Source organism: Grus americana, chromosome 1 (assembly GCF_028858705.1).
Source record: "Grus americana isolate bGruAme1 chromosome 1, bGruAme1.mat, whole genome shotgun sequence".
Lineage (NCBI taxonomy): Eukaryota > Metazoa > Chordata > Aves > Gruiformes > Gruidae > Grus > Grus americana.
The window spans coordinates 109,183,129-109,471,486 of NC_072852.1; the positions used below are offsets into that span (position 1 = coordinate 109,183,129).

The window sequence follows — 288,358 nt, forward strand, 5'->3', positions numbered from 1 at the left end:
TAAGTCATAGAACAGAGATATGAAAAACAGCTACAAGACATCTAAAGCAAAACTTGCCAAGAAGTGGACAAGATTCAAGAATAGACAAGTCAAGGAGATGTACGATATAAAAAGGATTTCAGCCAAATATGGGTAGCTCATGAGGAGCCAGAAAGCATGACAGAGATTTTTAAGAACAGATTTGACAAGGATCTTCAGTGCACACCGCCTTTGTCAGTAGCTGGTAAGAGTCCTGTCAAAGCCAAGTAGTGACAGACTTTCGTCACCCCGCAACCCAGAAGCACCTCGCTCCCAGTATCAGTAGGCTGAGACAAAAGTGCCTGTAGGGCTTATCAGGTAAATCAACCAGTTCCAAAATGAGTCAGGTTTGAAGGAAAATCAGCGGGAGAAGATGGTGTTACTAAAATTTTTCTAAAGCAACCAGACTAGGAAAAGAAGAGAGGAAAGGAAAACATTGGTTTAATGATACAAGCATTTTGCAGGGTTTTAGACTTAAGAGACTTTCCCTGCATTAGAGTAATCAATTAACAACAGAAGGTAAAAAGAATTAGTTGGGATTAGTAGTTGCACTCACCAGTCAGTTTGGAGTTGTGCCTGAAAGCAACGACCAAGATGCAGTTTAAAAATTGTACACAAGATGGCATGAGGATGCTCCACCAGAATTAGCTTAGTATTTGGTGCACCAACCCCAATGCCCTTACATGACTCTTCTGTTGGAAACACATGAGGACAGGAGCTTAAAAAATAAGCTGTTTACTCAGAGCTGTACCATGGTTAACAAACATACATACAGTAACATCCTGAAACTACCTTGACCTTTAACCAAGATGCTCTGTTGTGTTTGAGAGATCCAAGCTCATCTTTTGCAAGCACAGCTAACCCCAACTTGTGTTTAGTCCATAGATTTTAAGAATGCCCTGCTGAAAGCAGAACCATGGGATATGTTAGGCAAAGTCGTGGATGTGAAAAGCCTTAATTTGTGGATTGCACAATTATTAATGGTCTCATGAAATCATTTTGAGAATCAAGTAGAGCAAAGAGAACATGAAAATAATTTACTCCTACACTAGGATTAAACTTGGAAAATAAAACAATGAGCATCTGGAAACACAAGCAAATTTGCTGGAACAAAAAAAATTACAAGAGTCAGCTTTGACCACAGATAGAGCTTCCAGACAAAGCCTATTGTAGTGCTTCTGCTAAGCTCATGCAAGAACCACAGAATCACATAGAGCAGCTGTGACAGGAAGGCACCTCAGGACACCATCTAGTCCAACCCCCACTCACAGCAGGGTGACCTATAGCAAGTTGCTCAGGGCCATGTCCTGTCAGGTTTTGAAGATCTCCATAGCCTCTCTGGGAAGCCTCTTCCAATGTTTGACCACCCTCACAGAGTGGAGTAATAGTTTTCTCAAGTTAAATGGAATATCTTTTATTTCACTTTGTGCCCATTGCCTCTCATCCTATCATGGGACACCACTGAGTAGAGTCTGGCTCCCTCTTCTCCACTCCCCCTGCCTTTGTCAGGTATTTATACACATTGATCAGACCCTCTTGAGCAGTAGGAAGCATCTCTGAGCCTTCTCTGCTCCAGGCTAAACAGTCCCAGTTCTCTCAGACCCTCCTCATATGACAGATACTCCACTGGACTTGCTCGAATGTGTCTGTCTCTCTTGCACTGGAGAGCCCAGCACTGGACCCAGCATTCCAGATGCATCTCACCAGGACTAAGCAGAGGGAAAAAGATCACCTCACTTTACCTGCTGGCAATGCTGGTCCTAATGCAATCCAGGAAGCTGTTGGCTGCCTTTGCTGAAAGGATATATTGCTGGCTCATGATCAGCTTGCTGTCCAGCAAGGCCCAGGGTCTTTTTCAGCAGAGCTGCTTTCCGTCTGGTTGGCCTTCAGCCTGTACAGGTGCCTGAGGTTGTTCCTCCCCAGGTGCAGGACTTTGTTGAATTCATGAGATTCCTGTTGGCCTGTTTCTCTAGTCTGTTGAGGTCCCTCTGGATGGCAGCAAAATCTCCTGGTCTATGAACAGTTTCTCACAGTTTTGTATCACCTAGAAACTTGCTGAGGGTGTACTCTGCCCCATGAATCCAGGCCTTTACTGAAGGTGTTAAACAGTACTGGACCCAGGACTGACCCCTGGAGTGCACAACTAAGGACTGGCCTCCAAATGGACTTTACACCATTGATTACATGAAAGAAGAATGCACCAGTGAACGAGGGTAGGTATGTCAGTCAGTTTTGGAAAGTTGCTGATACTTAAGAAGCATTTCTGAAAGACACTTGGTCTTTCCGATCATTGTTTCAGGGAAGAAGACTGAAAAAGACCTGAATGTAATGCCCTCAAATATCACTTATGTCAGATCAGATGTGATAAAGGTAAATGACAATGTCAGGATTTGTGTAAAAAAATAAATTAAAAAAAAAGACACAAATGAATTGTGCCAAATATACTGAGTACAAGCATGTGGGGACTGTCTTCTATCTCAGAAAATGCTACACTTTCAACAGAAACAAGTGTGTCCTCTATAGTTTTAAGCAGTAATAAATTTGTTGGTTATTCACCAGATAGTCGTTTTCTCCAAAACCGATTATCACTATAGTCAGATTAAATGACAAGACTTGGAGACCTCAGGAAACATATGGATTTTATAATAAGAGCAAAAACATCAAGTGACTTATTCACATTTAATTCCCAGTAAGGGTTATAAATTTAATGGAAAAAATAAGGTTATTAACTACAGCAACATAATTTTCCATGTGCATCACTGAACTGTGTAAAACATCTGAAGGGAAACTTGGTACAGAGAAGATTGCAGGCTAGATACATTGAGAAGTTTTGTACTGTCCTTGCCTACCTATCTTTTAATCAGCTCTGCTCCACATCACTGAAACATAAAATAGAAGTGTTGTTATTTAATCAGTTTGGAAATATTTGTAATTGGAGATGAAGGAAAGGAAAATTTGTAGGAAGATCAGTATACCAGAAAAGTCAAGAAAAGAAGGATGAAAATGAAACCTTAAGGCAAAAGCACCTTAACCTACACTATTATGTTTCACTGCCCTTAACAACGTAAGTTAAGACCATCTGAACACCCTGCACTTGCAAGTGTGGTTTTGTGCAATTTGGACATCCATGACATTTGGACAGCAGTGACAAAGCCAGGTTATGGAACTCCCACCCACTCCACCACCTCTGTTCTCATCCCCATACTCATACCTACTCCTTGGGTACCTAAGAGGTGCTGATACATGGGCATGTTTCAAACACCTTTCTAACCCAGAACCAAACAGAGTCATTTCACTTGGTTCTGAGGATCTGCAGCATCAGTCCCAGCTGTATTGAGGGTTCAGTGCTACGGCAGAGCTAGGGAAAGGCAGGGACTTCTTGAGCTAAGACTACGTTTGTGAAGCTACACCTTAAGCATCCACAGCTTGATGTTGGTCACCAAAGTCTGGTCAACCAAGGACTTCAGATAACAGGTGTCAGCTCAGCTTTAAGGGGCAGCTAAAATAAGACCCAACCTAAAACCTGAACCTTGCAGATACTGGCAGTAGGCCCTTGGACTCTATACTTGGAAGTGGGGCACTCTGAGGCAGGAAACATGTCTGAAAACGTGCAGGGACTTAGGCATTCTGCCCTATTGCCTTTCAGGGAGCGCTCCACAGCCCTACTTGTGCTGACAGGAAGAGTGGGTGTTAGTCTCTATTTCTCTTCCCCTCTGTTAGCTTGACTGGAATACATCTCTGGGATATAGGAAACCCCTGTTTAAATCTCGCCTCTGGCTGGAGTAGGGATTGTAACCTCGATGATCTCCCTGAAGATGACATCATCACTGACCTTCACTTATTTTTAGACAGATTGTTGTCAGTCTCACTCGTCTGTTTTGTACAGAATACTCAAATATTTCCTGAGCCAAGGACAGGGTTAGGTTAACACAGTCACTGGGCAGTTCTGAATACCAATCTCTGCCCAGCGTTTGCCTCAGACAGGAAAGCCCCTCTGTAAGTCAAGCCTGACATGGCATAGGCTATTGCCTGCTTCTGTAGCTTGAAGCACGTGTATTGCTACCACCCACACTCCTGTTCCTTCAAGATTTCCTGGATTGGGAGTACCATCGAAGAATCTGTTAATCTTTACTTTGATTTCATACTTAGCTGAAGATTAGACATTGCTCAATGATTAGATTGAGAAAGGCAGCAATACAAAATTCAGAGAAATTTCTGTATCATACCTTTACCAATCAAAACAGAACGACAAGCCAGAACTGGAACAAACTTTTCTTCAATCACACATTAAATTTGAATAAAGCTGTACTTTAGTGGGATACTTAAACACCTTGTCATACTTACCATTATTATTATTGTTACTCATGAATAAAAGCCTGCATCAAAGTGATGTAAACAAGCAGAACCTACTCCTATTTCTGTTGAGGGGTAAAAAAATTATCAATTGGAGTCAATAGCAGCACGAGAATACCTGACTTGGGTCAGAGTTACCTACTCTTACATCTAGGCATGTATGGTTGCTTTTGAATTTGCTGTCTCTCCAGAGACCATCACCAGGAAGGAATGGGCAGGGGTCTGACTAATATATTTGAACCAGGACAAAGTAAAATGTAACTCACTAAAGATACCGGTAAGCAGCACCACAGAAACAAGAGGGGGGAAAAAAGAAGCATAGAAAGAGTCATACTTTAGAGTCAGCTCCCAGAAACTACTACTCTCGAAGGCTGCTCCTGAGGAAGGGTGATTTATGCATCTGGGGGTTCAGGACAGAGGTATTATTGTAGGCTGTTGTTCCTTCTGTAACCCTTCAGGCAACCTGCTTCAGTTTCCATCTAGTTATCCCAATAATTCCCAAACTTTCAGCTGAACTTGATTCAGTTAGTCCTCCAGCTCTAGCATGAAGATGCCCTGTCTTCTCACACCCTTTCCAGTCACTGAAGTACAAACTCAGTGTCTCCCACTCCTCCCTAACAAAGTACATTGCGTGTATTGGACATTTGCAATCTCAGTCCCAGCTCTTCCTTTCCAGCACCTACCAACACTTCTCAAGTCTATATAGTCTGGTCTTCTGTTAACACCCAGAAATAAGTAGGAAACAGCAGTTCAGAGGAAATTCCTACATACTCCTCTTTATGGCTCCTCTGCCCTGGGAACTAAGTAAAATAGGAGCATCCTGATTTGTCTCCCCAGTGCTCTTTCCTAAACATCTGCCTTCTCTCCTACTGTCTCCTACTGGCTCTTAAGAACCAAAGCTGCTTCTTAAGTCCTCCTTTATTTTGCTGTCCTTCTCTGGAGAGTCTTTGAAGGTCTCTCTCTCTTACTCATTTTTGCTTCTGACTCTTTCTCCCTTTCTCTTTGGAAAGAGATAGTACAATTCTCCTTTCTGGAACTATGTTTCACCCATGACAGACTTCCCCTTGGAGTCATGCCAGTGTCAGATCTTCCACCCGCTGAGCATTAGAGCCATACAACTCAATTCCCAGTGACTGCTAGTCATCTTTTCAGTGCTTTCCTTTAAAAAGGCCACAAGACAGACTTTCTGCCCTAGACCCTAGAGGGTCTAAAGAAAATCCTGTTAAGGGACATGATTGGCAACTTAGGCAGAGGCTACTCATTTAAATTAGTCACCTGGACCCAGTTAAAATTAATGGAGCGGAAAAAAGCAGTTCAGCAGCAATTCATCTCATCCAGAAATAGATATCTAAATATGATTAGGTGATTTGCACCCTAAAAGCTCTTATTTACCACTCAAAAAAGGCACTGTACAGTGACTAGCTTAGATGAATACCTCAATAGCGCAGACATCTAAAGAGGTATGAAATGAATGGTAGCCAAAGTAACCCTAAGAGGACCTCTACCTCCATCGTCAGCATTTTCTCTTTTAGATGACTGATGATCTTATTTCATAGTCTTTCTTCATTCAGCTTTGCATATACTTGCGGAGATAGCAGAAACATTTAAAATATCTTAATTGTTCAAGGAGAATAGGGACACATTTTTCATAATTGTTTTTGGCCTTCAACTAGCTCTGTATACTACCGTATATGCAACACTGTTTGAGAACGTGTTAACACATTCACTGCTTTATTTTATGTCTTTATAACAATCTTTATTCACCAGCAGATGTTATGTCATGTGAGTATACTACATACCCATCTGTCCCACGTATGTTTCTAAAACACAAAAGTCAAAGGCTGAATATTCCCACCAGTGTGGGTACACAAGGTTATTGCTAAGATGTACTATTGCTATTTTTTAAGCAAACACATTTAGACGTAAAAGCCAGTTACAAGGCACTTAAGTAAAAATGGCTAAATTGTCTAGATGCTTTGCAAATCCAAGTTTTTTACAGTGCAGATATAACTCAGTTCCCAAAGTCAGTGGGAGTTTCACCAAACACTTCTTGAATGATCAGAAGCCTGAAAAACATGACCCTTGAGAGAGTATAGAAAGAACTGGGCTTGTTCAGTCTAGAGAATCGAAGACTAAGAGGTGATATGATAACAGCTTTCAAATATGGAAAAGATTGCTACGAAAAAGGAAGGAAATAAACTGCTCTTCTTATCCATTGTGGAGAGGACAAAAAATAATGGGCTTAAATTGCACCAAGGAAATTTCAGTTTGACACTAGGAAAAGCTTTTCTAAGTGTAAAGACCGATTGCCTGGGCTGGCCATGGAGTCCTCATGCTGGCAGTTTTTAAGAACAGGCCTGACAAACATCTGTCAGGGTGGTTTAGGTAGGACTGATCCAGTGTCAGGGCAGGGGGAATGACCCTTCAAGATTCTTTCCAGCTCTGTTTTCTATCAATTTATAAGTCACTGAGAAGCAGCATTAAGCAAAATCTGATTATCTTCTTGGAAAATCTTACTATGCTTTTTATTCATGTATCAACATTCTCATATTTCATTAATTAGCATATTTCGTCAGACAAATACAAGCCTTGCTGTAATACAAAATAAAAGCAGCTGCCACAGAGGAGCCACCTGTTTGATGAACGTGGAGCAACCCATGTCCGTGGAGCTCAGCAGCTCTCAGCCCACTTGCCTCCCTCCTGGGGATGCTCAGGCAGCTCAACTAGGTTCTCGGATAAGAGCTGCTGTCCCTGAGAAGGTATATGATTCACAGGTATTATTACGAGATCCCCATCTATAAAATCCATGTGATGCTCCTTCTGCATCTTTCTGTTCTTTAAACATCGCTGGTAATTTCCATAGCAAATTTCCCTAAAATTGAAGGCAAATACATAGTACAAAACAGACTATTGACACTCACATGAATATCAGTTTGCAGCTTTCTTTGTTTTGTAGGCATCTCTGGTTTTGTAATTATGGATTTGAAAGACAAAATAAAATCTCTTTATGCAAGGCACAGCAAAGTACTCTGAATTTAGAGTGAAAGTATTCTACTGTGTCTTTTCTTAAAAAATGGATCACATGCAATTCAGTGATAGAAATACTGTCTCTTAACCTAATTTTATAATGCAGTCAGACTGACCTCTCTTACACACAGTAATTGGGAAAAAAAAAAAAAAAAAAAAAGAAGAGCCTCCAACAGACTAAACAGAAGCTACCCTAGTTTTTAATCAATAGTCCTATTCCCACTGGCTATGTATTTCAGTTCAGAACATTGTAATTAAATATAGTGATGAGCTGCATTTCTTTATGAATGAAATCTCTTGCTCTCATATATATATTTTAAAAAATACACTATAAAGTGTTTGCTGCTAAAATCCAATCATGATGAGTCTAAACAAAATAAAAATGTAAGGAGTCTTCAAATCTGAAGGAGAAAATCCCTTTAATTCTGCCAATGAAATACTTTATTGTCATGGGTTTTGGGGGGTTTTCAGAATACTGGAAGGATATTAGTAGTATTGTTCAGGCAAAATGTTACATATTATAAAAATGTATTATAAAATGTCACTTAAAATGAAATTCCAGAGCCTACAGATAATTCATGTCATATTCAACCAAGCGGTCCCATTGATTTCCTGTAGGTCTACATACAAGATTAAGGTGAAAGCAGCTTCAGTCCTACAAAGATATTTTGAACTTATTTTCCTTTGAAATACATAGGTTTAAAATAATTCATAAGAATGTTCAAACCCAAATAGTAATACTGGAAAGTTCACATACAGCCTACCATTTTGCCCATAGGCAGCTTATGAAATTGTAATTAGAACTACTATTGCTTAGCAATCACACGCACAGAAGTACTAAAAGATTTAGAAAACATAATTGCATTTCTAATAAAGTTTTGCCACTTTGTGTTAATAGATGAAACTTAATATCTTCTTAGAAGTAAGAGAAAAAAATCCTTGTAATTTTGCTGTTTAAAAAAAAGGCTAAAAAGCCGTATGAAGGTGCTATGAGGACAGGAATATCTTCATTCTAATCCTCAGTGATTAGTAGCATATCTACAGTGATTCTGCTTTGCATAAGAATATCCTTTTGTCCTTGACTTTATGGCAGGCTAAAGTTAATGGGCCAAATGCATCCGTTGACTAAAATGGTCTTACTCCAAGGATAAGTTTGGCTTACCATACAGAAACACGGTTGAGAGCAGCCTAGAGGATTGTAATCATAAGAAATAAACCTACATCCTGGCACCACCTCTTAAGAATGTTTCTTGCCTTAGATACGTATTCAAGGTCAAACGTGCAAATTAGAACGAACAAATGTTTTCAAACTATTACTTCTTGGTTTAGTGAACAACATATTGATTTACGTAATATTTCAGCTCTAAGGCTCTCAGAGCCAAATGTTTCTTGCTAAGAGATCAATTCTTTAAGTATTACATGCACAGAAGTATCCTGTACATACACATGCACAGACAGATTGCATAAAGGAAATTAAATGGATGGCTTTTCCCCAAATTAGACACATCATAGGCTGACTTCTGCCATGTCTAGTATCACTTTAATACTACTGCAAATTAAATAGCAGCTTCTACCAGATGTGTGTCCCATGAGAGAATTTATTCAGCCAAATCTGCCTCTGTGTCCACAGGTACCTCCACTGAAAAATCTTCAGTAGTCTGTCACAACAGAAAGTTCAAAACACTGAAAGTGATGCCAGCAAAAGCTGCTTGTACTTCAGAAAAGAAAATGGAAGTGTACAGAATTTTTTTCCCCACTCTACTCATAACAAAGAAACCAATGCATATCAGACTACTTATTAAAGAATAATGCGGCATTTAAGTGGATATCAAACTTAGGACACTGAAGCCTCTATTTGTTACTTGTGAGTCAGCCTAAGATTTTGTATGAAAGACGGGAAGTTCAGAAGGGGGTGTTTGCTTCTTCTAAAGGAAGAGAAGAAGCTTCTGGAAAGAATTTGCAAAAGAATGCATTACAGGATAAAAGCATCATCATGCAAAACTTTGAGTTACATGGGTAACTTGCTCAAAATCCAAGGCCTTGAGCGTTCAGTTGTAACACAAAATATGCTACCTAACTCAGAGGGCAAGCTGATACAGAGGATCACCTTATGGAAGAATCAGCTTAGCTGAATGTACAAGCAGCAGACTCTTCTAGGTCTCTCTGAGATCTGGAAAATCAAACCACCAGAGGCTGTGCTATGCCATATAAATGCAAATTACATCCATAACTCTTTTTGCAAAAACAAGTTTATATCAAAAAAAGTAAGATACCAAAGCTCTTAGCAAAAGAACAAGTGACCTACCACAATATTATTTTTTTTATATAAATATATATGTATAGTTTATAAACTAAATATAGTTTTTACTATGAAAAAAAAGTTTGTTGAGCATATTCAGCTACGCTAAAACATAAAAATGCTTAAAACTCCCAGGTATTATTAAAATATTAAAACCAGAACAATTAACTTTTTAGACAAAGAAAACTCTCAGCCACTGAGAAAGGTATTAGAAGGGTTTACCAAGTGCTCCCTCGTCTGCCCATGCTTCCTTGCAGGCAGGTCCTGCTTTCAGTCTTGGTTTCAGTTAGTCAGTGATTTTCTGAGTGGCGCAAACCCTGTGCAGCCCTGCCGTTGCATGGGAAAATGTTTCTATTCCTCTGGAGAGAGCTCAATGGACGCTCCCTCTTCAGCCAACCTCCCCGGGACTGTCCACCCCTAAGCAGGTTCAGCTGCTCATACCACCAAGAGCAAACATTTTTTTTTTTTCCCCAGGGTTTCAGTCCAGACAATTAAAGGAGCATAATTCACCTTTGAACAATGTAAAATACACATATATATATGTATATGCTCAGGCACACATATGTATATGGATATTAGACTACTTGTATAGTTCATACACTACTATATACATGTGTGTGAGTGTGTGTGTATACATATATACATGCAAGCGCACACACCTTTGATCGCCAAGAGATAAGCCAGATGAAACACGTCATTCAGGTCAGGCCAAATGGTCTAAGGGCTTCTTCTGGCTTCTGTTGTTGAAGATTATTGTAATTTGCCTCCCTATACCTCAAAACTTTGTGGAAATTGTTGCAGCTGGAATGAGGAAAGAGAAGCTTTTTTTCTAACAAAAAGGTTGTTGTGGTTTTTTTTTTTTTTAAAAAAAGCCACGTCTGCAAACTTATTTTGTTTAAACCAAGGACTCCAATTGTTATTGCATATTGTTACGTGAGACTGCTGTGGCAGATCTGCCAGCATTTGAGTAGGTAAATCTGAATAATTCCCATGTCATCAGACATTGCTTAAGGCACGAGCAGGCTTCACCATGCCTTCTTATCATACATTTTAAATCCAGAAATAAACACAGTTAGTCTCTAGTTCATAAGTACCAGCTACGGGAGGAAGAGGAGGAAGTAGATCATCTGAACACTGCTGCTTATGAAGTGAATTAAAAAGACCCCTCTGGTAGCAAGCAGCAGTAGTATGAAGTCATTCCTCAATGGAACAACCACTAAATAAAAATGCCATGGACACTTAGCAGGACTATTATCATAATAGTATATCTAAACTAGTATACAACTATCCGCTCTGGAACCCTGGACTATTTTTTTCCCTTGTCTGATCAGAGTGCCGCCTCTTCTGCTTACTTCCCCAACGGAAGATGGCATTTCCACTGAACCATGAATCCACTTTGGCATAACAAATGTTCCTGGATGTTTCTCAAAATGTGTCACAAAGTGAACATCCTTTGTCTACTCCAATTATATCAGCATTGTTTCCTTCTTCTAGTTGTCATTTGAATATCTTCACTTTTCAGCCTTTCTTCTAAGCATTAAGGCCTTTCTTCCTGAATCATTACATTTGTGTCTGATCATAGAAAAGAGTCACCATGCTGCATGATGAAGAAAGGGGAGGTTGCCATTTCCTTACTTTTTGTTATGTCTTTTACCTGGAGAGAGAGAGGATCTGATCCTGCATTACTAATGGATCAAAGGTCTTCAGTCAAAATTTTAAAGTCTAAGAATGAATGCAGGCTGAGACCATAAAGCTGCCTATTCATTTTGAATCAGCCAAGCAGAGTTCAATATTCAAGATACTTGCTGGAAGAGTACTTTCCCCTAGTACTAATAAGGGGGGACTTGGAATGGTGCAACATTTCTGTATAACAGCGGAGTCTTATTTACACACCCATATAAGTCTCATTTACGCTAAATTAATTCAGTTAACACTGTTACCAGAATAACTTTTTTAATTCAAAGGGCAGGCTTAGCTGCCACAGTACTGTTCAGGAGAAAATGCTTTGCAACTGCAATGCCATGTATATTTTATATTACTGGGGACTCTGCTGACACAGAGCTGGGGAGATCTGGACACCACAGCAATCATTTTACTATACAGGAGATACGCAGGCTAATTGCAACTTCTTTTCTCCCCCTCTACACACATGCATTTGAACAACAGCTCTGAGACAACCCCAGAGTACTATTGTATTTTTTCACCGTAATGGTTAGTTAGCACACACCGCTTCAGTGTACTAACATGAGCCCCTGAAATCCCCCGCTGTGGGGATAATGGCAGTCCTCCTGGCAGAAGGACTGCTGGAGCTTGCAGGCTCGCAGAGCTCTGCAGAGCTATGCGACAAGGAAGGAGAAGAGAGGAGCAGGAATAACTCTTCTGTACATTCTCATAATCCACATCCCTAATATGAAGAAGGCTGAACAGCACGCCGCATTTTCAACTCTTTCCCCACAGCTGAGTCCAGCAGCCAGAATGGACCATCTCTGCTGTGTGGAAATCTCTTTTTCCCTGATCCTGCGATTTTAAAGTGAGACGGGATCCTTGTTTTTACGCAGGGCACGAGCACCACATTGGGACGCCTCACCATCCCCATGGGCTGAGAAATGGCCCGTGTACCCCCCTACACTGCAGAGAAAGAGCTTCTCCTGCACCCGCCAAGGGGAACGCCTCACAACCCAACCTGTGGCAACACAAGCTTCAGAGGACGTGCACGGACCTCCCAGGGTCCCTCGGCGCACACAGCACAGGCACTGCCACCCCTCCTCTGCACCTCTGGTGCCCGGAGCCCCTCAGGCCGCAGGCTCGGGCCCACAGTTTCATCCTGGTGCACCTCGATGCAAGACAGACCTGCAGCAAAACAATGGGGAGGTTTATTTAACCTGGTTTGAAGCCAAGGTTCAGAGGTATGCATGCAAGGGTTGGAAACAAAAAGGCTACAGGAAAAACAAAATACAGTCTTGCTTGCAATACTTCCTACTCATTAAGGATATTCACCCAAAATGTAGTCCTTGGGCTGCTGATCACTAGTTTCCATATGCTTCCCCCATTCTCATCTCCTAGTCTAGATGATTTCCTTCTGTGCCTTTTTTGACGGCTTTTCCTGGAGACTTACACTTCAGAGACCCCTTCACATTCTTTCCCTTTTTGCTTTATTTCAGCCTAAGTGCCCTCCTGCAGGCTCACACGACTAATACACATCCAGAAGAACCTTTGAGCTCAAAAGCATCTCATATATCACGTACTATGAACTGTATGTATCGTCCCTGTATTTCGTCAAACAATTCCAGACATAAGAATGAGAGTCTTGATGAGACATATCTCAAAGCAGACGGCTCCCTACGGCTCTAATTTCCTGTTAGTTTTTGGAGATTTCTAGAGAAACTGAGTAATAGTAGGTATTGCATAAATTCAGTTATTTCTGTTTGAAATAAAACTACTTGCTTTAGACAGCACATATTTAATAATACTTGAAGCTTTAAATTGTTTCAATTGTTGATTTATCTAATTTTAATTCCTATATTCAGACAGCTTCCCTGTGCAGCTATGAGTTTATTTCCTTGGTTTTTAGAACACCTGAAGCATCTGTTATATTTAATTAAAATAAAAGGTATATGTTAACAGCTCCTCCATGTGACATATTTCTCTAACATCCTGCTTTAAAACTAAAGAGTAATGGCACATACTCAATAAAAGACCTTTTATTACTGCAGGTTTGCATTGTAAACTCTGTAAGACATTTTTAAAGGAAAGTAGGAGAAAGTGAGATCTCCAGAATGTGAAAGGTTTCAGGCTTTCTAGAAAACAAGTTATTTGCTGAAGCTGTAGGCTTAGAAAAAGGCCCTTTTCACCAGAAGATTTAGACGTCAGTACAGCCAACCCTGCGTCACATTTCCTGTGCTGCAAAGGTTATGATACGGCAGCTAGAATCAACATAGAGTCAAACTGCAAATTAGATTACAGAGCTGAAAATAATTAAGCAATAACGATAGAGGAACAGGGTATTTCCTGGGGCTTAATGACCTGCTGGGAGGAGCTGAGGTCTTTAATGTTACTTTCAGCTAAACATCAGGAAGAAAAGTGCTACAGTATATTTTTTTCCTGGCCCTTGCATGTACAAAGGGCAATGCCGCTCTGTTGCTACTCCCAAAGAATTAATGTTCGCAGCGCGAGTCAATCAGATTTATTTATTTGCCACCAGACACAGTCTGGGGCACTGCAGGTCCCTGTCTATGGCAAAGTAATTGGAGACGAGACAACAGAAAGACGACTGTCTTGGCCAGTTTCTCTTGTGTAGGGGCAGAGGGATTAAATCAGTCGTCCACCAAAAGCTTTCCTGCCACGCGGCACGGGTGACTCCAGTCATCTCTTCTCCTCTCTGTACCAAACAAGTCCCACCGTCTCTTCCCCGGGCACCTCGGCTGACCTTTCTCTCAATCCCACGCTCTCCAGACAGCCTCTAATTCCTCGTATTTGGCTTCCCAGCCAGCTCCATCCCTCTCCCCCGCGCCTTTCTCGCACCCTCCCACACTGGGGCAGGCAGGTCCCTGCTCGGTGTCCCACCGGTGCAAGGCAGGGAGGGCTTTCCAGCCCCCCTCGCCTCTCCCGGCAGGCGCAGGGTGCCAGCACCCGCACTTGGCTCTCTCTTCACACCCCCTCTGCAGGGTGCTCAGGTGAGCGTATCCCCGCTCATTCCCAATCCGTGCCCGGTGCTCCCAGCTCAGAGAGGAAGCAGTAAGCCAAAGGGACCCAATTCCTTTCTTGTGTTTGCAGCAGAACTGCATCCGTGCTTTCAGCAAAGCATAAGATTGCAGAGGAAGACGTGGCTAAGATATGACATTTATTTTCTCTTCTGATTTTGTTGTCATTTACAGTCTTATGGTTATTTCTTTACAATGGCTAGAAAGCAGATAAAATGTATACTTTTTCTTCTTTTTTTTTTTTTAAGTAAATAATGTCTATTCCAACTCCAGTTAATGTCAATGAAAAAAACCACCCAGCATGCCAGCAAGAATAAGATTTTACCCAAATACATTTTTTTTTATCCCTATTCAAAATAGAGTTATTCAGCAGACTTAATGAGCTACAGTCATCTCTTGTGCAACTGTGCTGGAGTCAAGGGAGTCACACTGGGAACGGATTTGGCCCATTCTGTGGAAAACAGAATTCAAAGGGCAGAGTGACCTGATTTGCAGCAAGAATGTAAATACAAGTGATAGAGTATTTTTTTATTTTAATCGCTGAGCTGCAGAATAATAATCTAATTTCTAGACCTGAGGTTTTGTTCAATGAGGCCAAGATTTTCTGCATATTGTATAACAAATCAGTAGTCAACTGCACATCAAAACATGGATCATAATATCCTTTTTACCAAATTATTATTACTGTAAGATCAATATTATTAAGTACTTTTTACACACCTGGATCTATAAGTGCTTCACAAACTGGTTGAACAAACTGTAGAGCAGAAATCTCATTGCCTATTCCTAAAACGCAGCCGCTTCGGTAACGAAAACCAGCAGCTGTTAACACTACACAGCTGTACCAGACAAAAGCTTGGGGCATAACACGAAGAAGATGACTCTACTTATCCAAAATTGCAAGTGAAGTGTAAGTAGGTAGAAAGCATGGTAATAATCCAAATACAGAGAGTAATACACTGCAGCTCTCTTGCCAGAAGCGGGAGATTGTACTTACAAGGACATCAGTCTTATCTAAAACCCCGGCAGATCTTTGCCCACTAATGTCAAAGGCAGTCTTCAGCTCTGCGCTGCTGTAAAGAGAAGGTCACGGTATCTAACCTGCCAACTGCATCTTCTCTTTAGAGCGCCTCAAACTTTTCCCAAGAGGACCTCCTAAAACTGGTCCCCTTAATCCGCAAGTTCTGACAATTCAGTGCTGCAGCAGATCACAAAAATTCAGCTTCTCATGAACAAAATGTGTTTCCCATCCCCCGCTTAACGCCAGTCTCTTCCTTTCTTGGTTAATATGGATGCTTAACGAAGATGGGACTGATGGAGACTCCTTTTCATATTCCCCAAGCCCTCTCCCTCCAAAGGAAAATTAATTGCTCAGTGACAGCATAAAGGACAGAATCTGCCGTCTTTCATCCTCATGAAATCAGTTACCTGAAAGTAATATAGCTAGAGAGTGCATTAGATTTTGGCATGCATATTAGCGTGTACGTACTCTAAATGCCCAATAAATACACAGTGCTTCATCTTCCAGCCAGGACTGCAGGCCCTACTTCTGATATCGCTAGCGTCACATCAGAAAAGAGGATTCTCCAGTAATTTCAACACTCCTAGATTAATTTTTTTTTAAACTGAAAAAGTATTTTTCAGCCTCAGTTGTAGTAGCTGCCTGCTCTATGATTGACTAAAGTTTGCATTAGCATGTGCCATCTCCAGATGCAAATTCCATAACGCAGTATTTCTCCTGGCTCTCTTCAGATCACAGTTGTCGTGAAAAACTTTCAATAGGCCCACAAGAGGAGAAAATACAAAAGCCCAGTAATGTTTTCATCGTCTGAGGCGCAAGCTCCCTAGATGTTCCTGCAATGTACAATATTCCTTAAAGTTCCCTCTTCACCCTGCCCCCAGCAGCCCCCAAAGCCCCCGGAGAGACCCCATCCTCTCTCCATCTCGCTGACGGACATCCCTGCAGCGGAGGGTACCTAGCCATTAAGCAGCCTATTAAAAAAATCTGCCTGCCATGATAACAAGAAGAAGAAAGGGAAAAATTGCCTAAGATCCATGCGATAGATGAAAATGTCCTTGGGTCTGTCAGGTTGCAGTGAAGAAAATGCCTTACAGCCAAAAAAAAGAAAAGGGGGGAGCAAGGATGCCACGCCAGCAGGTGCGAGCAAAGGATTTTACTTCGTGTCTCCCAGGGACAGGATGGAAAGATATACATTTCTCTACGGGTTTCCTTCCCCCCTCCCTTGTTTATGCACCTCCAGCTGACCTGATTATGTCAATGCCTCCTGAAACTCGTTATAACAACTTCTCCCCGTCGCAGTGACACTTCTGATGAAAGCAACAATGAGCTGAACCAGGGAGCGGCGGCACATTCCTGGAACCGGCTGCGGCTCCTGTGCCACCGTGAACTTTACAGATTGGGATTTGCTACCCTAAAAGGAGAAAATGGCAGCACGCTCGGGGAGAGCGCAGCGCTGTGCCCATCGCCACCGGGGAGAAAAGGCAGGCTCGGCGTCGTCCTAACGAAGTTTTCATGCAGTGCTTGCTGCGTTCTCACTTTCCCCCTTTCTGCCTCGGGGAGGACTGTTTACATTAGGTATATCAGTGTTAGAAACAAAACGTGAAGTTTCTTATGACATGAAAATTACCCTTCTTCAGGGAACAGGGTACTTGTAAACAAGAACATCTTGAGGCACGACACAAATGCATTTTGTTAAATGTAGTGTGTATCAGCTAATAAAGCAAGCATGTCACATTTACAGCTGTGACTAGCAAAGACAAGGGGATTTTTTTTTGCTTAGGTGGTAATGTGCTTTAAAAGGAGAGTGAATCCGCATTTCTTGGGGGGGGAGGGGGGAAGCTGGGGTACAGCCAGAAGTCAAGCCAGATGATGATTCCTGATGTTCTTTCACTGGGTCAGACTCTTAGCTCCACTTTTTGATTTTGTCGAAATGTTTACTACAATTTACTTTGATTTCCTTAAATACTGAGAAGTAGGAAACTCACCAGTCCTTTTATTTGCTTCTTGTCTGACTTCCTCTTGGACAATATGTGATGGTGGACAAACATTAATTAATTTTACTTATATATTTCTAGAATATAATAAGGGTCCTTTATAAGAGGAAGTAAAGCACAAATTTCTGAGCTACTAGCAGCAATTTTTCAGTAGTATGGAATAGGTATAATTTTTTCTGTACTACTTGTGACCACTGATTTTATGGTATCTTCTCCATGGTCACAGACCACTGTTTCATGCTTTGATTTGATTTTTGTGACATATGAAAAAACGAAGCCTTGTGGATGAGTAACATTCAAATCCCTACACATACAAACAAGTACTCCTTGAGTACAGTATCCAGCAGTTCTGATGGTCCTGTGGCCAGTAAGGTAGCATTTGAGGTTGAGCTCTTTGATCAACACGAGTTTCTGAACTGCTTCCAAAATATCATCCTGTACTCCTAATACCAAACAAAACCCTTAAAAATATCAGCTATGTATTAACATTAATTTTTATATATTATTTTTAGTTCCTTATTCTAATACTTGAGACCAGGAATAGTGTCCTATTCATGCAATATTGTATAAGACACACTGAATAGGTTTTAAGGCAGGGTGGGGGAGAGAATCAGAAGAGTAAAGGTGAGAAAACTCGTGGGTTGAGATAAAGACAGTTTAACAGGTAAAGCAAAAGCTGCACACACAAGCAAAGCAGAACAAGGGATTCATTCCCCACTTCCCATGGGCAGGCAGGGGTTCAGCCATCCCCAGGAACGCAGGGCTCCATCACGCGTGTAACGGTTACTGGGACAGACAAACACCATCACACCAAATGTCACCACCCCCCTTCCTTCTTCTTCCCCCAGCTTTATATTGCTGAGCATGACGTCATATGGTATGGAACATCCCTTTGGTCAGTTGGGGTCAGCTGTCCCAGCTGTGTCCCCTCCCAGCTCCTTGTGCACCCCCGGCCTACTCGCTGGTGGGGTGGTGTGAGGAGCAGCAAAGGCCTTGGCTCTGTGTGAGCGCTGCTCAGCAGTAACCAAACCATCCCTGTGTTAGCAATGCTGGTTCCAGCACAAACCCAAAACACAGCCCCATACTAGCTACTGTGAAGAAAATTAACTCTATCCCAGTCAAAACTAGCACAGTTGGGCACGAGGCGTGAGACAAGAACACACTTTGATTTTTATTCTGTGAAACAAGTCCCACTGCTGAGAATAAAAAATTAAGCATCTAATAAGCAATTTGGACATGAAGATGAGAAAGACTTAATATGTCCCTCCTTTTGTCTAGCTGTATAATTTATCCAGTGGAGAGTAACATGCTCTCCCTTCCTTACAAGAAAATACCATCCATGGGAGGAAGATTTCTCTGCCAGTAGCCAGCTTAGACAACAAAGTCTGAAATGTAATTGTTAACCTGATTGGGATGCCCTTCTGTTAAACTTTTGGAGGTACAACCAGGGCACAAAAAAAAAAGCAAACAGGAGAGAAGTTGTCTACCATGGTGCTGGCTTATGAAAAGTTCAGCTTTATAGGATTAGCTTTGATCTTAAATTTAAACTTTGATTTGCTTACCACTATCTGCTTGACCACTTCACAAACTTCAGACACGTTGTTCTTAACATCTGTAGTGATGGATCAGCCCCACACACTTACTTACAAAAAAAAAAACCCAACAAAAACCTTTTTCCAACTCACCATAAAGAAAGAAGGCTTTGATGAGCATGCAGTCTGTTTTGCTAATAAAACTCCTGCCCAGCCTATATCTGTTCAGCATTTTGTCTTGACATCCTTCACTATCAAGTCTCATATTTGATTGCAGGCACTTTTCAGCAGGGATCATGTCGTCTTCATCCCTGTGGACACTCACATGTCTTCTCTGCAGAGTCATAAAGTAATAATGAAAAAGAGACACACACATCCATCAACCAACCTGGCATAAGCGGTAGTCACTACATATTAATCTTTGCATGTTATTAGACTTATGTATAATCTAAGAGAGGAACAGCTGAGGACCAAAAATAAGCCCAAGGTGACATTTTTCAAGCTTGCCTTTGAGAAACACAGTGAGGGCATGAACGTACACCTTCAGAGGAGCCTGATTTCAGGCTGTCAAGGAATCGCTTTCTGGATGCCCAGTATGGCCCCTTTTTGTTGGCAGAGCTTTCTCCTTGCACTCCTTTCATCTTCACCCCTTCTGTCTGGCACTTTAAATCAGCGTTTTCCTCACTTGATGTGAGGGCTGAAGCAGGTGAAATGGCCCATCAGCAAAAAAATACCACAGGGAAAAGTTTTAATATGATCCAGCTTCCCCTGCAGATGTGGTGTTTGGCGTTCAACTCGTCGGTTGGACACTCGCAGCCGTGCTTGGACCTGCCAAGGGCAGCTGCAGGCAGGGCAGAACCGCGCAACGAAAGGATGGATGTGTTCACCGCCAGTTTTTACCACTATTACCCTGACTAACTGCACATGTTTAGAGCTAGGTTTGGCCTTTCCATTCATATCTGTTAAGCAGGGTGCTATCCCCCCTAAATGCCCAAGCAGGGTGTGTAATTCAGTTATAGCTCCTTTCTGTCCCTCACCTTGACCAGAATTTAAGCTGTAAGTATTCCTTTGTAAGGTGCAGCAAGTTTTTAATTCCTCTTCCTTCCTTCCATGCAATACATTTCAGCCTTGATCATTTGGCTTTGAAGGACTCACGGGCAGAGCGTGTGGGATGTGACAATTACCACGATTCCTCTTGTATTCTCGTTTCAATGTGCAGGGCCAGGTAAGAATTTTGCTTTCCAATTTTTATAAACTCTGTCCATTACATGCCCACGCATTCAGCATGAGAGAAAGGTAATGACATCTGGGCTGGATGCAGGACTGAGAACAAGGCTTTGATTTTCTAAACCTTATCCTGACATGGTTTCAACCATTTAACTTCTACTCTCCATCTATATACAGATGATAATAATTATTTGGTTTATATTTTCTCTATTTTTATAATACCTGTATGCTCCATCCAGGAACAAATACAGTGCAATTTTGTCCCAACAATATTTTCCTATATCATATAGTTACTGTGAGGATTAACTGAACTTCCCGAAGAGCCCTATATAAGTGCTAAGTATTTCTATTGCTAGTTTTTTCCTGCTTGCATCTCTGTCTCCAATACAAGCTGAACATATTCTCCATGCTCAGGAGGCAAGTCTGCAAAACCAGATGAGACTGCTCTTTGCTCTGAGGGACAGCAAATGTAGATTAGCCGAGGGTCTTGCCACAGAGAACAGCCGCCAATGCTGAAATCTAAGGGAAAGCAGAAGTTCAGTGCTTCCACAGGCACAGTGGTGCACAAGGACACATGAGTTTGCAAAGGTCTGACAGAAGAAGGCACCCCCAGTGTCTAAGTATGTGTCTAATTGCCTTCCTTAATCCATGCCTAGGGACAGGCTCCGGTACTTACTTTCTCACACGAATAGCTCGGCAGTACACAAACTCACGTGCGCATTGACACCGTCCATCCGTCCACATGCTCACGTGCATACACACTCACGCTGACTTTACACATTCTGTCTCTGTGTATGAACTGTGAGATTGCAGGAGGGGCTGGCAGCAAGGTTTCCCGACGCTTGTTACGATGAACACCCTGCTATCAATCCCCTGTAACTTTGCCAAACTTCTCCTGTCGAGCTCCAGCTGAAATTTTCTGTGCCAACTATATACCAGAAGCTGAATGCTTTTTGGAAAACCTCTGCGCTAAAACAGCTCAGACAGTTGAGTGATCTGGATCAGGGGAAATGCACTGTTGTGCCTATGCTGAAAAAAAAAGAAATTCTGAGTATCCTGCTAGTAAAGACGCTCTTATTAATCGCATACTTTGCAGCAGGAATTTAAGCTTGTCTGGGCCTTTATTCCAAGAGTGCTTTTTGCCATCCACATGAAAAATTGCCCACTTTGGCCTAGTGACAAGACTTTGAAGCCTTCTACCTTGCAGTTGAAAATCTGGAAAATCTTCAGAGCTAAAAGTTGCAAAGGGAGCCCAACCTCCAGATTGCTCGGGGTGCTGGTGGTGTGGCAGAGGAGGAACCAGCTCAGCCTGAGCACGAGACTTTGCCGTGGTTTTCATACTCCCCTCCAAGGCCGGGGCACGATGAAAGGATTCACCCTGCTCCAACGGCGGAGCAGAAGGAAGCTGGCTTTCACAAGCATATCCTTCCTCCTCTTTCGCTTTGCCCTGAAAAGGAGTCCATGTCCCCATCCAGGAGGAAGGCACCTGGCTGGCCAGGGCTCAGCAAGACCCAGTGCTCAGTTGAAGGCCTCCCATAAGAAAATTCATGTTTAAATTTATGTTTAAGAAAAAGAAGTTTTACTAATTTTCTTACATGTAACAACTCAAGCGTTCTTCACTCCACTATGGTTTTTGATTAGTAGCAGTGTCTGCTCATAATTTCACTTTTCCAGCATATAAACAGTAGCCTTAGTGCTTTCCTGAGTCAGTTCATGGACACAGGGCAACACTTCTTTCATATTCAATACAGCGTATTTAATTCAGACTTGCTGTGATAGTCCTACCCCAAGCTGGAATATCGGACACCTCTGTGGCGGCTTAACAGCAAGTGCCTCTGGCCACTGGGCCCACGCGGTTGGTCGCTCAGCATCCCTCTACCGACAGTTCTGGTCCCCACATATCCCGGTGTGGGTCGCTGTGAAAACTACCAAGGGGCACAGTTGATGTACCCAGCTGGTGGTAGTGAAAGAGTAATACTAAATGGCCTTTTATTACTCTGTTTGCACATCGACCCTTACAGACAGCCCTGTGGAAGGAGGGCTATGGGGTGGCTCCTTCCCAGCCAACGGATCCTACTGTGGGTTTCCCAAGGACACCCACTCCTCCGACCCCAGCACAGGCACAGCCCAGTACACGCATGACCACATCAACACAGCTGCAGGGCTGAGCCTGTGCCTGCGTCACCAATTACCAACCACGAGGGTGCTTTCAGCGTCGCATGTGCACAGAGGCCGACTTCCTGCTCCCTGTTTCAATGGCACCAGGTGCATCCACATAGGTGTTTCAGTCCAGAACAAGAGGGCGCTTTGGAAGCACGTCCCTTCATCACCTCCACTTCTTGCCTTCTGGTTCGCACTGTCGGGCGGTCACAGAACACACAAAAATAGATTCTTCCAGGTTAAAAACAGACCAGAAAATAAACCTCAGGAGTGCTCATGATGTGCTCCTGCCGCTATGGGTGTTTGGCTCATGGGATCGGACCAAGCTAGTCTGAAATATATGCTCCACATGCATACAGTGTGAATATCAGGTCCTGCTGCACTAACTGCTTCACGCTACAGATCTATTTGAATTGCATCGCACTATATAGTAATGTAGACAATATTTTTAAGCAGTAGAAAAACAATGAAGATCAATAGAAAACCAGGCTAATCTCGTGCCTTTCCAATCAAAGGTGCATTTTTGCCAAAATTTTCCAAGACTTGTGTCTTTCAGAGTTCTTTTCACCAGGACATATAGGATGATCCCCTAAATAACTATTTGATTTGTGTGTTTGTTTTAAGAGGGATTTGGGTTTTTTTCACTGTTCAGCTGGTTTTAATCAAGAGGTTTGAAAAATCTTGCAAATTCAAAACTTTCAAGATGCATGCATCCATACTTTACCATAACATGTAGCCAGCCTCAAAATTTTTCTGCTAATCTTCTAATAATCCTAACGCAGCAATTTCATGCTCTAGTACATCTGCTTCCAAAAGACATTTTGCAGTTTTTTCTGATTGTGTTTCTGCATCTAAAGAAAACCAAAATGAATGTTACAATTTACATTGAACACCGTTGAGTTCCTAGTGGAGAAGACAAACAATTGCTATGATTGGGAACACCGTGATATGCAATAAACATTTAGGGAACCATAAAACATAAACTCATTTGTGTTCTTCCTTTTCTTATGGTGAAAAAGTTGAGAGGATACCAGTTATTGACATTTTGCCACAGAAGCTTACAGCTTTCTGTTACGGGAAATATTTTCATTCAACATTCTTTGTATTTTTTTTTTTCTGTTAAGTACTTTTATATCTGACTACATGGATTCAAGATAATTCTATCTCACACCCCAATAACGCTACTTCTAGAAGGTTTAAATGAAGCTTTTACTGCTTCCCACATTGTTCCCCAGACTAGTTCATAGTAAATGGTATTCCTGACAAACAACTGACCACAGAAAATCTTCATCTTGCTGAGACAAAAAACAAAGATTTTTTTTTTCATTTATGTTATAGCCATGAGAAAGCACAATTTATGTGCTCAAATACAGAATTCACGATGCTACTGGTTTGAGTATTTCCTAGTCAATAAATCCATAATCTCCTGGGCTGGTGAGTATCACTATGTTTAATGCTTCAGGAAGTAAAGCCCACTTGAAGAAAGAGATAAAATACCTCCACTCTGTAAGGAGAATTTTGCTAAGGGGCAACACTAAAATACTGGTGTATGTCCTAAAGGTAAAACCCAACGTAGTCTGAATTACAAACCCTGCTGCAACGTCTGACAGATTCATGGCTGCTTCTCCCCTTTGCTTGCCTACTGTACTTGCCAGTTCCTGGAAAATAGTTGTCTCTGTCACTTTTTGTATCCAAATAATATCCCCCTTGAGTTTTAACTGCTACACAAATAGAAATATGACATAAAGGACAAAGGATAATTTTGGCCTGCTGACATTTTTTGCGTCCGTGGGTTAAAGAAAGTTAATAAGAGAGTTTACTGTGTGTACCACTTGCACACTAAAAACGTTCCTCAAGAGGTTAAAAGTTCAAAGTTGAGTCAAAGTCTGCACTGCCTCCGCTCTTCCCTTTTAATTATCTGAGGTCAGGAAGTTAATAATACCAGAAATCCCCAGCAGAGACCTCTTGCTCAGTGTATGAACTTTAAACTTGTTCAGTTTTTTTCAAAGGGTAAAAAGTTCAGTGAAAACACAGTGGATTTTCCCTCTGGTCTCCACCAATTCAACCTCAAGGGTTAAAAGTTTAACTGTAAAAGAGAAACCTTTGTTCTCCGAGCTACATTTACAGAGTTCACTTATTAAAAGGTAAAGATTTCAAGCAGCAGCTAAAGTCCAAAGTGATTCTTTGCCATAATGATGAAAATATCGCAATAAAAGAAAGTCCTTTGATCTGTTATCACTTCCCTCAGAAGTGACTGTCAAATCTTATTTTTCTCTTTATTTTGAACTTTGGACGAGTAATGGAGCCACATGGGTCCCTAAGGCCACGTATATCTGTTAAACAGCAACATGCTGCATTTGTGAATTTGCCCTACATTTTTCAGCCAGACAATATCTTTTCCCTGCTGAAACATTTACGGCAGATGTTTCTCCACCAGGACTTTTTTGCACAGTTTATTTCACACAAGCTCAGGTTCACCAGTTCTGTCAATGGTGAACGTGTCACATCTAGGTGTTTTCATTATCTTCATTCTCTAAAGAATAAGATCCTCATGCTGACATTTTAGCAACTACGCTGCTGGAAAACATACAAAACAGTCAATCTAAAATATATCTGGTTTTATATAACACATTTGTGCTATGGGAGTTCCCTGAGGGGTATTCAATAGGTGCAAAAAGACTGATACTAATTGGTGTGGGTCAAAAGGTTTCCAAAAAGAGGAAAAGCCAACAAAAATGTTACTTTTGTTTTTAGTATTTGTCCCGTGTCTAATGGCCAGGATAAGCTTTTATGAAATGAAATAGGAAATGCCCTTGGCTTGGAAGATAATAGATCGCTATGCATGAATTTGGGATAACTGCAGTCTTAAGAAACAACCGATTCTAATTTGGACTGTCCTTAGGGAATTTCTCAAAATGTGAGATTTGGATTCCCATGGTGTGAGGGGTATTTTTATTAAAGATCATCTTATTAAAGTTCAAATATTCCCAGAACAGTTCAGTCCTGCTTCATTTATAAAGTTGAAGCTCAGCGTTTCAGTCTTGCTGTATCCACAAGCAAAAATCTCTCGCAGTGTGCCTGAAAGTGTTGCTCTGACCGATACTTGTGACTCTGTTCTTTGATACAAACCTCAGCAAAATCAATACAAGCTCGCACTTCAGTATGCTTTAGATCTGACCATCTCACTCTCAGAACATAACTGAAGATTTTTTTTCCTCATCCTGCTCCACCTGACACATGCTTTGGAGGATGATTCAGTTTCGAGAAATGAAGTTTTAAATCTAACTCACCTCTACAATTGCTGTCACTGGGATACAATCCACACTTTGCATTTCCAGGCCTTTCTCATAGAATAATGGTCACTACTGTGTCTATAAAATAATGTGCAGTTCACAACGGACCTGCAAATCTTCACTATTAGGAACCTTGTCCTAAATTACCCTTTTGATTTTTAGTTCTCCTACAGACTTTGCATGACCTGTTATTCCATTTAACCTACCATTCAGAAAGTATTTCTACAAGCATTTCTCCTTTATCATTTCGGTCACTTGTTTACACTGTCCGATGAAGACTAGAGTAAAGATAAGTTTTCCTTGACTATTCTGAGAAACATTTTCTCTCTCCTTTATGTGATCAGCAATTGTCTCCAACATATGAGCTGTTTCAAGTTCTGTTCAGTAGGAAAGATTTACTATTTTGGCAGAACTAGTTTACTCGGCCCAGTGGTCCCAAAGTTCAGCTAACGATGGTGACCTTACTAGAGGGTTTAGTAGGCCCAGCCCAGCCGTATTTACATCAGTCTCTCCGAAGAGGGTGCTTGGCACTAACTCTGCATGACCTTCTCAGCAAGCTCAGTTCAAACCCCAAACTTGCAAATTAACAACAGGTCCTGTAGGTTACAGGCCATCCAGACAGAGGAAAGGATGACTCAGTTTGATTATGAAGCCATTTACAGGGCTTGCAGTAGGTAGCATAGCATAATTTTTACTGGAAGAGGTCTTTGGACATAATTGTCATTTTATTCAACTAATTATAATTATGCTTAATACAAAAAAAAAGCAGACTGTTCAATACAGCTGACACTGACAATATTTGTGTGAAGCATGACTGTTTCACAAATATAGTCTGAGTTCAAGTGATTCCAGGATCAAACTGAATACCTGGCGATCAAACCTCCATAAATTCTCATTTTAAACAGAATGTACTTTTTCAGCTTCAGTGAAACACGAACTATTCTACTTCACTTTTGCTTCTCTATCAGTCTCCACATATGCCCTTTTGCCTTTAACTACAGCTGTTCCATGTCTCAGCTCTGCCTTTCTACAGGCTAACTCAAACAGTCTTTTGCTGTGTCTTAACCTGCAGGCTAAAAAATTGTTATTTTTCTTTGCAATACAATAAATTTTATGGCCAAAATTGTTAACATGTACTGTACTCTCTTGAAGCTGGGTTGTTGGTGGGTTTTGATAGTGCAATTGTAGCCACAGAGTTCAAAACCAGTACTTCAGAGAGTTTCTTTACTCATCTCTGCCATCATCTCACCCTCTTCACATGCACGCATCTACACAAAAGCACTTGTGAGTGCAGCATTCAGCCTCTGACCACCAGGACAGGAGAAGTGCTTTCTACAACAAGAGCTCTGACCCACAAGCACCATCAAGTTGCACTGGGAAGAGTGGAGGGTCACGCTTCCCACCTGCCCTCCTGCCTGCTGAAAGAGTCAAGTGTTTCTACCTTCCCGTTGCCTCATTCTACCGCTCTGCGTCTTAATGTACTATGAAGCAGTTTAAATTAAAACAAATCAGCCGCGAGCTGTGGTAGCTTACATGCAATCACACATTCAGAACTGTTGCCTCTGCATCAAGGGCAATGACCTCCCATTGAGGAATGGGGAAGGGTGCTAACCTTTGAAATTTCACCAAAATGAGTCACCGGCACTTGTGGGAAGAGCCCTGAATGACACACCATACTTGGGGGGGGCTATTGGCTGTTTTCATCATCTCTGCACTTTGTCCCAACTCTACCGTTTGTTTCATCTGCAACTCCTCCTTTTAATTCTCTGCTAAGTCATTCTGCACCACTTGTGCCCTTTTACTGTAAACCTAAGTGACAAAGCTTTGTCCCTTGCCCTGCAGGAACATACTGCCATGATACATACTAGGAAAAATCAAAGTAATTTGAATGTCTTTCCTACAGAGAAAGCTCTTCTGGAGGAACCGCTCCTCATGACATATTCTGTATGAGAAGAGAAGGAGAGAAGATAGATTCAATCACCATATGCTACAAAAAGCCACCCACACACAGCACACAATCTGATGCTATTGCCCCTAAGTTTAGACCTAATGGGTCCCTTCGAACAAATGGATCTTTCCTCCTAATGTTGCCCCTGCTCATCTAAAATGGAAACAGCCAAGAAAAATAGCTGGATGCCAGTTGCCCACAGTACATTGCACATGAAACTTGTAAAAAATCAGTTACAAGGCAGTGAATAGCAGACTGCTATCTACAGACAGCTCTAACAAGCACTTTGGGTTCTTATTATTCTTTTATTGTAGCATTTTCATGGCTATTATTTTACTAGACTGGACCCACTTAATAAAAGGATAATGTATCTTGTGAGTGAATGATCAGATTATCTACCTGACAGCTGCGGACAAAGGTGATGTGAAAAGGGAAAGAGCCTCCTCTACACCTGAATCCTTCTACAGGTGATTCGTTTGCAATCTCTGTAGCCACATACAACAGATCTTACGGGAAGGGTAGGATTAGGTTAACTGTAATGTTAATTTAATTATTTACTAATTCAGAAGAGAGAAAAATCTCTTCTTCCCTTATGAATACGAACTCTCTTCTAAGCTCCGCGTCTGGTGTGCTGACCACCATTAGGTCCATGGTTACACTTGCCAAAATTATGTCCCATGCAACCAAGAGAAACGAAAAGTCATAAAATCAGTTTTCAAATAATCCCTCAAGACCCAGAGCCCTGAAGTACTGAGCCTTTTGTCCTTTCAAGAACAGCAACAAACAGAAATTCTTCAGGGTGTGAAAAAAGTCTGAGGCAAGCTTTGCAAACGAAAACACATGGCACGTCTCTTTTCCCCATGCAGGGAACAACTTGGTCCAGTTTGGAATGTACTGGCCATCGAAACACAGTTTCTTCTAAAGACACAGCTAAGTTAAAAGAGTAGACCTCAATTAAAGCAGAAGGATGAGCACAGAACAATACTAAAATGGCTACATGCTCTCATCAGAACCAACTGTGAGATGAGCAGTCCTTAAAACAATGGAGTCTTTAAAAAAAAGGCCCCACAAATTAACTTTAACACACAGCTTTTGCAACGAACTTGAGTGTTAGCCCTCTTATTCCTTTTACAGACAAAGAACATTGAAGGTCATTACTGCAAAGAGCTCCAGGCAAATTTCTCAAATAAGTTCACAACCCCTCATGAAGACAATCCACTTCCATAAATTATTGGGTGATAAGTAGTATGAACATTGAAAAGATTTGGGCAGTACCCAGTGGAAAAAAAAAAATCTGCTTTGAACTATTGAAAAATATGAGCAAGCCATGTAGAAATAATTAATCATATACAACCCATTACAATTAAAAGTGTATTCTTAAATAGCTTCTTGATTGAGAACAAATGCCTCATTAATCTGGAACATATCGACTTAGGAACACAAGAAATGTCAAGCAGAGAATGATGACCGACATGACATGGGACTCCACATGCTGCATGTGCTCCGTCTCAAAGTCTCACAGAGAACAGTCAATGCAAAGGTCAGTGGATGTGGTGAGTTGGAAAAAAATCCACTGACATTTGATTTTTTTAAAGTCAAATTATTTCATTGTAGACTACTAAACATTATAGGAGTTCTAAAGTGGTCGCATTATCATGCCATCTGCTATTGTTTTCAGACATGCCTTTTACCCCAGTATTTCCCTGGGAATGTTTCCACTGCTATTATGTTTTTGAAAAAATTGTATTGTTGCAGCTGCATCTCACTGTACGTCCACATCAGACTTTCTAGGCAAATGTGAGCTTGCTCTATCCATGATGTAAGTGAATTAAGAGGGGTGCAACCACACTGGAACAACTCCAAACCTGATCCAATACATCTTACCTTTCAGCAGGGTTTACCATCCTGGGCTTAGTATCATGTTATGCAGTTGGCAAGTATGTTGTTCAACACAAGGCAAGCTCTTGGAAACCTCCTTTCTAGATTGAAACATATGCTTTAAAAATGCTTCACCATTCAGTTTTATAAAACTTCATTGCTGATTTCTCAAAGGTCATAGTCTAACATAAAAATCTTTTATGGTTACAACACTGTAGTTCACAGAGGAAATTTTCATTTCAATAATATTTTTGCAATAGAATCTCTGGTGCAAAAAGCATAAGAGTGTTTTTCCTTAAAGATTTAATTTTGTTGGTCGATTTCACCCAGGGAGTCAGAACTGGCTATGGTGGCAAAACCAGACTTTTCAGGTCTTAATGACACTGCCACCAGCAGGTCTTGGTAGCAGAGCAGCAACAGCGGACCTCTCTCAGCTGTGAATTTGGCCCTAGACAATTAGGCCACTTGGTCCCAACACCAGTTTGAAATGAAGAGGGTTTATGTAGCTGCTTTGCAGCTTTGAAAGCTCAGCTAGTGCCTCTTCTTTCCTGTAGCCTGCATAAGGAAGGCCCGAAAGCATCCATTTGTGGCTTGCCGTGCCACCATATATATGCTCCCATTTTCCTTCCATGGCAAGATGTCACCTTTGATAAAAATTCAGATTCATGTCATGGTTTCAGTTTTTCAAAAGAAAGGGAACTTTCTGTAAAACCCAAAAACATATATGGGAAAAATTTGGATTTTGCTGAAAAGTTGTTTCCTGGTTCAGCAATAACTCCACGGTACTAATGTTGATCCTCTGGCTGAGCTGCAGCAATAGAGCATGGGGTATCTAGTGAGCTGTCTGTGGGAGCTGATGATGGTCTGTCTCATATCTTTATTCTCCTCTACGTCCCAGATTGTATTTCCTATTATACAGAGGGAAGTTCAGGAGATTTGTTGGACCGGGGTTAAACCTGCTACCTTTTCAAAATGTTTTAAAATTTATTCCAATTAAATTTCTCTACAGATACTTATGCAATTCTATTTAAATTGCCTGAAAAGGAGGAGGTTTATAGAAAAAAAAAATAAAATTTTACAAGCATGGGTGAGTGTCTTGCCTGCACCAGCTGTCCGATCAGAGGATAAAGCAATATAGCATAATTTACCTTTCACACGTAAACAACAGGACTTCAGAAACAAGTACTAAAATCAAAATCTCACAGAAAGCTTGATATAAATAAGAAACGCTGAAGTAATGCTTTGTCAAATAATTCTGAACAACAAATGCATTAAAAGACATTGCAGACTTCACAGAGCTATTCCATGAACAGACAACAGCTACATTCATCAAGTAAAGTAATAATTGCATGTAACTCATTCTAACCTCTCTGGATATTGCAGCAGGAAGATTTTTCTTATCACTTTCATTTTTCAGTGGCATAGTTAAAAATGTTTAAAAACATATTCTGAAAACAGCACTATAATTGGATCACGCTGTTTGTTTCACTGTAGCTAGCCTAGTAGTCCCTTATGCTTTTCCAGTCTGGCAGTTCCCTCTGGGGGGACCCGTAGCTCCCATCGCTCGCCATCAGAGAGGTTGCTGTGTTTTCACTGGTGATCAGAGAAATGGGGAAAAATTGCCAAGAATACTGTATTCTGATAATGCTGGGTGTAGATGAAAAGGTTCTCAGAAACAGCAGTGCAGTTCAATACTGTCAGGTGAAATGTGGGACCACGACAGGGGATAGACAGTTATTAGGTTATTGATCATATATCTACGCTCCAAGCTTGCGGGGGGTTGCAGGCAAAAAGTGGACGGTTGGGTCAGCTGTCCAGCTGGACCTCGGCTCAGGGACATCCCTGCCTCAACTTATATATTTTTCCTTTTTAACAGCAGATTACATATATCATGCCCACATGGCTACACAACAAAGAATACACCGTTGCAATAAATAGAGGCTAGGGTCACCGTGACCCGATGATTGTCAGCAGTGGCAGGATGTTCACTTCATGGACTGGGACGAGCTAGCGCATGCCAAGCCATGTCCTTGACTCCTCGCCAACCTTCCGAGCCCTCCGCTTGCACTGGGTGCCATTCTAGAGGATATGTATTACTAAACTGAGTTCAAGTTTTCAGATGCAGGGTAGGAAAAGTGAGTGAAATTCTGTGACCTGTTCCCTATACCTTCATCTGGAACGATCCCCGCAGTGTATAGGATCAATCTGTCTTGTGTCCTTGCACTTCCCTCTTTCCAAACAACCTCCAAACACTGTCTTTCCTCTTACAGCACCATATGATGCCTGGTGTATACGTCTGGTTTGGCTCCATCAGTTCATCACCATGAACTGATCAATTATCTGCCACGTGACTCCACCAAAATCTATTAACATTTGTCAGTAATTTAAATATGCACGCATATTTTAAAAACACACTTCACTTTCACACATCAGACTTTACTAGGTTATAGTAAGTCATAGTTTAAAATAAATCCTCAGATAATCTATTACTTCAATTAAATTTAATCCTTTAAATAAACTGCAGAAAATCAGAGACAAAGGTGAGAAGGCTACTGAGGTAAAAAAAGTCTACAGAGAGATGATATGCAAAGAAACCAGTAAGAAAAACTTTCTCATTACTACCCACATGTGCCATCTGCAATGCTGTTGAATCAGGGTTTGGGGTGTTTTCTTCTGTTATTTGAGTTTTCAGGAAACCATATATGGCAGACTTTAGAAATGCTTTCTGCTCCATACATGCCGATGCTGCCGATGGTCCTTGGGTGGATCCAAATTTGGTCGTGCTGAATACAGTGTACAGCATACACATCTGTCAAACCACGCAGAGTGCCCCTCGAGCAGCAGAAACGTATGCCCGCCTCACCAGAAAGGATCAGGCGGCAGCATATTTAAGAGAACAGTCTGGGCTTTTCAATTTTCATCAGATCCTTATCATTTTGCTAACGTGATTTTTAAGGGGTGACAGTGATTTTTTTCACATTGAACACCATCTTTTTGCACTGAACTGTCTTCTTTTGCTTGACACTGTCTAATAATTGGTCTAATCTTTATTAATACCTTTGGTGCTCATCATGGCAACATTAATCATGAAGGCCTCATTTGGTATTAATCTAGATGTCATATACACATTTGTAGGAATGCCATTGTAATCCAGCATTAATTAGTTTACTCTTCCTGCCAATTCTGATTGAAAATTCAAGCACTGCAGCACAAAAATTATTCTGAGAACTGTTGAAGTCTTTGGTACACTCCGCATACTTGGTAAGAAGTTTAATGACTATTGTTATTGCTTTTATTAAATTATTTGCTTAAAATATATTTCAGCTGTCTCATAAACCAACGTTAAAATGTTTAGCATTACTTGCTTCATAGTAACATAAGTACAATAGCTGTCAATTATCTAATGTTTAAACAGCTTTGAGCAGTAGTTTAAGCTAATCCAACTTACTCTGTACTGAGGTGATTTAGAAGAATTCATACCCCTTCCGAGGTACCTCTGCTCTTCTGACTCAGCTTGGGGGGTGGCCATGCGGTGGGCAGTAACATCTTAAGCATGCACGGTTGTGTTTGCAGTCACTGGCTGACCATGGCCTTAGGCTCCAAAGCACTCAATTTAATTTTAAAACTGAGACTTCAAGTAACATTCCAGATGTCTTTCAGCAAATCAGCGACTTAAGTACTGCCTGGTTGAAAATGGTATTTATCCTTTCTTACCTTTTTTCCTGTGTATAGCTTGTCCCTGAACCACAATTAACACTCTGCTTTAGCTGTCTCTGATCTATAGTTTGCTGTCAGCTTCTTATTCCTTGCATTACACAGTTGTTCATTTGATGTTCCAAATCTACTAATACCATTTCTCAACAAATCCAGGAATAAAATGTATTTTAAAAAACTTATGGTATTGGTGTTGTGGTGTCTTTCCCTACCTTTCATATGAATTTCTAACAGGGATAAAGGAGAAGATTTCAGTTTTCTGATTAGGTTTCTTTCATAATGCCATCGTACTGGTAACAAAGCCTAGATGGCACATTATGAGACCATGACAGTGGAGTAAGGGAAGACATATCCACGGAGTAGGAGTCAGGAAAAACAGATCTGAGTTACAGACTTCTCATACACTATGATTCATTCACCCCACAGCCCTTTCCCATGTCACAGATTTTGCCATCTAAAATGAAGAAGAAATTATGTTGAACTCGTGGATTTTCCATACATCTGTCAGAGTAGATGATCAAGCTTCTGCACCTTGCAGAGTCTATGAAACTCAACTGCAAGCTCATGTGGCACCGTGAAAGAAGTGTTTTCTGTCTATGTTTTAATGATGCCTCTAAGAAGTCACACAAGCTTAAATAAGCCATGGTATTTCACATATAGTCCCACTCAGGATAATAAAACTCAGCACAGCATAGAGACCACAGTCCGTCTTCCACCTTACAACTTCACAACTTAACTCTGGTGTCCTGAATTGTGCCATGTTCTAGTCTAGAGACACTGACAAACAGACCAGACCTCCCTTTTTGACCTTCTGCTACCTGATGCCCTTACAAATTACACATCTAACCCACTACAGGCTCAAACTTCAGAGTAAAACTCAGGTAAAAGCTTTACGTATCAGAAAATACATGTAAACCGAGCCGTGCCTAGTAATCTCTCCAGCTCTGTGAATAAATGCCACTGAATTTTCAGTTATTTATAGCTATGTAATAGGGCAGCAATAATTGTCTCTTGGCTAGACAGATTCTTGGTAGCAACAAACTGAAATCACAAGAAGAAAGAATTCTACACTCTTGACCTCCCTTACATTACTACTTGTGATAAATTATTTCTGCTACCTCCAAGCACACTTACACTTTTTAAACACAGAAACTTGTACACCCAGGTTAAAAAAAATCACAACTCTGCAATAGAAAGAAAAGTCATTTCTTTTCATATGTGAAAATATGCATGATGTTGCATCGACAAAAGTGTTTCTAAATCAGACTCAAAAAGAATAATGAGACTATGAGGAAGACTTACAGTTGACTTAGGTACTCACTAGAAAATATTTAGCTACACAATCAACCTCAACTGGACAGCAAACTTTTAGATAGCCAAATAAAAAGAAAATTAATTCCACCTTAAGTGTCTTCTATATAATTCCAGATTGTATCCATTTCAAGTGCCTGCCAAGAAAAGCGTGCTGAAAGAGAAACCTATTTTCCTTCCTTCAGTTCAGCATTGGTTGAAAGTCCCCAGCCAGAAAGACAGGTACATCAGAAAAATCATGCTGTCTCGTAAAAAAAAAGAAAAATCATAACAGGGAAAAGGCTAATGAATGCTTCAATGGCACAGCAATAAGATTTTTAGGAAGTATTGCATGAAACCATACATTAAAAAGAACAGCGTTATCACAGTAATAATGTATAATTATCCCTTCAGACTTATCTCACCTCAAATAGGCTTACTAAAGAAGGCAAGAACTAATTAATACCCTAATTTTACAACTAGCATACCACAGAGCAAAATATCACTCTCAAAGTTCTGTAGTGGAGCACATAATGCGCTCAGGCAGCCCGCACAACTTTGGCTTCACTGTGTCACTCCATTTCAGTAAAAAAAGACAACATACGAAACTATGTGCAGAAGAAAATAGTGGTTTACGTATCTCTGACTGCAATATGTGTCAAAGCCTTACTACAGAATTCTGCAACCTAGAGTACCTATTTGCCAGTCTTCAGAGTCCAGGGAAAAGAAACGGTTTAAAAATGGCAAGAGATGAGAAGAAACATTTCATCCACTTTCTAAAGTTTTTTCAATACTAAAAATTTTATAAAACAGCACCTATGTACCCCAGTACTTGCAAATAAACTTAGACTTTATGTAACAACGGAGCTATTGAGGGACTCCATTCTTAGTGTATATTACGATATTCAGATATATCAGCCTGCTTGCTTTATTTCCAAAAATGTAGTGTAAAGATTTACACTTACCATATTGACTGAAAACAGTGAAAATCCCAGCTAGATAAATATGAACACATACATACCTAAAACATTACACAAGTAAATAAGAGCCTAATAACCAGCCACTTTCTAAGACAGTAGGATTGCAAAATGCAACCTGTTTTGCATAGGACTTTGCAATTTTGGGGGTCGCAGTGTTCCACCAGGGCACAGTGTTGTTGTTGCAACGTCTTAACCAAGGGACATGGTAAAGTGCCATCGCTGGGAGCTAAAGGTACACCAGAAGGCACGTGCTTCACCAGCAACCTGGAGACTCATTAGAAGGCCAAGTCCGGAGTCAGGTCATACTAGACAATGGACATCAGGGTTATAGGCCGGGGGAGGGATTTGGGCAACATCACAACCTGTAAGGAAGGGCTTGAATGACTTACAACCAGCATGAAAACTCTAAGACTGAAATACATTTTAAGCATGTAATCTCCCATCAGGTGGTATTATTCAGGAAGCTGCTTGAGCTTGGAGGTGACAGGGCTTATTCTCTTAGTCAGAGCTGGTGCGTTAGCAGGAGATTATTGCCGTGCATGTAACTGAAAAGGAAAAGGATTGCAGCGCTTGTGACGTAGGAGAGAAAGGAGGTTACGCAGCATGAGCCAGAGAAGGGAAAAGATCTACAGGCACAATGGAAGGAGCACATGAGGATCCCCGTGACAAAAAATGAAAGGGCCAGCAGCCTCCCTGACAATAAAGATCAGCTGTTTAAAGTTGAAATCGCAGTAATTGAATCTCAAAGCAAAAAGTCACTGAACTTTCATCCTGACAGGAAAAAAAAAAAGTGTTAATTGTGAAATGTATATTAGATTAGTAGCTTTGAGAGTAAGCTAAGCATTCCTGTTCAGTCCTGTACACTTTGCTGTACAGGAATGATTCATTGGGATATGCAAAACCTGCTATGTTCACTTGATAGATGGCTGAAGTCCTCAAAAGCAAGCTGGATAAGCTGACTCCATTGCTTTCACCAGGGCTGGACCTGTGCCATCGTTTTTCAGAATCGATACCTAAAGATGCTTCCAAGGCATCACAATAAAACTTTGGCATCGTTACAAAGGAGAAAGCACCCTCTTCAGATCTGCATCTGTGTGCTGCCTTTCAGGTAGATTTGAGCTTCGAAATCTTTCATCCCTCTTACAGCAACAAGAAAGAACCACTGTGCACTTAAGGCAACCAATGGGGATAGGGAAGGTATTTAATAAGGTTCACTGCAGTTTCAATATCCAATTTATACTTTTTCAAATGAGATAAAAAGTAATAAGGTTGCAAATCCCTCTAGTTAAGACTATCACATCTCTGTATGCATATAAGAATAAGCAGATGGTAATTCAAGTTACTGATTTACATTTACCAGACATATGAAAGGCTAGAATTTATTTCTAAAAAATCAATATATGAATTAGTAAGGGTTTAGGGCATATAGGCTCTTGTCATAGTCATTCCAAGTGCTCTTTTGTCATCTTGTCACGTGGAATTCAACTGAAAAATGGTTATTATTCTTTTTTATTGGAAAAGGCAGCAACAGTAGCAGTATGCCTATTTCTTCTCTGGGGATTTTCCCACATATGTTCTATCCTTGATTTTCAGTCTTTGGCTTTTGCACTTATCTTCCCTTGTAATTCTGCTGCATTCTCTGTTTTATGTTCTTCTGGGCTCAGTAAGTGTTATGACACTCAGCCTATCTTTTTTTAAGGACCTGCAGAGTTTTTAATACTATAGCTGGGTTCCAAAACTTCATTATTGATTCTTGACTGCACTACACTTAAAAACCCAGACCATAAGCTACATCTAAATCTGTTACCAAAAACTGTTTGACCTTTTGCCCTATATACTTCCATGCTCTGCTGCTTCTCTCTTGCAGAGATGCATTAACCCTACCGTGCTCTGAGACTGCTCTTGGTAGTTTCTCTGCACACCTCAGCTGTCACTGTCCTAGAGCTGAAATACTACCATAATGCCTCTTACTGCCTGAATCCTGGCCAGTTGGTTCTTCTTGGATGCCATGTCTAACCAGCCAACTCTGGTGTTATTTTGGAGGCTGGGAAGAAAAAGGTAGAGGGGCAGGGTAGCAGGGCAGCATAAACAGTTACACAGGAGAAAGCATGGAAGAGATCTAACAGAGGAACTTCAGCTACTATAATTACCAGAGCCTCAGTTTAACTGTGCTACACTGATATTTTGCAAAACGAGCTTCTTATCTACTAAAGATGAAGCTGAGAGCTTCAGTTTGTTGGCCTAGTTCCTTGCTAAGGCTATCTCCAGAGACGCAGCATTCCTGGTGACTTTAACAGCATCATTCCATCAGAGTTTCTTTAAACCTTGGATATTTCACTTCGTATTACCTCCACTATCAAGTTGCTTTGTTCAGCAGCTTTGAAATATTATATAACACCAATCTCTTGTCCCCTTGAATACAAATTTTACTATTAATCCTTTTACAACTGTGAAACTAGGTTATATGATTTCTTCTGTAGACTTTTTCTCAAGTTGATAGGAAACGCAGCAAAGGTCTTTTCCAGATTTAAATTTTAGAACTTGTTCCAAATGTAAAACTACTCTATAGGCCTGTAGGCAGTATATCAACTGAGGCAGACATATTTAAGCAGAACATTGGATGCACTGAAACTGATAAGGTGCTGATCAGTCTTCTGGGCATTTTCAAATCTGTAGACTGAAATCATTATAGAATTTAGACATGCATCAAAAATATAAGGCTGAACTTCTTTGTGATGAGAAGCTTGGGGGTTTTATGTCATGGTATTTTACAGATTCTAACTTTGGTGTAGTATCTCTTCTCACAAATTACTCAGAACTTACTCCGGTAGGAAAAATATACATTCAACCTAGTTGTCTCTAACACATGAAATACATTCTAAGTTTTTGTGAAATATTGTGAGAAAGTTTGTAATTACATTCTCTACATTCACATTAAGAAGTATCATAATCTAAGCAATTAAACCAGTGATGATAAAATAAATTATATTCTTATTAAAGCTATGCATCTAAAAGCTGCTAAATGAAAAGTCACTTTGACTCTGTATGCAAAGCTGCTAGAAGAATTTCAAGTTCTGTGGATAAAAAAAATTGAAATCTTATCTTTCTCTGTGCATTGAGTTTAATTCAGATCCCTGTTCAGGTCTGAATAAACTCAGTGAGCATTCTCCATTTATCTTCACTGAGCTACAGATCAAGCCCAGGAATCATGTTACTGCCAAAGAAGAGGTGCTGATGTAACAGGGTCCTGCAACTGAATAAGCTTCTTTTCTGAAATTTCATGGACTGAGAGACAGATCAACTGCAATACTTCTAATTTAAGAATTGAGAAAAATGAAAATCAGAAAAGTCCGTTCTAGAAATGGAAACCAAAGTGCTCCAAATTTTCTTTTCTTTTTTTTTTTTTTTTTAATTTTAAGGGACCTTCCTAAAGTGTGAAAACAAACCCAAACTTCTGAAGCTTAACAATACAAGGGCTGTAAGCGTTAAGAAGGCTTACATTAATTTTGGTTTTGTTTCTGTCATGGAGCTTAACCAATATTTTATTAGTTGTCCAACAGAACTGACAATCACTGTTTGCCAGTCAGCTCTAGCTGTTTCCACTTCCACCATCATAATGTCAAAACAAGCCCGTCTGGGATGAACAGGTACGGTTACAGGTCAAATATGTACATTTTAGATGACTAGAACATTATTATGGTTTCTCTTTGATTAGCCTTTCTTCTCTTCTGGCCAACGGCTTCGCTGGGTGCTTCATCACAGAGACTGAGGCTCCATTCAAAAGATTTGACTGAGAAATCTGAATTCGAAGCCTTTTCCTGACACTCAGTAGTATTAATCTTACCAATTTGGCTGAAGATTTTCAGAGTGGCCTTAAAAGATTCAAGTATCATCCTCAAGGTGATCCTCTTTCTACTAGCAAGCTGTGGAAAAAGACAAGTTTGAGGATGCTGCAAGCCCAGAAGGGATCTTGCCATGGCAGTTTTGATACATGCAATGTTGCTGCAAGTTAGAAGCTCAGTGTTTGGCACAAAGCTATGCTAGTGGACATCCTAATTTTGGCATTAGCAGCATTGATGGAGTTTTTTGACTGCTGGATGTTTACTGGACACCATCCCAGAGCAGCACCTGTGGAAAAGAGCAGAAAGTAAACATCAGAGCCCAGGCAAAGCATTGGATACATCCTTCATTCCAAATATGATTTTGTTGATGATCAAAACAAGCTCTCTTCCCAAAAGCAAAGAGATGTTGCATCCTCATATACTGTTGTCCTGGAGAGAGTGCTACTAAGGTAAACATGTCAATCACTTGGAACTTTGTTTCATCAACTGTGACTGTGAAAAAAACTGAATAACTGCCTTGGGTCAGCCTGTACAATGGCCTCCATCTGCTATATACTAATGGTAAGACAAATGTCTCTGGATGACAGCAAGGCAACTGAGGACAGCCTGATGACTTCCAGCAAGCAGGCACGCATTCCTGCAATCATCAATGAATGAAGACTTCTGGATGGTTCCTCCCTGGACTGGGCTCTCAATCAGCCGATTAGTTAAGCTGGTGACCTTCAGTTCTCTAGTGAAGGTGCATTCCTTTGTCATGCTCTGGGAAGCATTGCTAAGGACAGAAAAATGAATAGGCTAGGTGCAAGTACAAAGCCTTGTTTGACTCTACTGGGAGCAAGAAACTATTCTAAAATGGAGAATTATGGGCTTCTATATCATCACAAAAGGAGCAGATGAGGTTATAGAGTCTATCAGAACAGCCTGGATTGCTGAGGACTTGCAGACTGCTGAGTCTTGAACAAGAAAATTGAATAGTTTAGTCCAATTAGTAACACTTAGAGTATGAATTCTGATTCCAAGAAATATTAAGATGCTGAGCGCTATAAACTGAGAGGACATACTGGGAGAACTAGTAATGTATGCTTTCTCTCTTATAGTCACCCTTAAAGATGCACTAATAGCCATTCCAAGCCAAAATACTGGACTAAGATGAATTTTTTATCCTATCTAGTACAGAATTCTTCCTAATCTCTCTGCGTTTCCTAGGTTTGCCTGTCCAAGCATAATTATCTCAGTGTTACAACACACAGTCCAGAAACTGCCTGGTCATTAGGCATTACTATCAGAAGGATGAACTTGTGTGAAGAACAACCTGAACTAATAATTTCCAGAGTATAAATTGGAGGAAGATGCCAGAGCTCTCTCGCGTAATGGACAACACTTCTTTTTTTCCATAGCTATGCAATTAAAGCATCCCTGAAGTCTTCCACCACTTCTCCTTTTCCACATATTTGGTTGAATAGCAAAAGGGCAAACAATAGCCTTCTGCTTCCACGTGTAAGTATGCTAGTAGCTATCCCACCACCTGTGGGGACTTATCTTCTTGTAGCATTATTATATATAAGCTTTCCATTTGATCACATTAATCGTTGCATGAAGGAGATGAGATGCGGCTGACTAAAGACCTTATGCAACTGCCAAGATCAACTTCTTTTTAGAGATAAAAAATGCTACTCCAAGATCTGTCAAAGGAGTTAAAGCTAGTCATGGTAGGACCCCATATAGAGATCTTTGCAGAAACATATTCAGTGTTGCATGTATTAGTACCGAACTGCATGTCCTCAGCCTTGTCTTTCTACTACGCATCATCCATTTCCCAAAGGTGTCATGCTACGCAAGGATTTATAATGTTCCTGCTTCTTGTGAAGTTTAACTGTCTAGCTGTGCTAGACAGAAAGAGTCTGTTTAATCTCTTCATAATTTTAATCGGTCTATCTTGATGTCTGCTTTTAATATGGCCGATTGGTGTTTTGGATAAGGCAAGTGAGGCATCTTTAAGATGTGCTGGCTGTTTTTTCTACACTGCTGCCCTTGCAGCTGTGCTGCTTGAGATGGAATAGAAACTGTGTCCAATGTCAGGCAGGCATGGGGGCTGCCCCCCCAATGGCAAGGAGCCAAGATGACCTGGGCACAGGCATGGCCCTGCGACACAGACTTACACAGAATGGTTGAGGCCGGGAGGGACCTCTGGAGGTCATCTGGTCCAACCCCCCTCTCACATAAGGCCATCTAGAGCTGACTGCCAAGGACTACGTCCAGAAGACTTTTTAGTATCTCCAAGGATGGAGATTCCACAACTTCTATGGGCAACCTGTGCCAGTGCTCTGTCACCCTCACAGAGAAAAAGCTACTCCTTATGTTCAGGTGCTCCTGCATTTCAGTTTGTACCCATTGCCTCTTTTCCTGATATTGGGCACCACTGAAAAGAGCCTGGCTCGGTCTTCTGTACACCCTCTCTTCAGATGATTAAATACTTTGATAAGATTCCCCTGAGCCTTCTCTTCTCTAGGCTGAACAGTCCCAGCCCTCTCAGCCTTTCCTCATAGGAGAGATGTTCCAGTCCCTAAATTCTCTTAGTGGCCCTTTGCTGGAGTCTCTTCAGTATATCCATCTCTCTCTCGTGTACTGGGGAGCCCAGAACTGGACCCAGCAATTCAGCTGTGGCCTTACCAGCGCTGAGCGGAGGGGAAGGATTGCCTCCCTCCACCTGCTGGCAACACTTCCTAATGCCACCCAGGATGCCCCTAGCACCCCCCTTCCAGCCCCTGAACGCAGCGGGCAGAACCAGGGGCAGCAGCAGGACCAACTGGCAACCCCAGAGGTGGCGAGGGGCTGGACTGGGGCCAGGGCCCAGCTGGGGGGTCCTGCCTGGAGCAAAAGGAGACTGGACTGGGGATGTACCCTGAGGTGGAATTGGGCTCCCAGGCCCATGAGGAGGGGGTCCATGTGAGGACGCTTAAAGGCTCTTGGTGCCCTCAGGGTTTCTTCAAGGAAGGCTGGAATAGCAGGTTTGTAGTCATTTTCATGAGTGCGATTACAGCTTTGGATTCCCATACAAATGAGGTAAAATATGCACTGTGTGTAACGGATTTTCCTATTCCCCAACATAGATAGCAGTGAGATCCCTAAAGAAGGCTACTCAGTCATGAAGGGGCTGTACATAGGCCCATCAGCCAGACAAGAAACAACTAAAGTCTTCACTCACCATTGTGCAAATGAGCTGCTACAGCTCCACTGCCTCTTCACCCTAATATGCCATTTAGTACAGGTAACCCTGGGAAAAAGAAACACCCTTACAGGGAAAACTTCATCATTTGCTTTCTCTCTTAGCGTGACTTAGTGTTCAAAGCACAAAAAAAATGAGACAGCATGAGAAAATATCAGCCACAGCCATATCACGTATTCTGCTGAATAGGAAGCCTTAACCTGTAGGCTTAGCGGCACATATCGGTGTGTTGACACTGTACAGCAAATGGAAAATAAGCATTTGCCCCTACCACCTGTACAGCATACCCCACTGCCTGGGAAGCATGAAGGTTCTTCTGGCCTTTTACTGCTGACCTTATTATAATCCTCCATTTTCTAAGATTTCACCTGCAATCCTGACAAATGAGATTTTACTGAGTACCTCCAATGAGTCTAGTAACACCTACGGCTAATAATCAGGGCAACCATAACCTGTAAACACTAAAAATCTCTTCTTTTTTTACAAAAAAAATGAGATTGCACTTTTCCCTGGTATACAGATTACTTGCAGGATATTTTATGCTGCTACCATCAGGCTTACTTGAGGTGTTTTGCTTCTGATGACCTTGCTTCTGATAGAATCTTTCAAACAGTGGCAAAACCTTTTTTTTTTCCTTGTCTAAAGATTTTTTTTTATTTTCACCCATATTGATAATGCCAGTGAACAAACAACAGCCAGCTAGAAAAAGAACAGCAAATGCCAATGCTTCTGGAGATCTAGCAAACATACATTTGTGATATTAAAGTATGAAGCTGGACTTTCCATACCAGGAAGGTGTGACTGGTAGCATCAAGGCAAAGGCAGACGTTCCTCTCCTGAGAATTCAGTGTGAAACATATGGAAAGTGATACACCAGGCTGAATTTTGAAATACCTATACTGAAGACATCTACAGAATAATGTGGGAGCCAACCAGCTGCTGTTTAATTTATATTGTATGATGGATAACCAATATCACCTGGCTACAACAGGGAAATAAAATGTTAATAAAACTCACTAGAGCCAAGTATTACAAGAAGAAAACTTTCCTACACTCCTCTATCAATGTAAACCTTGGTTATTTCAGCTCCTTTGCTTAATTGGAAATTTCACTACTGGTCATAGCAAAATATGTAGATTTGAAGCAGTTCTAGCAATGAAAGACTAACACAACATGAACTAAAATAAACAGCAACGTGGCTCAATAGCAGTTACAGTAACTTGCCCACAATCATAATAAGTTTCAGGACATTATCATGGGTAAAATTAACTTAAACTTAGTAACTATCTCAGTTATGCGAGGACTTCACAATTTTGAGAGAAATGTGTGAACGCATGTTAGAATTCCTCACTCTTAGCTGAATCAGTGAGCTGCAATTAAAAGCATGGACCCTGGAAAATAGGTATAAAACATAGTATGAAATAGTTTTTACATCTATTTGTTGAAAAAGTAATGTTTTTAAGAATTCCCATGGAAAGTAATTTTCTGGCATCCACAACCATCAGACATAATTTCTTTTTGCTTATGAGGGTATTTTCATACTGAGCTTTCACATTTGCTGTGGTTGATTGCGTGCAATCCAGCAATTCCCATTGACTTCTAAGGTCTCTGGAGAAAGTGATCAGTGAACTAATGTTTTCCACCTCTTCGGTTTAAGTTTCTTTGAAGTCAGAAATAGATTTTTCAGTAGAATATAATTTCTCCTTTTACTTTCATTATATTCAAACCACTAATACTTTACATGGAAAACATATACAGCTGTGATACTTTGAGAAGCTGTGACATTCTGTTAACGCAAACTTTCAGTTTCATTAAAGACCTTACTAAAACTTACACTGATTTCTCAATGCTGGATGCTAAGCTGTAGTTACAAGGCAGAGTTCTCAGTTTTAGCCTAGAAAACGTGCTCCTGTAAATACAAGATGACTTGTTATTTTCCAATTATTCTGAAACTTAAAACAGAGCACTACTAATTTCTGCAGACCTTCAACAAACTCAACAAAATAGAGCACTTTTCATTTCTGTGACTAAGGAGCCTATGTGGTCAACAACAGGATAACTCTGAGAAAAAGGTTCAATGATCTCTGGTTTAGATATCTACTGACTGACAACAAAGATCATGGTCTTATACTTACAAACTACTGATAATCTGAACTAAAGCAGACCAGCATTGGATAGCATTTGACCAGTGAATTCCTATGACACATGCCATGATGCCCTCTGCATAAACTGAACTGATATGCTCTGAGGATACAATTACACTTATCATCCTAAAATACATAACCTTGGAGAGAGTTCCTATGAAGGATAACAAGAAAAATGAGTAATCAACAATTCTACTGGGAAAATTATCTCACTTGAGTTTGCAGTCCCCATCAAATATTCCCACAACCAGCTTTCGTGTGCTTCAGAGATTCGTATAAAATTCTAATAAGTACTCTTTTGGGTTTGGGGTTTTTTTTTATTTTTTTAAACAGATCACATATATTTATTTTACCAGGTAATGACAAGCACTAGCACTATGTTGCTTTGCAAAATCAGAATGTATTTATAGAACTGTGAAGCACAAGTCTCTTTCTTTGTTCCCAGGATTTGGGATTCATTTTTAACTGCTTATGGCTCAGCCTCAAGTTTGCATTCAGATATTAGGAACTGGAGAATTCATTTTTGTTCAGTGTCTAATGTGTAAAGGTATACTTTGAACCAGCCACAAGAAAAAAGAACACATAGGTGGCTAAAAGAAGTGGTATTGGGTTTGACCAAGAGTTTCTTTTGCTGGGAACAGGGAAGAAGAGGAGATGGAACTGTTTTATCCCATTCTGCAGCAGGTGCCAAGCAAGTATTTCACAGAATCATCATAAAATGGTTTGGGTTAGAAGGGACCTCAGAGATCATCTAGTTCCAACCCCCCTGCCATGGGCAGGGACACCCTCCACTAGACCAGGTTGCCCAAAGCCCCATCCAACCTGGCCTTGAACACTTCCAGGGAGGGGGCATCCACAGCCTCTCTGGGCAACCTGTTCCAGTGCCTCACCACCCTCACAGTAAAGAATTTCTTCCTTATATCTAATCTAAATCCACCCTCTTTCATTTTAAACTTTAAAAGAGATCTGGCAATAACTCATCCTCTATGGAAAGCCCATGCACAGTGATTTTGGATGAAAACTGCATCAGGACTGAGCAGTGCAGGACTCATCTCCTCCAGACTGACAATTGTAACTCAAAGGCCTTACTCAGCCATTTGCTGTCAGCCATAGTTGACGCCTACGCCCTGAAAAGCTCTTTCTCTCCTGCTGCCCACCCCAGCAAGCAGCTGCCTCTAACTGGGTACTGACACAAGATACATGATACAGCTCACGCATGTCTCAACAGCGGTAATTTTGGGAAAGACGTTAGTATCTCCCTAGCCAATAGAAGCTGCAAATCCGCTGAAGTCAACCCAGGCGTGCCTGCCTAATAACAGCAAGAGTATGTGGCATTTCCGTTGGGGGCTCTCAAATCACTCTACAATCATTAACGAAACTACTTCCCCAACGCACCAGCTATCTATATGCTGAACTCGTACTATATTACACTGAATTTACTGGTTCACACAGAATTGCAATACAGACAACAGTTAATGGAAGATACCACTAAAACCCAGTTTATGCTGCAGTATGTATCAGAGTTTGGAAAGCTTCCATCTCGGTTTCCAGCAAATTTCTCTCTTAACACTTGCACAGCAATATTTTTTTCCATCTATGAACTCTCAGAATTTTTTTGCTTGTTCACTCTTTTCTATTGAGAAGCACATTTAAAATACTCTATATTTGACCCTTGTCAAATTTAAAGCTTAGTTTCCAATGGGTGACAAATTTAAAAATGCCACTTTTTTTTCTCACACTAAGACCAAATAAGTGGATCCTTCAATAAGGCTGTTCAGACCCAAAGTGTTTTTCAAAAACCTGAGGCAGTCTTTAGCAGGATTAAAAAAACTGTAATAGGATAACTCCTCAGAAATCAATAAACAAACATCTATTAATGTAATGCACATCACTCAACTTTTCTATATCAGGTGAAACATTTCTCAGTAATTGAATTTACCTCAGATCCTTTAGGAATGTTGATGATCCACATAGCTTCCTGGAATTAAAAACTGGAATATGATTCTAAGTAATTTTATTTAATACACAATAGAAATTTATCACCAAAAGACTTGTGTCAAGGGTTCTTCAGCATCTTATCTAAAAGGATTGTGATGAATTTTCACTTGATTCAGCAGTTGCTTATGTTTTTATTACTAAAGCCTCCCAAATACCTGGTGAAAGCATCACTGACGTGATGAAGTATCACACAACGAAAGTGGTGCTGCATACTAAAAGAAACCCAGACTGAGGTATGTCCCCAGTGGAAAAATCTCAGGCCAGTTCTCTGCTGACCTACCACTGCTTTCACTGCACTTTAACATGGGACTGCAAAGGAGAACCCTGCTCTTTAATTCCTGGCCTTGCAGCTGGATTGGAGGTGAAAAGAAAGTAAAATGCTGTATTTTCATTTTTGATATTTCAAGGAATATTAATTTTTTTCCTTTGGAGTAACTACTTGGAGACAGGAAACCAAGGAAAGAACCTGGTAGGATTGTACAATGAAGTGCTGTCCATTGAAATAAATGTATGCTTTTGTTTCGTAGAAAATGCAGTTTTACAAAAGCTCTCTTCTCACACAGCGCAGCTTTTGGCTGGCTGCCGTATATGATATATTTTCAGACAAGTCTATTTTAGCAAAAAGGTATATTATTGTAATTACCCTGCTAACTGAAAAGAGAGGCACCGGAGGTATCAATCAGCTGGTGTAAATCAGCAGAGCTGCACCAAAGGACAGATCGCGATGCCGGTCTATTAGCTAAGACTTTTATCCCAGTAAGTATGTTTCATGACTGTGTACACCTTTGGCATACATACAGCAAGCTGTTTAAGGGAGCTGTTCTGTGAAATTTGAAATGATTTTTGCTCGAGGCAGGAGGGATAATAAGCAACCACCCTTTCAGCAGCCAAAAAAGGAAGGGGTGGACACCGCACAGTGAGGAGCAGCAGCAAACCTGTGCAGTGGCTTCCTACTGAAGATACAGTCTCAGGTTCAGCTGCTTACACGGGATGCATGCAACCACTGTATTTCAACATGAGAGCTGAACAAAACTAACAAGGAACAAAACCGAATCTGATGGTTTTAGAAATGAAGTCATGGCCTACTTTTACTTCCTGACCCCAGGCAAATGATTGACATTGGAGCAGACTGTGACCTGTTTAGACTGGTTTAGTGTGTCAACTGCCACCTGGTTTTATGTCATTGAACATGTAACGAGGCTCACTAAATAAGGCAGACCTAACCTAGAAAACTGCATCAGTTTTCACTTATATTTTTAGGTTGATTTCTTTTCAAATAAATTTAAATACCAACCTGAGTCATTCACTGTGAAAGTCTGTACAAGCTTTCCTGTGCTATCAAGAGAGATTAAGGAATCTAGCCAGCTACGTGGTGTCACTTTATTCTGGGTTGGGATTTTTCTTTTTTTTTTTTTTCTGTTTTTTAGGTTTTTTTAAACCAACTCTCTTGTTTTAGACTGAAAACCTGCAGAGAAACAGCATGCCAGAAACAGAAGTTTCTGTGTTTTCAGGAGAGAAGAAATACCAACACAAAAAAGGGAGAAGTCACCTGCCAGCCCCAGTAATTGGCCAATGCTACTGCTCTTCCCCAGTAACAAGTTAACATTAACTCTATTTTTATTACCAGCATTGGACCCATGCGAGGAAATAGCGATCCTGTTGCACGCTTTTCTAATGGCAATCAGTACAGTTGTTCGTGATAGGACTGTCCCTATTTGCCTGCCACATTTCTGAGTGCCCTGCTGGGATCTCTGAGAGGCATTACCTCCTTGGTACAAACCTGCATTGCCCAGGGGAAGCTGAATGCTTGCTACTTTTTCTTCTTCACACTCTTAATACCGAATCAACCTTGTCATGTGCAGGGAGGTTTTCGGTAGCCCTGTCTGTAAGTAGGCTCTGCCCTTGCACGAAGCAGCTTGTGGTGTGCAGGACTGAGCCAGAGGGAAGTACCGTGGCACCATGCAAACCCCAAGGTGGGGCGTAATGGTATGACTCAAAGGCCAAAACCAAGCTTCATGCTTGGCTTGCTCTCATAGAGATGTATTCCTACCGCTGTTCCTAGTAAGCTCATATGAGAAGTAGGGCATGTGTCAGCTGAAGCTTAACCCTTTTAAATTTTTTCCCTGACTGAACATTTCTTAAAAAAGGATGATGATTTAGTCTCATTTTCTATGTTATTGAAGCATTGGAAGGTCTTGGATCAGACTTTTGGATGTTCAGTCAACTTCTGGATCTGCTGCAAAGCAATGGCTTTAGGCAGTGCCTATGTTTTGAAAAATATGCAGATACTTTCTGCGAGTTATTCAAACTGCAGTGCTGGGTCTAAACTCACTGACCTACTTTAACTTGCTTTTTGAGTGGCTGAGTTTCAGACTTATCTTCATTTTATCTGAATGTTAAATATTGCTTGGTTTTCAGAATTATTGTGCATGGCTCCATCTGTAGTCAATCTCTTCTCTTGGTAGGTGGTTTTCTGTCCTAAATTTCCATTACTAATTGTAGTAATTCCTAATGCACACAAAAAGCAACGTCCCAGGCTACAATATCACCAATGCATGCTCTCATTCCCAAGAGGCCTTCAGACATCTGGGGTATTATGCAGTTAAGTACTTCCACATCTGAACATATGAAAACAAGTGCATGCAAAAAAGAATAATTGCAAAATGTTTGTTTGTTTGTTTCCTTAAAATCCAAACAGTTGGCGGGCTATCAGAGCACCCAGTCAGTTTGCAGCAATGGAAACCAAGTGTAAGGGGAAATTTTAGCCACCAGGAGTATTACACATGATCGGGCTGTCAAATTACAGAGGAGAAATGCAAATCTTTGAATGCTCCACATTCAAAGGCAGCTGCCCAAACTCTGTCAGTTCATCTCAGTTGTTGGACAACGTGGCCCTACCGCTTTCATTCCTGGTGGGCAGATGTTAATATTCTCATGCGGTGCTCCCATAAACTTCCTGAGAGCTGTCTGTCGGCATCTCTGGTCTGCGAAGCATGCCAACTGTTATCACAAGTTTTTCTTACGAGGAATCTTCACGCTTTTCTGCAGACGTGGTTGTGCAGACTTGAGTTTCACCAAGGTGAAAAAAGAACAGCAGGTTCAGACACAGAAACTTCCCCTGCCTTCACTGGGTGCATTTCAGTCTCTGTCACTTTCTTGGTTTGTGGAGTGGCTGAGATTCCTCCCCAGCTGGTGACACTGACGACTGGCTCTATTGCTGTTTCTCTACACCCAGCAGATCTTGCTCTTGGAGAGAAAGGTGCTGTGAAACCCTTGGTCAGGAAGCCTGTATCAGCTTGGGCACTGTCTCCTGTATTCTGCTAGTGTGTTGCTCCAAATTTCTCCATGGCAGCTCTAGCAGTCACCACTAGTTTCCTCAGACTACCTCAACTCTGTTAAGTAGCTTGTAGACCTGGGCACAGAGAGGTGCCATGCTAGCCGCAGTATTCGACTTTGTCCTATCAAGACCTAAAGACACAGTGTCAGTTGTGAGATTTTATTGAGTTGTTGGTAGAGCCATCAGTTGTTCTGCCATCAGCAGAACCGCTCTCCTCAAGCACCATCCCCTCCTTTCTGAGCAATCCCCCAAAATGCCCCTGTGAGCTCTGGCCCCCCGAAGCCCTCTCCTATGGGGTGGCACAGTGAACCTCTCTCTTGCTCCCAGGACGTGAGGACTCGGGAGGAAACACTGGCTGCAGCACATTCCCACGCCGGACACCTGTTTGGTTTTTATGTCTGCATCATACCTGACCTGGTCAGAGCAGCAGCATGACCCAGGCAGAGCAGTACATCAGTACATTCGGTGCCAGGATAAGAGGGTGCGAACGGGTTTGGTGTGATCTGGACGAGCCCAAAATAATCCTAGCTCTTAGCAGAGCTGACAGAATTTGTATCAGGAGACTTCAGGCTAGTCAGTACACGTCATAGGACAAAATAGATCGGCTGCATTTTTAAAAAATGCGTTTGAAAGAAAGGTTTGAAAAGTTCCTCTTCTTCACCTTGAGGTTGTTGGGAATTTTACCCCCCCTTTTTGGGATTTACAAAAAAAAGTCAGTGGATGGTGCACATCTTGCAAGCAAATTCCATACATCTTCCAGTGCTCTCAGATACCACTACCAAACACACTGCCTGGGCCCCGGCCCTCTGCTCCTACTGAAGAAGGAAAGGCGCCTCATCGGAGAGCTCAGCAGACGTTCTTCATCCCCACTCCCGCCATGGCACAGGGCTGCTGGGGGCATGGCCAGTGCCACCCACTCCGGCAGGGCATGGCAGGGCCTCACCGGCCAGGCCCATCCCACAGCCTCCACAGGGAGCAGAGGTGGCCTGGAGGCAGCCGCAGCCCCCATGGCCACTGTGAGGGAGACAGGGGCAGCGACAGGCCCGCCATGGTGCCGGCACCTGCAGCCCGGCCCGATGGGGACGGTGTGGCGGGATCAGCAGGGTTCTGCCCTCACGGGTGCTGCGCCTGCCTCCTGGGAAGCGGTCACCTACACCAGAAATGGTTTCTCACCATTATACGTATTTTAAACTAACAACCCCACAGAAGAAAATACTGGAAATTTAATGCCAGCAAGAACTCAACCAGGTGTATAACCTGATGGTCAAGACAAATACTGTACAGTGACAGAGCCAGCTCCTCTGCTTCAAGCTACACCCGCATGCTTGCAGATGTAGGAATTAGTAAGTTTTCTTCACTTAAAATCCCCCTCTTGGTAAAACCCTTGTCAGCTCCAGTGTGTCAGCCACCAAAAGCTCCTTACAGCGTAGCTGTCACATCATGCCAGATGCAAACCCTTCCCGCACAGCAGCCCTGATCTTTTTTTTTTTAAATAGGAGCATAAACAGAAGATTCTTCATCAAACTGCAAAGTTTTAAAAATATGCCCATTATGAATAGTTGCCCACCACTCCCTCAGACAGCTGGTTTCGCAAAAGGGTTGTATGGGGCCGGGTGCTGGCTGGCTGCGGGGCACAGACTCTGGTGCTGTGCCTTCCTCCGGCTCTTTGCCTTCTGCACTGGAACCAATTGCTTGTCTATAAAAACAGATGACAGTCTGATTAAAAAACAGGCGCTGTTCAAATTTGGGGGAAAGATTAGTGTATGTCCCATATGTTAGCATAAGTACCCGTAGAGGGTGAGTTTCTCTCCTGCAGCCGATACCCAAAGGACAGGAGTATTTGTACTGAAATTAACTCACACTGCTGGGTGAAAAAAACCCCCACAAAACACTTCTTTAAAACCTGTGGTAGCATCTCTAAATCACAGTGACAAGAAACGTACAAACATAAAAAGAAATATTACCCCTGCTTCGCAATGCTTGCACGCTCTCTACGTTCCTCAATGCAGATGCTCTAAATATTGCTTTAAAATAATCTTCTCCCAAATGGTATATGACGCAGATCCATTGGAAACGTACTGGATTTAGATATGCAGATTCAAAAGCCCAGTTTCTTTTGCAAGAGACTTCTGCGTCTCCCTGGAATGGAGACGTGGGCTCAGGCAGCTGCCCAGGCAAAGCCACATGCAAGCGCCAGGAGCTACTCACAAGCATGCCTGAGATCTAATTTTCATAGACTTCATACTGGCAGCACGGTTGCATGCCTGACTTCTAAGCTGGTAAGAATCAATCACAATAGAGTTTAAACTGAAAGAGGGTGGATTTAGATTAGATATAAGGAAGAAATTCTTTACTGTGAGGGTGGTGAGGCATTGGAACAGGTTGCCCAGAGAAGCTGTGGATGCCCCATCCCTGGCAGTGTTCAAGGCCAGGTTGGATGGGGCTTTGGGCAACCTGGTCTGGTGGAGGGTGTCCCTGCCTGCAGCAGGGGGATTGGAACTAGATGGTCTTTGGGGTCCCTTCCAACCCAAACCATTCTGTGATTCTATGATTCTGTGATTCTGTGATTGTCAAATAATTTCTTGTTTACAGAGCTGTAATTTACTTAGGTAAATTAATTCTAAGACCGAAAAGCGTTTGCAAGTTATGGCTAAGTGTGCTTTTCTCTGTTTAAGTTGGGGCGCTAACAACTTGCATTGAAATCTGTAGAAGCAATTCAGAGTGACACTGTACCATTTGAAAAAAAAAAAAAAAAACAAAAACAAAACAACAAACCATGGGAATTATAAAAGATGGGGCTGGCACCGGGAGTGGAGATTGAAATTCACAAGCACGGCTGAGTTTGGAGTTGTCATGGTACCAGTGCTACTATACGTGAATCACAGTACCATCAGATCACACTCTGAAAAGCAGCAGTTTTGCTTGCATACAAAGTGAGCAAAACCTTGGAACGAACTGTTCTGTACCTTTAAGGAACTCAACGTTCACTCCGATCTAGCAGCCTGGGTTCAAAGTTTAAAAAGCGGTGAGATTTTGGATAAATTGGTGATTTTCTGCAAGATAGGCCTGGCTCCACACTGCTGTGGTTATGGAGTTGCAACTCTGCAGCCTGTGGATTAAGTCAGAAGCACCAGAAACACCACAGCTCTTCTCACAGTGTTGGCCCACACACAATGTTGAAGAACCATGTGGCTTGTTTAGGCCACTGCACCTTGTCCATGGCAATAATAAAAATCAGCAAAATCCCTGTCTGTAATCAATGCTTTTATTACTATGAACCCTTTTGTGCTCTGCAGAGAACCATGCACATCGTAGCACAGATAATCCATCGCTATCTTGTTAAACTTATTTTGCAAAATTTTCTTGAATATGTAGGCTAAGGTTTGCTCCCTTTATTGCTATGCTCCTAATAGTAGTGTGCAACCAAGTGTAAAAGATCTTCTGTCTTCTCAATTAACAGACTATTAAGCTTTCCCCTAAGAGTAATAAACTCCTGTAATCTGGCAGGGGCAGCAGTCCACAGATGCACTTTTTTTTTTTCCCCCCAAAGTGCAAGTTTGTGTTTCCAGATCTGTGCGGGTTGTTCTAACCAGATTTTGCTGAGGAGACACGCAGAAGGTATATTCACACTAACTAACACGCTAAATAGGTGAAAAGTCATCTGGCATACAATTAAATCTAAATTGTTTCGAAATACTTCATTTCAGCAACTATTCCTCCATCTTTTACTCATGAATAATCTTTAGAGAGTTGTCTCTCAACAGCAGACATTTTTCTACTAGGGCCACAGGGACTCTAAGCATCCCTGGAAAATGTCTAAGAAGCCTATGAAAGACAGCTGGAAAAAGCAAATTTTTTGTCAGGATGGTTGAATTATTGACTTAAAAGTGTCTGCACTGTTATGAAATAAATGCAGGAGCCCATAAATTCCAGAACCCCTGCTCCAAATCGAGGAGTTGAGGAATGCAGAAACTGAAGATAATGGCAAATCCCTCTAAATGCATAGTCAGGTATCTGGGGAACAACATGCAGTTTACTTAAATTTATATCTAAATGCACTGTTGTTTAGTCTAAGTCTCAATGTTTTCCATAAGAATGGTGAGTGAGGTCAGTCTGCAGAGGTGAGGTGTTACCAACACTCATTAAGTTACATCAAGTTGCATCAAAGGAGAGCCAAAGATCACACCCAAAAGAAACAAGCCTGCTTTGTTTTCACAGTGGAAAAGCAAAAGCTAGGCATTCATAGCTTAACAGATCCAAGGCCAGAAGGTGTTCTTGGGTAATTTAAAAGACAGACAAAGAATTCCTTCCTGAAATTTATAATCCGAAGAAGAAAGACCGTCTGCCCCTTCTCTCCACAGTTTGCTGTAGAGAACAACCAGGCTCATCTGCTACCTGTAGCTGCTTGGCTCCACTGTATGTGTGCAGTCCCAATGAGCATGAAGCAGTATTATGGAACAAGAGAAGGGGTGGGTAGATCCTTTTACAATTTACAGAACAGGTCAGGTCATCTACTTCATCAAACTCTGTACAAAACCATGGCTGGTTTGAAACCCTCCCAATAGCTATGCTATATCAGCCCTAGTTTGTTATTTTCTTGTCCCTTGAAACCAGAAATCAGGAAAGTTCCCTAAAATTTACTGCTAGGAAGTCTCATTACATTTTTTTCAGCTTGCAGTGATAAGATGGTATTGTCAGCGCTAACCTTTCCCCAAGCAAAGACTAGCCTTGGGTTGCAGTGCGGGGACCACCCACACACCGTATTATACTTCTGTGCTAGTTAAAAGCGACTAAGTATAAACAAAGGGAGCACCCAGGGACTTGGAGTCAGCTCTCTCCACAGAGCCCTTCCTGTTTTTACCTCACTGCTGCTCATTTCTCGGATTCAGATGACACTTCACTTCTCTGCTAAAATCTCGAGGCCAGTCTCATGCCTGCACAGCCCAGTGCTGCTGTGGCTGGGTGACATACTCACACCAGCTGTAAATGAGTTGGCGTGGGCACCAGCACCATTTCCAAGAACATCAGCGCTTTTAGCCAAACATCTCAATGCATATTTTAGATTTCTTAATGTATTAAACAAGGGTTTTGTCACTGTTTTTCTCTCTGGGCGATTTTATAAGTAACTTCTTTCTCATCCCACTTTTGATCTTCATGTTTTTTTCCTCATACTGATTTCTGGGTTCATAGATTTTTTTTTTTTTAAGGGATCCTTGGGGAAACCCACAGTGACAGGCCCCCTTTTCCGATCGCCTCCATGACACAATCCATAGATAATAATTTGTGTTTCAAGTTAGGAAACAACACACTCCCTCCAGAAATAAGGAATACCAATGCCGAGGTAGTAAATTTATCAATCAAATAACCTACTCTACTCGTGCTTTATTTACCATTTTTCTAAATTTCAGAAGATATTGAATGCTCTGGTTTGACTCAGCTCCTGAAAATCAGCTCAGTACCATCTGTAACCAGCATTTCTTGACCAGCTCCAAATCGCGCTGAGTTGTTATTTTGGAGTTGCATAGATCCAAATTCTTTCCTCTTTCTCTTCCTGCTCTCATCTTCCCCTCATTGCCTTCAAAAGTTGCCTTCAAGTCCCACCGTAAAACCTTTTCCTCCAGTTCAACCTGCTTCCCTTTTCTCCTCCTCTCCCCGATGGCCTCTTCAAATGGGAAGTCATCTTTCCCCAGCGTCAAGGATAAAATCCACCCCACACAGAGGAGCCGGTGCCAGGTCCACTTAAGTCTTCCAAAGAATTTCACCTCAGATGACTTTCCCCTCTCCTCCTCCTCCAGACTTATTCTTTTCACAATACTTTTCAACAATGACCTCAGCCAGATTCCTTCACCACTGCTAACTTGTACCAGCACTTAATGTACTTTATGTGCCTGCAGTGTTTTTTCTGAGTTTGTAATAGGCTGCAAATTCCTTGAAGCATGTCTCATTATATTTTTGTATAGCTCCACTCACTGTGTCTCTACTTAATAAATAATGGCTCCTCTACAAGAATGCTCACTATACACCCCTACTGTTTAAAATATCAGCCCTTGCGTTGTTAGCTTTCTTCGTTTTTCTTTTGTCTGCGTGAGTCATTGTACCCACCTTCTGCATGTGTTTATGTACACATGCTCATTCACATTTCTCTCCACAGAAAGAAACGCTAAAATAATCCCCTGCGCCAAAATTCCTTATTTTGCACATAAATGCAAACATTTTGGATTAGCTGGAGATGCAGTCAGCTTTAAAGATTTTCCACTTCCTTATTCTTCCTAGAAAAGTCCCCCTTCCCTCCCAAAAACCTAATCGGAGAGTGTAAAAGCAGTTTGTGTTCTTCAAGAAAAGCTACTTTAAACATGAGACCCCATGTTTAACTTGCCCTGCTGTTGATGTAAGAAATATACGGCAGATGATAAACAAGCAACGAGCTAAAAATACTCTGAAATCTTCAACACTGGAACTAAGCCTAAGTGAAAGAGCTTTATGTTGAGCAAAACCCAGTGAGGTGTAGCCTGGCTGAGAAAGAAACACTGTCATCAGGCTCCCACAAGTCTAGTTGCAATAAGGGACTTTCAGTGCTGCAAGGTCTTATTTACTTGTCCGAGCCTATTAGGGGTTAGACCTGCTACACAATCGCAAGCCTGGGGTCACCTTTCACAGGTTTCAGGTATAAATCGTAGCCAGTGCCCTACTTCCACTCAGGTTACTCTCTGGCTTCAGAAAAATGTCTTCCGTATTTTCTTCATCCTTATTGGCTTTTAAACTTGCTTATTTCATGCATTGTAATTCAGTTAAATTTCCAAAATATTTCTCGTGTAAGTACATTTTAACCTAGTTTTACTCAAAGGTCCCAGGTGAGGTGACCAAAGCAGGAGCAGGGCTAGAGAGTGAGATTTAAATAACCAGTGCAGATAGGAAGCAAAAGAGACCAGAGTTGTGGAGTTTACCTTCTACTTGTGATCTGTCACTTGCAGAGACATTTCTGACACACGGTTTACCAGATCACAGCAGTTCCTTCATGTCCAGGGATCCTCCCATCTGATGGGAATCTTCACACTTAGGTGCTCTAAACAGGAAGGCCAAACCGCATGCTATACCTTTTAACACACCAAAACTTGATACAGGACAAAAGATACTCTCTTGTCTATCTCGGGTATGTGTAGAGTTGATACTCTGCTAGCATCGAAGTCTCCCTAAAACAAGGAGAGGTCTTTTTTGGTCTATTTAACATGGAAATCCTGACATGCAGTACGGCCATATGCCCCACCTGAAATTTCAGGAATCCCCACAGTCAACCACAATGCAAACCTGGGTTCCACAATCATAATTTGGGGACCATCCCTCTTCTCCTGGTGAGGATGATGGTAGGAAATACAACCAGTCATGACAGGCTGCAGGCACCACCTGATAGTAATATAGATCTTATTATTTTATTTCCCAATACTGTGGCAAGAGCAACCCGTGCTCAGGGCAGGATGACTGCAATGATTGCTGCTGAACTTTAAACAGTGATGTTGCGGCAGCTGTAACTGCTGCTACAGAATAAGAAAACATAGCAAACAGGGGTTTCTGCTTTTACATGAGCCTTATCATTTTGGCTCTGTAACATGGCCTTGTTCACTCAGGTGCTAAAGCAAGGCATCCTGCTACCACAATACTCCTCCTGAGGTCCTTTTCTGCATCTCCCTCTTATCCTGGACTCTTTCAGCAAGCCCAACCCCGTCATCATTCCCTCCAGGCTCAGGATGCTACCATCTGCTCAGCCGGCCACTCTGTATCCCCCACCCCAGTGAAGGGGCAGTAGCAGCTGTGGCCAGCGGGCCCCTTTTTGGTACCTCTTTTAATGTTTGCCAGGTCCCAGGTAACACCAGGAATTTGCATACGAGATAGAAAAGACATAGAGCATTTTCCCAAGCACCCCTTCTTTGACCTATCTACTTCTGTAACTGCTTCTTGGCCTTGATACCTTTCTGGACAGAGGTCTCTGTGCTTCACCTCTTTCTGATCTGGTTCCTCACTCCATGGACTGGATTTAGCCCTGTGAGTGCTGTTCTCATTCATCCAATTCTTCCTCTTCTGGTTCCCAGCCCAGAAAATACATGCAACAGTGCATCAAGCAGAGAAGGAGAGCAAACTCCAAGCATCTAGCATGACTCCTCAAAAAAAAAAGGAGCACTACCCTTCCCTACAGATGTTTCTACAGTTGTCAAGAATTTCATATCATATGCCGAATCCTCTACTTCCCTGCAAAGCACAGGGCTCCATGCCACAGGCAGCCACGTTCCATATCAAAACGGACAGCATCATATCGGCTCCAGTATAATCATGTCTGCTTTGGGCCAACTGGGCACATGCTCAAAGGGTGACACTGGCACAGCTGCACCATTAATGCAGGGTAACTGGAATGTAGTAGATGCCTGGAAACTGGCTGCTACTTCTGCAGTCCATACTCTATGTACTGCCAAAAATTTCCGTATCCCCTTGATCCAAACCGAGAGATACAAAACCTGAACTAGGCAGACATTTATCCGGCGCTCAGTATCTCATATCAGCACCGTTACCACGCACCGCCCCAGGCACCCCAGCAGTGAGGCACAACAGCTAGCCTGGGTCAGAGGAGACTTCTGTTCCATGCAGGAGGTTCCTGGTACTGTCAGGAGACGTTTTGCAGGCAGAACTGTACTGTGTTACAGACATAGTTTGAAATCAAACAAGGGATAGCACACCATATTTTTCTAGGGTAAGCACAACATAAATGTTTATGTAAAAAGAGAGAAAGATGACAGGAAAACTGGAACAGCACCTTTCTTACTAAAGTGAACCAAGTTTTCAAGGGCTAAGCAGATGTGGGAAGACAAGGAGAAAAATCTGTTGAAGCCACTGATATAAAAAAAGTCATCTTTCTATGTAACTAGCTTTGTCTTTAGACCTTCTGTGGAAGTTTTAAAGAGTGGGATGTATTCAATACAATAGCTGCTGTCTGTTTCTAGACAATTATTCCTTCCGTTTCTAAATTAATAACTGCAAATCTATGCCGTGTAAAAATACAGGACGATTCTTTGGGCTGTTAACATTTTTCAGCAGGGGATTTCAGCGCCTTCTCTTCCTCTATCAGCAGCTGCCACTGTTTTGTTCGCAGTGAGAGCAGCCGCCACCAGCTCCCAGCATTCTGCGTCAGATCTCATGCAAATGGCACCATTTGGCCCCCTGGGAGGCAACCACTGCCTGCACCGCCGTTGTGCCTTCCCTCTGGGAAACAGGTGGTGGGACAGAATGAGAGCAGGCAACAGGCTGCCAGCTGGACCACGCTCAGGATGCTTTAAAAAAAATAAAAAAAATCCCCCTCTCTCATTTTCCTTCTCTTACTCTGTCCTTGGACTTGCACCTTCTATTCTGTGTCACTTTAAAAAACTCTTAAACAGCAATTTTTTGGGGGGGGAAGAAGGCTTTGTGACATACACTTTGCTTCCTTCTGCCATAGTAAGCAGCATTCTATAATAAACGAAAGAGATACTGGGGGTAGGTGCTGTTAGAGATGATCACCTCTCTTCTCAGTATGCAGGCACTATGCAATGCCTTGGGTGAATACTTTCAGTAGGAGACCGAGATACAGCATTCAGTACAGTCAACGCATTACATAGTACCTTAAGCAAATACTTATTTCAAAGCAGTTTTTTGTCTAAAAATACGTACTGTTTTTTTGCCTCCTCTGATGACTGGGCTCCCATATAGTTTAAAAATGAGATGAAAGGACTCAATAGGGAAGAGGAAAGGGAAAAAAATGGCATGAAAGTTAGCAGTTGCTTGTGAGAGAGATGGACACATCGCTACACGCAAAGATTAGCTAAACTAATTCCTTTCAGATTTTCAGACAAATTTACAGGCTGACAAACCAGCTATTGGTACTTCTGCATAATGAAATGTAAGGCTTCTTTTGATTTTGGACTAGGAAGTAAGTAAACTTGCATCAGTAATATTCTGAGATTAAAGCAGCGATACTGAACTAATGTTAGTATATTATCTATGACATGAATAGCTGCATGAGGTTTTTGTTTCTAGGATGTATCTGATTCTTGCTGTAGATGCTAATGAAGACTTTCTCCCTCTGACCATGTTGACCAGAGGAAAATGAGGTGGGATTAGAAAGTAAAAGGCACTTGAGAATAACATCTTTGTAGCTTGCTACCCTAAGATTCTCCTTCCCTCTCTTTCCTCCTCCTCCCCTTAAATTAATTGCAGTCTGGAGGTGGGTAACACCTCAAGTCACTGGTTCGCCACAGGGAACGCAAAGGACAGGCGTGCAGATATATACAAGCATGGGGGTAGCGTGTAGCAACTTAAGGAACACCGCCTTCCTGCGTGACCAAAGGCGAATCACACGCTGAACCATTTGTAAGGCCTGTGACAATCACTTAGGTTTCTTTAAAAAAAAACACAAGGGTTTCTTTAAGAGTCAACTGTGAATAACACATTTGAGAAAAATTGCACAATTCTAACAGCTAACATATAGACGGGCTCGTGATTCAGGGGTGGACTTGACCACGGACACTATTACGCAGGTCATCCATGAATGTGAAACATGCTGCAATCAAGCAAGCCAAACAGTTAAAGCCCCTCTGGTATGGAGGACGATGGCTGAAATACAAATATGGGCAGGCCTGGCAAACTGATTACATCACACTTCCACAATCCTGCCAAGGCAAGTGCCATGTGCTCATAATCGTGGAAGCAACCACTGGATGGCTGGAAACATATCCCGTGCCCCATGCCACCGCTCGGAACACTGTCCTGGGCCTTGAAAAACAAGTCCTGTGGTAACATGGCACCTCAGAAAGAATTGAATCAGACAACGGGTCTCATTTAGGAAACAACCTCATAAGACACCTGGGCTAAAGAGCATGGCAGTGAGTGGGTGTATCACATCCCCCATCATGCACCAGCCTCCAGGAAAATTGAATGGTACCATGGACTGTTAAAGACTACACTGAGAGCAATGGGTGCTGGGACCCTCAAATATTGGGATATACATTTAGCAAAGGCCACCTGGTTAGTCAACACTAGGGCATCTACCAATTGAGCTGGCCAATCAAAAGTCCTATGTACTGTAGAAGCGGATAAAGTCCCCGTAGTGCACATGAAGAATGTGTTGGGGAAGACAGTCTGGGTTATTCCTGCCTCAGGCAAAGGCAAACCCATCCATGGGATTGCTTTTGCTCAAGGACCTGGATGCACTTGGTGGGCGATGCAGAAGGACAAAGAAGTCTGATGTGTACCTCAAGGGGATCTGATTTTGGGTGAGAATAGACAATAAATTCAATTGTATGATGTTAATTGCTGCATAATATTGTATATCATCACTAGTATGACTGCAATATGCCGTATCACAGGTATTACAGCAAGAATCACCCAGATTAATGAAGAATGAATGTTGATGAAATTGAGCGAAGTGCAACAATGATACAACCAGATAAACACAGCAGTGATAGAAACAGAACTGGTTTCAGCATGCAACATGCCAACACCACACACCATCTCTCCTGTCCTGAAGGACTGTTACGAGAGATGGAGCCCAAAGTCATGGACTAAATGAACTCAATGAACATTTCAGAGGGATGTCCTGTAGACTAATAGAATGATATCTGTGTGTATATATCAAAATATGTATTGGAAAGTGTGGGACCTGGGTATGACATAGATGGTGTGGAACAAGGGGTGGATACTGTCCTGGTTTTGCCTGGGATAGTCAGTTTTCTTCCTAGTAGCTGGTATAGTGCTGTGTTTTGGATTTAGTATGAGCATAATGTTGATAACACACTGATGTTTTAGTTGTTGTTAAGCAGTGTTTACACTAAGTCAAGGACTTTTCAGCTTCCCAGGCCCTGCCAGCGAGGAGGCTGGGAGAGCATAAGAAGCTGGGAGGGGACACAGCCAGGACAGCTGACCCAAACTGACCAGAGATACTCCATACCATACGATGTCATGCTCCATATATAAACTAGGGGAGTTGGCCAGGGTGGGGGGGAAGGGCTGCTCAGGAACTGGTTTGGCATCAGTTGATGGGTGGTGAGCAATTGCATTGTGCATCACTTGTTTTGTGTATTCTATATTATTATTATTCCTTTCTGTCCTATTAAACTGTCTTTACCTTAACCCACTTTTCTTCCCCCCGATTCTCTCCCCCACCCCAGGGGGGTGAGCAAACGGCTGTGTGATGTTTAGTTGCTTGCCACGTTACACCACAACACAGAGGTATTAGAGAAACTTTCTTCCATCTTTGACAGAACCCCTAGTAAAGCTTTTCCAAAGTTATGGCATAGAAGAGATGGAGTGTCAGGACATGCAAATCCAAAACATGCTTGAATTTCATCTCTTACTCTCTCGGTACCAGTTATAAGATTTGGGCATGGGTTCTAGTCAGGCAGAACTTGGAAAACAATGACATTTTGCTCGACTTACAAAGGTGGACAGGCAAATATTAAGAGAGAACAGCAGCAGATTGGATGTATCTATGTCCTAGTGGCTACCCACAACTCATTTACAGAAGTCACCTTTGAGGTCTGAGCAAAGAGTAGGACTTTAAAAGCCAACACCAGCTTCTGTAAAGACTGAGGCCAGAGAGACCCCACTGACTTACAGAACAGCCCAATTTGCCTCCCATTTAGTGAGAAAGTATCCCCACCTCACCAAACCAGACCGGGCAGAGAGAGTCAAGATCAGCTAATACTGTGAAGGGAGACACAGTTATTTCTCCATCTCCTCCCAACACACCAAGATGCACCGAAGGCACCTGCTGAGTTTAATTGTGGAGGCAGGCATCAAGCTTATCTAACTGGCACAGTCGCTAGTCAATAATGTTCGTTTTGCATTCAGTTAAACTCCGAGTAGTTTAATCAGAAAAGTAATCTGGAAATAGTGACAAATCTCTTTATTCATTAAGAGCAAGCAGTCCTTAAAAAGGCAAATCAAAGTAGGCTGCTGTGAGCTCTGATCAGCATATGCTCTTTCATTAGCAGCACTGGTGTTTACCAGCAGAGAGGATTTTCATGCCCTGAGTTTGTGCCATGCTCCCTTTGACTGACTCTGACAATCAAAAGGAAATAAAAATTTATCAACAGTTATTACCTGCGTGTCCTAGCCCCTGCTCCAGGCTCCTATCAAGTCCCTACAGGCACTCCCATGGGTGCATTACATGTCTAATGCACTGAGCTGGGTCATATGTAAAAATATCGCCATTGTGTTCTTCAGTTTCAAAATTGTGTTTTTCTTGACAACGTTTACAATTAATGAAGAATGATTTGCTTTACTTTTCCTACGTGTAGACATGTTTGTATTACTGCAGCAAGTTTTTCTACTCTGGTAAAGGCTTCTACAACGCACAGGCCTGCAAATGATCGATCAGAATCCACATCTGTCCTCGATGCCCATAACGCTAGAGTTAATTTCATTGAGGAGCGTGAGATGGGGCTGCCGAGTCCTGTGAACACAATTGCTGGTTTTTCCCCGCATTTTGAAATCTCTGAAGCAGAAACTTTCATTTCTTTATCCAGCAGCGGTTTTGTGAAAAATCAACATCACACGCATCTTTCAGTTTGTGAGGAACAAACTGAAGATCAAGAAGATTCTGCATGACCACAGGTCTGTCTGTAAAGAGTTCACTGTCAGTTTGAGGCATTTTTTTCAGCGAGTTTATTATGAATCACTAAGCAAATGTTGTTAATGCTCACTCAGAGTGAAACGTTTCTCAGAATGTTTACACCCGTTCAACATCCTCATCACTCCACAGGCTGTTTAGCATACCATACGCTCAGCTCCGCAGGCCTGTTTGTTCTGGTAGACACAAAGCAAATTTTACTTGGTGTTACAACACAATAAATTGAATAAATATAGTGGAGTTACAAAAGCCTGAACTCCCCCTGAGTAATAAACCAAAAACCAGTGACATTCAGATGCTCCAAGGAACTGTCCTAGGGCATCATCACTTGAGAAATAAAGGCATATTGTTGGTTTTGCTTGGCAGGTAGAATCAAAACCAAAAGGAACCAAGTCAGTGAAGAAGCATGTATTGCAGAAACTATTTCCAAGCTGCACTGCCATTAGAAGACTAGATTGGCTCCTTAGGTATACTGCTTTTTCACATGGCTGTATTTCAGCTTGGCCATTCATCCCTCAAATCAGGGCCAAGCCTACGTAGAGAGAAGAGTCTATGCAGCAGCTGGGTCACAGGTCTTTTCCCTCTGAAGGACAGCTGAGTATCATCGGTGGCATTACACACGTATTTTAAGACGACATATCCAGAGACAGCCAGTATGCTGATTCTATTCCATTTAGGATACCAAACAATCAAAATACTCAGCTATATACTTCATGAAGCCCTAGCTAAGATCTATGGAGTTTAAATTAAATGTTTTTAAATTAATGTTATGAATTATAATTTATGCCTTCCAGAAAGCTTCCAAAGAACTTCAGGCATGCGTATTTATTGCTAAGAGATCTGAAAACATAGGATGATTCATGAAAATAGCTGCTACTGTTACTCAAGACAGTCACGACTCAAGTGCTTGCTTGCAACTCTACAGCTCCAGACATAGTGTGCCTATACACCTTGGAACAAAAATTCTCTGGAGAAACAGCACTTGCACTGATGTTGCAATCCACCATTTCCACTAATGCCATAAGCTAACTTAAAAGCTGCAAAATATGATGCAAGTGCACTGTTAAGTCTTTGTATAGTTTTCACGGGCAAATTGTGTTCACTTTTCTACACGTTTCCTTAAGAACTTAAGTTGAATACAACTAAAAAGTCCTGTCTGCGATATGGACCAAAGTAGATTTTAGTGGGCAAACACCTTTCCTGCCCTGCACAGGGGACCTGAAAAATGTTTCAACATTTGTTTAAACTGATTTTCACATGAAAATTCCCATTTAGAGGTTTCTAGTTTATGGTCACTGATTTCGAGTTAAAAAGCAGCAGGGTATTTGAATAAAACACAGTACAGTGCTTTGTAAAGTAAAGCTGCTAATCTGATTTAGATTGTTTCATTTCCAGCTCCACGACTCTCCATTTCCAGTCAGTAGCCTTGTTGAAGGCTATGTGTCCCTAAGTTCCTTGAGATAGTTTTGTTGTCAGAAATTTATATTAATACCACTGATGCAAAGAGCCCGCTAACACTCCAATAATGGAGAGTACACAGGAAATAAAGCAGATTTAAAAACCATCAAGACAATGCATTTTTCTCATTTATTCAAATCTTCTGCAGGAAGTAAACACTGAAAGATTTAAAAAAACTTCACACTGCAGTATGTACAGTTTTGTGACATCACATGAGGAAATTAATTTCTAATAAAAAATGAGACCAGTTAGATAAATTACTGAAGACACATCACAATAAAATCGGTTGTGGTAAAATCCCGCATTCTTATGTATGGCAATGAAAATCAATATTCCTTTGTTTTACAGGGATGTAATAGTCCTGGTACAATATTTCAATTATGCAAAATGGAGCCCTGAACTTACATGACCGATTATAGACTTATGAGTACTTCATGTTTTAAAAGTAGTTTTGCAATTTGTTTTGTTTTTTTATTTTTTTCCCCCAGACCCTTTTGATTTGAAGCACATTCTTTCACAAAGCTAAAATACCACAGCAGAAGTCATGTCCAGAAGTGGAATACTGTTGTGTTTTGAACTGACCTGACTTGTTAAGACATTTTTTTTTTTTTGCCAACGCACAGATGCACAGGGTCCCCCATGCACTTTTCATGCAGCAGGTAATCACAACTTTAAATAAAAGTATTTTTCTATACATTCTTCCAGACTTGCAACTGTATACATACATGCAAAAGTTTTTAAACCTATGTGATCGTATTTACACTTATACATGGAATATACATAACAAAAAAGATTAAAAGGGTTTTTTTCCTTTGTATTAGAACAATACAAAATATGTATTTTTCATTAAGGAAACCACTATTTACATCACCTTTTAAAAACCAATTTCAACATATTATAATAGGTGTAACAAGTCAATATATTTACATTATATATAAATATATATAATATATACTTACCAGTTTACTCCTCTGTAAGATGTGGCAGAGAACAAACTGGTAATATCATGTCACTGACGTCAATGAGAGCTGTAATACTTTCACCAACATTTAACAGGGAAAATTTAAACCATTCATTTCTTTCTTTTAAAAACATTTGTAAATTAAAAATTTAAAAACATTACTAAGAGTAAATGGCTAAGAAAAGTGAAAGTTATGGCTGAATTCCCTTTTGATCTCGTAACTTTTATAAACTTCTCAAACTGAGCCGCCTGGTTATGCGGTATCAGTAGAGAGAAGCCCTCCAGCAAAACACCTTTGATTCTGTGGTCATGCATTGCCCCCCATCATTTCCTCAAACTTTGGCAGAGGAGACACTAGAAATCTGGTTATCTCAGTCCCGTACGCTTTCTTCTGGAAAGAAAAGGCATATCTGCGTGGCAATTGCAAGTCAATCCCCAAATCTAGCTAGTTTAAGGGCTACACCGCCACACTGGATGAAGCGGCATGAGCCTGTAGATGCCCCCTCGAGCAAGGCATCGGGCACTTAGCAACCCAGCTGCTGCTGCTGCAACCATTCCCAGTTAAGCGAGGTTAAAGTTAATTCAGGTCTAAGTCCCAAGGGGCTGCAATTACAAGCGTGGTATAGATGCATCCATAACTCACTTCGCTGCTCCACGAGGTGGAGGCAGCTTTCCCCCAGCAGTCTCACCCGTGGGACTGGGTGGGAGAGAACTGGGACGTGTTCTCCTCTCCCTCCCTGTTCTTTTGATGGCGAGATTGCACAACAGCACCCATCAATCCTGCACCTCTTTGCCTACACAGCTACTTCTGCCACTATCTGACAAGGCCCTGTTTTTCTTCAAGTCTGTAGTCTACGGCCTAGCTGAAACTTCAGCCTCCTGAGTTTGCAGAGCTATCTTTGACGCTTCCACTTGCAGACTAAAGAAGCATATTAGGGACAGCCAAAATGCATATCCTAGTAGTAAATGTCTACTGTACCAAGGAGACAGGAGTTGCTGAGAATACCAAGCGTTACACTCAACAGATGACCTTGGTCTGTCATTCATCTACAGGGACTGGTGGAGATCAAGGATCTCTGAGGTGCTTGGGAAAAATGTGGCCAGCCCTACTGGTCCTTCTGCTGGTGCAGCAAACCCAGCTCTGATAGAACAACTGAGAGGGAAAAGTCCCCAAGGAGAATAATGGTGACTTCTTTTTATTCACCCATGCTGCAAGATAAATGATGAAAAAGCCTTAGGTCCTCAGGTTTAAAGGCTGTAGATGTGGATGGGGTAGATTTTAAAGACGACCTCTCTTCCCTAGGGACAGGTAACATCAGTGATACTGGAGAATTTCACATAGAAGACTGTTGCCCTCGTAGCAGCTGTCTGAAAAGCATTCAGTTGACATGCCCTAGCCTCTTCTCAAGGGCCTCATCGTTATGTTACGTGCTGCTTGAGATTGCAACATCTATGAGAGGTAAGATTCTTCCATGAACGGCATGTCCTAAACTTAGATTCTTGTCTATTATAGTTTACTGACATCTGTGAGAGTGGCAATACCCTTTCATTACCATCACCTACAAAGAAAACTAAATGATTAACTGGTCAAACTGTTAACATTTTAACTTAAATGTTTTATAAAACTTTAAAAACTAAATATTCAAAAGTATATATTATAGCAATAGACTACCATAGAATAAATACATAGGTAAGCACACTCCTAGACTCCAATGTTACTTTTTGTTAGGGTTAGACTCTCCTCCCTACTTTTCAGCTCAAATTTGTTTTGATGAAGTTTTTCCAACCAGATTATTTCACATCCATTCAAGCTGCATTTTCCTGTGGAGCCCTTCAAGTAGATTATAGCCCTGTATTTACTCTGGGGACCATCTATTATTCTATATTATATATATTTCCTACCTATATACATGTTGTTTCAAGAAAAATAATCAATTAAGACTTTAAGAGACATTTCATGGATGGAACAAATACTATCTTTTTAATATTTCTGCTGGGTTGACTCATATAAAAAGAATTCAGTTCCACTGTCAATCCAAAATATACTTTATCTCATTAATGATTATTCTATGAGACATTTGAATTGTCATTGGGCCACTTATAAATGCAATATTAAAGACAAAAAAAAATTATTTTTATATTATACTTCAGACAATGACATTTAAAATGATATTAGATTTGTGTGAAGGTTTTAAAATATAAATCTTCTTTGTACAGCCCATTAATATATTACGCTTCACCCAAATAACATAAAAATATATCTTTAAATCGCTCTGTTATTTCTCATATAAACCAGGGGGAATGTTTTATATTGGGTACTGCCAAATATTTGTGTTCCCTAAAAGAAGGTATCCCCCAGGGGGTAAAACTGAATAGCGGTGCATTTTCCAGCTGGCAGACAGGAGAATTCCCTTTCAGCAGGGACTGCAGTGGAAAGAAGGGAAACTGATCCCAGGCAAGGCGCAGAGGACGCGAGGGGGACAACAGCTCGCTCTGTCTCTGTAAGCCAGCAGGCCGGGAAAAGGATCTCTGAAACCAAACCAGAAAGAAAAGAGCAAAATGCCTCATCGCTCGTCTCTGCTACGCAAACATGAGATGGACAGAAACAGCAGTTTTGTCATGTCATCGGCTCTCAATAGTGAAAACGGTCAAAATTAAAACAGAGTGTAGTTTTCATTAGCTACGCAAGCCAACTACTTAGCTGTCTGCTGAGAGCATAGGGGACTATCAGTGAAATCAGAAGCTACAGAGAACATTTTTTTCCAGGGGAGTAAAGAGTTCAGCAAAACTTATGGTTGCCAATAATGCATATAATTTAGAGGAACAGGACTTTGTCCTCCTCCTCCCCTCTGAGAAATAAGGGCTGCAAATGGAGTTAACACTGACAGCGTTAACAGGAAAGCCGAGCCGCGTGGCTCTTCCCTAGCCAGCAATTCTTCTAAGGTGTCTCAGCTTTGACTGCAATTTTCAGTTACTCCCATCTCAGGCCGATACTGCCAGATGTTACAAATCACAGCACAGGTGGGGATTGAGGAAAAGGGCAGAGGAAGATTTCTCAGACACGTCCCACTATCCATTACAGAACATGACAAAACCACAATTTCATTCTCAGTGCAAACTGAAAAATTATTCCAAAACCAGGTTTTCTGCAGTGAAAGGGTAGTGCATTAAACCATGCATCAGCTGTTCAGAGAGTAATAAATATTGGCAGAATATGGATTCTTCTCCCTGGTTGTAGGAAGAGGCCAACGCATTTTTCATTAAAATCCTATTCCATCTTTGAGTGGAAGTCTGATGTGCTGCTTTAGCACAGCTGGTAATATTCTGCAGGGGAAGCAGGATGGTGCTAAACAGACAATTCCGCTCATCCGCTTCACAAACTTTCCACCATTTTCCTCACCAAATATATGCGCTAAGCTTTCTTAATCGCACTACTCCAAGAGGCATTTTGACTCTCCCCTTTTAAGCAGGGAAGTGACAGGAATGCGCCGACAAGACGACTCATGCAGTACTTGCATGGCCTATGAAAATCTGCCTTTTGTATAAAAACCTAAAAAACCCCCTTAATTGTAACTAGTAACTCATAACTACGGCTAAGGATTCTGAGGAAGGCAGTTGTCGAGAGCAGGGCAAGGAAGAAAAATATGTTTTACACCACTATTCTGGCAGGACCACAAACAAGATTTAAAAATAACAATAAAAATTTTGGAAGCACTAAAAAATACATTTCAGTGCATTTCAATTATTAACACTGACACAGGTTTTCCAATATGACGAGCTAATACCCTGGACGGACAGCTCTATTTCTTAGAAGTTATTCTTAAAATTTCACAAAACATATTAAACATTCCCAAAAAAAAAAAAAGTACACTGTCTCTATGCTCAGGCTTCCAAAAAATAAGGATTATTTTACAGGGAGGGAAGAAACGCAGCATTACCACCACCTAGGCTGTACGCTTGCACTTTATGCTATACCAAAAACTTGCAGATCCAAATAAGACTCTGATCAAAGAGTACTCATAACTTAATCTGATACATACAGAAATGTCTTGTACAAATTACAACCTTTTTAGTTTCCTTGTGACAATCTATTGTAAAGCAAATTTTATCTACATGTATTTTAAATAACATCACCAGAAAAATAAAAAGTTTATCAAATGAAAACATGTTTCAATTAGACCATGCTTTTCTAAAATCATGCTCGATTTATACAGTAGTCAAGTTCGTACTCATTTTTATTTTTTTTTCTTTTTTTTTTTAAAAACAAAGATTCAAAACCACTGATTGTAAACTCACTGAGGAGGCTGTAGTTTATTCTGGCTCTTTTTTGATTGTTAGCACTTTTTCCAGAAGTCCATGCATTTCTCCATTCACACCATGTTGATGAGAGGTCTTACTCCCCATATGGCTGTTGTAAGGGCTTCTTAAGTTACTAAAAGGAGTTTTCAGCTCTGCATCAGATGTCAACTCCTCTTTGATTGTAACATGAGTTGAACTATTGGTATATGAAGGTTCATTCCAGATTTCTTTGTCAAAGTTACTAAAAGGAGTTTTCAGCTCTGCGTTGGATGTCAGCTCCTCTTTGATTGTAACATGAGTTGAACTATCGGTATATGAAGGTTCATTCCAGATTTCTTTGTCATGTGCTTCTTGGCTACTAACAGAGTTGCCGCCTTTCTGTAACATGTAGTACAATATTGGATTGGTTTTGGTCAGTCTTGGAGAGTCTTTTTCATAATCATTCTTGTCCATACCTGTGATCACCCATCTGATGGGCCCTTTTTCACCGGGCACGGGACACATGCTAAACTGGTCGGACTCGAGCCTAGATACCGTACTCCCCAAATGTTCAGGGAAAGGGGAACTGGCAGGGCTTTTTACTGCTACAGGATACTGAAATGTTCTATGATCTACACAATTGTTCTGTTGCACAGGGCTGGCCATTAATGAACTTACCGACGAAATGCTGAATTCAGGTTTAATAATTGTTGCACTGGTTTTGTTTCCTTTTTTCTTGCCCTCTGTTAGTACATTATTCCTATGTTGTGACAGATCTCTCTCACAGTTTTCTGAGAGAAGCAGCTGTTTCAACACATTAAAGCCTTTACTATCTCTAGACCAACTCCTATTTTCACTTTCATTATTTGAACCATGACTTACAGCATATTTAAATTCAGCATCACTTCTGCTGAATTTCAGTTCTTGCTGGTTAAGCAAAGGCCCGTATAGTGCCTCTGTAGGAGAAGAATGATTGTTTGCAGCATCAGACACATTACTTTTAATCTTTTTTAATGGACTTTCCAAAGGCTCAGTGTGAAGCTTCCTCTTCTTCGGTACTGTGCAAAGACTCTTTGATTCAAGGTGTGTCAGCTCATTGTTTCGGTGACTTCTGTCCAGCTCATCTGCAGGGTAACTGTCTTGATTCTGTCTCAGCAACCTACTTAGCAGGCCATTTTTGGAAAAAGAGAAATCCTGAGGCGAAAGAGGCTCAGATTTCAACTCCTCGGATGCTGGAGAAGCAGCTGTGTTCCTCTGCAGTGAATGAACAAATCCTTGAAATTTGTTACCCTTGCACTCTCTTACTTGTTGTGCATTTGAATTATAAGGAACATTTGATTCTTCAGATGGTTCAGTTTTTATTTTCACCGTCAATATTTGCTCATTCAAAGCCTTATCTGTCTGTTCTTGAGAACTTTCATCTCTTAAAAGCATCCTCTCTTTCTTTTCACTTTTACCTTTATTGGGAGTTCCCAGCAGCAGCTGAAGGACAGTGCGCCTTTCAAGGAGATTTTCTATTTCCGAACCTGGAAGTCCTTGTTCAGTGGGTGCAGGCTGACAACTGAATATTTTGTTATTTTCTTCATGCGTACTCAATTTATTCGTAAGCAGAGGACTGTTCAATCTATCAATCAGGCCTACAGGTTTATCTGCGTTCCCTGCCAGCAGCTGTTTGCTAGCTCTTTGTTCTTCACTTGACATGGAAGTCTGCATGCCGCACTGAGCGAGGTTCTGCAACAGCTTGCTGGCGCTGAAAGCCGAAGAGTTCTGGGGACTATTGTTCCTGCTCAGCTTGGTTCCTTGAATTTCTTTGTTTTTAGAAAGGTCTATCAAATGTTTAGATGCGGGATTCACCAGCCTGTCCGGCTGGATGCTGCAGGCATACGGTGGCGAGCTACGCTTGATGGCTAACGATTGGTGTGAGAGATCGATAGGTGAGTCTGCTTTTGTAGAAGCCAGCAGAGGTGGAGTGCTTAACGGAGTCATTCGATTTGCACTGGGACTGTCAGTAACAGGAGTCCTTTTACCAGTCTGTACAGTGAATTTTGCCACATCAGCCGCACTGTGTGGTCCCTGAGGGTCGTGACTCTTGTCTACCTTTTCTTCACTCTTATGGCCAAGTAACAGCTGAAGCAGTGTTACTTTATGGTGAGGATTCAGCTTAGAAGCTTTTGGAGTGTCTTTGTCTTCCTTGTTCTCTGTACAGGAAACTTTTGGATCCCAGTTATGAAGCAAGGACTGAGTCAGGTTATCCAGTGATGCAGGTGGACCCGCATCTGGCTTATCTGTCCTCTGTTTAAAGGATAGGTCTATAGGAAGACAGCTAGAATGGGATCTTTCATCATCACTGCTGTCGTCTTCCGTAAAACTAGGATTGTTGTCTGAATACTCATCAATAGTTGTTGGTGTGCTGCTGTCTTCAAAAATGCTGACTCTCTCACTCTGTTCATGCCCTTTTACATGTTTGGTGGTATTCTGGCTTTTCAGTAGATGCAAGAGCAAACTGTTGCTGGGAGAGGTTTTCAGGTTACGCCTTTCCAAAGTACCTTTGTATCCCACAGTTTTGGGAGGCGAATGCATGATTCCCACTGAACTCTGAAATGGTGCCATATTGCTTTTGCTAGATGCTGTTTTGGTTGATGATCCTGTCTGACCATTGAGATGGCTTGTAATTCCTTTTGCTAAACCAAATTGGCCAATATCTTTCTGAGCACTTTCTTGTAATCTGGCCATAGCTGCAAGTCTCTCACTTGCTACCTGATTTGCATTTTGTGCTTTTAAAGCATGTTCCCTGGAGTACTGCTGCAAGTGAGCTTCACTTGAAAGGAGTAAAGCTAGCTGGCTGCACGCTACGCTGGGCTTCGGTGAAGCAGCAGGACTAGATCGTTTCTCTACCATGCTTGCAACAGCTTGTAATCTTGCAGCACATGACAGTGGCTCATTGATCACTTTAGGTCCGCTCTGCACCGCATGAGGAGATTCGATAAACCTCTCTTTGGGCAGGTTCTTTGTTATATCAGGCAGGCTGTTATCCAGCTTCTGATCTTTTGCTTTGCTCTTCTTCAGCAGAGTCTTCAGGTGACTGGACGCAACACCATAGCACCTTAAATCCTTCTCCACTTGTAAAGAATCATGGCTAAGGGAATACCCTTGCTCCTTAAGGCTCTGCCTAATCTGCTGTGACAGAGCAACACTCTGCAGCCTAGAGCTGAACGACTGAAGCAAAGAGGCAAGTAATGTGCTATCCTGTTTGCCTTTAGGCACATTTTCTACCATGCCAGCTAACAAAGCTTCCTTTTTTCCATCTAAATCCACAATGGAATCAGACAACCGCCTTCTCTTTGCTGCATTCCAGTCTTCAGAAGACTGCAACAGTCTTGCTTTTTTGAGGTGCAGCATGCCAGATCCCCGATATGTATTTGTGTTAAGAACTGGACCATTACTTTGACAGCTGGGAAATATATTTCCAGAAATCTTAAAGTTTTGATCCTCTCCACTATGCCCAGTAGACTTTTTGTCAACTGTAGTACCTGAGCCTCCTGCTGCTTGATGCATTAGTAATCCCTCTAGGTAAGTTAGAACAACAGAATCCTGGTGCATCTCAGAGCCAAGCTCTTCTCCATGAGTCATGTTCAATAAAAGTTTCTGAAAGGGCTCTGGTTCTATTCACTTCAAAGGCTAGTTTTGCTGTAGCTGAATCGAGATGCAGAGTTAAGAAACAATACGTAGATGTCTATAGTGTTTTCTCACAGACTTTCAGAAACAATACAAAATGTCATATTCCAAGCAGGCTTCTTCCAGTGGATGCTGTTTGATGAGCCAGGTTTCCAATCATATCAATCTGCTGCTATCTAGAAGATTTATGAAAGATGTCTAGGAGGAGCACTCAAAACAGGGTTCCACAGCAATAAAGTTCCATTAAGCATTTGCCGCCTTCTTTCTCCAGGAAGCCAGCTTGTTTTTCATTTTTTTCCATCTCCGCCAAGCACATGAAATTCCTAAATGAAAAAAAACAAAACAAAACAAAAACAGAAAAAAAGAAAGATTTAGGGTAAGATCTAATTGCATAAGACTTTCCTTTTTTTTTTTTTTTAAACACATTGTCTTAGACAAAGATTCAGAATATATATGCAATGACTACATTCCAGAAGAAATTAAAAATCAAGTAATGGACAAAGTACATGGAAACTAATTTAAAGAACTTTCTGAAAACAATTCTGAGAGAGAAAATTTTATAGAAAAATCAAGCTTAGCTATTCATCAAATTTCTCTATCCTACAACTCAAAATAAGGAATAGCACACAAGTAAGGAAAATCTTAAATCACTCTAAATACAGTTTTTTAAAAAATACATTGGGTTTTACTTCACAGTTGCATCAACCTTTCTTCTTATTATGCAAACACACAGGACATGCAGACTATCACTCTAAAAGAGAATTAATGGGAAAAGGTTTGTCAAAAGCCAACATTTAGGTTCATGTTTTCAGATAACAGAATAGGTAGCATCATATATATGAGAACATTTTTGTTTGGCAGGAAGATGATATTGCTAAAAGTAGAAACCAAGTTGTAACTGCTGCCCAGGACTATCTAGTAATGCAAAACCTGGTACGATAGCACAACAGGGAGGAAATCTGTTGTTCTTGCAGCTCCCTATAAGTCATTGGAAGAATCATGTGATACGAGCGGTGAAAAGGGTGCTTCTGATATAACATCAACCCTGATATCAAAATCCTCCCTTCGCTGGAGGATTTTTACCTTTACATTCTTTCCACGTATTAAACACATAATGGTAAAAAACTCCTTCCTTGAAGTCTTGTTGTTTTCAAAGAGTGTAGAACATCTCTACTCGATCCTTTCTTGGATGAGGCAGTACACTATAAAAAGCTGTTTTAAAAGCACAACAATGGTGCTTATGCTAGATGCTTCTCTTCAGTTTTAGTTATATTACTGGTCAATGGCAGTGTGAACAGTTCAGACAGTCACCACAGTTCCACATTGAGATCACTACACCACACATATCTACTCACCCCTTCAGTTCTAACCTGGCATAAATATTCAATATGAGCAAAGATAGGTGTCTTTCCACATATCTAACTCTGCAATTTGCTTTCACAGACTAACAGCCCATTGAAAACTCATATTTACGAGTTTAAAAAGGATGTACACAGATGAAATCCTTGCCTCCTTAAAGTGAATGAATATTTTATGATTGATTGCCCAGAGGCTATTTTTTAATTCAAAAGCTACAGGCAACTAGAAGTCAGAAAAATATCAGATCTGAAAAAAATAAAGAACGAGAAGAACAACTAAATAGCTGTAATGTTAACAGCCCATCTATCCCCCTGTGCAAATACTCCCTTACTAGATTTTATGTCATTTAGAGAAACTCTAAAACCTGAGCTATCTCTAAAAAAAAAAAAAGGATTAAAATGCCAGCAATGCATTGTAGTGTAAATGTGTATACCCATGTATCGAAACATCAAATGAAAAGACCCAGCAATAGCTACCAACTCACTATTTCTCTCACAAATACATGTTTACATTAACCAGCATTTAGATAAGTACCTGTAGAAGACGCATATTTGAATCAACACTGTAACTACAGCTTAAATGTGGATTCATCTAATTAAAAACTAGTGATCATCTTACTGTTCCTTCAAAAACCTGTGCACCTCTGGGTAGACTTTTGCAGTTTCAACCCAAAATAGATTAAAATCAGAAATAACCAATCCTTGAAAAAAATCGAGGTTTCCAATGAATACATCAAGTATCCACCAACTGTAACATCAATACCCCTAGACTTATTTCCTCAAATATTTGGGAATGTACTTTATCTGGAAAATACAATTTTCCAACTTCCAAAAATAAACTGTTTATCTGCAGCCACATTTTCATATTTCAAAAGGAAATTAAGCTGACAGCATGCTGTTCTTAAAAAGGAGTGAGTAGCATTTGATACCTCGTGTTTTCTGTTTCAGAGAACAAAATTGAGATTTTTTTTTTCAAGATTTCTTATTATCTGATAGAAGTAAGCCTTGCAGGTCACGTTTACAATAAAGCCCCAAATAAATGCACCATTAAGCCACTATTCCATAAAACTTTACTCTTTACAGCTCTGGGTAATTAAAAAAAGACAATGCATTTAGGCAAACCTCTCGGGTACTCAAAAAGCCTGTTGCAGGAGATGACAATTGTAGCCCGCACAGTTTACATATAACTACTCCTCTAAGAAGTGTTTTGCCACCTTTTTTTTTTGTTTTCTTAAATTATTCAGTGTGAAGGAAATATTGATAATTTTACCGAAATCGGGTTGAGGCAATGGAGCCTTCATTAAAGAGAACGAAATCTGAAAAGCCCTTAACACATAAGGAATGGGACGTGAGCGATCCTTCTGAAGAGCCTGTTCTGATCTAGTGCTGCAACAGGTATTACAGTGTTATAAAATCTTACGTGACCTAATGTACAATATATAAATGTGATGAAGTCAAGAACTGAAATTACATTAAAAAAAAAGTCTCTAAGTCCACACCTCATTTGTGATGGAAAACCAGGTAGTAAATTTTGTAGTTTGAAGGCAATCTTGTAACTAAGCATTTCCAGTGAGTTTTGAACTGAGTACGCTTTTCTTCCACTATCTGAAGCGTGGTCATGTGGAACCCGAACCAGCTTTGGAAATTTATGTTTAGCTGGACACTAAGGCAACCATTCAGCAACCTTTTAAAAACATACAGACTGTACCAAAGAATTTCCCTGGACCCACCGAAATGTTAGTAAATTTTCTCGCTATTAAATATAATTCCAGAAATTACCAAAACTGAGGAAAGAAAGAAGAAAAAAAAAAAAGAATGTAAAGAAATAAGGCAGAAGGGAGAGAAAGAAGAAGTCATACAGCAATAGATCTTGTATGTCCCAGTAAGGGCTGAAGTAAACTTACTGTAGTTAGCCTCTAACATCAACCTCTAATATCTATAAATCTCTATACCTAAAAATTACATTTAACTATTGTGACAAAATAAATTGATAAAGTTGATGTACTTTCTTGACCACATAACTACAGTATATGCACTCTTTGTTGTTGCTTCAACTATCTTCTCCCAGACTTCTGCTTCCTAACAAATAAAAACCCCACTTGTTTTGCAGAGCCTGTTTTCAGAACCTCCAAGAGCACGCATGGACCACAGCTCATTAAGCCATGTTTACCTAGACAGAACTAAAGCAGCAGCAGGATTCACAGCACAAATGCTGTAAACTGGGGAGACACTCCCCAAGCGGAACATACCATGGGAAATCAGTCCTACAGCCCTCTAAAGCGTGCCGAAGGACACACTGTGGGCAGAATAGGGAAGATAAGAGAATAGTAAAATGTACACTGAACTGCAGATGTCCAGAATATTAATTCTACTTTCGCAGTTGTTGGAGTTTGTTTGCAAACTACAGGTATACTTAGCTGTCACAAAGATTGTAAAGGGATGATAACAATAAATTTTAAGATCCTTTGCTTACCATAAAGTATTACTGCTGCAAAAGGTAATGAGATTTCAGAATACATCTTCTCACAGGTTAAACCACAGCAACATCTGAGCCAATGCCTTTTTACTCTGACCATTTATTTATTTTTAAAGAATTCTTTGAATTAACAAATGCTTCACTGTAAAACCTAATTGGAGACTCTAAACAAACAACAGCCTCCTAGTTAACCCAACAGATATTCAGCTGCTGCCATTTAAAAATTAAGAACAGTTCACAATTTAAGCTAGCAAAATGACATCCGTAAGACATTTTTCCAATATCCCAAACTAGTATTTCTACTTAAATCTCTTTGCTAAATGGAACGGAGCGCCACAGTAAATTAACAACCCTAGTAATATTTGAGTAGGAGGGCTACGCAATCTAATGGACATAACTCATAAAACTTGGTACTATCAAGGTCTCTTCTTTTGTAGTCTTAATTCAAGATCTTATGAAAAAATCTTATAGAAACTACTAAGGTATCCGTTTAGGAAATTGGCAATGGCTAGCAGATTGCCCACATGAACACTTAATAAAAGAGAGATTATCCCAACTCATGCACATTGTTAGAATGATTAATAGAGGTTGAGATGTGTGTATATATATATACACACAGATAAAACATTTTTATTAACTGCATTTCAGAGTTCTTTAATGACTATTAAATTCCTGTAGTAATTTTATGTTCCATTTTTAAGTTGAGGTGTCAAAACATGAATTTGTAGAGCTGAAATCAACCTAGTCTCTGAAATTAAAATCTTTAGTTATTTAATAAATTCAGTGTTCTAATGGTTAGAAACTACTGGAAGAGCCAGAAAAAGTCTCTCCCTAGCTCACTGCCTTCCCATTCTCATATTCTCAAAAGTAAAGGCTACAGCCCACCACATCAACCAATGGCTCAGTCATTTTAATAATTACAGATTTGAGGAATGCAGTACAGTGATTACAGTGGCAGCTTGGGATCCAGGGGTCCAATTACTTGCTGTGCTGCAGACAGGCTGTCTGACTTCTGGTTTTACTTTTCTGTACCCTGTTTTCCCAGATGGAGTAGTAATAGATGAAACTTCAGAAAGATAATTGAGGATAAATATATTAAAGACTGTGTGTTGCTCAACAGCTCCAGGAATAGCACTGAGTAAGAACCTAAAACATAGGATTTTAAATGATTCCCCATCCTTATAGCTGCCTGCAGCGAAATGCTGCAGAGCACAATGGAATTAAGGTCTCCACAAAAATTCCTAGAGGCACTGGAAATTGCAGCAGGATCTTGCAGTGAACTAAAATGAGTGTGGAAAATGAGACTAGCTGTCCCAGAATTATTTTGTTATTAAGCTCAATTTGTACTACTTTGATTTTAACGGGCAGGAAGGATGTATTCAGAGTGATGGTATAAGCACTTCAGTTGACTCTTTTTGCTAAGGTTATAAGCAGCGAAACAGGCCTGATTCAACAACTCAGGGTAGCAAATCCACAGAGCTGCAAAAACCAGTGGGTACTTCAACCGCACTTAAGCATGTGCTTTAAGAGAATCAAGTATTTAAGTGCTCTGCTAAATCCCTGTTTTATGTCAGAAATCTATTGAGATGAATGGAGCAGCTGAGACCTCTTCACAGTTTTGATTCAGGCTGTCAAGACAGTTTGAAGGTTCCCTTTGCAAATGTAATTTAGAAAAAGCAAAAGTGATCAGATGGTGGAGCAAAATTCAGCAATAAATGGGTGAATTCTTCCATGGCTGTACTCAAAAGAACTTGGGAATCAACAAGCCTTTTTAACAGTAAATTTAAAAATAAAAATCAAAATCAAAGTCCTTTCCTACAGTCGTAGGATATTACTTTGAGAAAGCAAAAATAGGCTTCTTCCCAGGAGCTTGGCACGTTATTCACTCCTTCGTTAGGCCTACTGACTGACTCCTAAAGACATTTTAAACATGGAAAGGATAGCCTATCACTTTTAAAGAGCTGGGTCAGGAGAGGGCACGCAGGGAATCGTGTTGCAGCAGCGGCAGGAGCCCCGGCTGCTGCCAGGATTTCTGGAGGTGCTCCTGAGGCCCTGACCCCGCCGGGGAGCCGGCATCCCCCATCCCGGGCAGGGGTGTTCCCTCGGGGCTGGCGCAGTCCTGCTCCCTCCCGCAGCACACGGCAGCGGCACTCGCTCTGTAAAATATCCTCTTTGGGTAACGGCAGGATTAGCGACAGCCACGGCTTCACCGCTAAATCCCACGCAAGGAGACGAAGAGGAAAAGCCTTTTTCCTGATTGTTTTGTGAAGCTGCGTACTGCCAAACGCAGTCCTGACCTCGCTTTTGTATGAAGAGTTTTAGACAACAGAAAGAGCTTGGTTTTTTTCAGTATTGCGGGGGGGAAGAGGGTGCATGGAAGGGAACAAACCCACACCAGTCCAATCAAACCTTCTGGATTTTAACAGCCTAAATGGCAGGTTTTTGAGAAATACTGCAGAAAACCAATTCCGTAACGGTTGATGCAGTAGCTCAAAGAGATGCAAAGTCTACCATTTTACAAAAGCACATAAACAGCAAGGAACTGAGAAGTCCTAAGTCACATAAAATTGATGCAGACACAGAACCAACAGCACAGCAGACACAAGAAATGTTTTTTTCCTGTGAGAGTTAAGATTTGACAGACCACTGGACTGAAACGTTAGTGAACCAACAACTGCAGGGGGAAAAAAAAACACCCAACTGTGCTGGCTGTAGAAACTATTTAGATTTACTTAGGCTTTTAAGAGACTGCTAAAATGTAAATGCTAATTACTGTCGTTGTTAATTGTGGCCCTAGAGGCACCTAAGGAAGGGTAGGCTGTTCCTACGTATTCCCTCTGGGGTGTGGAAAGGGGGATTCAGACACCTCATCTCAGTGTCCCTCTGCTCCTCAGATTTCACATGGGATTCTCCACAGTCCAGGAATCTGTGACTCACCCAGCCCATGCAATACCACCTCACGGCAACGAGAAGCTTTGGGATGATATGTAATATATATCAAGAGGGAATATAATATTTCCACTGTCTGCTTAAATGAGGTGTGGAAATGTCAGAGAGATTTTCATATTTATGCAGATAGCCTTTCGGGAAGGCGGCAAGGCAGGCTGCACGCGTTTGCGCCCATGCAAGGAGAGACGCACAAGTCAGAAAGCCTCAAACTTGGCGGCAAAGCATTTTCACGTGGAAGACCAAGAGTCTGAGCAGCGCTGGCTACATCGCAGCTTTTACCCAACCCTGGGGAAGCACGTTGCAGAGAAACACCCACCTAGCTCTGATGCATGGCTCCCCTCCCCGAGAGGGGACAGCACAAGCGTGAACAACTGCAACCCGAGAGCGACGGTGCTCGGAGGAAAAGGTATGTCTGCACTGCAGACTGGTGCGTACGGGAGAGCGCCAAGACAGCTCGGGTGCTCCAGTAAGCCTAGCCCGGTGGCAAGGGACCCCGCAGAGGTTAGCCTGCCCCGAGAAGCAGGGCATTTCAACACAGCACTGGTCTGCCACGACTTGTCCGATGCTGGCGCTCAACCCATCCCAGCTACCTCTTCCAGAAAGCAGGGCACAGCTTACATGAGGCTGCAGGCAGACATTGCTGCTTAAGTTACATGTGATTCATGTTTTCGAAGCTTAGTTCACAAACCTAACAGGAGGGAGGGGAAAGGGGGAAAAAAAAAAGAAAAACATCCAAACAACAGAAAAATCCCTCAATCCAACAACACCCCAAAAAATAAGCAAACCCCCAAAACAGCTGAAGTAAGTAGATGGGGAGAGGGAAATGGGGGATGGACACAAGTGCCCTGAAAGCTGAGTCTGTGAAAGCCTTAGTAGCAGCTCTCAAGGTTTACAAGTACCTTCAAGCACTGTACACAGCTTAATCCAAATCTGGCCTGCACGTCAAAACCTCCTGCTAAGAAGTTCTGCTAAGTTCCGAGACAAATCACATGTGTGGCCATTTTCCACGCTTTTGGCACTCTTCAAACAATAGCTAATGTCAGCCTACCTTAAATTACTATGTCTTATTCTAACAAGTAAAATAATTGAGCATCACAGAAACAATTACAGATGTGCAAAACTCCACCCTGTTCAAATAACTTACTATTTACCCCGTAACCGAGTAGTTCAAAGAAATTTCACTCAATTCCTTAGCACAGACCCATGCACATATACTTGCTCTTACACAGAACTGCTTCTCCAGCACTATTTGTAGTTCTGTAACAGTACTGTAAAGGGCATCTTAGAGTTCATTTCTTGATCGGGATCTGCTAACACTCAGACATGAACTTAGAAACACACTCTCTGCCAACTCTTTGCCAGGTGCACTATGAAGAGGAACAGACGTTCAATCTACAAGTGCCACCCATGAAGGAAACGAGTATTTGACATCTAAAACTGCCCCACATGAGTCACTGCTCAATGGTCTTCTGCTATTGAAGACAAAAAGGGCAGAAACTAAATAAGGCAGAAGAGTTACACTCCCCAAGTTCCAGTAAGGACAGGAATTCAGAAGTAGCATGTATCACTAAATCTCAACTACCCTGGGTAGTGTGTTGATCAAAGCTCAGAAGTACAGTGAGGCTTTTGGTTGAGTCTTCTTATTCAAGAGACCAAGAGCAAACAGGCACAAAAATACATACCAAGATCCCTTTTCAGGATAGAGGGGTGGATAATATACTGGTAAGTACAACAGAATGGACAGAGGATGCATCTTTTCAATCTTTGTAAACCACTTGCCTAAAAATAAGCAATTAAAAGGAAACTAACAAACAGATTCCCATTCCCTCCAACACCTACAAAAACAAATCACTTATTATGCATTTAACTCTACGTCACCTCCCCAAGAATGAAACTTGATTAATATACAGTGAAGAAATCAATGTCCTCTTCTGGACAATCATGCTTTTGAGTTACGATCAATGCATGCAGATAATGCATTTCCACACAACTCTGCCCTTCTGCTTGTTGGAGGGATCTAAAGATACAGGCATTTATCCACAGCACTACAATAAAACTGTGCACTTCCTGCATTTGTTGGAATAACTGTATTACTTAGGTGATTTGTCATATGATAAGTCACTTCATGTTACTTTAACCAAGAACTGGTTTCACAGAGGCCAAACTGCAACAACGCACTAAAAAGTAATGTGCAGCTTTTATTGACAGTAGTAATTGTGTTCCACTTGGGACCAAGCATCTCATATTTAGTTATGAACCAGAGCCTCTTTGTAGGCTTTTCAACAGAATAGGTTTCAGCTAATTGAACACAAATATACAGTAATTCCATAGCAAGGTGAAGTATAGGATCACAGTTGCACAGTATTTAATTATATGTAAAACCCCACAAATCCATGTTAAAGACCCAGATGAGTTGAGGGTTTTTTTTCCCGTGAGTGGAAGGACAATACAGTTTCTACTGTAATACAAGATTTCAGCTTATTGTAGATGAAGTTTCTAAAGGCTATGGACACAGAAAAGGCTCATATAATTTCAGTTAAAAGTGGGAAAGGAAAAATCTGCATTAAGCAAGAAGGTCTTTACTAGTTCTTTTAAAATAAAAAATAGATTTTTTTTTTCTCTCTCCAAAGTAGCAATAAAACCAAGCTGAATTAAAGATAAAACATAAGAATCAACTTTAACGAAACCTGGGGAGAAGATGCTAACAACATCCTATAAAGAATGTCACAGAAAGTCCTCATCTTACCACTGTACCTGATTTAATCTGAAAACATTCGTAACAAATCCTTAAGTAAAATACAAAATGCCTTTTAAGTCGCACAGATGTACACAGAGATGACTGGTTAGTTAATAATACCCTCAAACATTAGGAATTGGGCTGCAACTCAACCCTTGCCATGAGTCAAATCAGAACAATTAAAATACTGACTTAACTAAAAAACAATGAAAACTATTCACTGCCACAAAGCAATGGTAGGAACAGTGGATGGCTGGCAAGGGTAAGTGTTTAACTGCCCCTCGGTAAAAGGGTGTACGCTTTGAAGCAATTTCTCAAATTTTTTGTTGATAAAAATGACAAGCATTTTAAGAAGAAAGATAATATGCTGTCACAAAGTTGTGGAAAGGAGCTCTTACTAATACGTTTTATATCTGTCTTTCATGAGTGCTGCATGAAGGAAATAATTGCACAGTAGCAAGAAGAGACTATTTATTGTTACTGCTTGTTCCATTAATGTCAAGAAAGTTGAAACAGGTGCTCATACCCATTTAAAAACTGTATAAAACAAAACAATACAGATGTGTGATTGATTTCTGAAGAAAGCGTATGATTTTCTACATATAACAACATTACCCCAAAAATAAAAGACCTATTAAAAATAAATCTATTACTCCATAGTTGCACGTAAGTATTAGCTAATTTGGGACCATCTTTCACAGTGCCTGTCAAACCAACAACCTCACTAAGCCTTTATAAAGCCATATGCCCAAAGTGTCAGTTACACCGAACGATTTCACTGCCATGTTAGCATATGTCTAAAATTAAGCCTGTGCTCAAAAGCCCCGCTGAACACAAGCAGCACCAGCGCATCAGAGTCTAACTGGCTGCTAGTGAGCTCCATCTCCATCTTGAGAAAAAAAGGCCTTCTCAGTCACCATGAAGAACAACGCTAGTAATAAATACAATAAACTAGTTCAGAAGCTGTGCATTTAAATGTATACAAAAACATGGTTCCACAAGAATTTTTGTCTGATTTAAGTGTGAAGCTGCTGCCAAAATGTGTATTGCAGCCTCGCTTTGGTCTATGAATCTGCAGCCGCTTGCTCCTGACGCCTTCCCTGCATTGGCACACGGATTCCTACAGAAAGCTCCAAGGCGAGTCAGACTGAGGACCTCACCACCATCAAAACAAACCCCAAAGGTACTGCCGAGTGGTTGTTTCACAGTTCTGCACGTGGGAACTCTGACTACTAGAGTGGCATGAGGAAGGACAAAGAGCAGGGACTCCTCCTTCCAGCGCTGAACTGCACTTACGCCAAATGAAAGTGAGAGGAGCGTTGCCACCCGTGAGATTCTCCAAGAGGAAACCCCAACTCCAGGCAGGATGCCTGTGCTGAATTCAAAAGAGTTCATGGGTGAGATAAAAATGCCTTTTTAAGAAGCATCTCCTAAACAGAACTTTAAAAAAAAATTGCTAAAAAAAATTGTCAATGTATTCTTTTGAAGTCCTCTGAAATCTGAGAAGACAACTGGAAATAGAATAATTGATTCAAATACTTTAATTTTTATATTTTACTGAGGCATCCTGTGAAGCTGAAGTATAAATCCTATTAAACTGAACTTAGTTTGTCCATCCTTAAAATAGATTTGACATACAAACACAAACACAAGGTCAAGGTCACAGATCAGCAAGAAAGATTACAAAGAGGACTGATGTAAGAGCTGGCATTTGATCAAAGCTCCTGGATATATTTTTTTTAGTACACTTACCAGAAATACCACTACATTTTCTTCTCATTGGTACATTACATGTTTTAAGCATTCCCTACCTTTAAGAGCAGCTACCCTCTGCTTATTTATTTTAACAGGAGATGTTAGGCAGCATATCAAGTAAACTAATGAAGAACTCTTATGTTAAATGAAAAGGAAGTGGAAGACTGCTTTTTGCCAACCTTTTCATTCTATTCAGCTATGAGTATCAGCTATTCAGCTGGTACATATTAAATTACAAATCCAAAAGGAAAACCCACTCACAAATATAGGACATGACAGTGGGACCACTGCTAGAGAATCAGGACCTCTGTTTATAACTTCATGCAGTCCGAGTTACTTATCTTAATATAGCAATTGTGTATTTGGATGTGCGCTTCCAAGCACAACACTCACTTATCTATCCTAATTATCTGTGTGCACAACATATATTTCTCAATTAAAAAAAAAAAAGAACTCTTAACACAAGGTCTGTGCAAAACACAATCAAACCAACCTCTTCTGTAATCAGGACAACATTTACCTCCTAGAAAGCTGCTTTAATGCTGAACGCTGAGTAAGTCGGCAGATTAAATACAGTAGCAACAGTTGAAAGACTCATTAAAACTCAGCTGCTGAAAATAGTTAGCAATGAAAGTAATTTACCCATCCACCCACCCACCCACCAATACATTCTCTAAGCTTAAAATGCATGCTGAAGAGTATTTAGCTTACAGGTCACGTCCACCAGACGTACCTTCTGACACTTAAGCAAGAGGAGGAAGAGGTGTCTTGGGCGACACAACGTCATATGACATTCAAAGGTGTACTGCTGCCACAAAGTTCAGGCGCTCGTTATTATAAGCAGTAATTTAAAGGACAGTGTGGCTTGTACTCTTACTCCTGAAGCCCACTTTCAACATCAGCACAGCTCTGATGTTAGTCTAGACATGACTGGGAGCAGTTTATATTTAGACTGAGAGCTAGGTCTATAAATAGGACCGTTCGTGTTGGTATAAAGCTTTTACTGGAACCCATTTGGGGTGACCTGTGTAGCTCACTTGCATATGGGCATCCCAGACATTGCTAGTAAAACCTTCATGCCATCACACACCCTCCTGCACCTTGTTTTGCCTGTGTTTCACCATTTGTATACTGATTTTTCTCCATTTAATTTTTGTAGAGGTATTACGTTTGCAGCACTCTATGTGTGTGACTGGGTTGGCTCAGCTACTAATGAAGAGGCCTTAAGTGAAAAAGACAAAAAACAGGGCAATTTTAAAAAGATGCCTCCTTCTTGAAAACATCCTTCACAAAAATTAGACTGTCACCCTTTTAAGCTACAGTATTGCCTGAGCTACTACAGCCAGATACAAATCACTCCTGAAGCCTGGGACGTGAGCTTCTCAGCGCAACTGTATAGGTGTCTTTAGCCCAGACAGTGATTCACCAGATCTTAAAACAGTCACTGCTTTACAAATCGAGTTAAAGTTGTAGACCTCGGGGCAATACAATTCTGCTCTTCTTTAGTTCCTCCTTTTCTAAACCCTTTCAGCAAAATGGGAGAAAAGAGGAGGTTTGCGGGGGGCGGGGGGGGAAGTGGAATTTCTATCCTTCCCACTTTGTGAAAAACTGCGAAAGCTTCTCACTGCGCTGAAGTGTTAGGAAGGAAAATACATAAGTCAGGGAATGATTATGGGTCGAGATTAAAAAAAAACAATAGGGGTTCATTCAACAGCTGCAAACAAATCAGCAACTTACCAAACTCACATGAAAATGTGTATATAAGACATTTCACAAACAAAAACATTCTAGGAAACACATTAGTTTATTAGCAGTATAGCTGCCCAACACTTGAAACTCTAAAGCAAGTATATTTCAAGTCATATAGATTATTTAAGTTTACTGACTAATACATGAAAACTTTAATGCATGAAAAAGCTTTTACTTTAATTGAGCTATATTACAGTGAGTAACTGTTGACTCACTATCACATTGGGTCTTCTCTCATGCTTACGCTATAAATAAACCCTAAAACTTTAACCATCATAACCAAACCTTTAATAAAACAAGTCAGCAGCAGGGTTGGTTTTTGGGTTAGCCATTTTTTTTCCCTGTTAAATACAACTTCACACTCTTTACATACATAACCTGCAGGAGCAGGGGGGTTCTGCTACTTTTGAATTTTGGATCCAAGAGGTGGGGATGTGGCAGGCCGCTGTCAGCGGGCAGTGGGAGTTTTGGTCTCTTTCTTACTGTGACACCATGGAGAAAATGTCCAAAACTCAGTTCTATGCCATTCCTCCTTGGGGAGCTCTAACAGGCAGAGCTAAAGCTTTCCACACAGACAGCCTAACGGAAACCATTTCAAGTGTGCTGTCTTTGAAAAGGGGGTAATAGCAAACTGCAATAAATGACTAGCCAATATAGCAACAAAAATGAATATGACAGCTAGCACAAAGAAGAGAGTACTTCTGATCAATTCAGTAGTCAAGTAGTCTACAACAATAGATTATCTTGAAGCACTGGATGGCTGCCAATACCCAATCTGTAAAGGTACTATTTTATTTATTTAAAAAAAAAGAAAAGAAAGACTATTGTCTGTGGTTATATTTACATGTGTGAAATGTCAAATCAATAAGTTTTAAAAAATGTTAAAATATCATTTTGATTAATAGTTTAATAGTAACTTCTTAAACTTTGTATTTTCTTTTTAATTATTTTTACTAACATAAGTAGATCTATGGACTTTGATAGAACAAAATAATGGCAAGATTATGCACACAAACAGATTTGTGTAAGAGAGGCATCTAAATGATGCAACATGTATTGAGGTTGCAGAATTAGGCACATGATAGATGGACATCTACCATACTGAAAAACAGTAATACCGCACCAGTTTAAGCATCGTGACTATTAAAACCAAACTGGTTCGCATGCAAAATTTGAATATTCTTCTATTATTCCAGACACAGCATAGGATTTCCTTTTTCCAAACAAGATGTGCAACATCAGTTATTCCAACTTTCCTATTCCACATGTTGTTCAACAAACACCAACCATACCAGGTGATCTGTTTTCCCACATGATTCATCATCTAACAAAACTGGCTGGTGGTAACAATGAAAGGCTGTGGGAGGTAGGGGGTGAATTTCCCTCTGCAAAGCTTGTCTCGGGGGGGGGGGGGGGGGCGGGACGGGGACGGGACCCACAGAAATATCTCAAAGTTTTAATTACAGTTTTAATCTGTCTACTGATAAAGTATGGAGAGAGAGGGAAATTGTCATAAAACAAAAGACCTAAAAGTCATGAATCTAGCAAAGGAACACATAAAACACCAAAGAAGCTTAAATTATGTATCACATAGTATATAGTCATTATCTAATAGTTATTATCCATTACCACAACTCTATTGACTCAGCTGATCAGGCTAGGCATTATTTCCAGCTTAATCTGCCATGGTAGAGATCTGAGCATGGCTGACAGGTCACAACCCATGTCCTTTGTGTTATATAAAGCCATCTTTCCTTGATGTATCTGGAAGAGTCATTTCCCAGCTCAATATACCATCAATAAGTAACTCCAGCGTTTTCTGCATCAATACATAGTAAGACATTCTCAATGACCTGAAGATGTTTCATTGACTGCCTGTATTCTTACTAAACTGTAGCTTTTTGTTTGTTTCTTCTCTTTTTTAGAGTCTTTATAAGAACCCTGTCATAAAGCTAAAGAAGGTTTACATTCAACTGTTGCTGAATTTCACCAGTGAATGACACCAAAAGAACTTCACTGAGGACTCCGTTAATGTGATTTCATTCGACAGCAGTTCTGGCTCATATGTACCTGCACAATCTTATGAAATGACTCACAAATGCCAAATTAATGCAGAAGTGAATCATACTGGACAGGGAGGTGCAAGCCAAACAGGGCAACAAAGGAAGACCAGAGGAAAAAAAAGAAATAAACCCAAACCCCACTCTTTTCAAAGAGACTTTATGCTCTAAAAGCATACAATTTAAAATCCCTTTGTTGAGAAAAGGACAGAAGTTCTGGTGGGCAGGTGATCATGTCTCCAGCTTCTCAGGAATCTTTTAGCAGATTGTTAGCTTGGCACCCTAGTTAGCAATCTCAGGAGAGAGACATCAAAGACTATCTGGGGATGTGAAATAAAGCAGCCTCTGACTCAGAATTCTTAAGAGAGATAAGGACCAAAGCTAGTGTGAATTAGATAAAGGCCCAGGGTGGGAAAAAAAAAACAGGTTAATAAACTTCTTCCCAAGTTCAGGGGCAGAAACTCATACCTTTCAAGCATCAATGCTGGATCTTTGTGAATCTGCTTTTCACTCCACCCTGCCAAAAATAAATACATTATAATCAGGATGCAGAAACTTATAGTGGAAAACAATTTTATTTGTACTGTAACAGGAAAGTCATTCTGTTAATTCAGTATTAGGTCACGAACAGGAGCTTGTCTCACTTCTTCACAAGGTATCAGCAGACTAAACCAAAGTCTTCCCCTGAAGTTGGCTATACGTGTGGTCAGTTTGTGACAGTATAAGACCTTGACCAGCAACACTGAGCTGAGCAAGCTGGTAAGTGTAACGTGCCAGGAGAGAGTGGACAGGTCTCCTTGCCCTGTTAATACTACCCACTTAGTCAAAAAAAAGTTGTCATCAGGAGATTATCTTTATTCTGACGCTCCCGCTATCCATTTACCCATGATGACTTAACAAAAACACCACCATGCAACACGCCCTTGACACTGCATTGTGCTTTTCTAAAACCTTAGTCGTCTGCTCCCACTATTATCCTTAAGTTACTCTTATTTAGTCTTTTCTCAGCTCCCTACTTCTACAGCCCACACTTCTGTAATGTTACCGGCATCCAACAACCCTTCCACACTGCACGAAACACAGCTGTTAATGTAATCCTTCCCCTCAAGACACTCTGAGCATATAACCCCTTACTTCAAGTTTTCAATTGTTTTTCTCTTGCTCTAGATTAAGTTTAAAATTTCCCATCTGAGTTCCACAGACATTAATAACTCTTTCATTTCTACCCACATAGCCTAACCACTTATTGTGTCCTTCTTCCTTACCCTTCTGTTTCCACAAACACTCGTTTTTACTGTAATACTCAAGCACCTCTCACACAGGAAATTCCATTACATTTCTGCATTGCTCCCCAGGCGAAGATCATCCACACTCTGGAGGCTATTTCTTCCTCTCCTCCAACAGCAAATCACCATAGCAAAAATTAATCCGAATCCACCAAAATACCTCCTGCAAAACCATGGATCAAAATACAAATGATATATGTTGCTTGCCTGTCCTCACAGGTTCATACCATACTGTTTGTTCCCTTTCCGTCATCATCATCTATATGAAGTTTAAAATAAATATATTGGCACCTGTGAGATGCTGAGTACATACATAATATGAGTTCAGCTGGAAAACAATTAAATGAAGCCCTAGAGTAACACTGGCCTCCAGAACAAGTATGTTTTCCCTTCCTCTTACAAAAGAAAAAATGCATTTATTGTTTTTGCAGTACAACACCACATGTTGCTGTTTTCACCTGATACCTTTCTTTTACTATGTATGATTGGAGGGGAAGGAAAGAGTGGCGCACACTAAAAGATCAACAGAACACAAAGGTTAATGGTAAGGACAAAAGGGTACAGAAGGGCTAAAATACAATGCATAAGGGTTAAAACATAACATGAAAGGGCTCCCTTTCTCTTGAGCTGCTGCTATTAAAAAAATCTAGTGAAAGCTCTTTGCCTTCCCTGGCTGGTACAGTGACAATACCCCTACCTCGATGCAATCTGTCTGCACTTCAGAGGGCAAAGACAGAAGAAAGACCGGAGAAGGAAAAGAAATACTGTTCCTAGGAAAACTTACTTTCAAAACAACGACGTTTATTTATTTATTTTTAATCATGACAGCAAATGGTGCCAAAGACGACATGAACAAGGAAATTTTTGAGGAGGAAGGTGAAGGCAGAGAAAGTACCTGTCCCAGAGACTGGTTAAATATAAACCCAGAACCCAGAACAAAGGATGCTTTCTGTTTCTCAGCTGCCTTAATGAAATAGCCTTCTGAGCCTAAACAGCAGACTTAATTCTGCAAGTTCTCCACTTTTTTTGAACATAATTTTTCCTCCTACTCCTCAAATCAGAGAGATTTGATTTACTGCGTCTACCTCTGATTTCAGTTTTATTGCAAATAAAACTTAACTCTTCCTACCAAAGGGACTTTGGTATCTCCCTACTAAATCATGTAAACTAGAGCTTGCTTGTAGCACTTCTGAAGGTGAACAGTTTGGCTTACCAAGAATAACCTACTGGGATGCAAATTCCACTTGCCTTCTTTATATTCTGCCAGGTTTATGAAAGTAAGTTTGTCTGTGCTTGACATTTGCTGGGAATTTGCATGGCATAATTACTATTGTAAAACATTTTATATTCCTGTAAATTCAGACTACAGCCCCAAAGTGCTTACAAACTAAGACAAGATACAGGGATAACTAAGCAGAAAGGAAGGGTTGTAGAGAAAAAGTAGGTAGAAGGAAATAAGTGAGGCTATCCAAGCTGCCTGGGACACTGTCTCGCAACCACAAGGTCTTAAGAGTAAGAAAAAGAGGAGCAGAAACAAGATGATGTAGGATACTGCACACTGTAAAAGGGTACAAGCAACCTGCTTCACTAAAATATAAAGCCAGAGGTAAAATTCTAGGTAGCATGGTTCCTAAAACATCAGCTGTATTTCTCCACCACTGCAGGAAGTATTTCCACTGAAGTGCAATAAATAATGCGTGTGGATGGGAAGTCAAAATCTTCTCAGGTTACCTTATTTTTATTGTGATCTTGACCAATGGAACAAGAGGGAGGACTGGAAGATCTAAACTATCTTGACTCTATAATCTGTTGTTGAGAAAGGGGCAGGAGGGAGGGAAGGAGGAAAAAAAAAATAAAAATCAGTAAGTTACTCCCTATCCATCACTATTCAGACCAAAAGCTCTACTTATACTGGGGAGGGTGAGGGTGATTCCAAAACGAAAATTAATAGACTAAACTGTTCTTGTAATTCACTTCTACGTATGAGAAGCAAAGTGTGCGCTGAATGTAAATTATTTTTGTCAGCTGCCTGATAAGACATGAATGACTCTAAAGAACATGGAACAACAACGGCCTCCTTTTTGCTAATACGTCTGAATACAACATATTACTGAAAGTATCTTTCTCGAGTCTTCCATGAATTCTTGTATTCATCTTTTATTACCTTACTTCAAAGCAAATGGATATTTTCCAAGAGGAAGCATGATCCATGTTCCTCACAGATATCCATCACAAGAAAGGTAATAGTATTTTTGACAGTTTTCCTGATGTACATCCAAAACACCCAGACGATTCAATAGGGATACATAAGCAAAATCTTTGCTGTCCTAGGTACTGCCACTAAAACCTCTCGTTAAACATTTCTCTTTGTTCGATTGGCAAATTTGATTATGAGTTTAATTTTTGCATAGTAAAGCTCATCCAGTCATTTTTCATTTCAAATTGGTTTGCACTCCATCACGACTAGCTGAATGCTACAAAAACCTTTGACATAGTGACCTCATAAATCGTGGAGAACAGAAGAAAAGCTCTTAGGAGCAGGTAACTGTTGGTAAGAGACTTTTTCCTCCATTGACAGTGCTCTGGCAGCTGTAACTATGTGCATGAGTCCACACTTGCAAATTACATAAAACATGCATCTGAACTATCCTTCCATGAAATTATTTTCTTTGTTAAAATGATAGTCACAGGTAGAAGAGCTCAGAAGAAGGTGTCTGAAGTTGACTAAGCATCCTATTTTTCTTTGATGCAACATACAACCCTCATATAAAAACTCCATAATTAAAAAAAAACCTTTATGTACTCCACCACCAAGCAGCAGACAGTAGGCAACATTCCTAAATATAGAAGGGATTTTCATAGACTATCCATCCACTACATGAATCTGGAAAAGAAAATCCCAAACTATTTCGGACTTGAATGAACTACAGAATTCAATTCCGTATTACTTATACATAATGTGAGGTCATAAAAAAACCCACCCACAAACAAACTAATGACAAGTAAGAGGCATTTCAGTTACCAAAGACCTATTTCAATCTGACATCTAAATATCTGATGTTAGATGGCTGCTGCTCTTTACAGACTGATCATAGTAATTTCACTCCTCCGTCGTTCACCAGGTCCTCTCATCATGTGCACTGTGCGGGTCTAAACCACGCTGGAGGCTACTGGGCAGTGTCAAAATTGCAAGAAAAAAAGTTACTCCGTCTTTGAACAAAGCAGCACACTTTACAAACATCAATGAACATATCACAGCAGTCCTTTGGAGTATCCCCACTTTACACATGAGGAACAGCGAGCACTGGGGAACACGAAGCAACTTGCCCACAGTCACATGAAGTCCATATCCATAGCAAAGGAAGGCTGATTTTCTAAATCACAGTTTGGCCCTTTAATTACAAGATATTCAGTCTCTGCAGTCTGTGGGTGGTTTGTGGGGTTGGTTTTTCCTCCCACTGATGAAACAAAACAAAAATTGAGTACAGTAAACTTGAGGACACAATGAGGATGACTAAATGAATAGGACTTGCACACCACAGTAAATCCATTTATCTTCCAAAATAAGAAAAATTACCAGCGCTGCCATCACACTTAGGGGGAGATGTGCGTCAGTACAGTCAATATAGGTTTTCCACTCTACCTGCTGAAACAACGTTCTCTCCAAGAAAAAAAACCTGTGTCAGTACTGAACTGAAAAGATCAATAATGGCATTAGGATCAAAAACATAATTCCACCAACTTTTCCTATTTCTCAGAGATCTGACATGCTGAAACAGTCCAAACGAGCTGGGCAAGCACTATTTAGTTGATTGGAACTGGAAGGACTGCTGCATAGCAGCAGCAGATAGAGTTTTACAGCAGTGGCTCTTCTGATCCACTGCCTATTTTCAATCTCTTTCCTAACCAAGAACAATAAAGTCCTTTTTATCCTGGAGCAACGATCTTTCACAGTGAAGTATGTATCAACGTGTAAACACAAATCTAACCACTTCCTTCCCAAACAGGTCCATTTTTATTTCCTTGTTTTAGAAAGCTGCCAAAACCTGCTTGTTACCAGTCTAATTCAGCTGCAATACGTTTGCAGCATTGGATTGCTTGGATGGACTAGCAAAGAGGGTGTGCGTTCATCCACACATACACCAGCGTATAAGCAAAACTCCAGCAGTCCATGCTAGAAGCAGAGCTGTGAAGCAAAGGTGGTTGAAGCTGCAGTAGCAAGTGAATCAAGACAGGCCGCTTTTTTTGCGTGTGCTGAACTGCTCCGTGGTGCCCAGGCTCTGGAACCCTGATTTACACCAAGCCTCACTGAGCATCCTCTGTAAGTCGCACCAGTAACTAGAACTAAGCCTGCAGAAGCGAATTTGCCTCCCATTTAAACAGAGCCCAAAAGCATAGGAAGAATATTAATCCCTTAATAATCAATGTTAGCATTTTTCATTATGAGTTCTCACAAACTCAAATTCCAGCTTAAGAAGTTTCCAAATTGACCAAACTCACTAAACTTATTCCTATACTTACTCATTTGTAGGACTTGCAGATACCTGCCACACGTACTCTTTGCCAAAGCAAGAGAAAATAGATCAAGTGGCTGCCATTGGCTTTACAAAATATGTACGTTTGGGAGGAAGGGAAGTATCCCAAACCTTCTAACTGCTTAATAGTCAGTGCCACCTATGGTTGATGTTGCAGAAGCAAAGATCCAAAGAAAAATGCTGTTTGGAACTTTTAACAAGCCCCAGGTTTTTCAGATGGCTTCAGGAGAATAGATTAGACAAGGAAGATTAATATTCTTGTCTACTCTAGATCATTTACCATGATTGCAATAGGCAATTGTGCTAGTGCCAAAACCAGGTCCCAATTCTTTCTATGATTTTACAACGAGAACATCTTAAAAGCACATAAAAACCTGTAAGTGCAGCTTTCCACTTTCTTATCTTACCACGTTCACCCCCTCAAGTAAGACGGATCACGTTTTTATTAACAGCTCCATTTCAATCATTCAATCCGATTCTGCTGCTGCAGATGCTTTGTCCAGCAGTCAGGAAAAAGATGCCAGAGCTTCTTTCATCAGGCCTTGTAAAATCCTCCCCCATCACCCCAATGGAGTATCAGCAACATTTTTAATTTTCAGGGAAAGTTAACCAACACAATAGACAAAATAATTCCCTCCAGAGGTTTTGCAGCAGTCTCAGTTCAGTACACAAGGCCATTAATTACACAACTGCCTTGAGCATTAGCAAGAATCTGGTAGCTACAGCACTGGTTGAGTTAAGGCTGCCTTCAGTATCTGCACAGAAAATCTATTTACTTAGAGAAGTTATGCAACACCTCAACTTCCTCTTTACTATGGTAAAGCATGATAACAGATGGACAGGGGGTGGAGATGTGGAACATTTCACAATCTCAAGCAGGGCACCTTTCAAAAACATACCTAAACTGGAATTCGTCTCTAAAATCTGCCCAAATTGGTGATATGCTCAAGCGCCAGCTATTACTTAAAACTTGATTAAATATTTCCAGTGGAGAGGCGGTGGTGTTACACAGTTAACCAATGCTGGAATCAACTGCATGACTCCAATGTAAAGTAAGAAGGGTTTCGCATGTCTGATTAATTTTATTTGGCTGGTTTTATGTTTGGTGCCCCTTGCTTCCCCCCCCTCCCCCAAATATATCAGTGCACTCCAGGCCAAGTTGTATTCCAGATTTCTCATCAAGATTTTAGTGTTATCAGGCATGCTCATTCAGTAAAGCTGGCAGTAAGTTTAAATTCTGCAAACATCCTTCTACTTTCCATTTAAAAAAAAGAAAACCAGGAAAATCACATGCCACCTAAGCTGACATATTCCATGGCACTAGGAAAACTGAGATATCAAAACCACACACTCATCAGTGGTCTTTTAACTGTGATTTAAAGAATCTGCCTCATATCTCTATTGATATGCTAATAATTGACAAAACCAAACCACAACAAAACTCGTACAACTCCCAGAACTGGCTCTACTTAAAAGAGGAATTTTAAGAAGTCTCAGAGCAGTTACAGCAATCTTGACTAGTAAAACGTTTTCAAGGACTTGGATTTAATCACGTCATTTTCTTTTCCTCTAATCATTTATTTAAAGTCATAGGTTGAATTATTTATGAATAAAAGTTAATTGCATTGAAATGCAGTATTGCCCTGTGTTTATCTAACACCTTGAGAACTCAAACACCTGCCACTAACTGGTTAAAATCTACAAAAAGTCAATACAGAATTTAAGATAAGTTTTAACCATTTCTGCAGTCTTACTGCAATTAACTTTCAAAATCTTATTAAGCATGGCCAAGCGCCTTGATCTTGCGATCTGCTGTGTAAATTGTGCAACTGTTTTTACCGACTTTTGTTATCATTACAACATGTGTTTATATTTCAAAAAAAAAAATCCAGGGGGAAGAATAGCTTGCTCACAAAATATTTGCTTTGAATAAGTAAGTTTTGACTAATTAGTTGTAATCAAAGTCATCATTATTTGAGTACAAACAATCACATCACAGAGCCTCCCTATCAAGGGTTCTTCAAAATTTTCTTAGCTGTCAAAGGATCTCGAAGATCAACGACTTGCATGCGTAAGGCTGCATTCACACTCTTTGCAAGGTGTAAAATGTAAGCTCAAGGGTACGCTCATATAAATATACTGCACATCTATAAAGTGTTAATCTTAAGTCGGCAAGGCCATATGACAGAAGTAACTATTATAGTGCCTGACTGCTCCTCAGCATACAGCGTTTTCCAAGTCCCTCATTTCCTTAAAGCAACTCATTTACTTGTCACCTGCCAGGACAAAGAGTAGAGAGGATTTCACAGATACCTCTGTGGCTTGTGCATGGTGATAACACACCAGGAAAGATGGATTTTCATTTTCTCATCAAGTTATTAGATTAGGTTTACATGCAGATTTAAATGCCCAGAAGGAGTCTGCCACCTGTCCTAAACTTAATTAGTCGAGAATGTCTGCATGACAAGAGCAGATACTTCAGATGTTTTGGAGTGACCACAAGCAAACATCCAAATAATCACCAACACAACTTCAGTGATGCCAAGAACGAAGCACTAAGCACAGCTCCCTGTTAAACAGCCTGAATTTTATTAATGGACTGCTTCATACTTCCCATCAAACACACAACTGACATCAGCTAGGTGTCTATAAAACCAGAGAATCAACTGTGTAAAGTCTGCAGCTGAGTTAAGGAAATGAAAAGCACTAGCTTTCTCATGAAAATATGGGTGCATGTTTACATATTGGGGGGAGGGAAGGGACGGAGAGCTGAATGCTCAAATCCTGTAAAGACTTTTCCTCAGCTTTGTTCTTCTTCTGTTTATCACAGCAGCACATCTAAGATTTTCATATTTTTACCCCTTCCCTCACATACCTCCCCCCCTCCCATAGGACCGGTGCAGCAGATTAAAAACTAGGAAAAAACCCCACATTTTCATTTAAAGAGGCAAACACATTCATGTTCAAGTATATTTCACATTTAAAAGCTACACCAAAACCCCTTAAAATGTTAATTAGAATTTTATCTCTGTAGATACGCAGCAACTACTGACACAGATGTGAGTAGCTGAATATAATACAGAGAATTTGGCTATCTATCTCCTTACATTGCCATTGGCACATACAATAAATTTGTCTCATTAGCAGGGGCTACTTAGTTCGTTGTAGTAAACAAAGCTGCCGATAACGACAGCCTCGCATACTTTTCATTCATTCACATATTTTTCTTTAGTTAGACTTCTAGCATGTGGCATAGAAGAGCTGAATGTTAAACATTCCTGGAGTGTCACAATATGTAATACAATAAAACAGATTACAACCATACCTTTCTTTCACAGCAGTGGTGCCAAGCACAGGTACACTGTAGCAATCAATTTGTTCTGCAGACAGTAAGGCTTTCATAGAATACTAATGCAAAATCTCTTTTCTTTCTCCTTTGACTTGACTCCCCAATGCCCGGGTCCCGACCAATACAAGGAGGAGGGCGGAATGTCTTCTGCTGAGATAACCACAACTACTAATCAAGTATACGTGTACAAGGGCACAGGATTAAACCTCCACCAGGCTTGACTCGGGCACCGAGAGCAGCTAAACACATGCACAGCAAGGTCAGAATTAACCACATACACACACGCACGCACGCGCATCTACTTGAGTGAACTAATTTATCACACTTTACCACTGACGGCTTTTTACCTCGGGGGAGTAAAATTACATCCTGGTGAACTGACGAGGTTCAGACACAACAGCTTCCAACAACAAATCAGATCTCTCAGAAACGGGAACCGTGCTCCTAGGTGAACGCTCCTCTCCCAGTTTAACAGGCTGTTTCAGAAACTCGCTGCATGCCGTGCGCGTCTGTACGTGTGTGCATGTGTGCTTGCACACATGTGTGCGTGTGCTTGCATGTGCGCACACGCACGTGTGCGTGACGCACCATTAGGCACTGGCTGAAACAGAACGATAGCGCTGAAGTTCAAAAACAGGCAATAACTCCCTTCGAGAGAGTTTTCTTTTTGATTGTATTTATCTTTACCCTTAACATAATCAATCTATCAAGTCTAATTACTCCAGAAGAAAGCATTTTGTTATTGTCTAACATAGCAAATGTCAAACAAGCTGTTCATTTACCTTGAAGTTTATTAGCATAGAAATGCAACATGAAGATGCTCTCAAAACATTGTCACTTGTATTCACAACACTTTCGAAAACCCACTTAGCAGGTTTTTATTGCCTGGCATAGCTGGATACTGTATTAGTTCTTAAAATAGGCAAGGCATTATCTTAACTATATCGCCCTTGAGCTAATATAAGACTTTTTCTTTAAACATTTGATTTATATTTAACTTTTCTCTTTGGTTCTTTTTATTCAAACACTTCTCCCACCTTCCAGTCAGCTGTACATATGCAGCTACATGTGTTTTCATAAAGGTTCATACACGTGCATTTCAAGTAGGGGTGAAAAGTGAAACGCTGAAATTTAAAAGCAGGGATTTTTCCCACCTCCCTCCTCAAGTTCTGCCCTGTCATGCATCCTTCCTGGCATTTTCCCTACAGTACATGTACATTTTACCAAAACCATCGAGATGAACCCTACAAATCATCATCGGCGGGGTTTTAACACCACTGCTTTTGCGTGTGATCTGTATTGATAAGAAAACACCGTACAAATATTCCCCAAAATAAGCCCGAAAATAACGCCTGGCACTTTACCTAGAGTAAATTAGCAAAATATTTTGACATAGCGGTGGCTTTGCAGAGATACCAGGAAAAAGCAGCATTAATCAATACTGATGAGTTTGTCCTTGACATACTGACCGTGTCATCGGGCTATTGTCATGTGATATCATGTCATTTCCCCACCTGGCTCATGACCTTGTCCTTTAAATGACCCAAAGCTTCCCTCAAGTAGCAGGAGGCCCCTCCCCGCTGTCTCAGCAAGGTCGAACGGGTCAGCGTGTCCTCATCTATAATCCAGCACCATTTGTCAGCAGGGAGGCTGGAGGAGGCAGGCTTGCTACAAGGGGAGAATGCCCAATTAGGCAGCTGTCACACAAAGCATAGGCTGCAAAATTATCCCCTGTCAAAAGAAAGAGCAGCTGCGGGTGCCAATTACAGCAACCTTTCAACCCTTTAGGTACTGGAAACTACACAGAAGTAAATGAAGTACAATTAGTGATAACAAATCGATGAATTAGGACAGTAAATTAGAAATTACTAGCAGGTGAGCTTAGGTCTCCCATAATATTAAGGGCACGGCACACCCCAGGCAAGGGCAGGAACGTACAGATTTCACAGAGCACATCAGTTTTGTCCTATCCATCTTTCTTGCGTGGAGCCCGTTTTCCTCCATCGTTTTCTTCCCACAAGCCTCGTCCGAGCCAGATAGCGCAGGGAAAGGGAAAAAAGCAACCCAAAGAGGAAAGAAGTTGTAGCGCCTGAATCTTCCCTCTTTATCCTGGCAAATGCAGTTTCCTCCTTTCTCACAAGAATGTCCTCAGAGCCGGCACAATCTCTCTCTAGTAAGCACACTCCACGCTCGACATTTGACATGTGCTGCCCCTCATGTTGCAGCTGAACAAGATTTACCCCAGGAAAAAAAACAAACAAAAAACAAAGCAAAAACCAAAACAAGTGATAAACTCTCAGTAAATTTTATGTCATTTACACTTGAAACACTTAAATCTGAGTTAAGTGCTAGACTTTTGACTACAGGGCGAAGACTTATTTCGCCACATTTCAGTTCTCTGATGCATCACGCAGCGGCAGCTCTGAGCATACATATACAGCTGTAAGTTTGCCAGCAAAGTTTCTACTTGATGCTTTTTTTTGCCTTGTTTTCCCTTTGGTGAACAATTTCTAAGTATTTCCACACACATACGCTATTTTCTTCAGCAGCCAGCCCGGAAAGTTCCTGAGTGCTGGTACCAAAAGGCAGGTCCTACAGACCGCAGTTAATGGGCGTGGCGGGCGCTCGGGTCCACCCCTCCAGCAGGGGGCGCCGAGCCCCAGGGGTGAGCACCGCCTGCGGGCGCCTCGGGCTCAGCACCACCAAGGCAACCACAGAGAGGTGGGCATCTGACTAGTCCCAGGCATTCACGGAACAACTCCTCTAGAAAACAGAACAAAAATTAAATAAAGCAGGGGGATGGACAAGATGGAAAGCAGTGATAAATAACATACAACCACCCCAAACCACGGTTAAGACAGCTGTACCAATGTCTTTATATTTAGGCGCTTTGAGTCAAAGAAACAAACAAATCTGAGGAACAAAATTCAAATTCCAAGATGCCTCCTCTAGTTAGTCTTTCCAGCCAGCTCACAGTAATTTCAAACTAAGTGAAGTTGCCATTCATCTTGTCAATTCTCTCCTTTCATTCCCCATTCGCTGATCTCAAATCCACTTTCTTCATATTCTTATGTCTTGCAATCACATTGAGTACTGAGGAGATTTTTCCCAGCAACAGTTCTGAAATAATACCTGTATACTTGCACTAGTATTCATACATGTACTCTCACACACACACGCATATTTATGCTACTACATTCACCAAAATATGAAATGTGGTTGAAATTAAGTCACTGATCTCCAATAAGCAATTTCCTATGGCTATCTCGTGATCTCTAGCTAGCACGGAACATTTCACTGTTTAAAAAAAAATCATAATCTTGCTTTCATAAGTCTGATAAGAGAAAGCGTAATAGAACCCTAACTATAAATAGATGCAAAATGTTCATTTAACAACAGTTGCCGTAATGCTTATCAAGTTTGACATTTTCTTCTGAGTAGCATATGGAAACCGTAGAGTACTGAAAGAGTTAATGTGTTTAGAATTCAGTTTCCATCATACTTGGGTGACTATCTCTTTAAATAATTTAAATCCTCTCCATCAACTACAAAGCTGTTTTGAAGCCATTTAGCTTTGTTCTTTACATGTGTTCTAATTAAGAAATGACCTTGTCATCACACACACCAGAAATCCTGGATTATTTCCTGCAGCAAAAATCTACGAAGCCAAAAAAAAAAAAAAAAGACGACAAAAAGAAAAAAAATAATATATACACTTCTTCCTTTAGTGAGGAACTGAGGAAGTTGTTGGTTGGCTGAATGCTGAAGCAGTTTCACCGCATAATTTTTTTTGTGTGTGTTGTTGAATGTCACAGGGCGGGTTAGTGTGACCTTGAGCTGCATCAGCAGCACAGCAAGGGTCGAGATGCCTGCAGGCGCCCTTGTACTGGATTTGCAAGACAAAAACCTTCAAACTGGCTGAAGGACATCTTAAATCTCTTCAAAGGTTTTCCGAACTAATCTGGGCTGCTCTTAGCCGGATCTGTGCCAGTGTGAGAGGCAAAATTAAAAACAAGGTCTTTGACAGGATGTTGTCTCCTCTTAACCCTTCTCACGCGGGAGGCTGTGCACCACAGGCTGCTGAAGGGACACTTCAGTAAGCCACAGAGAGGAGCACGGTTCAACCAGCAGCATTCTTTCATAACGAAATTACGTAAGCAACCATTTACTAGGAACGGTGCTGTTATTAATACCGAACGTTCAGCCGGCTCTCCACACAGCCATCCCCATCCCTCTCCTCCCCCCCAACTTAAAACTGTCATTTTCCCAACTGGCATTACGCGCTGTGTCAGAGTGCTACGGTGACATCGCCTGCCTCTCCGCAGGCTCCCTCCTCAGACTGCAGGCGGGAGAGAGGGGGGCTCCGCGCCTCACAGCCCCAGCCCCTCTGCAAACGTTGTAGGCGAAGATTATTTTTCCGAGTGAAAAGTGGTAGGACCTATCATGATATGTTGTGCGTTTAGGTGAGGCAGATAGGAGGAGGAGGAGGGGGGCCAGGAACATGCAGAGGGTCACTTTGGCAGGCATCAGACATGTTTTATAAGAAGAAATTAAGAAGTGTCCACTCCTCATCTAAACCTCTTATTTCCTTCTCAGTCATCACGAGCCAAGAAGGAAGTAGAGGAGAGGGTATTAATATGTCACAGGCCTAGCGAGAGTTTGAGAGCATGACTGGACACGCTGGGGAAACAAAAATAAATAAATTAAATCACCCAGCCTGCCTGCTCTCGACTGCTCATCACCTGACAAGTGACACAGAAGCTTTCTAAAAACTTGAGCAAGCGCGCAGAGATAGCCTCTAGGAAAGGCCCTAGGAACAGATGGTTACCCTATGAAACCACAAGTTTACCCAATGGATTTGGCAGCGCTATTCTAATGCAACTATGAACACATCCAAGAGATGGACGCTTTCTTCAGAAAAATATCTTCACACAGAACCTCCAATTCCAACTTCAGCAACAAAGAGTTTGCCAACTAGGAGTAGCCTTTGGTACGCTTAGTCAGAAAGTAACATGGATTCCCACATCTGAAAGCAGAGAAAAACCATCACTACCTTCTCCTCATCTGTTTTAGCGGTGGTGGTAATGGTCAGATTAAACTACCAAATTTCTGCAGGAAAAAGTAAATACTAATGGGTTAAAATAACTTCAGCTTTATCGAGGGGAGCCAGTATCGCACTTCAGAACAGTCTTGCTATTTCTAGGATATCACCCACGGAAGTTCCTTGAGGAGAAGAGGAAGCAGGAGGCACTCATACCAGCAGAGGGTGTTGTGATTCTTCTCTAGTTGAGCACCGAGGGCTTCATTTAATCTGGTTTTGTACAGTCATTTTTTAAGTACTATAGTCTATTAGACAGGAACAAAACACATTTAAGTTTCCTGAAGAAGGACACAGCTTTGGCAGTTATGTCACAACTGTGATAACACCACCTTCCACTTCCCGCTAAAATAGGTTCACTCTGTCACTGCTGAGAACCGTGGCTCTTCTCACAAAATACCCTGCTTGGTAGAAGGCTTTAACAATTTTAAGGGTTAGTTTTCAGTAACACCAGTGACGGTGCCTTCTCTATCAGCAGAGGAGGAACTAGCACCATACGGAGGCTTTTCCACAGACCTACCAAGGTTTCCAAGGCATTTGTTATGCTTGTACAGAGGGCCACGGCGTTCCCACAGTGCCTGGATGTCAGAACAACCCCTGGGATTTACTCGGAGCAGTCTCAAGGTTTGCTCTGCCCTACGGACCTGGCCCGCCTCTGTTCCGCAGGTGTAGGGGAGCGGGGGGCTAGAGATGGCACACAACCACACCTGTCTTCACCACCACCTAGAGGCCTCTGGCAAATAGCGACTGAGCAGATCCACGCATGTGGTTCATTGATCTTTCTGCATAAATGTGTCCTTTCTGTGGCCTGTGAATGACAGTGTCCCTTACAGGCAGCCAACTGTGGTTTAAAAAGAAAAAAAGTTTGGTCACTTAGCCTATTACACAATTATTGCAGTACTAGGTCCTATACCGCATTTCCTAGAAAACTTTCCAGTTTACCCCAGAGTTACCAGGAAAAGGGATTAGGAGAGACCAGTTTAAGTAGTTCACATGTTACATGTTAGCCTAGCAAAAAATACTAAGAAGTATTTTCACGGTATGTGCAGCTGACCACGTAACATCCGCGGCTTCTTAAGGTTCTCCAACATCTAACAAGACAAAAATACATTATGGGTTTTCCAAACATCGAGTGTTGTGAAAACCCCCAAAACAAAAACAAAGAACTCGTGTTGCAATGTTCCAGCTGAGCAGGGTGATTTAAAGACGCAACGAAAGCTTTCAAGCCAGGTAGTTGTTGCTGCCAAGTATGCGACACATTGTGTGGCCCTGCCAAAAGTAGAAGCCAAAACCCAAAAATACAAATTAGCAGCTTTGTTCCAGGGCCACAACAGTCCAGCAAAAACTTTCCAAATCAGGCTGTCCTAAGAACGTCAGAAGCAGCGAGTGTGGTTACACAGCACCTAGCCACAACTCAAAAGCTACAGCGGCAATCTGTGCCCATACACCCAAAACACAGCCATTGTGACACCGTAACATCTGTGAAGTCGGACAGTCATTCATTTCTAACCATCTGATAACAATGGTCTTTGCGCCTACAATTTCTGAAGGATGGCAAGTGCAGAGAGGCAGGTTGCTCTCTACCCGCTTGGCCCTCTACATAAGTGTGCTTGCACGAGCATGTGCAAGCCCTATAGTGGACAGGACGAGCATTTTAGAACTCATCCAAGCACAGGTTGTCCGCGCAACCTTAATTCTGCCATTTTCTAACTGCTGATTTTGACTACGTGATATTAATGTTCTTTAAGCATAAGGCAGTTAGTTATTTTGTACACAGTGTACCTCTGCGCAGCAAAAAATAAAGGGATAAAGATGGCAGAATTTAATATAAGGTATTCTCTTCCCACCTGGACCTCATTATTTAAACGAAACCGTATTTGCTAAAGCAAAGATACTATTGACAAAAACGTTCTCTTGGGAGCAAATGCAGATACTCCCATCGGTACCAGTATTAACAAGGAACAGTTGAAAAATTGTCCCAAGACCATGTCACCCAATGTTGCTGACGTAACTTCCCAGTGGCACCCAAAGCAGCCCTTGGTCTAGCACAGCATGTGAGAATTTTCTAGAGACAAGAGCTGTAAATTCTGATTCTCATTATTATACATTCTGTTACACTGTTTATGAGATAGCTATAGTGCAAAGCAAGGACAATTATTTTTTAAGTGCAAATTAGGTAAAGGGGGCTACTTATTTCATATAACTTGGCTAAATTGAAAATTTGATAAATTGTTCTCCATGGTACTAATATATTGATATATTAGTAGTACTAATATAGTAAAAATAAGTATGCTGTCATGAAATGTATCACCAGACAGAAACTAAGTACTGAAATAACAGATAAAACATTAGCACAGATAAATCTTAGAATGGTTATAAAGTAAAAGAAAAACATAGTTGAAAAATGAAGATGAATACTATTATGAAGTGTTGGGTATGTCTACTTAACTGTCTGTATGAATTCTACCCATCTTAACTAAAGTCACGGAAATTAGATGTACAGAAGCAAAGGTAGAGAAGCCTTATTAGCGCATTAGTTTCAAGTACACTTAATATAGCTAGCATTCTTGTACTGGTATGCAATATACTAGTTATACTAGTACATAAGAAATTAATAACTACTCCTTAAGAGTAACAGTTAAGGGCAAGAAGTACTGAATAATGTAGATTAAAGTGATCAAATACAGTGATTCTTTCCATATCCACGGGGGGGGAAGAAGCTTCAATAGATTACTAGTGTTTATACAGTTACAAAGGAAATAACCTTATTCTACTGAGATCTCAAGTAATATCTTCTGCACCTTGCTAGTAAAACCAGACTTTTAATTTAGGTTTCCCAACAACTCTCAAATACTCACAGCAACAATCTTCTGCAGATGTTTTGCCAAAAGCAGTAACTTCCAAGCCTGGGGACACCTCTCCACAAGGTACACCTCAGAAAAGTGGGGCTGACTACTTGCACAGATACCACTACTCATTTTGGGGGGTTCATTTCCTGCTTCAGACATCTCAGGTACCCATCTAAGGACATTATCGAAATTTCTCATTACATACACTCATGAATGTGGTTTATTCTAGTATTTAACTTGTATCCTGATCAGGAATTATATGAGCATTCACAGAAGAATAAGGACTGTATCCATGTTTGAGATTAAGTGTGTTTTGCTGAATCAGGGCCCTGAACCTTAATGCAGGTTTTCCTCATTGCTGTGCCAGTTTATTTTATTCAGAACAAAGCCACCAACAACCTTTGAGTACTTCTGCTCAAGGTCATTTTTAGCATTCACAAGCACAGCTTTTTGGCTGTCCGCAGAGCAGAGAATTTTTTTAAAGTGCATTTCAGAGCAAAGTGATGTCTGGAAACATCTCTAAATGGTAAAAAGCATCCTTTAAAGTTGCCTTAATCAGTTGTCTGTTAATAATTCTACTTGGCTACCTTTATTACCACAGGTTCTAATTTAGCCTTCCATCTCTGCAGCCACCCACATCTGGAAGGTATAAACATGATGTAAAAATCAGTTTCAACTCCTGCAATCTCAAAGCCTAAGATATACCTCCCACTCTTATCCTTTGAAGGCATCCAGTATAGAATCAGGTCCTTGAGCTCCTTCCCCTGCTCTGCCAGACTCCACCTTTTCTACATTTGCACTTAAAAGTGGAGTGAGGAGCTACCTACATTTAACAATAATTTGCAATATATAATCTAAACAAACTTGGAAGTTTTTTTGTTTGTTTATTTTATAAAGTTGAAGAAGATTCCCTATTCCCCAGTCCTCTTTTTTCATCACTCCAACCAACGTCCTTAGGCTTCTGTATCACTTTTTCATTCTTATAATTAAGGATGTGGGATTGGGGGGGGAAGTAAGCGCTCATATTACACTTTTGATTGTGCTGTATTACCTATTATTAATATTTTGTCAGCACCTGATTGCTAAAGAAGTATCACAAGCCGGGGGGGCGGGGTAGAGGGAGGGTCGGGGGGAAAACCAAATAAAACATTTGTGGTTTCTTTTTTTAAACAAATATATTGGTCTCTATCATCACTGAAACATTATGTTGCCAATAGTCACCTTCAAATACTGTTGTTTATATGTTCTTCTATTGTCTCTGGAAATCTCAGCTACCATTACAAAACAAGAAGCAGCATACTGATTACAGAAAATACAGATAGTTATGAAAAGTGAAAAACTGGAAGTGTCTGGCAGGCAACCATCTTTTGTATACATGCACTTTATTTCCACGTGTGTGCATCTACGTTAGACATGCATACTTTATCCTGGTACCCCAGGCCATTTTGGGAAGAGAGTAAGAAGCTGACAACCAGACGAGCCCAACAGAAGAATTAATTACACTTGTACAGTTCCAACAAGGATCACGCTGTAATACTGTTGCCATGTGTCCAACAAAACAGCTGAAGCCAACAGTAATCAGCAGAGATTTTTGGTTATCAAGTGTATTTGGGTACTCAGTTGCCAAGTGCATTTCCTTCTCCCAAACGTGCTTCGTTTTATCTTCAACAATACTAATTCCTAGGTCATACACCAACTCAAACCTTTTCTCCAGCTAGCAAGAGTGTCAGAAATCCATCTACCACACATACTCTCTTCCTATTTTATTATTTCACTTTACAACATTCTTAATTTAGGATTACAGATGCTTTGCCTTATACTCAAGCCAGGGATTCCCACTTTACTGCACACTTCTGAATTTGCAACAAATTAGGTTCCCCTCAGCCCTTTTTTTTTTTTTTTTCAAACTTAGAAATTCAAATGTTAATGAATCTCTGATACCTTTGTAAATTTTAGACCCCTCAACTATTTCCTACCATATATCTCAGAAGTGGTACTACATCGCACATTAAAGTCAACACAAACTTTAGTAGGAGCAAGTGAGATTTATCCTGTTCCTAGTTAAAGCCAGTGCTGTAAGCTTAGGTATGGACTGAGTTATCAGAACTACTGATGTTTTTAAATTTAAAAATAAATAAATAAATAAATAAAAAGGGAAAGGAAAGAAAGTTCTTAGGCAAGTACCCTGAACTATTCTCTTCCCGAGAAACACCAAACAGACCCTTCTAGAAAGAAAGCCTCTCATTTGTCTTGTAGTAAACATAAACCCTCAAACCAAACACACTGCCTCAATAAAGTGAACACACACCAGCTCCATACTCGTAACAATTTTTTGAACTACAGCAGATCTTGCCAAACTACTGACTTAGGAAAATATGGAACACACTAAAATCGTTCTGCTTTTTCAGAAGACACATTAAGTTTGTATTTAGTATACCCCACACAACATAACTCCAGTTTCTCAAAGTATAAAATGCTCCATTCGAGTTTGTCTGATTCTTAATATTTTGCCAGTAGGACAACCGTCCCCATCACCACCCCCAGGCTGATCGATTTAAAGAATCAGAAATATGAAGCTTTCACAATTTTTTAAATGTACCCAAAGATTTCAAAACATTTACAAGACCTTTGTCACTTTTGCATTATTTTCATTTATGGGTGACTAACAATATGTCTGTATGCCAAACACAGACATACAACACATTCTTCAAGAGGTATGAATCTACATAAAATCACAGATTTGCTAAATTAAAATACTGTGAGAACAATTGTTTTCCTCAAAACCAAAAAGGAACTTAAATTTTTCAGCTTTGCAAACTTTCATTAACATCACAAAAATGGTTTGAGCTATTAGAAACTCACATAATGTCCATAATAATGAAAAAAATCATTATTCCATATTTCATCTTTCCTACTGTACAAGTGAACTACTATTGAGAAATCATGGATAAGCAGAACATGCAAGACTAGGGAAAAGCAAAGTGAGTACTAATTTCAAAAATATAAAGGAGGTGGAATGTTTTGGTTACTGCTCTAAATACAACTTACATCCTTTATAAAACAGTTGTATATGTAAATATCAGATGTCATCCTACAGGTTGTTTCAACTTTCAATGGTTAATGGATCAGCCATACTAGGGAAAAAACCAACACAAAAGCAAAGTATTAACCACTGAAAAAATAAAAGGATCCAATTTATCTGCTCACAACAGCAAAATTAACTTTATGGTACGCCCCAAAAGCATAAGATGACCAACAAATCAACCAACCGTACACAGAGTTCACCTACACAGATGGCTTGACATTGTGGATCCCAACATTACCCAAAGGATCTCCCATGCTCATGAAGCAGCCTTTTCCTCTGATCTGTCACATTCACCATTGGACTATAATGAACAAATGAGAAACGTCTGTGTGAAGAACCTCATGGAAAATTTCCTTCCCTTAATTCTCTTCTTATGTATGAGGTTTTCCACAGTAGGAGCAATTTGGCTCTGGAATATTCATGCTCACTACCACCTGACATCAAGGTTCATTTCTCTGTGAAAGAGTCTCCAAAGGATAATAAAGTAAAAGCCTGAACACTTGCAAGAAGCATGTAATAATGCAGAGAAGCAGTAAAGATTACTCCTGCCCTAAGCAAAGGAAATAAATAGATAATGATGGAAAAGAAACTACCAAGATCTTCCAAAAGCCTTCCACTTAAGAACACAGAAAAAGAACCTGGTCTTTAAACATAACAACCATCAACATCTAATGTACGTGCCTTTCAAAGCAAGCTGGGTCAGAAATTCATACAAAACCTTTTTTTTTTTTTTCTTTTCTTTTGTAATCCAAACCAGAATGCCCCAGCCGCAGCTTGCTGGCCAGATCCGATCCACAGGAACAATTTCTCCGGCCAGCCGCCCACTCCTTGCTGTCCTCTCCAATGGCTAATTAGATATGGGAAGGAAGCAGGCAAGGCCTAGAGGAATTACTCTCACAGCTGATTTCCCACCACTGTGGCTCATAAGAACCCGTAGCCTCCCCTCTATCCAAAACCAGGCGTAGATTATCATGCAGTAACGATGGTGTTCACGTAACTGTCACATGGAGCAAAATTCGCATCCATTAACAGGCATATCTGTTAGCATGACCAGTCCTGTGTAAGCATGACTGTGTATTACCCATACGTTTCTGTTACGACACATACACGCTCCATCCTAAAGCAGTTATCCACACAGACATTGTCATCCGTGGTCCGAATCCTCCGTAACAAATGTTGCTCCCTGGAGAGGTTGGGCACTAGTTCTCCAAATCGACAGGTTCCACACCATTCCAGGGAACAAATGCCTTAACCTGGGGTGAGTTTCTTCCTTTCTAAACAGGTACAGATCACTGAGGAAGGCTCTCCACGTTCGCCGAGTAACATTTAACTGTAAGCTGAGAGTGACTGCTAGCTGCCACCACAACTACATCAGAGCATGCATACTAATGCTCTTGGACTGCTGCCATATTATCCATATATGTTTTATTATAGCTCATCTCCTTAATGTGCAAGACATTTATCTTTGATTCTTTCAAGATGAGAAAGGAAAAAAAAACCCACCCTGATACTGTAGAACTGGTTTTAGCACAGTTCAAACTATATAAACTGGGTCACTGTAAACTCTTCAAGCAGATGTTTCTTTGTCATCAGATACAAGTAACACCACTGAGTTATTTTTTGCCTTATTAACAAGCTTTTCTGAAATGTAAGGCTAGAATTTCTAATAACTATCAGGTAAGTTTCTAGCCACAGTCTCTCCATGTATCAGCAGGAGGTTTCAAAAATAAAAAAAAGAAAAAAATTTTTTCTGTGGAATTTTCCCCTCCATTTTACTGAATGTTACAACAAGCATATGGATTGGTAAGTACAAAGACAAGAGTGACTGAACATGAGCAGAAGAAATGTAACCACGTGAATGAACCTACTGGCTTCAATGTTAGCTAGTTATGAGGGGGTGGATGATGGATGGACAACAGGACAAACAAAGCTTGCAAAATTTAGTTCATAAATTCAAGAGCAGATTAATCATCATGATTAATATGGGAGGGGATGAAGAAGAATCTCAAGCAACCATCAACCATCATTGGAAATATGACGATCTTCCCAGTCCTTAGGTAGACAGTGAAATCAAGGAATGCAAATGAGAAAAAGCATCATTTCAAGAACAATGAAGGCTTGTTGATATGTGCTTTTGGAACAAAGCTACTGGATTGTATTGTTATTTAAAAAAAATAAAACAGCCCCTTCCCAATATGTTTCCTTGAGGATGAACTATATCAGATGTCTTGCAAGAACATAATTCATTCTAGAAACCTGCATATCAGTGGTGTGGAAAAAAAACAACCTCAAAATGTACACTTAACTTGACCAACTACTCATAAAAATTTACCAACCCACATGGAAACAGGATTTGCTAGTCTTTCATAATGGTAAAGAACACATAGAAAATTCTTTACTCCACCCATCATGAAAACAACTTTCTACTTCTCAGTTGTTTGCTTTATTAATTTCCTGTTTCACTTTAAATGTAAGCAGCTTCTAAAGCCATACTTTCTTACAACCACTAACATGACATATATGTGTCACACAATGTCATTCACCAACACAGAAACACTAGTTATGCGTTACATGCATTGTATACACCACACTACCAACGCCCACAAGGAAAACAGCAGCAAAGGGCCAAAACTTCTGGTTTTCTTCTGTACTTACACAGCTGAGCTGCTTCATCAGAGTAGTTAGGGTTTCCATTTCTAAGCAGCAGTCTGTATGGGTTCACTAAAACCACAGTACACACCTGGACATGGATTTGAACTCTAGTTTCTGGGTCTATTATTATATGGCAGAAGTAGGTGAGCTCTTTATCAGCCATGCGTGGCACTTACACTCTCCTACCTTGTTCTCTGTTCCTGTCATCTCCCCAATTTGTTGCCAAAAAAAAAAGCACATAGGACAAAACATTTCCATCTTTTTTTAAAAACAATTAAAAAGTTCTAAGAAGTAAGGCTCATAACCTGCTGAACTTGATAATGTAAAAGGTAAAAGGTTTTTCCCCTTTAGTCAGATCTAACGCACCATAACTCTACTTCTGTGGATGTAAACAAAAACCTTGTATAGGCAGTCTTCTACTGCACACTCTCAAAATAAGACTCATTTCAGAAAAAAAAAAAAGCTCTTGGCAGTGCATAGCTTGATGTATATACGATGGCTGTATGTGAAGAAAGATGCAAGGATGCTCTTCAGCTATAATGGTCCTGTTCTCTCTCCTGTGTCATGTCTGTGACAGAGCCAGGGAGCGTAAGAGGCTGACCACTGCTGTTCCCCGGAAAGGGAAGCTACATGGGATGACGAAGCTGCTTCCCATGGGGACTGGCAGGTAAGAGGTGAGACCTGGACTCTGTTGGTCCAGCCCTCCAAAGCAGCCACGAGCACAGCTGAGCACCTGGGCTACTCTTCTCTTGTAACGGGCAAAGAGAAAAGCAGAAACCAAACTGCAGAGCTATGGTTTTCCATCAAGTTCTGCCTCACTTAACAAAACTTTTGCAACAGGCGTACGCAGTTGCAAATCCTCCAATGAAACTCAGATTTTGCCAGGCCAAATTCAGCATTTCATCACCAAATTTTTCTTTTCTTATAAGTTCCTGGAAAAAATTTACTCTGGGAGAAGATAAGAGAGGGAGTATATGTTAAATAATCCATGCTAAAAATATCTGAAGGATAGAGCTGCTGCAGGCAAACACAAGAAAAATTGCTAGTTCTCTTTTTTTGGTATAAAGAAGAATGCAGATGTCAATGCAAGACCAAAAAAAAAGGTGATACCTGACCTCAGACATTTGTAATGAAGAGGCTGAAGGATCCCAGTTGACTTCTCATCAGGAAAGAGGATATTCTAAGATGAAAGAGGATATTCTAAGGTTTTTAAAGTTACATAAAGCAACTGATTGAAAATACAAGTAAATATATAGGTCCTGCAGAAGTATTTAATGCTAAGGGTAGGGGAATGAACTGCTACAGGTAGTGACTGAAGTAGAAGAAAAAGTTTAAATGAGACCAAAATTTGTTTCCAAGTTAATGATGGAACAGCAGCTTCAAAACCAGTCACTTTGCTTTTTGTTCATGCAAGGTAAGTCTTAATATTACATGCCATCATTTTAGTGCATCTCTTAGGTCTTTAATATTGTACACTATTTGCCTTTTTTAAAACAGTAGGTTGCACATCCATTTTATTAAAACATTACAGTGATAAATCTCAAAAAGGAAAAACTGACACCATACCAAACGTGTGGAACTCCTGCATGGATTAGAGCAGCCTTCCCAAAAATCCCACATTTGATATGGATTCAGGCCACCTCAGGCCTCAGATACGACTGAAAGACATCCTGAAAAGGATGCTCCCTGGTACTACAGCTACCCCAAGCTGAAAGCCGCATACCCAGCCAGGTCTGACGTCTTTCCCACCTCATTTTCCTCCCTTCGGTTACACAAGGGCAATCATTACGCAGTCCAAGGCTGTGCAACTATTTCAGCTTTAATCTGTGCCTGCAAGATGACCTGAATACAGAGCTCCGGGGCTATGCTGAGCTTGGGCCCTGTCAGGAGTTTGTCCTAAGCTCTCTAAACATTTGATGCTGCTCCTCTTATTTTCAAAACCCAACTCACGAGTAGACATGTTTGAATACATCTTAAAAGAGATATAGAGGATATACAGGAAAGTAAACAGTGCTTCGTTACACTGTTGGGCCGAGTAGTATAAATGGAGAGACACACACAAAAAGTGACACAGATATAAAAGAAAGGGCAAGAATTCAGGAAAAAAAGGAAAAAACAAACAGCCAAAAACTACATCATCCCAAACAAACAAAATAAGCAATAACAAAACGAAAAGCAGGGAGATTAAGAACTAAAAAAGTAAATCAGATTTAATCCAAATACTTTGTCAGCCATGCTGCAACACAACTGTTGCATTATTTCCTACATTTCAATCAGCATGCGCTCACCCAAATAGCTGTGTCTTAATCCACATCAGTTTGGTTTTGTTATTCAGCTCTAGATTACATCCTTGTCTTTCCCAGGATTGAGAGACTTTATTAGGTTTGGTCATACAGCCCGGCTTGTTACCCTGTGTAATTTTTGGGTCAACAGAGCCACCTTCGCTCAAACCTCTCCAACCTCCTCAAGTACCATCTTCTTCATACCCTTCCAAGTCAGTGTCTGGGTCACTCTCAGCCAGTGCCTGGGTCACTCTCGGCCCCAGTACAAGAGCAATTCCTTAGAGGTTGAAGGTCAGAATGTATACATGAGGATGGGGAGAAAACATGAGGGGGTGGCAGGAAAAAGTAAAAAAAAGAATTAAGGGAAGAAGAAGGGCGGGAAGTGTTATTTCCAGCTGTGGAGTGCCAATTAGTAAAAGAGAACCATCACTTTAAAATACATTAGGTAAAGAATCAGGCTTACTAGTCTATTAGCTAGCTTTAGTGGGTATGAATCTAGCTGCTAGTATTACTTTGAGCTTTCTCCACCCCCGTCCTTCCCCCAATCACGGTTTCATTGTGAAAGAATTTAATTATTATTTTCATTACCAGATGCATACATTATAAAATAAGCCTGCACAGAGACAATGAGCACTTTAAGAAAATAGGTGTAATAATGAGAATGATCTGTTTATGGGGGTTTTTTTGTAATAAAAACGAAGACACTCTCAACAAGGCTATCTTTTAAAACATACTTTAATAAAATAATTCATAACAGTCGTAACACTAGATGTGACATCCCTCCTTTTCTTAAAATTCAAGGCACTGGACTAATTCTTTTTTAATACAACTTAAAATTGAATCATTTTATTAACTTCTCTATCAAAATTTCCTGGAAAATTTAAGTTGAACACATTTCACAATAACAGAATATTAAAGCTTTTTTGTTTTGTTTTTAAAAAAATCAGTTCCAGGGACATCCATTATACTGCATACCCAGAGAAATAATACTGTAGCCACCATATAATATGCTGATATTCCAAATAAAACACGTGAAAATTTGAGAGGAAAAATTTAAGTGGAGTTTGCAAGTAAAATACAAATATGTGTATTTATTTATGAGTTCTGTATCATAAACAAAAATCTCAAAACCTGAAATAATAGAAGTAGATTTGTATGGATATGATAGAAACAAGAGAATGGTAACATCAGCATAATCCTTAAAGTCCAAACAAAAGATTAAAATTACTGACTTCTACTAATAACAAAACATGAGTTCTTGTGTTGTACGTGGCCCTATTTCATGATACAGCACAACACTCCAATTTTCCCTGGTAACCAGCTTCAATAAATCACTGACTTTCCATGGCCCACCAAATGTGTGCTAGGTGATTTACAGGTAAGCATCAAGCCTGTCACCAGAGCCTACACTCTGCTCCCCAGTAACAGCGTCCCCGTGGAGCTCACCGTCTGACCACTTGCCACATCTAGGCACGCTCGCCTGTAAATCAGTCACTGCTAGAGGGGGGCAATGCAGCAGGCTACTGCTTCCAGCTCTTTGAAGGCGCTTCCTGCTCCAGAGCTGGGCGAACCACACATGGAATCGCTTCTTGCTAGTGATGCTGCAGGACCCAGCCTCAAAGCTCAATCCACTGCTGGTGTCCACGTACACAGAGACAAGAGGAGCAAGGTGTAATACCCATGGTGTATTATATTATGACAGGTTTGCTTCTGCTGCCCCTGAGATACTTCCCTGGGGGGGATGGCGCATGAAGAGATGGCACAGCAGTGATGCCCTTGAGACAATTCTGCACAAATGCTTAGCCCTACCTGGGCAGATCTCTGGAGGCCCTGCAATGCCAACTTCCATTTTGAAAAGGTGTTGAGTCTTTACTCAACCAGGATGGAGGGCATCTGACACTTAACCACAAGCCATAATAACAGAACAGCCTTGAGTTTCCATTCTTAGATGTGGATGCCAAGCCAGAATTCACTTGACCAAATAAAGATGTTTACAGCATAGGTGTCTGTATCTGAACAAGTCATGTTAGTCTCCCTTCACAGCCCATGGGAAGAACTAGGCTCTTCTACTGAACTCATCCTTGAGCACAGGTCTAAAGGAGGTCAAATGAATCACACCCTAAAGTGCCTATTTGTCCCGTCTGGTAAGAGTTCTACTGGGTTCCTGTCTCTGCTGAATATATATAGGGTCTTCCCCCCACCTTCCACTCAGGGGTAGGCATCCATAATACAGGTGAGAAATCCCACACCATGTCCTAGCACCATCTTAATCCCCTCCATTTAAGAATCAATTAACAAAATACTGATCATGTAAGTTCTCAGTTTCCCACTCAATACAGTGGATGCCTGCTAGTGGGTAACACCCATCCTTCACATAACTGCTTTTAGATACATGACACCAATTTGTCTGTTTATTTCATCATATCCAACAGCTTGCACTTACTCCTTCAGTACTTTTCCCTTCAGATGTCACAAGAATTGCCTCACTGGGGGTAGTAACTCTTCTCATTAGCATAGAAATTTCCTCTCTTCCTTACCAGCCTTCAAAAGAGACTTACCAGAAGTTCTTTCCATTTAGGTGTGACCTATATTTTTTTTCCTAGTCTATTGCCTTATTTCCTTTAAGTTTTCCATTTATTAAGTCTTTTTTGTTCTACACTTTTAATTAAAAAAAAGTATTATCCAAACTCTACTGAAACCAGTGAATCTTCACTGGATTTTGAATCATGCCACCTGATCAGTTTTATCATCTGTTACCTCTTATTGTTCCTTATAGAGTCTTCATTTCATTTGGATAGTCAAGAATGAAAATTATGAGTATTTTCAATTCCCTAATTCTACTCTGTTTATATTTCCCAATCTTTCCCACAACCAAGTATCTTATTTCTAATCTCTCATTCCTATCCTTTGTTCTCCTGTCTTCTCGAAGCTCTCCAGAAGCCAGAGTGACTGGAAAAGGGCTAAAAGATGTTCAGGAAAGGGAAGTGGTTTGACTTTTTCTACCCTGTCCAAAGCAGGAATGACAGCTGAATTCTCTCAGCCTGTAGGACCAGGCAGTCTCTCACCTGATCTGAAGTTTAGGGCTTTCGATCAAATTTATCTCCCCTCTTCCTCCATAATGTCCTTCTATAACCACAGTCATCTTGGTCAGCTGTTGGGCATTTGCCAATAAGTGTTCAGACATCTCACAGTAGTTGTAAGAGAGAGAGTTTTTCCAGGCTGAAAGTTATTTGACTTCCCACAGTTTCCCTATATTTATATTCCCACAGTTCACTCCAGCTGTGGTGGGCAGTTGTCATGCAGCACTCCAGACAAAAACCTTCCTTCTCAAAATTACTTTTGCTCCCGAACATTTTCCTTTGCTGAAGGAAATCAGAAATGGCACGACCAGGAAAAAAGCATCAACCACCTTTCTTGTGGGGTAAAGCAGGCCTATTACAGTCTATTTGGCTGTGAGGCTTGGGGAAGGTGTTTTAAGCTTAAAGAAGTTGGTGATAGTTTTAATGGTTTGACAAATCTCCTTTCCCAGCAGGAAGGAAGCTTTCTGTGCCTGGCAGTGAACTGTAGAGTCTTCCACAAAGCTGAAAGAAAACAGCACTTATCTAAATTTAACTTGCCATACTTTCAAACTGGTCTGTGCGAGGAAATGTCTTTTGCTTTCATTTCATGCAAAACGTTCAGTTAAATTCTCTCAGGAAAAAGACCTTTTATGTATGAAGTAAGGCATGCTATTTTTTCTTTAAAATATATTTCACTGGTCTTCCCGCATGGCTCAAGTGGAAAAATCTTAGTGTAGTGATTATAAACCCGCATTAACCTGCCTTTCTTCAGGGCCAAAGGAGAACAGGAGAAGCACCAAACAATTCCTCATCTCCATAGGCAAAGAAATAAGATAGGCCTGGCGCTGAGCCCGCTTTGCAAGCTGACTCCACCAGACCAGGTTGGGAGCGCATTCCACCATCAAAAGTCCTTCTCGAAGAACTTCCTGCCAATGGCTACTTGACATTAAAAACTAGGATGATCTAGGTCAAGTATCCCTGTTGACATTAATTGCTATGTTGGATCAAAAAAAAAAAAAAAAGCAGGCAGCCTCTCAGTCAGAGCTCAAGTCACATTAGGTTTAAAAGCAATCAAGGCCAAAACCTTGAATTGCACCCAGAAGCCAAAAGGAAGCCAACGCAGCTGTTGAAGAACTGCCCGAGCGTGTTCTTGCCACCCGTGCCCTCTCCGCAGGCAGGCAGGCAGCTGCCTACTTCTCAAACTGAAGCTTCGCAGCACTGGCCAAGTGCAGCCTCAAGAACGGGCCAGCCTGGAGTCTCACGGGGAGGTGACACTGTCAGAGATCGCCACCATGACATGGAACCCCCTTCTCTGTCTCCTCATGCAGAAGGCTGGGAGACTGCTGGCTGTAAATACCTCAGAAAAACAGCAAATGACAAAGTGCTTATATAAAAGGACAGATGAAACACTCAAGATTCTAGTAAACTAGTACAACCTGCCTTTAGTGCTTTACCTCTGCTTCCTGCTACTTTTATCTTCAGATACTCTAAAGGCAAAGCATGTGCAATGTCCAATTGGAAAGGAAGGATGACCTGGAAAAGCAAGTCATCTTTTTAGTGATAAGAGCACAAGACCGGGTGACTCAGTTCTCCAGAGAAGTCAACAAGTGCTTCAGAACACCACGCACAGGAGTGTTGGCTGAAAACAGAACAAAAAAAAAACCCACCAAAAAACCCCAAAACCCACCACACTCCCAAAGAAAATGATTGCTTTTTTTTTGTCAGAAACAGAAATGCAATTCTGTTGGACTATTATATGAAATAAAAAACAACTGCAGGGGATTTTTTTTTAAGGCAAAGTAGGTAACTGCTGAGGAAGAATCTGGATAAAGAAAAAAACGGTAGCAGGACTGATCAGCACTGCAAGGAGACTCAAAGAACTATACACTTGCTTTTTTGGGGGGGATGGACAGACACACACCACTAACAAAGTAGTCAAGCTATCATTGTTGATGAGGCGAAGACCAGAATAGAGGATCTAAAAACCTGAAACATTTATCTGATACCAAAGATCTCAGATATTTGGGTTTGGTTTTTTTTTTTTTTTTAAAGGGAAGATGATTGATTAGGAACAGTAGTAATTTTGAGAATGTACCTTACTAATGTGAACAAGAGAAAGAATTCAAATTCACGTTTTCAATCCCAGAGTTACCATCACCACCAATGCCAAGAAGGTCAGATTCCGGAACCACTGCTCATGTTGAAGGGTATGTCCTTCCACATATTCTTCCAATTATTTCCAAAATATTACTTACAGTAGATGAAGAAAATTTTAAGGTACATAATGAGCTCACGTAAAGAAGAGGCAACTCCACGAGCCCTTGCATTTAATATATTTTCCAAAGCTACAGCTGGAACAGAAAACAACCAGGGGCTCACCTTACTTATCTACACAGCTTGAACACCACAGCCTTTTATACAACAGAGATCAAAGGAACAGATTAATTTTTAAAGACTAAAAGATGAAAATACATAGCTGTACTCCATAACTCGTAGCAGGTTTCCAAATTGTAATCAATATTTTCATCTGCATTTAAGCACTGCTGAATCTTGATGCTTTTTAAATGTCGAAGTGCCAAAAAAAAAAAAATTATTATAGATATAAGTTCCCATTTATACTGTCAGAAAACTTCTTTACAGTGCTGTAATACAATAGCTCAAGCGACAGACCCTGAGCTAGTGTTTAGCATACAACCTGATAGCTACATGCAGACGCAAACACAGCTGGAAAACAAAGTCTACAGCTGAAGTCCAACAATGTGTTATTTTATTCAAAAATTTAAGAATACAGGTGTCAAAATATACTTCAAAATATACTTTTTGAAGCAGGAACAATATTTGGAAGAAGTAATTTATCAGTCAAGCAATCTGGCAATTACAACACATACAGTACTGTGGACCATCAATAGTTTGTTTAGTCTAATGACAGCACAGAAAGACTTCCTCCCCCAAATGCAAGCTCTTTAGCCACTAAAGATACCTAACACTTTGTCCAAATTTTCTGAATAACTTATGAACAATTTTTGGCCAAATGCGAAATAGTGTCAAGGATAATTTTCTAAAAATCTAGCCAGTGCCATTTAAAAAAAAAAAACACCCACAAAAAACCACAGCAACAACAAAAAACCTCCTAAACCATAATGCCTTAAAAATATACTTTTTTTTCCCCCCCGTTCTATACAGTGCATGCTGTTCCAGATCCAGGTAAGGCACAAAACGTTCAAATATGGCAACAATGAAAATAAACCCTAAAAGTAGTTGTAATTCTACAAGTACACAGCATTTCTCAATGTAAGCCAACAGGAACCACCACAGTCTGCCTGTATTATTGGGAGAAAGCCTGGTGAATCTCCCAGTGATTACAAACTAGAGCAGATCTTTCCCTTACCCATTTGGACATTAGGAAAAGGTTCTTCACCGAGAGGGCGGTCAGTCACTGGAACAGGCTCCCCAAGGAAGTGGTCACGGCACCAAGCCTGTCAGGGTTCAAGGAGCATCTGGACGATGCTCTTAGTCATAGGGTTTAGTTTTAGGTAGTCCTGCCAGGAGCAGGGAGTTGGACTCAATGAGCCTTATGGGTCCCTTCCAACTCTAGATATTCTAGAATTTCTATACCCATATTTGCAGTCAACAAAATGTTGATAACCTATTACTACTTATCAAGATGCTTTTTTGATTTATAAATACCTAATCATGCCTTTTCTGCTCTGGTATTCATATAAGCATAGGTCTCCTGGAGTCCTCAGAGCTAAGCTCTGGGGCGCTGCATATTGAACAGGTATTACGTATACAAATTCCTAGTGCAGACGACAGCTGCACAGATTAAAGATTGATGACAGGAACCAAGAATACCAACCAGCAAGTCCAACTTCTGTGTTAAAGGAAAAAAAAAAAAAAAACAAACCCAACCCAGAACTGCAGCTCTCGGTGCCCTTTGCTCAATCCCATTATGTGGGGCAGCCAGCTACATCCCAGCAATCTACAGGGGACCAGGCCGAGGTTTAAGTCAGCTTTTGCACAGCCTGGAATCGCCTTTCTGCATCAAGCAGAGAACCCAAACACTAGGACTATCCAGGGCCCTTTAAGATGGCTAAAAAGGGGGAAGGTGGAAAGGGCTTCTTCAACGCAGTGCATTTGCACTGAAGACGCAACGCAATACTGAGACCACAGCATACACAACTCCACATCTCCCTTTGCCACACACCCCTCTGGAAGTGCCCGTTGCTGCTCGTAGATTTACTAGTTTGGCACAATCTAATCCTAGAGCCCCCTACCCCCGTATCTCTCCTACTGCTCTAAGTGATGCTTCTACACCCTATGCACACAAAAACCAGGAGGATAGCATTTAAGGGCTATTTATCTCATTTTGATTCAGGAACAGTGTTACAATGTTATAGGTTTAAACCCCAAAATGCTTGTTTTTTCAGCAGCAGAGAAGCTATAGTCTTCCAAAGCACTTTTCTACGAATGTGCTATCAGCATTTTTAGACAAATTTAACAAGTATAGAATTAACTCTGACATAGAACACTTTATTATTTGAAAAACAGGCACTGCTTGCTTTTGCCATACATCCCTAAGAATAGTTTTTTAGTTAAAATAGTGTATGTTTTCTAAGCTATTAAATAAATTGACACACTTTAATATTAGGAAAAAAGTTACTTTAAAAAAAAAAAAATCGCAAAACTTATGAAGTGGTAAACTAAAGAGCATATTTCCATTTTGTCTCCTCACTGTCAATTCAGTTTGGCTATTAGCTAAGAATGTTGTCATGTTCCTGAGCTTATGAAACTAGATCTGCTTCTTGTGATTGCTGCTTCTTATCCAAGTTATACTAACATTTTCACGTATATCTACTATTTCTGCCCACGGCGTACTTTTGAATTACAGAATGGCTTGTTTGTTGGAATGACAATTTCATAAGTTTGTTCCACTTTTTTTATCCTGTAGGCAAACTTGTAAACAGTTTAAGGCCTGTTATTACAAAACTTACAGGAAATGAGTGGTCTTCATAAATTCAATTTATTTTTGTTTGGTTGGGTTTTGGGGGTTTTTTTTGTTTAAATTAAATTATCCAATGCATTCAGAAGTTACTGTGGTAATACGTGCCTTTTCATATGATACTAGGCTAGAATAGTCACCTATTAACCATAGTATAAAATTGCATTTTACAATGAAAGAATGCAACACATATGAGTCAGACTTCTGATTTAATGAAGTTTCCTTTAGCAAAACTAGAGTAGAATATATCATAAGCCTGACTCAAAAAAATCCTCTACTTAAATACCCGATTATTGTTTTGGCTTTTTTTTTTTTACTTTTGAAAAGTGCTAAAAATAAATAAATAAAATTAGAAAAAGAGGCCAAAAATAAAGAGGAAAAGAAAACCAGAAAACTTCCAACACTGATACAGCCTCTTGGAAGGAAATACTCTTCTTCTTCACAGAATCACCTAACATATGTAACTTGTGTTTTGTTTATCCATCTCCTGCTGCTGTTCTTGATCATCTGCCTGTAGACTCAAGTGAGCCTATGGAGGAAGGGAGGGGGGAAAGCATGCAAGGATAAAACAACAACAAGAAAATCATCACTTCCAGTCCTCCGCTTCTGCTTATGCCCTCATGCAAACCCTTCCCTAGATATCACATCCTCCCCCTAACCCTTCGATCAATAACAGCACTCTCTTTCTGGATCCTGCAGTAAGATGGTTCAGGTAATGAGGACAACAGACGCATTTATATTTTTAATAGGGCAAATACTCGCACCTCCTTAAACTGGTCCCAACCAGGTAATACCACTGTCTATGCCTGTACCAGTAAAATGGCAGGACTGATGGGCCAGGGATAGGACTTACCTGCTCGGTGAAACCAAGCTCCAATATCAGTCTGTGTACTTGGTCTTCATAGGTAAGGAATCACTCTTGGTACTCTGATTTCTGTATCTAATTAAGTGAATATTCCCAAGCTTTCCCTCACATATGCAATGTCACCCTTATGTGCAAGCAAAACTTCACATTATTTGATACTGGTTTAAAACTAAAATTGATTAGCAGAAGTCAGACAACCCCCATTGATAACAACTTTGAATCCCAACTGCATCAGCCACATACACAGGTAGGAGAGCATTTGCCTCTGTATTAAGAGGTCTAAGAGAAGTACTTCAATTCCTTAAACTAAAGCACAGGTCAGGTTCTTGTTGCGTTCTAATCTTTAAGTCTAGCAAGAAGAGAGAAAAAGATAAAAACCAAAATAAGGATATGTATTTGTTTCTGCATGAAGACTAGGTTGTCTTACTTGGTCTTAGTTTTGTCCCCGACTAATCCACAGGCTGGTCTAATACAGTGCACTGCTAGGAAGATGCTGTCATTCTTATTAGTTTATGGCAGCAGGTTTTCTTGTATTCTATTGTTAAATAATGCCTCCATGCAACTAGAACCAGGGGTCTTAGTGCTAGACTCAATATCCATCCAGGAATGCTGGCATATGCCTGTGGGGCTCTGGGATGGGGTATACCCTTGCCACAGACCTCCTTTCTAGATGCTCAGGCCAACTTAAATCTCCATGGTTTAGTCCCACACCTGTAGTATTTTAACAGTCCCATTCTTCCTCTGTTTTAGTGTGTACATGTGGTTTTACACTCCAAAACACAGTGGAGTGCCATTTCCAGCTACAGCTTCTGTGCTCCTGTATTATAGAACAATCATTAGCATATGAAACAAAAAAACACAGACTTAGAGGGGAAAAAAAACCCCACTTTTTCCTTGGATACAATCTATTCCTTCCAGCAAAAGCAAACTACAATAACCACACCACCAACTCACAGGAAACCCTACAGTTTCACCAATTTTCATGCTGAGCTCCCTCTGGAAAAATCACTGCATGGTATGGTTAAGGGACTGACTGTCCTCCTTGGAAAAGGCACATTTACTGCAAAATAGCTATTAAAAGGAACAACTAAAATAAATGTTAGCTGGCATATTAAAAAAAAAAAAAGTGTTAACTGTTTGGTCACAAACTCAGCCTTTACTGCTAAAAAAACAGCTCACTTTCGGCAGGCAGTTGGGCTACTTCCCCTAAATCTGGGTGTGCTCCACTTTAGTCTGATGTTCTCTCGCACTCCATAACGAAGCTTACAAGAATAGCGGGAAGCAGTGAGAGCAAACCAAGACAAGTTTCCCTTGTAACAGGAATAAATATTTTAAAGCATCACAAATGTGCAATTTGCCATGTTGAAAGAGATGCATACAGCTATCCCTTTAAAAGGCCTCTTTTAGGACCTTTTTCTCACAAATACACATTCACATGCTCTGATCTATATTTAGAATGTCCTTCCTAGATTAATTTTTAAACTCAAGTCTGGATACTTTTTACCCTCTCTCTGCCCAGATACCCCTGTTGAACCTGTCTGTTCGACTACTGGGAGCAGCAAGGACACAGGAGTCAGCCTGCCACAGGTTCGCATCCCACCCTTTCCCACCAAAAGCAGAAAATACAGAACAGGGCAAGAGTCACCCTTGCGTGCACCAACAGGGCACAGCATTTGCAAGCCAAGATCCATAACATCCTACAGCATGCATGCTATTATATGTACTTTCTGTCACAGTAGGTGACAAAGCCATCTAATTAAATGCTACAAAGCTTAAAAGAAGAAAAAACCACCACTGTTTCCCAAACTTTACAGAAAATTAAGTATTTAAGCATATCTGCCTTCATTCGACAGGTAGCCAGCCCAGGCTTAGGTTTGACAGTATCTCTGTAACAGAATAAGCCTGCCACAGACCATAGTACAAATATATAACTAAGCCTTCTGAAATTTTTCTCTTTACTAGATATAATTCAACGTCTATAGCCCAGGTATGCCTGATACAGCTCACAAATGCAACAGTTTTTAACCAAAGTCTGTTTATATACTTTTTATTTAGAAGGGCTTATACCTGAAAGCCTGTATACAACACGTCTTTCAAAAAGACAGGCTTCAGACAACCAGTGGTGACAGTGGGAACTATTTTAAGGAAGAAGTAAGTTGCTTTAGACTAAGCCAGCTCTTCCCCTTCTACTTACAAACAGCGGGGGAAAAAAGCAAGCACAAACTGTAATGGTGATTAAAAGGGGGTGGGGGGAGGAATTTAACCAGCTATTTTACATCAGCTAACAAATGAGCAATATCTGCAGACCAAAACACAAGCAGCCACTGATGGATGAATGTTAGAGGCCCTCCCCAGAGCTGGGAGGTAAGGTACGGATTTGTTCCTTCATTTTGCTGCCTAGAGCTGCTACATATTTTTTGTTATGCATCACGTTTTGCTGGTTTTCCACTTGTGAGAGTTCATGCCCTAGACTGGCTACCAGGTTCAGAGCAGTTCCAGCGCATTTATAACATACTTTATAAAAACAACTTTTAAAGCTATTAATGCAATGATCATATTAAAAAGTACAAAAAAGGGTTTGTGTGCCTTGTGTGCGTGCAGAATAAAATCTGTAAGTCCTATGCGATGATGCTAGCACATACAACAAGCTAGAACATCCAATTTTTTTTTTTACCTTTTACCATATATCAGAGTTAAACAACTTTCTCCCAGTGGTGCTCTCCGATCCAGAGAGCAGCACGCTCTCCCACTGGTCTCTAGCAGCATGTAGTCTCCGGAGTCAGAGCAAACCCCACATTCAGAAGGGCACTGACAGGGTTCACAAGCCACCCGGTGCTCCTGCCAGCTCCTCTTCTTCCTCATGAGACAGTCTCTGGGTGGTCCAAAAGCCTCGCATATGGTCCTGTTGCTAAAGCGTGCTTCACACAGCACCTTCCCCTCCCCATCACTGCTCTCCCCTCTAAAGTGTTCGACAAGTTGTGAAATTAAAGGATACTTAAGGTAGCCCAAATGGATTATATACAAAATTTTTACCTTAGAGGCTCTAATACAACAATATTTAAATAAAATATATCCACCTTAAACCGAGGTCCTCAAATAACTCCAAATATGTAATTGAGATTAGTTCAGACTTATATTACTTACGCATGTAGTCCCAAGGAGTGGCAAACAGTACTTGTAAACTGAGAGAAAGCAATGCCTACAAATCACAAAAAGTATCAAAATATTCAGTGCCTGTCAAATTCCATGGGAAACAAGCCTCCTGGTTGTACCATGGTCACTGAACAACTCAACATAAACCACTTATGCATTTCCAGAAAATGTTTTATGCACACATTACACATCAGCAATCTGCAAAACTAAATAGGTAACCAAAAGAGAGCTAATAAAAGTATACAGAAGATATTGTATTTTCTTTCCTCCTCTGTGATCTCATTTTAGTAATTACCAGTTATTTCTACGTATCTTAAGTGACTCACTTGGAAATAACAAATACAAGAATACAGTGCAGGAACACACCATTAGTGCATGTTTGGGGAGTCAGAAATCAGAAAAGACAATTTATGAATGTGTTTATATTTACACATTTATATAATCGAATGATTAAATCAAAAGAGAAAAGTCATAGGGATAATCTCCCCCATCTTAATTAGTAAGGCTATTTATACAGGCTGAAACGTAACCATGTGTTTGTTTCTCCAACTCATTTTTATTTATTACATCTGAAAAGCATTACATTATTCGTATTCTTCAAATCACGAGAAGCTTCCAAACATCTTTTTTTGCAGAAATGGTTTTTAGAAGTGATACATTTATAAATTTCACATTTGATCCACCTGAGTAAAACCTGTTTTACCCAGAAACAGTAAGGCTATTGCTCATCAGAAAGACATGACAGCATACAAAATAATAAATATTTATTCCCGCAGAACTTCTATCACTACTTTTTTTTCCCCCCGCTAAAATTTCTACAAGTAAGGTTCATCACTACAATTTCAAATATGTCAGAAGGTGGCCCTCTGCCCTAATTCTTCCTAAAGAGGAGGTGTGAGGACATTTGATAAGAGGTTATGAAATACGGACTCTAAATTAGGATTAAAAAAAAATCAACAACAAAAAATAAAAAACAAACCCAAAATACACAACACCCATAAAGCTACCCCCAGATTATGTGCTTCATCCCCAGGAAAGCATGACAGGTTTTTAGGAACTAAAAAAATGGACCCCATCCATTACTTCCTTTCCAGTCTTAAGAATATTTGACCTTCCTAGCATCCCCAGCTCTAATACAGCTGTTGTCACATGCACTTCCAATAGTCTTTCTCCTGCCTATGGTTTTGATACTGAAGCACAATAACCACAATACTCAGAAATATTTCACTATTTTACGTTACTTCTCCGAATTATTCAAGCAACCACTGCTATTTCTACAATCCAGGGCATCTTGTCAGAGGTCTCTGAATCCCACGGATGATCACCACCTGACATAGGCAAGTTGTGTTTTGTTTTTTAAATAAAAATAAATAAAATTAAGTTCTCCCCAGAGGTAAGCTGTGCGCTCCACACAGAACAGCTACACTTCCAAGTGACTCTTTGCTCAGCAAGGAAGAGAAGCAGGTGAGGAGACAACACACCCTGACTTCTGCTGTCCCACCACAGGGAAGAGACCTTCTGCAGGAATGGAGCAGGTCGCTAGGGTCAGTAGCACTGCCACGGATAAACCTGACAAAGTTCACCTGCTACAGCACCGAGCAATAAGCTAACAAGAACTAGATCAGATAGCAGATCTACAAGTGTTTATAGCCCATGACTCAACTTTCCCTCCTGTACAATGACCTTTAAGGAGGACGGGAAAAGGAGACGAGCATGCTTGTATGTTAAATTCATACAATCCATTATCCAAAGAGTAACTGATATCTCAGGCTCTAAATCTACTTAAGTAGCAGAACAGCAATGGCCTACAATATCCCCAACAGATGAAATTTGATTGTTTCTGTTCCTCTGGTATCTTGTGAGGCATGCACAATTTTTCTCAGAAAAACCCCAAACAACAGAGTCATAAGGTAGGAGCCACAGAAATAGCATGATCATCAGCACAAAGAGGATATTTTAAGAGCTGCTTTAATGCTTAAGTTCAGTTTTGCCGAGAAAAAATACAGCTGGTATTTGCCTAGACAAGGCTCTGAAGACATCGGAGCTAGAACCACCATACAGCATTGTAACCCAAACTACCCAATATTACCCCCAAATTAGTGTCCAAATACTGTTCATCTCCCCTATTGCACATTATAATATTTTTGAAAACAAAACCAGAGCAGGCCAATGCAAAAGTGAAATTGCCTGGAAAGGCCGAAGAGCACACCAAATGGACCCTTTTTCCATTAAGGGAATTCACAGTAGAAAATAATTAATGATAAAACTTGAAGTCCAGATGATAAAGTTTGGGAAAGTGACCTTTTATGCATTTCAGATCAAAAACCAGTTCAGTCACATGCGTGTTGAGACAGCCTTGGGCATATGACAAACCAGCTTTAAAAAAAAAAAAAAAAATAAAGTTTGTGAGCAAGCACTCAAGACAGCTGTGTTGAAGAGCTCTATGCAAAAGACACTATGAAACTTCAATGTTTGATATTGCAATCCAAAGACAAACAACAAGAGTTCAGTAAACAATAAACGTGAGTCTGCACAACCTTGTTATCTTTTCATCTCAACAGTTAAACCTATGTGAGGGAGTACAAAGAGGTTACAAAATGCTATCAGCACAGTTTAATAAATGCTCCTTTTGCATTTATTTTGTAGCAGGATAAAACTTAAAGTAGCATAGAATTAAACACCAATAAGTTGAGAGGACCAGGACTGATTCTTGAGAAATCACTGTGACCTCCAGCAGCAAGGGGAAATTTTTCTTCAAGAAATTTTGCACTCTTATGTGGCCACTGTTGAGCAGTTCAGAGCAGATTTGCTCTTAGTATGTTAGCTAAGCAAAAGTGCATAGATTCTTCCATTATTTCCCATAAAAAGGACCCATTTCATTCATTATAATCTGGTTTTGAACTTTAGCTTCTTATCCTCCTTCTCACATCTCGCCCAAGAGAGATTTTGCTTATCTGTCTTCTGAAAGCACCCTTAGATCACTTCAAGTTACGATTGTTGTTATGGATTCAAGAAAAATCAAGCTACTGTCCTAGCTGCACATTTAGGAAGCATGGCCGAGAACCCAAAGCCTTCAGCTCTTAGAAAAATGGGAGGGGAAGGATGTTTTTGAGTATGAGTTATAGGGTATCTCCACAAGTTGAAAATAGTCAGATAAGACTATTCATTGAATTAATCGGCCTTTGAAGGATATTGTTATTGTTGTGTAATTAATTTAGCACAGAAAATTCTAGTAAGCAGAAGAAAGTTAGCTTCCTCAACAGCGAGGAGCCCACGTACTACTCTTGCTACACAAGAGAGAAGTGACAAAAGCAAGTATTCTGCAAAATAAGGCCAACATAGCCAGCAGCCCTTGTTGCCCAAACGGTTCCATACAGAGCTGTGCAGAGAGTTGTTCCCAAGTTTCACGTATCTTTGTCCTTCCCCACCAAACACAGCCCAGCAGAGGACTGGCAGAACCCACCTGCTTGGCCACTACCACCACCCACCGGGTTTGTCTGCTTCTCCAGCTGGGAGCTGTGTTTCTAGAAAAATAGCCATGAGCAGGAGATGAAAAAGGTGTAGGCAAAAGGTTTTTCTTTTTTACATGACGCTCCTCATGTACTCACCTTTTTGATAACTACAAAAACTCTGAAGTGGAGAAAAAAAACACTCAGGCAAGCATTTTTTTCCTTAAACAATAAGCAAAACAACTATATTCAAACAAAGTTGAGGACTACAGACAAGAAGAGGCCCTGTTCTTTCTACGGCCTGAGAAATGAAGGCAGAAACCAGTAGCTCGATGTTCTTCCCTGCTGTTTTACTCTGCTTTTTCACCTTATTTTGGCAGCAGTGGGAATAAAGACAAAAGAAGCACCAGACAACAAAGCACGAATCCCGTTCCGGCAAAAGGAGGGAGGGGGAACAAAAGACGTAAGTGGATGGACTACTTACAGCAATTATTATCAAATATTTTTGCACTTCCTTCCTTAATGTAGCTCCTTTCCTACACAAAGGCCTACAAATAGTTCTGAGAGGTTCCCTTTGTAGAATGAGGAGAAAGGAAAACTGTAATAAGACTGCAATGAAGATAAATTTTCCCAATAATGCAAGCTACAGGAAACACATGGAGGTCAGATAAAACTATTATTTGCCTTTTCAAACACTATTTTCTTCAGCTGCTAAATAAAAACATTATGAAGCCATTTTACACAGTAGAATTTAACCTTATATTAACCTTCCATATTAAGTAAACAAACCTTTCTAGCCAATAAGCATCTCTGAACTCTCCAAGATGATAAGCAATACCTTAATTACATTCATTTACATGACTTTGAAATTGTTCCAGACCAAAGTCAACGACTACAAGGTCAAAGAGTATGGAAATCTAAAATAAGGAGAAATCCATAGTCGGCCAGTTCACATGGTGCAGCATCCTTTCTACTCACTTTGTAAAGGATCAGGGATACCAACCAGGTGCTCGCCTCTTCATCAGTTACATGAAAAAAGAAAATCCTCTGAAACAAAGACTGTGAGTGCATCTTTTCTTTTTTTTTTTTTGAAGACTATTCAAAGTTGAAAACAACAGACCCTTCAAAATTGCTTTTAATGCCTAGTGGCCAATCAAATCATATGAATGTCTTATGCAAGTATTTTATAATATTCCAATTGAAAGGCACAATAGAAGAGATATTAAAAAAGATGTAGCAGAATCACTATTACAGAATATTTGGCATAGTGCCCTGTTATATTCAATAATGCTAAACTGAATAGTTTGCTGAGATTTATCCAGTGATGAAAGAGGAACGGTGGAAGAGACATCACCATACTGATTCCATGTTACCACACTTCATGAACTGCGCAGATTCAGAGAGGAGCCCAAGCCCAATAAAAAACACTGCCTAGACTTCCACTGTGATCAAAGCCAGACTATATCCTTAAGATATGGGGAGAAAATATCCTGTGCTTAGCCCTGAATACACTCTTTATGACGCTACCTGAAAACCTTTATTACTCAGTCTGTGCTATGCTTAGAGCAGGAAATGCTAATTACATTCAAGCAGCAATTATAAAGATTTTTAAGACTGTTGCAAGAAACTTGATAAAGTATGTTCTACCCTCAAACAGCAGAAAAGCAGACACAGCGTCCATCCCATTCCCAAGATATTAGATAATGGCTCAGGTATGATCAATAGCAATCAAATTAGCCAACATATAGCACACATGCACACTGCACTAATGGATTGTTTCAGGATTCTAGTTTGTGTATTGTAAACAGATTTTTGTATATGTATATTTGTAATATTTTCATGAAGTACAGCTTTTGGATTTAGGCAATCCCATATCAATGCACTGCACCTGACAACATTTCCTTAGTATTAAATTAGATAAATCTCCCTGCGCCCTCACTTTACTAGCCAAGCACTTTTTACACAACTCTCAAGCCAACAACCTTCTGCAATTTAAGTATGATTTAGTGCAAGAGAAGCAATGAGTATTATAAAATTTATGCTTGTTCACCTTCTCTCCCCACAGAGAAGGGCAAGATGTTTTTTCATGTAAATATGTATTAGATCCAAATCATTTAAATAGATATTATTCCATAGAGAACATGATGCTGCATACGCCCATTTCAGCTCCATGTTACTAAATAAACTGCAAGATAATGATGTTGCCTGGCTCATCCTAAAGGACACTGAAAATATTTCTAGGCATTTCAAACAGAAGTAAGAGACTTTCATAAGAACAAAAGAAAAAACTAAGGTGGCTTTTACAAAGCTAGGTAAGGTAAAGACAAGTTGCTCATAAAACACAAATTACTAAGTCTGTTCAGGAACAGGCTACAGCTGTTACAGCAAAAGTATAGTTCAGGTACATGGAACAGTCTTTATAGTATGAATATCAAGTCATTACTATATTCAATTTTTATTTTTTTGAGACAGAGCAAGGGAAAGATAATGTTGTTTGCAAAGAGAAAAAAAGAAATTTTAGATAGGTGACTAATTTTAAAGTTAATATAGGAATGTTAAATGCAAAGTGCCAAATGTTAATTCCATGCAGTTTTATTTCTCAGTTCTATTTAGCTACAAGTGTCATTGCTGGAATGGAGGGAGAGAACAGGGAAAACTTAAACAGTGTCTTTTAAAAGTGATAGCTTCAAGCATTTGTTTTAAGTAAGCACATATATCTCACTGCTTTTCACAAAATACTAAGTTAATCAGTATGTCGCCACAAAATACATTTATAGTTAACAATTTAATTTAAAATCATGTATTTATTTTAAGTGAAGACTGTCATTGGTGTTGAAGCTATCACATACCGTTTGGGCTGCAGTCAGTTATCTTACAATACAGTCTGACCTCTGCTTGATTTTAAAATAGGAAAATCACCTTCAACTACGTATGAACCTTGAACATTATCAAAACCAGTTTTATTGCATCGACGATTTGATGACGAGAAACACAGTCAAGACTTATTGTGCTACCTATTTTATTTTAGGTTAACAAGGCAACCTCATGATACAATCAGAAAAACTATCCAGAGAGCTACAAAGCGGGGGGGGGGGGGGGGGGGGGGGGGGGTGGAAAACCCACAATAAAATATGCACTTATCCTAGTTAAGCAATGGATAGGATATAGAGAGCACAAGGAAGTTAAGTGGTGAAACCTTTGAAGTACCAAAATTGTCTTCTAGCCGACCACACTCGGAACTGGAAAACTGCTCATCCTGAGGCAGGTAACCCTCTGGACAAGCACTTGAACAGCAGCTGCTACAAAGAAGAGGCTCCTTGCGTAGGAGCGCGTTAAGCTAGATTCCCCTTCCAAGCAAAGCATTGCAAGACGACCAAAGCCTACGGGTCCACGTTCAAAACAAACTTGACGAAGGAGGAAGTGTTCCTCCCAGACCTTTCTGGTTCAAAATACTTGCCGCAGCAGCCCTGCCATGTTCTTCATATTGCACCGTCACTTTTATAGCTGTTAGCCCCATTACAACACAGTCGACAGTTTAAACAAAGAGCAACTAAGAAAGTACAATATTCTATAACTGGCATTTACAGCACCGGCCTTGGACTTCTAATCTTTACCAGACCAGCACACAAATCAATCTATCAGCTCATAAAGGTGTGCTTTTTTAACCTCTAAAACAGATGGGATTGGCCAGAAACGTCTGGCATGTCAAACTGCTAATCACTGCTGCCCTTTGCACAAAATAACCCACTTAAGTTGAGGCATGGTTGCACTGTAACAGACATTAGTCTGTGGGAAACCCATTTAACTGTCACATACTCCCGCCACTCCTGCTCTCCCTTAATTAAGCCTAATGCCTTATGTTTTGACCTTTTGTTCTAGCCTATTAACCCTATCTAGTACAAGTTCAAATATGTTAAACTTAAAAGTTTGCTGTAAAATATTAAATGCCAAGCTACAGAAGGAACGAGGGATGTTTCTCTACCCTGCAAGTTACCAACCCCTTTACCAAATTTCCTAGGTTGACAAAAAGGAAGCACTATGTTCATTCCCTAAGACAAAATATATCCAAACTACTCATCAGTTTCACAGCAAAAAACCTGGAGTTTCTTCCACTTGCATAGCCTACCTTTTCCTCTTCAGAGAAGAAAGGGGAAAAAAGTGAAACTTCTGTTTGCATCTTCATATCCTCAGGCTTTTGGGGTTTTATCCAACAAGAAAAGCACATACTATCAGCCAAGATCACACTACACTCATTTGCTGTTCTCTAAAACCTATCATTAAAAGTAAGACGTAATTGGTTTGCAGTGGCCAATTTCTCCTCAATTAAAGGCTGCCTCTGCCAACCTTGCTCATACTGAGTCACCACCTTGTTCTTTTGACAACAGTTACAATTACCACTTGTTGTTAATTCTCATCTATATTTTTTCATAAGTTAAATCTTTTGAAGTTTCCCAGGCTTGCACAAACTTAAAATAAGGACATAATTTATAAATTTTAGCTCAATACTGCAGACTTTCATTTGATGCAAGCTCAGCTTTAGACAACATGACTACCTTCCCCTCTGATAGCTCTCAATTCATGAAAGTTACACAAATTCAACAAGATCAACAGTTATGCTTGCAAAGTAGTACTCATCTGGAGAAAGACCACCCTACTGGTCCAGAACTCTGACTTAAAACAAGAAATCCAGTTCCAGTGACAAAACCAAATCTCTGATAAAGACACAACTCTACTGCACTCTGCATCAAAGCTATTTACAACAGTATGCAATGCAAGCTTATATACCAAGACAGGTATTCTACAATTACTGCTTATAACCAATGAACAAACTTGTTCTTCCCTCCACCCTCCAAACAAAATAAACAAGAAAAACCCCAAACCACCAACCCAAAACATAGCACTATAACAATAACTAGTTCATAATGCTGGTTAGAAATGGAAAAAAGAATGCAAACTGTGTCAGGATTACCAGCCATGTATACACTAACAGACACATTTTCTCAAATCTTTAGCTTAACCGCCTTACTGACAAGCTGAATACTTGGTGCAAGACTTATTTACAGTTTACACTTCTGCAACTCTGACTAAATAGAATCGCTTTTAAACAGAGGTCACAATCTTGAAGCAAAGCTTTGAATTACTTAATCTTTCACGTCTTCAAAAATACTTAAAAAAGCTTATTGCCACAAAAGCCACTGTCTACTAAGTTAAGGCTGTGTAAGTGACCATCTGCTGCTGATCACAACAATTCTCAAGTTTTAAATAGCTAATTAATTACTTCTGTTTTAATTCCAAAGTGCCTATCTTACTGATTCTGAGACCAGCAAGTTACAATTCCTGTAAATACAATTGCCCAGACAACTAAGAAGCACTATAGCAATGCTAGACTTCTTTTTCTGAGGAGTCAAATAGGAAACATCAGGGAAGGGGTGGGAAAAGTGAATCCCTCATCTTGATTTCTCTTTATTTCCAAAACACTGATTATGGATAAACCCAAATCTCCTCAATTCAAAAAACCAACATTTTTCTAATTATTTCACTTTGCTATATTCTATTGCATTGGAGAAGCTCAAATTGCAGTACACAGACCAATGCTATATTCAAATGAAGTCAAGCAACACATGAATCTATTTTAGAAAAAAAAAAGAAAAATATATCCTTGCATCTGCAGTTTGTGCCATGACAACATATATGCTAGAAGTTTTGCAGGCTGGGATTTGGTATGACTGCCTCCAGCTTCTAGACCTTCCCTACTAATGCTCACAAAAGTTGCCACTGGAGGCAATGCAAATGAGTCCTAGGAGAGACCAGAAACAAAACAATAACTGCTTGTCAACCATTACATGCCCAAATTGTATTCTTTATGCTCATCAGCATTCTCAAGTTCTTACGCATGCATGTAGGCCCACCGAGTACAGTGGGGCTACTCAAGTGGATAAAATTACTCACAAACCAAAGTGCGTATACATAAGCAAATCACTGGACAACACTCAGGGAATTATTCCCCGGTATCAAAGAAAAACAGGATTTAGGAAATGGGAACCAAGGGAGCAGATCCAAACAAAATGACAGTGGTGCTAAATGTCTACAAGCCATTGTAATGCAATATCTAATAATGATTTTACTGTGACGGTCCCTTGCCACAGCAGCTCAATTGGGATCCGTTTTATTTAAAAAAAAAAAAAAAAAAAGAGATTGTAACACAGTAAGTTGTATTTAATCTTCTCTTTCACTCCAAAATCATATTTAAATCAGGTTCTTCTCTACTTAGCAACTACCTCCCAAACAAGTAGGCTAGATCTTCAGGACTTACCAGCAAATTCCATACAAAAAGTTCAAAGGCTTCTAAAATATTTATTTCTCTTTAATCAGCACACACTGAAACTCTTACACTAAAGGAGAGTGATTACCTTGAAAATTTATCACTTTGAAACATATTATAATCCTAACATACTTATATATGGCAGACAGTTGTATGGCAGATTTGGCAAGACAAAGAAGAAACCCCAAACCAAAGAGACAAGGTAAATAACCCAAACAAATTATTTACCTTGAAAGTGGTCCCATCTGGAAAGCTCTTCCTTCAGGAGTCCAAGGATGCAATAGTTTTCTTCCTCAACAATTCCATGCTTGATCTGAAAAGAACAGCAGAAATCACCCTATGAAACTCTGCATACCAATTTTTCCTGTCCATTATACCTCCATCTACTTCCTTATTGTTGGAAAGTGATCCTTTATTTTTGGTAGTAAAAACCGCAAATAACATTTCTGTTTCAGAAAAAAAACATTGCTCCAAACTTCAGAAGTCAAAGTTTTCCAAAAGAAACCATCAGTAAAACAAGGACAAACAACTTGCATAGTCTAGACTTGTACTGTCAAACTAACTAGACAGTATTTCTACAAGAACAAAATCAACATTCAACTGCGATTCAAAGCCACAGCCCTCTCTTTCTTCCTTTCATTCAAAAAACAGCCGTGACATGAAAGTCCTCCTTCCTATGTAGCAACTGCTGCTTAACACTTCAAACTTGCACCTATGAATGTCAAAATCATATTTTTAAAAAACCCCTATTAATTTAAATATATATATTTAAGGAAAAGATAAGAGCATAGTATAACTGATGAATGTAATGTTAAACACCACAAAATTATTTAGAAATACCTAAACCAATAGAAATTATAATATTTGCTTTTGAAATATTTAGGAATTAAATACTATATAATATTAGAGCCAGAACATGTTATCCATCACAAGCACCACCTTAAAAATTCTTCTCAGCACTTCTCTATTAGTCCGAAGTGAACTTTTGCTAAAAGATGCAAACTTACAACTAGCCCAGATCATTGTTATTTATACTATTTCAGCCTTTTTCTTGTGACGAGCCTCATTAATAATGGTTATGGTAAATCTTCTGTCACCAAGTTACCACCCAAGCAGCAAGTTTATTATGCATAAAGAGTCGAATTTAAATACAATAAACTATTAAAAAAAAAAAAAAAAAAAAAGAGACTTTCTCCCCTATTTGGCTGAACTTTCCCCTCCTCTTGGTTGGCAGAAGTTGCTCCTCTCCTCTTTGCCTCACCTTTAGCTTCTGGTCTCAGAAAGCCCGTGTACAAAAGCCTTTTAAACACAGAATTTCTTCAGCATAGGGGACCCCACAGATGGCTATGGGTGTGCTGCGTGGAGGGGGACAGAGTGGGAAGTGTGTGCATTGGGGGTAGCTCATAGCATTTCCCCCTTCTGCAAAACCAGTTGGGCTAAAGCCAGCTTAGAAAAAACATCTAATACTGACCACTGCAATGTGCTACGTGGCAGGGGGGGATACAGGTGTTGACAGATGGGTCATCATCCGAAAGAGGATATATTCAAAGCTTTCAGGTATGTGAAAGATAACAGAAGCATGCTGAACTACTGCCAGCATGAAGACCCAACAAAAGCAGTAGATCCAACTAAGCCAAAAAATTAAATATCCTGAAATACTACAAGCAGACACTGTTTCAAATCCTTCCCCTATATACAGCACAAAATGAAAAGCCAATTTGCTCCACAGAACAGTAGCAGTCCTCAACATTTAGATTCAAGTTGGGGTGAGGTGGGGAGATAAAGCTACCATTGCAGTCAAAATAACCAGAGAAATGATGGGCACAGTGGCAAAGGTGGCAATAAACATAGTTCAAAGCCTTCACAACCCCATTTCTCTGAAAGGGCAAATAAGCAGGATGTGGAATCTTTTGTGACCAAATGAAAAACAGGACAAGAGGTCCCTCAGAGCAGAAGGAAGCAGCACTTTAAAAAAAAAAAAAAGTATTCACTTTGCAAGTCATCTTAATTTGAGAAAAATTGTTAATTCCAGTATTTTTCTATATTACAGATGTAGATAACATGTTTTCCACCACTGACAAGTGGTTTTACTTAAGTATTCCTACTTCCAAGAGACGACAGATTTCTATCTAGTAGGGGGGAGAAAAACCCAACAAACCACCACCACAGAAAATCAACAAACACCCCACACTGTATTGCCATCCAGGTTCAATGTATAGACAGGATTTCCTTTAGGTCAGGATTAAACAGCCTTTTCTGCATTGTTTAAAGGGACTACAAAAGGTTTATAAGAGTTCAGAGAAAAGAGAACAAAAGAATTTGTTATTTCTGGGGAAAATTACATAGTCCTTCAATAATGTTAAAAAAAATTGTTATTCCCAAACACTCCACAGCTGGATCACTTGCTTTGCACACCTTACAGTTTTGGGGGTTTTAATGTTGATTTGTTTTATATTATAAACTGCTTACAGTGGGATAGGTGATGACATGAACACCACCAACAGGACATCTCCTGGACCAAGAACTATCATTTCTTTCTACCTCTGAGGCGACCCCTGCTTTCTACATCACTGAATAAGCACTTTTGGGGGCAAATTAAATACTCACTCATTTGTTTTCAAATAATAGTTTCGGTCAAGACTGAAACGCATTTTACATCTAGCGCCCAATTTCTCATGACTGCTCCCTCACAACTTACTCCCTCAGGAGGAGAGCAAGCAGCCCACCAGAAGTCTTTGCCAACACCAAGCTGCTTTTCTACACTAAACCGCTTTGAAAATGGTGACTAACAGAACATCTGTAGCTTCCACTTTTAATCTGATATTGCCTACAAGCAAAACTGGTTTTCCTCTGCTGAAGACAATGGTATTTAGAAATAAGTGGTATGAAAACAGAGTTTCTCTCAAGACAGGCAATTAAACAGGAGCAATGAGCTCCAGTACCAATTTTAGTAAGAGAAGACTATGCCAGGAGGGGTCAGACCCAAAATAAAATGGCTAACAACTGCTTCTTCCCCTTTCTACACATGAATATTTATTTACATGAATCTTAGCTACTATTCTCTTTCTTCAACCATCAAGCCAAGTGACCTGCAACAGACAGCCAAATAAATTACCAAATTAATTCTTTCAAGTGCTAAATAAGTCTGTTCAGATTTCTAAGTATTGGAAATAAATAATCCAGAAACACTAAAATGCAGACATTCATCTTTACCAAAAGAATCCCTCTGCCTGCTTTTCCCGAGACGGATCTTCCCACCAGAGAACACAAGAAAGTTTTTACATGGTCACCGATGTCCATCCAAAGTACTGCCTGCCAACCGCAGCACATTGTTTTCTAATTTGCTATTTTCAAATGCAACTCGCAAAACCCTAACACCGTAATACCCAAAGAAACATCACAAGTCTTTTAAATACTTTCCTCCTAACTTTCCTCCTATTTGCTACAGGCAGGCCAACACAGTTCAGATAGTTACTGTTGTTATCGTTTTGGCCTGCTGGCAGGAAGAAAGAGCAAACCACAAACGCTGCTACCATTAACCTTTTTGTCTTTAGTTTAAGACTGTTTAGACAGACTGTCAAGCTTATGGGTTTTATCTTTTTTGTACATTTGTGCATACTCTCTTGCGCGTTTTTCCTCCTGTTCAGGCTTCATTCCCTACCTACATTATCTTTCCACTTGCCTGTCATTAAACCCCTGCTGAGCAGTAATGATTTATACTTCAAAATTTGCACTTCTTTTCCCAAAAGGGTATTTATTCTTTTTTTAATCCATAGGATAGTTATCCTACTTATCCCACCGATTGCTCGTAACCCAGCCCACCGCTCGGTGTCCGTCACCCAGCAGCTGGGAGGTCGCCCACCAAAGCCCCACTCACAAAGGGGCTCGTGCCCCCACACCAGGTGCCCACTGGAAACCCCACGCTCTCCCCAATCTCTCTTCTGGACTCCTTCCACTCCCTACATGTTCACATACAGGGGAAAAAACCACACACACAAGCCATTTGGGTTTTGAGAGGTTCAGGCAAGTTCTAAAGAGTTATTCTAAAATTAACAAAATATTACAGTCTTGGTATCTTCTCCAATAGCCCTGCAAGGAGGTGTCAAGCACAAGCCTTGAGCAAGACAGCTGACTGTGGGAAATGCAACTCCCTGGCTTTGCCTTGGGCAAGTTTATACATGTGCTCGGCTCAATGCAAAACAGAATTTATCTTTTAATATAGTAATGTCCTGTACTGTCACTGGTAAAATTAACAGTGCTCTTACTGCTAACAATAATACAGCTGGTATTACAGAAACCTTTTGCCAACTTTCAAAGCCAGAAAAATAAAGTTAGCCCTGGGAAAAAAAAAAAAAAAAAAAAAAAAAAAAAACACCTAAGCAATTCTTTTAAACCAATCCCACATTAAGCAAAACCTAGAGGCAAACATGATCACCATAAAGTAAATTAATGCTTAAGTTCTACAACCTTTACTGAAATACTTTAAAAAAAAAAATTTGATACCTTTTATAGAACAGATTCACCCCAAACACAGCTATCAAACACTGCAGGTGACACAGCCAGCTTCTAAATCACTCATTTAAGTTTACAATATAAAAACATTAGTTCACTTTTACTTTGTTATCAACACCATTTTATGACTGTAATAAATTTTGGTTATTTTATTTTCCTCCAATTTTGATTAGCACATCTTTCACTTTAGAACAAGAAACAAGTACAGGGAGCAGAAAAGAAGAGCATGTTTTCATCTGGTAGTTTTCTACCCTAAGACTAATAGGAAAAAATAAATAGGTCCATCCAGTACAGTTTGACATTTGACAGGATCTTGTCTTCTGTGCATGCAGGGTCTACAAAAACCTGAAAACCATTGACAGCTCTCGCTCATTAGATTACTCTGAACTGTAGGCCAGTCTAACAGGAGGTGAGATTTCACCCCTACCTGATACATGCTGTCACTAGGTGTTACCTCTTCCATCCCACTCAGCAAAACCGTACACCCCTACGTATGCATTTCACTCATGACAAACTCTCTGTCTTGCTTTGGAGTCAACGTCAACTCCATCTGCAGGGATCGCTGATAAAACAACAAGTCAGACTTCTCAACCACAACTTTGGGAAGACAATTGCCCCAGACAGAAGCAGCCCCAAACCTGCCCGAACAATGTTCTGGATGAGAACTTTTGCTCTCTGAGATGCCAATTTGCACTGCCCGTATAGCAACGATTACTCAGATGCCCCTAAATCAGATTTTAACCACAAAATATCCCCAGCTCAAAAAGCTTTTGTCATATGGCATCCTAATGTGTCACTTTCTAGTGTGTTCAGTCAGCCCTGGAAACAGTAAATCACATTTGAATATTAAAGAAACAGGTTTTCTGCCACTCCCTCAGGGATACACCACCCCCTTTCCACAAGTGACTGCTTCCTCCCCGTAGGTCTTCACAGACTGGATTCGCACTCTTTGATAAATAAAGCTTTACAGTATCTCTGAACATTTATAGTGCCATGACTCAGTTAAATTCTGATCAGCCTGTAAGCTGTCAGACACTGCAGGCAGGTCCCCTCAAAATAAAACAAGGAATAATATAGTCTCCAGATTCCAGATAGATGAGGCAGAAGGGAACAACTTCCAGTTCAGCTTTCCTAACATCAACATAACCCCAAAGCCAGAAATCCCACCAATTTTTCAACATCTTCAACACGTGTCAAGCATTTTAGCTGAATTCTTCTTTAAATTAAAAGCCTAATAAACCATCAGAATCCACAATACAGGAGAAGAAAACAAGCAAGGTGCAGCACAGACACAAAGCTGTCCCTTATTTTCCCTATGCCCCGACAGTACGTTTCTTTAGATTTCACTGCCTTCCAACTTAATTGCCAAGTGACACTTACACAGAACAGCCTCAAACAACACGTTCCCTAGGGAAACAGGGAGAGGGAAGCGTGTGTGGGGCGGAATCATCTTTAAAGGGCTTCAGGGACACAAAAACACGTCTGGAAAAGTAACCTTTAGTCTAGCAAGGAAACAGCGACGTCCCTCAGGAGCCCGAAGCGATGAGAAGGCATCTTTGGGGTAAGCAGGGAGCCGAGCCTGTGCCACCGACAAGAGGCAATGGAGAAAGCACCGAAGACACAGGCTGCCCGCTCGCAGGTAGAGGTGGAGCGGGCGGTAACAGACAGTCGGGGGGAGGCGAGAAGAGGGAAGCGTGGCCTTGCCCGCAGCTGCTGTGAAAGCAGCCGGGCGGCGGGAGGCGAGCGAGGCCGCGGCCGGCGGGGCCGGGTCTCCCCGCACCCCCGGGCGGCCGCCGGCGCCTCCCCGGCCGCCGCAGCCGCTGCGCACCGAGCTTGCGGCTCTTTAAATAATTCACACGCACACCAGGAGGAGGAGGGTGCCCCTCCGAAATGGGAACCGAGGCTTGCGGCCAGTGCTCGGGAGAACACTCGCGGGTCTCGGGGGTAAATACTAGTAACTTTTCCGTCCCTCCAGCTCCCTCAAACCCACCCTGGCCAGGCAAACTTTCGGCTCGCACCAGGGGTGGGGGGTGCCGGAGGGGCGGCCGCCCCCGGAAACAGCCCCCGCCGCCGCGGCCGCCCCCGCGCCGGGCTCACCCCGGCATTGTTCGCCGCCGCCGCCTCCCCGCCCGGCAGCGCAGCCCCGGCCCGCCCCGCTCGGCCATTTCCCCCGCCAGCAAGCACGGCTGCCGGCGGAAGAGCGCCGCACTCACCCCGCAGCGGGCCCGCGCACCCCCCCACCGCGTCGGTGGCTCCTCCCGGGCGGGCTGCCTGGTGCCCGCCGGCCGGCCTCGCCTCGCCTGCGGGAGAGGCTCCGGCGGCGGCCCCCGCGCAGGCAGCGGGCACGCACGCCGCCCCGGCCCAGCGGCCAGAGCAGGCGAGGGCTCCGGCTGCCGGGTCCCGACGCGGAGGTCCGGGGAGCGGCAGCGGCGGCTCCCAAAGCCGAGGCGGGCGGCTGGGTCTCCCGGGTAGAGGACAGGACGCGCCGAGCCGTTTCCCCCCTCCCGGGTCCACGTCCGTCCATCCCCCCGCCCGGCCCCACGCACATACACGACAAGCTCCGCTCCTCTCCGCGCCCCTCCGCGGCTCGGGGCTCTGCTGCAATGCCTGTGAGGCTGACTTTCAAAGCCTAACCCGCAGCCGCGATCCTCCCCGCCTTCCACCTCGCCCGCCGCGGCGCAGCCCGGCCCCTCCCCGCGCCGCGCCATTCATCTCTCCAGCCAAGTTTCTTAACCCTTTTCTAACCCCCGGCGAGGGGAAGGAGGGAGGGAGCGATGCGCCCGCACCCCTCCGCCCCCGCACCCTGTGGGCGAGGAGGCTGCGGGGCAGGTTCCCGCTCAACGCGTCGCACGTACGCAAGTCGCGTCGCCTCCTGCCCTCTCTAGTTAATCTAACTGAAGGCGCCGAGCCCCCGGGAAACAAACTTAGGAGCGATAGCACCAGAGGACCCGTATTTAATGAAGACAGCGGTGTCTTAAAAATACTACCTTTTTTTTTTTCCCTTCGGTTTGCTTAGACTATTGGGGGGGGGGAGGCGCGCTTCCAGCGGTTACCATTTCTTGTCAGTTTAGAAGGTATATTTTCTGCCTTTTCTCCAAAAAAACACGCGCGAGAAACTTTTTTTATTTTTTTAACGAAAAGCCGAGAGCCTCCCGCCAGCGCACGGCGGCCGCCGCCGGGGGAGGGCAGCGGGGCGCCCCGGCACCTGCGGCTGCTCCCGGGCGGGCCCTGCCTCCCTTCCCCCGGCCCTGCCGACCGCGCCGGCCCGGCCCTCACGGCCCCCGGCACGTCTCGTTATCCCTCGGCCTCTGCCCGCCAGGCCGGGCGGCGCGGGGAGGGGGGCAGAGCATCCCTCCCGGCTTGGGCCGGAGCGCCCGGCGGTCCCTGCACCGCGGGCAAGGGGGACGCCCCCGGCTCCCAAACCGCTCCCCCTGCGGGAAAACAGCTCGTCGAAGCCACGCTGTTTGCCCACGTGACAATAAATATAATTTGGGAGAAAACCCAGCCTCGGGCAAGAGCTTCCAAGAAGAGTCAGCCCTCCATTTTGGTAGGTGGCATCCTCGCAACCTCTCCTGTCAGAAATTGCATTATACGTCAAGTTGTTCTTTAGACTTCATTCCCATCGAAGAAGAGAGTATCCAGAGATACAGGCTGAACTCGGCTGTCGCGTAGGCTAAGCCACAGCGTGCTGCGCCCTTCATCGCATCTTCTGCGCGCCTGTGTTTAACAAAAGTCTCGACGCTTTGCATGTTTGCCAAATGCTTTACGGAACGCTTCGTGATACTTTACTACTTCTAGAAGTTAAAAGACTGAGAAAAGAGAAACAAAATTGTTTGCAATTCACTTATAAATTGTGTGACAGTACCTGCGTTCACATATGCCAACAATTTAGTTGTAAAACTCAGGTAAAATAATTATAAATGATATAGTCAAGCAGCTTTTTAGTAAAAAGACTAATATCGTTAAAGAACATAGGAGTTTCCACTTTAAAGAACGCAAAAGGGAGTCACACTTGTGAAAAGCCAAATATTTCAACCTGGTGATATCATGAATGAAAGTAGATGTAGGAATGTTAAGCAAAACCTCTTTCACTTTGGAATGTACGGATTGTGTACAGGCTTATAGCGGAGCTAGTAATGTATTACTTGACCTATTTTTTTAAGCCAATGAAAGATTTAGGTTAACTTCATCATCATGTGTTTTTAACCACTTTCTTCCAGAAACGCAGCAGCATTTTCTAAAGCTACCGCATGTCACCGTATCTATACAACAGTCTCTTCTCTTGAGAGTGTAAGTCTCATAATATAGCCTGATCTTCCTCCCATTAAAACAATGTTTTGCTCTTCATTTCGGCAGTAGGCTCACTTAGCAAATTCTGGTTGTAAAGAAATGATCTTTAATTTTTTATTTCACGAAGAATCTTTATCTCGAAAATGTTTCAATGCTAAGCAGCTGAATTATCTAGGGAAAAGGAAATTTTCTCATTACTGCAGCAATTTAGCTGCTATTTCAATCAAGGATGTCTGTAGTAGAGACCTCTTTCATTCTTAACCTTAGGGAACATATTGCATAGATGAGAGACCTACAAAATGAGGAATGTTGAACAACCAACAGAAAAAATGCATGTGTAGAATATCTGTTAAAATAATTTTTGTTAGGTAACATACCGTTGGCTGAGGAAACAAGTTTCTGTATGGTACAATCAACTGAGAACTTGTTAAACAATATAAAGTATGAATTTAGCAGGTTATTTCCACCACTTAATAGTCATATCACGCTGAATCGTGCCACTTGCTCATATGTACCTAAACTATGAGAATTCAGACAATATACAAAATAAATTGTACTCTGTACAAGTAAAGGAAAATTTCCAGCACAGAGGGAAATCAGTCTTTCAAGAAGTATAAAAGTACTGATGTGTATTTGTTGGTTCTTCCTGTGCAGTCTTCAACCAAACCTAAACACATACTCACTCTCCAAGCCTAAAAGATGTGCAACTACCAATGTACCTACCCTTCTGCCATCTGTACGTGGTGTCTATAACTTCACTTCGTTGTAGATGTCAAAAAGGGAGCATTTTTTCAATTTTTTTCCTTCGAGGGGAATTCTTCACTCTAAGATGCCTGTAAATGGAAGGCCGATTATGACAGGAAAATGTAAGCTACTTTTGGATTGGTCTTGGAAGAGAAAAACACATTTATAGAGGTTATATTTGAACTCATTCCCAGAATTGCAAGCACTTAGTGGAGAGCTGTTGGTACCATACTTTGGTAATATCAGTGAACAACTTATATTTATAAAAATATATAGTAATACATGCATATGTACACACACACACACACACACACACTCCCTTTACAATTGCTAACCAGAGATCTCAAGACAGAATGTATTTTGGTTTTGACCTAGTAGGAACTCTTTCAAAATCAAAGTATAATTGTAATTCTGACATTCTTGAAGTACAAAATTAATCTGTATGACCATTTAAAAATGGTTAATAAATTATTGACACCAACTTTTTCTTTGATTGCTTTGACTATTACAATAATGCATTTAAAAATTACGAACAAAGCTACAGTTCCAGTAACAAAATTTTGTCTTTATCTTGCTGAAGTAAAACACATAGGTCTGTGCCATGCAATAACAAGAAACATACTATTTTCAAAAAGAAAATGAAAATGCTATTACATGATTCCCAAATATTTTTAAGCTAATGCTAGCCTATTTTTAAATCCCATAAAGTGCTCTGAAGAGCTTGGGTGAACGACAGTTGCTCTTATTTTGATTTCCTTTAAGGCTATCTCAGCCTCTCAAAAAACTAACAGCTCTGAAACTACCTTTTTCAATCACAATAATTAAGGCCTTGCTTTATGGCATCCAATCATGACATGAAAGGCTTCGGATGTGGTCGAGAAGATAGCTAGCTTTACAGAAATTCATTTCCAGGCTAAATCTTACTCTAAAATAGTTTGTCAGCCTTACATAGACAAATAATGAAATTCCATCCTTGACTCAGCCTAGTTCAATTCATGTAATATGTCAGATTACCAACTATTTGGAAGGTGCCCTCACAGAGGATTAAATCACCTAATATTGCAGAACTTACGTAGACACACAAAATAAATTTAAAAAAAATCATTATGATTCTTACTTATTCAATAATTGACTTCAAAGAAGATTTGCCTAAATAAATGATAATCACGTAACAGTGTTCACCCATAAATCTGAAGCAATAAGGTGGAAAAGTCGAAATCAATGGGAACCATACGTGTGTTATCGGAGGAAAAACTGGTCCAGGGCAAAGGCTTCTGCAGGGTGTACCCCAGCGCATATCTTGTTTTGTTCATGCAGCAACAAGTCTGCAACTGTTGGAGGTGGGGCTGAATTACACAATGACATGTAAAGGGAAGAGTATGGACTCCATGTAACTGAAAGGTATCAAGAGTACACACAGCTTGGTACTTTATCTACCTAGATTTAAAATTATAAAGGTATTTGTATGCATACATAACGCATATCGTTCCCTACTGGAGTTGTTTTCTGTTGCTTCTTTTTTTTTCTACTTACACAGTTTACTTATATTTTTACAAGTACTTCGAAGCAGGTCATCTGAGAGAAATGTATCCTTAGTGCCTCAAGGGGTTTTTTTTCTGCATTATTTAAAAGTAGACTGCAGATCGTGACTATTTGATCTAAGAGTAATAAGCAAAGGACCAGATGCTAGAGTCTTTTCAATTACAAAAACATTTAAAGACAGCTGTACCATATAAACTCTCATGGAGGAATCATATGCTTGCAGCATCTGGTGAGTTTTGGCCATGTCTCTAGAGCAGCGTATCTGTTCTGAGGCATGAGATAGGGTGAGGCTTACTTTCCCGTATGCATTTTTGGGGTGGGGGTGTGCATTTTTTTACCATAGACAGGAACTAACACTTTGGGTCTTATATTTGGTGGCAGGAAATAAACGCTACTTTCAGCCCCTGCAACACCTTTCATGGAAGAATCAAAGGGACGTATGCTAAGTTGATACAACAACTTTACATTAATTGTTAATATTTTACCAGAATAAAATACTGGTGTTTTTAGCCAGAAGAACACATTCTGTACTTGTGAATCTTCTGCAGTTTCATCCCACTCGCACAAACAAACAGGAAAATACACTTCTGAGAACGTTGTTCTGATGAGTCACGTTCCTGGTAGTACGAAGGCATGTCCAGAAAATAACCAGCCTGGAGTTAGTACTCCCAAGCTCACACGAGAAAGTACCAGTAGGGCAGGCATAGCAGTACGAAAATACTGTTACTACTTGTGGGTCGACGAGGATGCAGAGGTAACATTTGAGAAGGTTATATGCGTGTAGCTGTAAGCGTTCAGAACGTGCATATCCTTTCAGACTTCCCCTTTTCTTTGACAGAGATGTTCCCCACGTCAGCAATAACAGATTGAACGAGGGCTGAAGTATCGTGCCCTCTCTCACACCCTGCATTTAGAAGTTACTCTCAGTAACAATATTGTTTCCCAGCCCCATTTTTCTGGCTGGCTGTCGTGAAATCTGGATAACCCTTTGTCGTGGTTCTCATGATGACACAAGCCATGTTGTTGAAACAGTATGTTCTAAAATAAAATGAACAGTACGTACAAATTATACATACGGCGATCTGGCAGCCTGCACCACACTGCAAATGAATGAAGTTCTGGAAAGGACCATTAGGAAGCAGCTAAAAAAGCGAAGCTAAAGTCTCCTGTGTTTGCCCTTCAATATAATACAGGTACCCGGCAAATGTTTTACAATATATGAACACTTTAATTACATATTGAAACTGTAATAATATTCTTTAGTATAAATGATCTTAAGTGCTCTGACTCAAGTCAATGAAACTGCTGTGTTAAGCTAAACTGGGTATCTCGTGTATTTTTATTAAATATGTTTACCTACTCATATATTAGCTTATGAACAAGAGCACCTTTGATGGAAAACCAACAACATAAAATGCAACTTACTTTAATAAACTTAAGCTATGGTTCTAGCCGTCCACTAACTTGGAACATTTGCTTGAGTAACATTAACTCAAGTTTCCATTTCTTTATTCTTTGTCTCCATTTATAAGGAAAATAATAAATAATAGCTTGTTTTATTTAACAACAAATAAAAGGAAAACAAGCAAGTCCAGATTTATTTTATCTGATTTCAGACACACCACAGTGCAAAGATCAAATTTCTAATATGGCACAGGCTACCTTACTTTAGCCAGCTCAGTCCTCATACCTCAGAAGAACGGACCTTTTATTGATGACATAACACCATACCAGGGTTTTAAATGCCAAACTAGCATCTTATCTGTTCCATTTGTCTGCAATGTGTTTTTTTCTAAGTTGCTGATTGTTTCTTTCTTTTTTTCATTGTAAGAGTTGGAGGGAGAGGTGAAAGAAAGAGGTTGGCCTCAGAAGATTACCAGAATTCAAAAGTACTGAAGATCTTTATGATTTTCTTGTTTTACAATGAAAAGAAAAAAATACTACTTTGGAAAAACCTAAACTTAACAATTTTCACAAGCACCCAAAAACTTAATAAAGAACATGGACTACTACCCAAAATTTCCTAACATCACTCATGAAAGCCCTCAGAAAAGTAACAACTAAGAAATTCTGAAAAAAATCTGGCTTCTTTGGCTAGGTACCCAAAAAGTGACTGTTTAGAAAACATAGTCCCAGTTCCAAGTATTAAATATTCTTAAAAAAATTGGTGCTTACCTACCTAATGTCACAGATGTAGTCCCAAATGATTACTCGTTCTGTTTACCTACAGGTGACTAATGGGAAAATCCATTTAAATTGTGTATCAAAAAATTTAAGCAACTCAAATCACTGGGCCATGTAAGCTTAGATAAGTTTCTGCTTGATTGTATTTTATGTGATCAGTTTATCAGAATCGAATTAGCTGGGCTTTTATAACTGATCCGAGTATATATCTTTGCATATTTTTATTAGCATACAAATATCTAGGTTTTATTAGGAGACATTAGCTTTACTAAATATTAGATGTATAACAAATCCAGCTTTGATGCTGTTGATCATCGTACCAGTATTTTACATGTGACGTAAAGCTCGCAGAGGCACAGGAGGGATTCAGCTCACCATAAACCAGACAGCAACAGTTATGTTCACATAAATTACGTACCCCCTGTAGAGCTGGGAAATTTTTCTTGCTACTTTTTGCATATATTTTAGAGAACTGCCTAGCCAAGATTGCTCTTGCTTTGAAAACCAAGGAGGAAGAACATGGGGATACTTCCATGTATAAACAGCAGATACTATAACCTGTTTCTAAATATATATCATTCTAATTTTGAAATAATCGCATCTCTTTTTTCTTGTCCGATATATAATAAAAAAAATGTGAAAATGTTTTCTGCAGAGAATAAAATTCATTCTGAGTTTTGATGACTTAGCACAGAGAATCTCTGGGTTACATTCTTCATTTGAACGACATCCAATTTGCTGCATTACAATGGCCAAAACAACTTTTTTTAAAGTAAAAGCTTGAGTGGAGAAAAATACTTACATTTTGTGAACAGTTTGCAAGTTTTATTTCATGTTTATTTGGACTGAGAAGCAACATTTTTATTCCTCCAATATTATTATACTTATTGCCCACTGTTCAATTCATTTGGGAAGCCAGCACCTTAACGTTGTCTCTTGATAAAATACTCCGAGAAGCCTGAACTTGGAAGCCTCCCTTAGAGGGAGGAGAAGTTTGTACTCCTAGGGATTCCCGCTTCTTGCGTCCTTCCCTATCAGATGGCCAAGCAGCAGGAAAAAGAAATATGTCAAATGGTATGATGTTGAATTTTGTCTAACTTGATGCTGTGCATACTTTGTTGTTGTTGGTACTTTGTCTATGCAGAATACTCTTGTCTCATACAAAATACAAATGGATCCATGTTTTTCTGACAAACTCTATTTAAAATTACTCCATTCTCTAAAATCCCTTCTTTAATGTAAATGATATCGAAACTCTTGCTACATCAATTCTTTAACACTATTGCTAACTTTCTTAATAGAAGGATAAGGACTCGCACAACTCTTTACAGGTACCTTCTAAAATATGTTATGTTCTATATCCTTAATAACTCTTAAATATTTTACTGGCTCTGAACGTTGCCTACCAACAGAAATGTACCAAAAAGGTTACTCGAAAAAATACATTTGAGAAAAAACAAAAAGTGGGTTTGGCTAGAGCAGATTTAAACTCTTGAAAAGGTGACCACTATTCACAGTTATTTAACAAATAATTAGTAAGTAGTTACATTTGCCAGGTTGACACAATATAAATTAATTAAATCCATAAACATTTCTTCAACTCTCCAAAGTCACTTTATGTACTAGTTATCTGTAATTTTCTGCTTATGCTCTGTGATTGATGTTGCTCATATGGATGATTAAAGAAAGCTAATAAACGAAGAAACAATTCAGATGAATTCTTGGCTTTTTGAAACAGTTTCATGTGTTTTCCAGAGTTATTCCTTCAAATGTAAATATATTTTGTTCATTTCCTTTCTATAAATAAAAAGAAATGGCAGAAACAATTTACTGTGTCATGCCTCTCACTGTTCTCTACTGAAATTCTCTTTCCCAGTATCAGAGATCTACTGCGATTCCAGTAACAAGCCTTACTTGGATTTATGATTAAAACACAGTGTAAATCATGACATGAAGACATGTAATTCTGTTTTCTATGACTCATCAGCTTTTTCCCAGCTCCCACCTTCACATCCAAAAAAAAAAAATTTTTTTTTTTTTTTTAAATTGTGGGGTAAATCGCATGGTCTGGACCATGCTAAAGAGAAGGATATTCGAATTTTCCTCCTATTGTACAGCTGCTCTCTTACTTATAAGTTTTCCTCCCTTCTTTCCCCTGTCTGTTCACTGAAATATCAGTGAACATTTTCATCAACATTTTCCAGTCCTGGTAGAATGTTTCTGGTATAAAGTAAGTCTATAAACCAGAAGATAAAAAGTAACGTGTTGAATCTTTTCTTAAATTCTTAAAAATTGATAAAAATCAGATTTGCAGAATGTTTCACCCAATTGTTATGATTGTCTTTTTGTTGTCTCTTTTGAGGTTAAATGAAAAATAGTAACAATAAGCATTATTTAGTTGCTGGAATCCAAAAGAAATCAAGAGATGCAACACTATGCACAAATTCTGTTTGTTATATTGAAAAAAGAGCTATGTCAATACACAACACAAGGGCTAAAATCCCTCCATGAATTACTATTGTATTTCACATCCCCATAATCCAGCATCACCAAAATACATAAAAGATTTGCCTTTGGCTTCAGTGAGTATGGAATCAAATTCAAAATGTTTTGGGTGGGGTTTTTTACTATTTAAAATTTTCAGAAGCACAGCAATGAGACGTAACCTTCTCCTAAAGACAAGTTCTCATTCTCCAGCTACTCTCATTTTGCTAGATCTTAATGTTCTTCTTGAATGCCTGAGGGACTTTATCTTCCTGTTTGGCACAGTTCTAAATTGGCTTAAATCATATTTATCCAACAGTTACCTGCATTATATTTTCAAGGGTAATTTGTGTCCTTCTCCTACAGCATTTATTTCTCGTGCTCTGTAGGGTTCCATTTTGGCCCCGTTCTTACTCAGCAATTCAAAGCTGCCTGTATGCAGGGTTGTTCATTGGCATGATGCTGGGTTTCATTTCTGTGCCGACAAGACACGGATCTATTTGTCAACCAAACCGGCAATTTCAAACTATGCTATTACCATATTGACAAGCTGGTGACTATAAAAGCCTCTACGAGCATCAATTTTCTTCAGTTAAAATCAGACAAAACTGAGCTGTTCATGGCTGGCTCTTGCCATCAACCCAAACCCACTTGAACTTCTAACCCATCTTTAAAATTCAACCCAGGTTCATTGGTTAAAAACCTTATGTGGGTTTTGATTGCAAGCTTTTGTTTCAGTATTGCAGTCAAAAGATTAAGGCTTCCTATTATTAGTTGAAATAAATGTGCTTTGCTTATTGCTCATTCATGCTTTTTATGTTCCCTAGACTAGATTATTTTAATGCCCAGCTTGTTGATCCGCCGATGAGACCGATTATCAAATTTCATCTTGTATAGCAAGTTCTGTTTCCAGGGCGATGTATTGTACAGACTAATGCATGTTTCATACCTGCTGTTCTCTCACGGTGGCTACTAATACACCACAAAATCTATTTAAGCTATTACTGCTCTTGCCCTACCAAGTTTTTTATGAACTTTGAGTTATTACTAAGAGATATTCGTCAGGGGGCTGATCCTACCAAGTTAAGTTAATGGAAGCTTTATCACTGACTTCAGAAAATATGAGCTGTAAACCCATGTAGCCTCTGCTCATGTTCTTAAAGCTATTGCATGGACACCGGGTGACGGCTTTCTGCTTGTATCCTATATATTTTTCAGAAACAGTTGGCGTATCCCAACTGGGAGATTCAGAAGCACTTTTCAGCTCCTGAATCCAGGTCCTTGTGCACTCTGGCTATATCCTAGATATTGAAATAAGACCTAGGTATACGCACTATTTCTTCGCAAACTCTTAATTTTCTTCTGAAGGAAACCCTCAGGTGTGATCATCCTTCTGTCGGGTTGATCAGAGGACGAGGGCTGACAGAGCCAGCCTGGGCTGCTGTGCCTGCTGATGGTCTCGCTGCGCCACAAGCTGCACGAGATTGCCGTTGTTTTCGGAGGAGTTCTGGCTTGTGAAGGTGTTTTGGGGAGAGGGAGGATTTATGACTTTCTAGCCACTGACAATGAAGGTAATTTCAGAACAGACTGCAAAACTTGCTTGTTTATAGAAAGTCCTTACAAGGGCAAGAGTTGCTGCACAAAGGAGTGCTGCTGTTTAAGAGGAAAAGACCAGTTGTGGAACCCCTGAAGTCGTAGCTAAGAATATGGTCCTACAGGGATTGTCCTGAAGATTAAAATACTTTGGCTCTAGTGACTGCTGTAATGAGAATACATATAGAGATAAACGGACAGAGCTGAAAAGTATTTAATTTAGATGACAGCCTACAAAAATTAATGTGAAAATGAGAATTGCTTAGAGGTAATAGACTGAAGGTACAAGATTCATTTTTTAAGTGTTAACCTTTTACATGACAGTGTGATACGGTAATTAAAGTGGCAACATTCTTTGTTTGGGGAATTTATTTTACGTTTCTAATTGCTTTTAGTTCCTAGGTTAGGAATTTTTTCAAGCAATTTCTGACTGACAGAAGTCAAGGATTTTTCACAGCAATACAATAGAGTGAGCAAGCTTCATTGTATTGAGCAAAAAGATTAAGCAGCAACTTGTTTTAATTGTTGTGATTAAATTAAACTATTCTTGAATATTAATATTTGTTCTGGTCCATGTTGAATATGAACATGGAAATGCAATGAATTTCTTTCTAGTAACCTGATCCTTAAGAACTTGCCACAAACTTGGAGCAGCTTTGATGTTCAAAAGCTTTGGCTGAGATCAGAGACGAGAAGAAAAAGAGTGGGGACCTCTTCACAATGTTTTTACCTTTGAAGTCTCAGGTTAAAAGTACTATTACTGTTTGCTTAAACAAGCGAGAGAATGAAGGATAAGATCGTGAATTATAATAACAGACAAATGACAAATGTTTTGCATGAAGTACATTTCCTTGTCAGGAGGGAGAACGTTCTTCTAACAGATTTCCAAAGAGATTGGCAATTTGTAGAGAGTCAATTACAGGGAAGAAAGAGATATATCGTTGTATTTTGCTTTTAACCGTTTCAGTGGGAATAAAGAATTCATTTGGAATTTTCCCCTTTGTTTTCCTCTACACTTCATACTAGTGGTAGGAAACATGCACATAATCCAACTGTCAACAAATGCCCTAGACTCAAGCCTGGAACAGTACATCCCGCATCTCTCCCATGAAAGTCTTCCGTGAAAGCTCCTCTGTCATTCAAGATCATACTATTCCCTCCTCTATTTATTTCTAAGTGTCACTCAGCTCCATTCCACCAGCTTGGAAAAACGTCAGGAACTTTTATCTTCAGAGTCAGTTGCCAGTTCTGTTTAGTGAACAAGCCAGCAGGGACCTCTGGTGCCATCAATGCAGCTCAGTCAGGGCCCCGCTCTTTAGGGATGGAGTATGTCATTATCCCGATGGCTGAACAGAAGAGAGATGCATTTTTAGAATAGTTCTCAGGGAGCAGTTACTGGAAATCTCCTCCCTTGAGACAGTCTATTGGCAACAAGTTTTGCCGCTGTGACATGAGGTATTGCATCAAGGCCCAATCCTGTCACTAATAAAGTTAGTGGGAAACGTGCCATTCTTTTCAAGTAAAGTCAACAGGATTAGTGTAGCAAACGAGCTAAAAAATATACCTTGCATCTACAAATGCAAATGGAAAGTCATGTCGCAAGCAGGAATGTCATTTTAGGGCTGTTTTCAGAATTTGGCTTTGTTTCAAATCAGAATAAGCCCCTTCCCCAGATTTAAAACTGAGGCTAAAGAAAAGGGAAATTTTATTTTCGTATTACAACACTTCCATTTTTTATTTTGGGGTGTTTGTTTAAGTTTGCATCATAAAAAAAGTCAAGAACAGGCTGTCTCAGTGTTTGACTTTTTTTCCTCTTAAAAAACCCCCACTTTTTTAGTTTCTTCTAAACTGAGGCATAGACATTGCAGAGATTTTCATTTAATTTTTAACAAAACTATTTTCTGATAGAAAACAGTTTGCTTTAAACTTTTGCTTAACCAGCTTGAGCAGGCTCTTTTAATTGCCAACGGACACGTTACTCACCTCTGCTAGAAAATGTTACTTAACCTGCTCAGTCTGAACGGAGAATTTCTGTTGATTTCAGCCATCAGACCCGCAGGCTCTGCACTGCACAAACAGGTAACAGTTAGTCCCACTGTCTCGGCAAGTGAAATTTTCCTATCCCGAAATAACGTGGTACTGGGATTTTATTTTTTTTTTTTAATTTTTTTTATAAGTGTTGGTTCATTTTTTTCATAGAATATTATCATACTTGGCAATACTGGGTTTAATTCCACTTAAAATGACAGAACTGAATTGTCATCATTTTTAATGGGTAAAATCTATGCAGTTCATCAGAGGTGCTGTAAAATCTAATCAGAAATTAGACTGTAAAATTAATAGACCTATATTCTACATAATGCTTTTTTTATAAATCTGGAACCGTAGCAGATTTGGGGTTTCGCATACAGTACAATCAGGCAGGGGAGGAATATTCAGTTTAAACAAATAACCTGTGAAATAACTGGTACACCATGCTAAACAGTTCGTGGCTGTGTTTTACGTTGAGTAGTAGGAAACCAAATCCATTAATTCCACACCTGGACGTTCATGTTAGTGTATTTAGTAACGTCCCCCCAGTTTATTTTTACGCAGCAGAGGTTAAGGATGGCTGTAAGACACTACTTTTGACCACGCAGGCCCTGTTTGCGGCTAGCCAGGTGAGAGGAGGGCAGTGCTGACCCATTCCCTTTATTCGAGGAGCAATAACAGGGAAAAATGGAGAGGAGAGGCATGAGGCAAGCTGAGGAAGGAGCCGGTGTATAGCCTTTCCTCAGCAGATTCCCTGAGAAAAAGGGGAGCACAGCCAGCAGCTCCCCTGCACCGCCTTGCTCCGGGCGGCTGCGGGAAGGGAGGCGAGTGACGGCTGTCAGCATCCCCCCCCTCCCTGGGCTTTGCCCACGAGCGCACACGTAGGTGCACGGGGCAACAGAGCCCGGGACAAAGTTTCCCATGCCCAGAAAGCAATATAGGAAAATCCCAAGCGGGACTCTTCAGGATTTTCGTCCCCATCACAGCAGAAGGGGGTGAGGGGGTGTGTTTGTTGTGTCCCCCCCCAGCCCCAGCAGAAGCGGGCAATCTGGCTAAACATATGCAACGTTATGTAATGCCATAGGAGCTGCCGCTGTTGATGGTGAAGGATGGAAAGGCAGCAATAAGCCGATAGCTAACCTCACTTCCCTGTGCTGAAATGATTCACTTCTAATGGTAATTTGCACCATTTTAACTCCGAGTACCTCCCACGTAATGATTATACAGTGTTACTATAAAACCTCAGGGTTCATCTGCAGCAACATTTCTTATGCTGGAGTTCTCTGTGGAGACATACTTATAAAAATTGGTATGAGGGGAAGATTAAATAGATAAGAGCATAAAAACAGATTATAGAATAAATGCAGTCTTGTAGATCAGTTCAGCTGGGAGGCAGGAGCTTACGCTCCCGATTCTCCTACCGACTTCTGTAATACCTGACAAATTGCTTCGTCTCTTTGCACCTCAGTTTCCCAGATTTGAAAGTAGGGCAATGCCTTTTCCAACTCTTTCTCTGCCTTACCTAAGCCCGCTGTAATACACCAGGAATGCTTTCATTAGAGACATTAGCACTCTGTCTAGCCTATGGAATCTGGATCTCAGTTTAGTCTTCTAACTTGGAACAAATAATTATCAACATATAAACATGTTTCCTTTTGGGTTTGGTTTGTATTCTCTTTTCCTGTAGATTCTGCTATTCATTCCATCTCTATCTCCATCCCAAGAAAAAAAGAACAGTGTTTGCCAAGAGCAAAAGAGCAAAATCAGTAGAGAAGTCATTTTTATCTTTTTTTTTTTAAACCTGATACAGAATACAACACAGTGAAAAAGAGATTTTTTTTAAAAAATCTACTTTTAAAAAAATCTTTGGTAGTATTTCTTTATATTAATAAAGTCATTCACCAAAGTAATCTTGCCTTACACCATTTGCATGGTGATGCAAACCAAGGTGAAAACCTTTGAAAAAGTATTTAAAAGAATAAATCTGCAACAAGGAATACACTTTATCACAACTGCACATTTAAAAAGTCTCTGCTTTACCGGTGACAATTCAGAGCAACAGCGCTTAGCTTAATGCTGTCATCTTGAGGCTACTATTATAGAAATTGTAGCTGTACAACTTTCAAAAAGTGAGCAATTTTATGAAGTTAATTGTGTAACATTGTTTATGAATTTAAACCACACAATATGTTATTCACACACATGCACAATTGGACTCTCTGTATTGAATGATAGATTAAGAAAAAAATGTAACTGATTTTTGAGCTACAATGACTGATTTATGAGGAAAAATTAAAAGCGCTAAGTATGTATTGCTTGGCTACTCACCAGCTAAGTGGATGGGAATAGTATGAAAAATATCTATATATAACTAACTGCAATGTATGAATATCAAAGAATCAGAGAAATTATTTAAAGTGAAGCAAGAGGATTAACCTAGAAGTAAATGGTGAAGATTTAAGAAAGGCAATTGGCTGTCAAGGGAAACTAGGCAAGAATTAGATGTGCTTGCCTATAAAAATCTTCTCTAATGTAAGGTAATGGAAGCTTTATTCTTTGAAATTTTAAAGCAGCTAGATCGAACAATATCAAATTAAAAGACAGCACTCCAGTAACATCTTTCATTAATATCTTGCTTTTTAAGTAATGGTGGGACTTTAAATGAAATGCTACCCAATATGAATAGTGGAAACTACCTGCCTCCAATGAAGAAAGGACCTCTGTGGTACCAAGGGATCTGACTTCTTGGTACTTACCAAGAAGTACTGGAAGTACTTTCCATTTTTAATTCATTTGGAAAAAAAAACCAAACCCGGATGTCATTACACATCGTGAATGTCACACAAGTTCACGGGCGGTTCCATTAAAGAGCTTTACCCCAAGTAAAAATTCTCAGTTTAGATAAAAGCTATGCCCTACTGTTCTGCTTTAGCTTTTTAGACTAACAAATCTTAACTGAAAAACAAATTTAAGAAGCCACTGGTTTTATTTCACCAGATTTCTTTCTCTGAACTGATAGCTTAACAAAAGTATGTACAATCGTATTAATTGGAAGAAACACACCAAAGCAATACATTGCACGTGCTTCTTCCACCATCCTCTTCTCTTAAACTAAGCAAAGGAGAGTTTCAATGAGTCACCGTTAGCTGAATTCCACAAACATCCCTCTATCCCTTGAGCTAGCCTGCTTCAGAAAAAATAAATATGTATTTGCATGAAAAATACTCTAGTAAAGGAGAGTTTCTCTTGTCAAAGGGCAGAAGGAGATGGGTTTAGCAAGCATGTTTGTATAATTTAATTAAAAAGTTAGTCCAAGTGTCTCCACATTGATAGGTCTTGATTTAAGCTCTAAAATTAAGGAAGCTTCACATTTGTATGAAACAGCAATGAGCAGCAGACTATAATTTGCTTTTAGACTAAAGCAAAATAACAAGTACGCTTTTCCTAGATTGACAACTGCAACATATTTTGACATAGAAGCAGGACAGTTGGATCATATATTACTTTGATTTTAGATACCTAACTCCATCAAAATATTACAAAGCAAAAACATTGCCATCACCATGGAGCTTTTTAAACCTGAATTGCTGATGAGCAAAATTAAATAAAACCCACCCAGATCTTGTGATTTTTATTTTCTGTTGAGCATGTGTATATAAATGCCTGTTACACAAGCTTTGGGTATAAACAATGTTACACATATTGAAATCTGGAGAGGAACTGTTTACAAGGGCAAGTAGTGACAGGCCAAGGGGTAATGGTTTTAAGTTGGAGGAGGGTCGATTTAGATTAGATATTAGGAAGAAATTCTTCACTCTGAGGGTGGTGAGGCACTGGAACAGGTTGCCCAGAGAGGCTGTGGAGGCCCCATCCCTGGAAGTGTTCAAGGCCAGGTTGGATGGGGCTTTGGGCAACCTGGTCTAGTGGAGGGTGTCCCTGCCCATGGCAGGGGGGTTGGAACTAGATGGTCTTTGAGGTCCCTTCCAACCCAAACCATTCCATGATATATAGTATATGTAAAAAGAGTTTTATTTTCACTCACATCCACATTATTGCCTATTCCATATTACTTGTAGCTGATTAAGTATTAAGTTCGTTTTACAACTCAGCTTTGTATTCATTCTCCATTAATTCTGCCAAAGCAACCTGACCCTTCTTCCACCTGAACATTAACACACATTATAAGCTTCAGTTCTTCCTCTTTCATCTGGAAATTTTCCTCCATACTTTCTCAACTTTATGTCTCATGTTTTCATTGCATTTTAGTCATGAGACTGTAACAGGTCTGAGTGACTACATTTGAATGTATGTTTACACTCTTACGTGTGATGGAATGACATTATGAACTCCCAGAAGAAAAAGCAGACCTTGTACCAATAATGTTTATATTTCATATAAAAATGAAATGGAAGTTCATAATAATCTGACACTATTGCCTTTTCTGGTGTAATTTATTAGACTTGTAATATTTGAAATATATTTGAAATTTGTATATATGCTAACAGTTCTGTTCACCCACTCCACTGGCTGAGGTATGATTATATTGTCCCCCCAAAAAAAGGAATGGCCATTAAGCACAATATGATATCTAACAGATAGCAATCTAGCAAAATACTAAGAGAAGAATAAGTAACAAATAGCTGCAGTTATCACAAAAAATATAACTTATTTGCTAGATTTCATTTGTTATTGAATAAATTAGAGTACAGTCTACTACAGATGACCTGGTGGCCTTCTAGGATTACAGACTAGAGCATGGGCTAGTCAGCCCAAAGGTTAGGGCCCATGTCCAGAACTGGGAAAGGAGCCAAATGTTCATGGCCAAAAATCAGGAACCAGAAAGTCAAACCAAGGGTCAGCAGCCAGAGATAGGAATAAGCATCTGCCCAGGAATCACGAGCTGAAATCAGAAACCCACAAGAAGAAATTACAATCGCAGGGCACAATGCAGAGGTGGCTCTGAAAATGTACAGTACGACATGCAAAAGGATGCACTGGGGTTCTGCCTTTGAGACCTGCTTCTGAGTCGCTGGCTGACATGCTCTGGCTAACCCCTTAAAACCAGGTCCAAACTGCAGAGAACCTGATTTACTACTACAGAAGGTCTTATCCCAGATGAGCAATACAGAGGATAACATGAAGATAAGGCAGTTGGTATATCTGTGTGAACGGTACGTGCAGTATGTATTTGCTTTCATCCTGCTGCGAATGGGACAGCCATCTACCAGCCCAGTGCTGGCCGATACACGGTCTGCATTGGCTGACAGGCACGGTTACTGGCACGGAGAATTCCCCCTAGTTTCTCACAAACCCAACAGCCAGCTATAGTAGACATACTCTTGCAGAGGGTGAGTGCATATAAAAATCTCCATCTCTGCATCACAGTTGCAATTAGTCTTACAAAAGGTTCTGGGTTAAACATGTTCTTCTTTGATGCTTGTGCTTTTGAGAAGAGGTACTGAGGAAAGCGAGAGGGGAAAGCTTAAAAACCTCTTGGCATAAGAAAGATTAATATTCACATACCTTACACATATCTACAAGAATATCCAAATGAGTAGTAAAACAAGTGCCAATGTAAGACTGTTTTGTTGCATCAAGATAATTGCAGCCGCAGACATTTTTTCTATTAAAAATACAGCAAATAAGCCAGCCTTCTACCCTTCCAAACTGGATGGGTGCTGATACAGATGAAAACTCTTTTCTCAGTATCATACCTGTTAGGTAGATTAATAGAAGGCTACCATTTCTGCTGCTGCTGACCCAGCAAGTTCCAGAGACATTGCACCCATATACCACTTTTAAATTGGGTACTAACATGCAGCTTCCGAACCTGTTAAAAGCAGGAATGAATTAAAACAAACAGAACAATGTTGCACTAGTAAGAATCTTTAGAGTTTTGATAAGCCTTTGACCTTCCTAAGGCTTTTTCTTAGTATCACTGCAGAGAGCAGTGCCAAACGGTGAGACTGGACTTCCACCTGTAATTTTGCATGCATGAAGCAGCAGTGGAGGAAGGTTGTATGCAATAGGAACTGGCATGAAAAATACAGACCAAAAGATAAAGAATAAATCCTGGCCCCTTGGATTTAGCCAACAAAAAGTTTTCTTTACCTTGGACTGATACCTTCATCCTCCCAAGTCAGAGGCCTTCACTCTGCTGGACTACTAGCAAGAGAGGGCAGCTCTCCATCCTTACACGGTTTGTGCAAGGACTAGGAGAACTGAAGGCCCTGCACGCTCAGGGACACAGTAACTCCCATGAGTCCTTACGAGTGCAGTTGTCTCAGAGAAAGCAGCGGATTCTTTGTGGAACAAAATGGATTGGGAATATAAAAGTAGTTTGAAAAGGAAACGTGTCTCCGGTGTGTTGGACAGCACCAGGTTCAGGGGAAAGAGTAGCTGCCTCATCTGTTTGCCAGATTCAAGCAGTTCAAGTATGGCAGTGAGCTGACTACAGATGAAAAAGTAAATCTAAGGCAGGCGAAAAAGGAATTAGCTGTGACTGGAGCTGGAAGGGTTGGTATGCAGGAGAACAGGTGACAGTATAGCCTGAAGGATGGCTTTTTTGAGGGCTGGCATAGTTACCAGCATGAAGGACTACTGCCTGGGTGCACAGATGAGGCTGAGGGATACAGTGGCCCCTCACTGCCAGGAGCAACCAGCCCAGCAGCAGAGTCATACGGGATTGGTCTGAACCCTGCAGTGCACCATCATAGAATCACAGAATAGTTTGGGTTGGAAGGGACTTTTAAAGGTCATCTAGTCCACCCCCCTGCCATGGGCAGGGATATCTTCAACTAGGTCAGGTTGCTCAGAGCCCCATCCAACCTGATGTTGAATGTTTCCAGGGATGGGGCATCTACCACCTCTCTGGGCAACCTGTTCCAGTGTTTCACCACCCTCATCATAAAAATTTCTTCCTTATATCTAGTCTAAATCTACCCTCGTTTAGTTTAAAACCATTGCCCTTTGTCCTGTTGCAACAGGCCCTACTGAAAAGTTTATCCCCATCTTTCTTATAAATCTCCTTTAAGTACTGAAAGGCTGCAATTAGATCTCCCCAGATCCTTCTCTTCTCCAGGCTGAACAATCCCAACTCTCTCAGCCTGTCCTCATAGGAGAGGTGCTCCAGCCCTCCGATCAGCTTCATGGCCCTCCTCTGGACTTGCTCCAACAGGTCCATGTCCTTCTTATGTTGGGGCCCCCAGAGCTGGACGCAGGTGGGGTCTCACAAAAGCGGAGTAGAGGGGCAGGATCACCTCCCTCGACCTGCTGGTCACACCTCTTTTGATGCAGCCCAGGATACGGTTGGCTTTCTAGGCTGCAAGCGCACACTGCCGGCTCATGTCCAGATTTTCATCCACCAGTACTGCCATGTCCTTCTCTGCAAGGCTGCTCTCAATCCCTTCATCCCCCATCCTGTATTGACACCAGGGGCTGCCCTGACCCATGTGCAGGACCTTGGCCTTGTTGAACGTCATGAGGTTCACATGGGCCCATTTCTCGAACTTGTCTAGGTCCCTCTGGATGGCATCCCGTCCCTCAGGTGTGTCAACCGCACTACACAGTGCGGCTCCTTACCATAACAGTTCTCGTTAAACTCTTCTAAATGGTTAAATATAGCTTAGGTATATAAGATATCTTAGGCACATAAGAATTTGAATATGCAAATATTGTGCAGTGGGTCAGACCACCAACATCTTTCTTAGAAAAAATCATGTTGAGGATTTTGCTATGACCTCACCCTATTTTTCTACATGAAAGAAAAATATTGTCTGACTTCCTTCATAGCATATTCTACATCTTATTGACAAATCACTTATGACACTAATTTATTAGCATAAAAATATTACTACATTCAAGACAGCCTGCTTTGATTTACTACATCAGGGTTTTTCATATGCCAAGGTCCTATCATCTCTGCTTGAACATTAAAAGTCCCTTGGCTTTTTTTTTTTCTTTTTTTTGCCTTTTTTTTTTTTTTTCACAACAGAAGAGTTTTGCCCTGTTGCCTTGGCTAAAATCCTGAATATCAGAATGGCTTTGCAGCTCAAAGGAATATTCTCTGAGCTGATGCGTAAGAAATACAGGATGCATTTTTCAGAACCACCTTCTTTACATTAGCTCCTTGCCACAAAAGTCAATGGCAAGTAGGCAAAAGGAGGAGTCCGTAAACACAGAAAAGTAAAATCTAATGGCAATTAGAGACAAGATACTTAAACTGCAACATTGTTTTTATCCTCCTTATGTGAAAAATACCTTTATTACATGCAAAGGGAAGGAATGAAACTAAATACACATATCCCTTTTCCATACAGGTAGCATTTTAGGGGTTGACATCTGCTTAGTTTTGTGAAAACATCAATGCTCCGTTACAGAAGCTGGACCCACTGACTGTACCCAGAGGCATGAGAAGACAGAGACATGACGAAAAGTAGGAATTAAAGTCTTTTTGCCAGCATCCTTTTATTACAAGGAAGATGGCTGGCTGTTTTCAGAAGTTGCTGTTCCAGGGTTTTTCCTCTTTTGCACGGGTGTGCCCTCACCCCCCCCCAGCTTCGTTTCACCACGGCAGTCATGCACAACCAGTGACTGGCCACTGGTACTAGTCAAAGGAAGCAAGCCCTGCATCGCTAATATTCCAGTCTACAAGAGTCCATTCAGAAAACATAGTAAAGATAGAAAGCTGAGACTAAAATTAAAACTTACACTCTATCCTTCACATAAATTGATTTGATATTTTGAAAAAGAAATCAAAGTCTCATTCACCGAAAGCTTGTGTCTCAGATGAAATCCATGAAAAAATCAATTGGCTTATATTTAATTGAAGGATCTTTTTCTGGAAAAAGAAAAAAAAAATCTTAACATGTAACTGAAGATAACCAATTATTTCATCTTGTCTCCACTTCTCCAGCCAATAATAACTGAAACCAAATAAGCCAAAACAATTTCACTACTATTTAAAAATGAGCTATCGAAATGGGATATGAATAAAAAAATTCAGACACATTTTTAAATCTTTCACACATTCTCAGGGATTTTTATATAGATGTTTTTGCAAATGCTATTCTAGCCATAGCAATAAATTTGAACACCTGTTGTTTGTGTAATGCGTACCTATCAGTCTCTCAGCCAGACCAGATCATGCTATATTTCCAAAGAGTATGTACTTACTTTGTTTGAAAAGTAAACAATTCATCTGCTTACAAGGAAGCAAATTTGCTAGTGAACACAGGAAACAAAAGCATGGTGATGTTATATATTCAGCATAAAAAATGGCACAAAGTTTTGAAATATGAATAAATATATTAAAATAGTATATAGGTGTGAGTTCGGTTCAAGTAAATAAGCAAAAGCTAATTAGTGATCGATTAAGTTGCGCTATGGAACATACCCTACCCATGCAGGCACACCCCTTAAAAGCTGTGAGGAGTACACTTGCTCCTTTTTGATCTTCACACCCGCCCACCAGCACGGCTGATAACATACTGAAATGCCCTCATGTTTTCCCTTCCTTCTCCCGTCTCCAGCAGCCATGAAAGCACGGTACATACCCAGCTGCGTCAAACTCTCATTCGGAAACAAAATCTTTGATGGGAACTTTGTACGCGTATATATATATATATATATCAAAAAGTCAGCACATCTCATTGTCACATACGCCGCGCATTAGAAAGCTTATTCTGTCCGAGGATTGCCCAGATACTTGGCAAGACAGACGGCCAGTCTCTCTGTCTCCCTGATGGCGTCTGCAGTGCTGCAGATTTGTCATGTAATTCACTGAGTTGAACTTAGCCCATAAATTTTCAGTTATGACTAAAAAGTTAGAAAATTCTCCACAGACAAAAACTGCATGTCCGTACTGATAGTCAAGCAGAGGGCACTTTGGGGGACGAGAGCAGGAACAAAGCATCAATCCCAGAGTGCGAGAGTGACTTACAGAAAGGAAGAATAAGCTAAAAGAAACATTGGCAAGAAATATATTCTGTGATAACTCTTTAAGATCCTTCCACTTCCATTCATTTTCCATCAAGAAGTATCATTCAATATTTAAATCACAATTAGGTGGCAGTTTATTGAGATTCTTTTGAGAATTGAGGTTCCAGTAAACCAAAAGCTTCTACCACAATCTGAACTCTGAATTTAAAACCAGCATCTCCACAACAAACCAGAGCTCCATCCTCAACTATGGCAAACCAGAGCCCAGATCCAGACAACAGACAAGATCCTGCAGAACCTTCCACTTAACACAGAAGCAATACAAATCTGTGTTTTCATATGAAATCTCGTGTCAGACAAAGACCGAAAGAAACAAGGTCCTTCCATAATAAAGACTTGAACCTTTCACCAATATTATGCCATAATTAACAGGTTGTAGGCAATTTCAATAATTTTACTCCGTTTTCTCCTAGAAAAGCAAACTTTGAGTCATTATTTTACGTAGAGTAAGCCATGCTATAGGGCTGAAGTGCAAAAACCTGAGGTTCTTGCCAGTGAAAGATATAACCTGGATGGAAGGAAAAAAACATTACTGTTTGAATATATAAAGCAGTGAGCTACCCAGAGATCCTTTTGCTTTTAACATTTACCCGGTATACATTTTTGTTTTATTTGAAATATGATTTTTAAAATTAAGTAATTATATCACTAAAAGCCTTATTGCACAAACAGTTTTATTGCATAAATATGACGTTAAATAATAGCTGTCAATTTGCTTTACAGAGCATTGTAAGTATCTGTACAAGCACCTTCTTACTGATATAACACAGCTCGCATTAGGAAGAAGCAAGGGGTTGCGGTGGGTTCGCCTTAACTACACCAGCAGAATAAACCAGTAAAACGTTAGCCGCCGACAAGCCCTCTTGCTCTACCACTCCACTGTGGACAAGACTGAATGCTGAAGACACTCAGAAAAGAAAAACTCTGAAGTGGAGAGCAAAACCAAAAAAATAATCAGAAACAAATAAAAACCCCAGTCCAAGGCAGCTGTTCCAACCTTATTTTGGACTATTCTTGTTTGTTCTCTTCCAGTATTCCTACCAACGGAAATTCCTCTATATTTTCTTAAGACATCTGAATTTGAATGAGAAGAGGGAAGCTAGATGGAAGGAGGGCTTTTCTGATAGCCTTACCTGAAGGGGTTTGAAAACAGGGGCTGGGGAGTGTGTAAACGGAGAAGAAAACAATTCACAGGCACAGATTCTTAGTGGAAAGATATTAATTTCAAGATGAAAACCCCTGCATGCATACACCCTTTTCCTGTGTTATTTTTCAGAGGGGCATATAGCAATATTACTCTTCTCTTCTAAAGGCCTCAGCCCCTTGAATAAGCTCTGATTTTTACTTACCTGTTAGGTCTCTCTCAATACTAGGGTCCCAGCAGATCTGCAGCCAACTCGTACCTGCACAGTCCTACTCCAGGATCCACTTCTTGGTTCAGGTAAGCAACGGGTGGGGTGATTCTCAAACTATCTGCTGAGAAAGAAAATACGTAATTTTAAACAAAAGCAGATACATGAAGACAAAAAAAACATAAAACCCAACAGAAGAAGAACAAAAAAAAGAAAACAAGAATTGACCTGCAAGTACTTTTCCTGTTTATTCTTGCATTTCTAACTGAGGCCAGGTGATATGGGCACAGAAGACTGTCATGGAAACGGGGAGGGGAAGGCAAGAGGGAGAGATACAAACATTCACCTATCCACTTCTGCAGAGCTAACAACCAGACTAGTTGCTACCTTGCAAACCTGGTCCAAGTTCCTGTTTTGCTTGATTTGGACTATGTACCTGAACTTCAGCCTACCGCCCTGGCCCATGCAACCTTACTAACCACAGGGATATAGGGACTCTTGTCCTTCCTCCCATTATACCTTCCCCTACAAAGATACTGTTATTAATACGTGGTCAATGCCAAGAGAAAAGAATCAAAGAAACCCACTCCACACAATGGGTAATAGCCTGACAGGGCCATATTTCTGGATGAGGCAAGCCAAGGTCAAATCTGTAGTTACCACCTAGCAGAGCTATATCATCTGAAGGACTTCTATCAGTGCAGTAAGCAATGTACATGTTTTACACCTGTTAATTTAATCATCTTCTCCTCACCTTTTGTATGTTTTCAGTAGCCTACAGTGCTGGGGAGAGTAATGGCATTAGTCAGAGTTTCTTCAGAAACAAAGATTTCAAGACCAGGTATAATCGGTCTGGAAAAGAGATGCCAGAGACATGGGTGGAACTTCAGCAATGGGAGCAACAGAAATTGTTACTCACAGGTGCTGTTATGTCAGAGATTTGCATCAGTGCAGACCAAATTAACTAATTATGGATATGCACTGCCAGTGTCACTACTCATTACTAGTCTCAGGGACTTGATCTGTTCACTGCAGTGGTTGCATGGAGACAGCAAAGAGTAACAGAAAAAAACCTGAAGACTCCTGAGTTTCCACAGTCCAGGACATGAATGGAACATCGGACGTACAGTTCCTGTTATTTCTCCTTCCCCATGTCCTCCCCAGAAGGGCTCAGCCATTACAACACAATATTTTGCATCTTTGGACCTTGGCTGCCTTTTTTTTTGGTTGGGTTTTTTGTTGGTTGGTTGGTTTTTGGGGGGTGGTATTTGAGCACTAAGTAGCTCATGTGCCCATCTGAACAAGCTGTAGTCTGAAGTGGTCTCTTAGCTTCTCAAGTACTTTGCGCAGAAGTGGAAGGTTAGACCTGGGGTATTAACCAAAGTATAAGACTAAGTCATCAGAGGAAGGCTCTGGTGTTTGATGGACTCATGAATGTTTGCAGGAAGGGAAAAAATCATTATATCTAAACACACAAATCTTTTGCTGCAGAACTCATGGTTTTAGCTACTACAGTCCTTCCTTGCATGCTGTTTTTAATTGTGGCTCTCAATGATTAATTTTACTGAACTCAGAGAAACAGAAAGTGTGATACAAACAGGGCAGACCTCTGATGTCTGAGAAAGTTTTCAGAACATCCATGTTCCTCTCAGTGAAGTGAGATGACAGCATTCTGCTCAGACCTGTGGCATGCTGTGGGCACTGAGCGCTGATGACTTGGTTTACCGCCCATGGTTTACCATCCTTTCCTTGAGAAAGGATGTGGCAACAGATAGGAAACTTTTCCCTGTCTGTAATAAAGCTACAGCATTGCCTGAAATATAAATTCCTCCAAGGGTGTTTGTACCAGCCTTTGCTCTCAGCCATCAGTCTCCATTCTCACTCAGGGTCCATGCTTGGGTACAGCAGCCTTTGATATGACCACAGCTAATCAAAAAAGCTGCACAGGTGGGGTTTGCAGCCCTTCTGAATAAGAAAGTTGGGGTTAGCTTCATAGAAAGCCTTTGAAGGAGGAGAAAAAGGAGGATTTCAAAGCAGGATACCCAGACGTATTAAGTTCTCTTCACCCCCATGGTGTGGAACGCCGTTATCGTGACACAAAGGAACACATGGACTAGCTTTTTTCTTTTTTTTTTTTTTTTAAAGAGTTCAGTTTCATCTCTTTGTATATAGAGAATTAGTTCTTTTACTTCATTTTTCCTCATTTAAATAAATCCCAGGAGGAAGGAGAATGCAAACGGGTGCTATTTCCCGCAAGCATCATTTTACCAGTCTGTTCCTTCAGTGGGGTTTGGTTAGGTAGCTCTGTTACAGAGCACATTATTTTTAAACAGTTCAGCGACTGCTTCCAAAACATTCCTTCTTTAATGCAATCTGACACATCAGAAAAGAGAACGGGAAGTTTTTTTGTTGTTTGTACTTACAATCTTAAACCAACTATTGCTTATCCCGAACGTGTCAGATAGCACGGCAGACAGAGCCAGCAAGCCTTCAGACACCGAACTCTGAACTTCGGCCGGACCTTGCCCCGGTCAGCCCTGTGACAGGAAAGCGGGCAGACTTTGAACCCGGGGCTCTGGGGCTGCTGCAGGGTTGCGAGCAGAGAAACAGCTGCACTTTGCAACACGAACTTTGTACTTAGACACATGCACATTTAATGTCTATAACAGAGCCTTTGTTTCATTACTTATTAACATCTCCTCCTTGAGTAAAGTTCTTTGTTAATGAAGCTTTAAAGCATGATGTGAGGGGTTTTTTTCCACCTTCCTCTCCCGAAAAAATAAACCTCACCGCCCAACTCAATAGGATTACATTCACTGTTAAAAAGTACCAAAAAAAAGTTAGACTTTACGGACCTTCTGAATACTGTGGATATTTGTTGTGCGCTCTCTTCTGAGCAAGCCAGTTGTAATAACCAGGGCTAATTATGGAAATCAGGCAATATCCTGGGGCCTGTCTTTGCAGAGATCGCTTCTTGAGATGATACCACAGTAATTCATCCTGCAGCAACATTCAACCTTATTTAATGAATCAGATAAAAGCCCTAAAATAGTAGGATAGTGTTGGCCCACTCACACTAAAAAGCCATACTTCAAGAAAGTGTCGTGGGATCTTTTAAAATTGTACAGCTTTTTGCTACTGCTTTTACTTGAGAGCAGTGTCGGTGCTTGGCTTCTGTGTATTTCACCACGATGTGTGCTATCGTGCACAGCACAGCAAATTCGTAGAGAAGATACTCCAGGCCTAGACCCATTTGTGCCCCATCTGTTTGTTAGCCCTCACTAAAATAAAACTTTGATCAGGAATAGAAACCTACCTAAACAAGGACCAAATGAAAACCTCAAGAGAGGGGGCCCATAAGATGCTTAATTCATTTCTGTATCAAAAGTAAAAGCTGAAGATGTGCATATGCATTTACTGCAATAAAACTTAATAACAGAAAGGTGCTGGAAGATTCTGCTAATGCCCCACTGCGTCTGTATGGTCATAACAATACAGAGTGGCAAAGATGATTAATAAAGTAAAGGTTTCCAGAGCAATTCTTCATATGCAACTAAAATAAAACAAATACTTAGAAGTATATTTTCTTTGTCTTCACACACTGCAAGTATTTGTCCATCACTGCCACCTTTTCAACATTAATTTCTTTCCGTGCCTCCGTGGTCAGCTTTCTTCTCTTTGTTTTGTTTTTTTTTTCCTTCCATATGGTGGGGGGGAGACACACACACACATCCTCTCCACCCATCTTTCCATCCTTTCCGTTAACAAAATGATACAAAAAAGGAAATTTTCAACTACTCTAGAAAGACAGGAGGCAAAAGAATAAATCAAGTCAAGCAGTTTCAAAACACTCCCTTGCATGAAGCTGGGCTGGCAGGACTCAGAAGCAATTGGGTGAGGATGGTCAGCTCCTGACCTTCCTTGTGAGAAGCCCATGACTTTTCTTATTTGGATCTATTTAATTACCCACCACCTTCAATGCACTGCATTGAAAGCATCATCATTCGTCTAATCCTAGAGTTTGATTTGCATTCTTTGCAGAGAGTGGACTGACAGAAAATGACAGAATTACTTTTCTTGTGTTACTACTATTTTGGGTAACAGTACTGTTGCCCTCCTATGACTGCAAAGCAGCTGGCACAACTACAAGAATGTTACACCTTATTATTTTCCAGAAAGCCATGATTTCGCCTCCTTTAGGTGCCCCCCCATGATAAGGCAGGCGTAATGCACGCCTTATCACCTCACACCTGCAACACAGACCTCCCATCACACGGGTCTATCATGATGATCATAAGATTTAGCTGTTGCTAAGAACAGACATGATTGTTTGGAATAAATCCTGTTTTATTTCTGGGTACAGTTTCTGAATGGTGTTAGACAATAAAACCTAGGCTGGATTCTGGATAACACCTGCCTGCTCCTTCCATCAGTTCATCAAGGGCATCAGACCTCTCTCCAAGAGGGCAGGCATGAAGATCTGTACCATTTGCTTAGCTACGGACAGCTGCAGATGTGAACACGAATGAAGCCAAGCAAACCATAATGTCTCTGTGAACAAAGCAGGCAAGCCTCTGGGAAATTACAATACCTTTAATTAAAATAAATAAATAAAAATAAATAAACTTGGAAAGAGTGCAGAGAAGAGCAACAAGAATGATTTAGGTCTGGGGAAAAAAAGACTCCTTTCAATGAGACATTGAACTAAATTTGTTTTGCTTCAAAGAGAAGATTATAATCTTTAAGGGCCTAGACAAGAAGAAGATATTTCAGAAGACTCTAAATTAGTGGGCAGACACGCAACAGAATCCAATATTTGCAAGTTCAATCTGGAGATAAAAAGCATGTTTTAAGTATAATTAGCTACTGAGATGAATTGTCAAAAGATGCAGTAAATTCTCCATCACTAAGAAACTATTTTAATTATTGTATACTTAGCTTACACTACAGCCCAGAAGTCTCAGTCAACACAGGCCCAATAATCTTTAAGTTTATCTAGCTTCTAGCACAAGCCACCCCCTCTGTCTGAAAATTGTTCCTGTTGCTAATTCCAAATTAGATGCTTTCTTCCTGAGTAATCCAAGGTGGAAGAATCATGACAAGTGGATAATTAGTGCATAGAACACCAGGCCACGTAGACATTATTTATATAATACTAGCATTCCTCGGTCCAGTGCTTCCAGAAAAAGAAAAAAAAAAAAAAAGAAAAGGGAAAAAAAAAGATATTCCCTAATGTCTGATTCGGGTTAGAAAACAAAAACGACAACAAAAAACCCCAACCAAACAAAAAAGAATATCACTTTATCTATAAACTTTAAAATATACAATGTTGTGTACAGAATTGTAATGTGCTTTTATCAGATCCAGAATGAGCCACAGAGAGGAAAAGTTTCAGGCTAGCACTATCAAGCACTCTACCAATTCACTCCTGGAACACTTCAGTATTGTTCTATAAAAACATAGCTAGCAGAAAATTATTTCTCTTTTTTGGTCCTCTAGGAGTTTACATGGATAGCTCCTATTAACACTAATCAGAGTTAAGGGCAGAAATCCCCCATGGACAGCCGTGTTGTCTGGGGATATGTCCATAATTAATATGTTCTAAGAGTCTAATTTTGAAACAAAGTAATCAGGCTTAAGATGAGTTATATTAAGACCAATAAACCTCTGACTCCATATTTGCCTATATATATATATATATATATGCTGTATCCAATGTCAGACCGATGTATGGTTTACAAGACAACTTCTGATAAAACAAGCTGTCTCTTAGCTGCATTTGGAAGCATGAGATATGAATATACAAGACGAAAGAAACACAGTGGGGTTTGTTTCCTTTGTGTTTCGTACTCTTCTTTGTAACACATTGCTAGTATAACCGTTAATGCTCATCATTGTTCTTTTTCACATCGTAGTGCCCAGGCTCAGCAAAGCTAACATAATCCTAACGCTTCTGATGTTACAAACTAAAATTACCATGCAGCACCATGGGAATATTTGTAATATGAAAGATGTGGACCGGGGACTTTGTGACAAGTACATGGAGGAGAGAAGGGGAAGCTAGATGGCTTGAACATGAGTGGTTTTGCAAGTAAGAGATGTTGTAACAGGACAAGGAATACAAAATAAAATTATGCCAATGGAATTTGGTTCAGTATTATTTAGGATTTCTGTCACTGAAAGAGACATTTTCAAGTCTGTGGCTGCTGATGCTCCAGCACGATTGATGCCCGAGTCATACATAATGTATTATACAACACAGTGTATTAACTCAGCTTCAAAGTGTTAATATGTCATGAAACCTAATTCAGATATCACAGATTATGCAAAGGAGAGAGATGCGGAAACACATCCTTGTTTCTCAAAGGTGTCAGCCAGACTTTGCTTTGTGTCCCCCAGTCCAGGAGGACGTAGCAGCAGCTCGCTCTAAACCTCCTTCACAAGGTGAGGGCCGGGTGGCTCTTCACCCCAGTATGTTTGGCAAAGAGATGCCGTACTGAGGGCAAAACGATGCATTCAAAAAGAAGCAGAAGCCTTCCAATACAAGACGATAGCCCAGATTTTGCAGTGCCACAGCTGCAGATACATTTTATACTGCAGATGTGAAAACTGTATAATATAAACACAGAAGAATTTATCATTTTCTTATCTACAATAAACCAAAGTCCTAGCTTTAGCGCTGTATGGGTAAAGCATCCCGCTGTACTCTCTGAATGTCCCTGAGTAGATGGCAGCAAGGGAGACAAACTGTTCTCTTGACTGGCAGCTGGGAATGAAGACAGCAGACCTTCGGCCCCATTAGCTCAGTTGGGAATGGAGCTTCATGGAGACTTATCTAGTGCCTCTGTCAGCTGGGAACGGAGCCCATGACAATCCACAGCACTTAGAATGGAGGTAGAGACCTTCTCCCATTTCCACACACACTGTTTTTGTGAGTCTGTCACTAACCACTCTCTCCCTGAGAACTTCCAGACTTCATACAAGCTGCTACCGAAGGAGGCCATAAACAACGTCTACCACAATTGCATTGGAAGCAGCAGAGGGAAAGCATCCACAGGAAGCTTTTGCTTGGGATATGAAGTTTTCCAAATCCCCTTTGGAGGCACCTCAGCTGAGGGGAGAGCAGTGTGGTCCACTGTCTAAGCCTAAAAATGTATTTTAGCTCCTGACACCACCATATCACTCTCGCATGACCTTGGGCACTGATGAATTTAAAAAGAGGTTCGAAGAGATAAGTCTCATTATCTCTGTGTGTGTCACTTCAGCTGTAGAAAAGGGAAAACAGAGAACAATATCCTACCTATAGAGATAATACAGGTAGGTAATATTAGGCATTGAACTATTAAGATATTATGGAGACATATTAAATATTTAATATAGAGTGCCCACTAGCATCCATTTTCTTTTGGGGTGTTTAAGTGCAGCCAAAACAACAAAGGCTTTTAAAGAATGTAATTAGAAAATATTGTTATGGAAAATACTTAATGATTTTATTAATTAATTCTATTCTTGAAGCAAGAAATCAAAATATAAACCAAAGATGGTTAGATAAGTGCTTTTTTCTTTGTGAGGAAAAATCCTCCTATTTTTAATTAAAACACAACTCTGCCTTAGAAACCACAAACACACACACACAAAATCCAAATCCAGAAAAAACACCCTAACTCTTGAAACTTTGAGGAATCTACTTTCAGTCTATGAACTGTGGGGGCTTAAGCCCTCATGATTATCTAGGCTATGTTTTTCTTTTTATTGTTTGTACTAAGCTGAGAAGGAAAAGGGATGCTTTCATTATTCAGACTTAATAAACACACTAACATGAACAGATTCAATTTAGACTAGCTAGGCAATCCAGTGTATTTGGAGACAAAGCAAAATAAACGACGACGACAGATAAAGCCCAAGATTCCCTGGAAGAAAAACCAGCTAACACGACTGATCACAGCCCGGTACACGAGCTGAGGCAGGACATGTCCCTCCTCGGTGGCCAGTTTGGGGAGGGTGGGTAGAAATGAAACAAAGCAAAAAGATGCTGTCTGCAGGAGACAGCTTGCGGGGGAAGCCGCGTGCAGGAGAGTCCCCACACATAGTAGAGAAATCTCACTGTTATTTAAGAATGCTCAGAAGTAATGAGGAGTTGTATTCTGTATCCTTTCATAGTCTACTGAAAATGTTCTACTGTAAGATCAGCATCCAATGCTACCAATGCCCCGAAAATGCATTTCCTTGAACATACATTCCATAAAACACCATTCATCGTGGCTGACAGACAATCTGGGAGCCAGTTAAGCCATCCTGTTACAAATGCACACCACCGACATGGAGTTAAACATTTTTTAAAATGATAAAACAGTAAACCACATCACCAGCTCATACTTCACTGTCAGGTTCTCCCTCAGCTACCTCAGGGGACATCCAGCTCCAGCCTGCACTCACCGACTTACTTCTGTCCTGCTCCTTGGTGGCAGGAGCTCCAGGTTCTCCCCATCTCCCCTTGGTCAAGTTAGAGCGTCCCGATCTCTCTTAGGTGCTCCTCACGAGGGCTCGCTTCCTAGTTTCTCCTCTAATGGCAATCTCATGCTGGAGCTTCTGCCAAATATGGCTGTGAAGGCTTAGTTTTCCCATCCCCTGTTTTCTGCAATTAAACTTAGGATATAATAGAAGACTTCGGATATATAATTAGGGCTTAGGTTGTAATAAAAGGGACGCTCTCCTCTTTAAATTCTCTGCCCTACTGTGGCTGCTTTAAATTTGTATTTCTATCATTCCCTAATTAGTATCTCTCTTCTGTCTTTAGGCTGGCTTTTCCTGTTCATAAAGCTGCAGTAAAACATCGTAAATCATTTAACCTAGAAAAACCGATCGTACCAACAGTTTACAAAAGCTACAATTATCAGCTTGCTCTCAATATTACACAGAGAATAAAGATGACAATAATTCCAACAGAAAATGGATAGGAGAAAGGGGTTACTTGAAGGATTTAAACTCTTCTTCCTACACAGACAGCACAAATTCTGGGGACTTCCTCACAGTAAAGAAAAATATCTATGTGAGGCTAATTAGTTCAGGTGTGGCAGCAGGCTGATGAGTCTAGAAGGTGGTTCACCTGGAGTCGGTTCAGGTATTCACCCACTACCAAACAATATGAACATATTTTCCCCATCTCTCATGCTCTTAACCTTGTTTCAGCAAGCATCCTAGCATGCAGGAAAAGCAAAAGCACAAGAGTCAAGACAGAAGGGTCACCAGGACCAAGAGCAACCCATTAAAAATACAGAAAAGGCAGAAGAGCGTGGTAAGGAGGAACACATAGGAGTCATTTCCCTCCAATTCCTCTAGCCCATCTGTTTTCTCACATCCCTCCCCCCATTCCTCTGTGACAGCTCTTCAGGTCGTACAGTCTCCCTTCTGGTTTACTCTATCAAGTGCTTGGATCACAGCTGCCTGTCAACAAGTTGCTGCGTGCTTGCGCACCAAACACAAACCTAGGGAAAACCTAAGTCTGTTTCCCCAAGATAAAAAACAGTGAAAGGAAGCAAAGTCCCAAAAGAAGTCAGCCATCAACTTTACAACAGGGCACCACAAAATGCTAATTCCTTCTTCACCCTTTGTTTCAGTCCAATGACACTATCATACTCAGTACGCTCCTCAAGGAAATAAAAAGAATTACTGTCAAACACACACAAACTCTCTTTTTCCATCTAAAAAGCACACATTTTCAAATTCTGTCCTCTTCTGCAACAAAGAAATCGTGTGAAGCTAACTACATGCTAAAATGGGCTTTCAATTCAAAATAACCCAAACGTAGAATATATACCTTGAACTTTATGATAAGCCAGTCAACTGTGCATTAAGCACTGCTCAACAAAACCAGTCACAGCAGAGCTCTGACAGGCATTCAAAATAGATTACACAACAAATAAAAAAAAATCATCATCGACTTCTGCATCGTGATAGGACTCTCAGTTCTTTGAGGCTGGTCCATGCAGTAATGAATCTATTTCGCATCTTTGATCCTGCACACCAGCCTCTGCCAGCAAATACACTTCGAGGATATTCCTAACGTTCCAAGTCTTGAGAAGCTTTAGTCTGTATTAATTAATTTAAGAAGAAAAAAAAAAAAAGAAAGAAATTAAAAAGATATCTATGTGCCTTAGGGCAATATTCAGCCTGATCCCACTGACAGCTTTCCTTATGTCTTTGAAATCCATTACCTTCTGCAAGAATCGGAGCTTTATGGCAGCCTTCAAAAAGAAGCTTCTGCCTTCAACACAGGAACTGCAGTTGATTCAATGGCAGATCAAGGTCTCCATGCAGTACAGAACAGCAATTACCCAGTGAATATAACAAATATACCAGCAAGCATGTATGAAAAAGAATATATGTAAAGACAGAAAGCTCTGATAACAGCTAGTCAAAACTCATCCCAGAAACTCTTTTCTGAGCAACAGTTCCTGGGAGAAGGGAGGGGAGAATTAAAACAAGTCTGGCTGCATATCCTGCAGTTGCTGAAGTCTGAAGACATTTATACCAAACACAGTAATTTACTCATAGGGGCTGAGTTCTTCGCTTTGTTTGTACAATGGTTGGATGCGGGAGGAATGGAAAATTCCTGCTAAGAATTCCTTCTCCTGGGTCAACTGGACCTAAAAGGATTTAAGAGAAATTGGATGCCTGCTCTAAAGAAAGCCATTAGCACAAAAGCACTATCAAAATATAGACTTAGGAGAGCTTCGACCTCATTTACAGATGCTCGACCAGAACATTGGGCATGGACTCTTTTGTAAACCTTCTGCTAGAAAAAGAATCGCCCCTTTGGCTAGGTACAGAATCTAAACACCACACAGTCAACAAAACAGATGCCAAAACCATGCCAAAAATCTCCCAGAACTTTTCATTTGTCAGACGATTTAGAGCAGGTCAAACCTAAGCATGTCTTCCGTTCATGCAATATGAACACACTTACCTGTCAGACTTTCTTTCTGTCTGAGTGAGATTACCAGCTGTGGGGTTTACACCTCACGGTAAGTTATCTGTGCAGTAAGGATGGGTGGATGGCTATGGCAGCCTTCTCCCTCTGCCCATCATCCTTTCCAAAACAAAGAAAACGGCTGTAAGGTCAGTTCTGAAAGTTGGGTGATAATTGCACACACTAATTATTAGTCTTTCATCTTAATAATTAGCATTTCAAAAAGTATTTTATTAATCAGCCTTGTTACAGGTAGGGACCATTGTAAGCTTTGGATTATTGTTTTAATGCTTTTAGAGTCTTTTTCATTATTAAATCACTGTTCAGGTTTCCAGAGCTGCTGTTATAGAGTTTGTAATAGCTTGACACCCCCCACCCCTCTTTCAATTCCAAGTCACTATCTAGGTGAATCACTATCTAAAATGATCAGTATACTCTCCAGATATCACTACCTAAAATAATCAGGCTCCTAATGTTTAGCAGATACAGTAATAACATACCTAATTTTTAACTTTCATGATACTGTCCCTCTGGGACAGACTAGAAGGCAGATTGATGTATTATTAATATTATAAATAATTAAAATGAATAAAATATACCAAAAGTAGAAAGCATGAACCAAAGGAAGAACTAGCACACAAGTCTTAATGCAAACTATTGGCTCTGTTTCTATACAATACCAGCCACATATGTTCTGTACTCTTTTACATTCCTATAAAGCATGCATAAAACCTTACTAGATCAAAATGATATAATTTCCCACTCATTTTCCACACATGGAAGTATCTACAGAAGGTGCAAGGCAGGGGAGAGAGTGGTCAGTCAGTCATGTTTTAATTTATAGCTATTTTTGCCTAAGCCCTGACTGGCCTGCCAATTATGAATAGTACCAGCTGGGCTGTCAGGAGAGCAGGCTAAGAAGGACACACAGAAGAAGAAAATAATAACAATGTAAAAATGAAGAGCAGGAGAAAAGTTTGAAGTGGGGGAGACCTGATGGGGATCCCAGCTCTGGTGTCAAAATACCTCACTACAGTCCTATCTTCCCCAACCCCCCCGATAAAATGATGATGATGATCATCATCATTATCCGGATGTAGGCTTATAACACAGCTCAGACTACATCCTAGACTTCTTGGGGCATAATCCAGATACCGAGTAAGTGTAAAAATTGGGACTTTTCTGTGCTTAAATAAGCAGCAAAAATAAGAATTGCATATGATGAGAAGGACAAGAATCTTTTGAAGGGTCTTTTTATTTCTTTTATTCAATATAATCATTTTACATAAGTTTTATACAAAATGTCAAAAAATAAAGATTTTCTGTAACATGGCAGCCCTACTCTTTTTAAGAAGCTCTTTCCCCAGCCTCTGTCACAGGGAGAATATAGAAAAAAATTCTTCTAAACAAAACCTGATGAATGCCCATCAACAGAGTCACGTCTTGAGCAGCTATTGAGAGAACAAAGAATAAACATTGGCATTAAAAGACAAAGATCTTGTTCCATTGCTGTTAGGATGTCAGTGCTGGATCCACACTGGTATATATATAGAAATGTTGCATTTGGCAAAGCAGTAGTTTTGGAAACTGATCTGCTTTTCATGACTACTCTTATCTGTGAAAAAATTAGGAGATTTACCCCATGCTTTATTGTAATCTGCTTATTTGTGGATGCAGATCAGTTTAAAAAGAAGTATATTTATACTCCTGCATTTCACTGTATATCAGCATCATATTGAAAAATTCTACAGTAGAATCCCCTCCTCTCATGTTCATAGCCTTGTAGGAGAGGCAAGGCAGACAAGCCAGTATGAAAAGCCATCAGGCCATAACTCCTCTACTACAGACAAGCGACAATTAATCACATTCACCAGCTAGGCAGGTAGCTCTTGTCCTTTAACACTGAAGGAAACAAAGCTCCTGAGTACTGATGGTCCAGGTGATACTGGAGCTCTGAGAAGCAGCTACTGAGCCACTGAGATACTTAAAAATGAGGTAAACCAAAATCTAAATATGCCAGTCTTCTGCTATTTTATTAATCCTTATTTTTCAAGGGAGCATTGAAAGCATAACCAACTGCTGGGGTGGAACATTTATCGCCATTTTCCCCTGCAAGACAGTAAAGTTGTTTCTCCTGTGCCAGGGGTCCGAGGTCCCTGGGGCTTGTTCGTGCTCTGACCACAGCTCTCGTCTCTCAAAGGAGAGCCTGCCCCAGCCCAAGGCTGTGGGAGTGCAGCGCTGGGGACAGAGAGACACCCCCCTCCCTTGGAACAAGAAGGAAGAGAACAAGCCACAACACCATCAAATACGTCTACTGTTTCTAAGAAGAAAAGGATTAATTCTCTTTTTTCGGTTTTGCTCTCAAGCCACTAACTTTTCTGTTTTACTTTTCTCCATATATGCGTAACTCATTGATTCATTCTGACAATTACACAATGCTTTTGAAGTAAAAAGAGAGACCAAAAAGCACATCCAAAATCTGGGACACCCATAACTCATCTGTTTCTTATGGTTCCCTAGCATAGGTTTTATTTCCAAGTGAGTCAGTCACGTTTCAGTCAGTGCAACGGAGTTATTTTTGTAACCCTTCCAAAACCCCTTTGACTAAGACGTGATGATGTACTGACCCCTTGGAGGGGGAAGGGGTTACAGATATAATTTCATGAGACCACACAGAAATGTTAAGATTATCTGTGGAATCTCTCCTTCAGTCACTCAGCAGAACTTAAGCACTCAGAAACCCACCTTTTTGAAAAAAGATACGGGTCTTATTTTAGCTGCTGAATATTATTTAACCCAGGGCTGCTAAATAAAAAAACCCTCCATGTTGCAACGTGATCCCCAAGTTGAGGGAGCCCCTCGTTGGCTCTGCTAACTCAACTGAAATCCCCCGAAAAAGAAAAGTGCAACAGGGACACGTGAAATGAGAAGTCCTGTTTGTTGTATCAGTACACTCATCTCACTTTCACCCAGGCTCCAGCCTCCTGTCGACCCAAAAGCTGGCAAAATGAACATTTCAAGCATGTAGGCTGAAAGTGTAGGCAGAAATGGGTGATGATCAGGGCATGTCAATAATGTCACACAGCTGGAACGCTGCCCAGTCCATGGCGAACAGCTGTTCTCCAAATGACTAATCACACAGGAGGAGGTAGAACATAAAATTCTCCATTTTCAGAGGTGAATACTGCTTCTCCTGATGCCAGCTCTTGTAATTAGTTTCTCTTTTGCCTTACAGTTTCGTGTTGGAATAGTCTAGCCACGACGTGTACAGTAACAATGTGTCTCATACGGGTAAGTGTGAATTTTAAGCATGCCAGTGTTTTGCCTTCCACAAATCATCTGAAAGCAGTGCTCCACTCCAGATATGGGCGGATTCAGTGTTCAGTGAACTAACTTCTGAAATTCTTTGAAAACAAAAGCGATTTGTAAGAGTCAACTATCCTTCCTACTACCGTTCAGTTACAAACAAAATATAAAGTCGTTGCTGGGTTCTAAAAAATCCACCTCAAAGTTGAATGCTTAGTCTATTGAAATCATCACTTCAGTAAAATACTCACAAAAGCCAAGGAGGCCCCAAGGTGGTAGATATATTAGAAACCAAACCATGAGGTACATCAGTTTGGATGTACCTCACCTGTGCAGCCACAAATACTGGCAGGAAATAAATAAAAAATTTCAGAATAAAATGCAGGAATTTCTTTTTGTTTTTTTTTTTTTAAAAAATCCGTCTAAATGCAATATTATTTCCCAGATGCTTAAAGATAGTAGCAGGCAGGATAAAATCCATAAAGCAAAACAAAATATAGCTTTCATCATCTCAAAAGTGTTTGAAAACCCAGCCCATGCCAGGACAAAATGCCTGGTATTTGCCTCTAACCATTTCAGTCATCCTATTTTTGAGGATCACAGTGATAAACAATTCCCTGAAGTATACTGTAATTCTGCAGCACTGATGAGCCCAATATCAATGCCTGTGTTAAGGGCAAGTTCAAAGACTATTCAGTATTTGCTTGATAAGCTTCTCAGAGAGGTCATTAACTAGGATAGTTATCCTCTTCACTACAATTTTCTGTATTTTTTTTCTCATCAAGATCCCCATTTTAGGCAACCTTCCCCAGCTGCCCAGGTACATCTGAAGGAAAAGGTAGACATAGAGCAGTAAGTCTATATGCACATACATATAGCTAAAGCACGTTTGTGGTTAAGAACTACTAGCGCACATGAGACCGGGAAGTGTTTTTAACCGGCTGAAGCATAAAGCTCTTACATGACTGAAGAGAAAACAGGAATGCAATGGAAAACATTTGCAAGGCTTAAGTCTAGTGAGAAAGTTATTCCAGGAGATGCTTTGGGTAGCAAACCCAACCAGATGAGAACCTTGGTGGTACCTCATCTTCCAGAGTTCGCTGCTGCTGGTTAAACCTCTAAAACCACTGATGGTTTGGTGTTGTCGTAGTGGGTCTGCACATGGCGGGGTAGTGGAGGTGACCAGCCTCAGCCCCCCAGGCACAATGTTGCACAGAGCATTCATCAGGACAGCTCTGATTGTCACAGTCAACTTGAGATGACTGTTCTTCAGATAACTCCTTCCAGCAAGCAATCTAGAGAGTCTAATAATACCAAGATAGCCCCTTGCTGATACAGGGATACTGCTCTACCACACCAGCAGTTTTCACTTAATGGAGGAACAAGGCAGAAGCAACTTTTCTGTCGTGACCTCCACCCTCTCAATTGCCACTGTCAGTGAACTATTACCACCAAACTGATCCAGTAAAACGCTTCAACTGCATCTCTGCAAGGTGTCTGCCGCTCAGACAACACTGATCCCTGTAACCCCGAGCAAGACAGGCCTGCTCAAATCCGTCGTGTAGATACAGCTCCACAGGTCTGAATTAATGGCAGCTTTGCAGTGGATCAGCTACTGTCTAGTGCGGGGCCCAGAGGCTCCAGCTAACATCTTTAAGCAGCTCTAAAACCCAGAAGCAGAGTTGCCCGAGGCCATCGCAAGTATCGGACACAGACTATTCATCATGGCAAGTGTCAGAGACTACCTGGGTGTCTCTGAAGGGCTGTTGGCTGTTCCCCAGCCCTGCGGAGCAGAGGCAGGAGCGTGATCCAGAGGTGCCGCGAGTCAGAGCAACCAGGAGAAACAGCTACCTGAGTGGATGCTCAAAATACTAAAGATGAAGATTAAACCCAAAACATTTTCAGAGGCAGTCTTCCAGTTTTATAGCAGGAATAATTCAAGCAGGAGGAAAATTCAGCTGAAAAACCCAGCAGGATAGCATTAAAGAGACACGAAGAAGGAGAAAGCCCAGCCCCTCCAGCCGCCGCTGGCAGGCAGCTGCCTCCTCCACAGCAGCGGGGGGGCAGGGAGGGCCGCGGCAGTGGGGAGAAGCGGCCTCCCGCCAGTGCCTCTGCCTCACCGATACAAATTTCAGCTTTAGGAGTCCTGTGAGGACACACACAGAGCACGGGGCCTGGAGGTAAGACCTCACCTAAGTCTATTTTCTTCGCTCTTCAAGAGCTGCTGTTAGACTGCAAGCTTTTTTCTCAAGCATAACTTCTCACACCAAGCAAATATAGTAGATGTCACATAAAAATGCTACTTTTCATCTCAGAAGATCCCACTTGGGTAACGTCCTCAAGTGGCTTAGGTTTTGGCGTGAAAGCTTTACCCTCCTGGCGCCCATGCAGAGACGTATGGGTACTTGCGGCAGAGGGGATACGCGCGTTGCCGGGCGGGTTGCGGGCGCTGCCCTGCCGATGGCCCCGGTTACTCAGCCAACGCGCGCCATTTCAAGAATCGCCTTTTGCAGCCACAAGGAAGTGAAGTACAAGGGAAAGCTATGCTAACCTTACTTCTGATAAATGTCATCATCCTCTTCATGCCTAGGCTCTTTGGGGGTTTTTTAACCTATTTATGCCGTGCCAACTCCACTTTAAAAAAACGGCTCAAGCGTATGTTTAAAGCAAAATGATGGATAAAGAGCTATTTGAAACAACCTATAGCTACGCTGGGCAATGTGTTTAGCTTAGCTGATCATAACTATTCTGGAAGTTTAGGTTACGTGTAGATAGTCATTGTTGATATAAAAGATAGATAGTGCTGTCAGTCTCTCATTTATTCAAACATCCCCAATTCCTGGGAGCCTCAGATACTCCCTTCCCAGAACAGAAATGAAAACAAAGGGGGAAAAGGAAGGGAAGGGAAAACCATCCGGAATAAACACTTCTTTTTACACTTCCTCAGAGAGGGGCTGACAAAGCCTGAATACTGGAACAGCCCAGCATTTCTATTTATTTATAATAGATCCACACTTCCCCACCAGTCAGTAGAAAATATGGGTCCAAAGGAACAAGACTTCTGCCCAGGAAGGTAGCATTTTGACCACATTTTTGAGCTGCAGATATTTTTAAAGGTGCAAAATTCCAGCAATATTTATATTGTGAGGTTTCAAAATGAAATACTACATTTCCCATTTCTAGAGTGACATTGACTACAGCGAAAGTTTAACAATTTGAAAAAAATATCTAATCGCAATTGAAACACAGCAACTCAAACTCCCTGAATTTTACTGGTAGGTAGAAGAAAAGGATTGACAGAGGATACACTGTTGTTTTGTTGGCTGTTTTTTTTCCTCCCCAGCCTTTCAGCTAATGCTATCAGAAACATTTTTTTGAAATTTCCAAGACACTTCACAATAGGGAAGAAAGAAAAGCACAGCCAAATCAATCACCGTCCAGCTGATACTATTGCAGAATAAAATCCGTTCAGAGATGTCCTAAAAGTAGAACGACACTTCTGAGTTGCAGCAAATCAAATTTGGCAATAACAGGGCTGCTTTCGCTTCTCCCGCCCCTGACGACCGAGGCCCAGGTTATCTAGTCTAGCATACAGCTGAAGGAGCTTGAATTTAGCAAGGCAGTTCTTACTATCAGTCCACCTTCCTAAGGAAGCCAGTTTATACAACTGCCTCTACGGGTGTTTCTATCCATTTCTCTATCTTGCAAAATAACTTCCAGTTTTTCAGGGCAATTTCAATGAGGTTTTGACAGAATCGTAGTGATTATGAAAAGGTTGTGTCTGATTGAGTTTTATACACGTATAGACGGTAGGGCAGAAGAAAGGTAATGCTTCTGCTGAGGAAAACCTGCCATGTTGATTTTTTTAGACACAAGAAAATCCACATATTAAACACAAACCTGTAGGAAATCAGACTTCATAACTTTTACTCCTTATGGCACTACTTTTTTCCTACACTTGTGAGATACCAAACGAGCACAAAACCCCAGGCAAACAGAAAGATGCCTTTCGCAATGTATCAGCACTATCTTTTTTATATAAAATAGCAACTGTAGAATATAGGAGTAACTGGGCTGATGAAATAATTTAACAAATCTGCAATGAAAGCATGTGTACCTGATGAAATTAGAGAAGGGAGCAACAACAAAATCTCTGCTTGGATTTTATTGCCTCCAGTGACTCTATGTATGTTTTTATACAGGGATTTGGCTTAGAACAGTCTTTGGTATACATATAGGATATCACAGGGAATGATTACGGAATGGATGTCAAAATGATGACAGTAGTCACATTTCTGGCAGGTGTCACTTGTCATTTACCAACATGTTTGCTTAAGCCTGTCCAAATTTTTGTTCTGAGTGAAGATTTCGATGAGTAAAATGGAAACCATGCTTTTTATTAGGTCTGTAGCCTCCAAGTTAGTGCTATTTTCTAGGGAAAAACAAGCAGAGGCAAATGCATTTTTAGTTTGCATTTCAACCAAAGAATCAGATTTCTCAGCAAGATTGTGAATATTGTGCTTCAAATTATTATAGAAGGTCAGATTTCTTTTTTTTTTCTCTGCAGGTTACTGGGTAAAGAAAAAATAGTTGATTTTTTGTATTCTATCAATAATTGTATTTTGTCTGCTGAAAAAACATCAAGCTATTTTAGCTGAAGGCAAGGTTATCTAGCCATCCTTGATTTGGGGCAATCAGCCATCACAAAACAATTCCTGGGAGTAAACACTATAGTTAGACACATGCAAACAAATACTAGAATTATAAATGATAGTACCACACATGAAAGAAAAAGAAATCAAAGAGATTACTACATGAAGCAAATCTGTATTATGCCTCCTACTGAGTCATTATATTTTCCATGTACTCTGCTTTGGGGAGTTATGTTTGTTTGTATGTTTCTGTCGGTTTGTTGTTTTTGGTTTTTTTTCTTAAGCAAAACCACATGTTCCAAGAGGGTAAATCAGGTAAAACCAATTTTTTATTTTCATTTTTGGAAATGACATACATTTCTGTGTCTACCTCTCTTTCAGTATACCAGTGTAATATGTCTCTCAACACAGAGCTCAAGAAGACTGAACAGAATTTAGCATTAAACAAACCCCAACCAACAAACAACAAAAACCAGTGCCACACACAGTTTAAGATATTGCCAAATGGTTAAAAGTCACATAAAATCAAGTATAACTTTCCTATTAATTTGTGACAAGGTTGCCTTTATGCAAACAGTCAATCAAAGTCTTGGGCAATGGGAAGGGGCATTAGTCTGCTACAGGCAACAAAGCTACGGTGACCTGCATTAGTATTTTATTTGGCCAAATATTTGGAAGAGACAATTCTTCCTTCAAAACAGGAGGTCTCTGCTGAAAGGAAAGGGGCCTGTTGAAAAGTTACTAGCTGAACAGTATGTCAGCTCTAAGTTTTAGGCATGAATCTATCTCAGGGAAGAGTCACATTAAATTAAATATTTTTCCACTTTTCCACCCCTCTAAAAACATAAAGAGAGGGACTAATTACATAGGGACAGATCTGGAACCCTCAAAGCTACCAGTAGCTACTAGGGATGGCCTGTGTATCATAGACCCCAATACATAAAATAGCAATAGTATCATTAGACCTTAGAGTCATTTCAGCTACTGTTAAAAGTTTAAAAAATTTAAATCATTCCCTGGGAAATGTAAATGTATTTGCTTTTTGAAAGACTGCTGTGAATCTACATATAATCAATCAGCTCAGTTGCTACAACTGCACTGTCAGAAGTGTAAGAGTAGATTTACTATAGAAAGGCATCAAGAAAAAGTGATGACAATGACATGTAGACACATCAGAAGCTCTTTTCCCTCACATAAAGTCTTCATCAATTAAAACTGCAACTCATGAACAACATCAATAGCATAATAACGCTCCCGAAAATTCAGCAGTAAAGTGGAACACAAAGCGGATGCTGTGAAATGAAAGGCAGCAGAGTACAGAATCCTGTTGCAGCCAGGCACAGCAGCACCATAAAAGCTACAGAGTACCAGAGACCACACTGCTGTAATTTACTTGTCCCTCCCTTTCTTTTTATACTGTCCCAGCAAAAGTGATGCTGTAAGTTATAGTATAGACAGAGCAGAGCCACGCAGTGTTTGAGGTGCAGCAGCTTCACTTGATGCAGGGCCTCATAGATGGGACCAAGTTCAGAGGAGTATGTATATAAAAATAAAGTTATCATAGATAAGGTCAGATCATCCCTCAGTGTACCCAGACTCGCTTCCATCCACCCAGAATATCAGGAACTATAATCTAAATTGCTGTAAGCCACGTATCAGGCATACATGTGAAAAATGTATGTTTCTGGGTATGGGATAATCTATTTTATGACATGTTCTTATGTTCTCCGGTTTCTTCTTCCCACATCTGTTCTTTTTGGCTCTATGTGTACAACAGCTGCATATTTGGGGAGACTGATTTCAAATAAAGGAAAAGTATTCCTTGCTTTTATAATAAATCACTCTTCAGATGGTATATAACTCCAGAAATTCAGAGAATTAGGCCAAAATATCAGCTATTTTTTCATAACAAAACAAACCAGCATTATTTCCCTAGTGATATTCCCCCTTCTATCTGGCTAATCAAGTAGATGTGTGTCCCATTGAAATCCATTTGTTTATATCTACTTCTGTCCCAAAAATTGGTGTCCAGCCTTTTATACAAACAACTCATACACTTTTATCATGCCCTGTCATGACACTTTTCTAGACTGGAAAGAATCTGGACAAACAAACAATGGGAATTATGGTCTTTAAACAAAAGGAATGGAAATACGTTGTGGTCCATAGAGAGGATGTCAGGATCCAAGTTCCTTCCCTGAAGAAGGATAAAGATATTGAGCCCAGAGCAATTTCAGCCAGCGTGAGGCTGTTGCTTCTCAAAAAGCAATTCTCAAGCACAGATAGTGAACATGACAGGAGCACGTCACCGTCAATACAGAAGAGCTGACAGAGCGTCAGCTCCTCTGAATCCCAAGCCTGTGTATTCCTCATTTGCTAAACCCTGAAGTCTTCATTCAAGCCACGTTATTGCTCAACTCAAGAGGAGTTACCAATAAGGAGACATGCAGCGAGGTTTTAATGATCAAGCGTAATATGCAAGCACTACATCTGCCATATCATTAATAATTCCGCAATAGAAAACAAATAATGTATGTGTTTACATTTTCTTGCTTAACATTTTCATATTTATACAGAAAAGAAGTGAAGATACTGAGAAAGTGTTACACAAGGAGTTTCTCCTGTCCATTATATGTACATGAGAGAGTTAAGAAATGAACCAAGAATGTGAAATTAAAACCAATAAACTCTGCACCAAATGTTATGGATTCCATACGTTTAACGCACTTTTCATAATCTTTCATAAAAATCACAGTACAGCTTCACACCCAATTCATTAATTGCCCCTCTTTAGTTAAGCACCAGGCAGCCTGCAGGCCTTTTGTTTGTTTGTTTTTTAACTCAAAGTCTGACTAGGACATCTAAGGTGTTTTAATAACAGCCCTGTGCACTATCTAATTTTTCCAGTCTATACAGCTTGACTTTTTTTTTTTTCGGGGGATGAATAGTGTTCTTTGAGTTTACATGTAACAAAACATGGCCAGCGCTCATTAGACTTGTACAGCAGAGTATTTGTTTTTCAAAGACAGTACCAACCAGACTATTTTCTGCATAAAGTGACTCCTGCATATGGCAACAGCGTAGCAACAGTACAGTATAGCTGTACATGTCTGACATGCAGATTTTCAAACTGCATGCATCAATTAGAAAGCCATGTACCATGAGCATCAGGTGAAACCTCACAGTCTGTCTGAAGAATACAATTTTAGGCAGCCCCTGTAAGTGTATGCTCAGCCTAGTGCTTTTCTAATCCTGCTGTAACTTAGAGGAGACCATACTTTACCACAAAACCCCAAGATGCAGCGTCAGCGGTCTCCAACTCTAACTTCCTGAGAAGCTAAAAACTGTTTGCAGTCAGGTCTGCTGGCTCCGTTAAACAAACAAAAAAAAAAAAACCCTCAAAAACCAAACCTTCTGGTACCATCAAGATAGACCCATGGAGGGTCTTAACCAATGCCAAATACCAATGGCCTTTGCACTGCATAAATCCCCAAGGGCAACCACAAAAGCAACCCAATCACATTTAAAAAAAAAAAGAAAAAAAAAAAAGCCCAAACCAAAACTTTCTTGGCCATGACACTGCAATTGGGCTGGAAAGTAGAGAGGTTTGTGCTCTGCCATTTGCCTAACTCTCATTCCTGCTTGCCAGCGTCTGACTTTGCCTTTCAGTATGCCTAGTACAACATTTTGCAGCTGCTCAAAGAGAACTTTCCCTCCCCAAATAGCGCACAACAACAGTAGCTGGGAAATTCTGGGAACCAGCAGCTGGGGAGATCAGTGTTGGCGGGCAGAGCTGAAATGCTGAAGCATCTCTCATCATAACTGCGTAGAGACAGATTCCAGAGTTGTTAATCAAGCACAACTCAATGGGAGCTTTGCCCAATTAAGTAACGGAGAGTTTGGCTCAGTCTAGCAAAGGATTATACCACAACAGCAGAAGCCTGAGGTTAGCACCCTCTTTCACTGTACCAGTAAACTTCCTTCCTCTATCTTCACCTCTACTGGTCCCTCTGAATAGGAGGCTTTAAAGGCAAACTGTGAAGTGATGCTGAGAAAAGTAGGGATGGAGTGAAAAAAGAGCACGGGGCATTTGCTTTTTAGTTCCCTCTATCTCAGTGTTACTACCTGCCCACTTGCACTGTGAAAATCCCTCTTCTTCCCCTCTTCTCAAATAGTTAGAAAACAACAGCATTTATGTCCATGCTGAAACATAACCCTAGTATACTCGGGTATATCTCTCCAAATCCCCTGTGTAGCCTCCCCGTCACATGCAGTTTGGATCAGTTTGCATTTCCACTACTGAGATCTTTCTCTTCTCCCTCCGAGGAGGCTCTCAGTGAGGTCGGCAGCTAACCTGCTGAAGCCTGGTGTGGCTGCTCTGGCTAAAATCCAGTCTCTAACTCTTTGCAGGATACAAAAACTTAGTTAAGGGAGGGAAGAAATTACTTATTGAAGAAATGAAAATATTAACAAAAAAGAAAAAAATATGTATTAATTTATCTGAGTGGGTGAGGTGTTCAGAAACCAGAGGACATCATGAGAAAATATCCTAGGCAGGGAAGCATATACTGCAGAAAGAAGGGCTGGCCATGCCAGACTTTCTCTAATCCCACATTACCCTCTCGGACCGTTGATAACTGAAAAGATTAATTTCTCTCAAGATCCTGAAGATCTGATCCTGCAAGACAAGACAGAGGGAGGTAGCAGAATTGCACCAGGCTGAGTGAGAATGCAAGTCAACAGTCCTCACAGAAGTAATTTTTTTCTTGAGATTTCTACCACTAGTCACTGAGGAGTTAAGACCTAGAAACCTTTATGATCAACTTTATTTTGCAGTGAACTTTATTTAAAACCAGCTCCGAATACCAGTTTTGAAATAATGCCTGACTGCAGAAGGATTTTCAAGCTCCGTATTATCAAGAGAAAATGTTTCTTCTTCCCTTCCCCCTTAAATAAGAAGGGTGCATAGCCAGCTATACATTTAAATCTATTTTCTGTTTACACTGATTTTCAGAAACAAGTGCTGCAATGACTTAGATTTACACATTGCTTGTGGTCCCACAGAAACCAGTGAGATTAGTCCCAGAGTACAGAATTCAGCATGTGCATAAATCTTTGCAGGATCTCAGCCAAAGAGACTGTTTCATTTGGAAACAATAAAGAGACATAGGCTTGCGGTAACTCCGTGAGCCAAACCCTCTTCTCAGAAACACAGGTTCACTTCTCTTTGGGAACGTGCAGTTGCAAACCCCCCCAAGGAGCGCACCAAGCCACGGGGAAGCAAAACCGAGACAAGCGAAAGCCCCGCGCCCCTCCATCGGCAGAGAGGGGAGTTGTATTTCACAAAGGTGTTTATCGATGTGAAGACACGGAGGCACTTCGGTGTAGTGTAGATGCATTTTTGGCTTAACGCTCCAGTCAAACTTAATCCTCTCAGGTCTCTCCTTCTGCCACATAACATTTGGTCTTCCATGGTTCTCATTGCTATGAGGGTCACATAACAGGATCTAGATAGGTTTGAGAAGCACGTGCAACTTTTTATAAAGAATAATGGATAGCTTACATTATTCATAACATAACTGATTTCATTTGCATTATGCTTTACTTTCCAGATTTTTAAACAAGGACATCTTAATACAACTGTACAGGTATATTTCTTCTGAGATTCATGCTCTACACTGGAATTAGATGTCTTCCACCAAAATCGTTATTAAAATTAGCATTACACATTGTTAGATTGTCGCCTAAAATGACATGGTTAAAATATTGTCTACAACACCTGCATCTTCTATGTCTTTATCACATAGAACAGATATAAAACTTTAAAGTAATAACAAGGACCAAAAAAATAAAAAGTCAAGAAAAAAAGAAGCAATACAGATCTAAAAGCTCTTGAAATGTAATGTTTGATTGCTGCCAAAAAAAGAAAAAATGCCTCCTATTTACCCCAAACCATCTGTGAAACAGTAAAATGGAAGAAAAAAAGCCCCAAACAAACTAATAGAATAGCCAGGGCAATGGAGAGTGGTTTGGAGCACATAAGAGTTGATTCTCTACCTTAAAATTCATAACCATGTTTTTCTTCCCCAGAGACATTCTTCATGTGCAGTGGCTTCACAACATTTCCTTTAGAAAAAGAAAACCTTGCACATAAACACACTTGCATTTGTCACTGTCTACACTGGGACTCAACTAATTCAGGCGGGTAACTGTTTTAGAGACGATCATTGATAATCCACTGAGAAAACACCGATCTTCATCTTGAACCAAAACCTGACATGATCTTTTGCCTCTCCTATTGGAAAAAAAACCCCAACAAACAAAACCCCAAACCAGACAACCCACTGTGGAAATTACAGACCCACACACAAAGAGAAAGGAGAGCTGAATGAGTTCTTCATTCTGGATACCTGAAAATCTGTTCTTTTCCCTGTGTTAATGTAGAATTTTCCTTAGTAGACAAAGCAGAAGAAGGGAGTTGTCTTATTAGGTGTTCTCACTCGCTCCTGTCATCTTCCAAGAACTGCTGTTTTAAAAACCTGGCAAGTATTTTTTTTATTTTCCTTGTATTCACAAGACAATATTAGATGTTGTTTAAACTCAGTTCAGTCAATTGGAAATGACCCATCAACGTCAGCATCACCGAATCAGGCCCCGAGACCCCATTCTGAAGTGCTGGAGAAGAAAAAGAGACTCCTTTAAAATCATCCAAGCAAAAAATTAGTAAAAACAGGCATTCATGAAATGTTATTGTCCAAGATAGAATAGTCGAGGCTGAGGAGAACAAACAATATAAATAGAGAACATGTTTTTCCTTGCCTGCTTCACAATAGCTAAGATTCTTTAAAAAAAGAATAGGTAGAAAGATAAGACATGCATGCCTGATATTGAAGAAAAGACTGTTTGTACCCAGCACACTGGATAAATTGTTCAAGAACAGTTCAGTCACGTCAAAAAATGACCCTCTCGTGCTGCCAAGGTCAGTCAGACCTGTAGTCAGTGTTAGTCAGAAAGGTCATCACCACTTGCATATTTCAAATATATTCACCTGATTTCACAAACTTAGTGCGGACCAGGCGGGTAGGGGATTTTAGGTATGATGTGGCTGGTGGGTGTTTTATTGATGTGGGCAATAGTCAGCCTAGTGCTGAAGACTATTGGAAAGCTGCTGCGGAGCCCAATTACAGGCCTAAGCGGGACTGTGATAGATACGTGCTGGCTGTACGTGCAAGGTTCGCTTGCTCACTCACACAGATACACGTCACTGTGTGACACTAATAATAAACTACCCAGCTGGGACCATTGCTGTATAGCCGACACATGAGCTTTTATGTACTAACTGAACCCATTGAACCTCCGTATATTTTATAATACCAAGAAAAAGGAGAGGTCTGCCCCCTAAACTCCTAATTCCTGGTTAACATTCCACTTCACTCCTAGCGTTCAGGACGTTTGTTTTAATCTCAGCCTGATCTCTGGAAGACCCTCTACTGTTTATCATAGCAAGGAAAAAAAATCATGTAAGTGTATTCCCATGGAAATTCATTATACAGGTGCATCCTGAGAAGTAGTTTACTTGAACAGGAAAAACAACAACAATGCATTAAGATGTAAATTAAATGCATGATGGTAGTGAGTCTTCCACTCAAGCAATTCCCATTGTTATTTTGACTTACTGATCATCAGAGGAATGCTGGAAAGCAGCAGCTTTTAAACATCTGCTAATCACTTCTATTATTTTTCTAATTCCATAGTTTTGTTTCAAAATACTGATTTCAGGAGAAATTTTAGGGGAAATTTATAGCTAAGTCGTCTCACCCTTGCATTGAAAATATGATGGAGCTACCTTGTGGCAAAAATTAGCTAAATCGCTTTGCAATCCTTATCTGTGTGTGTAGAGTTTAAAAAAAAAAATTATAAGGAACAGTTGAAATATCCAGTGAGAGTTACTTTGTGGAATCACCTTCTTTCGAAATTTCTAAGGTGCCCTTTTAAGACAGATGCCTTGCAGAATATACAAGGAAGAGAAGGCTCAGCTGGAATGCCTCACATGCAAGGTGAAAAACAGCATTCAGCTATACCGTGGTCCCCAACATTATTTCATAACAACTCTGGCAAAGACTCTCCCAATTCTTATAGAATCGTTGCCTTCAAACAGTAAGGTTTCTGTTTCTTATTTTTCTAAAGGAGACCTATGTGTAATTATACCCACACGTCCATTGTATACACTCAGCAGGCAGGATCCTTGTCCAGCGCAGAGGAAAACTCAGGGCAGGCAGTGGAATTACGCTATTTTAAACGAGCCGCAGCTTTGTCCCATGATGTCTAGTCAACAGATATGCATCATTGCTAATTGGCTGTCCGGTCTCATCTGTCCACGGTTGAAAGATAAAAGTGTGAAACAAACTCCGCTAGGTTTTAGGGCCAGAAAAGACTAAAGTTCAATTCATTTTCATGTGGGTTTTTTCCAGTGTTTTCAGAACCTGAATACCGAGCAGATTTCCCCAGAACCCTTTTAAGAAACTTTCATGGGAAGTTTTTATTCCCTCAAATGAACTAACTCACTCCCCCACCTCCTGTTTGTTTTTTTTTTTTTTTAAAGCACCCTGGAAATCTCGGATCAAGATTTTCTCTTTTGTGTTCTGCAGTATACCAGCAGTTAATGACATTACAGTGGCTTAGGTGAGAGGGTCACAGCGTATCCAGTACTCAATACGTAAACAAAGAGAATGGAGAGGGAGGAAGAAAAGGCTTTATCTTTAGTGAACCACAACAACAAAATAATAAAGTGAAATGAGATACAAATGTGCTGGGAACCTCTGATTTTTGCAACTGTTACAGAACCCAGGTACTCCTCTGCTGAAGCCAGGACTTTTGATTTTCCAGATTTTCTATTAACTGTACCTGCCAATGATTACTCACTAAGAAATTTTTTGTATATATTCTGGAACTAAAGTGATTGCACAGGGCAATCACTGTTCTACCTCAAGAGTGGTCTAGTAGAGTTTAAGAGATGAACAAGTGGTGCTGAGACTCCCTCTGCCTTTCCCATGGCCCTTTCATCAGATACGTGCTGAAAGCACCTTCCGGTGCTGTTTGAGCACAACGATGCAGAGGGTGCTTAACATCCCGCACTTGTGTTCCTATGCTGGGTGCACACAGTTCTTGTTTACTTTGAACAATGATTTCTAACTTAAAGCTTAAGAGCCAGCCCATGCTACTTTCTGCTCCCAAGCTAGCACACCCAGTTCTCTGCACCGCTGACCTGCAGAAGCTGTCTCAGCTAGTGCAGGTGTTACCCCATTTCAGAAGTCCTTTTTGTGCTACCTCGTCCCCTCCCAACATCTGTGAACACACAGCTGTGAGCGACCCTTGCCAAACACACACTAAGGCAAGAAAGGCAAAAGAGCTGATGCGTAACCGAGGGGACTCTCCTAGCTGGGATGGTGCCCTGAGGGGACGCTGAGGGGCTGGGGCTTGCTCAGCTTGGGGAAGAGATGGCTGTGGGGGCACCTAACAGCCACCTGCCTGTACCAACAGGGCAGTGATCGAGGAGATGGAGCCACACTCTGGCATTGGTGTATGGCAGAATGAGACACAATGGCTGAAAGTTGAAACAAGAGAGGTTCAGGCTGGACATAAGGAGCAACATTTTCCCCATGAGGACAGGCAGGCAGTGGAGGAGGTTGTCCAGAGAGGCTGTGAAGGCTCTGTTGCTGGAGGCTTTCAAGAGCTGTCTGGACAAACACTTGAGCAACCTCGTCTGATCTCACAGGTGACCCTACTTTGAGCTGGAGGTTGGACTAGAGACCTTGTGACATCCCTTCAAACCTAAATCCCTCTATGGTCCTTTAAAAAGACGTGAGTAAATTCAACAGTTTGGTTTACATGAACACCTGCCTTCACTCTGGTACATCAGAGCTGTGATCTCAGGACAAAGTACAAAGTACTCCCGCTCACATGTGCTTTGTAAAGGCGAAGGCTTAGGTGCCCCCCGGCCCCTTTGCGCAGGGAGCACACCGGGAGCTTTCAGAAGACCAAGTCATGCCATTTTGAAACATGAGGCAGCTCAGGCTGCTATCAGATGCGTGCTGACCCCTCTGTAGCTCAAGGCAAGATCTTCTTGTAATTGGCAGGAAGTTATGTCATTTGTTGCTGACAAAACAGAACCTATACAGGTTACAGGCAAAAGCCTTAGAGGCTTAATTGTTTAATGGAGAGATTCTCAGCAAACACTTACCTTGTAATGCAATAAAAATGCATTTTTAAGACACCTTTGCAATACCAATATTTAATAATGGCCTTCTTATGAAAGGTACTTGCAGATGCCTACATACTGTTTCAATTAAGATATAAACAGATATAAAACTATTTAAGCAGAAAATACAATGTATTTTTGAACAGCTCATAATTTAAGATCATAAAACTGAGAATGATTGTAGGGCTCTCAGCCTGTCACTGGTTTGAATTCAAATAAAAGTTGACTGTCTCAATTCAATAAGTCTCATGCTATTCCTCATCTGCATTACAGAGACCATCACTGCACTTCATATCCTTGCCATGATTCTCCACAGAAAACCTAGAAACCAGAAAGCCAGAGGCTCTAAAAGGCAAAGTGGTTTCAGGACCAGATCAAGGCTGAAACAAAACCAAAACATTAAGTGAGACTTGAATTAATTTTCTATCCACTTTATTTATTTGGTGGATGAACACAAGTCTTCATTTTCCAGAGAGATGGACTCTGAACACAGCATGTTCTTTGGTAAACCTCAAAGTGAAGGGGCTTTACCACAGCTCAGGCCAGAAAAATATAATCTTTTATACTTCAGACTTTGAAAGCTCTCTTTAGAAATTATCTTCTTTTTAAAGCCTCAGATCAATGTCATGAGTGGTTAATAACAACTATTACCGTTTGTGACTCTTCATTCTTACATATATGCAGTGAATGTATTTTTAAGATGAGGAGGGGGAAGCAATCCCATACAAGCACATCATATTATCACCAGTTATCCTCAGGAGATGTATTAGTCATTTTCCAAAACCCAAACAAACCCCCCCAGTACCATTACATCCATCGCATTAAGGATAGCTGCGGGTAGGTACGTTGCCCACCAACACCCAGCAGGTGGTCAAAAGCGCTTGCCATCTGACCTTCCCCCGGCAGTGAGGAGGGGCTCTGGGGGTGCGGCGGGCTTTAGCCTCCCCGGGCTGGAGGTGGTGGGTGCTGGAGGCTGGCAGGGGCTGCCCGGCTGGTACCCGCACGCTGACTGCTGGGCTCTCAGCCGGCTCCCTAAAACTCAATCAGATGAAAACCAAGCTTTTCATATACACATCTGAGCATCACACATAGCAGCACAACTATGTAACTGAGTTAGATATAACATGTAAGGAAGCCTAATACCTTTGAGGATGAGAAAACTACTGCTCATTATGCTAAGTAATGCTTTATATCAGCATGTAAATAACTTTTCTTTGTAAGCAATCACCAAAGCATTCTCAACAGAAAATTAATATATCTGATTTGTTTATGTATTCAGCTAATTTAGGGCAGAAAGATTTTAAACTGAAACTAGATATGAAAGTGTGTCACTAAAATTTTTCTGAGTTATGTGTAAGGATCCATAAATATTCATACTTATACAGACACACACACACACGGTGTTACATGCTCTGTCTCTGTGATGGGCTGAATCAGATGAGACGTTAAATATACAGTCTTGTGCTGTATGTTACAAGAGATTTCACTCATGTCCCTATTTCTGACAGCCATAGTTTTGGTGAGAAATTAAAAGTTAATTTTGTTTTTTGTCCTTTTGTCTTTTTCCTTATCAGTAGTGCCTCCGAGGCATGCTAAAGTATGCTGAAAGTGACCTTCAGTTTACTCATATCATCCTGACACAAGTGATTTAGCCTCCATACTTGTAGGAGTAAACATAAGAAACACCCACTGACTGACAAATATTTCATCAGAATTCAGCCGCACATTTGCTCCTGGGCATAGAGGGGAGGGTGTGTTAGATGATGACCTCATTTAGTAAGGCATCATCATTTAAGTTCACCACTGTTACAGCCACACTACTATTACCTTTTGCACTCTCAACCCGTATCTTCTTGTCTTCCTTTAAAGGTTGCTATATTTTGTGGCCTATTCCACATGCAGCTGCCAGGCACTAACGTTGCAGTGCTGTGATTTCAAAGACTGACACAGGACTTGAACCAAACCTGATTAGGACAAGAATTTTCCCATTTCTCAAAACTACTCCCAGAGCAAGCAGACAAGCAAATTTTGAGTGCTTAAACATACAGAAATCAGACAAACGACGTACGAAAGAGCACAACCCCACAAACACCACCCTGCAGAGAACGTGCTGATGCACACCATGCATCCAGCTCCACTGGGGCTTGTAATTTCCACGACAGTAGTGGTCCCACTGCTTGCAATAGTCAAAAACTTTGGGCCACTAAATGTGCTGGGGTGATCTGTGCACTCACAGCTATTCTTACGTGGCAGTCCTTTGCTGGACTAGAGCTTGGAGGGCAGTTGAAACAATTTTTAAAACATTAATTGGTTGTAACTTGCAGATTTCAAGGCCTGTACAGTGAGGCTATGGTGGTAGCTTAATAGATACAATGCAAATGTAAAAAGCAACAGACATGAAAAAATTGATGGCAGTAACAGCTTGTCATGGTTTAAGCCAGCAGGCAGCTAAAACAACCACACAGCCGTTCACTCACTCCCCCAGCGGGATAGGGGAGCGAATCAAAACGGTAAAACTCATGGGTTGAGATAATGACAGTTTAATAGGACAGAAAAGGAAGAGAATAGTAATAATAATGACAAAAGAATATACAAAACGAGTGATGCACAGCACAATTTCTCACCACCCGAAGCTGATGCTCAGCTAGTTTCTGAGCCACATGCCTCCCGGCCAACTCACCCTAGTTACCTACTTAGCATGACGTCATATGGTATGGAATATCTCTTTGGCCAGTTTGGGTCAGCTGTCCTGGCTGTGTCCCCTCTCAGCTTTCTTGGGCATCCCCCACCTTCTCATTGTCAGGGCAGTATGAGACGCTGAAAAGTCCTTGACTGCTTAACAACAACTAAAACATCATTGTGTTATCAACACTATTCTCATACTAAATACAAAACACAGCACTATACCAGCTGCTAGGAAGAAAATTAACTCTGTCCCAGACAAAACCAGAACAGAGCTTTAGTCATTGACTGGGAAAAAAAAATATTAAAAAAGGAAACAAAAATCTGGGATGTAGCAATAAACTGAGTCAAATAGGCTCTTGAAGATATAGGGCAACTTCTTCTGAAAGAGTTTAATACTCGGAGCACCAGAGAGTATATTCTGGGTTTTACAAGTCACGGGATTATTAAGAAAGGTGATTTCAGCAATACCATATCACCCAGACCTGGGCTGGAAAACCATGTTAAAAAACAAAAGACTATTGTAGCAGACACAGCAAAGGTCATGAGGTTTCAGATACAGAAGGAAGAACAGATGCCCTGGAGAGGCTTTATGAGTACTTTAGTATAGTATGGAAAATATAAAGTGTATATAAAAAAATAATAAAAAAGATCACCTCAGAGCCACCACGTCCAAGAGAAGCTCAAGACAGCTCTCGAACAGCAACTGAATGAAAATTCAGCTTTGACTGCAGGTGACACCCTCACAAACCTTTATCTGGCAATGGCCATTTTATGTAAGTGCGCACCTGTACGTGCACTGCTGGGCAGAGTGCTGCTGCAGCATTCAGCTGGACGGCACCAAAATGACCACATTTTTGAAAGTACTTTATCACACCCACAAAAGAATGGGCAATAGCTAATTCTTCCATTCAGTTTGGTGATTTACTATGCTGCTTACAGCTGCCCATGATGTAACAATGATGGACATTCTTCAAAAAAGGAAATCTTAAAGGTGCAGGAGAAGGCCGTCCCCATGTGCCAAAAGACGAGCCAGCAGGAAAGAAAACTGGCCTGGTGGAACAGAGAGTTTTGGCTTGAACTCAGGTGAAAAAGAGGAGTTTATGACCTTTGGAAGAAGGGGCAGGAGGACTACAAAGATGTTGTGAGGTTATGCAGGGAGAAAATTAGAAAAGCCAAAGCCCAGATAGAACTTAATCTGGCTACTGCCGTAAAAGACAATAAAAAATGTTTCTATAAATACATTAGCAACAAAAGGAGGGCTAAGGAGAATCTCCATCCTTTTTTGGATGCAAGGGGAAACATAGTGACAAAGGATAAGGAAAAGGCTGAGGTACTTAATGCTGCCTTTGCCTCAGTCTGTAGGAGTCAGACCAGTTGTTCTCTGGGTACCCAGCCCCCTGAGCTGGAAGACAGGGACGGGGAGCAGAATGAAGCCCCATAATCCAAGGGGAAATGGTTACTGACCTGCTACACCACTTAGACACACACAAGTTTATGGGGCCAGACGGGATTCACCCAAGGGTACTGAGGGAACTGGTGGAAATGCTCACCAAGCCACTTTCCATCATTTACCAGCAGTCCTGTTTATCCGGGGAGGTCCCAGTTGACTGGAGGTTAGCAAATGTGACGCCCATCCACAAGAAGGGTCAGAAGGAGGATCTGGGGAACTACAAGCCTGTCAGTCTGACCTTGGTGCCAGGGAAGGTTATGGAGCAGATCATCTTGACAGCCATCCTGCGGCATGTACAGGACAACTAGGTGATCAGGCCCAGACAGCATGGGTTTATGAGAGGCAAGTCCTGCTTGACTAAACTGATCTCCTCCTATGACAAGGTGACCCACTTAGTGGATGAAGGAATGGCTGTGAATGTTGTCTACCTAGACTTTTGTAAAGCCTTTGACACCATTTCCCACAGCATTCTCCCGGATAAACTGGCTGCTCATGGCTTGGATGGGCGTACACTTCACTGGGTAAAAAACTGGCTGGATGACCGGGCCCAAAGAGTTGTGGTGAATGGAATTACATCCAGTTGGCAGCTGGTCACAAGTGGTGTTCCCCAGGGCTCAGTATTGGGGCCCGTTCTCTTTAATATCTTTACTAATGATCTGGACAAGGGGATTGAGTACACCCTCAGTAAGTTCGCAGACAACACCAAGTTGGGTGGGAGCGTTGATCCCCAACAGGCCAACAGCAGGCTTGTATCAGAAATAGTGCAGCCAGCAGGACTAGGGAAGTGATCATCCCCCTGTAGTCAGCACTGGTGAGGCCGCACCTTGAGTACTGTGTTCAGTTTTGGGCCCCTCGCTACAGGAAAGACACGGAGGTGCTGGAGCATGTCCAAAGAAGGGCAATGAAGCTGGTGAAGGGTCTAGAGCACAAGTCTTATGAGGAACAGCTGAGGGAACTGGAGTTGTTTAGCCTGGAGAAAAGGAGGCTGAGGGGAGACCTTATTGCTCTCTATAACTACCTAAAAGGAGGGTGTTGGTCTCTTCTCCCAAATAACAAGCAATAGGACAAGAGGAAACATCCTCAAGTTGTGCCAGGGGAGGTTTAGATTGGATATTAGGAAAAAATTCTTCACCGAAAGGGTTATCAAGCATTGGAACAGCTGCTCAGGGAATTGCTAGAGTCACCATCCCTGGATGTATATAAAAGAAGTGTAGTTGTGGTGTCTGGGGACATGGTTTAGTGGTTGGACTTGGCAGTGCTAGGTTAATGGTTGGACTTGATGATCTTAAAGGTCTTTTGCAACCTAAACAATTCTATGATTCTATGTTTCAGTGTTGCGCCATATTTCCATGCATTACCTCCCCTGCTGACTCTGCAGCAGATAAGGAACTAAACCAGCTGGAAGTGCCTGCTTGCTCCTAGCTTAGCAAGAGCGAATCAGATGACTCCCTGGACATGGAGCCAAAGCAAGAAGCTTGCAGATTTGACCCACTGTCCATTTAAATCTATCTCCTCTTTGCTAACAGTATCTCCCATCTTCTGGTGGAAGGTTTGATGGTGCAGAATTTACGAGTCTTCCAAAAATACCTTGTCATCTAGCACCTTTCTATCACATGTGATGGAAAAGAAAAATCCCCTAAGTTCATGTGAACCTCTCTTTCTGACTCACATTTACCCACTCCCAAGCCTTTGCATGCTGTTGTAAATCTTGACAAGCTATTTTCATTTTCACATCAGATACATGTTTTGACTCAACACTAACAGAAGAAAAGGTCACAGAAACATGACCTTGCTTCTCATCCTTTTAAAGGAGATTTCTCATTGAATTGGGGGGGGGAATGTTAAAGTCAGGCATTGGCCATTAAAAGAAAAATAATAAAAAATGCTCCAAACAGCAGGTACCCATTGGTGACCAGTGTATTGGGTCTGGCTGAGATGGAGTTAATTTTCCCCATAGCAGCCCTCACAGTGCTGTGCTGTGTATTGGTAGCCAGCAAGGTGTTGGTAACACACCAGTGTTTTGCCTATTGCTAGCAGGACTCGCACAGAATCAAGGTTGTCTCCAACATTTCCCCCTCCATCAGCAGCAGGCTGGGGGTGGGCAATATCTTGGGAGGGGACACAGCCAGGACAGCTGACCAAAACTGACCAAAGGAATATTCCCTACCACGATGTCTGCTTAGCAATAAAAGCTAAGAGGAAGCGGGGGCATTTGTTATTTACGACATTTATCTTCCAGAGCAACCACTACACATACTGAAGCCCTGCAGGACATCACCTGCTGATGGGAAATAGAGAATAAATCTTTTGCTTTTCCTTTGCTTCCACATGCGGCCTTTTGCTTTCTTAAACTACCTTCATCTTGACCCACAAGTTGTTTTCATCTTATTTTTCTCCCCTCCCTGTCCTGCTGAGGAGGGAAGCGTTAGAGCGGCTTTGTGGGCACATGGTGTCCAGTCAAGGTCAACCCACCACAGTCCTTCTTGGTCAATGCGGGGCTCAAGACAACAGCAGTTTTATATTAAGCTTGCTATAGCTATAGTAGTTATTAAGTGGCAAGTTCCTGTGCCAGTCAAAGAGTTTGTTTGGCTACACTGCTTATCTTTATTTTGCTGAGCTTGGGAACATGTTAATACAAATAATGGCTCTGTGCTTTGCCCTAGCATTGATGGCCTTACTGTGCTGGGGGAGCTATTTTGTGGGGAAGATGAAGAAACTTGGGAACATGCTAGTACAAACAGTGGCTATGTGCTTTGCCCTGGCACTGATGGTCTTGCTGTACTGGAGGAGCTATCTGGTGAAGATGAGGGAATACATCTCCCTCCCCCTACTCAGGATTGATGTGGATGGTTTTATTACGCAGCCTCCCAAGGTCCTTGTTCACCCTTATGTGAGCTGTTTGATACTATTCATTAATACTCTTGGCATATTATGGGTTTTGTGGAATCTGGTCTCGTCCTGGTGTAGGAGAAGACAACTTTTAGCTGAGGTGATACTGAAATGTGCCCTGAGGCAGCTGGTCCCTGGGCGGCAGGGTGTGTGGAAGGACTTGGGCAGGTTCCGAGGACAGTTATCACCTCCCATAACCTGGGACTTCACACCTGAACAGGCAAGCAACCCTGGCAAACTGGCATGCCACCCGATAGAAGGGTGCCTTGCCTACTGCAATGAAAACCAGCAGCTTCCAGCACTGTACTGGGGCCTGGCCTGTGTCTATCGATCCACAGCGCAGTACTCTCAGAGGACTGTGGTTGAGGCAGGGACCCAAACTGCAGCTGAGGACACCCTGGCTGAGATAGGGACCCAAACAACAACAACTACAGTGATTGCCCCAGTAGTGAAAAAGAAACAATGGGCAAGGAGAACAACAGATCCATATCATCGATTAGTGAGGAAGAAGAGGAAAGGTGTGATCAAGAAGCCAGTCCTTCGGCAAAGAAATGGGAGGAAGGAGTGAGAGAATTCAGACAGGAAGTGGAAACTACCCAGTCCCTGATCTCATCAGGACTTCAAGCCTTGCAGAAAGATTGCAACCACCAGCCAGGTGAGTGGATTGCTGCCTGACTGCTCCAATGCTGGGATAACAGGGCTGACAGCCAGCAATTGGAAGGTAAGGAAGCCCAACAGCTGGGACCCCTTGCTAGAAACCGGGAAATTGAGAGAGGAATTGCAAAAGAGGGAGCAATTTTCAGTCCCTGGAGATGGCTCCTCTCAAGTGTGAGGGCAGGATATCCATTCAAGGAAGATCTTGTGAACTCCCCAGGAAAGTGGACTACCACAGACGAAGGCATCCAGTATCTGAGAGAATTAGTGGTGCTGGAAGTCATCTACAGTGATCTAGATGATGACCATAGAATCATAAAATCATAGAATGGTTTGGGTCGGAAGGGACCTTAAAGATCATCTAGTTCCATCCCCCACTGCTGTGGGCAGGGACACCCTCCACTAGACCACGTTGCCCAAAGCCTCATCATGATGTGGTCTCCAAAGATCCAGAGGATGTCCTGTGCACATGGGCCATGTGGAGGAAGGTGATTCAAAGTGCCCCAGTGTCATATTCTAACAGCTTGGCAGCAATGTATTGCCCAGATATGGATACCACCAACTGTGGAGAGGGTGTCTTCTTGGCTCCAAAACTTGGAAGAAAATCTCTGTACCTCCTCATGCCTACAGGCCAGTGCCTTGGCTGTCAGAGACACTCCAACAAATCAGTCCTCTCCTGCCCTGGTCAGAGGGAAAGGGAGCCCCAGGCACATACTGCATGGCGCACTCTGGGTTTTTTTGCGTGACCAAGAGGAGGACATGAGGAAGTGGGATGGTGAACGCACCTTTAAGCTGGAAGCCCATGTACATGAACTGAGAGGGAAGACAGCTGTTAAGAAGGGGTCACCCAAGAAGGCTGTCAGCATAGTTGCTGCAGAGACACAAGGCGGCAATTGGCTATCTTCCAGACATAGAACTGAGATCACCTCCCTTGATCCTAGTGAGGGGACTTCTGGTCTGGCACTGCAAGGGTCAGACAGTGAATACTCTGAGCAGGAACAGGAATAGAGGGTCCCTGCCTTCGGCCAGGAGGAGGAAAGGTATGACCAGGTATACTGGACTGTGTGGATTTGATGGCCTGGCACATCAGACCCACAGAAGTATAAGGCTTTGGCAGACACCAGTGCACAGCGAATGCTGGTACCATCAGGGTACAGGGGCACAGAACCCATGTGGATCTCTGGAGTGACAGGGGGATGCCAAGAATTGTCTGTATTGGAGGCTGAAATGAGCTTAACAGGGGACAAGTGGGAAAAGCACCCTATCGTGACCAGCCCAGAGGCCCCTTGTATCCTTGGTATAGACTACTTCAGGAGAGGGTACTTCAAGGACCCAAAGGAGTACCAATGGGCTTTTGGTGTACCCACTGTCAATACAGAGAAGATCACAAAGCTATCTACACTGCCTGGCCTCTTGGAAGATTCCTTCATTGTGGGATTGTTGCTAGCTGAAGAACAACAGGTGTCAATTGCTACCAGGACGGTGCACCAGCAGCAATATCGCAGAAACTGAGACTCCTTGGCTCCCATCCATGAGCTGATTCATCAACTGGAGAGCCAAGGAGTCATCAGCAAGACTCACTCACCTTTTAATAGTCCCATATGGTCAGTGCAAAAGTCTAATGGAGGGTGGAGGTTAACAGTAGGCTATCATGCAAACAAAGTGACACCACCGAGTGCTGCTGTACCAGACACGTTAGAACTCCAATATGAGCTGGAGTTGAAGGCACCCAAGTGGTATGCTGCAATTGACATTGCCAACGTGTTTTTCTCAATTCCTTTGGCAGCAGAGTGCAGGCCACAGGATGTTTTCAAAGGAAACATCCCCTCTACACATCATGCAACCAGCGCTACACGGAGTACGTGGGTAGAGCTGATCACGCCATGAGCTTGACTGAGGAAATCCAACCGCTCGGCACTGCCTGAAGAGGTGGCTTGTGCCCAAAAGGCACCACCATATAATGAGATATCAGAAGGTGAAAGGCGTTATGCTCTGTTTACTGATGGATCCTGTCATGTTGTAGGAAACCATCAGAAGTGGAAAGCTATGTGGAGTCCCACATAACAAGTTGTTGAGGCCTCTGAAGGAGAAGGTGAGTCAAGTCAGTTCAGAGAAGTGAAAGCCGTCCAACTAGCCCTAGAGATGGCCGAATGAGAAAAGCGGCCAGTACTGTATCTCTATACTGACTCCTGGATGGTAGCTAATGCCCTATGGGCACGGCTACAGCACTGGAAGACCAGTTGGCAGCACAGGGGTGAACCCATCTGGGCTGCTGCATTGTGGCAGGACATGGCTACCCAGGTAGAAAAATATTGCTCTAAAGGTACATAATGTCGGTGTTCACATGCCTAAAAGCCACACCACTGAAGAACATCGAAACAATGAACAGGTAGACAAGGCTGTCCAAATTGAAGTAGCTCAGGTGGACCTGGACTGGGAATGTAAGGGTGAGCTATTTGCAGCTCAATGTGCCCATAAAACATTGGGACATCTAGGGAGAGATGCAACATACGGATGGGCTTGTGATCGCAGGGTTGAGTTGACCATGGAGGCCATCACATAGGTCACTCGTGAATGTGAAACGCGCTACAATCAAGCAAGCCACATGACTAAAATCTCCCTGGAGTGGTGGCTGGGTTTTCAATATGGCGAGGCCTGGCGAATTGACTATTATTGGACCACTGCTACAAACACGCCAAGGCAAGCGCTACACAGTCACCATGGTGGAAGCAACTAGTGGTTGGCTAGAAACACAGCCTGTAAACCATGCCACTGCACAAACACCATCTTTAGACCCATCTTTAAACATCATAGTTTAGAACATTTTGAATAAATAGTTACCGCGCAAAGAAGAACTTTTCACTGCAAAATGCAATGACAATTTCATCATTCAACAATTTTACATGTGAGGTTTTTTCCCTTATTATCAAGGAAGAAGACAAGCTTGTGAAAAACATGTTTGGAAGAGGTTATAGCTGCCAGAGCCATCTCATCTAGCATGGTGAGAACAGGATTCAAGACCTGGCCATGTATTTTCAGCAATTAGGAACACAAGGCAACTTCATGAACTTAAAGATCCCACTTCAATGAGATCACACAACTGCTTGAAGTATTTGAAGGACCCAAGGCTAAATCAGCTGATCCCTAGAAAACCTGAACTCTTTAGTTGCAAACCCTCTCTGTTACTATTTTGACATCAATATTTAGAAAGAAAGAAAGAGTCTTAGTAACAAAAACAATAGTCATGTAGATGCCAATTCAGACAATGTAAGCATATACTGCAATCCTGCTGTAAGTGTTTCAGGCCCACCCACAAATCCGCAAGGGAGGATGACTTCAGGCTCTGAAGGTCCTTTCCCGAATCAGGGCACAGAATGCGCGTGCAAAGAGCCACTTCACGTTTCGATACGCAGCTGCTCTGGGGACGCCTCTGTCCTTGTCTGTGTGCTCCCTATCAATGCAGAAAGGTCTTCTACAGTAACAGGACCCTTCAGGGAAAGAAATGAAGTTGGAGTTTGGGGATTTTTTTGGTTTGTTTTTAAAACTGAAACCTAGTCTGGACTCGTGTATTTGAACCAGAATCCACTTTCTATTAATCCAGTCACGGATCAAAAACATAGCCTGCAACTAATCTGTGTAATTTAACTTGCAGGTTTAGTTTTGAATATTATATTTCTACAACAAATAACTATTTGCAGAAACTGTTTAGCAAATCATGTTATGTAGCACATAAATCAAACAGAAGTGGAAGCAAAACTAATGAAGGACTAATAGCCAGCAAATTAGTCACTGAGCTTTATCCAATGCCTTCTCTCCAACACAACAAGGTGTTACATCTGAATAATGATGATACTCCCCTCCTCTTGTTTGTTTTGTTTTTTCCTTTTAAGGGAGGGGTTTGCTTGATATATCCTCATCTCACTAATAAAAACATCTTTAATTGCATTTTATATACACTTTATGCATACACAGATATAAAATATAAGCGCATGCAAACACACACTCTGTATTACCACTTCTGATTTGAAGACATGATCTACAAATCCTCATTTTGTGAGCACTTTAATTTCTGAATGGTTTCTTCTACCTTCCTATGACACCTGCCACTCTCCTGCACAGTTTATGCTCTGTAAAGGGCCAGTACAACAGCAAAAGCTATAGTCTGGAATATTTTGACAGATATATAGCAGTTAAATCCAACTGAATCACATCCCCCAAAAAACCGCATATAAACTCCCTGAGGAATTACTTTAAAAAATTTACATTCAAATGTGAAAGAACAGAATAAATTCTATTTAAGAGCCTATCTAATATATATATAAAAAAATCAGCTATCTTGTTGAAAAATGGTATTTAACAGCTCATGTAATAGATTAAAAATTCCAACCATCCTTATTAGTGCTCCTGTTCCATCTACCTAGTTTTTCCTCTTCCTTCCATGTTTCTTCCACTTGCTTTACCCATTGTGTCTCTGCTTCTTTTCCCCCTTGCTGACCTACCCTACATACCTCCATACATTAAATATTTCCCTTCTTAAAAGCCTTCTCTGCTGACCTACCCTACATACCTCCATACATTAAATATTTCCCTTCTTAAAAGCCTTCTCTTCTTGCTTCCTTCTTTCTTTCTTTTGAACTATTTTTGGACTATTTTCCTAGGCTCCATCTTCTCTCACAGTTTAGGGACTACACTGCCTGGGGTGGTTTTCAGACTCCTACTCCTCCACCAGCCACGTGGCACCGCAGGGCTGGTGGTCTCTGCAGGGTGACCCGGCCATGCTGCTGTCAGCACTCCAGGCTGGCTTTTGGGTCAGGAGCACCACCTGTACACACCGTTTTCCTTCAGCACATGGGCAGGGAAAGAACCCATCTACTTGACCTGAACAAGTGGAGGAACACCGTGAGGGATGGTGTTGTGGGCAACCCCAGCTCTGTAGACACAAGAGTTGAGTCTCAGACTCCAACTGCAAGACTTACTGTTCTAGTCCTTGCCCTGTCCTAGCTCCGGTTTAATTTCGTCTTCACAGAGGTGTTGTTCTGCACCTCATGGGTCATCTCTCAAAAAGGCACAGGCTCTAGCAGCAGCTTTAAGCTGCAAGCCCTCTGTTATTACATGACGCTGCAGGGACACAGGGAGCATCCTTCTCTGTCCCCTCAGACAGGGACTTGTCTCTCCCATAGTCTGGCACATCTCACACACAGGGATTTCAGCAACTTGTTAATGGGGCATGTTCAAAAAGGGGGGCTGTGTGATTGTGCCCGTGTCTGAGCTCTGGGACCACGAACACCACTGGCATGAAGGCACCACCTCTGCTTTGCAGGGATAGAGAGACACCAAAGCCGGCACTTGCCTACCGAGCTGAATCCTTGTGGAGCCTTGCTGGTTTGCAAAAGGTTGCCTGCAACTGGGCAGAGGAGGTAACCCCCTCTGCTTCAGGTTGACCAGAATTAAATATCCTGTTTCTTATATCCAGCCCTCCCAGTAAAAGCTCTTGTACCCTTGTGAACGCAAGCACAATGCTGTTTGTCACACCGGCTTTGCAGGCAACAGCCTCAAGTGGCAGTTTTCACAACGGTATGCGTAAACTCAAGTGCACTAAGCCAGAGGCCTGCTCTCATGGTCGGACTCAGTGAAAGCCCTGCTAGTTTGTCTATTTATGGTATGTCCAAGTAACCTATCACCATGGCAGCTAAGCAGAGAGGAGAAAATGCTGCAGACCAGAGCAGATCAGACAGCAGCACTTGTAAGACATAACCACAAGAGCGTATGTCACATCCTCCCCGGCTGCTGCCATGACCCATTTATGACTTCTACCTGAAAGCTGTACAATATGAAAAAGTTTTACTAACATACCCAAACTACAGTCTTCAAAGATCTTACGCTAGCAATAACGGAAAACAAGAACATAAAAGCAGGCCAGAAAATGGAAAAAACTATTTGAACTAAAACAGAAACCCAAATCTCATTGAAATTAACATCGTAAAATATACAGCAGTGAGCCAATCTAAGAGGAATGCACTCGGCTCACAGGGTGCCTCAAGCAACTTCAAAGGGGAAAAAAGCATACATTTAAAGTATATACAGAAGCAGCTCAAGGTTTGTCATCAGCGCAGAAAACTGACAAGCTGGAAAACACACGAGGGACGGCAGCAGCGGTCAGCCTGTCCTGGGCAGGTGTAGGTCACAAAACGCAGTGGTGCTGCAGGGGGCTTTTTGGGGGTGGTTGTGCTGCTGCAGCAGTCTGCTGCCTTAAGCAGGGCGCATGAGTTTTAGTGGTTTAATTCAGGTTAACAAATCTCCCAACTGCCCACACTTAGTGCGTATTATTTCACATTGTGGGGCAGTCTCAGAGTAAGAGAGGTGGACTGATTCAGACAAAGTGTAACTGGAGGATGCATTCCAGAGGCTGACCCGATATGCTCCAGCTAGCAGGAGTTCAGTCTGCTAGATCTAGTCCAAAGCAAAAACCCTCACGGCACACACAGCAGGACACCGGCTCCTCAGCACCACTTGTTTTCTGCAGATCCACTCCTATTGCTCTGCACCACTTGCCTGAGTCCAAAGTTTGGGGTCCCCAGCACCCCACATTTCTTCAGAGAAATAATGTCATGGGCATTGCTTGTGCTTCACCCTGAGGCAGTTAGAGGAGAACCCACTCTCTTCTTGTGTACAACGGTGCCATTACCATGAGAATTTGGTCAAAACCAGAGGTCAGAAGGCAGGTGCATCTCAGGAGGGAGAGAAATACCCTAGAGCTTTAAAATTCTCTCCTGCTTATTTACTTAAATTTGTACTACTTCCTCCTCTTACATGCATCATCAGTCTCATCAACAGAATATTAAACACGCTACTATTATTTAAAAGTTTCTTTGGCCATTTCTCACAGGGAACACTTGATCTGACATCCAGATGCTTTGGTAAAGTACAGAATTGTAGTGACCCATTTCTGTAAGAATCAGCACCAGTGACCAAAGAGGTCAAGCTAGCATTTGTGAACAAAACAAGTGAGAAAACGCTCTGATTTGCCTTCTTGGAGATCTCCTGGAACCAACCAAAGTCTAAAATTATAGTGAGGATTTCTTTTTCTGCAGGATTGACTTTTTCCTCCATGAAGCAGCTGAAGAAACTGATCTCTATTGATCACATATAAAATTTGAGAAAAACACAGCCCATGGAGCGCAAGGTGCCAAAGGTCCCAGGCTGTTCCTACAGCCAGTGGTACTCCAGGTTGCTAAGCACATCCGTCAGACTGTCCCTCTCCGCCCCAAGCAGCTACGGGCCTTCGGACACGAACAGGAGATATCCTAACCCCGATCAACCCCTGTTTCTGCCTCTCTTACTAGGAGAAGGGATTAACTGGTAGGATAATCAGACATTGTTTACTCTTCTATAGCGCATGCAGAAAAAGATTAAGGCCAAGATTTTAGTAAGTGGAGACCTAAAGTTAGTAAGCCCATACTGAAGCACTTAAATAAATGTCCTGATTCTTTTTTTTTTTTCTTTTTTTAAATCACTGACCTCCCCGTTGCTCCCAGAGGCTTGACATGCTCTGTGAATGCATACCCTCTGATAATCCGACCTTTATGACTTCAGCCAAGATTAAAAGCATTATTGGAGTAAGAAAATTATCCTAAGGAAGAATTAAAAGTTTGGAAAGAGTTAAGAATAGACAAAGGCACTCCTGTAATACCAACTAAGTCAAAACTCCAAGCAAAGCAAAAGAGCAAGGAGAAGGAACAGTGTAATATTAAATGCAGATGCTTCTTCTATTTGCAGTTTAATAATTCAAGACCTATATTTATTTATTCATACTAATTGACCAATGAAGTTATGCTGTGGAATAGCTGAAGAGAAACTAATTGCTGTCTCATTTTATTTTAATAGTATATTAAAACGCAGGCTAGACTGGAGACCTCTTCTCGACTTGTGCTGATGTTATCTGCCCTGAGACACTGGCAACTGTCCAGGGACTTGCCTACACTGATATTTAGGACTAACCTTAGGAGTCAGATTAGGTGATTGTGCCTCTGGCTATAATGGACCACAAATGTGAAGCTCATTTCTTTTTGAGATCAATCTTTCCTCCTTTCCATTTATTTTTTTCCACTTAGGTTCTGCTATCATTTGCTCAGCCTGTGCAAAGGGGCCTTTAAAGTGGATGTAAATGAATTTTGCAAAACCCACACAGGACCCTTTAATACCATTGGAGTAATTGGGGCTTAACTGCAGTGAATCCTGAAGCACGCTATCTAAATACAGGCATTCCCAAGCATTTCTACAGTCTCATAATTAACACTCCCACAAGCGAAATGAGACAAAAAACGTGCGATACGTGTTCTGCTGTAGAGTCCTCCACCAGCTCCTGATCCTTCAGCATTTTCCCTACACGGTTTTCATGCTCTCCTGATCACTGCATTGATGGTGCTCTCCCCAGCACAGAGCCCTTTTTCCTCTCCCTCACGGCCCTCGGGTCTGGGACCCCTCAATGAACCCCTCCCTCTCTCCCACCCCAGCCCAATTCCTGCACGCACGCGGCCTCTTTCATTAGCAGGAAGGCTGCTACAATGGCTAACGATGGAGGCTGCAGGCACGGTGGCTCTTCTGCTCCCACCTGGACCCGGGCAGCGAGCTGCCCTCCCCACAGCCATCACCCCCGCTGCCGCGGCACGGGCACTACGCCACGGACGTCAGCAGAGTAGCAAACAAGCCAAACCCAAAATTTGTCAGTGTTCCAGTATCTCGTCTCACATACATTTGCAGTCACAGCATTACGGATACGCCAGAGAAGATTCACCGCCCTTACCAGACCAGCATGCACACGGCACCATCAGCAGCACGTGGTGGGACAGGACAGTCCCCACGTATTCAGAGCCCAGCGTACAGGCTTGGCTCATCCCAAATAGCTAGACAACAAGCCACTGAACCGGAGCTCTGGCAATTTACATACCCTTTGCATAGATACAAATAAGCTCAGAAGGTGAAAGGCAACAGAAAAGCAGGTCCTTTGAGTGCAGATCCTTTCATCTTCCACTTTGCTAAGGACAGATGTAAAGGCAGCTTATGATCCAAGTTGTGCACATTCTTCCTTTGAAGCTCTACCTTTCTCCCAGCCCAAACTTTGCCATTTAGCAGTCTCATTACCTCTTAAGGTCTGCTCCTCCCTTCAGCAGTTAGTCCCTCGAAGAGCAGAGAGTTTCCCTCCCTTCCCAGGAATCTTAATTAACTTTTTTTTGTCTGTGTTTCCCCCCACCCACCCCTTCATACATACCAGTACCTTCAGTTAGGTTTGTTTCAATGCTTGCAAAGTTATCTTTCATTGCCTTTTTATTTTGTACAGGTCACCATCTGACCTTCATACAAAACAGAGTGCATATCAGAATTTGAGCATTCATATTGTCTGCGCAGCATAACATGCAGAGCTACACCTGTACTGTTATCTTTGACAGAGATGGCACCTGCTGTTTTGAACCGTGTTGATTCTATACTTACAAAATTCTAGAAATTAATTCTGTTCCTCTATATGCATTTGCAAAATACATGCCAAGTCTTCCTGTGTTCCTAATACTTCACTGGCTGGGCCAAAAAGGCTCCCCTGGTCCTTCATCGTTTGATTTCCCTAAAGCCAACCGATTCACATCAAAGAGATCACTTCACTAGGACTACATCTCATAATTTAAAGATGTGGGGACCTCTTTCTGTTTGCGGTCCAGGTAGGACTTGGGGGAGGATGGATGTACATGGGCTAAGCATGGTCCATGGCTCTGAATTTGAGCTTGCTCGCTCAGCAGCAGCTCCGAGAGCAGGCAGAGCAAGTGCAGGACAGCCTGTACTCCTTCACGTAAACTTGCTTTTACATGTATCTTATCGCTCTCTTGTTTTTACGCATGTCTTCTTGCTTTTCTTCTTTGACCTCAGGAAACCTTAGCAACCCTCATCGGGACTTGCTCTGACGGGAGAGGAGAGTTGCCACCTCTGCCTCCAGGGCCCTGTGGTATCACCCCTCTGATACCAACAATGGGGTGGAGAGTCTGGAAACTCATCCAGGAGGCAAATAAATAACCTAAAATCCATCCTACCCATACCTTCTGCGAGAAGTCCTAGCAACAGCTCTCCCCCCGGATTCCAGAAGATGGGTTAGCGGGGCTGGGGGGGCTGGGGATCAGCTCTGCGCCCTCCCCCGGGTTGCGCCCAGTCCTCCCACACTGCAGCTGACAAACGAGGCCTCGACTCCCAAGTCCCCGCAAAATCAGCCAACAAAAAGAAGTAATTAGGGGTATATTCGCTCACAGAAAGCAGATTACAAATTACCCACATTCAGCACTTGGAAACGAGATTATTTGTGACCTAACAGATTGCCACCATTGTAATCCAGCGCCTGTAAACACTTGTTGTTCACAGGCAAACGCAAATCTGTGCCAGTGTAGCTGGTTTTAGGTAGAGGTGATCACAAATTATCAGATGCCAATATCTGAACCCTTTTCTGTGCCGCTAAGACTGTTTCCTGAACGCTTTCCCTGCTAACCTTAATCTGAACGTTGCCTGCATCTTCAGTGGCGCTAGGACTGGGTCTTTGGGGAATTCTTTTATAAACCAAAATTAGGCGCTATGATAGTCAGTGGAATTTTATGGGGAAAAATAAATTCTAAAATAATATTAAGTAGAAGACCTGATTAACCTGGCCTTTTTTCCAAGAACCTGTTGACTGTATTGTTAAAAGATTTAAAAAAAAAAAAAATCAAAGTCAGAAATCAACATTTTATGACTCAGTGACATCAGGCATCTGCAAACAGTTCTTCCAGCACCTCATTCCCAAATCAGAAAACGATCAGCTGGATGTGAAGCCAGAAGTCCCTGCAGGTGAAGCCTGGACGCACTGACACGGTGCCACTGGGATCTAAGCAACAGTTTCACTGTGAGGGTTTTGGATTGGCAGCTGTGCAAACATAGACATTTTCCCTTAAAGAAGGCTGGCAAGAGCCAAGGCAGTAAAGGATTCTGCGAGGCGATGTGACAGAAACAAGAAGGGGATGGTCATATTTGTTCAGTAAAATAGATATTACTAGTGTATGAAAATAATGACGTGTGAATCAAAAGCCGCTTAGCCAAGCCTTTGGTACTCATTGTGAAAATAGCACAGCAACAACGCCGTTAAAGGCATTTTCTAGCAATCACTCCATGCCCTCACCATGCACTGCCCATCTCTTGAGAACAGAAGATTCCAACAAGCTGATGAATGAAGAGCCAGTTCCTGCTCATTTTACAGAATCATGCTTGGGCCCACAGCTGTAGGTCTGAGAACAGTAGCGCTCGCTTATGTTTTCATTATTTAGACTTTGTAAAAAATTTTCCATGACACCCAGAGGACGTAGGAACATGACAATTATGTTTTAAATCATGATTTAATCACAGTGAAACACTCACATGGCATATGCATTTGCAGAAGTAATGCACCATGAGAAAACGTCTCTTGTACAAGTTCCTAAAAGGCTAGATAAATTCCTTCAGTGTCAGAGATTCTGACACAGAGTTATCTTCAAAAATGGTGTGAGCAGAGTGATGGGCAGGAGGGTCATATACCCAAAACATGAGTAGAGGTCATGTTCTGTTGTAAGAAGTGCTAGCTAGCGACACAATGCAATACACTTACTCCCTTAAAAGAAATTTCTCATTTACTTGCTTGATACCAGTTTTAATACATTTGTAAAACTGAAGAAGCTAAGTAGCCCATTCTAGAGAACATTAAAGTAATTTCATCGCTTGCAAGATTTTTGGATAATGCCCATACACATCAGTGAACACTTTGGGTCTCATATCACCACTGGCTCAAGAACAGTTCAAAACTGGTAAATGTGTATTTCTTATTTTTCATCACAACTGATCCCACCTGGAAGCATCTCAGCAAAGAATACATTTTCTAGCTACCGGAAGGTTTTCCTAACCCTGAGCTCATTCTTTCCTGGCTTGTCCCTGGCGTAGCAGATGCCAGGATCCTCACGGGGCCGGTGCAGTGTCAGAGGGGTGCCGTGACACACGACCGTCCCTCTCTGTGGTGGTGGCCAGGTCGCCGTATCTGTGCAGCTGAACCAGGGCAGGACCTTTCTGCTGCTGCCCAAGGATTCCCCTCTGCTGGGAGGTTTCTCCCAGGGCCAGGTTGGCTGGCAGCAGCAGGAAACAGTCCCAACGTGCTGTGAAACTAGGGCCGTAATATGTTAATGTGAAGACTTTTTCCAAGTAATCTTTACCATCTGTTGTCTCACACTGATGTTAGTATTAATAATTTATAGGCCTTGTCTTAAGGCTGAGGAAGAAGCAGAATGCTAAGCTCTAACACAGAGACAGTATCAACTTTTTTTTTTTAAATGAGATTGATGTTGCTCTATATGATAGCCTCACACAGGGAATATATGGTGCTGTTCAGCTTTCCATTGCTGTTGCTTTTGTATGTCTTTTACTGAAAATAGCAGCGGCAAGACATTTGTTTTAGTCCAGTTCCTCCGCTGCTTCTTTCCTTCTAAAATAAGGCATGCGGCCTATCTGGTACATAAGCAAAGTGCATGTAAAGGTCAGAGGCAAAGCATAAGCTAACAATGTAAGTTGTATTATAGGATGCAGTTACTGCCAGGCAAGAGCAGACAGGGTTTCTTCTTCTGCTATCCGAGGGACTGTCAGGCTGGAGGAGCATAGTTGCGCTACCAGTTTAAGCCAGCAGAATCTCCTTGCTATATTTAACCTTGATTTCCTCAGAGACCAAATATGCAAATCGCAGAATGTGATGCACTGCAAACACCGCTTTCATAATGGAGAGCTAAGTTATAGTCCCAAACAATCAAATCAGCCTTTCCTACTCACAGGGCTTCACTTTAATCCCTTATTAATGGGTTTAATAGCAGACTTACAGTTCATACCGTCTTACTCCCCTTTTACACAAGCCAATCTAGCCGCTTTCACAGAGGGACAGGTGGATTAATAGTCTTAGTCAAAAACTATGGTGATAATGCAGAAAATCAGCCGAAGGGAGAGATTCCAGGGTGAAGACGGACAGCTGGAAGATTGCTATCAAAGCCATGCAGTGACTTCACCCGCGGATAGAAACGTGAAATGTGTGGGAGACCCTTCTGCTTCTAAATTGAAAAACAAAACAAACCCCCTGAAAGATAAACAAGTACAGTAAAGGAATAAGTCTCTCTATTAATAAATGCTTACCAGAGGATAAACAAGTGAAGGAATAAAGAACCTGTGAAGCTCAGAAATGTGGAGGCATTTGATGAAACATAACTCCACTAAGAAATGCAAAGCTCTGACAGACTGTTATACAATCTTTGATTTCTTTTAATAACAGTTGAAGGTCAGATGCCACAGCTCTTCCTGGAAATCCTAAAAAGACTGGGTGGCTCCCCAAGTTAGAAAGGAACTGCCACATCGTATATTGTGCAACATATAGCTATTGACTAAAGTATATTATATTACCCCCAACAGCTGACTCAGACCCAGTTGTTATAAAAGGCTTTCGCACTCGGGCAAGCGGCACGTAGCAGTCATGCTGCAAACAGGCTTAGGGCAGCAGGACCCCGAGCGGGCTGGGGAAGGTCGGGGGGGTCAAGCTGATTACCTCCGCCAGCCCCCCCCCTCCCGCGCAGGGCTCAGCTGGGTTACCCGAGTTCACACCGAGCTATTGACATTCAGCTGCATTGCTTACTCATTACCGGATCAGCAGGGGACCGTCTGGGTCTAAAAAGTTAACCCCTGCCGTGCCCTGCGTTATGAGGGGTTGTTTTAAGGGGGTACTAACTCCGGGGGGAGAGGCCTGCAGGCACCCCGGGGGCGCCGCGGCCTCGGGCGCACAAACCAGGGGGCGGCGAGGGGAGCAGGGGGCGGCGGGGGGAGCAGGGGGCGGCGGGGGCCCGCGGGTGCTGCGGCAGCTCTGCCCCCCAGAGGCGGGGTGGGGCGGGGGCAGAAGGGAAAGCAGGGGCTGCCCGAGGTGGGAATTCGCTCTGCAAAGGCGGGAGAAATGACACCCGCCGCCAGTTTTCACACAGTCAATTTTTCGCTCATTTCTTACTCCTGTGCTAAGGTAAGCAGGGGTGTGGGATGCACATACCCCTGTAAGGTAAAGCAAATTTCTCACCGTGACACAACCCAGGTGTCACCCAATTAAGATGGCTGTGCCCGTGCTGTCTTCCGCTCTCGGTTTCGCAAACGTTCGTGGAATTATTGCAAATCTTGTAATGGCATTTTTTTCGTAACGATTCAGACCTTGGTTCTGTGAAAACCTCAGTATATTTTTAGGATAACTTCCAGTGCTCGTGGCCTCACCTTTGAGGGCCCATAATCCAGATGAAGACTCCAAAAGGTGAGGGGGGGAATTATAGTCGGTGCCTCACAGACCTGTTAAGGCAGTACTATGATGTCCTGGCAATGTCATACTAATTTATGGCTTCTGCAGTTAAAAGCCATCTACTATATCATCACAGCCCACTAAGATATATTAAGTTTATTTGGTTCTTAAAAATAAAATAAAAATATTTCTGCACTATAATAAAAATGCTATTCTCCCTTTTCCATTGAGTCAAAGGCTCCTCTGTAAAGAGAAGCTGTATCAGTCTGTCACAGAGAAGAACAGATGGTGAATAGCAGGTATGCGAAATGTTCATACTACTCTTCTTTATTTCACCTTTCACTGTAATTATATTGCGTGCCAGGCTCCAAATGAAGCATTGAATTCAGACACCAGAATTTGGTGGAGATTAATTTTGCAAAGCTTTAAACGTTAGTTCAATTTTGTGACGTTTTGAGTGTAGTTTGTACACATCTCAAAACGTGCCAGGGACTTAGAGGTGCATCAGAAGAGGCAAAGGTCTTATCACAGATTATAATCACAAATGAAATTTTCAAATAAACAATGAAATGTAAGTAAACAAGCAGTGAAGTTTGCTTGTGTCTGCCTAATGCCTCCATTAATCTTTATTAGTAATTTCTAATATTGAGAGCAGGGAAGGTAGGATTTATAGCTCTTTTCAAAGAAGAGCCAACAAAAATTAGATGGATTGGGCCAGTGGATCAGTTCCAAGAATAGGGAAAAAAAGGTAGGACAGGATCTTTGAAAGTGGCAAATGAAGTGTTTCTGCAGATGGAGTGTATTAGAAGGAGATACAGAAAGACACTAAGATGTGCATGTCCAGGAAGGCAAGAGGGAAAGAACTTAAATTTAATAGGAAGGTCAGCAAAAGAACTTGAAGAAAAATGGGATTTAATCCAAGTGAAAGGTAGGATAGAAATGGGCTTAGGTAAAATATCAGGAGCCAAAAAGGAACGTATCGCTTATCTGTAACTTAAGAAGTGCTGGCATGTTTGTTTGTTGGAGATAGTGGAGAAAATACTATTGTGTGAATTTTAAGACTGAGTGACAGTGGAAAAAGTTGGATAAGAAACAGTAAGTCAAAAATAGAGGATACGCTTGCAAGCTTAACAAGCATCAAGGAAGAGAAGGAACTTAATGAAAGTGCTTGAGTTTCACAGTTCATTAGCGTGTGGTTTTCTTTCTGCAGAGGGATACTGAGGAAGTTCAGCTGGCAGGGTAAAGGCAAGCTGTTAACAAAGCAGAGTGGAAATGAAGAAGTTAAATCGCTGAGTTTGTAAAGGGTAGTTGAAGATGTGGAAGTGTGTCATGGCATGGGAATGGAGGAAAACAAGAAGCGTATGGTGTTTCTGAAGGCTGGAGAACAGGTGGTTTTCAGGAAGGGAGGGTGTGCAGTCACCCTAAAACGGAAGGGAGGAAGAGCTCGCTGGTGACTTTGGTGGTAATGCCGTAAGCCATTTCTATGGACGAGAGGGAATAGAAAGCAGATTTTACAGGGGGAGAAAATTGGCTGAGTAGGGCCAGAAGAAGTGGGAAATTTTTTTATTTATTTTTTTTTACATGTTTAAGACATATGGAGGCAAAGAAAGGAAGCATATGGAGTGGCACTTGAAAATGGGGCTAGGGTCAAGAGAGATGGTAGGGGAAACAATAACATGTTTCAGAAGCAGAGAAGAGTGGTTGAAGATGTCTCATTGTTTCTTCATGCTCCTCCATCTGTCAATATCCATCTGTTGTTTTTTTGTTGTACGCTCAAATGTCAACTCCCGTAACTGTTTAATGTGAAATGGGTAATCATGTCTCCCTTTCTCATCCGTTTTTGGAAGGATATAAAACCCCGTATCTTCCACACAGCACTGGAAGGGTGGGGAGGACCCACTTGTGCTCTGTAGCCTAGAGCTTGGTGATTAAAGGATGCTGTTCTGGGAAGCGGGAAAGGTCAGATGTGAATCCATAAACCTGAGAAGGCCCCTGAACTTGTGAAGGGAGGACCCTGAAGCCCATCAAAGTGCTTAACTACTGCCCCGTTCTATAAAAGGCACTGATATCATCATCAAATCCCAAAGGAAAGGTGTAACAGGAGAATGTACACCGGGGGAAATATTCACTACCTCCCTGCAGCCTGGTGCTTGGTGCCAAGGAGGCCCAAGAGGTGAGGTGTTGATGATACCTGTTCTTGGTGGCTCTCTGCATCTGCTGTCTTCTTGGTGCCCTGACTGCTTTGAACCAAACCCTGAGGCATCAAAGCACTCTGGTAGATGGAGTGTGATGAATCCAGCTGGGGAAACGGTATCACCACTGGCTGTCTACCTCATGCCTTTGCTGTAGGTCACCTTTTGCATCGCAGAGGTAGCTGATGAAAGTGTGTGCTGGCTTTGCAGTCACCTGCTAGCTGAAGGGAAGGTGCTGCCGGAGAGGTAGGGGAGCAGAGCACACAGCAGGATGGTGATGTGTAGCATAACCCCACAGGAACCACTTGCATCTCCCACTTACATCTTCCGTTGTGGTAGCAATGGAAGTACCCTGTTGCCGGTACCTTGGCTTTTGCTGTTGGAGGCAGGCACTTGCCCGCCTTCAGGGATCCCTTCACCATGGTAAAGTAAAACATGTGCCCCTGGGTCACCATCAGCTGGCAACGATCCACAAGGAATATCCACCCCACCAGTCATTTTCCCTCTTGGCAAAATGCAGCAATCGTAGCCCAGCTGCTTCGCCGAGCAGCAGTGCGGGGCTGAGTCAGTCCCTCCCAGGTCACCGGGAATCGGTCCATGCCTGCTACATCCCCGATCCGCAGTGACGTATCTGTAATTATGATTTTCACTGTTATGTTTGTGATATTAGAATTTGTCTCGCTCTAGCCAAGACTCCTACTCTTCGTTCATGCACGAGCCTGTCATGCTATACAATTACAGTGGAGTCAGGGCCTGATCTGTACTATAATTATAACTGAGTCAGTTACAACAGACTTGTCTCCTGACCTGGTTCCAAAATAACACTATATTTTTTAAAGCAAAAGGGATTTTAGGTGTATTCTTCAAACATGCTAATGCATTACACTCGTCTTGGATTTAAACCGGGTTAATTTCTGATAAAGCAACCCTTTCATTAGCATAAGCAGGAAATGGTCCAAACTGGCTGTTCATTAACATTCAGTAAGTCAGCTTCAAGCACCCTCTCTGAATGTCAGATATTTCCCGCTTGCATTCCCTCCCCACTTTGTGTGTTTGCTACTTCCTGACAGCCTTATCATATAGTAATGAATCACGCTGGAGTTACAATGTCACATTTAGATACAGAGTGGGACTAGTTTGGCCAGTCCTGGGTAATCAGGCCTCTTAACAGGGAAATGCATTTATATAGGTCAATGAATCTTACAAGTCTGTGCATCAGGAATTATCAGCACTGCAGAACTTGCAGTCGGGGCAGAAATTCTCTTTCAAGCAAAAGTTCACTGACGCCTCTAAAGCAGCAAATAACATTTCATTTACATGTAAAATAATGTTTTACCTTCATGGGTTGTTGAGGGTCTTTTAAACTGGAATAAAAGATTCTTTATTTTTGTACTTTTTTCTTCATATACAAAATGATATATTTAAAATTAACTGTACAATCCTGTTAGAGCTAAAAGGATACTTTTCTGTTCTCCCATCTCTGGAACTGCAGCTGTAGTTCTTAGTCCTTATTTTTGCCTTGTGCCTTTTTTCAGTGATGAAAATACCATGAAATGTCTCATTACAAAGCTAATCACATTGAGAATGGAAAGCTTTTTCCTTTCCTCTATCCTTTCAGGTTTCCTGTAGGTTACGTCTGTTAAGGCAATTTCTGGAAGCCACCAAAGAAGGCAGAAATATCCAGCAGGAGAATCTCAACCCTGGAGGTTAACAGTCTATAGATACAGGAGTGAAGGGAAGGGGCAGCTTGGGGTGCGAGGGGTAGAGAGGCGCAGTGAAGCGTGATGGCAGAGGACCTGCCTGCAGTGGGGGAGCGTCCCTCTGTGCTGCAGGGATGGATGCCTTGGGAGAGCGTCCCTCTGTGCTGCAGGGATGGATGCCTTGGGAGAGCGTCCCTCTGTGCTGCGGGGATGGATGCCTTGGGAGAGTGTCCCTCTGTGCTGCGGGGATGGATGCCTTGGGAGAGCGTCCCTCTGGGCTGCGGGGATGGATGCCTTGGGAGAGCGTCCCTCTGTGCTGCAGGGATGGATGCCTTGGGAGAGCGTCCCTCTGGGCTGCGGGGATGGATGCCTTGGGAGAGCGTCCCTCTGTGCTGCAGGGATGGATGCCTTGGGAGAGCGTCCCTCTGTGCTGCGGGGATGGATGCCTTGGGAGAGTGTCCCTCTGTGCTGCGGGGATGGATGCCTTGGGAGAGTGTCCCTCTGGGCTGCGGGGATGGATGCCTTGGGAGAGTGTCCCTCTGGGCTGCGGGGATGGATGCCTTGGGAGAGCGTCCCTCTGGGCTGCGGGGATGGATGCCTTGGGAGAGCGTCCCTCTGTGCTGCAGGGATGGATGCCTTGGGAGAGCGTCCCTCTGTGCTGCGGGGATGGATGCCTTGGGAGAGTGTCCCTCTGTGCTGCGGGGATGGATGCCTTGGGAGAGTGTCCCTCTGGGCTGCGGGGATGGATGCCTTGGGAGAGTGTCCCTCTGGGCTGCGGGGATGGATGCCTTGGGAGAGCGTCCCTCTGTGCTGCGGGGATGGATGCCTTGGGAGAGCGTCCCTCTGTGCTGCGGGGATGGATGCCTTGGCAGCACCTGCGGATGGGGATGCATCCCGTGCCGGTGGAAGGAGACCGCCGGGCAGCACAGCCACACCATCTCCCTCAGTGACGTTAGCGAAGGGGACGCATACACCTTTCTGTCACCATCGCTGTGCCCATGCCGTGGGGTTTGTGAGCGTGGCTGCAGTGCACGGTATTTGGTTTGTTGTGGCTCTCAGCTGATGGGGCCATGGCAGAGTTTTGCAGCCAATGCCTGCCTTTGCTCTGGAGTTCAGAAAATGGATTGGTGGCAGTCACAAAGACATATTTCTGACTTTCAGCCCAGTTCCCCAGCTGTTGGTCCAGGATGGCATTATATTTGAGTATTTAAAATACTATGGTCTATTTTGGATTGCTAGGCTCTTAAGTATGATCATGAATGCACAAGTGTTGTGCACTTCCATCAGTTATACTTTTTGTCAACTCCACTTCTTTCTGTATCTTTCTTTTGGGGCAAGAGCTCTGAAATTGCTAACATTTGAAGGATAAAGTCAGGCTTTTTGTTGACAGTCCTTAGTTTGCATTCAGTTCAAGACAACTCTTACAGAAGAGATTCAGGATTAGCCTTCAGGATAAGTCTACCTAAAGTTCAGTCCTGTATTCAAATTCTAATGGTTGAGTTTGCTGTAAAACATGTGCCACTTAACGTACCTCTCTGACATTACTTAAATGTACCTTTCTTGGATAACATCTGTTTGAGACTGTGTCTGTCTAAAAAAAAAAAAAAAGTGGTTTCCTGGAGTGTTTAAAAAATAGACTAAGATAAAACTACTTTTATGAGTTCACTAGGATAAGCAGAAGAGCTGTAATCTGTCCATGAGACTGGGTATGCAAATGTTCAAATGTTTATAATATACAAGTTACCAAAATTTAGATTATTTTCCATAGTGCTATATTCCATTCTTTAACGTGCTTGAGTGTATAAAACAGTAGTTTTCAACTTGTGCTCCATTAACTACTCTTAAATGATGTGTGAAAATGAACTCAAAAAGCAAGCCTATTGTCATTAGGCTCAAATCTGTTATACATTGTTTCCCCCCCCCCCTCAGGAAATGTTTAAAGCTCTGAAAAACAGAAAGGGCTGGAAACCTTCGGTTCAGAATGGTACTTCTGTTGAACCAAAAATAAGGTGACAGACTCTGATCTTGGAAAAATTACTGCTGTCTGTTGGCCAGTCTTACATCCTTCAGTTGCAGGATGCTCAACTTCCAAATAAGCATATTAAAGTTTTGCGCTCTGGGGCCCCTCACACCTGATGCACCAGGGTGCAGCCGCAGTCCTCTCCTCCAACCCACCTTTAAGAGCTCTGGGGAAAGCTGGCTGTGGGTACACAGAGGTGTCTGCTCATCCTCTTCATCTGCTGTTTTCTCGTAGTCCCCCCTCTGCCCGCCCGGGCGTCTCGTGTCTCTGCTGGATAATTGGATAGTATTTGCTCATCCTTCCTGTGTATACAACGTTTTGCATAATGGGATCCTGATCCACAAAAGGGACTGCAGTAAAGCAAATAACACCACCACACGCACACAAAAAAATCCTTTAATGGTGAGTAGGCTCCTTGAAGTCAATATATGAGAGAAGCACATGCATTAGTCCCTATAGAGCGCCTTGGCACAGTGTGGAGCTACATGATGCCGCGGGCTAACACCAGGAGCTGGTCATCTTCGTAAAGGTGATTTCTTCCCTCCTTAGCTTTGATCTAGTGTATTTCAAAACAACGCAGCCCCAAATCTAAGCTGGACAAAAGCTTTTAAACCCCGTGGGTGCTGTGGTTCATGTGAGGCGCTTCCTGTGGCAGCCCTTTGGAAACCCTGTCGTGGCTGCTGACGTGGTGCCTCTCCCCGGCCAGCCAGTCGTGTCAGGACCACAGCCACGTTTCTTAGGCTCGCCCAGGGTACCTATTTAAATTATAGATCTGGAATACTGCTGGCTCCCCTCCAAATCTCTGATCTAGTAGCTGTTTTTAATGATAAATTACATATGTTTAATAGCTCAGCTATTTTGTTTGGTTCCTTCAGAACTTTGAGATGAATAGGCTCCAGTCTGAGTGATTTATTGCAATTTAATTTGTCAAGTTGTTTCAGCACTTTTTCTTACGCTCTTCTGACAGCAGTTAACCTTCACAAACCAAAGATAGGTATTTCCCCATTCTCCTCCAAGTGAAGACCCACACAGAAACTATTTGGCAACCTCTTTGAGTTCTTTCTCCTCTTTGACCTCTTTTTCTTCTGCTCAGCTGATTAAATTTAGGGATTTTCCTGTGAGCGTCCTATGCTCAAATCCTTTATCACCACAATTTTATCGTACAGTTCTTTTCATTAGCTGATTGATCACCGGTTTAATAGAAGGTACAATATTTGGCTGTATTTTTCTAGAATCTCTCTGCTCTACATTTAATTTTTTTCTTCTGATTTCTGGCCTACTTGTGACTGTTCTCTTTCCCCAATCATTGTCCACATCCATTTCATCTGAAATAATCTTTCCTCAACATGGATGGTCAGATGCCCAGAATTCCAAGTGAGGTTTCATATTCCTTTCTTTCTGGTTGCCCAGTCCAGTCTAGGATTGCATTTCTGTCTTTCATGATTGTGTTATACACAATTTATGCAGAAAGAATAAGTATATCAAAGGCTGTTGGGTGCTCAGCTGGTTTCCACTTGAAAGTTCCCAATTTATAAGTGATTTCTGCTACTTGTCCCTGCGCATGTGACCTTGCAGTTGGTATAATTGAATATAATCCAATCTCTATTACTCCATTTGTCATTTATTTCTTTCCATGTGATATTCTAATAGTCCTCTGTATTAACAGTACCTCAACATTAACATTGTGATCAGCAAATTTCATTTGTGCATTCCTACCTGTGTGCCAAGATCTTTAAAGAAAGATGGGTAGTTTTCAAGAGCATTCCTTGCACCATTCTTCTGCATCCTCGTACTTTCCATTCTGACACTCTTTAGAAAGGTTCTGCACTGTATCTACGATATTGCTACTAACATGGGCTTTATTTAGATTAACTTTGTATGTGGCAACATATGAAATTCATTGTTAAAAATCTAGATACACAAGTTCTCCTGGATTTTCCCTGTCTAAAATATATACCTAATTTATTAAAGAGAGATGTCAGAATTGCTTCTTGTGGTCCGCATTTGAGACATCGGTTTTCCTCCTCTATTTGTAATTGCTCTTATGCCCCTCTACTACCCAGTAAACCTCCTTACAAATTATTGAGGTAATAGTAATGCATCGAATTCTACAGTACCATCACCAACTCATTAGATTTATTTTTAAGAAGTCTTAAACTAGATGGGTTGCTCCATGTGCTTGATTCTTCTTCAGCTGTGGGCTTTTTCAAAATTATATATGTTTCTAAGGTAGCTTCTCGGTCTCTGCAGAGCTGTCCTGGCCAAAGGAATACTGTGAGAGCTTTGTATCACTTTGCAAAGAGCAAATGTGTACCCCATTGTTTTAGGCTGTAGCTGTTTTCCCCTCCGTTTCCTAATTCTTCTGTTTTATTGGTCTGGGAGATGCTGGCTTTGGTGTAACTGGAATTAAGTTCTCTTAAGCATCCTCCAGGGTTAATTCCCCTGCATGCTGATTCCTAAATTTCCCTGAAGAAAAAAATCCTAGTTGAAAAACCCTTAAGCATGTTTTTGGAACACTTTTTGAAACCTTTTTTGGAACATTTTTGGGAACACTTTCCCCAGAAGGACATTAGGCTTGCAGACCGCTGTCACGGGAAAGTCTCTGAGGGCCCTGCAGGGGAAATTGCACCTAATTCGTAAACAAACGACACTCCCAACCCCCTGCGAGGTTGGCAGACTTTTAATTACAGCATTGAAGAGATGAATCAGTTGGGTGTCACTTGACTGGGGAACCTTCTGGGTGACGAAATCTATGTCAGATGAGGTCAAAAGAGGTAATAGATGTGAATGCCCTGGCAGCTGGGAGACATTTCCTAAAGGAGTAGATTAGCAACTAAAGAGCTACATGGGTCGCTGAATGAAGGGTGGTGGACTGAAGGGGAAACAGAGGGCAAGGGACGGTCTGCAGACCTTTTCCTGAGAATGAGAGACGAACCAAGACAGCTACATCACTCGTGCCTTGAAGTGTGATGGTCACTTCCTGAACAAGCTTCCTGTGTAACTTGTTTGCTTTTAACTGGAGATCATAGAGATTTCTTAGCAAATGGTCTTCAAAATTTTTTTCTTAGGAAGCCACCCCCATCTCTTTCATATTAAAGATTCTATTCCTTGCAACCTTTTTGGAAATATGTCTTTAAATCTTATTGTACATTCAAAGATTGTGGTTTGTTTGGGGTAACCACATATTAGGTAACATGAATTGGGAAACTTGAGGAGAAATGCAAAAAGTTGATATTTTGGTTAAAAAACATTTATTAAAACAGTATTGAAAACTACCAATTGGGTCAACTTCGAACACTATGTTGTGCAAATAACTCTCTGAGGTCAAAGTATTTTGCAAAATCATTCCCCTCCTTTCATGTAATGATCATGGTCACACTGCAAATGCCTGTCTGAGGTCTAGAAAACGATCATTCTTTCAGACAAGCATCACTGCGTGTCCTGCCTGTATGATGTGGGACTGGAAGTATATTTTAATTTTCACATGTCTGAAGCCTTCAAGGGAAACTTCAGAAGGTACAAAGGTACCTTCAGAGGAGAGGAGGTGTGGTTTTCCCATCCACACCGTGGTTTTCCCATCTATCAGGAACCTGGAGGCATCACAGATGATCAAGCCTGAGATCTGTTGCAAGTCAGGAGGTCCTTGCCCTTTCTTTTCCAGTTCTTTCCTACTTGTGATACCTCAGAGCAGCCTGTCAGTGTCCAGACTTCTTTATTCCTTTCCCACACTATGGCCCTTATGAGCACATATACCCTGCCCTGGCCTGAGCTGCGGATTTTTCCTATTGCCATGCTGGATTCTGAACTGAAACAGCAATGAGTGAGAAACAGATGAGAAAATATTTTGTTCATCTACCCATAACGGTTAAGTATACCACAGTATAGCAGAGACATGCCACAAAATGTCACATTCCTGGTCACTCCACCGTGCTACAACCTCTGCCCGCTCCCTGTCAGTCATGTGAAGAGGTCTGGCCAGAAACTCCGAATATCTGAAGAATAGTCTCTGGTTCGTGAGGACCTGAAGCAATAAAGGTGCCGTGGTGCTGTGCCACGGGAATGCATCAAATACCCCTGGCTCACAGGAGGCTGCAGCCAGTTGTCAGAGTCCTGTTTAAAGCCCAGGATAGGGCGGAAGATCATCTGCTCCAGGGGCTGGTGTGCTGATGGCTTGGGGTGGCTGCAGTGGCTGCTCTGGGATGGGCAAGGGGGATCACTTGGGGTGCTGCCCCTCGTTTGTCTCTTCAGGGCACTGAGCTGGCCAGGAAAGGGAGAGGCAGAGTGTGGCGTGTTCTTTGCACCGTGGGAGCCGCTTCCCTGGCCCCTGTTGGGTACGTGTCTTTATTTCGTGTATTAAAGCGCGTGTGCTCTCATGGACCTCCGAACAGGGGACGCCTTACTTCAAACAGAGAGTTGCTCTTCCTTGCATCCGGGCAGAATTTGGGAAGGGAAAAATCTCTTTGTTGCGTAAGTTGTCATCCAAACACCACAGGGGAGTTTTTCTAACTGGGAAAAGGAGACAGAAGAAATGAGCCACCACTGACACCATAATATAGACACCCAAGGCCATCTCTTACATAAACCTCTCCATGACAAACCCTTTCTTACAACATTACCAGACGGTGTTTATATTCCAGTCTTGGAAAATAAATCTTGTGCCACGAAATGGGAAATAGTTTAACACTTTACCAGTGCTATCATAATGAATTAATTTGATATTCATGGGAATACCACATGTGCTTTCCTAGGTGTTCTACTACCATTTCACTTTCACTAATGGGCACTTAAGTCGTACTGATTTTTCCCCAAAGCCACATAATGATCTATAATATTCCTGAATAATTGCACTTTAAGTGGAAGCTAACAGGGTTGACTACTCCCAGAAATATGTCAAAATATTTTTACTATTTTAAGTAGGAATTTGAATATTAATACGACCTGCCAATACATTTAACTATGCAGAAAAGTTTTACAAAAGAAAGTTCTGGAATATTTTTTGAAGGTTAAAAAGTGCTCAAATGTTTTTTTCTGACTAATTTTTATAGCCATCTGCAGAGTAGCGGAATTGCTAAGTTGTGTTAAAGAGAGAGAAGAGAAAACCAAGTACAAGCTCATGTGGTACAAAAATAGTAATTATTTAATAGTAGCTAAAATCACTTCACAGTCTTATTTATGCCATTGCTTGAAAATAAATCTTGGTCGCAGGTATTCTTAAAACAGGATGGTACAGGCAGTTTGTGGGGGAAAAGAATTTAAAAAATCAGTCTCCTTTCCGAATGGATGAACTTTGCTGCCTTGTTCATTAATAGGTATGCTAGGTAGCTTTGTATCTACAGGTTAGTCCTATTTCAAGGCTTGAATGTGTGCCTCTTGCAAGGTGGTGTTATTGCCCAGGATGAATCCAGCTTGCTCTACACAGCCCGCGGGAGGGAGCTTGGTAAGGCGGCGCAGTGCTCGGGAGGAGCGGGGGCTTGCGCCTCATCTCATGACCACGTATGAAGTGCCAGCTGTGCAAACATACGCCGCATCAGCTCTGCCCGGGATCTCATTAAAAACCCTCTTTGTTTGTACCTTTGGCTTGGCCATACATGAAAGCGGGCGTACCTGGCGTGCGCAAGATGGGCTCCACGGGGCACGGCTGGTGTGTTACACCCACTTTTGGGAGCAGGAGAAGCAGGGAGCAGGAGCGAGAGGTGGATGGAAATGATCTGCTGTGAGGCAAATCGCAGCGGGCACGATGACCCCTCAGGGTCAGGAGCTCTGCTTCATCGATGCCGCCATGGTGTCACCAGGGAGGGCACAGAGAAGTTGCTGCCGCTGTGTCCTTGAGTGACCCCCAACTGTCAGGTCAGAACCTGAATGCAAATGAGGCAAGAGCCACGCCGTCATGCTCACGTTAATAAAAAGAGGGAGGTCCAGGAACAGGACTGGGTGGAAGAAGTGGAGCAGGGCATCCATGTCCTCAGGAGGATCCTGTGGTTCCAGAAGGAACCACTGAAGTACATAAGGCTCCTTTAATTAAAGGATTTACCTGCAGTCTCAGAATGGAAATTATATGTTTTGTTGTGCCTAATTGGATGGCTGCTCTCCAGAGTCCAGCACCCACTCCTGAATGTTCAGTGAAATTTTTACATGCAAAACTCAACACAAACCAAATTGTTGTGGTGGTCCCATAGCAGAATACGCAGCAGTACCTAAGAAACATCTAATTTTTATCTGATTAAGAATTGTAAAAAATGAGGGCATAAGCCTTGCTCATGCATTATTGAAAGGACTGCAGTGGCGCTAGCGGGATGGCAAAGCATGCCTGCCGATGCCGGAGGAACGGAGGCTCGTACGGCGAGACGTGGGATGCCCGGGAGGCCAGCGGTGCATCGGCAGGGAGGGGTGAGGAGGAGCTGCGTGCTGCCGAGCTTCCTTGCAGGTGGAGGACGTGGAACAGGCAGCGTCATCACAAAACGTGCTGCATCCCGCGAGGGTTCGGCCTGATCAAAGGGAAACGCTGCAGGAGACCAAGTTATTCTTGCTTTTCCCTCTGTTTTGGGTTAATGGTGAATTTGGGTGAGCAGCAGCTCCCCTCTGCTACAAGATCCTTCATGATACAAAACATTACCTCCCTTCTGAATCACAGCAATTAAAAATGTATGTATCCAATCCACTCCATTTGACAAATTCACATCTCTTTCCTCTCTTCCAGCCCTTTCCACCTCAAAACACATTTACTTTTCAGAAAGCTAACTCTTTTCTGCTTATAGCTCTGTTTTGGAGGAATCTCCAAACTTGAGGCATCTGTAGTTATCAGTGAAAAACATTTTCAGGTAGAAGTTTCCTATGAGCTCTAATTAAAAGCCAACGCTGGTGACAAACCTTTGCAGATGCATTCAGAAGGAGTCGCATAAATAATTGGTGTAATCGTACAGTATAACACACGTCCCTGAAAAATCAGAAAGTTAAGACTCTGAGTTGGGATCTGTGTTGGATTTTGCCGGGGACTCAGCTGGGTGCCCCCCCTCTCCCAGCAGAGGCCAGGGGTTGGGCTGGATGCACCACAGTTCCTGCTGTACCCATCAAAGTCTGGCAAATTAAAGTGACATAAGTGGCAATTTAAGTTAATGTGCTGGGTTATGAACTCTGGTGACGGAGTGCAGACGTGATGCCTGTTCTCCTGTGCTAACTAGTGACAGTGGCAGTAGCCTCTGGGCCGGGGATCGGGCAGGCAGCTGGCAGCGATAACCTCTTCAGCCATCCCTGTTATGTCTGATGGGGATTGAGAGTCTCCATCTTTTTTGCATCCCTCGCTGAAATAAAATTTTTAACAAAGCAGCTGTCCTTTTGCAGTATCTCTACAAAACATCCTTGAGTGATGTCCCTCCTTCAAGGGAAGTTCTGTTAAACCAAACAAGTGAAATTCAACTCACAGCAATTAAGGAATCTGTTTTCACATTTCTAAGGTTTCAGAAATTTTGTTAATGTTTTAGACCGCACCTAGGCTGGTAAATTCTGTTCTTCTGCATACTGCTCGCGCCTCCGAAGCAAAGCATCACTGAAGACTCGGTCTCTCTGGATCTGAAATATAGTGCAAGATAAATTTCATCTTTACAGGCTTATTAGATGAAGTACTGCTGTATTTAAGCAGCTTTTTAAAGCCCTATTTCTCCCCTCATTTACCCTTGGCACTACAGGACTGCAGTTCTATGACTGGGCAAACTAGTTTTTCACTGTAAGCTGGAGCCTTATCATTCTCTGGAGTAACGTTCAGTCCTTGGTGAAGCTATTTTGGTGAGGAGCTACTCTTCCCACCTGGTGTTTTGCTCCTGTAATGTAGTCGCAGTGATCGGGAGTAGACTACCGATCCTGCGCTGTTAACAGCTGAATCGAGGAGCCTGGGAGCAATTCCCAGTGTATCTGGTTGCATGTTCAGATTAGGTCTGGGAACTCGCTCCCTGGTTTCCGTGAGAAGGAAAATCCGTTTGCATGGGCTGCATGGGAGCTGCTCTACCACGCAGGCTCGCAGCCTGGGCAGCCGGGCAAGAGGAGCCCTGCATGGAAATCAGAGTCCTGGTGCCTTCCGTCCCAGACTTATTTTTTATTGTAATCCCCCCAAAATGGCCTTAACTCAACAGGTCCAAGCAATGCACTGCAGACCCCCCCCCAATATTATTCTTTTATCAGTCAACTCTAAACACAGGACAAGATGCATTAAATTATATAGAGAGAATATTAAGCAAATTTAAACGCAAGTCCAAATAGAACGTATGTAATGTCTATTTTAAATTAATAATAATGTTATACATTTCCCTATTAAGCTACATTGGCAAAGTTAGCTTGAAGAAATAGTAATAAGTATCTCGCCAGAGCAATTCAGTGCTCAGCTGACAAAACAGACAAATGTAGTACTTTGCATTTTACAGCATCCATAAAAGAAATGACTAAATTCTTTGCCCCTATGAATCAACAGTTTTATTTAATGGAAATGTTCCAGTTTACACCAGTGCCTTGATAATAGTAAAAAGAAATACCTGAAGTATGTTGAAAATCAGAATTAACAGTTGAGGTGGAAATGTGTGGTTGTGTTTGCTTGTGGTTTTTTGAAGTCAGCAACTGAGAAATACTCATGAGTTTGGAAAGAGGCACAGATGTCAGCGTGAGTTCTGAAACCCGAGTTTTCTGGTCTCTGATCCAGTTTCTGGATCAAAAAACCCCAAAGGGTTGCTTTACGTTATGTTCCCTTTAAATTGAGGAAACGCACCTCAGTCACAACCTTTTTTCTGAATCATTCCTCCCTCCTCGCCTGCAGACGTCTGAGCAGCAGCTGGGAATCCCCAAAGACGGGAGCATTCACGGGAGTCTGATTCTTTGACATTTAGGGTAGACAAACAGCTCCAAGGATCGGGGACAGATAGATCCAAATGCTGGGGCTGGGCATAATATTGAAAAATTGCTTCACTTTGGGCTATGCTGCCTATTTTTACATGTAGCACGGGAGTGAGAACTAGATGAGGAGGCCTGAGGGGCTGAATGGATCACAAACAAAAAGCATTAAGCTAATCATAGGAGTGTTCCTTAAGGGCAAGGATGAATTAAGGGCTGGATGTTCCTTCATCCCTGTCTTACAACCATGGAAGAGTAAAACAGTCAAAACAGTAGCTGCTTCCATGCCAGGTCTGCTACGTTATTAATTTCTATAAGTTTTATAAATATAGGAGTTGCTTAACATGTATTGCTTGCACAATCTTTAGATACACTCATAGGAAGGGAATTCAAGGTCAGCAGTCCCTGAAGGCTGTCAAACTATTTACAAGTTTGCTATTTATAAGAACTAGTCTGGGAGTCCTAGAAGCAATAAGTTCTTAGGCAGGCGGTTTGATTTCTGCATGACATAGAAGAGGTGCTGTTTCTGTACCGGTGCCTAGACGCCATTGCAGTTCTCTTAAAATATTTTTGTTTTCTAGATTCTAGTGGTTTCAGGCTCACCCCTAATGACTCCATATGACCTGAAGAATGAAGAGAGCAATGAATATCGCTACAGCAACTGTTCTGTGCAAGTTCCGTAATGTTTTCAGGGATGACAAGAGTTAATCAGAAGTTTAATGATTAATATGGAATATTAATCGATTGCCCTTGGGAGTATAGCGTGCTATAAAATAGCAGGCTGGAGGATTCATTGCATTGCCACAGAACACTCTCTAAAGGAAAAAACCACTTTCCTAAGGAAAGTGAAAAGTAGGGCATACTGGTTTCTGCAGACCAGCTAAAACATGCTGCTTGCTCCGGTATTAGGCTTTGGAACACTCAAGTGAGGCGGAAAATGTAGACAAAAATTTGTGACTGAACTTTAAACATCACAAACTCAGAAGAACTGGCGTACTAGATTCAGATAAGAGAAGATGAAGAGAGAGCCTAGTTGTTCCTTCCTCAGTAATGTTACCTACGAGTATGTACATACTGTACCTTTTGTTCTTTTTGGTAAGCGGATGGTACATCCTAGAAGGGCATCACTCATTCTAGGAAGCGGATCTTTAAAAGTCATCTCATTTGGCTGTAGTACCCGAATGAAAGCAGTGTTCAGTGCTCTTGATCTAAGAGCATCCATTTTCTAGAGTCAGTGCACAATTCCCCTATTTGTAAAACAAAAACTAACCCTAAGCCCCACAATTTCCCCTTCAAAAAAAAAAAACCAACAAAACCAGAACCAAAGTCCTTGAAGAGGCATCAGGACTTGCAGATGACCTAATCTGCCTGCTAGAAGTTTCAGGAAGGGATATTTTCCTAAAGCACTTCTGCAACGCCCTGTGCTTCTTTCAACACAACAGTTTGCATCATGCTAAGGCAGCGGGGAGACAGTAAACAGAAAGGGGAATGTGATACAAATGCTGGCAAAAATCAGGGAAAGCAAGGTGGGAGCAATATCGCTCAAGCTGTCAGATCTGTGAGCAAGCCTCGTGAACCAGCTGAGTTATGGCAAACTCCTGCTATGAGGGAATTGCAGTAACTGAGCCTTGCACTCAAACATTTATAAGGGTGTCCTGGGATAAATAAAGGCGCAGCCTCTGTAAACTCTGCAGTGAAAACAAACACCTTTGAACCAAAACGGTTACAAGGCTCTATAAAGCATGGGCATAGCCGATGTTAATTATAAGATTTGTGTCTTGGTTTTCTGTCTTGAGAGCAACTGTCGGAGTCCTCTTGGCTGGCAAGGAGTTAATGCAAGGCCCAGGCGACTGCGTGAGGCAGGGCTGGCGTTACTGCAGTATCCCTGTTGGCATCCAGAGCGCTCTCAGTTCAGGGTCTCCACTGGAATATACGACAAAATAGTAAAACCTCTTTGATTCCTAGGCAAAGCCCCAGCTGTCTGGGGCCAGGCCTTCTTAAAATGGTGGTTGTATTTCGTCAGATAAAAGACATTCAGCTTATTTTAAGATCATACCTCATGCACTCAGACACAGCTATGTGTCACATTGAGCTTTGTTTAGAAGCCTGGTCTGGATTATAAAGGCATTTTGGAAATCATGTGCTTATCAGAAGTTAGAATCAGACTTGCTGTCTATAACCAAACTCAATAATCGGACTCTCGAACCATGTAATGGGTTAGCAAAAGAGCAGGGCACATGCAGGGAGACAATGATTTAGCAGAATTTCACTCAGCATTCAAGCATGCTAGCATGCCTGAAAATAAGGGATACATTATTAATTCGTTAATGTTTGCAAAGTGTTTTGACTCTGGAAAATGCCAAGTGTTCTTCTTCATTAATTTTCAGTAAATATATGACTAAGCAGTATATGTAATAAGGACACAAAATGTGGTAAGTAGACAAAAGACTTGAAAATACACAAAACGTTTGAAAAAGAGAGATGCTATTAACAGGGGAAAAAAAAGTGTTCAAACTGGCGGAGTAAATATTGTGATGATGCAGCTAGTTATCTATTAACTCAGCACTAATGTAGGGACATGCCCGATGGCACTGACGAGCAGTTGAGACAGCCAACGTCCTACAAGACCTGTAAAGCTGACCTCTATCACCTTTTCCCTTCCAGCGCTAAATTTGGCACGGCCCGTACTCAGCAGACCTTCTCTTACCTTCTGGGGCTGCCTAACGCCTGCTTTAAGAGTTACATGTGCTTCTGCAGCTTTAATAATGTCTGGAAAACCACTTCTAGATGGCGGTCACAACCCCTGACTAGCTGCAGGGATGTGGGCTGACACCGGCACCCGGCAGCACAAGCTGCTGCACGCTCTTCCCCTCCCTGGTCGTTCTCACATCCCCATCTGTTCCTTTCCAGTCTCTCAAGTGGGAAATAAACTGAGTTAGAGTCAAACTGTCAAACTCATAATATTCGAGTGGGTTGAATGTCACACCAGCAGAATTCATGCAATCCATATTTCATTCAGCGCAATAAATATGCAGTCTCGCGCAGATCTTAGAAATCAATTATGTTTTTTCAGGAAGGCTTGGAGAAACAGTAGGGGCACTTCAGCAAAATGATTTCTTGCCTTCTTTTCCAATGAAGTAACTTTTTAGTATTATGATTGCGAGGTCTCGCTTCCTGAAAACAAGATCATAAGTGCTCAAGCCATCTGCTCCTGCCCTTAAGTCAAAGTCATGGTCCTCAGTTTACAACATCATACTTGGAAGTTTATGACGTTACAAATACAGGATTGTCACTTTTGTTGACAGCTAGCCAATAGGATCAAATGAATTAAGCAACAAGCCGTGTCCTTGAAATCTTTGGCTGTAAAGACAAAGACCAAGTGGAAGCCTTTCTAACTGAAAGGAGTTAGCATTGCCTTCACAGGTGGTTAGCGTGTCAGAAATTTGCCATAAGCTCTGTAAAAATAACTGGGAATGACCTTGTGGCTTTCTATACATACTGTTAAGGGTTTTTTAAGACACATTTTCTCTTTCCGTGTCAACTGTTCCGCATATGCAATTATGTACGTGCATGATAGTTTTTGACCTAGGCTAAGGAACCAAACAATAAATCAACTTCTGGGGCCAGATATACAGCTGAGGCAAATTGACTTTACATTAATGCAGTCAAGGGAGCTATGCCAAATTTCTACCAGCTAAGGCTACGGCCCACACAATGTACTTCACGTGCCGCAGGATTTTCTGTGGCTGCAAATTTTATCATATGTGGAAGTATTGAAATTGGTGGGAAAACACCTATCGATCCCATTGTGCAGAGTGTAGCCCTGGTGTGTATCAGTGGAGAACAGTGTGACAGGTATTTAATAAGAGTAGTTTGAGGCCCTTCAAAAATGTACAGAAAGTTCCTCAGCTGCAAGAAATCAGCAAAGCCTTGTTCATTTTCACTGGTTAAAGGTCTAGATATGGGTCTGGGTCCCAACGGTCTTACTCCATCCAAGCAAAATCATGCCCCCGAAGCTGTCCCCTCTTACATTTAAAAAGTACAGAATTTTTCACTGCATTTTAATGAACCAGCAGACAATTTGGAAAAACATAGCATGCAGCAACTTGAGGGTGTTATACAGATGCCAGGAATCTCCCTGGACAGCATCACCTACAGAACAGGGGAGGACCATCGGGCAGCGAGTGCAAAGCCAGCATCAGCTGGAGGCCAGTTTCAGGAACAGCCCTTGAAAGGTTGCAGGCTGGGAAGTAAGAGATTTTTATGAGGGATTTCTAGCAAGGATGCTGGATCATTCATTGTTTGAAACTGCTTTTAAGCCACTCTCAACATGTTTTCCCTTAAAGAGCTAGATGTGAGTATTAACAGGAAGTATGATCCTCATTTGACCTACAGGTCAAAAGCAAAAAAATGTAAAGGAGAGCGCAATTTTATTTCTCTTTCTAGAATGAATTAATCCACTCTGTTATTATTATTTTAAGGGAAACAATTATTAGTTTTATAGAAGAAAAATATCATTTCAGAATAGATTTAATTGCCCAAATAACTTCATAGAAAAAGGAAATAACAACCTCTAATTATGATCCCTACTTTAAAAGATAGAAAGTCTGCTTTGTTTTAGGAAGCAGCTTTAATCAATCTCTTTTTTTTGTGGATAACTTAGAAATAATATTTTATTTTGATCAGAAAAAAACAGTCATTCAAACAAAAATTTAATGAGTCAAATGCCTATAGCAATTTCTAGGACAAACAGGTTTGCTTTTATGGAAAAAAAAGCAAAATGATGCTAAATGGTAGGTCACGGGTCCTACGCCATTTTTAAGTTTTATTTGATGGCTTCAATGTAAAGTCAAGCTACGATGCTAGAGCTAGGGACCAGGGTTCTGGTTTTAAGTTTACCTTTGGCTCCACTAAATTTAATTATGATTCACTTACCAAAAAAGGGAAAAGGTCTTGGTGCTGGAGTGTAAGAGAGATTTTTCTTCTCTCCAGCCCTGATATTGCTATTGTTAGTGGGCAGGCACTGCACTGGGCTAACCAGCGCAGGATTATTGCTCTTCTCTCTCTGTTCTGGAGAGACAGTAGTGGGTCTGTATGTGGCTGTCTGTTTTTCAAAAAGAAGGGGTAATACTTTGAAAAGCGAAATGGGAACCAAGTCCTCGCAAAAATTTCGTTAAGTTCTTTGTTCTTGAAATTCAATTCCGATTCAGGCTTGAAATTAAGGCTGTGAGTTCCTAAATAACTGGGGGACTTTTAAATATTTGACCTAAGAAGTCCTGCTTCACTTGCACGTTCCTCTGTTTCCTTCAAAGCTGAATTCACATGCGTCTCTTGTGGCAAACATCAGCTTTAAGCCTTTTTAAAAAATGGTTACATTTGAATGATGTATTTAGCAACCAATAGGCATTTCTGCAAAACCCCTAATGTCTCAGCCAACGTCACTGTCTCTGTGATCTGCACGCGGGGCAGATGTGTTGAATGCATCAACATTTACAATGTCAGTCTCTTGTGGCCGTGGGAGGTGGAGTGTGGGATGGGCCGTCCTCGGAGCTGGGGCTGACTTTGTTCTGTCTGCACAATATCTACCTCCGGGGGGGTCCTGAGCTGTGACTGGGCTCCAAAATGCTGCAAAATGGTAGAATATTAAAATAACATTAGTGTTTCATGCACATGCTTCAAAGAAGCATCTATTGCAAGCGAAGGAAAAAAAAAGACTAGGAGGGAGGTAAGGAAGCAGCAGAAGGCTCTTTTTCTCCATCACAAGCCACCCAGAGAATATCTCTCTGTGTTTCCCGTGATTATTTGTTTTGCATTATGATATCTGACATATCAGAAAACATGAAAGGCATTTGCGAGCCTAAGACAAAAGGTAAAATGGTGCTTGAAAATGATTCTTTGTGAAGGCTTATTTTTATTTTGTTCCACATGAGACTAGTCAAGCAGACAGGTTTATTTTAACTCTGTAACAAAATTTAGTGACTGGGAACAAACAATTGTCTGCTATTATCATTCCTGCTGCCAAAATTCATTAGGTTCAGGAACATCAACTAAATCACGTACTAGAAGAGAACACACAGCTACCTACACTACTGCTGGAGAAATGACCCTATAGTCAGCATAGTATCCACACGCGTCCAAGAGACTGCGCGGCCTGTTAAAAAGCAGAATATCTCAAACTGTATTCTTCCTACAATACACCGTAGGCAGTCTCTTTCTGTGGCAGCACGTTTCTCTCTGCAGTGAAAGACCTTGCTGTCTGTCGTGAACCTTGTATCCGGCTTAGCTTTTTAAGGTCTGTACTTCATCAAAAAGTAAATGCATTCGCTAATACGCTGGTGGTTGGTTGCCAGCCTGAGAGAAGCAGGAGGCTGTCTGGGAATGGTACTTAGATGTAAAGGTGCCCTTTTAATGTGAGTTAAACTAATTTTTTTTTTTCTTCTGAGATCTCGGCTGTGGAGAAAGGAAGCTAGCTGGAAAAGTCAGCCTGGCTTCAGCCAAATAACCTGCTTAAGAAAAGTAGGCCCAGATCCCTGGGACGTGTCTGAACCCTGAAAGGGATTTGAGTAAAAGAAAGTTCTTAACACCTTTGTCTTCTTCTGTTCTCCAAAGTAGTCAGGGTCTAGTTTGGCTAATGACAACTGAAAAACGCAGGTAGCTCTGAACACTATTGAGTCCTTATGTGGCTGGGTTTTTTCCAGACATTCAGTTACAGCAGCTTTCCATCATATTTGCACCAGAGAGATGCAAAGCAACAGAGGCATAATTTGTATGTCACAGATTAAAAAGCACAGAGAGTAGGGGTGCGTGTGTGGCTTTGGTGTCTGTGACTTCTGGGAAGCTGACGGACTTGCTGAGCTGGAATCTACTGAAATCCACTGAACTCTTTTTAGTCCATGTAAAGTGACTATATAAAAGTAATCAGTTAAAAGGAGCTCTGTTTGTGTGGTGGCTAAAGAAGATAAAGGAGAAAGGTAATCTGGCATTAGGTTAGTGATTCTGGAGAAAAGCTTAAGAGTTGGGTAATGTCAGCTCCTGCAAACCCAGAGAGGAATCAAAAAGGTGTGCCCAAAGGGTGATTCAGACTCCGTAAGGAATGCAGACAAGTTGTGGATTCACCAGCTGCCTACAGAGATGTGCTGAAACCCCGACTTGCCAATAAGAGAGGCAGTAATGCCTGCTGGAGCAAGCGATGAGCGGGACCGTCGCAGGGTATAGTGGTGATGATCGTGGGCTGCGGGGTGATATCCACGGGGCAACTGGAGACACTCATCAAGCTGGCACTGAGCCCTGTGCAAGGTCACCTCATGCTTGTATCCGAGCAGCTGTGTGGAGGTCAAATGGACACACTGAAAGGGAGCCAGCAACTGGGATAAATAGAGAGATGGAACATGCTAAAGCTATCTATGGGCTGGTGTCTGAAGCTAGGAACCTAAGGACTAATAAAAATGAAGAAATCTAAGGTCAAATTCCAGGTCAGGAGATGTTGGCCAAAAAACTGGCTTACCCTAAGAACGCAAAATCACAACCTCCATAACAACATCATGGCACGGTTGTGTTTATTCCTTCATGGAGTCTTCAGTTTTGGTTGTGTGTATATATATGTACATAAATACATATATGTAAAAGCATCTATTTGTATTTAGGTTTGGATTGCACATGGGCTAAAGAGACAGTAAAATAATCAAACAATCAATAAACTTTAAAAAAGGGCTTTCAAACTGTCACCAGTGATCTTGCAACCTCAAAAAATAAACAGGATGCCAGACTTTATGAACTGCCTGTAGGAGTACATCTACGCTGTGTGACTGATGCTTCATATTTTGGGCTAAGAATAGTTTTTAAAAATTAGTGTAAAAATTATACACCCATTTCCATGACTCTGTAGATTATAACAAATACTCTGTATTTGCCAGCAACCAAGGCTCTGGAACAGCTATTAGCAGATGCTGACTGTATAATGATGACCACTGTAAGTGGATGCTTATTTAAGGGACATTTTCAGGAAACGGCTTGCTCTTAGGAACAGCCTATAAGTGAAAATGCACTTTGCAAGATTTTTACATCTTACTGGCTTGCCTTTTGCCATTTTACAGCAGAGGAAATGTTGATATGTAATAGAATTAGCATTTAGGAGAAGCCTAGAATACTGTTCTGTGTAATATAGCCCAGTACTTATTATTCAAGACAGGTCTTCTCATAGTGCAATTTAAGCCCCCCAAAATTACCCATCATTACACAGACAGTCCATTTAACATTCCGAAGCTAATCGTACAACAACCTACCCTTTCAGAGGAGATACAAAACCTCACTTGGGTTTGTAAGTTCTGATTACAAGATGAGGTTCCAATTGAGAATTTCAGCTATAAACCAAATGACCTTCAATGACCATAGACTGGAAAACCTGGTGACTAATCTAAATAGATTTCCAGGCAGGGGGAAAAAAACACCACCCAGCTCTTGTTTCTAGTCCTCTGCATTATTAGGGGAATGACGAAGACAAGCAGAACGTGAAAAACATCATGACTCCAGTGACCTTCATGTCTTTGTCCCAGAAAGGTCAAGAGTAATCAGGAAAACTTTAACTAGAGTTCAAATTCAGCTCTGTTGTCCTTAGAGGCTGGTAAAATTAAATATTCTGTTCTTGTGCTCTGTAAACAGCCACAGTAATTGGTGATGCTTTCCAGCCTTGTCTATGAAGATGTATTGACATGAGCTGAAATTCATAGAGAGACAGTATTTTACATGGTATGCAGCAGTCTGCAACCAAATCCTGATTTCAGTTTATAATGCTGGAAAGTCACAATCACATTCCTTAAAATGAGATCAGACCAGGATATGAGCACATACCAGAATATCTAGTATGTGACCTTACAGTTTGTCATGCTTGCTGTCTAAGGCAAAACACCTATTGTCAATATCTGAAAAAATTCCGATGAGACTGAAAGGCATCAGACAGTCAAAGTCTGCAAGAATAAGCCATGTGAAAAAAAAATACAGCGGATAATTGAGAATAAATCTCATAAAGGCTTACTGACCTTGGCCTGAAGTGCTTTGTCCCTTTCCTCCTTTCGCACATTACAAGGAATTTTATTTATTTACTGAATATCCATTCTCAGTAGAGCTGTAGGAATCACCACGTTGGATCAGACCCCAGTAGTCCGTGTCTTCCATCATAACACCATTAGTGAGCAGAAGCTTAGAGAAAGTGCAAGGAACTAAGGAAGGAATAAACATATATTCTCAGGAAAAATTTCCTCCTTGCTCTTGATGATCAGGAACCACCTTATGCCTTACAACATAGGAAGGTTTATCCTCTCCAATAGGACTTTAAGAAAACTTGGGTTTATACCTGGGGAGTTTGCTGATCTCCACATCAATATCTAGTCAGTCTGAATCCTGCTGAATGGCTGATGTAAATTATGACCTCAGGAAACAAGGTCAATGGACTGATTTTGAGTGCAGTGAACACATGCATATTTTTCTACATATTTTTGTTTAGAATTTTGTATACTTACACCCACCCATCCCCCTTCCCGTTCTGATTCAAAGGCTTCTGTATAGCATCCTGTATTTTGTATGCTGTCTTCTCTTTGGTCTGTCCTCACGAGAAGGGTGCAAGTCTCTGGCAGTTCTGCATTTTCCATTTGTGAACCTCCTCTAACTACGGTGGGCTTTTGGGGAGGAGGAAGTCAGAAGTGTATACGTATGAAAGTCCGTAATCGATTTATATATCAGCATGTACTGTTTTAAACAGTTGTCTTTTGAATTTTGTAGGAAACATTAAAAATGAAAAGCAAGTTTTAAAATTAAGTACTTGTGGTTTTACCCCAGCCGGATTAACTCTCTCTCAGCTGAAACCAGGACATTACTTTAAATTAAGTAAAGGAGCATTAAATGTTCTCTCCTCCTCCAACAACCTAAAAATAATGGCACTTACCTTGAACTTTGAAAGGCTCTTTCCTTCTTATGCATTCAGATTCTGAGTTGCACTTCCTATGTCTTGAAACGTAATAAGACTGGACATCCTGTGCTGCAAAGCATCAGTAAAATTGCAGCTGTCAACACGGGACACCTGCAACATCCAGTTTTAGAGCTGTTAAAACAGTGACCAGCATTTCTGAAAACTGTAAAATTTGGGAGGAGGAGGGGATTCTGGTCCAGGATTCAAAATCAGTATCTGCATACTCTGCTTCAAGTCCTGCTGACTTCAGTGAGTACATATGAAGTAAAATGCCATTTATCATGAATAAGGGTGACGAAATCAAACTTTTGGGCATACTCTAATGCTGTTGGCCTCTGCACATGCTGCAGGCACATTTGGTAATGGGGACTTCCCAAGCAGAATGTTTTAATGTTTGAAAATGGGAAAAGAGTTTCAGCTTTTCCTTGCCTGTATCTCCCTTGGAGGAGACAGGGTGAGAACATCTCAAATACAGCAGGGTAAAAGTGTGAGTAACAGCAAGGGGCAGGGACAAAAATACCTCTCTTTAGTTTTCCAGTTGTCACGCCATCTTTGCTCCCTGTAGGTGACGCAGACAGTATTGGATCAATGGTATATTGGCCATGTTGGTTCAGAGGTGGCCACTGTGATGCAAAACCAGCATCACTCCAACACATTTTCCAAAATGACTTTGGGAAAGTGATTGGGTTTTAACTAGTACATACTGTGATGTAAAGATAATAAGCTCTGTGCAACTCCACTGCAGTCATAAGCACCAATATAGTATAAACTGTAAAAAAAGTAAAATGAGATATGCAGTTTCATTAACACTTCTTACAGTGCTACATGTAAACAAATCATAAGGTCTATAATAAGGAAACTAAAAATAACAGTAAGGAAAAGAATAAGATTAATTATTACTTTAAATGGTATTTCCTTTAAAATGCCAGAATGACGTTGTTAATATCTTACCAAGGAGAGACAGACGGGAATGTTACTAGGAATGAGATCACGAATTTTATCTGTCCTCTTTGGCTTCCTCAATTTAGGAAGAAATTTAATATTATTTTGCATCTACAAATGCATGCAGTCTTTGCCCAATGCATTATCTTATACTGAAAGCAGGCTTATAATAAAGTTAAAATATTCACAGAGAAATAAAAGATGCTCATACGCTTTTGGTGGCTTTAATTCTAAGGAGACTAACCATGCATTTCTTACGATTGTTAATGAGAGTTATCAATGCTAAATAATTTTGTAGTCACTGAAGATCACACTCTCTAGTACTGTCTAGGGAAAAAAAAGAAATGTAGTCTCACCAGATTTAAGTATATTTAGTGAAAATCAGGATATAATTACATTACCTGATTAAATGATTTGAAACCCACTTTAGGACAGAAACTTCAGTGCTGGCTAATGGCTGGATCCCAGTATTTTATCCTTCTCCTGTCTCCAGGCATAAGCCACTGCAGAAACTAGAAACCATTACAACAGGACAAAAGATCACCATTTAAAAGTTATTAGAAAGGGCAGGAACATCAGGAACATACTGGTGTTCTGTTTTTAAAAACAAATGACCCATTAATTCACGAAAACAACCCCATTACCGCAGTAACAAACTTAGTTTAGGCAAATGTCCCTATCAACATTATTCAAGCTCAAATTTGATTTAGTTTGGAAAAGGGATGAATAAAGCTCAGGGTAATGGCAACCTATTAGACCACGCAGACCTTAACAATACATTTGAGAAAGTGTGCTGAGAGTGACATGAACATCAACAGAGAAACCAAGAGCACGAGCTGCAGAATAATGGAGAATCTGTATCTGAAATCATACCAGAGAAGGCTGAAGGAGAAACACAGACAGAAGGAGCATGTACCTAACTATAAGTCAGGGAGAATAATCATATTAATGACTGTTTCCCTACATAGTTTCAGTTTGTTTCTTTATTCTATTTTTACTGAATCTGATTTCTATTCAGGTTCAATTAATAATAATGAGCCTAAAATTAATTTGCATTATCATTTACAATGGATGCTTTGATCATGTATGTAGTTGGAACTATAATGCATACATTACCATATTATGCAAATTGCATTCTCAGCATCAGCTACATCTGTATATCATTTCTCCATGCCACCGGTTTACCCATTCCGTGCATTGTTTCTTTGTGTACAGTCCTGCAGACTGCTGGAAGCTGGGAGAATTTGGGGAAACACTACCAGGGGAAATACTGTTACAGGTGCGCCCTTTCCTTATGTTCTCTCTCTAAGCACGCAGCGTTGGTGTCAGACAGGGGAGAACTTTCTTTTAACACAGATGGCTTGTTTTGTGTCCTTTATGATTCTGCTATTACCTTACTTAACCTTACTGCGTTGACTCCATACAGCAATGTTTTGTCTAGCACCCTTCCTTTTTGGACTGGCCTCAAAGCAGGCAACTAAACATGCACAAAAAGGCACAACAACCCAACTACTTTGGGTTTTTTTGTGTTTAACACGTGTATCTCCTGTAGGACTTCTAACTGTTTGCAGCATAAATCAGATGAGAATCTGACCTAAAAAGGAAGCAGAGCCAGTACCATGATGTACATAAAGATCTGATTTTTAGGTCAAACTTACGCATTCATGACACTAAACATTCTGGGAGAAGTGTTTCATGTCAATGGTTAATGGAACCACTCAACACTGTCTCAGCTGACTGTACTTTTTGCCACTGGCCAAATTTCATATTGCAGTGAGTGGGCTCAAAAGTATTAGTAGTTTACATTTTTATAGTGCCTTTCATCTTGTGAAATACTGCCTTGCTTTACAAGCTGATACAGAAACCATATAATGATTGTTTAATCTACTACAGCACTGAAGCTTTGTGGTGAAACACAGGAAGAACTTAGCGACCTACAACAACATAGTTTTGGAGACGAAATGAAGATTCCTCTATAATATCCATTTGAAACAAAGTGGGAATGCTGGAAAAGAGAATGTAGTTTTTAGACTTGGCATTTGGCCAGGTCATTCAGTGTTAACACACTTTACAGATATAATTACTGCAGTGGGATCTTAAATGACCACAAGTGGTCAGAATTTTGCTTTAATGTGTCAACCAAAAGATGCACTTGGGTCACACCTCGCCTCTTCTCATCATGCTGACTCATGGGCTGACAGATGAGGAGATCCTCTTTATTCACTTATTTATCCCCCTTTTCGTTAGAGCCCTTGGTACCTCTCAAAAATGAACTAAACAGCCAAACACTATCAAAATAAAATTTTAAGCACAGTTTCCAATCTCATGAAAACTTTGCCTGAAAACCTATCCCACCAGCTAAGCTAAGGATCATATAACTTCAGATTCCTCCCCCCACAGATAAATTACTTTACAGTCTCCCTACGGGCTTGATCCTGCCTTCCAAAGAGATGATAGTGAAATTCCTCTGGTGAGGTCGCTAGGCCCTCAGAAGATGATTCATTTGGCCATTTTACTGTGCTTAATCTGTTTGACAGGAGATCAGAGCAGTGCCTGAGGAAAGGGAAAGGGAGGAGCGGGACCGCCCTTTTTTGCTGCCAATGAGCTGTTCAGTTGGATCATCCTGTCTTTTGAAACCTCCTCTCTAAGAACTGGGTCTATTTTCACTACCACTTACCTTCCCAGGATACACTGGGATGTGACACATCCAGTATCTTTCAGGTGTAGGGATTCAGCTTGGTGCTATCTGGTGAATGACTAGCATTAGGTATTGCCGGAATGAAGTATTCTTGGGAGTCTTCAGTGAAGTGTTAATCTGATTAAACTCCTAAAAATTGGTAGACATAAACCACAATATTAATATTGTCAACAAAATGCAGTTCTTAGTCACTCAAGCTCAAATGTCAGATATTTGTTGCTCAGTATGCAATTAAAGATGATCCGATCGCCCTCCGAGCAGAGAACTGACAAAAAACGGGGTGAGGAAACATTTTTGTTTTATCCTCTGCATATATGCAAATGCTGATACTGATAAGAGTGAAGAATCATTTTAGTTCTGCATAGATAAAGAGATTGCTCTTGGCAGAATAGATTAATGTACCTGTCTATACAAGCATAGAGGAAGAAGTAAGAAGGGAAAGAGATTAGTATTCTGCTGCACATGAGACAATCAAATATGATTTTTGGATTGGCAACTGGACTAATAATAATCACTGCGATAAACCAGGGGCTTTATATCTCTGATATGCAGTACTAGCTAAAAGATAGTTGCTTCTTAGGGATAATGAGCCAGGTTCTTCATCACTCATCACCTTGCATAATTATTGTGATGAGTTCAAAGACTGTGATGCTACCAAATCAGATTTTTTTCCTTCCATGTTGTGTTTGTCTTGCATGGGCATAATGAATACTCCCAGTGCAGACAAAGAAGAATCTGGCTTAGTATATTTATTTGCTATGTGAGAATAAGGAAAACATAAGAGCTGTAATGGGCGAGCACAATAACTTGGACATGATTTGTTGTTTAAAGGTTAGGTACTTAAATGTTGCTGTAGCCAACCCTGTGGTTAATAAACCCAAGGAAGAAAGAGGAATGGATTAAGAACAGCAATCTGGCTTAACACCAAATAATACTTTTTCTTCTTTCATAATGATTTATTAGCAGCCGTGTTAGTAAAAGCAGGCACAGCAGTACTGAATAATATTAGGACAAGTAAACTACAACCAACTTAGTAATTTAAAACTCAAAACAGCATCTCAAATCTAAGAAATTTTCGTATTGGCCAATTTGGTTTTAAATTTTTCCTCAAGTACTGTGACTCTTCAAAGCTGAAGTGAGGATAATCAAGGTAAATTATGAAAATAACCTAGTTATGTGGTAAAGGTCAATAGAAAGTCTTGTTAAGGTCTGGTTCTTATGAAGATATCCTGTCTGTATTGTCAAAATGAATTAACTTTATAACACAGTATAGCCTGTCAATTGGAAGAAAAATAGATGTTAACACAAAGATACTCACCACAATTAAAATCAGGTTTTGGCTTAGACTGTGAAAGCCAGAAAATATCACAACACCATTAGCTCTCTTCTTTATTTATATTTTTCTAGAAAAGGTCACAAGAAGGTGCTGGGGTGCACAGATGGATAAATTAATTTTGTTAGCATGTGGGCTAGATTTTTACTCTCAAGAATAAAAATTGTTAGATTTATAACTCTAATTCTTTAAGGGGAAATTTCCTTTCTAATTCTTACCGTATGAACTACATTCAGCCTTAGAGGTAATGTGGCTTCCAGCACCTTATGCACTAGCACTGAACTGGGAATGGAGGGTGAAGGAATTGCCTACATGCTTCCGTAACCATCTGTTTTCCCGGATTACTGACTGTGTAAATAAAACAAGTTACTCTACAAATATGGACAGTCTTGGGCTCACTCGTTTGTCTCCCAGCCCAAAACTGTACAAAGGGAACCTCTTCCCAGGGAAGTAACAACAAAGATTTAGTTAATTCCCATAACACCTTACATGTTGAGCATGCAGATATATGACAAATGGCTGTGTTAGAGCCTGAAAATTTCCAGGGAGCTTCACTGTTACTGTGTCAGCAGCAGTATCAGTAAAGCCAGGTCAGAGATTTTGGTCTTAAAAATCCTTCTAAATATTCTTACATGGTCAGGTCCCACCAGCAGTCAGGCCAACAGTTACCAATGATGTTCTAAAGAAACTTGATCCAAGAATAAAAAAAAAAACCCTTTGTATTTCAAAATACCCACAGGCCTTGAATTGAACAAAAGAGAAGCTGGGAAAGAATGCTAGCTGAACTTAGGGCCATGCTGTGAAGGACTTTGGTGTCCTCGTGTTTGTGAGGGCTTTTACCTTCAGTGATCTGAATCCTTGAGAATACATACCTGTGACTGAAGTGATCTGAGACATAAATCTGGCAGGACAAAATATGGCATATAGTATAACCCTCAACACCCCTTACATAAATTAGAAACTAGAAGCTTTCTGAGACGTTGGGTTTAAAATACTTCCCACGTGTTTTCAGCTCTCGCCACTTATAAACGATTTGTGGTTGGAAATACCAAATATGGTAGTTTTCTGTACTCACTAGCCGCTTCTTTCTGAGTGACTACCTGAAATTGTAATGGTCTCGAAAGCATCCTAAATGCATCTTCATACTATGCCAGAAGGCTAACCAAAAAACCAAGTTTTCATCCTGCCTCAATCCGGGAGGAAGCCAGTGCAAATTGTAGTGAAGATGCCTAAGCTAGTGAGAAGCCTGATCAGCGTGTCAAGCGGGCTTTAATGTTAACGAGGACTGTCACGACACAAAATGCAGCCTCACTTTTCTGACCGCTTAAGCAAAAAAATCGCAAAAACTTTTAGATGTCTGATTTGCAAGAGCTAGCACTTCTGTAATTTTCCAGTGACATAAAAATAGTTAGTACCGGCTGAAATGCATTAGCAGCTTCAGTAATTAGTAGGCAGAGCCATTTCTTGTCAGTTCTACAGGCCATATCCTCAGCTGGCGTAAATCAATGACACTCCAGCACTGGAACTGTATTACTTTACACACCTTGAAATAGTTATGCATACTAATTATTGCCTTACCCATTACTGCTGTTGTCAATTCAGACACCTGATTTACACCAGATGAGTTTGGTCCATATATTTTGAAGTTTCTGCACATTCCTCAAAGGATCTGTACTGTTGAATAAACTTTCCAAATAAGCCAGGCACATGCTCTCCGTTATCTATCAAATCAATGTTCAATAAAGTGACACCATTATACATAAATCATGACTGCAATTATTAAATCAAGCGGCATTCATTTGTATTGCTTTTCTTTCACTGTTGGGTAGAATTAACCACGCGAGGACATGAGAACAGTCACGCCACGATCCTTGGAGCTGGAAGAAGGAGTTAAAAGCCCCACCCAAGCTCTCACAACCTAACCCTCAGAGCATGCGGCTGATAATGCGAAACAGAACATAATGCCCCGGAGGAGATACATCTGGAGGTCAGCTCAGTCAGATACTGTGGAACTGTTCCAACAAAGCAATCAAATATCTAGCAAAACCTATAAAAAAAAAAAAAAATCACATCTTTGGTATATAGACATCCAACCTAAGCTAGATAAGGGTAGAGAAGCCTGATTTCATTTTCGTACTCCTGTCAGGCAACCTAAGCGCCGAGTTTTCCTTCCACAAACACAAAGTGAGGTTTTTAACTGAAGCTTATTAAGGCTTAGTTTGTCTAACCCAAGCATAATAAATTCATGTGTCAAGATTGCAGTTGATTGTTCATCAGAGAAAAATGAGACAAGATAATCCACTTTGCTGAAAATGTAATGCTTTAGGAATGTTACAAACTACTGCAAATGTTTAACTCCCCGTGCCTCTCTGGTGGTTATATAACAAAACACCCATTCAGGGGCTGATTCTTATCTCTCGCTTGCATAAGGCCATGTCTAGACGAGGATTTGAAGGTGTGTTGTTTGAAAGTGTTAGCAGAGTGGTCTAGCTGGCAGACCAGGAAGCCCTCTCCCCACCCCCCCACCTCCCCCCTGCCCGAGACTTTCCCATATGTGGAGAGGGTGAAGAGTGGGTCCCTCTCCTTCAATTTTTGGCTTAACTAATATAGCATCTGAGGCTGATTTGTCCACTCTGGAGTCAGAAGGCGACTTCAGAGGGGTGAGGGAGGAAAGGCTCATCTCTCTGACCAGTCCTAGTCTAGAGCTTTCAAAGGGTCTAAGGCTTTGCGTATCAAGGGCTTTTCAGCATTATTTCCAGTATATCCACCTACATACCACATACATGATATACACTGGTATCTCACATAAGACTGAATCACACTCTGCCTTTGTGAGACCTGTAGTAGAGGCAGGGGATGACTTTCCAGTGATGGTCAACTCTTTGACAGCATCCCCTTTACAGGATCATGGTTCCAATCTTGATTTCCAGTTCCACCTTACCTACCATGATATAATATTTTTACCTCTTTATTACTCCCATGTCCAACCAACTTGACCCAGCCACCCACTCCTACTACACGTACACCTTCAGTTGTTCGGAGAAGAATTTAGTGGAAGGGCAGGAAGATTTACACAGAGAGGAAAGGGACTGTTTACAAGGGCATGTAGTGATAGGAAAAGGGGTAATGGTTTTAATCTGAAAGAGGGTAGATTTAGATTATATATAAGGAAGAAATTCTTTACTGTGAGGGTGGTGAGGCACTGGAACAGGTTGCCCAGAGAGGTTGTGGAAGCCCCATCCCTGGAAGTGTTCAAGGCCAGGTTGGATGGGGCTTTGGGCAACCTGGTCTAGTGGAAGGTGTCCCTGCCCATGGCAGGGGGGTTGGAACTAGATGGTCCCTTCCAACCCAAACCATTCTGTGATTCTATGATTCTGAAGACACATTTCCAGTAGATGAAGGGAAGAAATTGTGCCTTTGTAAATGTGCAGGTTTTCTTTTTATAATCACAGTTGGCTGCATTTTCAGTTTTATAAAACAAGAAGTAGGGAAAAAAAGGAACTGGCTAAAGTTTATACTACATTTTGAGGGAAATCAGGTAACCGATCAAACTGCTGACGAGAAACGTGAGGAGAAATCCTGTCCTACTAAAATCCATGGCAAGGTAATTACTCATTTTACTTGTGGCAGGATTTTACCCCGTGTTTTATAAATTAAATACGTACAGACACGTAGATACGCATGCACATATATTTCCTTTTCTTCTATAATAAAGCAAGAGTTGTGAGGCCAATTGTGATAGCTCTTTTTGTAATGGAGTTTTCATTCTATATATACATGCTTTAAATTTGGTATGGTAACTGGTGGTTGACAGTGTCATTAGGAAGGTTGAGATTGTGAAGTAGCTATTAAGAAATACAGTCTGCTGTTGTATCTGGAACATATCAGCTCTTGGTAGAAATATATTTTTAATAAAGAGAGGTGCTTTAGAGGTTTCTGTCTTGATACAGGCCTAAGTTCAGCAAGTTAAGTTCAATCACACATCTGACTTCTAGCCTTCCAGTACACAATAGGGTTTTAAAGTAAGGTGCATGTTTAAGTATGTTACTGAATAGAAGCCAGAGTAAAAGCATCTTTCATTTAAGATGAAAATTCCTGCTTTAAGTTTTCTTCCTTGAACTCTGGCTCCAATTTGTGAATGCAGCAGGGATGTTCAGGTTTCTGCATGGAGCCCAGCGGGAACGTCAGCAGTTCTGCTTCACTGCCGAGTATCAATAGTGCTCGGAGATCAGAGCTCAGAGCGAACACTTAGGAGGGACAACCTTGTCAGTCAGCACTTGAGTACTTTGCTCTGTTCTTGACCAGCCCATGCAATTCTCATTGCCCTCAAGGCAAGATGAGTGGGTGGATCATGGAAGTGTACAAACAGCCTGCAGGATAATAATTCAACTCCTCTCCTTTTACCTTGAAGCAGTATATTTCCACACACAATCAAGGTGCATAAGACAATATTCAATTTAAAGAGGCGTTCAGAATAGGACAGGCTGTATTTAAAAAGAAGAGAGCAGTATGCCTTTTATAAATAATGCAATGGCTTGCAGTCATAGGACAAGTGCTGGATTTAAAGACAAATGATGCAGAATTCCTGGCCTCTCTGCAGGTTACTCTGTGAGTAAAAGCTCATGAAGTGACTGAGCAGACAGAGAGGTAGGTACCACTGCTAAGCTCGTACTCTCCCTGAGTAGAAGGGTTGCTTCTGGCTCACATCACAGGCCTTGCCAAAGCGCTGTAAAAGTGGGAGTGGGCTGCAGCAGAGGCTCTTCTGTCCTTGCATTAGCCCGTGGAAAGAGCTGGGCTTCCAGAGGAGGCGGCACTGCGCTCTTCTTGGCAGGTGTGCCAGGGCACCCGCGCTCCCCGAGACGCCGGGCAGGGACCCTACCTCCCCGTGCCTGTCTTTGAGGCACGATGCAGCCCTTCCTCTGCACTGGAATTTCAAACTTTCTGACCTTCAGCACGAGGAAAGTAAGCAGATAACAAAAACGTATTGGGACACCAATACATGGAAGGTTTCTCCTCTAACTTATGGAAATACTTAAAGGAAAAATATCACAGCTTGTCACACCTTTTGTGTTCCTCTTTCAATTACAGCAGCTGACAAACATTTCAAAGCTAAAAGTGAGTAACTACTTCAATGTAACTCTTCAATGTAAGAGTTATGCTCTTTACAAAAAGATCACCTCAAATCTGCCTGTTGCAGTTATCAGTTATGCTGCACGTCTCATACTGGCCATTTGTCTTCAATGTCCATGTCCCTGATCTGTCTATTGACATGTCAACAGGTAGGACAGATGGAAAATATGGAGAAAAAAAATCTTATTACAAATAACAACTGAGTCCATTATGTTACCACTAAAATATTTATGAGGGAAGTTTAATGTGCTTTTTTTAATAATAACATTAAAGAATTCATGTGTAATTAAATGTGATATATAAATCATGTTGTTTGCTAGAGCTATTGACTGCACTGTTCTCATTCTGCCAGACTTAATATAAAATTAATTGTAAATTTTCAAGCCAGTAGCTTTTTCACCAGTGCATATGCTGGTTGTTTAGGCCTGAGTCAGGGAGATATTAATACCACAAGATAGATTTCTTCTTATGTTGTCATAAAGAAGTTCTACTCAAAATGTGACCCCTTTTTAATAAAATTACCTGTATTTTTGAGTTCAATCATGGACAAAGTTGAATACTCAAAAGTTTTTTACCAGTCCTGCAGTCAATATAAATTGTCTGTTTTCAACAAGTCTTAGCAAACAGCGGGCCCAGATCCTCTGCAGGCACAGCCAGAGCTCACATAGCTGTACAGCTTGCATCTGTGGAGATGTAGCCCCTGTCTATATATTTCCTCCTTGAATAAACTGTTGTGTATTGAGAATATTAAACATAATCCAAGTTATTCTGGGGACTAGTACTCACACAAGGTTTATCTGGTATTAACAGTTATTTGACCTTCCTGGGCAGAGCAAGAAGAAAATGCTCTTTTACATACTCTTATGCAAACGTCTTAAATATTAAATGAACTGCGCACAAAACTTTTCTTGTGTGAAGGACCGATAATACTTTGGACCTCACTTGAAATCTAGGTCACTTTGACCTTGTGTAAATGAAATCTTGCATTTCACCAATTTTTCACATGCTTGTTCCGTCTTGAACAAAACCTCAGAATCAAATAAGCACTAGCTTCAATGTAGAGGATGATTAACTTAAGGAGTTCTTGGCTTCTTCTTCGAGAAGGTTAACGTGACCTTGAATGGCAGGAGAATATTATGGATTTGTATTGTTGAATCTTATGCACAGTGTTGTTATAAGAAGTTCACTTGAAAACATCATTTTAAAGCCTTAACAAATAGACATTTCTCTTTCACTGCTATCTTGGGGTTATTAGTCCATCTACAAAGTGAAAATAATCAGTCGGTTGGCTCTCTTCTACCATAGCAATACTCAGCCAAATTCATGCACATATTTCCCATTTGCTTCAGTAAGAGTTTTATCGATGGCAGTGCTATAAATTCTACCTCTACCTTCTCTCTAATTGGCACCAACATCAAATGCTAAAGGATGTCCTTGGAAAATCAAGAGTCCAGGAAGCAAAAATACACAGCTAAACTCAGTTCTCCATTGTACATATGGCTATCTATTAATTTCTGTGAGCTTATTCCACATCAGGGCTTTGTTCTTCCCTTGTTAAAGTCAACAGTAAAAATCATGTTAACATGAATGCAGCAAAATTAGGCATATAAGTGAAAGTGAAGTCAAATGTTGTCTGAAGAATTCCCACTTAGGACTTACAGCCTGACACAGTGGTCACTGAAGCATTTTTAAAGGTCATTGTCTGATATGATCTTTTCATAATTGTTAGTGGAATGAAGGCATCTTTATTCTGCTCTGCTTACTAGCAATGCTTATATAAAAAGAGGATTATTCACAGCTCCTTTCCTTTTGAAAATGGGCATTATTTTTAGGGAGAAATAAAGCACACCCAGTGTGAATCAAACTGAAAACAATCAGTTGAGCTTTACAATCTAGCCAAACAGTGCCATTTGTATTTCCCAGTTGTGATTTGTATAGAAGGTCTATCTGTTTTGAAGAGCAGTGCCATCAGTTTAGGAAAAAAGTCTCAGAAGGTAAATTCTATTGATAATGGAAGAGTAGGAGCGATTCCAAATCGTGGTAATGCCCTTAATTATATGTCAATTGCCATTCTAGTTACAGGGTGTATACTTGCAGCTCTTTGTTGAGGAAAGACATTCTCATTGTGTTGTTGCTCTAGGAAAACATGCTTCTTGATATAGCTGCAGGTAAGTGCAATGTCCTTTCATTTGAACAGTGGAAAAGCAGTCTGATTTTTCAGTCCGCACCTATTTTTCTAAAGTTCTGATAAGAACCTTCTTCACATTTTTCCTAACCTCATTTGTACACTGCTGAATTCCTCATTAGAGTGAAAATGAAAATACACTTTCTCAAGCTGACATTAAGAAAACAACCTCTTTGACCTGGATATATCAGAGTGTTTGACACTGTTAATAGGCTGTCAACATTGTTATGGATGTTGTTGTTGGATGTATTTATGCTGTAATAGTATTGATGAGCACTGGCTATAGCTGAGAGCCCCACTGTGCACTAAAAAGCTATCTCAGATAGTCAAAGTCCTCTATTAGAATCTGCTGTGGAGCGTAAAAACTTCTCCTGAGAAGGTAAATACTTATACTAAGGAGACAAGACAAGAGGTAGAAAAAGGACAAATGAAATAAAGGATTAGAAGGAAGAGAAAACAGCTATTGCAGTAGAGAGAGAAAAAAAATAAGCCTAAAGAAAATTAATCCAATTGGTCTACAGGGAAGCAGGGAAGAGAAATAAAACTTTGGCAGTTTGTTTATTCAGACTGGCTAAGTTTCAAGACAGTGAATAGTACCATTGAAGTCAATAACACAACTCACATCCTCATAGTTACGCATTTACATAAGTCCATTGCTGGATTGATTAATCTTGCACGTTTCAGGAGGTATTCCAGTGCTCTCAAGACGAATCATTTGAAAATAAAACAAATGGGTAGATAGACCAGAGGCAGAGAGCTAGATGCAGTTTTGTGTGTCTCATAATAATTTTGATGTAATCAAGCTGACTTTTCAAGTGAAATTTGTTCAAATGTTCATACACATATTCCACATAAAGAATGCATTTACAGTTTCTACATGGTGGTTACCTCATAAGAGGCTATTTGATTAAAATGTGCCTGTTGAGAGGGAGAATGCTACTAGAGTCACTGTCTGAAAGTTGTTCATTTATGTCTATTTAGATGTGATATATCAGGCCAGTTCTCAGGAGCAAAGTAGCAGTTTGCAGAAGTAGATTGACTGTTTTCAACAAATTTGCTTGAAACACTTAAGAAAATAAACATTTTGGATTTGAAAGCATGTTAGCATGACTGCAATTTTGAATAGTTTTCACAAACAGTGTTACCCATCTTAGCACACTCATCTCACTATGGCAAGCCTAGTTTCTTCTCAGCCAAAAATGAAAAAAGTTTGGAGGCTGTGATTTGAATTTAGCACCTGTAACAATATGTGTTGAGGGCAGCAGATCTTGATTCCTTCCATGTAACAGGAATGCCTAACTTTTCTGTAACCAAAATCCATTTCATTTGCCTGCAAACAGTATACAGATGAATCATTTATGAACATTCCTGCATTGAAGCACCTGATGGCAGCTTTCAGATTTGAAACCAGAAGGGGTTTTGTTAAAAAGAATATGCGTTCTGATATGGTGCTGGACTCATAAAGATCTTCTGGATTCTTTAGGTGGGTAATTCATATAGTTAGGTAATTCATATAGTTAGGCTGGTTAGCAGCTGCTTTTTTCACAGCCAGTAACTAAGGCAACAAAACTGTCTCCATCTTTTTTTGTCTGCCACCAAAGTGATGAAATAAAGCACTGTACATGTATGTGCTCACATGCGGCTGCCTAGGGATGCTTCCATTGGCTTTCATGGGATGAAATACCGAAGGCGTAAGTGGATGTGGGACTGGGGCCTACAGGATTTCTGGGAGCTCTCTGCTGAATGAAAACTAATATGTCTTACACAACTTTTCTCAGAAATATCAGGTTTAGACCAGAGCTGCATAAGCGTAAAATAAACTTTATAGACTAGCACCATAGCTATGACAGCTCTTTTATTCATATCTAAAATGGTGACGTTCACATCTGCTAAACAGGAAAGCCATACATCTGATGTCCAGTAGTGGTACTTTTTCCTATCCTTCTGGAAGCCTACGCTCCCTTCCTTTCCTGCCCTACAGAAGGAAGCACCAAATAGCAGCAAACGTGCAAGGTCCACCAACCATTGCCCTAGCTGCTGCTGAGAAGAGACAGCAGCTCCACAGAGGGACAGTGAGCAGGAGGCAGCAGTGGATGTGGCTGGGAAGAGCCCAAGGAAGGGGGCACACAAGCACCAAGCTCCAGAGACTTCAGCTCTGGGTCCACCCCAGGGACACAAATGCAAACGTGACCATTGCCCTATCACCTCTGGCAGTCCAGTCCTGGTGACCTGGGGACAGTCAGCCTTCTGCGATGAAAAGGCCTCACTAACAGTACTGATTTCTCCAAGAGGGACAGGGAGCCCCCTCTGTGAATATCATTTATTCTAGCTCTAACATGCCCCCTCCACCTGCTTTAACACCTTTACTTTTGGTTACTGGGGAGGCTGTAATCCAGAGTTACACAGCTGAGCACAGAACAACTTTTTCCAGAAGTAAGTTGGCTTGTTTAAAATAAGCAGAAGAAGAAGCAAAGAGATGGTGCATTAATGAATGGTACAATGGGCCACTGACGCTGCCCTACTGAAACAAAGGGCTTGTTGCAAGAATTCTCTCCTTTGGCATGTGATAGACCTTATGCCCAGGGTTCACAGACCGAAACAAGAGAGGAAGCAAGAAATCTCGTCATTTCTTTTCCCCGTGGGATAAACAACGTTTTATTCTACCTTTAACCCTGGAGGGAAACACCGCCGCTTAGCAAACAGATCTATATGAAGTGCACTTGCTGGAATTATTTACAGTATCATTTGTTCCAGAAAATGACACTAATAATATATCACTGAATTCAGAAAATGGAATTTGACATGGATAAGGCCTTCTGTGGAGTAAAAAGCATCCTCATTAATCAGCGTGCCTTATTAAGGATTTCCCTCTTTTCCTGTCCCAGAAGAGAAGGAAAATACCATTGTTCTCCCACAATACCCTTTTGCAACTCACAGACAAGCCACTTCTGGCACCCCAGCTTTAACCATAGATGACTCCACAGCAAGCAAGAACCGTTCTCCTGCACCACCTTAGCAATATATTTCTGAGACAAGCACAAGCTCCATCTCACTTTTCAGGGATCAATTTGTCTGCAGAAATAAGGATTCATGTGCATGTCTTTCACCACTGTAGACAGCTGGATAGTTGTCTCCTACCAAACAATATTACTTGTTAACCAATGAAAAGGGAGATTGTCACATCAAAAATTAAGCAAAAATGTGTTTTTTCAGAGTATCCTAAGAATTAATTTCTTTTGGTTGCTGCTTCTTCTAGTTTCCAAATATATCTGTATAACTTCGCTTTCATGTAATATGTCAGGATTTTATTCAGGAAATAGAGATGTCCTGCCAGCCAAATCTGTTTTTTGTAATGGTAGCCCTGCAGGTTGTATGCTACTAGCACAGTTTTTATGCCAAGAAGTTCCTGTATTAAACAGGGGAGGTTAAAAGTCAATCCTGCCTTACAGCTGCTTTTAGTGAGCTTTGGCAAAGGTTCACCAGTCTGTCTATAAATGTATGGTGTCATTGCTATGTAAGAACATGAATCAATGTTTTCTGCCTCATGATGACCACAGAATTGTCTTGCATTGATTTTGATGGGAACTTCAGACAGGATCACATGTTCTAATTATTTCTTATATTTTTAGTAGAGCAGCTGTAAACATTAGTTAGCTTTAAGTTTATTTCAAGAGTTAATTTCAACAGTGAGCACTCTTCCAGCAGAGGGTAAGAAAATGACCTCCTGATAATACTTTCTCTCCAGAAGCTCCTTTTATAAATAGTACAAGGTGATACCAATTATCTCTCTCTGTTTTGGAAGGTTTGGATTTTTCGTTATTTAAATAATGTCTAGCTGCAGTAAGAGATCCTTAAAATGTACAATTAAAAGGAAGTAAAATACACACCAGTGCATGCATTTTGTGTACGGTAGTTATATAGAAGACTCTCTGCTTTCCCACTGCAAAATGTGGATGAAGATCAGGTGTCCCTCAGGGGTCGGTACTGGGACCGGCACTGTTTAACATCTTTGTCAGCGACATGGACAGCGGGATCAAGTGCACCCTCAGCAAGTTTGCCAACAACACCAAGCTGTGTGGTGTGGTCAACACGCTGGAGGGAAGGGATGCCATCCAGAGGGACCTTGACAGGCTGGAGAGGTGGGCCCATGTGAACCGCATGAAGTTCAACAAGGCCAATTGCAAAGTCCTGCACGTGGGTTGGTGCAATTCCAAGCACAGCTACAGGCTGGGCGAGGAATGGATTGAAAGCAGCCCTGAGGAGAAGGACTTGGGGGTGTTGATTGATGAGGAGCTCAGCATGAGCCGGCAGTGTGCGCTTGCAGCCCAGAAAGCCAACCGTGTCCTGGGCTGCATCAAAAGAGGTGTGACCAGCAGGTCGAGGGAGGTGATCCTGCCCCTCTACTCCGCTCTTGTGAGACCCCACCTGGAGTACTGCGTCCAGCTCTGGGGGCCCCAGTACAGGAGAGACATGGAGCTGTTGGAGCGAGTCCAGAGGAGGGCCATGAAGCTGATCAGAGGGCTGGAGCACCTCTCCTATGAGGACAGGCTGAGAGAGCTGGGATTGTTCAGCCTGGAGAAGAGAAGGCTCCAGGGAGATCTTATTGCAGCTTACCAGTACCTGAAGGGGCCTACAGTAAAGATGGTGAGGGACTGTTTATGAGGGAATATAGTGACAGGACAAGGGGTAATGGGTTTAAGCTGAAGGAGGGTCGATTTAGATTAGATGTTAGAAAGAAATTCTTTACTATTAGAGTGGTGAGGCACTGGAACAGGTTGCCCAGAGAGGCTGTGGCTGCCCCCTCCCTGGAAGAGTTCAAGGCCAGGTTGGATGGGGCTTTGGGCAACCTGGTCTAGTGGAGGGTGTCCCTGCCCATGGCAGGGGGGTTGGAACTGGATGATCTTTGAGGTCCCTTCCAACCCAAACCATTCTATGATTCTATGATTCTATGATCACAAAATATACATTAGATTTTTTTTACAGTAAAAGAAAGTCAGTGGTGATTTTCAGGACTATGCAGTTGGACTAGATTGTTGTAGGTCTCTTCCAACTGAAATATTCTCTTCTCTTCTCTTCTCTTCTCTTCTCTTCTCTTCTCTTCTCTTCTCTTCTCTTCTCTTCTCTTTTCTCTTCTCTTCTCTTCTGTTCCGTCCCATGAGAAGTTTTCTTACCAACTGAAATGCTTGGATGTACTTCAGGAAAACTCCAGTTACCTTTGCTGATTATACAGGAAGCCAGGAGTCCTGATATAGACAGTCTGAGCGGCACCTTATTTTGATATCTAACGCCAGCCATATGAAGACACCTCTCCAGTTGTCACTTTTTTGTAAGTGAGAGGAAGAGGAAAAATTTAATCAGCAGTTATCTTATTATCACCTCCTGTTTCTAAGAAAGCTGTAGTAGAATGTCAGGTTCAGCAGGTGGCAGTGATATATTCTGAGTATAAATGGACATGGTTTTCACAGTAAAGGTAACTGAAAACCTGTGTCCATTGCAAGACATATCATTGCTGAAATACAGGAATGATAAAGGACATACTAATATGTAGATGGGGAAATAAGACAATCTACTTATGTCTTCAAAGCAGAAACATACTTTTGTGCCATGATCTGAACTCCCAGGTGCCACAAAAGCCATTTTTCTCCTTTTTTTGGCCTCAGGTGATCCAATACAATATTGTTTTGAAGCTTAGTGCACATCATAGCACTTGTGTGCTTGACACATATATAAAACTTACGTGTTTCTTTTCAACCCTTAAAAAACTCCAATGCTGTCAACAACTTTTCTGTTACTGTTGTTGTTCTATTTGTGTTCAAGGAGAGCAACGAAGCTGAAGAACAAGTCTTATGAGGAGCAGCTGAAGGAACTGGAGTTGTTTAGTCTGGAGAAAAGGAGGCTGAGGGGAGACCCTATCGCTCTCTACAGCTGCCTGAAAGGAGGTGGTAGTAAGGTGGGTGCCAGTCTCTTCTCCCAGGTAACAAGTGATAGGACAAGAGGAAATGGCCTCAAGTTGCACCAGGGGAAGTTTAGATTGGATGTTAGGAAAAATTCCTTCACCAAAAGGGTTGTCAAGTACTGGAACAGGCTGCCCAGGGAAGTGGTTGAGTCACCATCCCTGGGGGTATTTAAAAGACGTGTGGAGGTGTCACTTAGGGACGTGGTTTAGTGGTGTACTTGGCAGTGTTAGATTTACTGTTGGACTGATATCTTAAAGGTCTTTTCCAACCTAAATGATTCTATGATTATTACTATTATTATAAAAGATGGTATCTTGGCATGTCATAAAGTGGTTCTTCACTAACCTTAGTGATGTACAAACTGGTTATCCCTGATGCTAGTGACTTATACTCTAATTGGATCGCTCCTGTCTCTGTGTGAAAAAATATTTATGCTCCAACATCACGCTCTTACTTTTAGCTCACCAGAAAACATCCTATTAAGGACACTCCAAAATAATTTTCAAATCATGCTGAATCAGCCGAAACTCTTTAACAGCCATTCTTGCAGCAGAGCACACTTGCATGATGGTAGCAACCTGCCGTTCTTCCCCCAGTATTTGAAAGAAGGTCGCACAGTTTAGGCCCCCTTTACAGAAGGCAGAAACAAACAAAAACCCATTCAATACCAAAATGAGAGCAGAAAAATCCAAGCAAGCAGGGGTTAAGTGACGGGAGATGTGACTGCAGCTGGTGCTCACTGAAACATTTGCTTGAAGAGGGAAAAAGAGTGAGGTAGGTGAAATAAGGATAGAGAAGAGGTTCAGCTTGTACCTTAATCCAGTGAAAACAGTATTTGGCCTTTATGAATGCAGAAGTGAGAGGTTCTTTTATTGTGGAGACCTTTCATAAAGAAACTCATGCCCTTGAAAATAAAGTGGAACTTGCATCTGTGTCCTTCAATATCGACCTCTTTCCATTGTGGATGACAGCGAGCCCTACCTGTTTTGTGTTCTGTAACAGAACTCAATTACATGTAAGGAAAATAGGTCTGTTTTCACAATTAAATGTATTACCTGGAATAAGAAGCTTTCTGTTCTTTGAGTAGCAAAAGATAATAGACTCTTCTAATGTCCTGTCCCTTGTTGAGGCTACAGTTTAGTGCTGTCTGGTTGGGGCTGAACAAAAGGTTAAGCCTCTCTCAGTGTCTCACTGTTCTTGCAAAGAGTACAAGAATCGGTGCTGCTTTTGGATGAGAAGGTTGCAAATGAGGTGTTATAGAATGGATCTTAAGCCTAAACTCTAGAATAGAGGATCTCCTGGCCTGTTTTGCCTCCTGATAGCCTGTTTTATTATCTTCTTATAACAAGAATTTATTTTTGAAAGGTTCTTCTGACTACATTGTCATACTGTTTGCTCCTAATTCATTGTATTCCTAATTAGCTTCATCAACCTTACCATGAATCAGGAATTACTGTTGCATCCGTTTGTGTGGTCCTAATCATAAAGACAGGACTGTGATTAAGTATTTGTCCCTGCAATATGTATAATGTTGTATTAAGCATCTCAGAGAAATATATTAATCTTAACTGATTGAAATGATGGCTCAGCTACCTTGGTCTATCAATGCAACTTTGTTACATTTTTAAATAAAAAAGGATAGCTGCTCTTAGCAGACCTTTTGTTAGCCATGCAATCATGATGCTAATTTAAAGCTAGTTAAAAATTGTTATTTCCTTAACAGAAGTTGAACTTTGCTGACTAAAAAAAAAAAAAAAGGGTATGTTTTTACCTGTAGGGCAGAACTGGTTAAGAGAAGAAATAAATGAGAAAGTGGATCTAGTACAAAGATTTGTTATATCCTCAGATGATGCCTTGACTTTTCCTATACCAAAAACTTCCTAGCCTTCATATATACCAGTGTTTAGCAAATTAAATATTTAAGATTTCAATTGTGGAAGAACATGGACATAGCAACTACAACTCATTCCACTCATACCTCCTGGAAGTTGTCTGCTGCAAAGGATTAGCTGCTGTATTCAACAATAACGAAGCTCTTGTTTTCAAATAAAGAGGGTAATTGGCTTTGTACAAAATATGCATATATAGCATGTAGGACTAATATTGGTTTTGAGAAGGCTCATTGCAAAGGAATCTAAAACTGTCTTTTATTACTATTTTTACAATAATCTGTCCTTGACCAATAACTGTACTTACAGAGCCTACGTCAGCATGTCGTTACAACTGCTTAACAAGTCATCTGCACCTTCAGTGATTCTGTTGTTATGCCACAAATGTGTTACCAATTGTAAGCCCTTGTGTCGCTCCTTTCCTTTCTATTTTGTGGTTGGTGTCATGGCAGAAATGATGACCTTCCAGTTGCTTAGACTGTAAGCACAAGTGGCTCTGAACCAGGTTCTAATCCTCACTGATATCTAAAGTTTTGGACTTAGTTTAAGAAAGTGGAGAAGGGTCATTATGTATCTGTGTAAAATCTAAATAAAGACACACATTATATATCTGCCTGACAACTGAGAAACATGCACTTGCAACTTCTATTTAATATTATATGGTGATACATATGTGTTATTACCCTTTCAGCAAAGATTTTAACAGTTTTGACACTGAGATGGTGGTCTCTGCCTATATGTGTTATCTTTCTACCATGGCTCCGGAGGCAAGTAAAAGCTTGGTTTGACAGAGAGTTGGCTGGCACTGTTCTATATTTGTCTGAAAAGACATCCTGGGATTTGTCCATAGCCAAAAAACAACTATATTGACAAAAATACCTCTCTCATGCAGATTTCATCAGTGATCATGGATCTTTCTGATTCTAAATACTTCAGTTATATTCTCATTTCTTAGATTTGTTCCCAGTGTTGGTAACTTAAAGTGTTTGAGAAGTCCTAGTGTAAAAGAATTTTTCTGTCTCTTATTTCTCTATTTTTATTCTGAATTTTCATGTTAATTGTGATGGTTTTTAGGTTTACCTAATTAATATGTTGTTATGTCTCATCCAACTACTTTGCTTGATCTGTGTCTTGCAGGAGAACTTAGGGAGTAGATTAGTGATGCTTTCTTTTTCTTTTATTGTTTTTAATTCATTTCAAATAACCTTAGTTTGCTGATGGTAAATAATGTCTATTTTCTCAAGTTTGTCTCCAGCATCATATGATGAATAGTAATGAAGCGTTAATTTTATTTTCTCTATATATAACAGTATTACTGGAAAAATCTCAAAAAAGTGAAAACTCATTTAGACAGTTGAAGAATGAGCAATGTCAGAGTCCTCCAAGCTTTAGATTTGTCACTGATGATAACAATTCCTTTCTCTTATAGTCTATGAAAATTTCAGAGCAACCTCCACACTTATCATATAAAAGTCACATGCATTTGTGGAGATTTTGTCATCAGCAAACAATGGGCCAGATCCTCAGTAGATGTAGATTTCATCATCAACAAACAGTGGGCTAGATCCTCAGCAGATGTACATTTTGTCATCAACAAACAACGGGCCAGAGCCTCAGCAGATGTAGATTTGCCATAGCTCCATTTATGCTAATGAAGCTTTACGGCTTACAACAGCCAAAGGTCGAGCCCATTACTTCCCAGATGATGATATTTCACAGTTATTCTATTTTACAGAATTCGTTACTCTTATTTTAATGTCTTGCACGCCTAGATCCATCCCACTAACAAATAAAAGAGGGAAAAAAGAGGAGAATAGAACCGGTTAAGATTTAAGTAGTGAATGCTGCAGGGCAGGCAATAATGCTTAATAGCAACGATGTCCTGCTGGTTCCATCCCAGGTTATTAAGGAAGTGTGGATATACAAGTTGTTGAAAATATCTGTATGAACATCTTGCTGTCTGACTTGGGATGTGGCTGTATTTAAAGCACAACAGACTGTATAAACTGAGAGAGAGGGTAGCCAAAAACATTTTCTTCAGTCAGTCATAGTGTGTGTGGATCTGGTTTAGGTACCCTAGTTCCTCCTTCTGGCAAAACTCCAGTTAGCTAGACGTCTCTCCTCTGTTCACCTACAGTCACGATCCACATATTGGCTGACTGAAGTGGAAGATTTCTCTCTCATGTAAGGCCAGAATTATTTTCACAGCATGAATTTGCTTTTAAAACCATCTTGAAAAAAAAGAGGTTTTTTCTCTAAATATGTCCTCTCTACAAAGACTCTGGAGTTCAATGGTACAAGGACTGAAAGACACCAGGTCGATAAAAAAATATATTGGCAAACAACTTAACAAGCTTAGTCTATCCTTTTTTAAAAAACTTTCCTCTTAGAAAGAAGCACATTATTTCTAAATAAATTAGAACCAGAACACAAAAGGATATTTACTGCTACATAAAAGGAGGAAATGAACTGAAAGGGCAATATGCTGTACTAAGACTATTTGAATATATGCATTTTTAATGACAGTTCTAAACCGGCAACTGTTCAATTAAATACAATCTGTCATGGTGGGGGGAAAAGGAGGCAATCATGCTAAAGAAACACATTTTACTGTGAATGGTAACTTATCACTGACTTTTAAAACGTATGTGTGTGGTGTTTAAATAACATTAGACAATTACAGAAATTTAAAAATTATGAGCTTGTAAGTGGATTTTCTTTCTATTATTCATTCCTTTTTAGGCTGTTACAGCAGTACAGAATGCACATTTCCCTTTATTTGCCCTTTCATTTCTTGAAGAATATTTGTCTTTGTGGAAGTTAAGCAATAAAGTTATATTTGCTTACAGTTCACCAATAATTCTCAAGAAAACAGCTGAGAACATCTCCTAAGCTGTCCCAACTCAATGCTGTTCAGATATTTAGGACATAATGATTTTTTGCCTATTCAAAACTCCAGCTGCACTGCACGCTTGTACAGTACTACACTGCATAGTGTGGTACATTTTCTTCACATTTTGTTTTCAGTTAGTACCCACTGTAAAAACACTGTTTTTCTACACGAAGAAGTCGTCATCGGCATTTCGAAAATGCATACCAATCTAAAAATCAACAAGCAAAGTTAAAAAAAAAAGGTAGCAGAGGAGTCTAGGGGTAAAAATAAAAGATCATGATGTTCCTGAGAGCTAAGGGCATCATGTGTCTCAAGGAGGATTGTATTATAGGTGCCAAAAGTTATAAATGATTGACATTCAATATAAAATGGAAGCAGGGAATAGAAACCTTTTTGGGGCATATTCTTTTAAGTACACAACAGTAAAAACCCATTATATATACTTATCATTTTTCTTCAATTTGGAATGTGTCTATCATTAGCAAAAACAGCCAGCTTAATCACATTAGACCAAAGCTTTGGGGGGATATTTAAGTCTTCATATCTCTCAAGTGTCCTGATTTAATTGGGACAGCCTGAACTTTCATAGTAAATCAGAATTCCAGCTGTCCCCAAACTAGCAGGCAAATTCTTACTTTCCCTTCTTCTCCCCTTATGCTGGCACTTTCCAGAGGGTAAACAGAGGTCTGATAACACATAGACACAGAAATGTCAGATGTCACTCTATTTAAATACAAAGGCATTTTAAGGTTGGCTACTTGGGCAGAACTGCTTGCGCATATAAATTGCCATTTCCAGTAGATTAAAAGCAAGAAAAATACTGTTTGGATTAAGATACATGCCATTCAATTACACTTGCACTTTAAAACAACTCTAGGAGCTTCTATTTTCCATGCTTTCTGCTTGGAAACAATGCTGATTTAACATGCCAAGTCGATTTACTTTTTGTCTAATTTCGGTGATGATTTGTATGAAACTTACTGAGATTTTTTGACTGACTTTTTTCATTAGAAAGTGCCTAGTCATAGAAATTTGTGCCAAGAAGTATCTGTTTCAATGACGGTTTCTTCAGGAAACATTTCTCAGATTGTAGTGAGGAAGAATATCTGGTCAAGAGTAGAAATTGAGCTTAGAGTAACCAAAAGCACACCAGAAAGTGAGGCCTTAGCACTCCAAGGGTTCAGTTCTAAGGTTTCTTATATTTTAAAAGACAACCTCCACGCTGCTGGCAGTTTTGAGGTGTTCCTGTCATTTTTCTATGGAGTATGATTGGAATACAAAGTCTTAAAATACGCACACATATATAGAGATTCATAATTTCAAACATTTTCATGACTAGAAATCCATTTTACATGCAGCTGTAGTTCCGACATGGCTTCTGAATATTTTTAGCTATAAGATTGGTTTGTGTGTTCAGTGCAAGCTCCTGGGGTCAAGTACTGTCACCTTCTTTTACTACATGCCTCTTGGCAAAAAGCACTTACAAACCTGGAGCATGGAAATATAACTTCAGTATAACAGTATAACACGAGCAGTAGAAGATGCGAAGTATGAAGCAGAATAGCAACAAATAAAAATAAATATAGATATTAATACGGAAACCTAGCCAAGGGGTTTCATCCAGTGTTAATACAATGAAGATTGATCCTCTGCGAATGTTCCTTGTGATTGATCATGTTTCTTTTCCTTCCTGTTATGTTACACCACATGTGATTATTTTTAACTGCACCAAGAATCAGAGCATCTTTACATTTTGCTCTCTGGAAATAGGAGAAGCTACAGAAGCTCTGAGAGTGGTGAATCAAGTCACAGACGTTTGGGAAGTGCCCACCCAGCTCAGTTTGGCGGCAGTATTTGTGCAGCGGTTCGCAGGCTGGCGTCGTTTGCAGGCTGCAGAGCCAAGTCACCCAGTACCTGCTGCTGCTTTCTCTCCAGCTGCAGCAGCACACACACGCACATTTTCAGGAGAGGTGGTGTTGCTGCCTGCAGGGGATCATGCCTCTTCGTAGCCACCAGCGTAGCAGGATGAGGCGACAGCACAGACTAACCCTGGAGGAGGGAGCCTGCCCTTGTTGCAATTTCCAGCCACGAGGTCCAGTGCATTCAAAGGGTGGGACAGATGAAACAGGGCACGGAGGAGAGGGAGGGGAACACATTTTTACAGTCAAATCCATTAGTGCGGTAGTTTTAGATGTAGTACTGAAATCTCGAAAGCAGCTTTTTGACAGCACCGGCTGAATATTTACTGCGTATCTAGGGGTAATTCTCGTGCTGAGAATGCTGATCACCGTGGGGAAAGCAATGGTTGGGATTCTAAAAATCCCACCCTGAACATGTTGGTCCCGTATGTAAGGAGCTAAAACTCTTTTGCTCAGTTTAAAATATACAGTTTCTGTCTCTCAGGAGATAATTCTTCAGTGGATAAATATTTAAAGCTGTTCAGTTTAGGTGGGGATTTAGAAGGCCTTCTCTAGGCAATGAAGAGTGTCCTCTTGGTCTATCTTTACCTCCGTCTATGGAATTGCTTTCTCTTGGGTTTTTTTTTTTAAGTCTACTCTTCTTCTGCCACTTTTATTCTTTCACTAAATGCTTGTATTTGGCCATTTAACTTCCCTCATAGAGCATTTTAGATTTTTCAGTTCAGGATGTGAAGTTGTATCATTACTTGTGATTTTTTTTATCTTCAGTGGTCAACCAGGCAAGTGTAATATTTGTTGTAGATTATATTGAGTATTCTCTTGCTTATCGTTCTTTCTGTACTAAATATTCAATATAATGATGCATTCTAGTAATTAGCTTAAAGGTAGGACAGTTACTTACCTATGTTGTATCCATTATCTATATCTCATTGTGTGATCTAACAGCAGAAAGCTTGTATCTTTCCTGATGTCCTTTACTGCTTTTTATATTGCTGCAAAGTTTGACCCCAAATCAGTCATCCTTTTGTTAACCTAAATAACAGTATTTATTTATGTCGCCTGTTAAGAATCTAGCTAACTTGAATCTTTCTGCACTTTGCCCTTTTAGTTTTCCCACTTTATTTCAGAGGTTTTAAGTTCAGTAATGCAAGAAATCCTAGTAGCAAAAATTATAATTGATATATTTGATCATGTTCTCCTTAGCTGTAGGAAAGCATTGAATATAGGGTTGCATTTTCACTGGGAAGTGAAAAGAACACCGTACATAGAAAGCTTAGTTCTTCATTTGACTCACATTTTCTTACATTTCGGTAGCTGGCCAGGAGTATTTCTGAACTGGAAAGAGTACGTGTTCAAGACGGTGTGGCACATCCCTGACCATATAGGTCATATTGTATGGCCCCACTTGCAGAGATAAGACTGTGCCACCTGGCTCTCAACTACACAAAATACGGTCTAAAAGTCAATAGAATAGAAGTTCAGGAGGTATACTTTATGTACAAACCTTGAACTTACTGTTGAATTTAAATGTTTAGATTCACTGAGGATCATTATAGGCAGCTACATCATCACCCATCAGATCTTATTGAGAAAGCTGAACCAGGTCTTAATGATCTCCTGCAGATCAATGGCTCTCCTTCAGATGCAGTGGATATTAGTAGGCATTTGTCTGTCTTTAAAGAAATCACCTTTGGTAAAGCTCCTGGCTGGATTTCTGTGGAAGTCTTAAAAAAATTGTGTGATCGCGGCAGTCCTTCACACCCTTGAACATGATGGTACCAGCTCCATGTGCCTCAGTGAATCCTGTCTCTACTCAGAGAGGGATACTCATATGCCTTTCAGTGGCTTAATTACCTTCACTTCATGTCAGTAAATGAGATGTTTTGCAGGATGCAGTAACATCAGTCCCCTTAATGACAAGCGCAGGGTAGGGAGTATGGAGTGTTTCAGCCAGAAATCCATGATGTTGATAGAGAGACGTGTTTTTCCTCTTCGTTGGACTCAAATCCTATACTCACACCATAGCTGGAATGGATTATTCCTGACCTTTCTTAAAAGCTGGATTGATTTTTTTTTTTATATCAGCATCATCAGGAATGTGTGTATAGCAAGAAATGGTTATTGCTATAATCTAGTTCCAAAATTGTGGTTTGGGATCAATTAGTAGGTCATGAAGAGTTTCTGGAAGGATATGGCTCAGAAGCGCTTCAGAGTAAAGCATAGTGTATGTATTCCTAAGCTGTGAGTGCCCTTCTGCTCCCTAGCAATAAAATATCCACTTCACCTGGCCTATGTCAAATAACTGTCTATTACAGTGGTGCTTTCCGTTACTAAACCTGAAACAACCAAGCTTTTTGGATTTAAAAGCCTTCTTTTTTTGATTATCGTTAGCGTAAATCTACGTAGAGGATATGTGGAATCTTTCTTGCTCTTTAATATTTTATGACTTCCCAGTGTAAAAAGCAAACAGCAAATATCCTGCAACTTTTTAGTGCTGTTTGCTTGAGAAGACAGGACCTGTCCCTGACTAGTACAGTAAGATCAGACTTTGAAAATGGATAGGAGGTGATATTATATTCCAAATTTTCTCTTCCCTTTGAAAGAAAAGAAAGAAAGAGTATGTGGGTATTTTTTCCCCACCAGTCCAAGATTATTTGTACAACTGTGCTGAAAAATATCATTCAGGCAAGTCACATTATTCACAAGATAGAAGTGACACTTTTCCTGAGTACTGCAGGAAGAGTAGGCTTTCATCTGCAGCCTGCTATTTACTTCTACAATCCACACAAGAAACAGCCATCACCAAGCTCTGTGAAGAGTGCCTCAGCACTGTGTATAAGACACATTGAAGAAACAGCAATTGCTACTGCTTTCCCAAGGAATATGCCACCCTTTACAGGATAAAATCATGTGATATGATAATGATGCAGATTATCCGAGACAGTTTAATGGATTCTATTCATCTCTTTGAGGTGTTAATCTTTAAATCTAATGGTGACAGTCAAGTTTAGGCATATTGTACAGCAAGGCTTTATTCACAGTCCCCCTACCCGAACAAATACAAGTGAGAAAGATGCACCATGGACTTGGTACAGCTTCTCAACTTCTCTGTCCCTTCCCCAGCTGTAAACCTTGGTTCCACCCTTCTACTGCAAAGCCCTCAGCAAGAAGGAATGTTCTTTGGCCAGACAGTAAAATAGCAATCAGGAAGCACAGTCCTTTTGAAGGGATTTTAGGAATTTAGAATTTGCTGCCAAATCCTGGTTTGAATCTATCAGCATGCGTTGAAACGCAGAATGGTGATCCAAATATGATCATGCACATGGGTGCAAACGGCTATTAGTAGACACCAACCAGAGAGCAGTAAGGATACTCTTCCATTTTGTTTTTCTCTCCTTGATTTTTCTCAAACCCACAACTGCTGGCAGTGTAATTTCACACAGTATCCTCAATGTAAATGTATCTGTACTGAGTTGCACTGAGAATTATTTCAATAGTTTCTAGGAACAGAGAGATGGATTGCCTTGATCTTTTGAACAAAAGTTTGTTAGAACCCTGCAATAAAAATCTTTTTTGTAAATGTTATTTGTCTTTAGGATACAATGCTTCTATGTCTCACAATGCCTCCATGTTAAATTATCCTGGAAAGCCAAAGTTTTAATTGTTTCTGATAAGTTACTGTAACAATCATTAGGCCTTATTTTGCCTGCTATGCTTGTGTAGAGCAGTTTGTCACTCCAAGAATACCTGAAGTGATTTGAAAGATTTTGCTGATGATTCTGTATCACATTTGGAAAGCCATGCTACTGAACATCCCTATGTCTATAGAGTGAATTGTTAAGATCTTTTAAAAAAAAACAGCTGAAAACAAACAAACAAACAAACAAACAATGAAACCAAACCATTACATGTATACCAGATCTGGGTCTTGCTCCCCTTCTGCATTCTTCAAAGAGAAGTGAACCGACTGGGTAAACTAGGTACAAAATGAATTAACTGTATTTTTGCTTTGGTCTCACCTTAATCGGCTTTCTCTCTGTGCAAGATGACAGAGAAGGGTTGAGTCATTCAGAATTGTCACTTCTATAATTAAAAAGAACTGTTACCAAAAGAGTAGATTCATTGTTCAGGCTGGGATTGAATTACAGAGCATGTTTAATTATCAGCCCTTCTTTCTAGTTATTTTAATGTATTATTAATTCAGTTTCTCAAAATATCCTTTTCATTTACAGCCGTTGATGGAATAAAATGTGACACAATTTGTTTTCTTTTCTCCTGAGTAGATGATGTACTCTAACAAGAGCAGGTCGACATGACCTTAGCTGTAGTTATATCACATGATAACTACAATAGGGCCTTATCAGAATCTCCTACTCTTTTATGTGTTTGAAAATTCAAAAAAAAAAAAAAAAGAAATTAATATGTCTGAGTAGACCTTAACCCTTGATAGCAAAATAATAAAAACACAAATGTAGTTATGAATTGCTAGATAATGTTTGTCTGGGATTCTTCCCAGCTGAAGTTGCACATACGAGAAAAAAACTGTCTTCAGTAAAAGGAAGATGAGAAATAAGTGCAAGCTGGCAGTTGTTTGAGTAATCATATGACTTTCAAATTACATAGATGTTAGTATTTGATTATCTTGTTGCCATTCAACTTTTTTTCTTTTTTTTCTTTGTTTTTTCTTCTTTTTTTATGATAATGAGCTTTGAGCAGTCTTTTGAACTGTGATCAATTTCCAGTCCTCACTGGTTTTTTGAACTTTAATATTTAGAACTGCCACAGGCAATCTTAGCATATAACTAAAATCTCATCTGGTGTAAATCACGAAGACTGTCTTACCATGCAACTCATTTTTTTATTTCATCCAAAGGGTCTCAAAATAGAGATGGACACCCCTAATTTGGCAATGGTTTCCTGGCACCAGCCACACAGATAAAATTGCTATCTTTAGATCCAGGGACTGACTATTTTTTTATATGTTCTGATGCAATGGAAAGGAGATGTCAGCGACCACGAGTAATACCTGCTGTGAATGCAGCATTTGAGGAATTACTCATTGTTGGTTAAGCACTGACATTTTTTTCTGTGCCATTGATAAAGGCACAGTAAAATACTCTGCACCCCAAAGATGTTGCACTCAGATGGCTGGATAATGCAAATGTCATTGAAGACCTGGAGAATGATCTTAGTTTAGGAGCTAAATTCCTGCCCAACTCCACTGACTGCTGTTGATACTATGCATCTCACTGAAAAAGTGCCGTATACGCCCAATGCACCCATAGGTCTTGTTTCTTTCTAATTTTGATGGAGTAGTTGAACACCTACGTATCTAATCACTCATCCTTGCTTACTCACAGGGCTAGTAGACTGTTCAGCTGATTTAGGAATGGAAAGAATAGGGTCCAGTTTTATAAAGATACAGAAATAGCTCTGCAGTAGCCACACAAATAAGCGGTTGGTAAATCAGATGTAAGCTTATAAATCTCAGGCAAAAGATGTGGTATTAGATGGCATGGTGTACATTGTATTTACTAAGAGTCTATGAAACTTGTAGCATTCTGTTGGTACTTGAGACAACCTAAAACTATGCATGTTTTTTAGTACAGTTACAAGCAATGCTCTTTGGAACCACACATGACAGCAGGCGTCTCTTATCAAGTATCTGCCATTTTCAAGTATCCAAGCAACAAATCTGCTGCAATGTGAAATGTCTTATTTTGTTATTATCTTTCATGCAGACCAGCACATATTCAGGGAGACCACTGACCTGAGTGAAAACTATTTGGTGTGAGAATTCAAAAATCTATCCCCAAATGAGTATGGCCTGGGTATTGCCAATTTTGTAGAGCAATATTACTACTTGTTCCTAATGTGTTTTTCAAAATTAGTCTCACTGTGGTATTTAGAAGCCTCGTCTGTGATCAGAACTCCATCCAGGTTCTTGCTGCCTAAGGATTAAATATAAACTTACAGCGCCACTTGAGATACCCAAAGATATCCAAGACTTCCATGCAGGACTGGGAAATATGGGAGAGGACCTACAGGAGACTTGCACCTTTCTGGAGTGGTAGCTGGAAGCCAAGAAGGATAACACCAGGCAACCCTAGGAAATACTAGAGAGCAGTGGATTCTGATTTTCTTTTGAGACTGCAATTTGTTATTATTCTTGTCTGTCTTTGACTCTACACATTTGGGGAAGACCAAGGATTTGAAGTGACTGATTTTGCTTTCTTGGCTCTGAAGAAAATACTGCAATAGGTTCTTTTGTAAAGCTGTTACTAGACTCTTTTCTTAATACAGAGTCTAAGAATATTTTTTTAATTTGCCAAGTTTGGTCTTGAAGAACTTTAAATATAGTGCTTGTGACAAAGAAAAAGGAGGAGCTAGAAAAACAGTTAAGTGTTATTATGAGAATTAGTGATGATTTTCCTCTTTCTTCTACCTTCTGGAGAATGTACTCACAGGAATTTGCCCTATTCCAACTGGTGACCTGAAACATACGCTTTCAGATATATGGAGGTACAATGGAACATGAGAAAGAATGGGGGAGAATTGCGTAGGTATAACATATCAATCACACCTTGTCAGTGAATACCAAAGCCTACAACGACTGTCCAGTGAAGCCTCACAATTTCAGGAGTACCATGGCGAGAAAGATTACTTCTATCCTAGTTTCCTGGCACTGAGGCAAACTAGCACAGAATGGCCTGTCTGTATTATTATAGTCTCACAGTCTTTAAAGCAGGATAGCTGCATTTACACTGGTCAGTGAGATATGGCAGTCTGTAATACAAACTGCCGCACTCTAACCCTCAGAATCTGCCTGGGAATAAGCTGGCCCAGAACAAAATCAAGACATATTCAAACTATTTAACATTATAGGCAACTGAGTTTCAGTGCCCAGGCACTACTTAAATTACTAATCTAGATATAGCCAAAGAGAATCATTGAATCAAATTACATGTAGGGGTTTTGCCTGTGTTTTTAAAATATTCAAGCATTCTTAATCCACAACACAGTACTGGTATAACTTCTCTGTAGAATACAAACCAAATTGGTCATGCTCTGTGATTTTCATGCATTGAAATCCAGTACTTTTTTTTGCTATAGCAATAAAAAGTAAAAAAAAAAAAAAAAAAAAGAATCCCAGTAAAACTGGCTGTATTTCAGCAAGTGCATATGCGTTACATATAAATCTACAAAGAAAAGCTGTTGTTTCCTAATGTAAAGATCTCTTTATTTTTTCATTATGCACCACTGAGCCCTCATTCATTGTACAGCAAGTAAAAGATCACCCTCAAGCCTAGGATAGGAAAGTATGTAAGATCTGAGACATCTTACAGATGATCTTGAAGACTCGGATACTTCTTTTACATCTATTAGAATTGAGAGATACTCTGGATTGCTAGACTATTGTTGAACTGAGCTGATGTTAATGATTTACACTGTTCCTGACACCATGTAAGCTATTAAACTATTGAAACAAACAAACAAAAAAACCCCAATGGAGCAATGCCTTAATGCCTAAATATTTTTTGCATTGAATCCTTTGAATTAGGAAGGGATGAAATGAGAAGAAGAGAGAAAAAAATAACTCTTGTGAAGTCCAAAAGATTTTAAATTAGAGATACTCTTTGGGAATAAAATCTGAGATTAGTATTTAAATGCTAAGTGCTATGTCCTTTTAAACACTGGGTTTTGCTTCTGGTCTTAAGCAACTGACGTAATCAAACACACCATTATATCCACTGAGTTCGTTCAGGCAACAATTCTTTCTTCCTTCCAGTTTGTCTGACTGTGCCTGCTGTTCTCATGTTGCCATTCGACTGTCTTTCCTTCATCTTCCCTAGTTAATTGAAGACTGTTGATATTTTAAATAAATGTTGATTCTCTATAATTGCTACTTTATATTAAACCCAGAAACTGACTCAGACGAGGTCCAGAGACAGCCCCCACCACAGCGTGCCGGCTTATTTTCTCCATTTGTTATGCTGAAGGAAGCAGACAGTCTTCTCTGCTTTGCAAGTACAGAACTGCAGAAAATATGTAGACAAAAGCTCACTTTACTAGCTTAATTCCTTTCCTAGTTGTCCATTTCTCTGTGTACATCAAAGCTATCAGACACAGCGATGTGATGGACATTTCAGCAGAACTTGTTCCCCCCCCACAACTCAGCCAGCTTACATATGACACTGGCAAAGTGATGGCTGCCTTCCCAAGCTGGCTGAGGTGGAGGCAAGACAGGACTTTCACTTATGTCAAAGAAAAATAGGAAAATATCTACACTTACAGTGCCTTGGTTGTTAAAAAGATATGGAAGCTGTGAGCGTGCCTGTGCCACTGAGACTCCAGGGCACCGTACCCACTGCAGTGTAAAGCCTGGGGAAAAGTACAGGAGGACTGTTTGGAGATGCTGATGAATGTTATGGCGTGGAAATTCAGTCATAAGAACTAATGACTGTCTCACTGACAGTAAAATTCTGAAATTTAAGGGCATTATTTCAAGTTTATTACAGAAGATCCAAACAATAAATTATTACCCCTAGTTTTTAGAATGAGCATCTCTCTTCCTGATAAATGAATAGCTCTTTGAGGTTTATGCACCTTTTCATACTTATCATTATAGTAGGGGTCATAAAAAGGGATTGCAGTGGCAGTGTGCTTTAGATGTTAAATATTTATTAAAAAATGCATTGTACAATTCTGTGCGCATTCACCTTTTAGGGGAAAAAATGTCATTCTTAAATACGGCTTCACTGCCTATGTAGACTATGGATCACCTACTCTTCCAGTTCATGGAAGCCTAGTTTCCCTGATATGAAAGAAACAATTCTAACCTATGGCAGCCGAGGATCTGCCCTGGTCCATTTGATCCATGAAGTAATGAATTTCTTATTGTTCAGGGGCTGTATTTGTTTCTGGTTTTGCATCACAGTCTTTGGAACCCTCCGTGTTTACCGCTGGCTTCTCTTTTGTCTTCCCTTTAGTCTCTGGCCTTTCAATTCTGCTTCCTGTACTAATACAAGTTATGTCATTGAAAATTAACAATACCAAAGCGGTGCCCTGCCAGAGCAGAGCAGATCAATGACCCAGGAGCAGCATGTTCCAGCTCAGTGGTGCACAAGTCATTTTAACTTCCACTCTCCAGTGCTCAGCCTCCAAAGGAGCAACCCTTTTGCCCGGTATATTAACTTCTGGAAACTCCTTGTTAATCACTGTGGCTGCAGTTCCTGCTCTGAATTTTCTGCTGAGACCTGAGTGCAGCTTCTCATCAGGCTAAACCACTTTTCTTTTGCCTGCCTTTCCATCTCGTCATCTGCTGTCACTCAGATTAGTAGCACTGCTGTGGTGTTCTGTGCAGCAGTGCTATGATATAGTGCTGACAGTTACGTTTACCTTATGAAAACCAAACTATTGGAAAATAAGAAGTCTTACAGTGTAAAGTGACACTAACAGGACAAATCTTATATTAAAAAAAAAAAGGCATATATACAATGGTCTCCAAAACATGGAGAAAAATAGTATCATCAGAGAGAATAGTATCATCAAACTTTTTCTTTGCTGCCTTCTTGGAAGGAAAAGAGTCTTCAAATATAATATTACAAGGGGGGCATATCTAAAGGCAGTAATTAAAATTCTGCATGCAGACCTGCACTAGAGTTTATTGATGGGGCTAAGATCAGAGTGATTCCTGGACTTAGAGGGTGCAGGATCTTCCCATGACTTTGGAATCACCACATAGCAGTTTGGCACACGCGTTCAGGGGACACTTGGTTTAGGGCTGCGCCTTCCTTTGTGGTCATCCCCAAAGTCTGCCTCCTTTCATCAGGGAATTCACAGAGGTGTGGGGTGTGAATGCAGAAGCAGTTTAAACACTGAGGCAGGAACTTTTCAGCTCGGATATTTCAAACTGCATTTTTGCCTTCAAAAAAGGAAGTTGTTACGGATTTGGTCTAGGGACACCTTTTTCTCAACGAAAAATTTCTTTTTATGATGCTGGTGGGATTCATCATCTCAATGAGTAACAACTGGGGCTCTAGAGAAAGACGTAATGCTGTTTCATGGAGGATTTGGATAGTTTGAAATTTGATCTTTCTCCAAGTCAGAAAGAAACCAAGAGTATTTAAGTTTTCATGAAAGAAAAGGGAAACCTAATGCCAGGAGAGTCTGTTAAAGCTCTGGCATCCTCCTTCCGAAGCTGACCCACCAGAAATGGGATGGCTTTCCACCATGTCTTTGCTGAGCTGGATTATTCATCTCAGGCATTATCAAAATAACAAGATAAGAGAATTCCAAGGGGGAAAAGTTGTCTATAGGAATTTATTGACCACAGTGCGAACACAGCTTTTCACTGAAATCACAATATACTAACTCTTTTCCTCAAGGGAAATTAGAGCTTTTCACACATTCTTCACTGGGGTGCAGAAAGAGGCAGGAGAAACAGAGGACTATCACATTTATAAATAACTGAATTGAAAAAAAAACAATGCACAACAACACATAGTTTAGAGACGTGTTATCTTTCTTCCACTTTAGTGGCCTCATTTCCAGCCACAGATGCTGGGTCTGAACAGCCAGGCAGCACAGTGTGTTGTAGTGTGTGGCACGAGGCTGCAATCATTGCCCCGATCCTTGCCAGCCTCCCTGTCCCAGGAAAACTCCGTCAAATTTATTGTCATCATATAAAGCAGCCATATTGTTTTACCAGGATATGGATCTTTTACAATAGATTTCTGTCAGGATTTCTTTCCATTTGGTAACAGCAAAGGTCTAGCATGGAGGGGGCTGTGGGGCCGCAGGGTGGTGCAGTGCCCTCCCTCCCCTCTCAGCCCGTCCCACAGCCCCCAGTGAGGTGAGCTGGGACGGGCCCGGGACGGTGACCAGGGCTGGCAACAGTCCGGCCATCCCCTGGCCTGGGGCCGGGCTGCAGCAGGGCCAGCCTGAGGGCAGGGCCCCAGGGCTGGCAGCAGCCCCCAGGGAGGCCTCTCTCCGGCTACTGCCTTGCAGCTGCCAGGGCCATGGCTGAGGCTGTGCCCGCCACTGCAGGGCTGCCTCCCCAGGCACCGCGGGGCAAAGGGCCTGGACAAAGGCAATGCCCTGGCATTGTTGCCGTTATTTCTCCTTTCAGCTGCCTGACCGGCTCTAAAGGGGGTCTAAAATCCCAGGGTGATGATCAACAGGACAGAGCGGGGACGTTTACCTTCACAAGGCCGTATCACTGACAGAGCCAGGTGGGTTTCACAGCAGGGCCAGTTCACGGTAGCTTTCACTAACATGGTGCACGCCAGCCTCCCTGCAGCAGGCTGGGGTGGTTGCCCTGTCCCAGGTGGGCAGCAGCAAGCAGGGGAGGAGTGGGGGCAGTTTGGGCACCCCTGGACTGGTGGGCTGGCAGAAGCGGGGTGTCTGGGTGCTGGGCACTTCCTCTCACAGCTGGGGAAAGCAGCTGTGTTTGCTCTGCCCTGGGGAGAGTCTTCCGATGGCCCTGGAAACGCTGTGGCCCATGGTGGTTCCTGTGGAGAAACCACAAAACCAACCGAGGACAAAGAAATCCGTCATTAGCTTCAGACTGAGAATAAATAATACTAATAATATGTAAAGAGCATCAGCTGGATGTGGAAACGAACTGTCACTTCACTGTGAAGGATGCTCTTGCATATACAAGAACATAATTCACAACAATATCCTTAAAAAGATAGGAAGAATTTAAATGCATGTGTATGCTTGGGTATTTAATGCGCCATGCAGGCATCATATTTCTTTCATATTCTAAACACAAATCATAGCATCTTCTTTAATGAGCTGAGATCCATGGCAATGATGAATTTTTATGGCAAATAGCACTACTGTGCCATGCTTCTTCATTAAAGCCCTGATTCAGCAAAGCATTTAAGCATATGCTTAACTTTAAGCATCTGAGTAATCCCCAAGCTTTCTGGTGCCGTGCACATGCTTAATATTCACTAGATCCATAAGGAATTTGCTTGAATTGGGTCATACACATCAAATATAACAAGCTTGTATGTACGGGATATCCTGCCTAAAACAACTGGTTAAAATGTTAGATGCTTCATTAGCTCTGCATTAGTAATTTTAATTTTCACTGCCTCTTTGATTTGTGAAGAATGAATGTGTATGCACACATGAACTGAAGACCTGAAAAAATGATGAAGGTAGAAAAAATAAAGGCACATTGTGGGTTCAGGACATCTATAATAAACCTGAGCTTCATCAGCATTTCTAAGTTTTTTAACCAAGAAATATTGATTCATGTTTATTATATTTTATGGCACTTTACAACAATTTATAACACTTACATTAAGGAATAGATGGGCCGGGATAAAAGCCAATATGGGTATGAAAAAGATGAAGTGCTGTCAGGAATAGCAACTTTCAAGTATCAGGTACAGCCCTTGTTTTTACACTTTATCTCAACTATTTAATATATGATGGAAGGGTTTCATGATTAATTTTAAAATACAAATTCTAGAAAAAGACATGCTGTAGAATGGCCACCTTAAGAACATCTTAGCAAAAGCCAAATGTAAAATGTCCTCAAGGCATCTGTAACTAAAAAATGAAGCTGTAATAATTATTGTGCAGAACCACTGTTGAAAATGTTCAAGAAACAATGACAGGTTTCAAAGACAAACTAACCACTTCATTTTTTTTTTTCCCACCAGAGCAGATCATCTTAGAAATCAAGAGAAATTAGTTAGAAAACCAGTTTTGTGCACAAAATCCCTTGTTGCTATGTTACCATAGATAGTTATACGAGGGAGAGTCTCCCAGTGTAAGCCAAAATCTGTTCATGTAAATATTCATAAGCCAGGTAAGACAAAGCAGTAACTAGGACTATATGGAGTTTTCACCAGACATTTTCTTCCCCCTGTACAATTATCTAGTCCAGCTCCTCTATGACCAGCAGTCAGACCCACTCCTTTCTGAGCTAAATGATGGGGGTTTGTTCTTCTACTATCCCAGCTGGCGGATGCGATCCAGGTTCTCAGCAGTGCTGGAAGTGCTGAAGGATCCTGTGAAACTAAAATACAGATTGAGGTTGCTTTGTAAGTCTGCCCACGGCACAACAAATTGAAGAATTTGCAAGGTATAGGCAACGCTTTAAAAATGGATGTAGTACATTGGTGTCTAATTTTGTGTGCTTCTGCCATCCCTCATTCTTAAACAGAGAATTCACTCTCTGTGAGAGAGGAACTGTGATAATCCCAAGGTAATTAGACAGCAAAGAAACATATCTGCTGGTACAGTTTGGAATAGTAGTTTGGTTACTGAAGATGTTAGAAAAAGCTTGTAAATGGTGAGAGCCCAAATCTGTAGTATATGATGTACAGGCTGTTCCTCATTTCCCAAGACTGCTAAATTCATTCTTTGACGTTCTTTGTTCTGCTGTCTGTAGGGACACTGGATTTTTCCTTTGAGCCTTGCCCATCTATTTGTCCCTTTTCTGTGATCACCTCGTGCCCTTTCTTCATCCTTGCACACCTTTCTGGAGGCCCATAGGGAAAAAGATATGAATGTCAGGCATTTTCCAATTTGGAAAATGCTAAACAAACTGGAGCCTTATAAGCTTGTTCCCCTATGAAGACAGCCTATGCTTTATGCATGTAAATGTACAACAAAATGATAAAGAAATTGTGTACATTTTGCTCACGTGATTCATTGTTTGGTGGTGTATATTCTGGGAGCATGCTATATTTTAATGTCATCAGACATGAAATGACAGTGTGCTTTGAACTAATGTATTAGATTGGTGCAGTGATACAAAACCATCTGAACACAACAAATGTAAAAGACATGAGATCCCCTAAAAGTCATCTGGCAGGGGGAGTCATGTGGATTGTCTTTTGATGGAAACTGAACAGTGTCCTTTGTGTTGCTACAGTGCCCAGCTCTCTATTTCCTCACCTTTCTGTCATCACTCTAGTCATCACTGCAATAAGTTTACCTAGGGAGGGTATTTCATAGTTGTGATGATGGCTGGGACCTAATGTTTAGCAGGGTGTATGAGCAAACATCTATCACACAATCTCTAACAGCACAAAGTGTATCTTAAAGGGAGAGATTTCACACATTTTACACAATCAATCAGCAGCATATAAATACCAGCATATAAATTCTAGCTTATATGCTTGAATGTATTGCCAAAAGTCGGCTTTAAAATTATTATTGCAATGCAAGTTTGGGTCCTAGTCTTACAGCGTGATCATGGTACCCAGGAGTCTTGCATCTGTTCACAGTTGTATTCTTTTTCCTCAGTCACAGCAGTTCAGTGGTCCACCTACACGGAGCAGAATGTAAGACTGGGACCCAAATTTATGCACCATCTGCCCTTGGTCATGCATGCCAACTTTTATAAAAATCAATCACTTTATCTCTCTGAAGAGCTCCCACATGAAAAATGCCCCCATGTAAGTTTGAGACTTACAGTGCAACATTATTTTTTTTTTTTAAATGATCTGTTTTTACTGGGAATTTTTCTTCCTTGCACTAATATCCAGTATGACATTATTTTGGGTGGAAGATGGCAACTCAGCCTGAGGCATGACAAAATAGCCAGAAACACACCACCTGCTGTGCCCCATTGCTTTAATATTGTACTGTTTAATAAGAAAATGACCCCAAGTGCTTGGATGACAACTCCAAAATGGACCATAAATATTCTGTACATAAGGAAAAGCTGAAAGCTAAAGTACACTGCATAATATTGCTATCGTGCAAAAGGGAATAGGAATACATTCAATTTGCCTAAGTATCTAGTAGTGACAGCCACTAACATTTGTTTAGGAGAAACACCAAGTGGATGTCTGTTTGTTAATAAATGAATGAAAAGAAATATGGATTACTGTGCAAATGGACATTAGAGGAGCACAGATTTTGGTTTGATGTATAAGACACATAAAGAACCCAATTCTGGGCACTGCTAAGTGATTCTTGCAAAATGCTGAGCCCCTGCTAATTTCAGTAGGAGTTAAGCAAACTCAGCACCTGGCAAGCATGAGTCTATCTATATTTAAATATGGAATGAACACTCATCCAAGTGGATTCACTTATGATAAACCGATGCAGCCTAGAAATTACATGTTTGGTTAAATTGAGGTAATCACAAAGAGGGAGATGCTCAAATAAGCAGTGATAATTGGTACAACAATGTCTGTTTCCTCCTTCTGATCTTGAGTCCTCCCTGAGGTTTCTTTCCTAGCCTGCATTAATTAAGAGAAAGCATGTGACATTTCTTGCAGCCTTTGACACCAGGATGACCTTTCCCTAGGTTGCTCATGAACTCCTGCTGACATCAAACATGCTTTTTACTGTATAGGACCCTTTATCCACCAGACATTCATAAACAATACTGAATAATATTCCTGACCGATTGTTAAAATGCACACAAAAACAGTTATGCTGTTATGACAGATGACCGAATAGTTCATAGGGAATAATTTGTTTGATGAACAGGAGCTTTTATTTCTGTGATCCAAGAACTTTTTAAAAAAATGTATTCCTCACTCGAAGTCATGTGTTCAGTTGCTGCAAATAAGTATTGGTTGTTAGACTGTTCTCCAGACTTCTGTCATGAGCGCGTGGCATTTAAACCTGCTGGACAGAAGGGCCAGGGGTCCTGGTTTTGCTTCCTGAGTGGATATCTGTAACTCTTTTGAATCTAGCTCACTGTGTAAAAGTAGATTCACTTTACTGTTCCTTCATACTTTCTAAAATTTTTGCAAAAGCATTAAAAATAATAATTTCAGGTTCTGCTGAGCTGTTAGGGAACTTGTCTCCTAGAACGTTAAGGGAAATTAAATACAGAAAGAGCACAGACGTAGTCAAGACAGATGGAACGTTTATCTTTTTTCCCAAATATCTACAGAGCAGTTTCTGACGTGTTCACCTCTGTTTAATCAGTCATGTTCTCAACATTTTATTACTCTCAGAGTTTGAAACAGCATGGGGTTGCACTTTGGGAGATATTCCCAGGACTTTAAATTACAAGTGGAATTTCCATTATTTGACAAAAAAAACCCCCAAAAACCCCAACCAAACCCAAAACCAAAAAAAAATCCACCCCAAAAAAACCACCAGCAGCTGAGCAAAAGCAAATATGTATGTAACTGCATACTGAAGTACTCCCTCAGAGTATCTGCGTAGCCAGCAAACACAAGGCACTATAGTATCTGCTGTGGGAACATGAGACCTCAGCATGGGCAAATTGGAACGGGCCGTGTGAGGCCGAAGTTCATGTTGCTTGTGCTGGCCATTCTGTGAGACACCTTGACTCCAGGTTATCTCTGAAAGGTACACATGCTGTTTGGCACACACTCCTGGTATGCCACAGATTAAAAAATAAAGTGTGGTGAGAGATGCATGAGAGAGGTGACATTAAGCTACACTCAAATATATCCTCTTTATATGTCTTCTGGCTCTCTGTAGAAAATGTTCTGCCCGGTAATGAGTGGCATTACAGAGAGAAGCAACACTAAATACCTGTTGATAAAACAGGAATAAAAGTAATCAGTCTGACTTTACTTTTAATTCTGTACATGCTGGCCCCTGCAACAAACAGCTTTCCATAAACTGTATTTTATCCTGATGAAACTCCTTCCTACAGTGATTTGTAGTGCATTTGCAGTGCAATTATCCTTCCCTGTCATTCTTGTTTGTGCAAGATGAGTGTGTCAAGTCAATTTTAAGTAAAGCCAGAGAGGAACATGAGTAAGGCTGCGGTCAGCTCCAGTTCCCAGGGATCTTGCCCATATCCTCTGAGCTCTGTCTTGGAGCCATCCTCAGCCTGGTCCCTGCAATGCTGTGGCACAGAGCCTCATTGTAAGAGAACTTCATGCCATGCCATTGCAGGGAGGAGTAGGTACACTACACCACTCCACAAATATGCAAGTGTAGGAACATCCTGCTGTCAAAGGACAGCGAGGTCCCAGCTGCAACATGAGGTAGTCCTGGGTCACAGTCTGGACTCTTGCCCTCACAAGCAGCACTGCTGAGGAAGGCACATGAGTCTGTGTAGCTGTGGGGCCCCAGTTAGAGCAACAGCATCCAAAACACCTAGAGTAAATATCCCCTGCAATCATTTCTACCTGTGTTTGCTTAGGTTTTGTTCCATGCCATAACTTTTCTAAAATAATTTCCCTATCACAGTCTGTGATGTTCAGTTTTACATTGCTGGTACTGTAAATACTTTCTGGCATATCAGTTAGGCTGTTTGGGTGAATCACTGTAACAAAATGGCTATGTCACAAGGAATTGATATCCCTCTTGCACTGTATTGCTGTTCAAGTGAATGCACCGGGAGGAGAAATTTGTGTGGGTGGTATCTCCATCGACCTTTTACCTCTGTTTTCTCCTTTGTGGGCTTTGCTCCTGATCCACGGCATTCCAGCTGTAGGCATCATTCTTCCTCATTGCTTGCCTGCTTGCTTGAATGTAGCTGCTTGATTTTAGCATCATTTGTATGTACTCTCACTTGCTCCCCATTCAGCTTGCCTTTAACAACTCCAGTACATACAGACTCTTCTATGTTGGTGCCTTTCATCCCAAATAACTCCACCTTCTCCATTGTTGGTTTTTGTGTTTGTTTTTTTTTTCTTCTCTTAGTAGGACATGGCAGACCACTTGTGTTAGGAGAGAAGTCCTCTACTTCCATTACTGCATGGTCATGAGCCTGTTCAACAATCCCTTTCTAGATTCGAGCACAGATAGCTGGTATCTCCATATTTATTGGAAATCAACTGACACAAATTCTCAAAGGAAGTTGTTAATGAGATTTGAGCTGAAAGACTCTTCTTTGGACACTGTGCATGACTGTCGGTACTCATTGTCACAAAAGCTGTATGGTCACAAAGAGTCATTGATGAGTCTGGTACAGCCATTTGGTCGCCTATTTTACTATTATCTTCATTTTCAGGGATTAAAAAAACATTGTCTGGGCCATTTTAAAATTACACAAGTACAAAAACGTATATGCTGAGTGGTTTAAAAGCATTCTTTTTAAATCATATATAAATTAAAAGCTGCTTAATTTAAAAATGTATCTTTGGCTGAGGTACTTAATGTTGAAAAGTGGTTACTCAGCATGTAAAGTACCATAAGTACTTTTCATAAGAATTTTTATGACATTAGAAATTTTTAAAAATGGTTATTTACACAATAGTTCCTGATGGCTTGCCATTGTAGTTTATCAGATCAATAATCAATGTTCTTAAAAGTCACTTAATTCAAATTTATGTAATCCACATTATAAAAAAGATCAGGTAATGTATATTTATATCAGAAAGCTTAATAGCTCCTTTAAAACTGTTAGGGTCCTCTACCTGCAGTCTTGAGCATCTTCTATGAAGATTTTCCCATTATTTAAATCCCTTGAAACCCAAAGAAATTAATGCTGCCAAACATCACTGATGTGGTGACAAGTCATCTCTGGTGATAAGCACTTTTGACAGGTTTTTGAATGGTGGGGGGCAGGCAGAGTGTGACACAGATTTACCTTTAAGAATATGTCGGATTGAAAGATGCGAGTTTATAGGTTTTTTGGATTCCTCTAACTCCTCTGTACTGGAGTGCTGGGTCCCAGTTGCTGGGTTTTCAGTTGTATGGTTTCATGGACAGCGCTTTGTTCATCAACTGTATTTTAATTAATGGCAAGAATGCCTACTGCCCAACTAGGTATTCTTTGAAGTTTTAAATTAAAATACCTTAGATATTTGGCTTAATAACAGTTTAGTGCCTTAAAATTACAGACTTCATGTTTATACTACAAGCTCTGTCATGCTACAATTGACTATGCCCATTAGCATGAGCGGAGCAGGATCTTCAAGAGAGACTCTTTTCCCACTAAGGGCTCGATCCTGAAATATGCCATCATGAGAGAACAATCCCATTTGATTTTAGCGGGTTTGAGTAGGTGCCTAATGATACTTGTGGGGACACTGAAGGGTCAGGTCTTGTTTTGGTTGCTGTTTAAATGTCAGCACTTGTCAACAGTTATCACAGCAGTATTAGGGAGCTGTACATCTTTTTCCTTACAATAAGGATACCATATATTACACATGATGATGGTTAGCAAATGTTGACTTCTGCTCTATCCTTTGAAATGTTTATTGAGGTCTGAGACTGTAGGCTCCTAACAGTTCATTTAAATGTGCAGCAGTCACAGCTGTGCGAATTGAATGTTTGCTAACGTAGTGCTGTTGAATTTTCAAATGTACAAAAATGAAGAGGGAAAACCAGAAAAAAACCAGGGTTTTTTTTCTTTTTTTTTTTTTTTTTTCTCCCAATAGCAGCTGTAATTGCCACTGTGGACAAGCCTATGGCAAAGATGTTCAGGCATATACTGAGAAGCAGACCTTATACAGCCTCGGCATGGTTTTCTGTTCCATTTAAGCTGAAGCCCGCCATGCAGAAAGGGGAAGAGTTGCCTTGTCTCAGCCCCAGCCCCGTGTCCCCACAGTTCACGTGGCTCTAGGAATGCTTTGGCCACAAAATGTGTTTGGTCAGCTGATCTGACTGCAAACTGATTAGGGAAAGAGATGTGTGCAAATGGCGAAAGGAGACAAAAGTGGGAAATGCTTTTGTAACAGAGATACCCTTTCGAGGGACTGCTGAAAAAACAGGAGCAAGTTGTAAAAGCAGAGAGGATAGAAGAAAAAGGAAAGGAAACAGACACCGCTTGATTTATAGGGGAGGCTGAATGTAAGAAAGACACCTTAACTCGCTGTTGAATTGGATTCAGGGTTAGGAAATTTAATCGATAAAGTGCGCAAGTGCCATATTTTTGTGTTTGTGTGTTTCTTGAGTCAATTAAGGCAAACTGAAGTAAGATACAATTGGAGTTTAGGACCCTTCAAAGGTCATATTTCTGTTTGTTTCTGTTGCCACATGTCCCAGAAGAATGTACTATAATCCTAGTTTACCCTGGGTAAATACCGTTGTGGAGCCTAAAAATATATAAACCCTGTAGTCCGGTTCTTCTGCAGGTGTTATAGGTCCGTACTAAGAATCACACTAATGAGGTGAGAGTGAAAGAGAGTGAGGATGTAAAAAGAGGATGAAAGAGAGAGATGCCACAAAATCAGGTTAAGACTAGAGAGCATCTCAATCCCTTGCTCTGAGAGTACAGGTGCAATGTACCTCCCAATGGAAATCTTCCAGGGAAGTGACTGGAGCTTTAAGAGACAAAAAAGAAAAAGAAAAAAAAAAAAAGAAGAAGAAAAATAAAAAAAAATAAAAAGAACAAATCCCTGGCTTTAGAAAGCTGTCTCCAAGTAGTGCTCGAAACTGCTTGGATCTCACGCTCTATACAGAGCAACTGTTTCCCCCATAGTCATTTATATAATTATAACCTTGCTTCTCCTTTCACCTTCAGAGTGGGAGGTTTTGTAATTCTTGCTAATTTCAGACAGATCTCCCACTGTTTCATGAGGAACACGTTATATAACACAAGTATTTCTGTGTGGCTAATGTTTTTAAAGCTAAGTTTGAACTTTTGATGGATGATAGGATATTTTCTTTCCTTCAGTAGATGAAATGAAACCAAAGATTTTGTACTGCTTACAGTTTAAAAATTTGGCCATTTCAGGCAGCAGATGTGACAGGGCCTAAGAATAGTGGGAGTTTTACTGGTGGCTTTGTTTAAGCTGACATTGGC

General features: G+C 41.1%; 1 protein-coding gene across 7 annotated transcripts; it reads right to left on the reverse strand.

The window, feature by feature from the left end:
- Positions 1 to 65,197: 65,197 nt before the first annotated feature.
- On the reverse strand, positions 65,198 to 166,812 carry NRIP1 (nuclear receptor interacting protein 1). Of its 7 annotated transcripts, none has more exons than XM_054835153.1 (4): positions 166,797 to 166,812; positions 136,297 to 136,381; positions 89,554 to 89,602; positions 65,198 to 74,324 (listed from the first exon to the last, which is right to left on the reverse strand). In XM_054835153.1, exon 4 carries the CDS (start codon positions 73,954 to 73,956, stop codon positions 70,360 to 70,362), a length of 3,597 nt encoding a protein of 1,198 aa, XP_054691128.1. In that variant the 5' UTR covers positions 73,957 to 74,324; positions 89,554 to 89,602; positions 136,297 to 136,381; positions 166,797 to 166,812; the 3' UTR covers positions 65,198 to 70,359. The 7 variants fall into 7 exon arrangements, with proteins under 7 accessions (XP_054691128.1, XP_054691081.1, XP_054691098.1 ...); XM_054835106.1 differs by lacking the exon at positions 166,797 to 166,812 and adding an exon at positions 143,131 to 143,254; XM_054835123.1 differs by lacking the exon at positions 166,797 to 166,812 and adding an exon at positions 142,794 to 143,036.
- Between the last annotated feature and the right edge of the window lie 121,546 nt (positions 166,813 to 288,358).

Coding starts and splice junctions, on each gene's coding strand:
- NRIP1 (XM_054835153.1), bottom strand. CDS start 73,956: ATGACTCATGGAGAAGAGCTTGGCTCTGAGATGCACCAGGATTCTGTT.